Source organism: Lasioglossum baleicum, chromosome 7, assembly GCF_051020765.1.
Source record: "Lasioglossum baleicum chromosome 7, iyLasBale1, whole genome shotgun sequence".
In the NCBI taxonomy this organism is placed as follows: Eukaryota; Metazoa; Arthropoda; class Insecta; order Hymenoptera; family Halictidae; genus Lasioglossum; species Lasioglossum baleicum.
In genome coordinates, this window is record NC_134935.1 from 18,134,548 (window position 1) to 18,346,108 (window position 211,561).

The 211,561-nt window shown below is 39.8% G+C and overlaps 16 protein-coding genes and 2 long non-coding RNA genes across 48 annotated transcripts; 10 read left to right on the top strand and 8 right to left on the bottom strand.

Annotated features, from left to right (window-relative positions):
• Positions 1 to 42,711: 42,711 nt before the first annotated feature.
• On the top strand, positions 42,712 to 51,963 carry LOC143210582 (uncharacterized). Its single transcript, XR_013009292.1, has 2 exons — positions 42,712 to 45,589; positions 45,729 to 51,963. It is a non-coding gene; the product is annotated as an uncharacterized LOC143210582 (long non-coding RNA).
• On the bottom strand, positions 46,965 to 47,788 carry Sf3b6 (splicing factor 3B subunit 6). The gene is made up of 3 exons (XM_076427578.1): positions 47,649 to 47,788; positions 47,439 to 47,557; positions 46,965 to 47,370 (listed from the first exon to the last, which is right to left on the bottom strand). Exons 1-3 carry the CDS (start codon positions 47,679 to 47,681, stop codon positions 47,145 to 47,147), a joined length of 378 nt encoding a protein of 125 aa, XP_076283693.1. The 5' UTR covers positions 47,682 to 47,788; the 3' UTR covers positions 46,965 to 47,144.
• Eef1delta (elongation factor 1-delta) lies at positions 48,367 to 56,057 on the bottom strand. 11 transcript variants are annotated; one of them, XM_076427566.1, is made up of 9 exons: positions 55,942 to 56,057; positions 52,417 to 52,544; positions 51,208 to 51,648; positions 50,368 to 50,475; positions 50,123 to 50,192; positions 49,890 to 50,059; positions 49,483 to 49,552; positions 49,117 to 49,242; positions 48,367 to 49,044 (listed from the first exon to the last, which is right to left on the bottom strand). In XM_076427566.1, the coding sequence occupies exons 2-9, from the start codon at positions 52,507 to 52,509 to the stop codon at positions 48,890 to 48,892; spliced, it is 1,233 nt and encodes a 410-aa protein (XP_076283681.1). In that variant the 5' UTR covers positions 52,510 to 52,544; positions 55,942 to 56,057; the 3' UTR covers positions 48,367 to 48,889. The 11 variants fall into 11 exon arrangements, with proteins under 11 accessions (XP_076283681.1, XP_076283685.1, XP_076283684.1 ...); XM_076427570.1 differs by lacking the exon at positions 55,942 to 56,057 and adding an exon at positions 55,076 to 55,236 and having other exon boundaries at positions 51,208 to 51,540; XM_076427569.1 differs by lacking the exon at positions 55,942 to 56,057 and adding an exon at positions 55,076 to 55,236 and having other exon boundaries at positions 50,368 to 50,466.
• Snm1 (DNA cross-link repair protein snm1) lies at positions 52,479 to 55,069 on the bottom strand. Its single transcript, XM_076427577.1, has 2 exons — positions 54,869 to 55,069; positions 52,479 to 54,507 (listed from the first exon to the last, which is right to left on the bottom strand). The coding sequence occupies exon 2, from the start codon at positions 54,483 to 54,485 to the stop codon at positions 53,304 to 53,306; it is 1,182 nt and encodes a 393-aa protein (XP_076283692.1). The 5' UTR covers positions 54,486 to 54,507; positions 54,869 to 55,069; the 3' UTR covers positions 52,479 to 53,303.
• On the top strand, positions 55,460 to 65,940 carry Psn (presenilin). 4 transcript variants are annotated; one of them, XM_076427563.1, is made up of 7 exons: positions 55,460 to 56,055; positions 56,583 to 56,800; positions 57,279 to 57,488; positions 57,563 to 57,783; positions 57,863 to 58,150; positions 58,204 to 58,463; positions 58,729 to 65,940. In XM_076427563.1, the coding sequence occupies exons 1-7, from the start codon at positions 55,921 to 55,923 to the stop codon at positions 58,882 to 58,884; spliced, it is 1,488 nt and encodes a 495-aa protein (XP_076283678.1). In that variant the 5' UTR covers positions 55,460 to 55,920; the 3' UTR covers positions 58,885 to 65,940. The 4 variants fall into 4 exon arrangements, with proteins under 4 accessions (XP_076283678.1, XP_076283676.1, XP_076283679.1 ...); XM_076427561.1 differs by having other exon boundaries at positions 55,473 to 56,055; positions 56,550 to 56,800; XM_076427564.1 differs by having other exon boundaries at positions 55,476 to 56,055; positions 56,550 to 56,800; positions 57,863 to 58,117; positions 58,216 to 58,463.
• On the bottom strand, positions 58,906 to 79,061 carry Klp98a (kinesin-like protein 98A). Of its 2 annotated transcripts, XM_076427558.1 has the most exons (16): positions 78,769 to 79,061; positions 78,217 to 78,286; positions 73,937 to 74,047; positions 72,418 to 72,534; positions 70,196 to 70,441; positions 69,952 to 70,124; positions 69,233 to 69,638; positions 68,464 to 68,748; positions 67,923 to 68,336; positions 67,337 to 67,534; positions 63,864 to 63,986; positions 63,542 to 63,643; positions 62,866 to 63,003; positions 61,666 to 62,709; positions 61,327 to 61,596; positions 58,906 to 61,242 (listed from the first exon to the last, which is right to left on the bottom strand). In XM_076427558.1, the coding sequence occupies exons 1-16, from the start codon at positions 78,813 to 78,815 to the stop codon at positions 60,997 to 60,999; spliced, it is 3,990 nt and encodes a 1,329-aa protein (XP_076283673.1). In that variant the 5' UTR covers positions 78,816 to 79,061; the 3' UTR covers positions 58,906 to 60,996. The 2 variants fall into 2 exon arrangements, with proteins under 2 accessions (XP_076283673.1, XP_076283674.1); XM_076427559.1 differs by lacking the exon at positions 63,864 to 63,986.
• Positions 79,062 to 83,447: 4,386 nt separating this feature from the next.
• Positions 83,448 to 131,910, top strand: Myo81f (unconventional myosin 81F). 2 transcript variants are annotated; one of them, XM_076426866.1, is made up of 16 exons: positions 83,448 to 83,778; positions 91,457 to 91,563; positions 104,800 to 104,862; positions 118,407 to 118,659; positions 120,114 to 120,448; positions 120,866 to 121,348; positions 122,119 to 123,019; positions 123,109 to 123,361; positions 124,185 to 124,220; positions 124,449 to 125,493; positions 125,871 to 126,460; positions 126,954 to 127,143; positions 127,224 to 128,670; positions 128,750 to 129,027; positions 129,107 to 129,556; positions 129,638 to 131,910. In XM_076426866.1, exons 1-16 carry the CDS (start codon positions 83,754 to 83,756, stop codon positions 129,851 to 129,853), a joined length of 6,672 nt encoding a protein of 2,223 aa, XP_076282981.1. In that variant the 5' UTR covers positions 83,448 to 83,753; the 3' UTR covers positions 129,854 to 131,910. The 2 variants fall into 2 exon arrangements, with proteins under 2 accessions (XP_076282981.1, XP_076282982.1); XM_076426867.1 differs by lacking the exon at positions 124,185 to 124,220.
• A 1,915-nt stretch (positions 131,911 to 133,825) lies between these two features.
• Nkain (sodium/potassium-transporting ATPase subunit beta-1-interacting protein) lies at positions 133,826 to 146,528 on the top strand. Of its 2 annotated transcripts, none has more exons than XM_076427905.1 (6): positions 133,826 to 134,212; positions 135,647 to 135,784; positions 135,868 to 135,948; positions 136,050 to 136,241; positions 136,322 to 136,385; positions 143,043 to 146,528. In XM_076427905.1, exons 1-6 carry the CDS (start codon positions 134,159 to 134,161, stop codon positions 143,813 to 143,815), a joined length of 1,302 nt encoding a protein of 433 aa, XP_076284020.1. In that variant the 5' UTR covers positions 133,826 to 134,158; the 3' UTR covers positions 143,816 to 146,528. The 2 variants fall into 2 exon arrangements, with proteins under 2 accessions (XP_076284020.1, XP_076284021.1); XM_076427906.1 differs by lacking the exon at positions 143,043 to 146,528 and adding an exon at positions 137,282 to 142,176.
• Positions 146,529 to 147,171: 643 nt separating this feature from the next.
• Positions 147,172 to 164,236, top strand: Gls (glutaminase). Of its 7 annotated transcripts, none has more exons than XM_076427893.1 (12): positions 147,172 to 147,522; positions 149,236 to 149,333; positions 154,267 to 154,302; positions 155,131 to 155,230; positions 155,375 to 155,517; positions 155,639 to 156,012; positions 156,163 to 156,443; positions 156,803 to 156,979; positions 157,505 to 157,665; positions 159,213 to 159,356; positions 160,424 to 160,564; positions 160,983 to 164,236. In XM_076427893.1, the coding sequence occupies exons 1-12, from the start codon at positions 147,187 to 147,189 to the stop codon at positions 161,161 to 161,163; spliced, it is 2,172 nt and encodes a 723-aa protein (XP_076284008.1). In that variant the 5' UTR covers positions 147,172 to 147,186; the 3' UTR covers positions 161,164 to 164,236. The 7 variants fall into 7 exon arrangements, with proteins under 7 accessions (XP_076284008.1, XP_076284009.1, XP_076284013.1 ...); XM_076427894.1 differs by having other exon boundaries at positions 159,231 to 159,356; XM_076427898.1 differs by lacking the exons at positions 147,172 to 147,522; positions 149,236 to 149,333 and adding an exon at positions 149,356 to 152,902.
• A 402-nt stretch (positions 164,237 to 164,638) lies between these two features.
• On the bottom strand, positions 164,639 to 166,455 carry LOC143210759 (uncharacterized). 3 transcript variants are annotated; one of them, XR_013009335.1, is made up of 3 exons: positions 166,194 to 166,455; positions 165,843 to 166,098; positions 164,639 to 164,999 (listed from the first exon to the last, which is right to left on the bottom strand). XR_013009335.1 is itself a non-coding variant. In XM_076427912.1 (3 exons), exons 2-3 carry the CDS (start codon positions 165,873 to 165,875, stop codon positions 164,673 to 164,675), a joined length of 360 nt encoding a protein of 119 aa, XP_076284027.1. In that variant the 5' UTR covers positions 165,876 to 165,910; positions 166,194 to 166,447; the 3' UTR covers positions 164,639 to 164,672. The 3 variants fall into 3 exon arrangements, 2 of the variants coding, with proteins under 2 accessions (XP_076284027.1, XP_076284026.1); XM_076427912.1 differs by having other exon boundaries at positions 165,843 to 165,910; positions 166,194 to 166,447; XM_076427911.1 differs by having other exon boundaries at positions 165,843 to 165,921; positions 166,194 to 166,447.
• On the top strand, positions 166,422 to 180,605 carry LOC143210749 (uncharacterized). Of its 4 annotated transcripts, none has more exons than XM_076427891.1 (5): positions 166,422 to 166,532; positions 174,538 to 174,819; positions 175,197 to 176,117; positions 177,432 to 179,069; positions 179,686 to 180,605. In XM_076427891.1, the coding sequence occupies exons 1-5, from the start codon at positions 166,517 to 166,519 to the stop codon at positions 179,913 to 179,915; spliced, it is 3,087 nt and encodes a 1,028-aa protein (XP_076284006.1). In that variant the 5' UTR covers positions 166,422 to 166,516; the 3' UTR covers positions 179,916 to 180,605. The 4 variants fall into 4 exon arrangements, with proteins under 4 accessions (XP_076284006.1, XP_076284007.1, XP_076284005.1 ...); XM_076427892.1 differs by lacking the exon at positions 166,422 to 166,532 and adding an exon at positions 172,294 to 173,205 and having other exon boundaries at positions 179,603 to 179,743; XM_076427890.1 differs by lacking the exon at positions 166,422 to 166,532 and adding an exon at positions 172,771 to 173,205 and having other exon boundaries at positions 177,435 to 179,069.
• A 1,137-nt stretch (positions 180,606 to 181,742) lies between these two features.
• LOC143210751 (TRAF3-interacting protein 1-like) lies at positions 181,743 to 185,315 on the top strand. Its single transcript, XM_076427900.1, has 10 exons — positions 181,743 to 182,541; positions 182,633 to 182,747; positions 182,839 to 182,951; positions 183,025 to 183,300; positions 183,375 to 183,736; positions 184,106 to 184,231; positions 184,310 to 184,556; positions 184,633 to 184,752; positions 184,821 to 184,906; positions 185,029 to 185,315. The coding sequence occupies exons 1-10, from the start codon at positions 182,407 to 182,409 to the stop codon at positions 185,177 to 185,179; spliced, it is 1,731 nt and encodes a 576-aa protein (XP_076284015.1). The 5' UTR covers positions 181,743 to 182,406; the 3' UTR covers positions 185,180 to 185,315.
• LOC143210752 (RNA polymerase II-associated protein 3-like) lies at positions 185,286 to 190,208 on the bottom strand. 4 transcript variants are annotated; one of them, XM_076427902.1, is made up of 9 exons: positions 189,624 to 190,208; positions 188,356 to 188,583; positions 188,091 to 188,222; positions 187,619 to 187,863; positions 187,095 to 187,305; positions 186,629 to 187,003; positions 186,298 to 186,567; positions 185,630 to 185,855; positions 185,286 to 185,543 (listed from the first exon to the last, which is right to left on the bottom strand). In XM_076427902.1, the coding sequence occupies exons 2-9, from the start codon at positions 188,491 to 188,493 to the stop codon at positions 185,458 to 185,460; spliced, it is 1,683 nt and encodes a 560-aa protein (XP_076284017.1). In that variant the 5' UTR covers positions 188,494 to 188,583; positions 189,624 to 190,208; the 3' UTR covers positions 185,286 to 185,457. The 4 variants fall into 4 exon arrangements, with proteins under 4 accessions (XP_076284017.1, XP_076284016.1, XP_076284019.1 ...); XM_076427901.1 differs by lacking the exon at positions 189,624 to 190,208 and adding an exon at positions 188,829 to 189,020; XM_076427904.1 differs by lacking the exon at positions 189,624 to 190,208 and adding an exon at positions 188,880 to 189,018.
• Muted (biogenesis of lysosome-related organelles complex 1 subunit 5) lies at positions 189,515 to 190,670 on the top strand. Its single transcript, XM_076427910.1, has 4 exons — positions 189,515 to 189,757; positions 189,862 to 189,944; positions 190,181 to 190,369; positions 190,484 to 190,670. The coding sequence occupies exons 1-4, from the start codon at positions 189,739 to 189,741 to the stop codon at positions 190,646 to 190,648; spliced, it is 456 nt and encodes a 151-aa protein (XP_076284025.1). The 5' UTR covers positions 189,515 to 189,738; the 3' UTR covers positions 190,649 to 190,670.
• A 106-nt stretch (positions 190,671 to 190,776) lies between these two features.
• LOC143210755 (vacuolar ATPase assembly protein VMA12) lies at positions 190,777 to 191,694 on the top strand. The gene is made up of 2 exons (XM_076427908.1): positions 190,777 to 191,222; positions 191,300 to 191,694. The coding sequence occupies exons 1-2, from the start codon at positions 190,805 to 190,807 to the stop codon at positions 191,542 to 191,544; spliced, it is 663 nt and encodes a 220-aa protein (XP_076284023.1). The 5' UTR covers positions 190,777 to 190,804; the 3' UTR covers positions 191,545 to 191,694.
• Positions 191,695 to 192,029: 335 nt separating this feature from the next.
• On the bottom strand, positions 192,030 to 192,911 carry Chrac-16 (chromatin accessibility complex protein 1). Its single transcript, XM_076427909.1, has 2 exons — positions 192,680 to 192,911; positions 192,030 to 192,580 (listed from the first exon to the last, which is right to left on the bottom strand). The coding sequence occupies exons 1-2, from the start codon at positions 192,812 to 192,814 to the stop codon at positions 192,188 to 192,190; spliced, it is 528 nt and encodes a 175-aa protein (XP_076284024.1). The 5' UTR covers positions 192,815 to 192,911; the 3' UTR covers positions 192,030 to 192,187.
• Positions 192,912 to 193,301: 390 nt separating this feature from the next.
• Positions 193,302 to 197,749, top strand: Prosalpha3 (proteasome alpha3 subunit). The gene is made up of 4 exons (XM_076427907.1): positions 193,302 to 193,337; positions 195,920 to 196,023; positions 196,672 to 197,299; positions 197,380 to 197,749. Exons 2-4 carry the CDS (start codon positions 196,021 to 196,023, stop codon positions 197,520 to 197,522), a joined length of 774 nt encoding a protein of 257 aa, XP_076284022.1. The 5' UTR covers positions 193,302 to 193,337; positions 195,920 to 196,020; the 3' UTR covers positions 197,523 to 197,749.
• On the bottom strand, positions 197,685 to 199,055 carry LOC143210760 (uncharacterized). Its single transcript, XR_013009336.1, has 2 exons — positions 197,951 to 199,055; positions 197,685 to 197,836 (listed from the first exon to the last, which is right to left on the bottom strand). It is a non-coding gene; the product is annotated as an uncharacterized LOC143210760 (long non-coding RNA).
• Between the last annotated feature and the right edge of the window lie 12,506 nt (positions 199,056 to 211,561).

Consider the following 211,561-nt stretch of genomic DNA (forward strand, 5'->3'; position numbering starts at 1 on the left):
CGACGAAACAAACGAAACGCGGGGTAACGCCTCGATGAAAGTTCTCGTAGAAAGTGTAGACAAGCGATCGACTTCCTAGATACGATCAAATTACTTCCGAGAATGAAGGGGGTAAGGGGAGCCGTGGAATTCAATTTCGTTTCGGTTTGTTTCCCGGATTCGACGATCCAACAACGTAATCTCTGATATTGTCTTCTGCGGTATTTTTCGGCGTCGCGACGCTAGCGCTGACCGCCGCCGCCTCCATCCGTCTGAATTCGAGTTCGAACTCCACTCGGAAATTCTTACGCAATTTCTGTCGTAACGACGAAACTGTTTCCCTGTGAACTGGCCGAGCGATTCAAGGTGCTTTGGTAATATATTAGGTACATTCTCCGCGGAAAGTATGTGGACGAATTTCAGAATTTCTTGTTGCAGGCTTCCTGTTGTTTTAACATTAGGTTTACGGACATTTTTCTACACCTATCTTTACGGACATCCGTCAAATTGACGGGTAAACGAAACCACGTGTTTTCTTTAAAAAACGATTAATTTAAGGGATTAGGACACAGTCACAAGTGGGGAAAATATAAGATTTTTAAACAACAGTACAGAAAAAATTGAATGATCGATTAATATAAGATTTTGTGTTTCAGTTTACTATATTATGAACTATAAAGAAATGCTGGTAATATTTAAAAAATAATTTGTTCTTATACCTTTCGTCGTCTTTGCTCGGAATATCTTTTCTTCCCGATGGCCGACTGGTGTACAGGATTCCTGCAAATCGAATTAACTGTATCAGAAATCCCGAAAATGTCATAAACTGTGATATATTCTCTAGCCATTGACGATCCCATATTTCAATTTTTGTGAAAATTAACAAAATGGCAGATATTTTAAATTTAATGACTGAATTTCGGTAGAAAATTTGTCAATTTTTTTTATTTATATTTAACAAGATAATGGGAAAATGAAAAAATCGATCGTCAATGCCTCACAGATATTATAATGAAGATAACTGTAAAATTTTAATGCAATTGCTAAGGTAGAACTCGAGATATCTTGTACAAAAAACGCGTTTAAAGTTTACGAATAGTAATTTTTCTCGCAGGTATACAAACTCACTCTCGAAACGGTACTTCGAGATATAATTTGTATCGAAGCCTGAAATCCTATTACTATTGCATAAAATGCGCGCGTGTTCAGCGCATTACCAAGCGAAAACTAATTATAAAATAAAGAAGTGCACACGGTTGCATGAGTGCGCGCTTAAATCTGTGCTACTACATTGATTATGCATGTACGAAGTCTAATCATATTTAGAGGACTATAAAAATCATTATTAAGGAGTAGGCACTGCATTACAGGTGCTACACACGACATAAGACATCATGCAAGCTTTGCCTAAACGGTACACACTCCGAAAGACACATCGAATTTCTATTTATACGTAGAATGTCTTTAAGAGACTAGAAAAGTAATTATTAGCGAAACGGGGATACCGCGAACTGTAAGGAATGAAACGGCACATGGTTTTATCTAAAGGCCTAGAGAATTTATGCGACGTTTCCTCTGATAGCGAATTATTAAAACGACCCGGTTCAACGATGTCTCGTACGGCGCATTCGACACGTTAAAAGAAAATTATTAAGCCACATTTTGATACGGATCGGTTATCGAGGAGCCCGTTAATAGGATTCCGGTAGATAATGTACTCGGATTAATAAAAATTGTGTAACCCAGGAAAGCGTAGAACCTGTCTCACGATCGAAAGTCGTCGACACTGAAGGATCGAAAGAGCCGATCCTACAACGCGAGATCAAAGACAGAGAGAGCACCGCTTCTCCGAGATTTCCATTCGAATAAACAGCAGAACTCCCGTGAGTCTAATTTTTTTCGTCTCCGATTAACCAACACCGGGTTGCACAATTTTAATCATCGTTCGGTCGATTGCTGACACGTTTCGATTTCTATCCAACGGCCGATGGTATCGCGTCCAACGATCGACGCTAATATTCCGTCGATACTTTGATCGGTTCCAATGAAATTGCAATTTCTACGCACACACCCACTCCTCCTCCACAAATAGACATGTTTCACGCGGTGCGATTTTAATCGAACCAGCGAACGAGATCGTCGATTCCGGCTCATTATCCTTTCGACACTACACGTTCTCCGATCAGGAGTTTCAATCAGCTTTCTTCTTGAACGTGTAAAATACTTTTATTTCCTCTGTACTACATTTAGTAGCGTTTAGAATTATAATAGTACTGTAATTGTGCGGTATTAATAAACGTGCATGGAGTACCTATCGAAGACTTTCACTGCGCGAGGTAAGGGTGGGTTCTGGAGCTCTTGCTTATGAGTAGACTGCAGATCTTTATGCAATTATTAATGCAAGTATTATCAAAAAAATCCTACGTGGCAGGCGTTCTTCATCAAATGAAGAAGTTATAGCAGCCGTAGATGAGTATTTTAGAGGTCTAGAGGAAAATCACTTCGGAGATGGAGTAAATGAATTAGAAAATCGCTGGAAAAATGTATTGGGCTTAAGGGAGAATATGTATTGAAGAATAAATGTATTTTAACTCATTATTTCATGTCATTTCATTGTTAGGCTACGAACTTTCTGAATCTGGAAAGAAAATTCAATGTGAAATCCACAACGGCAGTATAATTGCAGATCCGACTTCGTTTTTTATTTATTGAGCGTTAGTTGGAGCGTTGGTTGCGCGTTTCGCGATACGGAAAACGTTTATAAAGATTCATTTTCTTGCTTGGCACCTGTAGTAGTACAACATGACCGTGGATACAATTTCCTCCGAGCTTATGAATGTAACGTTTCGAATCCAATCCTTTCCAGTAACAGCCGCGCAAGCGTCTCTTCTGTAACGATACACCATGCACTTGCAGTTGCCAAGCCTTAACGCGACCGTATGAATGGATTCATTATAAACCACGCGAAACGCAGTTTTCGGTACGTGGGGTTCTTTCATCCGAGCACGTTACGTTAAAGGCTGCCATTTGAAAACACAGCGTCGGACCAACTACGCCCGGCAATTGATATCAATGCTTCCCACAAATCTAAAGCATTCACATCGATGTAACGTCGCATCAATAACGCACCGTCACGAGCGAGTAGAAAAGCGCTTGCGAAACTCTGGTATTAAAACGATGGCTACACATTTTTACCACTTCATGTATATGTATAATGGTGCATTTACCGCTTAATATAATATAATTTATGGTCCAGCAATAGTGAATTTTTTCAGAATCATGTTGTAGTTACTATTATTATACGTTAGACTGTTTCATACATATAGTTATTCTGGTAAATTTTGTTCCTTAACTTGAATGCCTTACGCAAGCTGCACTTACGAATTTTTATTTTGAAAATTATTTTCATCATTTTCACGTGTCCTAACCGCTTGAGGCGCGGCATTTCAAAGAGTTGCATCGTACCGAGAATGTCTACCGCACGGCCCTGGTCCTATCATTTAGTCGGGCATTGTACGAGACCGTGTCGTCTCAGCTGAAGGGGCCCCATCTCGCCCGGAACCACAATAATAATGTGAAAACGTCGATGTCGGCCTGATGCAGTTTATGTGCCACGCAGTTAAGTGGGCGACGGCCTTAATGCGACCGCATAACGCGCGATAACCGCCGCGGAGAATGGTACTCTACCGTGTAGCCCGTCGGAAACGTCGCGTCGTTGGGCCGACGGATTCCACGGTCACCGAGATAATACAAAAACACGGTCGATTGCGTTCCGAGCGCGGCGCAAACATCTAATCAACCAACGCGCTGCGTGGGCGGTAAGAAACGAAAAAGAACGACGCGCACGAAATGGAGTTCTGGCCCGTGTATCGACGATTCGCGTGCCGATTGGCATTCGACTCGTCCCGCGAGCGCCGCGCGGCGAAATGCGCTCGCACAAGCTTCATACGTGGATTACGGTGCACGTAACGTCGCTGCGACAACGCCTGCAACGCGTGTTCACGCAACACGTCGCTCGTATACCACACTAATACGACCATTCCGACGTACCCGTGCACGAATCGGCGCGATCCATCACGAACAGGTATGCGTCGAAACGCGGCTCGATGCTACGCAACGCAACCAGAGTCGCCAGATCAGGGGAATTGACTCGAATCGAGGGAAGAAGTTACCCTCTTTCTCTCTCTCTCTCTCTCTCTCTCTCTCTCTCTCTCTCTCTCTCTCTCTCTCTCTCTCTCTCTCTCTCTCTCTCTCTCTCTCTCTTTCTCTCTCTGCCCGTACCGTATTAGTCACGTGACATTGTGACACGTGTGCGACCTTACACCATATACATATAGTGAGCGACATTCGTTTAAACGCACATACAAATTATTTAAATAAAAATAAATTTTTAGAAAATACATATCACGTTTTCAAAACGGACTAAAAAGTATAAAATAATTTTTTCCAGCCCCATACAGTTTCCTAACCCCGTACAGATAGTCCTGAAAATTTGTGATTGTGAATTTTGAGTAGCTATGAAAATCACTATTTTGACTATTAGTCATTTTTAAATATTAGTTGATTATTGCCCAACTCTGATTCACAGTAATTACTACGAGGAGTACAGATGAACAGCTCCTCGACGTACAAAACCGTCACAAGTAGACCTCTGACCTGCCTCTACATTATTAATAATTAGGAATTTATTTATCAATAAAATACTTGTCGTTTATTTTTTTTTTTAGTATTCAATCATTGTTAAACATCCTTATGCCTGAAATAAACAGTCTAACAAACAAACCTAACCCAGGCATAACCAAAGTTCGTTTATTAAAAAACTGAAAGATATTTCGATTCCATCAAAATCCGTGAGGAAGTGACGTTTCGACAAATTAACCGTAATCATATGTCATAGTATGTCCTAATAAAATGTAGATTTAACCGTGCACTTTTGTAATTGTTACGAACCGTGCGAAACCGTAGGCGAGACCCTGAGGTTGTCAAATCAGTGACAAGAAGACCGATTTGTCCGGTATAAAGAACACTAAATGCACCCAGCAGCAGCGTGAAAATCGGCGGTATCGCGATCTCGTATCTCTTGCTCGTGCACAGTGGCACGATGGCTGCTGCACTCGAGTCACTCGACGGGACACGTGCAATCGTAGGTCGATTATAATGCGCCGCCGAGAACATTTCAAATATTTAGGTCTTCGAGGAAGGCGGACCGACCGCCGGCGTTTTTACCAGCAGCCTGCACGTGAATCCTATTAACATAAATGAAAGGGCCCCGCGCTGCATTCCACGGCGAATGGAGATTGACCTTCGTCGAGATAACGTGACCTTGATATACCTTCTATACTAATCGATTTACACTCACGTTCATACATCACGGGACACATGGTTGTTCGATAGAAAATATAACAAATTGCGACAGCGCCAGAAATAATCCTCTTCTGCAATAAACTGCACTTGATGCATCCATTTTTATTATTATTACTATATTATTTATTCATTTTGTATTATTATTATTGGTTTTTTAGCCTTACATCTTATTCACACATTCGGTTCATACCTTCTATCTCTCTGTGTGTCACTCATTCTTACCCTCACCTACTCTATTCTTAAGCTAATTATTATTATTAGCCTAATTATTGCACCCTTCCCTATTCCCTAACATTCGTTTTTAGTTCTGTAGAAAATATTAAAAGACTTTAAGAGTATTCATAATGAAGAATATAAATTTATATTCAGCTATAGCGTCTCGCAATTGATGCACAAACTTTTCATTTTGCGCAAACATTCGGAGTCTAGTTATAACCTTTGCTTCGCTTGTATGCGACTATCAAAAGGCTAATCCAATTAAACAGAATAAATTGCATGGTTGCGTGCGAACACATTTATGATCTACTGTAGTCAGTCAATCCGACTATATGCGTCGATATATTAGTAGCACTGTTCTATTTCATCAATGCACAATGAAACATGTGTTTATAACAGGCTGTCATTTTGCGTTGCCACTGCGATTCTGCAACAGTGTGACTGACGATGATTTATAGGCAGACTGGAACTTTGTGTGCTCTTACGGAATGTAAATTTTCTAAGGATTGAATAAAAAACGCGTATAAAATTTTTGCTAACACACGGATCGTTATAATGCAATAAATACTCTATTCGCGAGTGTCTCTATCTTGTTTACCAGTGTCTTTCTTAACTGTTATTTATTCTGACGTTGTCGTTTAATAACATGCATGCGAGTTATGGTATTTCAAATGCACTATTTACCAACTCTAAATGCAATTACACGTGCGACACAGATTTGCAATTATTCAACTTATGGAGACGGCGAACGTAGCTGAGATTAAATTATTATCAGATATTTCACATTCATGGCGACAAATAGTGACAATATAACAAGGTTTCGAGCAGTTCCGCGCGACCTATGTACATATTATAATTACGAGGTGGTCGTAATCATTTCAGCACAGACTATACGAATCTGTGTATTCGTGGTAAGGGTAGCCACACGTTCTCCTACAAGTGAAAGGGCTGCGAGAGTGTCTACGGTAATCGTTGTAGCCATTTCGATCGATTCGACGTCAGAAAAAGTCTGATCAAGCCGTGGCACGGTTTGCCCGGATATTAGAAACACGAAACATCGACAGAATTTCGGCGTGTCTGCATCGAACGGGGAACCGAGGGTCTTCTCCGCGCTAAAGATAGGATGACAACAATGGGAGAATTAATGGCGGCTTCTCTGTATCAATTACACGCAGTATAATATACCAGGAAACGTCGAACAATTATTGCTGTCTGGCCCACATATTGCACCGAGCGGCCTGCAACGTCGTTCCTCGTCTCGTTGTCCACTTGCCTTCATTGCACTCGTCGAAGGTTCACAGTCTTTTTTTTTTCATGCTCCCTCCTCCCTTTCTCTGGCTCGGAGCCACGACAAACAGCTCAGTGCTCAAACTGTGGATGCTGAAAAAATTCAGATGTTCGAACGAACACGAACCCGTTTAGGATGCAAGGGGATCTCCATCTTTTTCACAGTTACGGAAAGAATACTGTAGCATCTCAGATGTTCGAACTGGACAAACTCTTTATTCGGCATTCAAAGGGATCCCCCTAACGGTGGGGATCAAATTTTAACAGTTACAGTAGAGATCTTTTTCACAGTTATGGAAAGAATACTGTTGTATCACAGATGGTCGAACTGGGCGAACACGAACTCGTTATTCGGCATTCAAAGGGATCCCCCTAGCGGCGGGCATCTAATTTTAACAGTTACGGTAGAGATCTTTTTAACAGTTATGGAAAGAATACTGTGTTGATGCGAAATAAGTAACACTCGCCTAACTCAATCCTCATACAGAGCCTCACTCTAAAGATTCCCATGTCCAAACCAATATTATAACTTTCAGAAGCTGATGCAGCACTAGCGCTTGAATTTAAGGATGAAATTAAGTTTCATTTAGGTGTGTATACATATATATCATGTATTAAATATAAGTTTAATAAGTTTAATGTATTATTAAATATAAGTTTAATTTGTGGAAAAATTTCTTTTCACATCGTGTAGTGAACTCATTGCTCTAACTTCTCAAAAAAGTTCAAAGCCTATGGTCCACTATTAAAAAAGTTATCGGTTTTTTTGAGAGCGTCCGAATATTAACCCCTTTCTTTGCAGTTACAGTGATTAGAACACGTCTTTATCCCGAAAAATTTCGTAGCAGAGAAAAGAGAATGTATATTTTTTGTATGGCTACGTTTATTTGAATGCTTAAATATTGATTTCATTTAAAAAGAAACACGTAACATTCATGTTTGTTCTTCGTTTGAAATCTTCACAATGAGTGTGACCCGTTAAAACACGGCAAGGGGTTAATGGGAGTGACTGTACATAGAAGAAAAATATCAGCGAGATTCATCGTCGGTGAAATGGCGATTAGGGTATCGTCAGTGAGGAATACATACAACACATCCCGCATTCGGCGTGCGTACGCGATGGAAAATCATTCGGCCGGCTCAGCAACGCGCGAATTACGCGTCGCGAGCGATAAATGGATTCGTTTGAATTCTTGATAAGATGACGTAAGTGTGTTAAACGGCGCGTTGTTGATGTTGCTGGTTGCCCCGTTGGCTGCTGCTGTGACTATCGCAGATAAGAATCTGAGCTTGTCTATCGATGTTCCCGTTTGCGTTTCGTGCTGCGACACCGCGAGGGAAAAGAGGAAGCTCTTTCTTCCTGTTCGTATCGGCACGCTCCGTTTCCGGTGTTTGACGTTATTCGGACGACAAGAGCGCGAGAGAAAACACGTCGCGCCGCGCCGCGCCGGAAGAAATCGGTGTTCGCGTTCACCAGACAGGATTTTTATCGGGGCAATGTTATTTGCAGCGAAGGTCAGATATAAAGGCGCGCGGCTGGAATTACGAAAACACTCTTTCACCGCGTTATCGTGCGTTCGTTTTTTAAAGCCAGCTTCGATGACCGACTGAATTATCGGCGATCATTTAAATTGGAGTATTGCAGCGGCGGCGCGCGGCGGTAAGATAAGCGAGCGAGTGTTACGTTGTGAAACGTGCGCGAGCGTGAGCTCGCACAACCTATTGCAAAACAACAGAAATCGTCCGTGCGACGGACACACAGGCGAGAACCGATACGTGGAGGAGACATTACGGAGTCCAAAGTATTTTCGCGAGCGTAAAAATAGTGATGTGCACGGATCGACGATGGCCGGTAATGGCGATCGGCCACGACGCACAATGGTCCGAGAACGCGATTTTACTTACGGCCAAAAGTCAAAATGTCATTGAAACTTTCTACAAGTTGGTAATCAGATGTTTCTGAGGTCACTGATAACGAATCTGACATCATAGATTAAGAATTCAACATTATGGATCCAATACAATGCACATATTGTCTGGAAACTCGTTTCTCGTGGTCAAAATTAAAGAGACACACATATTGACATTTTTCAACGTAATAAATTTCTATATAATTATATTCCCGATGTCAATTCTAAATTATCCAAATACTTCAACATCGGTAATTCGAATTCCTCTTCATCTTAACCTTCTTCATCATCAATCGTTTCCGTATCACGCCAAAGTACCGCGAGCTTTCATTTCTTTAAAAAAAAAAAATTAAACCGACATCGAAACGCACTGAAAAAATGCACCAAAAAGTACGAAATAGTTTCCATTTAATTGATGTGAATACACACGAACTTGAATACAAAACAATCTTTTCGAAGATGGCGCAAAATTGAATTTCGGAATTTTGTCTTGAGAACGTTACCCTCGGTTACACAATTATCTGAAATGGATAATATTTTGGATTTTGGAGGTGTGAAGTATTGTTATTTTATAGCAAAAAACGTTTTTCAACATGTTGAACTTCGACAATTAACTTTTGGACCAGTAAAATTGCGTTCTCGGACCACTGTTGCGACGACGCGTTCCTTTGCGTTGCGACGATGACCACGACGACGTTGCGCCGGACATAATTGCCTCCGTCGTATGTGCTTAATAGTTTTCATGTTGCCCCAATGAAGGCTCGTCTAGGTCTACGATATCGTTTCTATTGATAAACAAATTAATTGTTGCCGTCGCGCGTGCGCGTAATCGAAGGCAATCTAAATAGGAGACACACGATGCCCTTTCGACCTTGCCACAGGCTTCTTCGTGATCGTATCGAAGTTACGTACAATAGAGTGCACAAAATTATCCGAAAATTGTCTGTGTAAGTGCTGTATATCGTACAGTAAATAAAGTATTCGAACGCACTTTAAAACTTTTTTATGATCGGACCAGACCTGACTTTTTTTGAGCAATTAGAAGAATTGATTTACCAAATAACATGCAAAACAGACAAATGCTCATCAAACGAAGGCTAACTTTGAACTGGCTACTGAACCGTACCATAAACTTTTTACCTTTTTCCCTGCTGGCGCACACACATTCAGTGGTCACATCGTCACTTTATCCAACCCTACAATTACAAACTCCTAGGAGGAAGTTCATTTTTGAGATTTTACCACTGTGTGCATCGTCTTGTATCGGAATAAAACTGTATTGGTGAAATATCCGTGTGGCATAGGCATAGGCGTAGAATTCGCAGGAGTCCGAGGGTTAAAGAACTATCTACCTCGCCGTACTTTCAAATCTATTCAATTGGCATTTTGGAAAGTAGTAGGTCAGTAGGGTGGCGCGGTATAGTATCGAAATTCTATGCTGCTTTACGGAAATGCTGTGCATAATTAATTCATGGAGCGAGCTCATGTAGCTACAATTTATGCTGATGGTGTAGATTGAATTGAACTGATAATATCATTGACATTAATATATTCCGCCAACCAGTTTCGTCGTTCGTGTTAAAAGTTCATAGAACTGTAACTACCATTATTCCATCTTTCTCAAACGATTTACAGATACCGTCTCTTCTTATAAAACATCTTTGGTCCTGCGTTCCGATCTTTTACCATTTACATCTTTAATACCAAGATAAACAACTCGATAAACAAACGCAAACCTTTACAAAGTTTTACAGCAAATAATGTGCACGAGTTTTGGATAGTATGTAGATGGCTATTAATTATAAGAAGAATTATAAAGAAACACGATATACAATCGATATAAAAATTCTAATAGCAAACACAATGTCCTTACATCTCTGTTGACAAACATAATTTATCGATTTAAAGCGTAAAGCAAAAATTGGTGAAGCACCAGGATGTTCTACGTGATTATTCCCGAAGAGTGCACGAGGGTTAAAAGAATTTAAAAATATCGATGTATTCTTTTCAACTTATTATTATACATAGAATCATTGACACTAGAACTATCGAATGAGTCAAAATGACTTGTTCCTGATCTATTCTTTTAGAACTATTAAAATTATAAATATGTACTGAAGCATATATTTGAGCAAAACTGAAACGAAATCTAAATAAATGCAATTTTGTCGTTATTAGACTGCGAATGTTTATGCAATTTGTAATTGTTGTAGATGAATTTTAAGAAACTCGAATCAAATAACGTACATAGATCCGAAAGTCGAAGAATAACTTGTGGTACAAGCTTCTGTGGCAAAGTGTCCCCCGAAAATCATGACGCTGAAGAATATCGAGACGACGTGCGTCCATCGCGCTTCTTGCATTGTTGCATTGTTCACGCGGTCAGTACATTGAACCAGGGAGCGATGACGATGAATCGTCATCATCGAGCAAATCGGCCGCGGACTTCATTGGGAAACGAGACGTTGTGGCCCAGATATCGATGCGAGAGCGCGTTCGAGGCGTCGAACAAACTGTTACGTTGCTCGAGGGTTCACCGAAAAGTCGACAGTCGATTAACCGTGCATTCGGTGCACCCGTAAAGCCCCCTGCACACGTAGAAACCGGAGTCGCCAGATGAGGGGAATTGACTCGAATTGAGGGGAAAAAGTTGCCCCCACTCTGACAGTATCAGATTAGTCACGTGGCACTGTGACACGTGACCGGACCGTGACGGAAGCGTGGGGGAATAGCGTCGCAGAAGGGGAAGGTAGAGTGGAGACACAACTATTTCAGTTTGCGTTCACACGTTAGCGGTTCTTCTTAGTTTGTCGCGAGACACCCAACAATAGTTCATTATAAAAGATAAAGTATTCACCCTCACTCAGCGGATGCCAGGTCATTTCGATTAGACGACGCTGTTGCCATGATGGGTGTACTCAATTTTTATTGTCTGAACATATGCTACTGTCCATAAGTATCTGACCACCTTCGGTTTATCGAAAATATGCAAAATATGTTTAAAATATGGCATCCCAATGTGTAGCTTTGGCCACAGTACATATTTCTTTTATACACTCATATAAAAGTAATAATTAATAATACAGATAATATTCAACATCAATTACTGTAAATAAAAAGATAATAAGAAAAATTGAACGAAAACTGATCGAGAGAACAAACCTTAAGCATGGTAGTTTCAAGTTTCTCTCCGCTCTATTTGTTTACTATTGGGGCCTTTAGATAATCGAAAGAAACTGAAGTGTCCAAAATCAGAGAAACAATCGTGGACTTATTTAAAGCTTGTTGCTAGATTGTCTCGAATTCGCTGCCGAATAATGCAATATTATGTTTCGTAAACGTAAAAATAGAACTGTTGCAGGCGATTGCGGCCTAGATTGATCTTTTATCTAGCGCTTTTGACTACTGAAAAACCGCATCTTTACATTATCTTGCAATCCTGGAAACAAATGTACCCGTTTAATCCAATATGGGTTTTCGAATAGAAGCTATAACCACCAAATATTGTTAGAAGAAATTGTGTTCTCAAATGCAAGATCATGACAATGGTACCGTCTCAGAGAAATCAGCTAGCTCAGGAAATTAAACAACGATTCGCGATTGCCAATTTCAACAGACGGCTTAAGAGTACATCCGCCGAACAGGTCACCTACTTTTTGGATCCAGTGACACTGACGGCTGGTACTTAGCGAACATGTTAATCGCGGGTTGCAAACTTCGTGTTGGAGCACGTGAATTCTGACGAACGGAGGGCATTAGAAGTCATGAGATATATGTATTAGGAAATAAACGGGTCGTCGAAAAGTTGCACAAAAGGCTGTTCCCGGCATGTGTCACAGCGATTCCCGGCTCAGTTCGTAATATCAACGAACACGACAACGTGGTCTATTGGAAAATTAGATCCAATCTAACGCGCGGCGAGCGCAGTCTCACGCTCGCGCGCAGACAGAATTCATGAAACGTATTTCATCCGTCTAATCTCGTAATGCTACAATAGAACGGCCGGGTTAGACCGCGGCGCGGCGTGGAACGAGGAAGAGTGCTGACCCCTCCACGCGGAAGTGATTAAGCGCGCCTAACGTTTAATCGCGCACACGGATTAACCCGATCAACTTGTTCGTCAAAGCGTATGTGAAACGCGGCGTATACCTTCGCCCATAAGTCAATGCACGTTTGGTCGCTCGAGAGGAAATATTAGGTTGGCAAGAAAGTAATTTCGGTATCATAACAGTAAACCTACAGAGCTATAAAAATGGCTGGCATGTGTTGCTTCATAAAAATGGCATCATCAAATTTATAAAGATTTTCTGTGATTTTTATTATAATATGTGCTTGTGGACACGAAAATGTGTATAATCATTTCCAGAGAAAGCGTTATTATAATTTCAATAATTGTAAAATAGAAAACCAGAAAATGGTCATTTGACCGGCGATGTTTAGTGTTAAAGTGAAATAAAACCGAATTTCTTCATTCAAGCGATGAACCTTAATCAGTAAAATATTTTCTTATTTATTCTGTTTGGCAAAAGATCATCGAACAAAAGGGAAATATCTTATTCGTTAAAGTTCATTGCTTGAATAAAAAAATTAGGCTCCGTTTTACCTTAAAATGTCGAAACTATTCCATTCTTCCATTCTTGTGTCCGCCGTTTCACGTTTAACCCACTCATTTTGAATTAACTATCTTACCAATTGATACTAAACGGTGTAGTATTATTATACTTGTTAAAAAGATATGTCTTTTAGTAGCATAGAGGTTGGAAACCGCTGGTCTAGAAGGGAATGCCTATTCGATGCGTTCTCTGTAGTGTTCGTCTCCGGGGAAAAAACCACGGCGCGTACTTGGAAATCAGAGTGGCGTTCGCTGTTTAAAAAACGTTGGCGAGCATCCTCCCGCGCCGTCCACGCTGCTTAGAATGTAACCTGAATTCGGCATTAAAATGCGCATCCAGTCCGACAGCATTCAAATGTATGAAGATTCGCAGAGTGACCGGGCGGCGACGAGCATCGAGACAGATCGAATAGACAATTTCGAATCGACCTCGTTTCGAAAGTCGCGACGTGGTTTTCGCACAGCAACGTCGCCACATCAAGACTTGTGTCCCCACTCTACCTTCCTCTTCTACGACGCGACGCTTCCGCCGCGGCGCGGTCACGTGACGCATTTTGTCCCTATCTTGCATGTCTTCGGTACTAGCAGAGAGAGAGGGTAACTTTTTCCCCTGAATTATACACTGAACTATGGATTCAAGCAAACTTTTTAGAAATTCATAAAAATAACATGAAGTACCTACTATTACTTTATTTTTACAAATAAAATTCATGTTTCCCCTTCGTATCTGTCAGGTTTTCGGGACCTCGAGACCCCACTGTGCAGCGCACCGATCAACGCGGCTCTTTTCCGGAGATGTTCGTTCGCCGAGTCGATCAATTTCGAAAAATCGCGTGGAGATTCGAGGAGACGAGCGACGCGACGCAACGGTTAGCCATTTTCGCCTTGTTTTCGAATTTCTCGATCGGCCGCGACTCGCTGAATTATTGATGAGCCCGATCGGCTATGCTTCGACGCAAGGAATTCAGATATTATTCGTTTCCAAGCAGCGAGAACCGCGATCTCGACGTCGTCGTCACCGAGCGTCGTCCATCTCTCGACCGAAGTCCGACAACTACTGATTTCCGCGGGAGATAAACTGTCCTTGGCTCGTGACAGAAAACGCGGGAAACGAACGAGCCTTGCCGGGAATTTCGGATGGAATCTTAATCGGACGAGCGTTTGTCTTAAGCAGAACGATGCTGCGGGCGGAAACGACACGCATCGGCCCGGACACGAATCGGACACCGTTTTACCCAACCGTTGTCGCGACGACTGTATGACCGGAAATCGTTGCTTGTTCTGCGACGACAGAACAAGTGGTCCGAGAACGCGATTTTACTGGCCAAAAGTTAAAATGTCGTTGGCACATTCTAAAAGTTGGTAATCAGATGTTTTCCGAGGTCACTGATAACGAATCTGACATGAAGATTTAAAAATTCAAAATGCTGGATTCAATACTACAGTTAGGAGCAAAACTGGTCACACACACTTTAAAACAGAATAACTTTTTTATGAATGGACCAAACGACTTCAATTTCTCTGTAAGGCTACATGAATTAGTTTAGTAAGTGACGTCTAAAAAATATGTTGAAAAAATGCATCTGGTTGGAATTGTGAAAAATAATAGTAAAAATTTATTTTTACGACTTTTTTAACTGGGCCAGCAACGAAAATTTGAAAGATGTGTTTGGTCAACTTGTATAAATTATACACGCTCCGAAAATTTCATTGAAATTGGTTAATTGGTTTACGAGTTATAAACGATCAAAAATGGTAATTTGTAGTGTACCATAAAATGGCAATTTTTTTTCGTAAACTCGAAGTAGATGGTACGCCAAAAGCTAGTAATGTATTTTTACAAGTTTTACCTACAAAACTTAATAAAATACAAAATGTATTACCGTTTAGTCAGACAGTGTGTAACAGAATTTCTTTTTAAAGCAACAAATGCATTTGAAACAAACTACGCATATGGAACTATGGTAATTTCGCGTCCTCTAAATTGTTTCGACTGTACGGAATATGCATTTGGTAACCCGGGACGAAACAGTACCTGTGCACCTCGAGGAGTCTAGAAGCAGACGCGTCGAGCTGGTCGTCGCCGCCACGTCGAGTCCGTCTGATCCGGTCGAGGTGCGTCTAGCCTAAGAAGAACAAGGCGGATAACGATCAGCCGTGGAGTTCGGTCGGCTCGGGAGAGATTCGGCAACGTCTCCAGCGGCGCGGCGGAGAGAATCGATCACCGCGTTTCCCCGTGAACAACAGGATCGAGACCGATTCCTAGTCCAACTGGTCCAGCTAGTCGTCGAGATCCTGTGCAAGGATATAAGCTGGCGCGGCTGTGTGCGTGCGTATACGGATACACGCGTACGCGGCCGCGCCACCCTTCAGACCCTGGAACCCCGACGAAAGAACAAGGGAGCAAACAGGACGAAAAGAAAGAGCCGAATAGAAGCTAGGGGCTACGAGAGACGAGGGATAAATCGAGACGAAGAAACGCTCCGAGAAGGAAAGGCACAGGCACACAGTGTTCCCTCTGTGTGTACGCGCGTCAGCGTGTATGTCTCTCTCTCGCTCTCTCGCTCTCTCGCTCTCTCGCTCTCTCGCTCTCTCGCTCTCTGAAACATGTATATGTACGTGTATGTATATAGAAAAGCGGTGCTGCGCCGTGGATAGAACGACAGTCGACCTTGTCTCGTGACGTCACCGACCGTCTAGACGAGATCCACCGCTTTCAATGTCCCCCATTCTCCCCCATTCTTGGATTAAATTCGAGAACGAAAAAACTCAAAACGAGCCACGACGACGGGCAACCCGATCCACCCGTTCAGTGGATTCCCCGCATTAATTTCGACAAGCTCGTGTTCCTCGTCTCTCTCCGATGATCGGTGCACCGCACCGGTGCGGCGTCCTCTCGTCCTGCTCTATTCCTCGTGAGCACGATGCGTGTACGCCTACTACAGAGGCCTTCTTCCAGCAGTTCCAGCAGCGTGCTGCGTCGCGTCGCCGCGCGCGTTGCTTCCATTGCCACGCTAAACGCTGCTGCCACGTTTTCTCCTTTGCCTTCTCCTCCCTCGCTCTCTTACCTTTTCTTCCTCCTGTTCCTTTTCCTTCAAATCCACCGTCTCCACCCCTCTCCTACTACCAACTATCTCCGCAGCTCCTAATGCGAAGAGCAGGCCAGCGGTGGTCCGCTCGAAGCCTGGATCTGCGATACTACGCCCTCGTCTGCCTCTCGCGACCGCAACCATGCTCCCATAGTCCTCCACGAAGACTCACCCTCCGCAGTCGCGCGCGTCTGGCTTAGGTCCCGAGAAGGGAAATCTGGTTCCAACCGCCTACTCCTCTCTCTCTCTCTCGATCTATCTGTCTCCCTCTTTTTCTATCGGTCGCTTTGTCCCCCTCCCCCTCAACGTAGCTCTCTTTTTGTAGAGAAAATGAGCACGATGACTAAATTCTCTACGCTTCGCCGTCCAATCATTCATCGTCCGATATCGTCCTCGTGGACCCGACGCTGTAGGGTATGCTAGGGTAATTGGCTCTAGAACCTCGTTCTCTGTAGCATCTGTTCGAACTAGCATACGCTCGAGCACGGTACAGCCGGTACAGGATCGCTCGGAAATTACTGTTTTTGTTCGGTCCTCGTGCAAGCGGTAATCGTTTGCGGTATCACCACGTTTGCTATTAGCGTAAACTCACTGTTCAGCTATCGCCCGTACGGGTATTTTACTGCTCCGGGCACAAACAAATCGGCAGCAAACAACACATTTACGATCGACAGCAGATTTTGTCGGGATTCAGCGAAATAGAATGATCGTCGGCCGATCGGCGTGGGACAATCGACAATTTTTTTCTCCACTTCGATTTAATCCAAATTACGTCATTTGCCCCCGCAACTTTGCTCGCGCTTACACTACCGGCCAAAAGTTTGGTATCACGGCGTGAATTCAGAGAAACGGAAGAACTGAATGTGTCTTTGTTGTTGACCGAGCGACGGGTACATGTACAGGGAAAAGTTGTTCGGAATGTTGACCTTGACATGATACGTGAAGATGAAGGTCATCGAAGCTGGTCAATCCCCTTTTATCAATATTTACCACATAATGAAACAAGTACTCACTTTATTCTGTTTCTTTCACGCTTGTAAATAATATTAATCTACAAGACACGAGAAACTTCACACATAATCTTTCGTAGAGTATTCACTTCGATGCGTACAGCGATATCCGAGCAGTACATTTTGATTTCATAGGCACTCGAGCGACATGAAGATGAAACACAGACGACAGAAAAAGGCGAACAGTCTCTTCGCCGCGTTGTCCCGTTTGAGAGAAACCGAGAGCTGCACCCTGGCAGTTTCATAAAATATTTCTACCAGTAATTCGACCAATCCTGTCCAGGATACGGATAGCAGGAGAAAGACAAAATTGGTATAATTCAGGGCGCAAGGGGTTAAAAACGAGAATGCAACGCGTGATTCTGAACTTACCGCAAAGGGTAGTGCTTGTAATAAGAGCAGCTGTGAGACGAAAGGCGAGAAAAGGGTGGTGGTTGTGATTCTGGTGGTAGTGGTGGTGGTGGTGGTGGTGGTGGTGGTGGTGGTGGTAGTAGTCGAAGACCCTCGAGAAAAAGAGAGAAGGAACGTTGGAGATCCTGTTGCGAACGGTTGCAGCAGGACAGCCAAGATCCCTTCTCCTTTGCCGTAGCGTAGAAACGCGTGCTCGCCTCGCGGAGACGGAAGTTAAAGTGCCGATCGATGTACGCACCCCGCGACCACACCCGTCGATGTTCCTCCATCGGCTTGGTTGCCGAACTTCGAGGAATCGATACTTATATCATCGCGTCATTCAATATCGAGTAGATGCACGAACACACGCGTCCACCGTGACGGGATTAACAATCGGCTCATGCCAGTCGGCTCTCGCTTATCCTCGACTAGAGAGCAGAGTCCTGTAGAATTACAATCGAATTATTAGGTTCGCAACTAAGTTCGCGACCTCCACATTTTCTCAAATAAAGTCATTTATATACATTTTTTAAGCACCACGATTTTATTAGGTATGGAAATTCATTCGGTGCCTTGATATTAAGGGGGTAAACTCCTTTTTCCAGGATTGCAAGGGTGCGGTATTCGCGTTCTCATTTCTCGATAATACGAACACGGCTTTTCGGTAGTCCAAAACGCTAGATAAAAGATCGATCTAGGACGCTACCTCCCTCAAAAGTCCTATTTTTTCGTTTACGAGGCGTAATTTTTCGAAATTTTCGTTTGATACAGGTCGAAGGTCGTTTGATACAATTATAAAAAAGTTATTCTGTTTTCAAGGCCGTACGAATACTTTTCACACTCACTGTAAAAAAAACTAGTTGCGTCGAGTATGCGCTACACACAGTGTTAAGGAATTCCGCAAACCACAGTGAATATTCCACGGTAGCATTAGACTTTTCGCGGGAACGGATTCTGAGCAGTATAATCTACTTAGCGGCGGCGCATCTTAGCAGAAATTTCATCCGTTAACGTGGAAAAGCGTGTAAACCGCAAGCTATATTGCTGCTAATCCTTTGCCAGGAAGTATCCACTTTGTAAATATTTGCGACGGTTTATAGAATCTTTTAATTCAACGAAATCCCCGCAAAAACGAGCTTCAAGATAGAACGTTCGAGCGCGTTTCGTTTCGATTGATGCTCGTTTCACTTAATTTAATGAAACGAAAATTCAAAGCATTAATATCAAAGAATTCAAGAATTCATGATTATCCGTCAGTAAATTATAGTGAAGTTAAGAATATGCTCATGTAGAATCAGTAAAAAATAACGATGTTGAAATACTAAGTTCATTAAGTTCACTAAGTTCAAATGCTAAGTGTCATTCGAGTTCAAAATTGGTCATTACTATTGAGTTTACTTATGGAATGGAAAATAAATGTTCTAATAAGTATATTTTTTATAAGTGAAGGATTACATTTAGATAGTATTTAGAAAATATTGTAATATTTAGTTACAGTGCACTTTGTTGTTACCTTCAAAAAATAATAAAATTAGTATACATTCCAAAGGTTTTAGTTATGTTCCCAGTACACTAAAATGGTTCTTCCAACTTCTCGGGCCAAATATCCCACTGCGTCCACAAATATCCGACAAGCAAGGTCGTTTTGACACGGTTTTCATATTGATTAATAAATTCGAACGGGTAATCATTTTCCATCTATTTGCGTGCAAGGATAGGCGTGGTTCTGAATAAATAATACTCGTTCTGAATAAATAACATTTTTTCAATATTAATCTCACTTTCATTCCACCTATCAATTGCTTATGCAATTTGCGATACGATTGCGACGTTGACGATTGACATAAAAGTACATTGACCTGGGAAATACAGCCACTGAAAGACTGAATGATATAAAACAAAACTAACTTTCACAAACACGTGTTTTATGAGTTTTCCATTATTTTATTTGGAAATATAATTCATGGAATCCTAGCGTTAAAGATATAAGAATATCCAGACTATTTCTACGTGATTTTATACACATTTCTTAAAAATCGGGACTTGCAGCCCCGGCCTCCCCTATTCTATTATTAAAACAAAGATTAATCGGGGGGGTGGGGAGGGGGATTCTTCGTGTTGACACGGCGCAGACCCGAAAATGTACGCGACGAACGAACACAATTAAAGCGGGCGACATGCACGCGCAGAATAACAGTGTCTGTATGTGTTCGATGCGCCTCGTCAATTGGTTTTAAATCTCACGACGTGGTTTGCCCTTCAGGCTGGTCCGGCAGGGGTCATGGTTAAGGTCTGGCCGAGCTGCGCGTCAGACCATTTTGGACGTCCGTGTAGGTCACTACATTTTAAATGGGCCAATCACGTGCTCGAGACCGCATTTAATTCTATGCACCGAGGCATCCTTGAAACCCTCTTAATCGTCGCTTTTGCGTTCCAATCGGGCTTTCGGCGCTGTCCCGTCGCGTCGGCACAAGATACTTCAGTGCTCACGCGGCTCCATTCAAAACTCCACCCTCCTGTACTTTTCCAAAAAGAGATCTCGGTCTTCCACTGAAGACCACATAGTTGTTGCTAGGAGAAACGGCCGGATGAACGGCCGGTGCATCGCTACGCGAACGTTGTGCTAGTACTTTGTCCTTGGATGGAAAGAGGTTGACAAATGCACTGCCTTCGTCTAATGAATTCTGGCTGTTAACAACGAAAATTCGTCGATCTTAAAACTAATCGAATTGGCATTACTCCGACTACCGTGGAACACAAAAAATGTACAGTAACTGCCATTGCATTCGGCCACTCTGAAGAAGACGATAACTTTTTTAATGGAGGCGACCTGGACTTTTTGGGGATGTTGGAACAATTGCTGAAGAAATTGCAATTGGTTGGGTGTCGAGATTATTAGTTCCAAAATATGCAAATTATACAAGGCCCTTTTGGGGTGTAAACCGATATTCTTGAAACACAAATGTTTTTTCATTAATTAAATTCTTGTTATTATTTATTGTATAATATACAAGCCTTCGTAACAATTTTGGCGTGTTGGCGTGCAATGTAGCGAGTGTCACCGTGATCGAAACACAGAAAGGGAGTGTGTGTGAATTGAACATCAAAAGTAGGAAAAATTCCAGGGTTTGAAAGAAAAGTTTACTTTTTTGCGGCCGATCAGTTAAATTCATATTGTTCCAAAAAATATTATAAATAAAAAATAAAATATAAATAGGTTTATAAATTATTTTATAAATCTCCCCAAGCAGAACGTTCACAGCAGAGGATAGTAAGAGGTGCCAATTTCTCGCTACTCTCGCGAAAGATTCGTAGCGCGTGCTGTCCGGTATAATCGGCAATGTTCATTCTTCGATCTACTCCAGGAGAGGTCGCGTGGTTAAGGTCTTCTTGTCTGCAGGATCATATTGTTTAGGACAGGGTAGCATAACTGGGGTAGAAAAGCGTAGCGAAGCAGAGGGGATTATAGGGGATGTTGGTTTTCGATCTGGTCCAGCCAGAGACGAGTGATTGAGGTCTTGCGTGCTGTATGGAATTGTTTTGAATGAGGTAGCAGAGTTGGGGTAGCAGAACGTATACACAGCAGAGGACAGCACAAGGGGTGCCAATTCCTCGCGACTTTGGGTCAACTATTCGCAACACGTGCTGGGTCATATTGTTTAGGACGGGGTAGCATAACTAGGGTAGAAAAGCGTAGCGGGGCAGGGGATTATAGAGGATGTTGGTTTTCGATCTGGTGCAGCCAGAAACGAGTGATTGAGGTCTTGCGTGCTGTATGGAATTGTTTTGAATGAGGTAGAAGAGTTGGGGTAGCAGCGCGTGCTGTCCAATATACTCGGGGAGGTTGATTTTTCAATCTGCTCCAGTAGGGGTCGCGCAGTTAAGGTCTTCTTGCCTGTAGGATCAGATTGTTTTTGACAGGGTAGCAAAGCGTAGCAAAGCGTACTGGAGCAGACGATTGCAGAGGATGTTGTTTTTCGATCTGGTCCAGCCGGAGAAGGATGATTGAGGTCTTGCGTGCTGTATGTAATTGTTTTGAATGAGGTAGTGGAGTTGGGGTAGCAGAACGTATACACAGCAGAGGACAGCAAGGGGTGCCAATTTCTCGGTACTCTTGCGGAAGATTCGCAGCGCGTGCTGTCCGGTATACTTGGGACGTTCATTCTTCGATCTGCTCCAGCAGGGGTCGTGCGGTTAAGGTCTTCTTGCCTGCAGTGTCAGAGTATTTTGGACGAGCATGTAGGTCAGCGCGAGCAGTCGAAGCGAGTGCGACACACGCTCGCGAGCACGTCTGGCCTGGCCCTGGTATGCTAGCGGGCCAGATTGAAACACAATCGATTTAATGAAGCGAATCATCCGTCCAGGACGAGGGCCAAGGGCGAATCTCTTATCCAGTCTGATTCACCTGTTTGCTCTGACCTTTCTCTTCTTGGGTTCGTTGTGTCCACAGATCTAACCCACCGACCGCAGCCGAGCAGCACTGACCCGTCAATGGCGAAGAAAGTTCAGAGACGAAAGAAAGCCAATCATCGGTGATTGATATAAACGATTTAATGGTTTGGCCTCGCCACCGGCGTTCACGCTGCAGCTTGCAATCCCAGGGTCGCGCTGGAATCTTTTCTTGAGTAACCAAAACAACAGTCTCGACTTCGATATTGGTTGCTACTAACCAAAATAAAAGTCCCGCCATCGATATTGGTCACCTCGTAACCAAAATAAGCTTCGTGTCATCGATAATGGTTAACGGTGATCGAAAAATAGTTCTCATGGCCGATAATTGGTATTCGTAACCGAAAACAATCCTCGTTGCCAATAATAGTTATGAATTCCGTCAATAATCAGAAACATTTTAGTCATTCATAATGGCTATTTGTATGCACAACAGATAGATCTCGAAATGTTTTAATAACATCGTTCTTCGAAATGATCTTTTTTGAAGGTATTTCTAAAAAAACTGTTATTTTTGCTCGCCTGAAATTATACAAAGAATAAGGAAATCAATTATCAAACAAGAAATGATTAGATTACTTTTAGATTCTACTTTCATCGCATCATATCTAACTGCATACAACAAGACAAGTAAATAAAAGAACTTGATGCACATGAAGGAATTCATACGTCCACGTAGGTATGTATGTCGATATTCGGTCTAGCTGCAGAATTCAGAAAAAGTTGCAGTAAACAGCGATCGAACAAGCACAGCGGACAAAAGACAAAACAATTTTCCAGCTTTTAGTCAAAGACAGATCCCTTTGAAAAACTCGCTAATCGCTTTCGATGGCCGAGGACCGAAACGGGTGACCCGATATCGGGAACGTTGCATGCACTTTGTCGCGGTCATCGTGTCTGTGTCACCGATCGCGATCGAGGCAACGAAAACCGTATGCGATCGTATGAATTACGATTCTCGAAACGCGGCTAGCCGCCGCGCCAATTCCATTTTCAACGTAAATTCAACGTTGCGAAATCGTCTCGGCCGGTAGCAATGGAAACTTGCTAATAATTCAGGAATTCGTAATCGTCTCGAGGAAAGATCGCTGTCGCGATCTCGCAAATAATTCATGAATCGTCGGAACACATATATTATCCTCTTGAATGACAATCGAGTCTGCCGAACACCAGTCGAACAGTCGCTTCAACGCGACAAGTAACGTGTCTTTAAGGGGTTAGGACATACATAGTAATGTTTTAAAAAAATCTAAAATTTCTTTTATAGAAAAATTACATTCGTAAATTTTAAACGGTGTACAAGATATCACGAGTTCTACCTTCTCAATTATATGAAAATTTTACAGTTATCTTCATTCTAATCACATAGTAGCTAACTGACAACCCATCGTCGTTCCTGAAGTCTGAGTCAATTAAAAGAATGTTGACTAATTTAAAAGAGAATCACACAGTTGTATCTTTGATCTATTCACTTCTGCCATAAAAGGCAAAAGGAAAATCAAATTGTAGAAATTCTGAATGGCATATTCAGAGAATAAACACGTATGTGTTAATAGAAAAATAGAAATCGCCACTAATGCAACGAAAACTCACTAGCTCAAAAAATCTACCCTTTTTGCATACATTTCGGTATTACACATGTCCCCTATCGAAGGTTGCAACAATAAGTATGAGAAAGAAATACGTAAAGTTCTGTGTACCCATTTGTAAAAACTACAAAGAAAACACGTGACAACGCATCGGATGCATCGGAAAACACCTAGCAATTTCCACGTACTCGTTCCAGGCTGTTTAAAATGATTTTCCCAAGCGTCTTTCCCGAACCGAGGCAGTGTGCAAGCATTCTGGGCGCTGCTACGTTGTTATGTTAAACGATTTATGCGCAGGTGATTTATCGTCTGCGATATATAACGCACCGATGTGCCATTACTTGCCAGATTAACGGGATACTTCGCACGGGTTTACTCACAACCTGCGAGGTACTTTTTGTCCGAACCACGACGAATAGAAACATACCCAGCAACTATGTATACGCATGCTGTGGACCACCGTACAACACGTCCGACGTTATACGAACTGGTGTTATACGACGTATCAGTCACTGTAATCACTTGATTTATATGGATGTATATACTTACTCCAATTAATTCTCAATAAGTAAGAAACGAAGTCGGAACTGCAATCGTTTACTCTTGATTTTTATCTTATATTGTCGTTGTGGATTTCACCTTGAAATATTCTTTCACCCAGTTCTCTGTACGTTAGGCTGGATCTTATTTTTCGACTATGAAATTTTGAGCACGCCGCACACTGGTCCACACACCCGATCTAGCAGTTCATTTGGTTAAAAAAGCAACTTGCCCAAATCGATGTTTATCGAATGTACAGTTAAGAGCAAAACTGAGCACACACACTTTAAAGAATATAGAGCCTCCGCCATAAATAGGCTGCGGATCTTTATGCAAAATAAAAATTGTTCGCATCGATTGCAAGAAATAGAAACTAATGTGAATGTTATTTCTCCCCTCGTAAAGCTTCTGCACCAATTGGTGCTTGGATCCATGTTTTTAAATACAATTGACAGGCAAAAATGCAAATCTGATGTATTCCCTTCTCTTCATTCTTTGATAATGTAAATTGATCTCAAAATAAAAATATTTTTGAAGGGTATATAGCCTTCGCCATTCATCTGATTTGGAGTGGGCGAATTAGAGTTATTACACCAATTGAAACGCGTCGTTCTCACTGGGATTACGCTTCGCGAAACCTGATTTGTTAGCGGGAAGGTGGCGGACAGAAATTAAATAGGCCAATTAATCTGAAATAATCTTAATTCGTATAAAGTAAGCTTGTGCTTGAATGCACATAGGATTACGATATTTTTGGAGGTATAAAATATTCAACTTGAATTTTCGGTGTACTCTTCACATCTAGCGTGCAGCTATTTCTACTTCATAATTTGGCATTTGATGTGCCACGTCTTTCGAACATCCGATTGATCTGAAATGTTTTCATGAAATGGAACAATTTTAGGAGACGGCGCACATTGGTCCACTCGTCCGATCTAGCTGTTCGTTAATATTTTAGCGATATTTGACAGTTTAAAGGTATAATAGTATAGGTCGTAGGATTCGTTTTGGTATCAGCTACAATATTACGAAGTCTAAAATACATCTTGACTTTTAAAAACGCAAGGTGACTAATTATTATTTATGCATTAAAAAAATTTATTTTTATTTTTTTGATTGTAATTGGTAACTGCTGAATGTTGATTAAGCTTTGTTTAAAATATACACAAATAGATACACTCTAAATATAGACAAGTAATATTCATTTGAAACAAAAATGGACACACAATATTAAATAGATTCTAATTTTTTCGGTGACAAACAGGATTCATAAAATATTGATTTTTCAATGCGTGTTCTAATCACAATTTTTAATTACATTTAAGAAGACATTTAAGAAGCTATATACAGTTAATAACATATACAAATAATAACACTTTAAGAATATTCTTATGTAGAGATCAATTTACATAATCAGATTAGAATGTATTTGTATAAATCAAGGCCACTTCATCACAAAACTTCCACCTGCTTCATTTACTTTTTTCTACTTGAGGATCCCTAGTGGCTCGACACGACCGCTTCCGATCGTACAATGCAAACACGTGAATGTACACCTATCAGAACGTTGCACATGCAGCACATTTCAAACATTGTCGTAATTTTCTCCGTTCTGTTACGCGTGGGTCTAATGAATTGGCTTGGCAGAAAAGTGGTTTTAGTTTCGTAGACGCATAAATCAATTGACTATTATCAGAGACGATAAAACAGAACCAGTTCCCGATAAATGTGGTTCCGATAAATTCGATTAATTATTCGTGGCATTGAAGAGAAAAACAGTAAAGTGCGCGCACCAGGGTAATCGTAAAAAAGGGGAGATTGGAAATCCAAGATACTTGAATGTTCTGTACTAAAACATTAATAAAGTTGTGTGTTCTATAAAATCTTGTACTTTGTCAGATGTCAGACCTTTTGTGTCTGTTGATCGCGATTGGATTACGATTCAGAGGGTGTTTTGTTGGTTCGTAACCAAAATTGTCTTCCCCCCTTCCCCCTAAACACGAATTGTTTCGTGTCAGATCGTTACGTAGTCCTGAAGCCAGATAATCGTGGCAAACGATGAACCACAGCTTCGAAATAGCGACTGGTCGTCAACAGGCTCCGGGCAGGAGAAAAACGAGGGACAACTGGTCCGAAAATCTGCCTCGGCCGAAAAGTCAGTTCCCGATCCAGCTCGAAGAGGAGCGGCCGCGGTCGTTCGTTCCCAGAAACGAATCGCAAATCAACGTGCATGGCAGGACGGAACACAGAGGGAAAGGAGCAAAATAAGACCGGCGACGATCCGTTTTAGCCTGCGCGTAACGCGTGGACAAATGGCGCCGATACAAAGTCACCCGACGCACACGCACATGATCCCTAGAAGCCTCCACCTCGAAGAACCGAGTGCCTATGAGGCTGGAATACGCGAAGTAACCAACTATTAGTAACCCAGACTTTAGTATTCCCGCGGTGTCGTCCCGTACGAGACTTCCTCATTCCAGAGTTGAGCTATTGTGAACCTCTCTCTCTCCCTCTCCCTCTCTCTCTCCTCCACCCCCGTCTCCCTTCGTTTCTCTCTTTATTTTCTTCCCTCTCTTCCATCATCTCCGCTCTATCCTCTCCTTCTTCCGCCTCGTTGCAAATCCAATCGCATTGCTCGTCCCTCGGTTGCGTACCCGCGAAAGAACGCGTTCGCGGTTTTCCATCCTCGACCATTTTCCACTTTCGATTCGCCAACCCAGTTTTCCTCTTCTCGATCGCCGAGATCGGTCGAGTCGCTCGGGCCCTGGCTGATCCAGAGAGTTCAAGGATCATGCCACCGACCCGAGCCTGTTCGAAGATCATCGGGGCTGAGAAGTATGGGGACGTAGTCTCCGAGCTGGCACCGCGCGCGCGGACCGGTACTCGGGACGTCGAACAATTTCTTTTCAGCCCATTCAACGACCGGTGCTCACTCTAACTTCTTGGCTAAGCAAATAGCAATTAACGAGGCTGCCTTTCCGGGGATCGGTCCCGTTAACCTTAAAAACACTGGGAAGAAAACAACGGTGGCTATACTACGAGCGTATTCGCTCCTCGTTCCTCGCGCGCGAGAAGTTCCAGGAAAATGAAGCTAGGATCCGAAACCGAGTCGCCGCGCGACCGGTCTTCTCTTTTCGTCTTTCCTAGACAAACCGATGGGGACACGGTGGTGGGGAAAACCTGCCTACCGTGTCGGCAGCAATGCAAAACGACACGCGCGATCGGAGGACCGAAGCCCGATAATTCTCGAGCCCGATGAGAACCTAGTACTATATCCTGCCGGCCGCGTTTCCTTTTCCTTTTACTCGCGCGAGCGCGTTCTCACAAGGACTACGAGCGTATATTCCCCTGAATACTAATTCCCCGGGCAACCTGTATGCCTTCTGACCCTCTTTTGCCTCGGATTTTAACGAGCTAATCCTTTTAACGCAGCACGAAAAGGGAGAACATGCTCTGTCGCACGGGCACCAGGATGCATCAGCTGTTGCAAGGGGATTAATGTTGCCAGCGACGCCAACGCCACCGCCCATTGTGACGATCGCGTCACTCCTGCTGGACGATAATTGGAAAACTGCGGACTTTTATGCAGGCTGACTCGTCAGCCAAAGAACCTACAAAATCAGGAACCCTATCGAATGTTAAGGTACCTTTTAGCGATTTCAGGTATCAAATGAGAATGTCTACGAACGATAAAATTAAGACCGAAGCCAGGTAATAACAAAGACGTTGCTCATGTCTGCGAACCGTGCAAACAGTTGCATCTCGCGTACGAAGCGACATCGCCAGCTTCGTGTCCAAAACGACTTTGTTCCATTTTCTGGATCAGAACTTTCCATGTATAAATCTTGGTAAAACAATAAAAACACCTTGTCTAATACCACGAATGAGCCTACCATTTCTGTTACTTCTTAAACTATTTATTTTGTAGTTATAATGTTCAGAAATTCTTCATCGTTCAGAATTATTATACATAGAGAAAGAAAGAAAAATTAAAAGGCTATCTATCGGCTACAACAAAAAAATTAATAATGTACATATTTATTAGAGTCTGTTCAGAATTTTCATCACGAGTTTGACTCGACATTGTAGGGCAAGGGGTTAAACGCTATAGCAATTATTTAGTTGCTAAACGCGCGACTCGACTACACGCGAGAAAACCAATTATTCTTTACACCTCATAGTTGAAGACTGTACGTGATCTGCGAGACGTTCCCTTTTTAATTGTCCTACAATTGGTTTAAAGCAGGCGCAGTAATTGGATTAGCATGAGCATTCACTCTTCCTTTGCATGTTTCAGTAAGGCAACGCTATTTCCTCTTGAATCGGGGCTATTTTTAGGCTGCCGAGGACGTCCTCATTCTTAACGTACCAAGAACCATTTACTGCTTGTCCAAGACAAATTGCTCGAACGCGTTCCATTTTTCAAATATTCGACTGTGCACACGCAACCAGGGAAACCAATGGAATTAAAAAAAAAACAAGTTCTCCCGATAAAAAATAACGATAACCTTGAAAAAACTATGAAAAAATAGCCGGACAAAAAAATTGTTATTCTATGATATTCCTCCTTCGATACCATTTAAATTGTGCCATAAATATTTTGTTTGTGCCATTTAAAATAAAGGAGATGTTTCGGTGGCTTCCTCTAGCTGAGACAACCTGTATAGTTGACCTTGGAATGACCTTGAAAACATGATGAAAATTTAAAATGGATATGACAGCTGCATCAGCCCCTCCTCGACTTAAACTTTGTATTTGAAATATTCCTTTCTCTGGAATTTAGTTTTCGAGATATTCCAGGTGGACAGGATAAATGCACCACCCAGTATGATACTTTGTATTTTAATTATCATAATTACCGTTCAGTGACAGCTTGTACGAGAATAAAGTGTACTTGTGACCTGGATTTAACGAAAGTTTTTTGCAATTATCTCGGAAACTAAAGCAGACCGCAACGAACATACACAGGAAAAAGTTGCTGAAAATGTTGATTTCTACGACATGTGCAAAAATCATCAAAATCGGTGAGAGCGTCACACATCGAAAGGTTGACAAAAATTTTAATTTGGAGATGTGTTTTCTATTTTTGTCTCATGTTTTAAAGAATCGACCACGCTGCGCCTCGTCACACGCCAGTGATATCCTTTTTAAGTTCTAATTTCGTGTCTGGACGTCTGGACACACAGGCGGTTGGGATTGTACCATTTTTTTACGGCATTTTTTATCGCGAATGATGAAAGTCGACCCACTTCGCGCTGAAAAACAGACGGTCGATATCCGCGTGATTCAACAGGATACGCACACCCATCGCTGAGGACAAGGGAACCCGGCGAAAGAAAAATGCTCGAGGATGCGAGATTGCTACATTGTAATATTTCTCAACCGCATCGATGCTATCAGCAGCCTAGCGCGCGTTACGATGCAAATTTCATTCGCAGACGATCAAAGTTGCATCGACGCGTTCGCAGTAACTGCCTACCCCATTCCGATCAGCTATGTGATCAGTCAAGATAAAGGCTCTGGCACGGCCAGCCATTATGGTGAACAGTCGGTCTTTTATTTTGGAAAACAGACCAACGCGAAGGTTCCCATCACCTACCAGTTTCTCTTTCCGCGTTGTTAGAAACTATAAATTAGTATTCAATCGATTTTTCGATCACGATCGACCACTAAGTTCAGTAACAAGTTTACTTAATAGAAAAAATTTAGATTATCCTTTTCGATAGAAGATCACGCGGACACTAATAAGGTTAAGATGATAAGTAACACTTTCATTTTATCACAAGAGATTCCGTTATCATACTGTCGCACATCGGTTAACATTAAAGACTAATCAAATCTGTGTGGTGCCTTACAAAAATGAAATGATTGAACTTATTTAGACTTTGTACGGCTAAACTTCACCTCAGATTTTCACGAGAAAATGCCGCAGATTCATGTTTGCACAATAACAATAAAATCAATAAATTGAAAAAGAAATTAATAACATTTATACATAAAAATGATTGATATATGATTAATAGTATATGTAGATTCGCTCCTAATATTTGCCAAAGGAATTCATCGTACACCGTGATATAAACGAGTGATGAGATATGCCAGGTTTGTCCGCACTGTGCAGCGGCGGGGATGGCAGTGCGACAGTTACGGTAGAGATCTTCTCGACAGTTATACGGAGAGAATACTGTATCCTTATTTTTCACGAACGATCGATATCCCATCATCGAGTTCGCTTGGTTACTGTGTGACGCGACAGAGGCGGCGGCGTCGACGATGAGAGAAAGGAAGCGTGATCGGCGTGAAAATGCCTTTAGGTGGAAAGCAGCCGACGAAGAGAGTGCTTCGATCAGTTTTGCGAGGAACACCTTGGCCAGGGAAAGTGGATGAAAGTATTACTAGCTGGAAAAACCCCCATGAGAAACAAGTGACCAATGGTTTACGACGAACGACACTTTGTTGAAACAATTTCAATTCGAAAATGCGAGATGCCTTCTACAGTGTTACCTAATGTCTGATTGTTTATTCATCAACATATGGTAAAAATCTCTTCTGTTTGCAATAGTCGTTCGATAAATAGTCGCACCAAGGGCTTCTCCAGGAAGTGGGTTACTTATCGAGTACCCAATGTAACACGCGCGCTCTCTGCGCAAACCATTTGCATAAATCATCCTTTCTCGCTGGAGTCTATATGTAAGAATTCATATATCTATTTTTAAGAATCGGAGAGAAAGTTCATTCTCAAAAGTTGTACGATACCAGAGAAGTTATAGCGTAGCATTAATAATTTCTTTTTTCCCGAAAAATGAAACTGCATATCTTCTTTCGCATACATTAATTCTTCGAGCTGTTCTGCGCAATAAATTCCTACCAGCGATGGGACACACTAGATTAATCCAGAAATTCTTAATATTCAAAGAAGCCATAAATCTCGTCAAAACGACAGACATATGGGACGAGTTCTATAATCGAGGAGGAACCATCGCTAACGACTATGTTAATTTATTACCAATGCGATGCTAAATAAAAGAAGAAGTTATTTCTTCATTGCAGTTGCATTTTCGCAGAGTTTCTTTTCTTTTTTTTTGACACTCATTTTTATCGCTCGCAAGATCTTTTTATATTCTACACAAATTAACGCTAACCGTATCGCGACCGGTCAAATAACCGCTTTCACATTGTTTATTTTTTGATTATTGACATTATAAGCACGTATTATTATCAAAATTGTTGTGAAATATCTAAATAAACTCAGTCTTTTAACTTGTATAAAACAATGTACAGTGAGTGTAAAAAGTATTCTCGTACACCCTTTAAAACAGAATAACTTTTATAATCTTTACAGTTTTAAATCTTTTATAATCAATTAGAAGCATTGGTTTACGAAATGATATGCAAAAAAGATCTAGTAACAGCTCTAGTTTCGTGTCGCATGGTAACAGCAGTTGACGCTCGACCGTGAATTCGAGAACGAAAGAAACCGGGCCATCGAAAGCAGAATAGTTTTTCCCCTGTTGCGAACAGTGGTGCCAGAAATGCGCAACATTCCTCGCGCATGCGCGGCGATTAGTCTCAGTATAGTAAGATTCTCGATGAAATGGGGTACCTTGAGCACCCCGCGGAATTTCAAAAACTTTATATGCTTTGATTCTGAAAAATGAATGTGTAACAAGTGTATTTGTGTATATTTTGTAACTCGTAGGACAGGTCCTGGAGTCTTTTTATCTGGTGCAGATTTTTTCGGTACATTTCTGCCTCAGAGCTCTGTTACCTCACCATAGATACGTTACTGTTTGTCGCACATGCGCGTGAAATGTTGCACATTTCTGGCATCACTGGACTTGCGAACGAGAACGAAAACGCGACAGAGCCTCGCGATGCCGGCTCTAGTATGCCTCGTGGTTCTCGGGCGGTGCATCGCGTGTGGGAAGACGACAATGCACCGGTGTCCTCGCGCCCGATACGCCTTACGTGGTTGCACTCTCTGTCGCAGCGGCGCTTGTTGTAACTCGCGCGCGTCTCTCTTAACGATTCTATCGGTGCTACCGGTGCGATTGATATTCCAGCGCCGCTCTACAGCGTACGCCCCTGACAGATGCCCAGCACCTTCTCCCCTCTTCTCTATCCCTCCCCCACAACCGATTTTCTTCCCTCTCGATTCCATAGGCTCGCCAATAGCCGATAGAGAAACGATCGAATGCGATCGTTGGCCAATTCTGCGACGAATCGATTTAACGGACTAATTCGAGTTCCTGGTACAGTACTGCACACTTAAGCCCCACTCCTTTGCACACCTAAGGGCTGGGGGTGTCTCATGTATTTACAATAAAGTTTAGTGAACTTTATGATTTTCTTTTGGTTTACCCTTTGTGCACTCGGAGCTATTTTAACTCGAAAATTAAACATTTCTTTCACCCTAGTATAATTCCATTCTAAAGGGTGTCTCAAAGTGACCTGACATTTTAAATTGCGCGCCACATAGAGTACTAATCTTCGACAATTGGCGTCAGGATGTATCGAGGTTTAGTCATGGAGAATTACACGATCTAGCAACGCATGGAAATTGTGTAAATTCACTACAAAAATGGTTAAAATTCGTCTTTTGGTCTGTGGCGCATTTAATCAGAAAAATTCGACAGTTTTGTTTATTTACGTAGCCACTACGTTGAAAATACGTGTCATCGCTGCAGATGATTTTCTCCGAAAAATCACCATCAATTTGTTGATGCTCCAATATCTAATTGGCGAACGTACGGCACTGCGCATGGGCTGCTGGCTGCAGTTCTTGTGTCAATTGGATCTGGTAAGCTTGCAAAAGCAGATCTTCCGTCAAAATTGTTGAATAGTATCTCTATTATTAATTGTTACTTTTATATGAGAGAGAGTGTATAAAAGAAATACTAGGCTTATTCTAAATATATTTTGTATATTTTCGATAAACTGGAGAAGGTCAAATACTTATGGACGGTAGCGTAATTTCTTAACGGACCGAAGATCGAGAACGCGCGCGAAAATTGGATTGTCGATTAAAATGCGAGAAGCGTCGAGGAAAGTAATTCTTGCGCTCCTGGTGTTATATTCCACGACGACCGATTTTACGCTCTCCTGGCAGATACCCAAAGTTTTTCTATTAGAGCCAGGCGTCAAACCTGAGGAATGTGTCTTCTGCTAGGATAGGCCTACCGGCTGAACGATGCCCGCGGCTACATTTCCATTCACACATCCTTCGTAATCTCCCAACGAACCATTGTGCCACTAACGCGCTATCCGGACCACTAAAAATGTGACTTCTTTCAGAGAGAAATCGGTGAATGTGAACATTGACCCATGGTTCCGTTACCAACGATCTCCGAAATACTACCGTGGGCCGTGGGAGAGCACGTTAACGCCTCCATATTTTCGTGAAATACTACACAAACACTTCACGAATCATTCAAATTGCTTTCGGTGAATAGCCGAAGCAGTTTTAACCCCAATAATTTAAGCCCGCCATTTTACTCTTGTATATTTTGTGTGTGTCAGTTTTTCTCTTGTTTTCGTGCTAGTTTTTACACTCTATGCAATATAGGTTTTGCACTCCAAATTCTCCCTTTTCCAAGTCAATTTCAACTTTCTGCAAATCAATTTCCCCCTTCTGCAAATCAATTTCACCCATTAAGGATATTTAAAATTGATTAGCTATTTAGATTAACACTAAACCTACCAAGCCTTAAAAGTAACCGCTACGTGTTAAAGAAAAAATTCCGCGAAATAATTTTCGTCAGGTATAGCTAAGGTCCACCTTAGTCTACACGGATTCTCGCTTCCTCACTCACGGATCCAGCTACACGGATCCGTCTTAACAGATCCGTTTCCTCAGATTCTGAACACGTTTCACGTGCCACGTGTGCCCGTGAAACAGAAATACACGGGTATTAAAAATGATACGGATTGAGATCCGGATTCGTTTACTACACGTGTACCCGTGTATTTGGATCCACGGGAAATAGGGATCTCTGCAAACAATCCTCGAGTAACACAACGTGGACGCTGTCAAGTCTAGGTCTAGATCGCCGTTGTCGATACAACCAAGAAAGCGTAAAGGATATGCTACACGGAAAGGAAATGCCAAGAAACGAGAGTACGAGGTGTGTTTCGATTGATATTTTGCAAGAGCTCGGCTGAAATCGCGGTAGAATCTCGTGCTTCTGTCGATTGGGCGACACAATAGACATTCTCGGGCAAGGTGTGCTTCGTTAATCAAGGTACACAGAGCCGAGTATGCGGGTAGACCGCTCATAGATCTCGCGTGCACAGGTGTAACGACAGGTGAACACACCTATATCTACCTGGATGAATGCGAGCGAATCGTTGCGCCAGTCGTGACGACAATAGAATCATTCCAAAATTCGAATTCTCGAGAAACATGTGGGACAACTGAAATAGCTTCACCATTAATAACCTATTACGAAAGATAAGAATTCCACGTCCATATCGGTAGAGTCCATAGCGATGCTCGTTTTCAATAAGACACGCGTAAAGAATACACGAGCAGAATAATGAATACAATACTGAAGAAACCGTCACGGCTTACGTAATATCGATTAAATACCCTGTGCTATGAACCCAACAGAGATATTTATGGACGGAGGTGTGTGGCGCCGTAACAGCGCCGCAGCAGCGTAAAGGGTTAATTTTTTCCGAAGATCCTGTATCTTCTCAGAGTACGCGTACGAACGAAAGCGAGTTTACCGTTCGCTTCGAAGCGTGTTCGCCGCGGCAGCGCCGAGATATAGAACCGATATCGATAGGCGACATTCGCGCCACGCGATTTGCATATGTGTATATGCAAATTCGTAGTAATACCGTCAATAGCACGCGATGTACGCGTTCGCAACACCACCGGGTAGAAACCCCATGGCCAGTTCTTGCGCCGCTGACTTGCCATACCATGCCGCGCCACGCCACAGCGCTTTTGACTACTGAAAAACACCATTCTTGCGTTATCGAGAAATGAGAAGGCGCATCCCCGCACCCTCGCAATCCTAGAAACGAGTGTGCGTTTCTACATCCTTTATAACCAAACTTTATATAACATTTTTCATGTATGTTCACTTGTAGATCATGCTCCTACAATCTTGCCGGAAAAGTAGGAAACACCCTGTACATTCCAACAAGATAATGCTGCAGTACATACTGCTAAAATTGTTAAGGAATATTTTTTAAATGAAAAGCGTGCTCACCCGACCTTAATATCATTGAAAATTGCTGGCCAATGCTTTCATAAATGCAAACATAAATGAATTAAAAACTTGCATTACAACTGAATGGGAAAATTTAATTTAGACAAAAATTAAACAACTATATAATTCTTTACCTAAAAGGATGGTGGAAATCATAGAAAACAAAGGAGGTTCCACACATTATTAGAAAAATATTGTTTGGTGTATATATTGTTATAAGAAATATGTATACTTTTGTTTCATGACACATATAGTTTTGTGTTGTATAAAATATATATATATATATCTTTATTTTTCAAGTGTGCTATGATTTTGTTTGTGTCGGAATATGCGTTTCCCTTCCAATTAAGAGAACTCATTGAACTAAAGTGAATCAATGTTCTGTTTTACATATTCGCAGAAGGTATGTTTTACACACTACACAGAGTTTCGACGCTAGCATAGTCTTAACACGAGAAATTAAAGATAGCACGCGTGTGCAACCTGTTTCTTTGGGAGTGTACCCCCTTAAGGGTTCGGGCAGGTGCACGAATTCGCGAGTAGTTATCACCGCGAGAGAGAGAGAGAGAGAGAGAGAGAGAGAGAGAGAGAGAGAGAGAGAGCAATCGACACCGTTGCCACAGCGGACGAAGATGGAGTGGCGCCAAATGTCGCGGATGCGATTCCCAGGGAGTCCCGACTGAATGACAAGTAAATCAAGCATATAATTGGAATTCAATTCGCACAGTGGCACAGATACACGGCATTAGAATTCCGCTTGCAGGCCTGGCCGTTGTACGCTAGCTGTTTCGCTGCACACGTGTGCACGCGGCCGCATACAACGCGCGGTTACACGTGCACCTGCAAGCGCGTCAATTACATGGGGGCTGCAGGCGATCCGTCTTCGGACGTTCCACGGTGCCCCGAGGAAAGTGCCGCGATACGAAACGCGAATCGCGTACCGTCGCGTCGAAGCGAAAACAGTAAGAATGCGCTAACGAACGCGCGGAATCGGCACCGCACCGCACCGCACCGCACCGCGTGCGAACGTAAGGACGCGATCGGCGATCGTAAATTATTGCCTACTTGAGCGCTCGAGAGCTGAAATATTGGCTGGTGTCGGGAGCCGAACGGATGGCAGACAGTGTTCGGGTTGGTCGCATGCCTGCCCGAAACTCGCGCAGAAGTGAACACGGTTGAATAGAGACCATTAATTGTCGGAGCAAACTGTAACTGCAACGTGTAACGTACATGTACGTCCGTACGGTAGAACGTCGATAGCGAGAGGTGTGAGGACCTAGGGACTTGCGAGCGAACCGTGTCCATCCGATTCTGTTCACGGATGTTTGGGGATGATCGCTTAGGATAACTGTACCGATTACTCCGGTATCACGCTTCGATCGTACTTTATTTTAATATCGTTCCTAATTTATCGTGAAATAATAACATGTGTAAGCATTTTATGTGTATAAGAATATCAAATAAAATCTGATTTTATAAAAAACGTTGGAATCGAACCAGCGAAAGGCAGAAAAATACGCAACAATAGCTCAAATCGCACGATAGCAAGATGTCATTGGTTGCGAGAACTCTGCTCGAGGAAGAGGCAGAGGCGGCAGTGAGGGCGAGGGGTTGGGAGGGGGTGGGGTGCCACGGGGCTAGAGCCTAGAAGGTTAACAAAATCAATACCCCGGTGGGTGGCAGAGCTGGTGGTGTCGGCTTGCTGGGGGGCTAGGTCGGCCACTGACCTTTATCCAGGCCAACTGCATCATCCCCATTTCTACGCGCGCACGCACGCACACACACGCGCACACACACAGAGCCGGGTCGTCTATTTTCACACGGCGAGCCATTTTTGCCGGATGAAAACAATCCGACCGAACGTTCGCGCAAGCTGCCGTTACCGACGAACGTCTCACCAGAAACGTGGTCTTGGTCATCTACAAATTGCGATCTCTAATTCTCCGAATGAAATATTCAATCGGCCCCCTTCATTTTCCCTGCCATGTTACATCGACTTCGTTATCGAACTCTTGCTTACTCTTTTATTTGTACCCTAACCTTCGGACGATGGGAGCTCGGTCCATTTTAGCAGAGCGTTGTGAACGTTCCATTTCAGTACTCAGTTTTCGGCAGCCATGTTATATTACTATAACAATGCTTTTTTTTACGCAGGATTTGGTGCTTTATGCGTATCCGAGGAAAAATAATAAACGCTCTTACCTGCCAAAAACGCTGAAAATCGCTGAACTTTAAACGCTCATTACTTTTGAACCAGTGGATTCTCACCGAAATCTACAGGATTACATCTTAAAATGTTAAAAATCTTTGGTTTCCGGAGATGAAGTTTCTTATCAATTGCAGTTTCTCCAAATCTATAGTGCACATAATTTAGTAAGTCAATGCTTCTAGTAGTTGAAACAAGGTCAAGTTGTTTGGCCCAATTTCCAAAAAGATATTCTGATTTAATCCTTCGAGGACGACGGCGATCGTCATTTTCTTTCTCTATGATAGATATTGTTATTATGTTAAGGATGTTGCTGCAATCATTTGGTGATTCAGACCAGATATTTTCCGTGATCATGTTGAAATTCTAGAAAATTGTACTGTCGGTATTGTACCACTGTAATTGTAGTGTCGGCGATAGCAATTTATTGAAGGCATACGCAAAGTTTGATAATCATCGGTACTTGAATACTTTGAACACCTCGCGCGCTGCGCATTACCTCTCCGAAATTGTTTCAACTTTGTCCAATACGGAAATTCGACTATGCCTTAGGAAATGCAAAAGAAAGTCGATCTTTTCAAAGGTCTAAAGTAGAATAGCCCGTTAAGACGAATCATTAGGCGCCTCTGTTCCGGGAAAGCAAATTGGCGCGACTCTCGGACAAGTTCTGCAGAACATTACACATTTAACCATTAAGGATCATTTAAACGAAACGAAATGGAACTTCCGTGAGCGAAATTGGAACGTCGCGATGCAGTCGCAAAAATTCTTGACGTCCGCGCATAGCCTTTCCCGTCTCCTGCATCCCGATCAGGAAACTCGATATGTACATATTTGACATTATTTCCAATCTGTGTTATAAACTTATGAATACTAACTTTTTAATATTGACACTTTTATAAAGACCATAAATTTTTAATATTGGACCACACGACCTGGATTTGGAACTGATAGTTAGTAAATATCACCTAAATAAATTTTAATACAATTGCAATACGTTGGATAATTACTTCCATGCCTGTGATCACTTTTGAAATAACATTACTTGAAATATCATTTTAAAATAATTGTTTTAACAGATAAATTGCTCTTCAAAATTATATATTAGCTAACCAGATTATCAGGTTTTGAAGTAACAGTATGTATTTAAAATAAGGGTGCGAAGTAAATGATTTGAAATATTTATTTCTTATCCTGCCCAGATCTTTCACGAAAAAGTTCATATCTCTATTCTATTCGGAATCATCTGTTTCGGTGAAGTGACAAATTTTCCGCAGCACATATTTTGAATAACCTCCGCGTATCTCGAAAATGTATCGCCAGCCTGTCGACCGTAACAAACGAAACGTGTGAACGCGAAGTACAGGCACGGTGGACGAAGTTTGTTGCGAGGGAGGATAAATTGCGATACTCGACGAACCGAACGGTCAAACAGGCACCGTTCGTACGCTGGAATGAAACATTTATGCCAGGATAAATGATTCCGCGCCGAGGACGAATCACCGATGCGAACCGTTTCACGATAGGGAGCATGAAATATGAAAGTTCATTAACATAACGCGATACAATGCGACAGAGAGAAAGAGAACGATCGGTTAAAACGAGAGACGACACATTAACATTTTTTGCCGGCGTGAATTAGCATGCTACACACCGGTGACCAGCGAAGCTGGTGATTTAGGCCAATGATCGACGACGACGACGACGACGATGGCGGTCGTCCTTGTTCTAGCCATGTTGTCCTGTCGACGACTGAACCGTCCACGTGACCCGCTTTTTTCTAGGATGTCAGACGAACTATTCTCTCTCTCTCTCTCCATCTATCTGTATGTATACGTGTGCGTGGCTCTCTGTTTCATTTAGAAATCCACACATGCGAGAGACCCGAATAGAAACCGTTTCATTGACGGATTCCGCTTACGGATAACGCGACGTTGTTAACGTTAACAGGGAAACGCGGGGACAGCCGAGACCAGCGGGGATCATCGAGTTCGCGGAAACTGTTAGCGCAACCTACGAATGCTAATAATGATGTAACCGAGCATGATCCTGCATATCGAATCAACTGGCGATCGGCCGATGCAACAATATCGGCGCCTCGAGAAGTTCAGAGCAGCGTCGCCAGATTAACAATTGACTCCCCACTCTACTTTCCCCTTCTATGACGCTATTCCCCACTCTTCCGCCACGGCCCGGTCACGTGACGCATTTCGTCCCCGTCGTGCATGTCTCGCAATGTCACGTGACTAATCTGCTACCAGCCAGGATGCCACGACCAGCATAAAACTGGAGTGAAATAGAAATGTATTTTAACAGCATTCTTAAATTCTTCTAATGTGTTTACTATTTTGAATTACACTTACTCTCTGCTCTGTCTAGTAATCACTATGTGTGACCCGTGTGTGAACGGCCCAAAGAAAATGATACGGCGAAGGATTAACTGCTTTCACGTACAACGCATGTATTATTGTGTCTCTCTCTCTCTCTCGTCGATCTTTATTTTAAAAAATTATTTCGAGTGGACTGTGGACTGATTTCATGAATTGATAGAGACCTAGTACCTAATCAAGAACTAGATACGAGGTGGCTAGGACAGGTGAGAACCTTAGCTTGTTTCTAATTGTGTTTTATCACGAGCAGCTCGAGCGAAGCAGTACGGTAGATAAAATTGCAAGGAATAAACTAATGTAGGGTATTGTAAATTGCGTTCGTGTTTGATGCACGATTGCCAGCGAGGTTCAGTGAACGGGACATCGCTCTACAATAACGATAAGGGCCCTGCATATGCACCGCGGGATCGCATCTGCTAATAGAGTAGGGTGACGCGGACAGTCTTGTTCCTCGATGATGAAACAAATGAAAAGACACAGCCAAGATGATCAAGATGAAGACAAATGGTTCGCGGTACTAGGCTCTCCGATCTCCTAAAAGTAACGCGAGTCAAATCAGCGGAACGAATCGAACTGTCTCCGAGTGTAATAGTCGATAACATGGTAAATTCATAAGAATCGATGCACGACGAGCAACGAGCGACGACCTCGTTCCGTTTATAATACGACCGCAACTGTACGCTTCGAATCCGCAACACCGAGATCTCGCTCGTTCTTTATCTCCTTCTCGAGACTATACCGATAATTAATATTCATTATTACCACGCTTATACATTAACTTGCCGTGTTGTTGTATGCGTCAGATCTTCAAATCGAATTTTAAACCTCTTCCCACAGTCCAATCTCGCTGAAACCAATGCTTCCAATCGCTTACGAAACATCAGATCGTTTGGTACAATTATAAAAAAGTTATTAAATAAAATCATGACCATTAGTGACTATAAAAATAAAAGCGTAAACTATATTAACGTAATCTTCGTGGGTTTTCTACCGTACTCGGTTGCAAGAAACAGGGGCCACCTATTTAGACATTCTTTTCTTCTTCTAATTATCTCTTATACAGTTGAACTTAACACACTGACGTCCTTAAATCTTTTTCATATGTTCACTGCTTTAAATTGTACTACCTATGTTTCTTATAAATGCATAAAGCCCGCAGTCTAATGATAATAGACGGTCGATTAGTTTGATCGAATGATTTTCGTCACGATAGACTGTGCATCTCGCTGAAAATGGACTGCTTTTGGGTAATCGGACTGGCGTGGTCGGTCTCCTCTTTCGAAAAATAAGTCACAGCTTCGAAACCGTAGATCCAATACGATCTAGATGATTCCCGCGACCAGGATAGGAATGTTCGCACGAAAGATCGACTGGTATTCCGCGCGGTCGTTCGGCTGGTCGCCAGCCTACGCGGAATCGCCGATTAGCCAATTCCAGTCGATGCAAATGACGCACGATCGTACGACCGCCACTTCCGACGTACATATTATGTAGATATTCGGCGAACGGAAATTTCGGCGTAGAAAGCTGGTCGCGTAGCGTCGGCGTCGGCGTCCGCTCGATGGTGTATGCGCCTCGCCCCTAGGCCGTTTTGCGTTTCAAATTCGCGCGCTGTGATTCACTCCGCGCGGCTAGAACGGTTCCAGAAGAAGCGGTGCCAGTGCCAGAACTTCGCGGAATCCTTGAATTTTTAAGGCCGGTGTACGCGGACTTCCGTGAACCGATAGATCGGTCGAAACGTGAACCGCATTTTGCCAAACATTCGAGCCGCTTGAACTTTTCAGGAAAACTCAAAGGGCTATGGTCAGGGGCATTAACCCTTGTGTAGCCAACCCAGTTACTACATTTCTTTCAAGAATGCTTTAATGTACTTCTAATAATGTTAGAAAGTTTCTCTGAATATTCTTTGCTTGCTAATACTACATCTCCCCCGATCAAGAGGTGTAGATTCATCCCTAGAACGACGACCATTACTTTTTATATACCCTGTACATCCGTTTCACAGTGTTTTTGTTTGTTTGAGGTATATTGATGAATGTACATTTTCCAGGCAAACTAATGGGATGAAATGATAGGACGTGTGTGAATATTATTCAAGCAAAGTATTCAGGAATTCAGTTACTCAGGAAACGAAGAAAATGGGAGTAGAACCAATATTCTCACTACACTCACTTTACGACTCCGTTACGTAGAGAGAAAGCTCTTAAATACATCAAACTAAATTGTACCTAAACATGTAAAAATGCATAATTCCATATCTGAAACATGTCAGGTCGTTAAGTATGAAACTTGACAAATGCGTTTTATTTGTCAAGTTTCATACTTAATGACCTAATTTTAATAATTAATGACCTAATAATAATTTTTATCGGCCATTTCGGACGAGTGTACGGATCCCATGAAAACAATGTGCTTACGTTGTTTTTTCGCGTTCGTTAACCGAGAGAAAAAAGATCGTACACGGTCGAAAGGGAAACCCGTTGGCCCGTTTAACGCGCGTTCATCGTTTAATTACGCAAAGAAATAATTAAGTTATTTTCCGCATGCAACCAACTGAACCGCTAATTAGGCATAACAGCACGCAACTCAAACACAAGAACCGCAGCGCGTGTGAGTACATACTACATACTCGTCCCGCGGCCACACTTATTTACCGCACGTAGATCTCTTTCGCTCCGGGATTTCAACGTCGTCTCGTGAAGGATATTCGCACATCCTTACATTTATTAACAGCGTACGGTATTTTCCGCGAATGTGTTCGCGTCGTCGAAAAGATCGTTCAAACGATGTCCATTTCGTCTGTTTCCGAGACGAGAGACGCCTCTCGAGCGAAAGAAAAATTGGAATCGCAATGCTCTGTCCCCTTAGCAGCGAGAACGAGGCTCGCTTACGAAGCGAAGCAACTGAAAAGCCAGTAGCGCTACAACATATTTATCCAGACAGCGGACAAACATACTAGCTCGAGTATACCTGGTACCTTTTCAGTTTCGTACACTTCGAAAGACATACGACACACGCGTAGCTTGCATACGAATGTACCAACACTGATCTGACCGATCTCGATCGAACTTTTTCAACGTTCGCATCTACGCTAAAAATCGACGGACACGCGATCAACTAATGTGCAGTTATTTAGAAGATGTTTCACGTGTCAATGACGAGCTCCCATGGTCCAAAGTGGAAACGTCCGTACCAGGAATCGTATGCGCATGTGACAATATACAGGGTGAGTCACCTAACGTTATCACCTCAAATATCTTTGTTGTTTTCCAAGATACATTAAATGTCTTCTAGTGCAGTCAATAAATGCTCATAAGGGGAGTGTAGAGGGAAATGGAAGGAACACAATTTTTAACTTTGGGACTTTGTTCGGACTAGTCTGGACTAGTCCCTACACCTAGGAGGTGAGCGGGGTGCAGGGGGGGCACGTAGAAGGTCCCCTTTTTCGGTTTTCCGTTTATATCTCGGAAACTATGTGTCCTAGCGATAAGACCATTCTATACAAAATTAAAGCTGACAATACTATGTGCCATAAGATTGATTTCATTCAGTTTTTCGCTATCTCGCATAGTTTCCTAGATATCCGGGCTCGAAATTCACTAATTGTAAAAAAGAAGAGCCTTATTTGACCAGCTAACTCTTCAGCACAATTAGTGAACTTTGACCGCGGATATCTCGGAAACTATGCGTCCTAGAGATAAGATCATTCTATACAAAATTAAAGCTGACAAAATGTGCCACAAAATTGATTGGATTCAGTTTTTCGCTATCTCGGAAACTATGCGAAATAGATATAACGTAATCAAAACCAAAGATATAACTTTTTTCAGGTAGTTACATATAAGAATTAAGGAAGTGTCCACATACTTGTGAGCAGCAGTTGTACACATGCGTATACATATTGTCAAAGGCCTAAGGGAAAAAGCGTAGGGGTGCTCGCCGCCGAGGACTAGGAGAATGGCGTAGTAGAAGGGGTAAGGTAAAGTAGGAGACAAGTCCTGATCTGGAGACTCTGGGCGACACTGGTTGCATACAAAACTTACCTCGTCGCAAATCGGCAAGCAAGCAGCAGACCGTCGCTGGTCGTGACAACACGACGATCGTCGCATTCCCTTGCACCGCGTTGTCCCGGTCTTCCTCGCCCCGTTCATTCATTCCTCCCCCTCGTCCTCCTCTTCTTCCTCGTCGTCTGTCCACGCGACTTCGTTGTTTGTCCCGTGGCTGACGTTCGGTGTCCGCATCATTAACAAACGACACACCATAGTTACCCGCGATAATATTCCGCGCGACGTTCCACTCAGTGTTCAGACCGGAGAAAATGTGATATCATTATCGGACACGACGGCGAAACGGAACGTCTCATCCACGTGACAGAAATCGTCGCCATTCGCGGCTTGTTTACGTCGCGTTGAAGTTCGCGATGCAACGGAAACGGCCACAGTAAAATATCGATCATCGAAACACGAAACGACCTGTTCACCGGAAACGACAACTAGCTACACTTGTATTCATCGCTTGTCAGTTCTGTTATTCGTTTGTTTGAAAATGCTGGTCCGTGCGATATCCATACAACAATCGTAAATGAAATTGTGATTGTACTCATTCTGGAATCGATGCTATTTATAATTGTTTTCTTTATTACAGATGTCAGTATCTATTACGATAACTTTAGATATAATCGATGTTTTATACTATTACGCTTGTCGGAACACACCCACTCCAAATTCAATTACACACGCAGAACCTTTTCTATCGCTACCGAATCTTCATTACCGCAACAACAACCGAGATTTTCATCCGTGAACAGAACTAAATATCGTGCAGTCGATTCTAATTTATACACGATTGTCTTGCCGTCGAACCAGAGTGAACGAGAGTCGACGCGCCGTTTAGCGTGTTATTATCGCGATTGTTTACACCCGCAAAGACACGGCCGAGAGAAAAATAGTCTCGTGGGTATACCGAAAGATCGCGCTACTCTTCGAGTCTGGTGCACCTAGGCGGCGCGACGTGAACGTGGTATACAATGAACAGGCTTTGTAGGTATGTATCAGTATGTATGCTCCTACCAACGGGGACAGACTGGGTAATAAATAATTGTAAATAATGTAAATAAGCAACACACGTGCTGATCAACGTGCTGATGCTAACCTCTAGTTTTATTTGTCGCCTGACTGCTGTCAGTTGGCAGTGGTGCTGACTGCGCCATCTGCGGGAGTGCTAGGGAGTTACACATTGCTCCCTACAGCTTTAATGGCTTTAACAAGCCTTGTTAAAAGGACAATAGCGACGACAAAGAACAGGAGAGGACATTCTTCCATAAGTTGGCCGAAGACGCGGTAAAAACTGGCGTACACCATACGCGATAAGCGCGACACATTCTCAAGGATATCTGTGAACGTCTCACCAGCGGCATCGCCGCTGCCGCAACAGTCGAACGACATCTGATCTGGTTTGTTTTTTGTTTTGTTGTTGAAGATCACAATGACGTTTACGTTTCAGCTGCGCGAAATCGAGCACATCGGAGTCAATGGGTGGACAGGAAACACCAATAAGAACGCGTGCGTTTTATATAAAACGAGTCTTAGCGCGCTGCAACGCAATCAAACGGGCTGGCTAAGCGGGTTTTCGCTTTCGACTGAAATCGAATGTTCCTCCGACTCCGACTAGCCGGCTGGCGACGTGCTCGTGTGGCGTGTACCGCGTGTACGTGTCAGTGTCGAGTGTTCGCGCACGCGTGCATCGTTGTGTGCGAGGACACGGTGCGGTACACCGAACACGCGCATTTCTACCAGCATTCAGTATCGAGTGTCGAGTATCCTGACACGTAAACCGTAGTCTGTAAGCTTCGCGTTACAAAACACCTAGTAACAACAAGAGTCGACCGATTGTATTACCTGAGTGACACGCGCGAATCCTGAATCGTGTCGTTTTATGCTTTTTTCCCCGTTTCCTTTCACGGGAATCGTGTACTCTTGTTTCGCAGGAAATGAACAGTTACTCCCGCGACTAAATCTCAATTTCAAAATAAACGAAAAAATATGAATGTTTGGGAAGATATGAGAATGGGCATACGATAGTTTCATATTATGTGCCGGATTGCTCTTTGGAGCAATACTTTGGCTTCGTGCTGCAGCTAACATGCTAGTTTTTGTACTTTAATGAGATTAAATAAGTTTAGCTGCATTCACTTTTAAAATTGTTTCTTAGTTCACGACATTAATAGAATTTTGGAGCATACGAACTGACTGATAAAATGAAAAATCATTTGAATTCCATTCGAAGTTCAAATAATGAAACAATTAAAAAGAAAATCATTTGACCGAACCAGTGTATGAGAGATCTAGAAAAGACAGTCTTCAATGGTTTAGAGACTTCAACGAATCAGTTTTGTTAACATTAACTGTATATGTATAATTATTATCTATCAGTAATAGAAAATAATCTAAAATGATCACATTCTGTGGTTCACCCTGTATAATAAAATGTACACTGTAAGCAAAGAAAATATACATGTTTTCAGTATTTGAAAATTAGCTGATGTACAGTGTTATTTGTGTATACTACTTCGGTGTAAGGAGACAATTGTTGCTTAGCTTTTTATACATTTTTTAAGCTAGGATTTTACGTGAAAAAGCTCTGTTGCCATACATAAAGTTCCCAGGATTACAAACAGACATGAATTATAAAAAACTGGCATATGAAAAACAAATGTATAATTAAAGAATATAAATTTTACTGTTTCATATGTACATAGACCTTATTGCTTATATTTATACATACACAAGCACAACATAAATTTTAAAGTACGCATAACTTAGAAGTGCTTGTTCGGTTAAAAATTCATTAACATAATAATACTTAAACTTAGCTTACTTCGAAATAATTATGTAACTATTTCTTTTCTTCGTTTAAGTTGTACTTTGTCTTTAGTTTGTCTATTTCTTCCATTTTCTTGTCTACGTCGACTCGTTTAAACGCCTTATTACTTTGATAGTATAAAACTACCAGGTACCGATTACAAACATTAAAACCGCTTAAATGATCGCAGGCATTCTTTGCGTCAAATATATCTTCGTAAACAACAAAAGCAGTTCCCCTTGTTTCAGCAGTGTTACCTCTAAAAATACAGTTTTGTTAATCCAGTTGTATATACTTAACCTATAAGTTACATTCAAAAGTATTTACACTCTGATTTGTCGAATAGCTCCATATTTTCCGAAGATGTCGTACATTTCTTCGGCCGTAATTTTGTATGGCAAATTCCTGATATACAATACTCTATTGACTTCAGGAGGTAATCTTACCTACGAAGAAACATTTTTTAATCATATGAGAACGCACAGGTTAGGATATTATTGATCAATGTAAACATTGAATATTAACTTATTTACTTACGTTAGCTCTCCGTTGCAACATAGCCATAGTCATGTTTGAAGATTAGATTTGTTTACACGCTTAATGAAAAAGTCGGAAGTCTAAAATTAATGTTTTGTTTATATAGGTACGCGATTCTACACCTTCGCTATATATCAAATCAACACAACTTTATGCGATAAATGCGATACGCCGGATACGCGTACATGAAAACGGACCGAGTGTGAACTGTGAAGTTGAGTTGTGTGACATTTCTACGCCAGATGGCAGCACTAGACTATTCGCGTGGCGGTTGATTTGAATCGAACGAATTGAAAGAAAAGAAAGCATTTCGGAAGGACTTTTTCGATTCTTGTATACAGGGTGGTTCCACCTCGATTTTCGTCATTATTATTATTTGCAGCGAAGAACACCAACACCAAAGTATGCATCTCTCGAAACCATTCAATCTTGTATAAACCTTCTTCGCTACGAATAATAATAACGAAAATCGAGGTGGTAGTATCTCATGAACCACCCTGTATAATAATTGTTTGCGCGAATCGTGTACTTACGAGAAACTATTTATTCATTTTCAATTGATTTTAAATTCGTATAAAGCAAATTCCGATAAAATATGAAAGTCAATTGTTAATGATTCTAATTAGAAGTGACTAATAATAATAATGATGTAATTAATTAACAATTTAATTAACAATTAAGAAAATAATTTTTACAGGAATAATATAATTACAGAAAATGATGTTTATAATTTTTATTCGTGGCAACCATAATCCGAAACAAACAATTAAATATGGTACTAGTAATTGGCATTATTTACTTGCAATATCATGAATTTCTTTTTTGAGTATCGTAATTGAGTGAGCAATATCATGAATTTCTTTTTGAGTATCATAATTGAGTGAAGCGTTCAGTTACTTGAATTCTTTACGCTTTCACATCGGTATTACAATTTTTAACATTTACTTTTATATAGAATATATGTTGATTTTTACGATCGCGCAGTTTATAAACTCTATCGATTACAATTCGTAAGAATTATTTAATGATAACTTGACACATCAAACATTTAAATCGGAACACGTCGATCTTAAACGTCTGTTATTTTCTGGACATTCGTATTCAGTATACAAGACGTATGAATAATTCATTCATCAAAATAGATATTGCTAGTGGAATGAAGAGATGGCACAACAGACCAATGCCTGATTGCAATTAAAACCGTCAGATATCTTCTACGAAGAAAAATTTCGTTAATTTCTTTATACTTTGTTGAAAGCTGCAATGTCTACGCTTTGAACATGATCTTCGATTTGTTGAATCTCTTCTGTAAGCCAGTCCACTGAAACTTTTTCATCTTCTACGACACAGGAGATCTGAAGTTTGTGAATACCATAGGCCAAGGGAACAAGTTGTGCTATAAGAAAGTAATTTCTTGAATCTTGACTCTTTCAATTAGTAATTCACTTATTTCAAATTGGCAACCTACCAGCTCCCCATAGAAGACCGTCAGTTTCAATCTTTCTTACTTCAGTTTCCATTTGTTTCATATCAACATCGCTACCCCATGGTTTCACATCTAATATGATGTTTGATTTTGCAATTAAAACTGGTTCTGTAAAATGATTATCTATGTAGACATGAACTAAAATATTTACGATGTACATTTAACCCTTCTGTAGCCAACCGGGTTTTCTGGATTTTTCTGAATGTCCATTCTTTGCTCGCTAATAGATTAATTTATAGTCTTAAAATGAGAATTTGTACAAATACGTTACATGCAAAAGGTTTTACATTATCTATACTATACGTTTTGTTTGGCTACATAAGGGTTAACTTGAACGACGCCACATACTTTTTGATTTCTTTGCAGCATATGCAGCCAATCTCTCTTCTCTAATTCTTGCAGCTTCGGCATCTTCTCCCTAACAAGTCAAGTATATAAACAGTTTACAGTACATACTACAAGTAACAATTTAAACTTCACTAATTATACAATAGTGTATCTGTGTCAAATTAATGCAATGAACACAAAAATATATATATATATATATATATATATATCTGGAGGTACTTATATTCTGGGAATATCTGGTATACTATGTTTGATAGATATCGTATAAAATTGAACATTTACGCATCCTACTTGAAAAATAAACATATGAAGTGTATTAAATATGTGTCGTGCAAAAATGATTTCAAATATTCTGTAGGGGGGAAATTAACTGCTTAGTGTCTTTCGCACTGTCTCTGCCCACTTGCCTCTGAGTCTGAACCAAACAAATCGACATCGTTGTCATCGGCAGGTTTTTCTTCTGTTTGTTTCGGAGGTGGGTTAGACTGTTCTTTTGAAATTTGATTATAGTTGTCTTCGAGGACTTTCACTCGTATCTCCAAATTGTTGATGGCACTCCTTAATCCTTCGATAACTGCTGAAACAATTGTTTGATATAATGAATTCTGTAATTTTAACTTAAACATTATACAATATTCACCTCCGTCTAAATTATCTTTCGTGTTTTCAGGAGGGTTGATAAGTCCTGTGACAACTGCAATATTGTCCACCTGTAAAATAATTGTGACACAATAACTGTAATGTAAAAATACTATGATACATAACTTTTATGTAATTACTATATATGTGTATGTAGTATACCCATAGATTTGTATTAATATCGAATATTATATTAGTAAGCAGAAAATTTGTTATGTAAGGGTGTGCAAAGGGTGCAGTACTCACATACTGTAAAGATTCTTTAATATATTGATGAGCCTTGGCGACTTCAATGGCTAAACTTCCACCAGCAGAGAAGTTTGGACTAGTAGTTTGTTGATTTTCCTGTATCCACTAATATTAATAAAGATCAACTAAGACTAAACTGATGGTTATAAATAATCTAGAATCATACCTCCACGAGGATTTATAAATAATATCAATTAAATTAAAACTGTATGAAATATACTCCAATACATATTACATGTGTCACTTTTGAATGATACATATTTCTTCGATGAAATTCAATTAAAATGTTCACGAATAAAATCAATATTTCTTTATTATGAACAGTTTAATATTCGACCAAGTGGAGATAGATAGTTTATGCTAACATTGAAAACATAATAGGTGCAACACACACTTTTGTAGCATATTAAAAAGTACTTGCACATGTTCGCAACAAACGTTTGTTATTACTAGATGTAAGTCTGTTACAGATAAATGTAAATCACAAATGAAATGTAATTCTTACGGTAAACTAGCATGCACAAATGTAAGGATGCAATTATGAACATAATATTGTTGTTTACCCATACAATATGCGTATAAGCTGAGAATCAAGATAATAGTAAATATGTAGGAGGTAATTAATTGCATGGCGATCACTGTACGTTAACAGCGAATATAATACAGAAAAATAATGTTTAATAAATATTTCAAATACAATGAGCAGATTTCTATGAAGATCTAAGCAAAAGAAAATGCGTACTACAACGAACTTAATAAAAATTTATAACTATGTATTACACGAATACACACCAAAAATTAAATAGCATTTATTGCAACATACACCTCGATACATACTTGCTGTTCCTTCCGCACATGTCCTTTTATTTCCGTAGTATCGCTTCTTTCTTTTCCTCTATTTCTATGTCTTGTTTCTGCTTTATTTTTTTTCTCTTTTACTTCCTCTACGTTATGTTTCGTGGACGTATCACTCGACGAAATACCTTCCTTCTTTTTTATGTTATTTCTTATAGTTTCAGATTTTTGCTTTTCTTGTATATTTTCGTTATTTTGCGTGTTGTATTCATTCTCGTATTTATTCGACTTGGACTTATTTGTTTTATGATTTCTCGGAGTGTCGTTCGGAATGTTTTCGAAAGTTACTAATTTATTGTGTTTAGTTTTCTCATGCTTCGTTTTCGATTGGGGAAAGTTGTAATTCAAAATAGATTCACAGTCATTAGTTACAGAATTTTCAGATTTCAAGGGGCACCTTTCCAATATTTTATGAGGCACGACCTTGAAACATGTTTCAAGCTATGCAAATGAGAACTGTTTTCCTTGCAATTAGTACAAAAAATACAAACTAAATAAGACACGTTTCCATTACATACTAACGCATTTTTTATAATGATTGCTACAAAATCAAATAGAAACCAAATAGTTTTAGTATAAATTGCATGCAATTCCCCGAGTTTATCGATATGTTATCTATCATGTGAAACTATATGCTTTGTACCGCTATAAATATAAATATCTGAACAAAAAGTTTCATTGTGAATTATATGTATGTTTCTATTGTATTAATATGATATTATATCTCATAAAATGATATACGAAAAAAGAAAAATGCAAGGGTATGTGAGAATTACATGAGGTATGTAATAACTCTAAAGGGGATTAAGTTTTTATGAGAAAAAAATAAAATTCCCAACACCTTGTGATGTAAGAAGCAAGTAAGAAACAGTGTTCCCTATCACCAGATATTCCCTGAAGTATATGTTAGAAATGTTAGTTCTCAGTTAATAGAAAAAAAAACAACAAAAACATAAGGCAAAATGAAAAGATATAAATTAGCTGTAGATGTTGGGGCACAAGTTTGAATGTTTCTCTGTTTATAAACATACTTGTAAATATATCAAAGAGTTCTTGTACAACTCTATTCTCGTAAAAATCGTATATTACTTTGCGACTAATATATTGTATGTTTAAAAACATCTCCCTTATCCCTGTTAGCAATTGCCCCTTCAAATAAAGTAAATCAGTAAGTCGAGCGACAACACTTACCTTAGCCATTGATTCAAAATATAGCCGTTCCGCTTTGTCATACGACGGCTTGTCGAACCATATTTTCTCTTGTGCTAATGCCGATTTTTCCATTTTTAATTTGTTTTATTTAACAAGAGTACAAGTTTCTGCAACATGAAAAATTAACTCTGTAAGTATGGATAAATAAAATTATTGAAAACATTCGAATCACTTGTATTTATTATAAATACAATTATTTCAGTAAAAAAAATACAATTACTGTATAACAATGAATATAATAACAATACAATTTATACAATTCATATACAATATACATATGTATACTGTTACATAGGTGCCCTTGTACTTTAGGCATGGCTATAATAAAAAAGCTTTATTATAGACAACATATTCGCTTTATTAACAGACGAGCAGCTCTTATCTATTGTACCCATTCTCCACAACATATTGATTCTATCAATATTTATACATACAGCTTGTCAAATCTAGCTGTGCGGCTGAATGTCTCCCGCAAGAGGAAATCTCCCCGCTGCACAATGGTAGGTAGGCGGAATCTTGGAACTGATAGTCACCTGTTAAACGATGCACAGTGGCGACAGTTCAGTTAAAAAATAAAGTGACACAAGTGTATGTATTCACACAAACACATAAACAGTTGTTTTGTATGTTTACTGCTGCAAGAAATAATGAACAGTACGCACGTTTGACGAGGTGTGTACCTTACCGTTCATACATTGCATCCTTCTCTTGTCAAGTGCGGTCTTTATTTTTGTCTGCGCATCCCTAAGTTTTGGTCAACCACACAGCTAGATTTGACAAGCTGTACATGTATTACATACACGTATATAAATATAGATGTATGAATGCATACGATCAACAACTTTTAGAATAAATACTAAATGCTATCACGAACTATCCTCGTCGCTGCTAAAATATTTAGACTTGAATGAAGGTTTACTTAATAGTTTATAATCAGGTAATTCTAATGTATATGTTTCTTTCACCGGCATATCTCTATCTGATTTGTTTGTTATTTCATTTAATAAACGATAAGTATCTTCTTTGCTTTCGGTCTTAACTACGCACGGATATATTTCCAATGCTTTAAAATATTGAAGGAAGGCTGTGAGTTCACTGTGAGAAGAATGGGTGGAATAACATATGTTAAAAGTTCTTTCTTGAACGTCATCCCATGTTCCTACTATGCTTGTATCTTTTTTCCTCCACTTAAGTGCAGATGGAATGATAATTAAGATATTTTCGCTGCTTACGTCGGGTCTACAATATAAACCTGGTGAAGAAAATTTATTGGTACATGCATGAATTACGGTACTATACGCATCGTTTGAAATATAATTAGATAATTCTCCGATTCGACGGTAACTATTATATATGGAATCTTTCACGTGAATTTTCATATTTAAAAGTTTAGAAAGTTCTACAAAGAGAAACTCGGAACCATAGTTGGCGGAACACTTCAGAATAACAACATTCCTTGGGTCTTTGTTTAACCATTTTGTAATGATAGATCTCATTTTAATCATACATTCGATTCTAGTGGGAAAAGAAGGAAAGTCATTACTCAAAAAAGTTGTGTCAAGATAGACTTTAGTAAAAGTTCTAGGTACTGATTTTGAATCTTTATGATAATGTAGACCCTTCAACTTTGGAAAATCAATAGGATTAATACGAAAATCACCGGTATATAACACTGATATATCGTTCCTTTCGAAAAGAAACATTACAGATCCAAGACAATGTCCTGCCGAGACACATGTTACGGTAATAAGGATTTTATTTTCATCGCGTAGCTTATACTCGATAACAACAGGTTTATCGATGTCTATTGTCCTTACACAAGAAGTTTTAAAATTAAATTTATTTTCTAACAATGCCTTTGTGATGGGACTGCAATAAAGATATTTACTATGCACTTTCAAATGTTCAAAAAAAGTATCTGATAAACCCTGCATATGATCGCAATGACAATGACTGAGAAAGAACACAGAAGATGCTAAGTTTTCTTCGTCAAAACGATCCACTGAGATTCCAGGTATCTCCTTAACAAGCCCAAGAAAAGTTGACATTCTGGTATGATGTGATGTGTCCCTGTAATTTATAAATTCTATTTCAACTACACCAATATTCTTCTCGAAAAAAGTCATTGCACTTGATTTTAATAGATAAATTCGAAATTATTCTTTCCATTATTTATCCTCGTATTATTGCCAAACTATTAAAATTTCCATTCTTATTTTAATTTTACGAAACCTATAAATATCTTTTAATATAAAATCATTTAAATCGTTATTTAAACAAAACAAAATTGTTATCAAAAGTGACAAACAGATGTTTGAAACTGTGAAGAACAAAAGTTCATTCTTGAAGGTTATAATCGTAAATTAGACATGTATACATATTTTAGTACATCAATGAAACAAAGATTTTAAATAGATCGCTGTCTACAAACCAATGATCCAACGAATTTTACAGCTGTATATGAACAATCAGTAAATTTTGTAGTGAGACTTTATTCGCACGATTCCGCCATGTGCCGTATTGATCGATTAGTTCAGTAGTTATATACTAAAGTACAATTAATTCAATATCCGTAACTCTTGCATGTCAATTAGTTGTACAAGACAATTATAAACCACATGAATAATATTAAATATACCTTGACTCGTCACAGATTGTCAGATTGATGCAACAATTGTCTTCTAGCCAAACTTTCAGTAAACCGGATATAACGTGCCAATTAAAAAGAAATAGTGGACACAATGCAGAACGCAGAACAAACACTGCTGCAAGATGTCACTAGGGTTTGATCGTGTCCAGTTACTGTTTTGGCCACGCATGCGCGAGAAAAATTGCACCCGCTGACATCACAAGGATCTCTGTGGCTGTGGAAATCACCCGTTGTTTTCCTACTTATTCTAATCCTAAGCTATCGTGCCCGAATAAATATGAAATACACGGCTTTGATCTAAATGTTACGTTTTATATTCAAATTTCCCTCTCAGCGCCATTAATCGAATATGTATACGTATACATAGTGCGGTAGCGCTATCGTAACGTTGTGATGCACTGATATCAGTGTGTGATGTGATTGATGGCCTGATGGTCAGTGATCGGGTGAGTGATCGTGATCGTGAATCGTGATCGCCACTGATCGCGTTCTTTTTAGTTTCTGTGACGCAGCTGTAGAGGACAGTGCGGTGAGTCATCTTTAAAATGGCCACCACTGGTTGTTGAGGGTTTTTGACAATTGTAAAGGAAGCGTTATTTCACGTGATCAAGAGTTTTCCGTGGTACCTTTTTTCCAAAAGTATAGACCTTTTAACACGCGAAAACCGATCAAATGGTTTTGTATCGTTTTGCTGGATGTGATCGTGACTGATCGCGTCTCTCACGAGTCGAAGCGCGGAAGTACAAAACAACCATACAAGTATTTAACTGTCAAAAGGTTTTTATGTGGAGACTCGTTGAATTAATATAATTCGTTAGTATAAGCGTTGATGAATGTCTGAGACCGATACTTACGATTCGGCCGACGAATACACGAGTCTCATGGACGGTCACGTAGCAGAATCACGTTCAGATGACCTGGGGTTGGTCGCAGCTCGGAAAAGGCGTTCGCAACTTAGCAATGACGAGGTAAACCAACACCAATCTGATAGTCTTTCATTTTTCCAAAACTCTGTAAATAATTTCATTGTAATCCCTTGACGAGAGAGAGTTGAATCTCGACAACTCTTGCGTCCGTTATCTTGCGACTGATGTATAAACCTATAAAAATCAAAACAAACTCATTTCAACTTGAATAGTTTGTCCTATGTTTAGCGTTAGTTTATCTCTGCAAGTTCACTTTTGTACGTTTTTTATTAATGTTGTCTTGAAAAATAAAAAGAACAATTATATTACACGGTTCCTGACAACAATATCTATTCTCCATAGATATTTCTAAACATGAAAACTATCGGGAGAGTTAAAATAATTAATTTTGAATGTTTTCCAATTATTATTGGAAACGTAAGACACTTTTCTATGAAATTACTAAAGCTGTCATTTTAACACTTTGGTATTTCTAGTGTTCGAAAAGCAAGAAAATGTTATAAGTTTCATTTATTTGAAATGTAAATTATTTATAGGTTGAAAATGGTGTTCCTGATGTGCATATTCAGTCACCAGGTACATCGAATAACGCAGCTTTAGGCAGGAGAGGTCAAACGGGTAGCGGTGGTCAAGATAGATCAAGGAGTTACACAGACGAAGAGGAGGAGGAATTAAAATATGGCGCAGCACATGTCATTAAATTGTTTGTGCCTGTATCACTTTGTATGTTGGTCGTAGTTGCCACCATTAGTTCTATACATTTCTACACTACCAAAGGAATGTATTTGTAAGTTCTTTTTACATATAGCAGACCTGGGCGACGCTAGCTTTGAAAACACATGTTGCTGCTTTTCTCTTTCGCCTGATCGACAAGGCAGTCGCCACTGCATCCACTCCGTCTCTTCCTTCAGCACGAGCTCCACGATGCTGCACCGGCAGGTTACTCACCGCTACTGCGTAAACATGTACACGCGCATAAGACCCTGTTAGCGCAGCATCGTAGGGCTCGTGCTGAAGGGAGAGTCGGAGTGGAGGTGGTGGGGACTGCGTTAGTGAGCAGGCAAAGGAGAAAAGCAGCAACACGTGTTTTCCGAGCCAGCATCGCCCAGGTCTGACGTATATCATTTCTGTATTCTACACAGTGTCTGAGGATTTTTCAGACAAATGTTGTCAGCGTATGTCGGCTGCGATAGCTCTGGAAAAATCTCAGACTCCCTGTATATAAACTCGTATGGATAAAGATAACGATGTTCTTTTTCTTTCAGATTATATACTCCATTTCATGAAGATACCGCAGATGCAAGTACCAAAGCTTGGCAAGCAGTTGCCAATGCCTTAATATTGATAAGCGTCATTGCTTTCATGACTATGACACTTATAGTCTTATACAAATACAAATTTTATACAGTAATCCGTACATGGTTGATTATAAGTTCCTTATTATTGTTATTCATGTTTTCCATACTATATTGCGAGTAAGTGTGCACATATATACGTTCACGTCAGCATTTACTTTTTATATTATCTAAAAAGAACATTTTTATTTCAGGCAAATATTAAAAGCTTACAACATTCCCATAGATTTGTTCACGTTAGGTTTAATCTCGTGGAATTTTGGAATTGTTGGAATGATATGTATACATTGGCAGGGTCCTTTGCAGTTGCAGCAAGCATACCTTATTTTTATCTCTGCCCTTATGGCTCTTATCTTCATTAAGTATATGCCAGAGTGGACAGCATGGGTGGTTTTAGGTGCTATTAGTATTTGGGGTAAGACAATGTTGATATGCGAGAGATATGATCAGCCTCGTAAGCGAACTACAATTATATTCGTCATCGATGTCTATAGATTTGATAGCCGTATTGCCAACGAAAGGTCCATTGAGGATACTGGTAGAAACTGCTCAAGAACGCAACGAATCCATATTCGCTGCCCTGCTTTATTCGTCAACCGTGATGTATACAACGTCAACGACTTATACGGGTTTTGTACAAACGGCAACAATAAATAGCAATGATCCTGTTGCTGGTGATGGTACAACAAATCCCATGCATGGTCAAGTGGAAAATCAAAATAATCCTGCGTCAAGAGATGCAGAAGAAGGCGGGTTTACTCCTGAATGGATAGAAACTCACGGTATTAAACAAGTGAGTCCACTTCGCAAGTGATTAAAAATCACTAACATACAGTTTCACTTTTAGGTGACAGAGGTGCAAGGAGAGCGCAAGAGGTACTTGAAAATTCCACATCACAGCCAGAACCGGCAAGGCAACAAGATAATCGCGTGGTACGAGAGACAGTACAAGGATACATAGTTCCGCCTGCGGAAGAAGAGCGGGGATTCAAGTTGGGTCTTGGAGATTTTATATTCTACAGTGTTTTGGTTGGAAAGGCTTCTAGTTATGGCGACTGGAATACCACCTTGGCTTGTTTCATTGCCATTCTAATTGTACGTATTCCTTTATTGCATCTTTATAAAGAGACTGCGGATCTTTATGCATTTATGGCGTTAGTTCTGTTCCCATTAAAAATAGGATTTTATTTCATGCCACTTTCTTCAAATTTTCAAATTAAACATCCGCAGTCTATTTATAAACTTTGTAGACGTAATAATAGCTATACACCGCTTTAGTTATTCGGGAAATATTACGTTTAGATTGATTCGTGTTACTAATAGAAATAATATATATATTTTAATATTTTCCATTTTATAGGGATTGGGCTTGACAACTCTCTTGTTGGCTATATTCAGGAAAGCGTTGCCAGCTCTGCCGATCTCCATCACTTTCGGTTTAACGTTTTACTTCGCTACCAGGGTAATCGTTGCGCCATTTGCGGATAGCTTAGCAAGTGAGCAAGTGTTCATTTAAATGATAGGTATGATGATCATATAACATCTTATTTAGTATTATTTATTGCAAAGCGTAATGGCTATTTACATTTGATCGTGTCCAGAGGTCTCGTATTTCGTATAAATTTTTCGTTCGGGTTTCACGCTCTTCAAACTTGCATCTCGAACAATGCTCAAAACAAAAGACGGTTTACATTTGTAAGACAAACAAGAATAAATAATAAACAACAATTGTATTTGTCTGGTATGTAGAGAATTTTTGATATCCTGGATAATATTTAGTTTTTAACTAAATGTATAACTTTTTATTTGCTCTTTCAAATTTATTTCGTCTCCGATTGCTTAATTTACGAACGAGAATGTGAAAAAAAGAAATACCTACTGAAAATAATTAAGTTAATCTGGCTACGACAATTTATTGTATTTCGACGTTACATATTTATAGAACATAGATCGTTATAGATAGAGTATAAAAAAAAAGAAGAATTGTGATGACCGTCTTTTCGGAAACCGTATGAAACATGAGGTACAATGTTTGTCTAAACAATTCATTAAAATATACAGGCGTCGCAGTTGCGAGCTACTAGAAACGCTAGCCATCCGTCAGGATAATTCCTTGGGGTTTCAAGTCCGTTTATACACAGCCATGGAATAAGCAATCGTTCCCATAATCACAAGTTGGAAATTCCATTTGAATGACACACGATACGTATTGCTATGAATTTCATTCGCCTTTTAATAATAATTTATATAACAAGCGATAGTAATCGAATATATACACTGGTTCCGCGCGTTAATGGGTTCGATTAATTTGAATTCGAGGCAAAATGACCGTTGGCCGTGTATTGCAAAACAATCATTCTTCAAATTTGTATATTTCGATAAGCGCATATATAGTTTTTTAGTTTTATAAAGTTTTCTTTTAGGATGCCTTAATTCGTTTGTTGTGAAGCGATCTTTACAATATGATGGTTAAACATTTTGCCAAGAATGACCGATTAATATGAAAGTTTTATAGCGCGTCGATTAACAAGAATCCGGTTTCATTGCCAAGCTTGTTGCATAATACTTTAACACCGCTATTCAATTATCTTTTTTCTCTTATCGTTTACAAACTTTGCAGCGATGTACGCAGTGTATACGTATACAATATATATACATATATATGTTATATATATATATATATATATATATATATATATATATAAATCTCCGGAACCGGAAGAACTTCAACAGCGATATGATATCGTTTGCACTTCGTAAAATTATGATAATTCAATAAGTTTACTATATCGACTACGCACTAGAAGGAAGTTCCATTTTTTCTCTCATTTTTTTTTAATAATAATATATATCCAGTCGATTCTCTCAGTCACGACGACGGTGTGTAAAAGACGCGGTCCGACGGAAAAATAAACGCGATCATTTCTGGAAATCTAATTATTATCACGAGCACTGATCACGCCCGATTATAGAATATATTATGGTCACCGTGGTTGTGCGCGCAACGAATTATGCGTTGCTCCGTGCATACTCTGTATAACAATACTGGTCTAAGTGTTCACTAACGATAGAGGCGCGCGCGAATTTCAAATCGAACGAAATCAACAATTCGGTGAAAATCGAAGCATGAATCGTACAATTTTAAAATGAATTTTCCTTTTTCGTAACAAGATAGGGAAACATTAGGAAAATATCCACAACCCGCCCACAATTAGTCGTACATTCGTAAAATTCTGCCGACGTTACGTTAGGAATGTTGGGATACGCTCACCCAGGATCTACATATCGAAAATATTCCTCGAGACTAGCCAGATCTTGCATTTCCCTTAAATATCAATTCTTCTCGTTCTCGCTAACGCTAAGTACAAACAGATATTTAAGTAAGTACACGATGTACAATCAGTCTTATAAATAATAAACTTTTGGAAACGTATTTTGGTAAATATAAAATGATAATCATCGCACAAGGTGGTAACTGTTCGCTAATATCTTTCCCGCTTTCATTATTTTACCTTCGCTTCATCATTATAAAAAATACCAACGGATTCTAAATATCTTCTATACATATATATATATGCACTGTTCTGGTTCGTTCATTTATCGTATTTCAGGGAGAATTCAATCCTTTTTAGCTGGTACCGTACTTACTGCTTTCGAATGTTCCCCGTCTGAAGAATGAACTAAATTCTAACAATGATTGCTTATCTATGTTGCTCAAGTTGCCGTTATACTTATAGAGAGGTTCGCAATGTGGCAATTCTGAGCAGACCTGTATCAACCGTCGCAAATATTCTTCTAGTCGTTTCCTACGTTGTCGCGCCACTACCTCGGATCTTGGGAAAACTTGTCGAGGCGGAAAGCGTATTGCTGCTACCTGCATGGACAATTCAAGAGAAAGCGTCGTTACTAGACGTTTATTCTTCGATTTTTAGACGAAGAACAGAAAAGGCCGATTTACCTTGCTACCGTACTTCTGTCTCATCGAAATGTACAATTCCCGGAATCTTCGATAACGTCTCAGAAGAGTCCAGCTGTCGTCCTGAGCCACAACACGTACCTCGTACTCGTAGTGACTGGACGTGCCAGCTCCTCGTACTACATAGGAAGGAATGCTAACGATCATGTTGATTACATTGTCGCAGTCGGTATCATTGGCTATCAAAGACGGCAAAGACCTCGTGATTGTCAGGGAGTACGGACTACTCAATCGATCACCCCGGTTCTGACTCTAAACAAGCACAAGATTAATCAAAATATGAATGGAAATATTGTTCTTGATACACGCTGTGAAAATTACCGTTAAATAAACTGTTGAGTATCCTCTTCCAGAAGATATCCTAGGTGCGACCGATTCTGATAGAACGTGCTCCTCGTTTGTGTTAGGCCTGTTATACCTGAAGACCGGAGATCGTGTTGTAGACATTGTCAGCAAGGTAGCCGAGTTGTTTGTAGACTCTAAATCACCGCACATTTTCGATTCGACAGTTTCCATATGATCGTTTGTGTCGTCGGCTGCTAGTCCATCCTCGTCACACTGTAACTTGGTTTGCGAGTGGCATTTCTTTTCATCCTCCATAAGCGACACTTCGAGCTCGATCTGTTGTTTCTGAAGATCCTGCAGGATCGCTATCTGTCGGTTCAAATCTTCCTTGGAGGGAGTATTAGCTTCGAGACATCTCATTACCATCATTCTTTGACGAGCAATTCTTTGGTTCAGTCGTTTCATTGCTGGATTCTGATGCACCGGCGACTCCAGCGAATCTTCGAGGACATCCTCCTCCATCGTAGAGTTCGTTAAAGACTTCGACTCCGGTTTCTCGCCGTTGGTACTGCCGTTACATTTCTCTGGTTCCGTGATACTTTCACCGGAAGACTTCCTGCTTGCATTCGAACTTTTACTATCTAACTCGAGCAATTTGGCTCGATCGTTTTCTAAATAAATTTCTTGAGGAGTACTCTGTTTTTCGTCTGGCTCTTTCTCCTCGTTATCCAGTAAGATCTGAGACTCCTTAGTTTCTGCATCTTCGAAGGGAATCCGAGGTTCTGGAGAATCAGCCGCAGCTGTGTGGAAGGTATCTGCAGTCTCGACGGAACTAGGAATATTTTGTGGCAGTAGACTCAATGCGGACGCTATTTGAAGTTTCCTATTGTACGCATCCTGAAACGGGTCCCCATTCGAAATCACCTCGTCACCGCACAAGGAATGATTGCCGGGGGACGCGGGTAATGCACGTTTCAAGTTCAACGAAAGACTCTGTTTACGTCGCAGGATTTCCTGAAGCTGTTCCTGAGATCGTTTCGCGAGAAGTAACTTCTTCTCTGTGATTCCATCTCCTTCCAACTGGCAAAAGCAGGTTTATAATAAGTAACGGTACGATACACAGAAAATAGTCGACGGTACGTGAGAATGGAAATCAAATTTCAGCTCCTTAACCCCCTAATTGAAATGTTGTTGAACCGTCGACTGTATATTAATAAACAATTGTAATGTATTTACTTCCAAATTGAACAGGTGCTTTTGCTTCTTGGCGATCTCCATTAATTCCTCCTCCATTTTATCTACTTTGCTTTGGTGTTCGTTCAGTGACTTCACTTTGTTTTGTAGCTCGGTTTCCAAGGCTGCGAGTTCTTTTTTCTGAAATGTAAATGTTGCTAGTCCTTCCTCTAAACAAGCTAATACAATTGGGGCAACTTCAACTTATAATTTATTCTCTTGAATCTGGAAATTCTGTAAGCTCTAAAGCTTCTCAAATAATGCACGAAGTGTTATGAAAATTCGTTCAATGACTATGAATAATAAATCATAATCTAGACTATGAATAATAAATTGTATTTCTAAATAACAATTAATTTGATTGTTCTAAACAATTCATTTAGACTTGCTCAAATAATAAATAATTATTTTTGCTTTTTACTTGAATATCCAAATAACTTGTTATTTAAATATTGCCCAACACCGCGTATAATACATGCAACGCAGACCCTTATTTGTGGTTCTCATTGATTTGTATCTGAACAATAGTCTTTTTGAGACTGTTAAGTTTTGTTAAAACACCAGGGCATTGTGTTAAAAGAGAATGTATCCAGAATTAAATATTGAAATGAACAGCAGACTTTTTTTTAAAAAAAATGTCAATCAGAAGAACAATTTGCATGCTCTTAGGCTTACTTACATGATGATTAACAAGATCTCGCACCGCGTCGACACATTTATCGTCGTTCAGACTTGACCAGGATTCTGGCAAGCTGCCGTCACTGCCAGCACCGTCATCCGTCTGAAACGGTACATTTTGTTCTCTGAACTAGGAAACCGTACGATGCGTTTCACACAGTAATCCCACCGAGTTCAATTGAAAAGGAGAAGAAAAAAAAAAGACTAAACAAACAAAACGATCACAATGCAGATTCGTGTTGCGCGCGATTAACATGATTCGTGCTTCCTTAAAGATTACACGTGCTGCAAAAAATATTGAATCTCCTCTCGCTAAATCTTACCTTCTCCCACCAATGATGAAATCTTTGAGCGCGTTCGTGATTGCTTATGAACTCTTGGAACTGATGATGCTTGGACTGCAATGTCGTGCGCAGAGAGGCAACTTCCCTACATAAACTTCCTACCTGGTACCACACATATACATATCGATGCATTAACAAAAAATTAAAACGAAACAAAACATAATTAAGATGCAGTCTCATACTGTCGAGCAACCAACTAAACATATTAAGACGGACAAACTATACGAATCGTTAACCAAAGATTCAACTTGGATGAATTAATTAAATATCGTATTTAAAATGATGCATTACTTGTGAAATACTTTTCGACATGTTGTACAGGGTCTGTCCGGAAAGTAATGCAACCACATTTAAAACAAAAAAATCTATTAAACATACGGGTACAAAACTTTAAATTTCTTCAAAGTAGGATTCTTGGGCATCGACACATTTTTGCCAGCGCGATTTCCATGCTCCGTATGCTCCCTGGAAGGCGTTATTATCCGGAGCCTCTCGTAGTACCCTCGTCGAGCACTTCCAACCGAAACTTTTCCTTAGATTACGGGGAAAACAGTAAACGGTACTTCTTAGTTGGATCACAACACTTCCTCAACCCCCGTACAGTCCTGACTTATCTCCGGCCGACTTCTTCTTGTTTCCAAAAATTAAAAATGTGCTAAAAGGATGCCATTTTGAAAGCGTGGAACGCGTCAAAGAGGCTGTGACGAGGGTACTACGAGAGGTTCCAAAAAACGCCTTCCAGGGAGTATACGAAGCATGGAAATCGCGCTGGAAAAAATGTATCGATGCCCAAGGATCCTACTTTGAAGAAATTTAAACGTTTGTACTCATATGTTTAATAGATTTTTTTTTAAATGTGGTTGCATTACTTTCCGGACAGACCCTGTATTTACAAACGTAAAACAGAATATTGTACTTATGCAACAGTTATTAAAAGATGAACAAGAGGACCAGTTTGGAAAAATCTCAGGTCTCGGCATTCGGAAATCAAATTCAAGGGGTCTAAATAAAAATAAGAAACATGCTATTTTCGTACTGTATCGATGACGCGAAGGTCTACGTGACGTGACTTAAGATTTATTGGATCGTTCAACAATTCAATCTACCAGCATGATCTGTCAATATTGAATAATAATGAAAAAAAAGAGAAAAAATAGAAATGACGCGATACGTTACCTTGAGAAATCAGTTTGCTAGTTTCTCTAGTCCCCATGTTAGCACTCGAGACACAGTGCACGCGCGGACACGTGCCCCAACGTATTTATCAACAAAGATACAATTGGGTTTGTTAATCGGGAGTCGTTAATTCGACAGTTTCGACATGTTACTTAACGAGTACGTGAGAAACAGAAAGTGTGCGTGCAAAACGTATCGTGGAAGATCGTAGGCCAATTTTCGTAAGAAAATTTTATTAATCAACAAGTATCAGTATAACAATAGTTTCGTTTTTGTTTTGTCCTTTCTCGCATAACAAACCCATATAGACAATTTCTACAAAATGAACAAGCCCAGATATGTACATAACTTTTATCTCTCTCGCTCTCTCTCCTTACGTATTCACCTTAAAAACTACTTAAGGTACTTAATAGGTAGTAAACATTCCACGGAATGCCATTTGTCCGGCAATATCTCGTCAACACTGGCACAGTTTATATCCGGGCGGTGCGTATATACACGGATTCAATTCTTTCTATCTAGAATCGCTAGATAAAATAGACGTATTAGATTCTAAGCGACTATATTGTCTCTGTAAAATTAGGCGCATCGGTGTTGAGAAAAAATCACGGACGTATCTACATGAATTCGGTTGATGCACATGAAATTACGGATCACGGATGACACAATAGTGCCTTCACAATTGAGCGAGCATGTGATAAGTATTTCTAACGTCCGATTCGTAAAAATTACTGCCATAGTGGTGCACGAAAATGAAAACGAAAAAAAATGCGATCAGTTTTAAGTACAATATTATCATGTATATGAGTTCATTTTACGCGAAGGACAGTATCAACACTGTCAGAATTAACATATAAAATTATATTCAATGAAATTATCTTCCACAAATTCTGTGATTTAGTCAAAAATTTCGACAGTTTTCGAACGACTAAAAGTTTGAAAATAAAGTTGAGTAACAAGTCTTTGAAAAGCGAAGTAAGTCGGGCGAGTGGAAAGTATGTTGAATAAATGAAACAGCTGGGAAAATGAAACAAGTCTTCATTGAAACTACGGGCACGCGAAACGGTAATTCCATATGCACGAGCCTTATAGAAACGAAGATTATAAATTACAGTCAGCGGCAATATTAAGTGGACACCCTTAAAAATCGCATAATGTTTTAGAAATTGGTCGAAAGAATTTGAATTTTCTTAAGATGTTAGACCGGCTAATTCGCTAGAGAATAAGTAAACAAAAATTTATTACGATTGCAATTGGTAGGAATTATACAAAATTTTAAAAAATGATGTTCTGTCAACTTTTTTATCTGGGCCTGCAACGATAATTTAAACAATGCGTTTTATAGATTTCGGTAACTTGTATGCATACTGAAAATTTCATCGAAATCGGTCAACATTGCAATCAGCTACAAACGTTTAAAGATGATCACGTAGCTCATTGCATGTTGACCGATTTCGATGAAATTTTCGGTATGCATATAAGTTACCGAAATCTATAAAACGCATTGTTTAAATTATCGTTACAGGCCCAGATAAAAAAGTTGATAGAACATCATTTTTTTAAATTTTCTATAATTCCCACCAATTGCAATCGTAATAAATTTATGTTTACTTATTCTCCAGCGAACTAGCCGGTCTAACATCTTAAAAAAATGCAAGTCCTTTGGACCAATTTTTAAAAAGTTACGCGATTTATAAGAGTGTCCACTTAATATTACCGCTGACTGTATATATACATATATGTTACGGTAAATGTAATAAATTGATGATTATGTATAATAACCGGATTAATCACATTTACCGTAACATATACACATATATATATATATATATCATAATATACATATACACAGTACCGGACAAATATTGTCTCATTAACGATTATGCACGATACATATGATACGGTTCATATGTAGATCTAATAGACGCCATATCGAAAGCACCCTTATAGTCTTTTAGTGAAATCTCTATAATCTAAGCCAGAAAGAGATTCATCGTTATTATCATTGTCAATGAAGATGAAACCGCCCGAGCGTTACCGTTCGAAGGCAGATGACTTATCGAACAAGACACGATGTAGTTCGAGTTCGAATAGCACGAGGAACCAATCGGTTCCTGACACGACATAGGTCACATGTTCAACGGGCAAACGTGCGAGTAGATGATGATGTTGCCAGACAAGCAAATAAGGACACCGAGAGCAATAAGTACGAGGTAACATTGATACTTGATCGAGATTACGTTCAAGTCCGGGGACGGCGCGTCCGTGTCACTTACTTGCGTCATTTCGTCACGTCTCTCTTGTTCCAGGATGTGACGTCGGGTGCGTAACTCGCGTTGACGTGACTCAAGTGCCGAAATGGCGTCTGCCCATTCTTTCCATTGAGCTCCCCATTCCCGTTCCAATTCCCGCTGCGCTCCTTCCAGGGCTTCTCTTCTCGCTGCCCATCGTTCTTCCCGTTCCTCCTGTTCCCTCTGCATGCGTGAAACGAACAATCCCCGTTACACATCAAATTTTTTGATATCCTGAATCGTGACTTGCCTATTTGCAACGCCTTTTCTCGGCATTGGCCGACACGCTGCTTGGGTAAATAGGGGTGTGCGAGAATCCGAAATATCGGGTCGGAAAAATTAGGGATTCTCGAAATAATTTATAAACATATTATATATATCTCTCTCATCTTATAGAGAGAGCCGATTCCTTCAGGGTCTTGAAATTTTCGGTAACCCGACCCGATCCCGGCAAAATTTCGTGTTTCCGACTCGACCCGATATTTCGGGTCTTCGCACGTCCCTGGTAAGTACCCTTTACCGTGAAACGCACGGAACAAGTGTAAGAATGCTGGCTCATCTGTTCACCAACCTTGAAATCCTCCTTTTCCTTGATAAGTGCAGCTTTCTGCTGTTCCAACTCCTCGAGCGCTCGAAGATCCTCGCTCGAGTTTAACAGGTTATCGCTAGAGGAGGAGGCATGCAAATCCGAGACACTCCAGCTCAAGAGCGACAATCTGGAGAGATTTACGACCGTGGACTGCAAGTTACCGTTACCCGTTCCACCTTCCTTTCTCAGCTTGGCCGCCTCCACCGGATCGTTGTACCGAAACATATTGTTCCTGCCCAGAAGAATGATACAACCCTGCGACAACCGCGTTGGTTTATCCACTTGGGCGGTGTTGATCCAGCAGTGGGGAGAAAGGGGATGAAGGGTCGCCACGCCACTATCTAATTCCACTACACAGTGTTCTGGCTCGACGTCCGCACCGGTCAACACAATGTCCTGTACACATCGAGTCGTGTGTTAAGTTTCTCAAAGTTTCCCGGCGATTGAAAAGCTTTGGAACATCTTTTATGTATAAGGAATTTCGTTAAATCTTTAAAAAAAAAAGGGAAAGAAAAGATGTTACCTGTGCATTTGGCGCTTCCTCGGTACCGACTAACGTTCTACCCTCTTTCAAGTGATAAAGCGTGACACCGGTACTAAGGAGATCATCGTCGATTCCAACTAGATGCGGCATTTCAGAATCTAGAACCACTCCTACGCCACTCTTGCGAAGACCCAACGCTTTCTGCTCCTGAAGAATTTGTTGCGTCTCTCGCCACTTTTCCGTCCATTCTTCCGTCAATACCTTCTCTTGCTCTTGCTTCTCGTGAATTTGTGCTAGCAACACTTGCGGCGGCCTTTCGATACTCTGCAAGATTACAGATGGTATAACGAACTTCTTATGTATTGTCGTATGATTATAGTTTTGTAAACAGTGAAAACACAAACACGTTCGTCAAGTGTTTACAATTTAACCCCTTGCCCTACAATATCGTGTCAGACTCGCGATGAAGATTCCGAACAGAGTCTAATAAATATGTACGTTATTAATTTCCTTTAAATCGAAATAAACTTCCTTTTGGGTTTGTTAATCTACAGCTATTGGAGAACATATAAGTATACAATATATACATATAAATTTTCTCCTTTTCTAGGAAATTACGATCTACAAAAAAGTTTTAATCACTGAAACCGTAAGAGAAATCGTGGGGTAAGGGATTAATGTATATAATCCATAATAATAGGGCTACTATACGAATCAAATGATCGGCGTATAATGAAAATACTGTTAACGAAACTTGGTGTCGCTGTTGTAACCCATTCAAAACAATGTGTTCTATTATTATACTTGCCATGTCTTTCCCAATAAGCGACTTCAGCTTTTGAATTTCTTCCCTGAGTTCCCTGATCAGTTTAACGTTCGGATCCTCGTTGATCGTCGGTTTGTTGATGATATTTTTCGCTCGGTTCGCATACCTGAGCGTACTGAGTGTCTCACCATAGTTACAATCAGCCGGACTAATAGCTGCGATCATGATAGTCTTAGAGTTACCTCCAAGCGAGTCTTTTAGCAACCACGTAAGCACACTATCTCGATAAGGTATAAAGACGTTTCGCTTCGAGGACGAAGACACATCGTTCGTAGAACTGACCTCAGCGAGCGCCGATATCACAGAACCTAAAGTCACCAGCGACTTATTGATATGGGCACCTTCTTTTAGCCGTTGACCAGTCGCTCCTGTTGCGTTTGCACGTTCGCTAAAAAAAAAAGGTATAGCAAAATATATTTTAAAGCTTAATTGATTAATCTTAGCTTAAGGCAATGTTCATCAAAATATTAACCCGCAGATGGCTAACGATTATAATAACTGATCACGTTTTGGACCTTCCACAGACTTATTTATCAATACTTTCAAAGATATTTTTGAAGGTAGTCTTGTAGACACGTTGAAATATCTAGAGATTGGAACCAGTGAGGAATATGGCCCATTCTGGGAAATTATGATCTAGTAAGCTTGCTTGTAGGAGAAAATGGTCTTGAACCATGTTTGCGCGCGTGTGTGTCAACTACCTTCCGGCCAAGTCGACAAGATGCACCTTGGAAACGGTCTCTGACGGCATGTTGCCTTCAGAGAGTCCGGCTTGCACGAACGTTATTGTAAAAATTGCATGACTCCTGCTGCTCACGTCGTTCATGTTTGTGCTGGCCGTGGTTCTGTGCGTGTTACCTCTCACCATACATTCCTGCGAAACCAAGAGAGGACTGTTAGAAATGTCTGGCTGGAAGCGGAAGGAGGGAACACACGTCCGTTTACCTGAATGTCTGAATAATCGTACACGAGGTGGCTGGACAGGTCTTGGACATAAGGCCCCCTTTTAGGATGCTCCCGCACCCTGAGAGAATGAGACTGTGACTGGTCCAGTCGGAGCAAGTCTTTCACTCTCTCATTGTGTATTTCCAAGAAAGATACCTCGGTTCTGTACGACGCTCCGCTCTCTTTCCCCGCGGCCATTCTGGCGAACAGTGTCTTGCAGATCCGCGGTATCAATCCCTGAGCCTCCTGCAGATACATCAAACAAAACAGGATAAAATAAATAAAAATGCAACGACTGAAAACGAACAATGCCGTTTCGTACGTGGAAAACTCATAGAAATCGCTGGTCGAGTGAAAGTCGCGATCTAGTGTGTTTCACAATTGTACGATAATTCGCCGTGGCTTGCTGTAAAGGCAGACGCGATCAATCATAAGCTGCGCGTCCAACCATGATAATATGAAATCAGGTGTCAACAGACCTTGAATACTATCTTCAGCAAATAAGAAAGTCGCGGACAATTATAAAGATGGCAAGAATTTTGTTCGCATGGTCTTGCATGGTAGACACACTAAACATACGGCAGTCTAAATAATTTGTGACTTTATTTATAGAGAATTTGGCAAGATGAACCGTGAATTAAGTTGTACTATCGTGTGTTTATACTGTTGAGAATAATCAGACCGAGTTTCTACGCAATCGTGGAAGCACACACTGAACATTCAAACTTGAAAACTGTATCAATTAACGCTATAACTACCACACCAGTTAAAATGACTGGTTTTATAATTTTTACTTCTCATGTGTTAGATTTTTTCCCGCAATGACGGGGTGACTTTTACAGCAATAGCTAAAAGTCTAACATAATGAATTTTATTTTTGTTTAATTTATTCAGGATCAAAATAATCTTGTATCATCTCTACTTCCTTGGTTCTTTCCCTGTTGTAAATCACGGGAAAATCCTGTTTACCATTACGCGCGTTCGATGAAGTTCCCCGGCAATTATGAGGGTCAGTGTCATAAAAGCGTGCCTTCAAGTTTTGAAGAAAAAATAAAAGAAGGGTCCATGCTAGAAGATTACAACTACATAATTGTAAGGAAAATCGAAATAATGCGGCTCGACAACGCGACGCGTACCCTCAGGAAAAAAACCCAGCTCATTTGGAGGTGCAGGTAGCGAATTAGCGAATACGCTGGCAACAAGGTGTCCTTAGGACTAGAGTTTACCTGAGCGATCACTCTTCCAGGGACGCTTCAGAGATCTTTCAATAAATCGCACTCTTGGCGAACGGGTTCACCGTCAATAGTGGTTCTTATTTATCGCCCACACCGGTCATCCCTTCATTTAACGATACGTTTAGTGAATAGCTTATTTTCTTAGTAGTATTTTCAAAGAAATATTCTATATATACAATAAACGTAAAAATATTCTATTATCATGTATTTTTAAAGACCAGTCATTTTGACTAGTTTTGGTAGAAACAGCTTCGTCTTAACTGTTGGTAGTTCTAGTGTTAATTGTCCGCGAGCATCGCTCCCTGGAACCGCTACTACTGCCGCTACATCGAATCACTGTCGCCCGGAATTATGGTACAAGCGGCCGGATACAATAGTAATCCTACATGCAGAGACAAGTCGAAAAGAAGGAACATCTTCTTCTTTATTTGACGCATTGTTTTCGGAAAAATCGAGTTTGAAAATTCAGCGAATAGGCATCGACTGATGCGTCTGTTCGTGACCCACCGGTTCTACTTCCTGTCGATACTAGGACGCGCGATTCCGACAGATCTTCAACCTCATTTTTCTCGAAAAAGAAGCGTCGAACAAGAAACTGTTATTCCTTTTCCCCGGCTTGTTTCTGCACGTGAATTCGCCACCCGAACGCTTGTCCTGTGATTTCGGAGCCACGCTGTATAATTGGAATTAGAAGCAGTGAACTGCTGAAAACTAATTTCAGCAGATGACCTTCTAATTATTTCGAGCGCGACAATGATGAACGTTTCGGAAATGATAACCGATGGACCCAGTAATAAATTTTTTAATGTTTTCGGCGCAACGGTTCGATCGTTTATTACGAATTATAAAGTAACTTTGCTAATTGTCAAACAAAATCAACGTTTCGATCCCAGTTTGGATCTTTTTCAAGATTTATTTGAATCGCGTCTGTAAATTAAATGGACCCGGTCTTCGGTAAAGCGAGAAACTACTTGTCTAGAATCTTACCGGTGTGCCCATCATGGTAAAGGTCTTCCCAGACCCTGTCTGGCCGTAGGCAAAGACGCAGGCATTGTAGCCCTCGAAGGCACTTTCTATTACGTCCGTACCGAGATCATAGAAGACCTAAAACAGAAAACAAACACTGTAGCAACGTTTCCTTAGTTAGCTTAGTTCATTGACATAACACAGTCCATACGCGCGATTCAAGATGAAAAGGTATGTTTTATCGTTTCTATCTTCACGGATGAAACCGGACACGCCTTGCGCATACACATGTACGAAGTGCGTTCATTGGCGGAGTAATTTTAATAGCGGTACACCGCGTTCAAATGATTGTTGCCGCTTCTAACCGGTCAGCTTACCGCCAGACCGGCACGAATTATTTCACGTGCACATTCGCCAGAGTTTCAACGAGTCGTTAAATGCTTCGGAACGATTACAATATGATAGCATGCACGAGCGACTAAAAGTGAACCGCACGGTTGATCAAAATACGGTTATCTTTAACATTATACTGGACCCCGGCTTTTAAGTTACACGCGAACAAGTGACGAAGCTGAGACACTTTATTGCTACATTTTTCCGGCATATAGAACGTGCTAAGACGTTGTTTAGATTAATGAAGAATTGATTAAAACACTGGAAAATTCATCGAATTAAAATTTGTTCTTACGACAATGGCTGCTGTACTCGGTACAAACGTGCCGGTCTTCTATTTTAATTCTGATTGTGGCTCATCGTCAAAGCGTTGCCGAATACGATTTTAGAAGTCGATCGATTTATCTATCGCCATAATTGAGATTAATTTTTAAGAGGTCAACGTTTTTACTACTTGTATACAATAAAATATACATATACAGAGATATATATAGCGGTATATTCCATCACACACTTGTTTATTCCTAGAAATAGGTGTGGTTCAAGAATTCTAACAAAATTTATCAGAGAAATGTTCCAAATAAAAGTATATTAGTATTAAATGAAAAATTTATATAAAATTAAGATAGAGGAATTATTTTAACTCTTAATGTATTATGATTAAATTATTGAATTCCTCCATGGGCACACTTATTTTAAAAAGTCTGACAAAATTCTGGGAAACTAATTCAAGTCTCTACTTTAACCCTTTGCACGCGAACACTATACTAGAATATGTCCATATTGAATACTGGACTAGAATATTTCCATTCCCTATGTTTTTTTTTAAATTTTATGAATACGAAATTGGTATAATACTTCATACTGTTCATACAATACCTAAAGGTGTAAGTAATCGATTAGATACCGATATATTTGACAATGTAAACAATATTTTGAGTAATGGTACTGCAATTTTTAGCGGCGTCTCAGAGTCACCATTCGAGTGCAAAGGGTTAATACTGTTATCAATAAAAAATACAAATTTTACGAATTAAATTCGAACAAATCATAGTGCCCCTCCTTTTCTTTTGAAAGCCATAAACCTCCCAGTGCGCTTACGGAGGGAGGGTTGACAATTTGTTTGAGAAAACGAAGCATATCGTACCTCTTCCTGTGACGCATAGTTGTCGTCGTTTGTGTCGTAGGACCAATAGGAATGATCGAATGTGAAGTCTTTGTACTTCTCCCTGTCAATTTCTCTGCAACTACCCGGTGTCTGGAAAACAATAGTGTCAACTTTTATTCCAATATCTCAACAGATTAATGAACAATATTTTCTACAATTCAATTAATATCGGACGATAAGGGGATAAAGTATTAATACATTTGCTAAGGGGACAAAACATTGCAGCATCGTCAGACAGCGGATTTTATGTGTTTATGGCACAAATGAGTAGGTGAAATTTAAAACAGTAAAAGCATTGGAAGAATTTAGAAATCCTGTTATATTATTTTCAACCAATTAGATATATTAACACTAACCCTACCGATCATCAAAAGTCACTGATTTGTATAGTATTATAAAAATAACAAGATTTTTTTATTTGTTTTGTGCGATTTTTATTATAATATATACTGGAGTAAAAAAATATCTATATAAATGAAAATCAAATACTGTTCGTTGGTAAGCGCATCACTTGAGAACGGCTGGACCGATTTGGCTAAATCTTTTTCTAAAATGTTCGTATTAGTCGGAACTAGTATTCAATAAATTCCCATGAAAGCAACTTTACAATTTCAATAATTGTCAAATAAAAAATGTAGAATGGGTTTTTGACCCCTCTTGGTAGGTTTAGTGTTAAGGAAGAAAACAAATTTCTATTCCACTCCAGATTGTTGCAATTCACGTGGAAAATGTTTATTTTGCATAAAGGTCCGCTGTCGAAGCATCGTAATTGGCAGTGCCGGATTAAGCCAGCACAGGGCCCGTAGCAAATGTTATCACGAGGCCCTAGGGTTTGTATTAGGGCCGCTTGCGTGCGTTTTTTTATTTAGCAAAAAAATCGTTCATGTTTCGGCGCCTCTTCGATGAAGCGCCCGTGTGCGGGGCCCCTTAGCATTTGCTTCTTCTGCTACGGGGCTTAATCCGGCCCTGGCAATTGGCGATTAGCAGATTTCAACATTTTCAACCGAGGATCGAGGTCTGATCATTCGCTCACAACGCAGTCATGCTACCGCGCCATCGACCGACAGAGATTTTGATCTCGTGTTGGACGTACCCGTCACAGCGTTATTCTTGAAACGGATCGTCCGATTCGACGAAAGAAATCTTATTGTTAATATTAGCGAACGATGGTCTGCACGATGACAGAAGGAAGCTCGCACCGCTTGCAAGTGACCGGCGAATCACACAGCCGTTATGTCACGTGCATTCGTTAGGCTGCATCCCGCATAACTAATCGCGGACTATCGAGAGCCAGACAGCGATATTACGCAACAAAGCGAACGGCCAATTAAAAAGTAAAACTCCTTATGTTTGCCCATCATGCAACCCGCAATAAGCGCGAGAGCTAAGGTGAGGATCATTATCGTTCGAGAGCTGCGCTCAGTGTGCTCAATGCAGCAAGAAATTCGAGGTTCTCAATGGAACGTTGCTACGTGCTCGAGTCGTCGCGGCACTTAATTCCACGAAACTGTCGGTTCTGCCTTCGCTCTGCCTTCGTTTTCGCTCGCTTTCCTTGCACGTCGAATCGAACAACGCCAATACCCATCATTCGAAAAAAGAAAATTGATTTCCACAAGCTGGCATAAACTTGGAAAGTTAACAACCACGTAAATCGATCAATACGCGAACAAAGCAACTTTTTTTCACTACCCTTCTAGGAGAACGAAAATTTACTCTTCAAGGACGATGTCTGTGCATCGTACCGATTCATTATTGTGTGCTTTCTACACTTTCAGGATTGCTGTGAGCACGGTGCGAATTTTATGCATTTGTAACAACAATGAATAGATGAAATACGAAACAGTAAGACATTTAAAGAAGTTAAACGTCCTGTGTATTGTTTCCAACTCTGCGAAATGATCGAAAAAAGGAATAAATGTCTATGCAGACAATTTTTATACAAAATACAAATTTTCTGTATTTGTTGCGAGGCACAAGAACCAGTTAGGAATTTCATTCTTTGTGAAAACATTTGAGTAGATTGAAAATGATGTGTTGACGTCCTTCGACCTTTCTACCGTTTCAAAACACATCTATTTACGTGTATTTAGATTATGGTATCGTCTGTAAAATTGGTCAGCGTCGGTCATATACATAGGTAGAAAGAGTTGACAGTCAATCGTCTTTCCTGTTGACGAATTTAAACGAAAATACTAAATGTTTGATTTAAAACTGTAAACCAAATTCGAAAGTTCGGAGTATGGAAGCACACCCATTAATCTGATAAGTAGACTGCGGAACTTTATGCAAAATAAAAAATGTTTTCATTGATTGTAAGACACAGGAGACAAATAAAAATTTCATTCTTCTTTTAATTATCTTATTAAGGTGAAACTAATACACTGGTAGCCTTAAATCATTTACTATCTTCACTGTTTTAAATTGTACGTAACCATTTTTGACATAAATGCATAAAATCCGCAGTCTACTGATAAGTTTATAAATAGTACAATCAAATTAATTCACAATACATCAATGCCGTAATTACATAAACGGTTTACAACGGTTAAGGTAATTACCGAGCGGCTACTTTTTATGTACCGACGGTATTGCTACAGAAAATAACATTTTATTTAGCTCCTTTATCCCGAAGCACGTTTATGGAGATGGGAATTTGCATAAATACACGCATTCCAGAAATCACCGCGGTAAAGGTTGTTCCACGAACGACGCAACATCTTTCAATTGTATATTTCAAAGTATTTTAACCGACCGATTTCAAAGCGAATAATGAGGAATTACGTAGAACAGTGATTTCTTATTATATCGTTGAGTCATTCGGGGAGGGAAGGGAAAAGGTGACTCAGTTGGTTGTAAACCAAATAGAATAGGATTTCTGTCAGGGTTATGTGGCAAATAGATTGAACGGTGTTGAACAGTTTTTTCATATATCTGCTCCAGTGGACCATGCTTGGATTCGTTGTTGTGCCCTCTGTGTTTCTATCCGGACGAAACGTGCGTCAGCGACGATAGGATTGGTCCAGACAGACAGTCCAGGATTGGTCCAGAAACGATTTTCGCACTTTCTCCGATCAGATGACGTGCCGTTCGCTATCTCGGTCAGAGATTTCTCGCTTGACAAGCGTGGATATCAATGACGTAACGGGAAACAACAAATAAACTCAGCTGGATGAAGATACTACAGTTCACGGGCAACAAAGTTGTAGTCCGGATACCGTTTAATCGGTCAATAGCCGACATCGTACCGTCAGAATTTATGACACAGTTTCGAGCGCCAAAGCGGTTCAGCCAGTTGGGGCTTGGCGAAACATTGTTTCGCACAGTAAATACTGCATCCTTTAGAAAGAAAATATCGAAATTGGCCGCAATAAATATTCTATCAGAGAATTTGGAAGCAGTAATATACTTCAAGGCTCCGGAACGTAACAATAAATACTTTTATTGTCAAGCTATTTAGCTTAGCTGGCAGAGACTGTGATCGTTTTGAGTTGCATACACACGCAATTGCACTTAAATGGAAAATAAACATAATTCTTGCATTTAAAATATTCAAACGTCTAAAAGATTAAAACGTACATGCATGTATATTACTAGCCGAAGTTTGGCTCTCGAATATTTGAAAATATTACTTTATTCGGCAACAGTATAGCTTCTAGCATTTTCGATGTAATTTTGCGTTGAAATTTTGCTCCGCGCGGAAGGTAGATTGGCGGTCAACGGTAATTCGGTACAAATGAAACGGCGATGGAAAAAAAAGACGGGGGAGAAAATGGCAAAAAAGGATAGTGCTACGGTAGAAATCTTTTTAGAAAGTCTGTTCGTTCGTGATCGTTAAGGACGAAGCTCGAGATTGGCAGGAGTCGCTTCGTCGTGGACAGTGCGCCAAGTAAGTATGTATGCATACATATGTGGCGGCTACCTCCTACGCTCGCCAGCAGATGGACAAATAGTCAAGACCTTTCCCGCTACTACCTGATCCGTCACCGATCCCCATATATACCGTCCTGAACCGCATCCGACACTCCAGCTTCTAAGGCAGGGCCCACTATCAAGCCTTACCAACGAATAAGGCCCTCTAGCGAGCCTAGGGCGAAAATATATGCTCCCTTTCCTTTTCCTTCCTTCTCTCTCTCTCTCACAGACACACACACACACGTCAGTCGCCGCTAAACATACTACATTACAAAGGCAGCATTTAACCTTAATAAGCAGCGGTTTTGTGTAACGTTTGAAACGATTGCTTTTGAACGGTACGGTACCTTGGTGTTGAAAATTCGTGTTTTCTTGCCGTCCATTTGCACAATCATCTTCGCGTTCATCGCCAGTTCCCTGCAATACAAATCGGAGCAGGTTCACGCACATAGCTCGAGCACACTTGGACATTTTTGGTAATGATTCGTCCGATCACGATCCGTTACGGGAATATGAGCGTAGGTTCGATAGAGCAAAGGGCGGAGAACAAGGAGAAACACGAGAAATGCGGGGTCGAATGACAGCAGGTGGCAGAATCTTGTCGCACGGTCGTGTCACGTCGCACCAGGGTCGATTGATAGCATACGATTGATCGTACGACCAAGTTCTCGAGTTTACCTCGACGATCCCGAATTCGCGAACCCGTTCATTACCGAACAAAATCATTTCCCAAACACTATCATAGGGATTTGGTGTCGGGCCTTGACAAACCGCTCAATCGACCAAGGGTCGAGCAAGTTGTTGACACGACCGGAAGATGTATACTGAATGAAACCGTCCGATTCGCGATACGTTGGTGTGGAACGTTCGAAATAATCACTGGTTGTATTGACACGCACCTTTTGTTAAAGGGACGAACCCTCACGGCTACCTTCACCGAAGCCATGGCTATGCGGAGCGCATGGACTGCTCAGGGGTACGGTACACCGTATATCTTTCTCACAAAACTTCTCGGTTTTCGGCTCGCGTTACGCGAATACCAAGCTCGTTGCGACGCTACGCAGACAAGGCATCGTCGACAGGCCCCGCCGTGCTCCGAAACGTCGTCGTCGTCGTCGCGGTTCACACACGCCGACCAACATCGTCCTTAACACGCTCTCGACAGACGGACGACTGCTGGCGAGCCGAGCCGCCGCCGTCCGAGACACAAAAATTGCGTGTCCGCGCATGCGCGTACCCGCGCGGATCCCCAATTTCAAGTGATCAGCACATTTACTCCATTTACTCGTTGCTCGTGACGGCGCGCGGCGCGGCGAGCAGAAAACGCGCGGACGCTGAACAGAAAAAAAAACGCTGATGCCGAGAGCGCGGAAAGAAGCTAGAGAAAGGGAGACTAAACCAAACTTGGCTAACATTTCCGCGAAATATAGTCCGAATCTTATGGAAAATGTTAGACGCTATCCCTGTGGTAAACGTTCTGTAAGACGTTGCCGTTTTCACCCTTCTATGGTGATTGCGGGACTATGTGACTAACGTAACTTCTGTAATTACTAGACTACGGATTTTTATGCATTTATGAAGAAATTAACTGCATGAAAATATAAAAAATCTAAGAATATTGTTATGTTGTTTTCAACGTAGAAAAACTATTAACACTTTGTTGCCAACAACTGCCTATTATTATTTGAAATTTACTTCATAGTTTCTTGACTTCTACTTACTTTAAACAATTTTGTTTACTAATTATAGTAAATGTAGCTCTCAAACTTTGTTGTAATTTATATTTGTGGAAGTTATATTTGCTTTCAGCAAGAAAATAAGACTTCACTAAATAAAGCAAGAACCAAATCCATATAAAAACACGTTTTAGGAGTGCAAAGGGTTAAGGGATGAAATGAACTTTTATTTGACTACTGCTTTCTCCACAATCGATGCAGAATATATTTGTTTTGCACGAAGATCCGTAGTCTAGTAATTATCATTTTATTGGAATCAAATATATATATTGGCATTGCTTATTTTCACGCCTATTTTAAAATATTGAGCGAGTTTCTTGCAAAATTGATTGCATAAGTGTAAAATAAAAATTGTTACGTCTGTGATGTTCGGGTCATTGTAACCTGTAACGCAACAACGTCAGCAAAATTTGTCAAAATGAATAAGTAAATAAATAAATAAACGAAAATCAATACACTGAGACTGCGTGGAGCTTCTGCGATTTACAGCTTGTTTAGCGATTGAATTTCGTGTTTTGTTTTGTCTGCGACCTCGCACTTTTTCGCCAATACCGCGTGTATTCCAAGCAAACATGCAAAATATACAACACAATCACCGAGAAAACGACCTGAACAAAATCAAGAATCGCGTGCTAACCTTATCTAAATCTACGTAATTTTTCGAATTGTTTTGGTTGACGCATACGATGAATAAGAATGTTAATCCTCGCTGAAAGACTGCCGGGTCTGGTTGACCCGACTTTTGTTGTGGTCGCTCGACCGCGACAGATACTCCAATCTATTTCTAATTCTATTTTTAATTCTTATGTCAAAATACTAATACGAATAAATAATTTTCTATAGAAAAATGTTATCGCATTGTTGCTATGGAGCAGTGACAAACACAAATTTTGTATTTATAACTTTCGAAATGTGTGCGAATAAGAGACTTGCATGTCCAAGGGTTAAACAAAGTAGTGAAAAGACAGCAATGATCTGTTATCATATGATCTGACGTATCTGATTTAATTTTATGATTTATATTGTTTTATCTTATTTGATACGATGTAAGGATTCTGATAAAAGCAAATACACTGACAAATTGCGCGATAAGTAAGATATGGTATAGGCGAGATAGGATAGAAGGAATCGGACACGGAAACTGCGAAAAAAAGAAAAGGACGGTGGAACAGGTTTTGTATTCCCCTTCTACGGAATGTGACGTCACTACAGGATCGGTTGGTGGTAAAGCAGTTGCGGAGAGTGAACGGAGAGATGGCGAGCCGCCCACGCAGCAAACCGACGGAGCTAAATCAAATGCTTTGCGGTTTCTCTAGCGCGTAACGGCGGTTGTACGGGGAATTCGTGTCGTTTTGTTATCCAGCTGGAGATTACGCATCATCGGTGGGCACGGATCCAGGACAAGAGTGTAGAATCGTGGCTACCTGCCTACCGTGTCGTTTCGTAAATAGAAAACAAATGTCATAGACGGCGCTAAACTCTTGATCGGCGCTGACACCGTGCAGGTCGATGGACCGTTTCAAAATTTTGGCATAACCTCGTAAATGAGCAGATCTTATTGCATCTTGCGTATTCATTCTTGCCCGGCAGACCTCCTACGATTTAACTATCTGCCAGGAACGGGTTCAGCAACTCTCCCGTGAGCCTGCGCGTAATTTGTCGCGAGCTGAACTGGCAAGGTCCGTGGCCAACGGCATAAACACCGTCTGGCTCCCCTTCTTCACGCAACTCTCTCGCCGCCTGTGCTAAATTCAGTGCCTGTTGCACTTCTACATGCGAATTTACGTGGGTGACCATTGATACTTTTCGCTAGCTGCGCGTAAACAAACGTGCCCCAATTAACATTAATGAAAAACCTTTGATCACATAGTTTACAACTGGAACGTAATAAGTTATTAATTTCAGAAAAGAGAGAGAGAGCATAACATGCACGCGTTCAGAAAGGCAGAATGATATTCGATGAATATTTGATTCAGGATTTCAGTTTTAAAAATCATGTTCATTAACATCATTCATTGCTGCGTCAGCCACCTTAATTTTTCGTTCATATGGTGCTGGTCACAGGTCACCGACATGTTCATATATGCAATTACTTATGTATGTCTTTTTTAATAGCAACAAAAACATTTATATATAAGTCACACTGCAAGTTGCTAGAACGTACAATAAGCGGACACGTATAGGAGAGAATGTATTAAAGGAAGATTTTCATTCGCGTCATAGAATATACAGTTAACTTCGTCAGGATCAACAGCTGTTAATTGAATTCTGTTGCGATAATTAGAAAACTGGCACTTGATATCGAGGAGGGCGGGCGGTCATAGAACGAGAGCCTTGAAAAGCCGAGTTATACGATATGCTTGGTGCATAATGATTCATAGTCGATTGGACTATGACGTAACGCGGCAGCTACAGCACAAGACTAAGAAAAACGTGTCAAACTTTGATTCTGTTTAGGTAGGGACTTCCTGCGGGCCCAAATACGGTCGTGCAATCGTCACCTACCATACTTGTGTTCCTTTGTTAATTTTATTCAACAGCACGATTTACAATGCGATTTGCGATCACGTTTACAAGAGATGGAAAACAGATGAATCGAGGATGATACGGAAATTTACGTATTTCATAATATCGGTGTAAAAACGATTATCATTGTCGGAGGGTAGAGGTCATTCTAGAAATTAAGTAATTCATTGTATACTTCATATAATTGACGTTTCATTTCTAACCTAAATGCACATCGCGTTATTTTATTCCTTCATCAATTCTAATTACCACAAAACTCGAAAGAGAAAGTTGCTGTTTACATCTCTTCAAGTTATAATTAAAATACTATGGCTGACAGGAATGCTCGTAATTATAAAGATTACGAACAAAAATAATTGAACGTAATAATCGAGTTGTTCATACTCTCACAATTCATCTATCTTCAATATTCGTTGAAAGTGTTACGGTCATTACCAATCTGAAGATGGTTGCAATTACAACTTCACAGTATTTCCTTAATCCACGTTCCCTACTTTATCGACCATGAAGACTTTATTTTGTAAATAGAATAAAATTGCAGTTCACTTTCTCTTACCGAGAAAGTCCTTTTTATAAATAGTTAACGAATGTCAAGGTGGTGAGTGAGACAGCCAGCGAAAGTTTCATAATTCTACTAAAAATTTCATGTGTTTTTGATTGATATCGATTAAATTTTTAGTTCAACTCCATAGGAAAACCTTTGGGAAATACTAGCCCGCGCGAGGTGTATGAAAATGAAAAACAATTTGCAACAATGGCAATATACTTAAAGTATGAACGACAATTAAAATTTTTGTTTCGATTACATTTTTTAATCGACCTTATGTTTATTGAATCCGCGCAATAATACAGACCAGACGAGGTATACGTATAAAAGAAAGAGTGAAGGTATTAAAGCAATATTTAATTTATTAATCATTACACTGCGGATTTTATGCATTTATAAGAAAAATGGGTACGTACAATTTAAAACAGTGGAGGTATTAAAAAGATTTAAGGCCACCAGTGTATTAGTTTCACCTTAACAAGATAATCAAAAGAAGAATGATATTTTTATTTGGCTCCTGTGTATTGCAATCGATGCAAACATTTTTTATTTCGCATAAAGATCCGCAGCACCGCACCGTCTATCTGACTATCTGAGTGAGTCTATTAAATTTCCGAAAGATTTAGTTGGTGCTGCCGCATCGCGTCGGTACGATAGACTATCGCGACAGATCGGTCGCTAAGGTAGTTCCGGTCTGGTCGATCGTTAAAACAGAACGTGGAGAGGGGAAGTAGCAACATGGTGGCGCAGGTAGTCAGGGTTAGTTCATTTGAAAAGCCAAGCTGTAGTAGAGCATCAGTCGGGTGGCAACTGTCGAGCATGTGCGTCCTCCCTCGTGTTCCTTAGTCGCGTCTCGAATCGCACATTAGTACATAAATTGCATGTACACCCCGGTACGCGAACAAACGGTAGACAGTTCGCGAACATGTGATTTTAACAACGAGTACAGTTCGTTAACGCCGAGAATCGCGTGCGTGAAAAGTGAAGGTTTCCTTGGCCGGATATATCGTTACCTTGCAGCAGCCTCGTTCGAGGGGGTGGAGAATAATGTTCTGAACCGTGAGCCACGCACATCATGGTTGCTAAGCACTTCACGCAGGGTAAGTTTCCTAACCGTTCTCGAGGCTGGTGTTTCGCCGTTTCTTCTTACCTTATCTGATGAACGACAATAACGCTTGCTGAGTTATTGTCGCTTATATGGGGAAAAAATGAAAAGGGGTACTACGTGCACGTAATGACCACGGTGCACCTATGGTGTACAATGGGTGGTGCGACTGGACATGGAATAGTGAGAATAACACGACTACCGGATAGAGGCGAGTCGCCTTCTGATTATTGTTATTGTACCCTTGGTTTAGGACACGTTCTGTCCGTTTTCGTGCGAAACAACAATAACAGTGGCATTTCTTTTTGACCACTTGTTTCGATCACTTCAAATGAAAAACCTATTAATACAACATTTGCAGGTTTCAGTCACGGAAGATAAAAGAACGGTGGTATATCCCCGAAAAAAGATTGTTCGTATTTTAGTCATGTTCGAAGAGAAAGCTTGTCAGTCTGGGCGGAGTAGCATTGACCGATTGTCCCGGGATAAGAGAGCTTGCGTGAGGCCGATGTCAAGTTCGTGGTAGCTTTTAAAACGTTCGATGTTGCCGATCGATCGATTCTCCGTGTAATCTTGCTCTCGCGTGCAATATCGAACGTAAACGCTTCCCCGTACGAAGTCAACGTAACAACAAGAATTTGCTCAAGTTTTATGCGCGTACCCGATTGCCTTGGTCATACTTCTTTTTTCGTCCATTTTATAAATATTTGATCATTCTTTAAGAACCATTTCTATTATATAGTAAGTCCGTTTTATCTGGAAATTAAGGGCGAACTGTAAAATATTTTTCTTACACAAAAGCGTTCGTTTTTTTTTATGACAGTGTGTGTCTACGTGAAAATTTTTTGGAAGCGTGATAAACAACTTGTGCGCATTTCTCGACCCCCTCCAATTTGCATTGCGACATCTGGTGGCACTCGAGCACGCGTAAACTTCGATGTGATTAGGGGTACGTTTAATACCAGGCCAACACACGCGTTAACGATGTAAATATCATTAATAATTTGTCAAAGAAGCTCGATTAACACAGCAGGCGTCCGATGGTATGCGAGGATTCTTCCGCTCTGAATCCATCAACCCTTCCTTCTTCTATATATACCCGCAGTGCAGTGATACGTCCAGGGATTTCCATCTTCCACATCGTTTCTTTTGAATTCTTTTATCACGCCGGTCGATAGCGTGCGAATGCTAGTGCGCCCACGCTTTTCAACGAAGCTTCTTATCTATTTAATTCAGACTAACACTTCGACCCCTACACCAGCCGCACTGTTTCCATTTAAAAGTTCCTCGAGAAGATTTTCTGCGGTTTCGAACAGAAACAAAATAATCTCCAACAAATAAAGGTTTATAATTAATCCTTATGTAGCCAACCGAAATGTGTAGATTATTTTAAACCTTTTGTGCTCAACATATTTGCACAAATTCTCATTTTAAGATCATAAATAATTATATCTATTACATATAGCGAGCGAAGGATGGACATTCGGAGAAATTTTGTATTTTTAGAGACTGGACTCGGATTTTATGCATTCATAACAAAAATTAGCAAGTGCAATTTAAAATGGCGAAAATATTAAATTAAACGGCACCACATTAAAATTATTAATGAAGAACATAAATTTATCTTTAGCTCCAGTGTCTTGCAATTGATGCACGAACATTTCATTTTGCATAAACATCTGGACAAGATGTATCTTTTCAAGTAAAATTTTGGGACAACGCGGTGGAGCATAGTACAGTTGTCGTGGAGGTTTTACAGTGCTGTATGATTATTAATACAACGAGCGATTGCCATGATAATACTACGGCACAAAGAACTCGTAAAACGGTCCCCAGAAAACACCCCTTTTTCATAACACGCGATCTAGTTCTGCACCGAGTAAACAACACACTCACTATAACATAGCTGACGATGTGTATATGCTGACGTGCTGTATAGCAAATGCATATGTACGTTAACGCAGAGAAGTTATCACATCACGTATGGTAAAACATAAACACTATACGAGCACATGAACGGCATGCACACATATTTCAAATGGAGAAAAAGGAGAGGATCTTTAGAATTATAAATACATAACTAGCATAATTCCCAATGAATACCCAACGGCTGGCTTATTTCTGGAGGAATGTTACTAATTTATTTTTAGCACTTCATCCTGTAGGATTGATTAAAAACGAGGCTATTTATGAAATTCATTTGTCGGGGTCTGAGAGACCCCACCTTACTGTATTTATGTGTTATTCGACTTTACCTTGCGAGGGTTAATTTTAGCAATTAATCCTGATAGACTTCCGAGATATAAACATATTAGTGCACCCTTTTGGGCTAACGGCTACCTTTTTTTTCTTGTTTAAAGACGTGCGGAAAAAAATACCTTTAGTCGACAGATGGTCGGTGTCCCCAATATGTATCCACTAAAAAGAACCGCACGTCTATGACCTTTGGCCTGTTCTTGGCCTTTGGGCTAACGGCTACCTGTGTACTAAACAGCTTTCTATGTCTTCTGTGTTTAGAGATTTGAAGGATGTCTCGGTACTTTTTTCACAGAATGTATTTCCAACGATTTTCTTAAGCGGTTTTCATGTTGTCCAGTAATGAGTTGCTGACAAAGTTCCCCGAAATTCGATTTACGTTGACCTAGTTCCAGGTCCCTTGAGAAACTTCTTCTCAGCATCACACGTATGCGTACCGGTGGACATCTCAAGCGAGTGAGTCACAACAGCATTCTAGCTGGCAGGTTTCCCCGGAATTTTGAACCCGAACGATGATTCACCGGATATAGACGTTAAAAACCGTATTTCTCCATGGATCCGGAATCTCTCCTGACGGACGCTAGATTCCGACTTTATGAATGAGTACTCCACAGTGGATTTTTATGCATACATAATACAAATTGTCTGTGTCGGTTGTAAGAAACGGGAGCCAGATAAAAACCGTCATTGGTTTTTTGTTAGTTTCAATAAGATGAAAATAGAGCAGTAAATGCATAGGAAGGTTTATTTATTACAGATGTTACAAACAACGTTGTAACAATTATGTTTTTTATGTTATTACAAACAACGGAGATACTCCAGGAGATTAAAATGATTGATTGACCCTTTTCGATAGCAGCACAAAATGAAATGAAGTATGTATTACACGCGTAACGTCTAACCAAACAAAGATATCGTCGTCTTTCTACTTTGTTTTGATTCGAGCATATTATGTTTGATAATTGAAGCGAGGGCGTCGAATTGCAAGCCAGTTTGCGCATGCCTCAAGAAGATAAGTTGTGTATCTACTGGCCATGCCATAGATGTCTTTCGGTCAGGATAATGCCGGCGGTGTTCTATCTATGATAATGCACCGAGTTAATTATTTCCTCCCGTTGTTACGTGTCGTCGACCTGCCTGAGAACTCTTCGGGGCTGCACTGTCGTTGGTTACTGGGTCGTTGCACGAAACCTACGGCCTCGATCGCGACGACATGAATTCTCTCAGGAAAGTGGAGTACTGTCAAAGATAGCAGAGAAAGGAAAATAAAGGGGGAGAGACAATTAACCCCTTGCCGTATTTTAACGAGTCAGACTCGTCACGAAGATTTTTGAACCAAGTTTAACAAATGTGAATGTTACGCATTTCTTGAACGGGCGGAGTGGTTTACAGAAATCTGTAGATGTCGCGCAATCGTGAATTCTGCATTCTTGCTAAATGCTGTCGGATCTTCGCCAGCTCGGGAAACGGATGGAGATCCGAGGCTAGCGATAAGGGGACGCGGTTTCCAAAGAACGACAGAGAAAATAGGAAGCTCGAGGAGGATGCCCGGTCCGTTTCATGGAACCAAGCGGCTAGCCATGCCGCGCCGCGCCGGCAAGAGACAAACGTCGCGCGTTCGTTGGAACTCTGTTCATGGAAATTTAATACAAGTCGCCCGTAATGATCTCCGAGTTCGCGCGAAGCTTTCGTGCCGCTGCGCGACGTTTCTTGTAATCGCGGCTTAATCTTGGAAACCGATTGCACCGGTGTTTCCGAGACCGCGTTGGAAATAAAGAAAGAAGAGTTGGAAAGAAATTTTATCAGAGTCATTTATAATCTTCGTGACTTATAATTTCTCGATAATAATGATTTCTTTTTTTTTTCGCAACTAGAAAATCTCTGTCCCCTATTTTTCTTTTGATGTTATCAACTCGACATCGTTTAGTGTCGGAATAAGAAGGTATTTGTGATAATATTTTATCATTTTCCAACGAAAGATATCGCTGCTCGGCCGCGCGAACACTTTATGAGACTCGTAAACTCACTGCCCATTTAAGACCAGAATCGGCAGATGAGGGGAGGGAGCACGAATCGAGGGGCACAAAAGTTACCCTCTCTCTGCCAGTATCGGACACATGCACGACAGAGACGAAACGCGTCACGTGACCGGGCATCATAGAAGGAGAAAGTAGAGTGGGGACACAAGTTTAATCTGGCGACTCTGCTCAAGATCAATGCCACGCCGAATATGTATGTATTATAGATACCCATATTCAGAATACGTCGAAAGAACTGAAATAAATGAAATTCGATGTGACCAAGGCTACACTGTTTGTTATTGAACTTATCATCTCTGTAAACTTGGCAATAAATTTCCGTACAGATTCGAAGCAAATATGTATGTTCATGTTCATATGATGACGATAGACATGTTGCTGTAAATCAAAGAATTTTACCTCGAGAAGGGGTTATCGAAATAACTAAATGAATGATTAAATTCAGGTATGCTTATTTTAGCTTGTTTAGCTGCATTTGCTTTTAAAATTGTTCTCTGGTACACGGAATAAATGGAATTTTGGAGGGTACGAATTATTTGATTAAATGAAAGATGAATTGAAACATTATTTGAATTTCATTTGGAGCTCAAACAGTGAAATAATTTTGAATAAAATTATTTGGCTGTTGCAATTAACTAACATACGATTATTTCGAATGTAGTAAAATAAGATACTATATTAATTGGACGATTATTTTTCAAATAATTGATTTCGATAGTGCCGAAGGAAAAATGAAATGATACACGTACAAAGTGCGAAATAAACTAGACCTCGAGAATTCAATTGGAAACAGTGTCGCGCAGGGTTCGAAGGAAATCCCGCAGCATGCAGATCGCAACAGTTTCATCGTAATCTGAACTTAATTAGCGGCTATAGGACCCTCGCAAACGATCTAGTGACGCGTAACCCGGGATTGTACGCACACCGTTCACACCCACCCCAAACGTGCACGAGGTAGACTAATTTAACACTTGCGCCACGGTTCGCCTTTTTCTACCGGTTCATTAAGCTCTCGCCTTTGTATTATGTACCTGGCGCTCGCTGGTTTTTCATTGGCTTCTCCTGCGCATCGAAGGGAACGTGGAACAAACGACGAATTTAAAGTCAACCACCATCCACTCTCGACGAATGCATGCCGTTGAAATTGCATTCGTCGCGTCGACGGTATTCCTATTTATTACGTCTCGTTCGAGGAAATTACTGGAAGAGAGAGCCCGTGTTCCTTAAATTATTCGCATTCCATTCCAGAAATATCTGTAACTAGTCTACAATAATAGTTGAGACGTTCCGTGAATTTTCACTCCAAGCGAATTGTTGTTTGCACTTTGTTGGATTGATTTCGTAGATCCTCGAAATATTGAATTCATTTGAAATTCATTTGAAATTCCGATCAAACTCAGTTTCAGGGATTTTGCGAAGGAATATACAGTGGGTGTAAAAAGTATTCGTACGCCCTTTAAACCAGAATAACTTTTTTATAGTTGTACCAAACGCGCGACCTGATTTTTCATAATCAATTAGAAGCATTGGTTTACGAAATGATATGCAAAAAGGATTTTCCAAAAATTATAATTTACAAGAATATGTACATGCAAAAATATAAGAAAGGCATTTCTTAAATCGTTTTTTATTTGGGTTCTTAATGAAAATGTAAAATACATATATGTTTTGTATTCTAGGTCGGAAGAAATGTTTAATTGTCGACTTAAAGTTAAAATAGCTCCGAGTGCAAAGGGTTAATATCTGTGAGATCGAAGACTTTTAAATTTCAGAGTTGGGTATCTACATTCCTGGTGAATATTTGGATAGAAATCTTTGAAAATTTATAGAACACGGAGATTGATTGATGCGCACTTCGAAAGTGACTTCGATCGTGACATCGCGAGACACTTATTGGTTTTTTGAGAGAGGTTTCCGCGGAAGTAGTATGATAGTGTCCTTTGCTCGGCAGGCAGTAAGATCGCCAGGAATTATGCATCGAGCCGTCTCAAAATACGAGACCGAGGTATCAAATTTCGCGATATGCAACGCGGACCGTAGGGCGTGTCACGTGACACACGACCTTGGGGAAATAGGACCACGGCAGCTGACATGCAGGTGCAACGTGTGCTCTCGCAGGTGCTTGCGCAGCGCTGCACCTGCGTGTTTCGTGAGCACGTGGATCCCGGCGATGATTTGGGGGAGATGCGGTCAAAACCGGATCAAATCAAAATTGTCATTAATCAAAATCGTTTTTAACAGAGTGCAGTTCACTTTGAAAGTTCATCGTAATTCGAAAGAAATGTTTCGAAATAGGATTCATCAACATTACGAACTCGTTTTTGTAATCATTATGCAGTCGGCGAATGAAGAATCATAATTAGAGTGCGGGTTCGTATACATTTTTAGAAACTCGATCGAATTGCACGTGTTTGTAAAGATTTATTGATTAAGACTTTTATTATTTGTTCAAAACATTTACTATTTGTTACCCAACTTTGAACAAATCTGTATATTACTCATTTATGTTTTATATTATAAATGATGTATGTAGGTTCGATCAGTTCCATCCAATTTTTAAAAAGTTCGATCGAATTGCACGTGTTTGTAAGGTTTATTAATTGAGACTTTTATTATTTGATGTTTGTATGGCAGACTGTCATTGAGCTACGAATCCTCGTGTTTAATCCATGATTTTGCGTCGCGTCCTCGATTTCCTATTAAAGGTTCGATTGCATTGGAAATTGACCAGTCGAGGTGACAAGGAATCGCCACGTACGGCATTGTCTGCGCGAACAACAGGTGGTCAAAGAATTTACCAGGTTTCCATATCGCGTTGCTCCCAACCAAACGTCGATCAATGCCGAATGAACATTTCAGCTCAGATGACCAATAGCTGAAGCAATTATTAGATTGGTGGAAAAACAATTGTTGCTTTTATAAGAGCATAACAATCAAGATTCATTATATAACAATTGTTTTTGTAACCCTCTTGTTTCTTCCACATCCAAACATACTTCGATTTACTACAAAGATTGTACCAAAAATTGATTTTCAATTTTCATTGGGCAATTTATTTCACAATATAAGAATAGAAAAATCAAAATTTATTATAGCAATTGTTCTTGTAACCCTATTGCCCCTTCCAGATCTTAAAGTTTCATTTACTTCATAGAGGTTGTAACAAAAATTGATTTTCATGTTTGACAAAAAAATGATCGCCCACAGTGTCAGCTATATATGTAAATGATCTGCTTGAAAGTATCTGTAAAAAGAGATTTCACACTTATTCGTAAGATCAGTCGCGACCTTAGCAAAGTTCTGCGACGTAGGTGTGCGAGTTCCGATAAAATTTCTTGCAAGCGTCTCATTAACCATCTGTACCGTTCTTTGTTCCAGGCTCGAGCCCTGAGTTCGGTGTCCCGGACATGACGATCATCAGCGACATCGATGAGACGGGAATCAATCGAAATCTCCAAGTTCGATATGGGAGGGACCAGATATACGTATCCTTTTTAATTAAATTCGTGCAGACACAATTAAAGCCCGTGTTTCCGTCAGCTAAAATCTACAAAGTCAATTGCCAGTCAATTACCCTGTCGCAGTCACTCTATCCTCACTCTGACAAATTCATGAGTTTTATTTTTATCGAATCAAGTTTTCATTTCGGTACGTTAGAATATTTTAGACATTTTGAAATTTCAACGTATGAACTGTTTAATGCAAAAAATGGTGTAAGTCCAAACAGTTGATCAATGAATAATGAGTATATGCATGGTAATAAATATCGACACTTCAATTTTTTAATATCATGGTCTCTCTCTCTCTCTCTCTCTCATTGTTAAACAGCGGATATTTATGCAAAACTTATTAAACATATTACGAATAAATTTCTATTTCGCTCGAGTTTGTTGCAATTCAGGTAGAAAATGTTTAATAAGTTGAAAAGAATATAACGGAATATTGAAATCCTTCTAATGTTTTTACTGTTTTAAATTACACCTATTCATTTTTGTCATACTTATTGTTATTTTATAAATGAGGGATTGTAATGCTTTTATTCTGTAATGTCTGATAGTTTAGTATTTTAGGAGTAATATCCGAGTAACTGATGAAACAATGCAGACACTGGTTTCAATCAGAATATATCAAAGATTCCATACGCGTAGCGTGTCGACCAACAAGCACGCTCGATCACATGTGAACCGCGTTGAGTTCCACGCGAGGAAGAGTTTCGCAAAAAGTGGGGAACGGATGTCCGTCCATTTCGTCATTCTTCGCCATTACGTCCTAGAGTTAGAATTCCTCCCGTACTCTAACGAATAACTCGCTCGAGTTTAGTCTTCGCCGCGTGATGATGTAATCAAGACTAGGATTTATGCTCGCTTTTTCCGTGCGACTCTGCAACTACAAATTATGCGGTGTACACGCGTTATAATAGCACTGATAACATTTCTGTTTCTTAATGTCTCGATTAGTCTGGAATGATGTATTTACAATGTAAAATGCAAAAAATGGTCTGCATCGATTGCAAGAAATAGAAACTACTCGACAAAAAATAGCTCGGGAGCAGTGCAACATTGGGTGCGTTCCGTTTCACGCTTCAAGCGCATACACTGTATAGTGTATGCATAGAGACTCTTATACTACACTATACAGTGTATGCGCTTGAAGCGTGAAACGGAACGCACCCATTATCGACCACAATTGCAATTAATAAATTCACAAAATCCACAATTTCTCTGTTCGCCGCCCTCAGCCGTTACATTTCTGGTTAAAGCAAAACTGAAGTGAAAGAAATTATGCTACAGCTGAGGATGGGGGTATCTATCTGGGATTTTAACCCTTTCGTGGAAAAACTCGACGACGTTCGACGTTACCAGAATGGAGGGCGGAAAGAGAATTAAAAAAATAGGGAATCCAAGAGTTGGAATAGAAAGCGAGAGGATGAGGAAGATGAGGCTGAATAGGCTGCGAAAGAGAGAGAGAAAGAAAAGGAGGACAGGGGCTCGGGGTGGTGGGTGGAAAAGAACTATACGTATGAATTTTGTAGGGGTGGGGCGTTGCACCCGGGTTGGTCCGTTGCCATGACGACAACCCCAGTCAGCTGGTGAACTACCCCAGGGCCAGACCATTCATCCGACCGGGTTTGCCGACCCAACGACCGACACCAACGACCCACTGTCGTTTCTTTATACCGACGACGTAGCGTACGGTAGCTGGGTCATTCTGACCCGACACAAATGTTTCTTGTTTTCACATATTTTCCAAGTTTTAACCCTCTTGCTCATAACCGACAAATTTCGCAAACGATCAAGGGGACATTACACTTTCTCGGTTGAAAATTTGAAGAATTTTTATGGAGCTTATACAGCGCAATGAAAAATCGTTTTTTGAGTCCGTAATTTTTTCGACACACATTTTGATATTGACGTTATCGGATGACCACGTTTGCATTATTATTAGACAATCTTTGTAGGCAAATTTTGAGAAAGTGGAACCATGCAAAATCTTATATTCAGTGGCAGTAGTCTGTGTAGTCCTGAAATTTTATATTCCAGCATTTTTTCAAAATGTTCAAAAGCTTTAAATGCATAAAGATCCGCAGTTTAATTATTATAGTAATTGCGTCTTACTATGGTTATTGATGTGTAGTGTCTCGAATTAGATAAACACCGTTGCAAAAGTTAAAAAGTGCTGCAAGACGACCAAATGATCATCCGGGAAGACTCTATTGTCATTTACTTAGCAGCGAAACTGGGAATATCGGATAGCCTGCGGCTGGAATTGTCGAGGGCCATCGGGCCAGAGCGGCGGCTCCTTTATTTAAAAATTCAAGTAAATCCGATCGATTCTGTAATTGGGTTTTCACTGAGAGAATAGAGCCTAATGATTCATGGGTCATCCGCCGGCGTCGAGTAACTGGAGGCTATACATAGTGATCGATGCCGAGTTAACAATTTCTTGTGAATGGACGGCGAATCTTTATGTACTCATTGTTAGATGGAAGGCAACGGACAATACTTGATGCTAGACGCTAGCTTCTTATTCATTAATTCAAACGTAACGAATAGATTTAGTTATGTGAAAAGCATCAGACATGAGAGGCGGCTGCCTCTCCCCCAATGCAATAGACAAGATTCTACTTAAGATTATTTAAAGTGGTTGCATCTTAAACTATGTCTTCTGTGTTCACTGTACGTGCAAAAGACTTTATGGTCTTTGGTGAAAGGTTTAGTGGCTTGTGCTTCTCAGTCATTTGCAGTCGGAGCTACTTTAACTCGAAAATTAAACATTTCTTCCGACGTAGAATAATTCCACTCTACATACAGGGTGAGCAGTGTTGGGCAAATTTCATTTTGAATAATAAATAAACGTGTGAGTTTAATTGGAAATAACAACTAAACTTTTTATTCAAATAAAAGTAATTTAAATAATTCCAACACAGTATTATGTATTTATTATTTCTTGTTTGCAAATAAAAGATTATTCATTATTTGGATTGAGGTGGAAATCAAATAAATAGTTTTTGGTCTTCTCTTATTTCTTGTATTTTGTACACATATACAATGAACACGTGCGCGTTTTTTGTCTGCTAGAGCAACCTTTTTAGGTAAACCGTCCGGAGTGCGCCTAGCTGCCTATAAAAAATACAATTTACTTTATTATTTGCCAATACACATAATAATTGAAATTTCATTTTTACTTTATTATTTTAAATAATTCATTTAGACTTCCTTAAATAATAAATTTTTGATTTTTATTTGAATGTATCCAAATAACAAATAACTTGTTATTTAAATATTTTTATTGAAATAATTACTTATTTAACACGTTCCGTGCCAAGCCCTTTTTTGTGGCCTGAAGATCAAGTTTAACGTGTACCACCGGTGGTACACGTGGCGCGGAACGTGTTAAATAAATTTATTTATTGTCCAAAACACTGCCCACAGTATTTGTTTGTATTCGTGGTAAGTAGAATGAACGACGAACGGTACAGTGGAATTGGATCTAGCGGGCCTGTTATACATATTAGAGGATGTCGTCCTCGTGCGAGGATGACGCCCACTAATGAGTTAAGCGTGTCTCGGCGTATAATTGCGGGCTGGGTTTTTGCCGCGGTCGGTTCGCCCGCGATCAAACACCGGAATTCAAACGCGTGATGCGTTCGCCTCGGCGATTTAGGTCGTCGTCGCCGGTGCACTCGTTAGTGCGCACTTCCTCGTGCGCCACGACCTCCGTCGTCGCGTGTAGGATGACACATAATATCGCCCACAAGAAACTTCGTATATCATACGGGACTTTTCACTGGCCCACCGTTCTTTTATCTGCGGTCGAGTTTGGTATTTACTACACCGTGTGATTCTGTTTCACAGTAGTCTCTCTCTCCGTAACTGTCGTATCGTCGGATCTTCCGCGCGACGGTTATCGTTAGACAACGGATTTGATGCGTCTATGACAAAAATGAGTAGGTGTAATTTAAAACAGTGGTGCAAACGTCACAAGAATTTAAAAGCAGAGTCGCGTGTTAACAATCCGACCGATAAAATTGCACAGTCCTGGCGGAGGGTATCGGGTCGATAGATCGTCGTTCGATTAAATAGCTGGCCAGTGAGTCGTCCGCCTTTGCGGCTGCTTCCGATCGAAGATAGCTACTTCTTCGGAGCAGAAGGTACGCGAGCAAAGTGTCCGTCCTCTGGATTAACATTCCCCGGTAGTCTCCGGTTGGCAAACATTTATTTCCATCAACGGGCCGAGATTGCAGGTTATTACGCGAAATAATGTGACCTCTCGCGTCGCGTCGCGGCATGCAACAGCGGATCGTCAATCGCTGGTTGCGTTCAGCTAGCTAACGTTTGGTTATGCGTTCCAACTAGATTCGCATTAATACTGAACTCTGAATACTGAAAGTTTGTGAATATTTTCTTTTGTGCGGTTTTTTTTCTGCGATCCTTATCTACCGCACAAAAACAGGCCATACTGTAGTCAATTTTGAGAAGAAGGGAATGTTCAGCCAGCTACTTCGTTAGGTTAGTTTCAAGTTTCAACACTAAGGATTTACCATGAGAAATCAGATCCGTGCGGAAGCGAACCATAAGAAGTACGTGTACGGACATTTACAGGGAAAGAATGAATAAAATCGATCTTTAATGTTACCCAATTTGTATGCTGTCGGCGCAGTAGCGTCGATAGGCTGTGGATGCCGAACCACCACCACCACCACCACCGCAACGGAACCCGTCGTCCATTCGGCTCGCCTCGTAACTTTCAATTTTCGTAACGAAGTTAGCCACGATAGAAAACCGTGGGCCCATCGACGAAGCTGCATTGGTTTCCAGTAATTAGTCTCGTTCGTCGCTTCTTAACGAGATTCGATCGACCGATACAAACGTTCTCATAATGTAGACGGGCAGGCTCGCTTAAATCGAATTTATTATATTTAACCGTCGGGATAATTGATGCGAATTACCGTTCAAACGGAAAAGAATCAAACTTTGTTATCTTTTCTTTTTAATTCCCCTTCGAAAATCTTTATAGACGCAGTGTAGGTATTTATTGGATTGTGTAACAAATTGCCACGAACTTTCTTCCCAACCCAATATTATCGATCTAATTTTTCCATACGTACATTCCCGTCCATCAATCACCGGACACTTATTTATTCTCAGCAAAATGTGGTAATTAAAACAAGAATAGAAGTTTCCAGCTTGATTTTATTGTTCTATGTTGCAAAATTAAGAAAATATATATACAATTTGAATAAACGTTGGATCTTATTCGCTCCTGCAAGAGTAAGCATCTCTGGTCTCTCTGCTGTATACAGTATACGTTTCGTCGACCACCCATTATCCTCTGGTACTCGAGCTACTCGACGCTCTTTTTGCAAAAGACTTTGTTCTCTTTCGGAATATCGGATTAACCCTGGCCTCGACGAGAGGGCCGAAACCGGAAGCTAAAGATTCGTCCCCACCTTCCTTCTATGTACTACCCTGGTTACCCAATCAAGCATCCATCTTCCTTCTTCCTTCGTACGTCGTACAATCTCACGCAATATGTATTATGTCGTTTATCAGTGCGTTTTTGCAAACTTGCAGATGAAACGTTATCACTAGACTGCGGATGTTTATGCATTTTCCAATTTTTGTAGACGAATTTTAAGAAAATGCAATGAAATAAAATCATATTTTTAATGAGAACAGCCTTTGTAGATATAAAAAAATAAAAATCGTACAAAATTCTATCGAATTTCGAACGAATCGACAACGACTTTGATCGTCGACGAATTTAATCGACAAGGATTTTAGTCGACGACAATATCGTCCAATAGTAACATCGTTTCTAAAGATGGTGTTGACATTTTTTTCTTCAACTATTCTGCACTCAGAGAGACAGTCTTACTTTTGCATAAAAATATAATTATTACACGTCGACTAAAGTCGTTGTCGGTCAAAATCGTTGTCGGCTAAAGTTTTTGTCGGTCAAAGTCGGTGAAAACTGTGTCGGCGATTTCCATGGGACCCCCAATTATTATCGACGTAAAATTTCGAATAGACGCGTCTCGTCTTTTTGGTTCGCGTGGCCTAATTCGCCAGCGCGTCGAGCGGATTCTGCAAACAGTGGATAGGGTTCTCGAGAGCGACCGCATATCCGGCCCTCTGGCCCTGTGTCCCTGGTCTGCTCTCAGCTCTCTCGCATCAGCCTCTCACTCCCGTGTGATCCCTCGACCCCGCGACACGCCGCTAAAAGGTGGCTCGTCCTCGACGAAAGCAATTGAAACCGGCTAAGAGCGCTTCGCCAGCGAGAGGTTAACGAGAGCCACCCTCGCGCCGCGAAAGTATCCGTTGTATACGCGCACCGAATACCGGAAAAGAGGAGGAGAGGGTAAACGGATGGCGGAACAGACCGGAGACGTCAACACACTCGCAGTTTCGCGTAGGTACGTGTCGGCTGGCTTTGGTCTCGCGTGGGTCTCGGCGTGTAAGATTAGGGGATGCGGAATACTGCTTCAGGAAAAAGGCCTGCGGGTTTCGTGACTACGAGCGGCTAGAAAAACGAAGATCGAAGAAGATGATAGAAATAGTTCATACGAGGCTTAATCAAAGTATGAACCGGACTTTTTCTTTAATTGTGCATTCGATAGGGGTGCGCGGGTACCCGTAATTTCGGTTTCGGGTCTGGTTAGGTCTGCCAATTCGAAGCAGCAGTCGAGTAGAATCAAATATGAGGATCCGAAAGATTTGTAATCGCATGAGTATGACGCTTTTTCGCGACTTTACAATCTAATTTTGCATTTTAACTTCCCGTGTATCCGAACGTTGCAAACTTTCGGGACACTGACTTAATTTATAACTTTCTAAATGCAACAACAACAAATGCACCACATCCGATATCTGCACAACTTCGTGCTACCAGCCGTCATCTGAGGTTTGCAAGGGTTCCTCGTCTCCAGGATTGCAACGGTTCTACAGTAGTCAAAATCGCTAGATAAAAGATGAATCTAGGCCGCGATCGCCATATAAAAACCCTTTTTTTACGTTTACGAGGTGTAGTTTGCATTATTCGGAAGCATGTAGCTATCGCAGCTTTCTGAAAATAGCTACATGCGCGGCTGTATGCTTCCGAATAATGCAAATTACGCTTTGTAAACGTAAAAATAGTACTTCCGAGGGCGATTTCGGCCTAGATTGATCTTGTATCCAGCGCTTTTGACTACTGAAACACCCCACCTTTGTATTATCGAGAAATGAGAAGCAATCCTAGAAACGAGTCTGCCCTCTCAGTTGGCAAAATAGTCGGACTATCTGCCTTCAATGTCCCTTAAAAAGAATATCTAAGATGTCCTCATCGAAGCGAGCCCGACGCATCATTCGCTCGTGGCCATCAGCGATTAAACGCGAGTTGTTGCGCACTTTGCGATATTCTTTTTCTATCCGCTCCTGTTTTGAGGTCAATCGCCTTTTAGGTCAACCGGTTGTCGGGTTGAATTTTATTGAAAATTTCATGCTCTGTTTGCGATCCGTCGTCGACGTCGTTTGCCGTCGCACGACTACCGCCACGAGAGCACCCTTTTTGGGTCAACTCTACCCTGATCGCTAGCTCTGCTGATCCGTGCGGACCCGTTCGCTGACCGTCATTAGACGCTAGACCAAGTTTACAGACAGAGCACCGCGGAAGCGATAGAGCATGATTGATGATCGAGGAAACGGCTGGCTCGGGCATTAGAGAATGCGTGATTAGAATTCATTTTCGAAACAACTGTTTACCGACGGCGGAGCTTCTGTTAGATCGCTCTGTAGCCAACGTTACTTGGTTCGATTGGCGAGTTTCAAATCTGAAATAATGATCGAGTATTGTGCGCATGAATCTGCTAGGCTCGAGCTATTAACCCTTTACACTCGAAGCTATTTTATCTCGAAAATTAACCACTTGGTTCTCAGTGACGAGTTATATCGCGACGTCGATACCGTATTCTATTTCACTCCAGATTGTTGCAATTTACGTAGAAAATTTTAATTTTGCATGAAGATGCGCTGTTGTCTATTGATTACAAACGAATCAAATTTCATTTCATTTAAAAAGAAAGGAGTGACATATATATTTGTTAGACTTCGTTTCAAATCTTCATGACGAGCGTGACTCGTTAAAATACGACAAGGGGTTAATTTACTAAATAATTCAATTTTCTATATTGGGAGATGGTGGCAATCGAAATTATCCTTCGCCATGACGGGATCAAATGCGGTATTTCAGAAAACGGTGAAAGACTGAAAGCGAATTAGCTCTTCTTCGGAAGCAAGGGTCCCTGTCAAAAGATCGAAGGGGAACAGTTTCTTTCATCTGTTCTACCGTGTCGGAGTTTGTGACACTCTCAAAGTTCAAATTTAAGGAAAATTCTTTCTCATCGCGGTAATCACTACCGAGTGCTTGGAGAAAAAGTTCTCTTTCACCGGGAACTTCGCTCGCGGCGACAGGAAACAGATCCGAGGTTCTTTCACTGTGACCCTCAAAATTGTAAAAATTATAGGTATGCACCCATTAGTGCACGTCGGGGACCGACAGGCTCTTTGAACGGAATTTCTTGGATTCCTGCTTTATCCCGGAACATTTTCCGCGGACGGAAAAGATTAATATCGCGGGCGACAATGGAAGGAAATGCGGTTGCCCATAAGGAGTTTCCTCCGCGCTGCAAGCAGACGTCTATTTCCTGTTGGGAAAATGGGAAGTTGATGGGAATATGTACACTATGATCAGGGATCATTTGCTTTTTTTTCATAATTTCAACGGAGTTCGACCCCATCAATCTCTTATATAACTTCTCCATTTTCTATTTTATTCCACTAAACCACCATTGCTATTTTGCATTGGTATTGTGCACTTAATTTCTGAAGTTACAACATTTAAACATGTACATACAGTGGGTGTACAAAGTATTCGTACACCTTTTTTAAAAACTAATAACTTCTTTATAATTGTACCAAACGACCTGATTCTTTATAATCAATTAGAAGCATTATTTACAACGTAATTTACAACGTTACATGCACTCAGTGGAGTGAGTATGAGTCGGAGTGGGAACGCGTAGTGGAGTAGAGAGCGCTGGCGCGCGGAGTGGGGATCGCTGAACGCGATCAAGTACTACCGAGCGTTGCGTGACGAGGTGTAACGGTTAATATAAAAACTCTTTTTCTCCTAGACGCACAGTTTTTTTTTAATTTGTTTTTTAATATTGCATTGTCATCCAGTTTTGAACTATGTTTAAAGATTCAAGTCTTTAGCTTATCGGGAAGTGGTTTAAGATTCGATTACAACGACAACATCGACAATTCGGCAAGCTAATATAAGCGTGATAAAAATAAAGTTTGTGTCGGATGGCTTTGCAACCCATGAGTGTATTTTACAAGGGAAATAGAAAGTGTCGAGCATGCAGACAGTGCTATCAGAGTTCAAATTTCCGATCGTGTTATAATGTTCGACGTGTGTAAGTTATTTGGGTTAGGCATTGTCGATAGTGGCCTCGTTGTCATCGATAGAAGAACAACTTGCGAGGGAGATCGTGTTCGCGAAATATCTTTGTCCTGTCGTACGTTGTCTGACTGGTTCAATCAATGATGTTGTTTGCCGGGGTAACTCGAGCTCTGATAATGAAAGGTAGAAGGCTACCTTTACGTCACGACAAAGGAGGAAAATTTGTTGGTGTGTGGAAAGGTCGCGGTCTGAAATATAGACGTAATACGAAGGAGACCGCGAAAGGTTAGCTGAAAAGGTTCCCGCGATCCATGAATGTGTTCAGGCACAGGAAGAAGTAATACAGACCTTCTGTCAAGGTTTCTGTAGTGCTCATAAACAGGACGTTTCTTTCCTATTTCACTTCCCATTATTACTAGACTGCACGGGCTCTATGCGTTTATGAGAGAAATAAGTGCATGAAATGCGAAACAGTGAAAACATCAGAGTTTAGGGAGAGAGATGCGGTTATGTTATATTTAAATAATCAAAGTTGCAGTAAAGCCTTGATTTAAGGGGGTAGACTCGTTTCTAAGATTATATGATTGCATTTCTCGATAATGCAAAGATGGGGTTTTTCAGTATACATATAGTCAAAATTGTGTGTGTGTGCTAGATAAAAAATCAATCATTTTCTACGTTCAGCGCGGTCGGCGAGGTCACAAAGAAATACAGGGTGGAGCAACCGTCGCGAAACGATTTGAAAAAAGGATAATTTAAAAAATATTAGACAAAATTTATTTCTTTTCAAAATAATAAAATATAATTCATGGAGTTTCTTTAAGCTAAGTATGAAAAATTGCGTCACATAGGTGCTCGCCATTTTTGGCTTCACAAAGTTGGGCTCTTTTAAGAACATTTTATCTTTTGAGAGCATTATGTTCCGTATTTCGATTCGAATGTTCTCCTTCAGCTGTTCAAGGGTTCTTGGCTTACGCTCATAATTTAACTCGAAAGCAAAACATTTTTTCTGGCCCAGAATATCTACACTCCTTATGATTTTTTAAAATTTATGGATATGAAATTTATATAATACCTCGTACAATACCTAAACTTTTAGTAATCGATTAGATACCGATATATTTCGAGTGCTAAGGGTTAACTTCTTTGTTTCTGACTTTCTGCGTTTCACTTTTTCGCGTCGCGGCGCGGCGTCATGGCGGCGATACACAAAACTACGAAAAGACCCGCGCGTGCAGAATTGTCGTGAAAGGAACGCAACCCTCGATTCCACCAGAGGGTGCACGCACCCTCCCCTTTGAAATGTTACACAAGGTTATTGTTGCGAGCGCATTCAGAACAATTCGGTGTGCAAAAAGAAGCCGTTAAAGCGTGGCCAAAATGAAGATTGTGCTCACGAGGGGGATGAAGTTCTCTCTCGCTATTCTTTTAATCTTTAAACTCCCGCAGTATATCTTCCGTTCGGGCTCATAGAACGGTACTTTCGGAAGAATTCAGACATTTAGAGTAATTCTTCGTGCCATGGAAGCGCGTGCTATTTTCTTGGCAAGGGTAGTTTCCACGCAACCCCATTCTGTCTTTTCTTCATCCCTCTTCTGTACTCTTTCGCCTATTCGTTACTCTTATACCAGCGCTACCGTGTCGAAACACGAAAAGACTAGTGAGGGGGTTGTTCTCTCGTTACGTGCATCTTCTGTTCTTTCAGCCCTTTGGTTCTTGTGTACCTTTCGTAGTTCTACTTCGTCTTGACGATATCACGATAATTAACCGCGTGGCTGTGAAAAGGGTATATGTATACACTACTGGCCGAAAGTTTGAAATCCGTATCATTTTCTTTACAGTTACAGTGGTTAAAGCGTCTTTATCCCGAGAAATGTCGTAGAAGAGACAAGAAATTTATATTTTTTGTTCGGCTACTTTTATTTTAATGCTTAAATAATTGGAACTATCATCGAGGAGGCGGGGGGAGGGAGGGGGGATTGAAAAAATTCAAAAGTCGAAAATAGGAGCTACCCTGGCAGATTGTTGCAAAACGAAACGCGACCCCCAATGCGGCGTCGTGGGGTTCCTTCTCCCTCCTGATCGAAATATAGCCGAAGGAAGGGTACTACGGATATAATAGGTGTATTATCCCCTTTCTCGCTGCCCCGGCATTCAGTTCGTGAGTCATCCCCTCGGGCTCACCCCCGAGTCTGACGTCAGTTGGCCAGTCCCCACCCGTGGCCACCGTCGAAACCATGTCATCGTTCGGTTATTATGCAAGGAGTGTGTGGAGGGGTTGGTTCGGTGTTCCGCGACATTCTCCCGTGGTTTCTTCGTCGTCGTCGTCGTCGTTGTTGTGGACGAAACCGGGCTGGTCGATAATCTTCGACGAATTCAGCAGCCGTTATCTCCCAATAACGAGGGATTCCGCCGCGTCGCGTCGCGGAAAAGGAAAATAGAGTCTGGAGAATACTCGGCGGTGGTTCCGTGGTCAATCGCCCGTCGGATCGTTAAAAAACCGTCTCGACTTCCGTTTCCCGTGCCGGTGTCTCTCCCGATTGAATCGTTGAATGCACCGCGCGCGCACCGGTTAGTTACCGAGCTCTCTCCCTCCCTCCCTGTCTCTCCCTCTCTGTAGACTGTCTCCTTGCGTTCCATCGACAATCGACGATGGAATAGGGGATGAAGTCGAGGGAATTATGAGTGAACAGCCGTCTGAAATCGCGACCGGATAGACTCTAGTTTTTCTGGGGATTCGGCCGGCATCGAACGTTCAATTAAATGAGAGATCTTGCTCGTGGATGGCTATATTTATGGCAATTTTATCTTATACTCCCCGGTTGATATATTCTCGGTTGCAGACAGCTCAACCGAGGGTTCGCAGTCTTTTTTCCTCTCGATGCGTCATTCTATCTCGACAAACTACGGCTCATCCTCCGAGAGCATTGGACGTGATGGATAAATGGCGAATTGTACTTTACTATATTTGTGTATACTTGTAAAACAAACAGCAAGATTCGACTATGGGAAGAGGTTTGAAATTCGATTACAAGATTTGACGCATACTATATACAACAACACGGAAAGTTAATATAAGCGTGGTAAAAATATTTACTTACCTCGCCAATTTTTCGAGAAACTCTTATAAGGGGAGGGTTCACGAAAATCGAGAGGAAAAGGTCACCCTCTGCCAGTGCCGGATTAGTCACGTGCGATCACGATGTCGGAAACAAATGAATAGCATTGTAAATGTAATTTGTTACTGCAATCGATCGTTCTCCGGTAGAGCACGCGTCGATGCAAAGTTATTAACAATTAGTCAACCTACCCCTATAGGCAACCAGACCCCCGGAGTCCCCTATTGATAGGTGTAGTTTATCAATAATGTAGAATTCCGAGACTCCATGCAAGGTAGAACACGTTAACAGGTGTGCCTCGGCACAGAGAGCGGTTTTAAAAGTGCCGTGATGTGTTCGCGTGCGAGCTTTCGCATAATACACGCTCGTTGACGTCACACGTACAGAAACGAGTCCCCATTGGGAATGCATGTGGTATTATCATTCAAGGCGGTTCACATGATACCGGGGAATGAGAAATAATACCGTCGACACGGTTCCTTTCAGTCGTGATAAACACTTCTTCCTCTTTCTTCGTTTTTCTCCTACCCTCCCACCCCACCTCCACCCCTATTGTTTATAATTTTCTTCTGTTCCGATTAATAGACGAACAACAACGTTCGAGACGAGTCTGCGTACTTAGTATTTCCTTAACACAGAATTATACTCGATCCGCAGACGTACACGGGATCCATATTGGTGGCTGTGAACCCTTACAAAGAGGTGGACTTCTACACGAACGTGAGTATATTCAGATTCTATTTACTGCTAAATTTAGCGCTTAAGGTAAACGTGATCGTTATTGTACCCGCGGTGCAAGATATCGATCGAGATATATTTTTATGGTTTTGTATAGTCAATCCAATGAAAATTCCGCTCATCCGTCGATTCAGGAAGTACGATGTCGAAAGTACGTTCGACTTACGAGAATCGAATCTTCTTTGGGTTAAATGAGTCTTGCATTTTCTAAGTAATTGCGAAAAGTACAGCCGGATAACGAGGCAAATATGCAAGTTTCAAGTTTGTATTCCCATCACAAGGGTATCCGTAAGCAGATTCGCTAGACGAGGGGAGGGACCAGTAATTGAGGAGAAAAAGTTTCCCTCTCTCTGCCAGTACCGGATTAGTCACGTGATGCTCGACAGTGGCCGAATAGCGTCGTAGAAAGGGAAAATACAGTGGGGACACAAATCTCTTAATCTGGCGACCCTGGTTGTAAGACGAGCAATGGCGAATAATTATGCTCTATTTCTTCCGTTCTGCTTATCGGAAAATTTCATAAAAATGCAAGAACATTCTATCTGATAGGACAGACGGCTGTGAATTTTTTCAGATTTTTCTGCTGCAAAATTGATTATTAAAAATTTCTTAAAAAATTTTAGAATCGTGTTTATAGAATTTATCGGAATTCCACGTCCATAGTTTTGGGGTAGTAGCGTCTTCTTATGGTCATCAATAGGCTGTGGATTTTATGCTTCTATGAAAAAATTAGATAGGTGTGATAAAATTTAAGATAGTACATAACAAGATTATGTGTCGAGCCATAATGCATAGCCGATTCGGGACACGTCAGAAACGTGTTCGATAGGGAGAAAAGTCATTTCACGGATCAGAAAAAACGAAATCGTGCATAGATGGATTCGCGACGTAGCACCGTGACCCAGAAAACCTTTCGAGAGTCGATCGTCATTTCGCGATATCTCCGCGAAAGCGCGTCGCGGTTTCCGTTTCCTGTTTTTAGCCGGAGGCCTAACAACTCTAATACGATAAAGGCGTCCTATCGCTGCACGATTTGCAACTCCGCAAAATCAGCCATATTAAAAACTTGTTTTAACAGCGACAATATACATATATGTATACATATATAGGGTGTTCCGTATTGTGTCCCGGTTCAAATTCGTTTTGCAATCGTTCAAACATGCAGAATTCCTGCGGTGTTCATTTTAATAACGGAACCTCGCTTGGGGCAAAGTGTTTTAATTGTATACGGAAGGAGAGGCCAATTATTATTTATCTCGAGGAGGGGATCGGCACGTGCGGCCTTTTCTTTTCTCCAAGCGAACGACACGACGTCGCTTAATATTTACTATTCTTCGACGGTACTTCCAGCTTATGTTCGTCGCAGGAAGTGCGTAAGTGTTGCGCGCCATAGCGCCTGTGGCGGGAGTCATTATTTTCATTTCGTTATGAATTACGGGCTCTCTGGCATACATACCAAACCCTAATCCGCCGAGGTGAATTCCAAAGGTACTCCAACCCTTCTTTTCTCTCGGCAAACTATTGTTACATCATTCAAGGCCTTACCAACAAGTCAAATCATCGAACCAGTGAAATTCAAAAAATTATGAAACTTTTCACACAAGTAGAACAAGTTATAGGCATAATATAACCCTATTTTTCCGTGCTACTTCTCGCATTAAATGGGTGAAATTAGCCCTCGAAAAATTTCAACACTTTCTTTTCCGTGGAATATCTGGAGAACAAGAAATGATATTTAACACTAAACATTTCAGATCAACAAAGCCTACTATGTACCACTGAAAATAAGATTTTATTGTATTCCACTGTCTCTTAAAATTCGTCTAAAAAATTGCTAACTGCATAAACATCCGCAGTCCAATAATAATGTTTCGACTTCAATTTACAACTTTTGATACTTGTGTAATTGAATATTGTTCTTCCTTTAACTTCAATGTCGCAGGTATTTCACGCTCACTTAGTCGCTTTCCGCGACTCATTCTTAATAATTTAATTTAATTATGCTTTCGGCGCTACCGTTTCGATCAATTAGTAAATCTAGCAATTTGACAAAAACTTTTCTTCTTTCCTAACGTTTCGGTTCTGTTTTGAACCTTTTTCAAAGGAAGAATTTGCGTATAAAAGACAATATTCTTAACACTTTACAATGTTTTTTTATTAAATAAGCATGAAGGAAGGTAGTACACGCTTTGTCAATTACGTTCTACAATGAATAGTTCGCCCCTCAGTAATTTCTAGGAGTTAAAACAGCGAGGGTCTTGATTCCGGAGCTGGTAATCGCCGGAGACACTATCCTAGGTGCCGTTAATCGGCCGATGCACATTTTTCTTTTTTGTTCTTCCCGGTGGCTTTAATCTCTATTTTCGGGCGCGTGCTGCGGCCATTGGCCACTTAAATCCGAGCGGCGATGGTTCAACGCTTGTGGATCTCGGGGTGCCTGGATCAGAGGAAGGGTGCAGCAGCGACGACTTATTTCGGGATCGAGTGGCAGCCACTTCGAACGTAAATATACGGGTCGTCGACAATCTCGTCGTAAAACGGTCCTCGAAGGCTGCGTTGGACCCTTCGGCCACTCCGAGAAGTGCCTATCGGCGAAACAAAAAGGGGCGGACGCCATGCGTCGCCACGATCAAATCGAATTAAAACGGGAGTCACAATAGAATCCGCGCGGGTTTTCAGTTTCAACCCTTTCCCGTCGGATCCAGTCATGTGGTCTTCTTTTTTTCGGTACAGCGCCCGCCGATTGCTTTTATCGTTATTGTTACTTATTTTAGCGAATGTATCGTGTCATTGTATGCAGGGTGAGTCACTTAAATATCTTTGTTGTTTCCAAAGATACATTAAATGTCTTCAGGACAAAGTTGAATGGTAAAATGGGGCTCGTACGACACCAAAACAATTTTTGTTTTTATGCAATTTTTTTAGATTATATCAAGGTCAAATTTCAAAAAGTTTCGGGCAGATTTGCCTACAAATAACAGAACAGTATAATTTATTTCGGGAGAACTGTGTCAGATTGACACAAGGGACGGAACGCGCCACTGTCGATACCATTCAACCCTACGTGAACCATTTTCCGCTACGAATAATAATAGTCATGTAAATCGAAGTGGTAATACAGTGGTGACCCACCCTGCTCCATGTAGAACAGTGAAAAGTGACGCGGAATGGCTAAACATAGTTCGAGGTCCTTCCTGGAGTTGCGGTGATGTAATTTCGTTCCGGGTTCCACAACTTTCTTTCCGTTATTCAGATTCAATAATCCTGTTGATATCATTATTAGCGAGCAGTTCCGTTCGTACTTCTTCTCTCGAATTCTGTTTTCCGGTACCCGCTCCGACGATTTTCAAGCTTGTTGTTTAGATTTTCCAAGCGCTTTATGAATATTCAACTAATAGTTTGGAACAAAGTTTCCTTTGATGCTGCCTCGTGTCTTTCCTTGCACACGTGTTCCCTTTGACTCGACAATTTCATGCTTTTGCGCGCAGGATGTTCGGTTAAACAACTGCAACGAGATATAATCAAAATTACATACTGGGTGTTTTTAAAATGAGAGGTTCCTGAGATCAGTTGAAGCAATATAAAATTCTAAAATATTCTCTAACACTCCTTCAGGCCAGTCTTCAATTCTTTCAACAAGAATGCATATGTATATGTAGTGGATCATGAAAATTCTTACCACTCTCCAACCCCGGCCATATCTTCTGTTTCGTCAGTCTTTTGCTTGGGCCCTTGGCTCCATGCCTGAAGCGCCTAATGGATAAGATGGGCCAGTTGCGATTTCTTCGGACGAAGTAATGAAATGGTACTTCTGGAACCTCCAATGGGTCCCATGAAAATCACCGACAATATTTCACTGACTCTAGATTGGACCGACAAATAACTTTGGCCGACAACGTCTAATTCTTCTTATAGTGTAATAATTAGACTGCGGATCTTTATACATTTATGGCTTCTGGAAATGTTCAAAAAGAGTGGAATATTAAATTCGACAGAATTCTACCACTGGAAATACGATTGAAAATTACGTCAACATCCGCAGTCTACTAATAATTATATTTTCATACAAAAGTAAAAGTGTCAGAGTGCAGAGTACTAAAGAAAGAAATGTCGTCAACTAAAATCGTTCTCGGCTAATTTCGTCGACAGCTAAAATGGTTATCGGTTAAAGACGTTGTCGGTGAAGTCTGGTGTCGGTGAAAACTGTGTTGTGATTTTCATGGGACCTACCTGCAATAGGGGCGTTGGCACGACCCGTCAAGAAAAATCGTGGTTGATCGCGCGATAGGCAAGATGGGCAAAGAAGTGGTTTGCCGGAACGGGGAAAAATGGAAATTCGGGGGGAACACGATGAATAGAAAGATCGTGAATTTCGGGAAGGTCAGCCGGGGTACCAGACCCGAGGAGGACCCCTGGCTGGCAAGAAGGAAAAGGGTGGCTCTCGGTGTGGTGCACGCCCCGTGTTATTGATCGGGCTGGAGCGCACATCGGATTCGGAGACTCGTCGTGGTTGCCCTGGAGCCTTCGGGAGCCTCGTCCTTTTCCTCCTCGGCAGCAACGGTGCCCGGATCTCCCCGTCTGTTTCTATGCCCGTTCAAGTACCTGGAAAAGTCAGAAATTGGCACTCGAGCTGCGACTCGAAAGATGAGGGCCAGCTTCGATGCGACCCATCGACCTTTCCCAGTTTGAATTTTGAACGCCCCGGACCCGGACGCGTTCCTCGTCGAACCCTCGCTGACTCCACGCTGACCCCTTGCTGATACCTTCCAATTCCATTTGCATTGTGCGATGAACAGCGAAATTGAACCGATCGAACCATTTTTTCAAACAAGATTGTCATAACTAAACTGTGGATTTTTATACAAAATAAAAATTGTCTGCATCGATTGCAAGAAATGGAAACTGAATTGAATGTTATTTCTTCGATCAATGATTTTAATAGAGGAGACGTCGTATATTGACATCTTCGTTTTCTTTTTCTAATTTTTCAACAATTTTGAAGTTCATCTACTCAAGTTTGCTGTAAATGCATGAAGATCCGCAGTCTAGTCATAGCAATTTTCGCTGTCAATTATATAGTTATAACTAGACTGCGAATCTTTATGCATTTATGCCATCCGAAAATGTTCGAATATAAAATTCGACAGAATTTGTTCGATAGTATTCTTTAAAATTGAACCATTGAATTTTATTTTCAAATCCGGCACGAATTTATGCAATTATATGGTACCTTTCCTGTTTTGTTCATTTTGAACGGTCTGCTTTTTAAAAGAAATTTGAACCACGAGTGATGTGTGATTTTGTGAAGCCTCTGTGATTCTGTCACGTGACCTTTTTCATTTTCTTTTTCTTCTGACCGTATACGTATACTTAGCCTTGACCAAATTTTTGTATCTTGAAAAATTCCAGACACACTTAGAGACTAGCCGCCCTTTGGTATGCTTCGCCGCGTATCATGGTTTCACTTTGATCTCCACCAGCTTAGAAGTATTATAAACCTATCTGTCGGCCGTGACACGGAAAAAAAGTAAACGACTGCCATCCACTCCCGCATATTCAAAAACTCCATTCAACGCGAAACGGTGGCGTAAACAGTGCCGTGTAATATTCCTCCAGTTGAACACACACTTCAATTAACTCGATCAGAACTTTCTCTGTCCCGTCTGGGGCACCACTAAAAATTGCTGTACCATTATTCAAAATATTGTTTACATTATTATGTTATTATAATTTATGAGTTAAAATAGCTCAGGGTGCAAAGGGTTAAGGGAATTAGACTCGGTTCTAGGATTCCAAGGGTGAAAAACTAAAATATTCTTACGTTCCTTTATCTAGTATTTGTTGATTTATTTGAGAATATATATGTATTTTTGATAAAAATATTACGGACGGTGTGGTTAAGCGATAATTAGGCTCATTTCTCATCGCCTTCCGAAGAACGGGAACTATGTCTATTGGTTGAAACATAATCTATCCTTTGATCGGTTACCCAACTTCGGAAATAGAGTCTGTCTCAGTAGCATGTTAGGATGATTCCGTGGTAATCTAATATCGGTTCTCCTTCGCCTTTCAAGGTGTCGTGCCCTGATTAACCATCTATCGTCGCCAATAAATCTATTCTCGAATATTTGTAACTAGACTGCGAATTTATATGTAAAATACAAATTGTCTGTATTAATTACAACAAGACACAGGATCTACGTGGACATCTGTTACGGTCTTCAATCATTTTATTTAATAAAATACTGAACGCGTATTTAATCGTATTTTAATAACATATTTTAACACGTATTTTAATAAACTACTGAAAGAGTATTGTACGAGGTATTGCATCAGTTTGATATCGACAAAATGAAGAAAATCATAAATATTTCAGGCCGGAAGAAGCATTTGGTTTTCGAGTTAGAATAGCTCCGTGTGCAAAGGGTCAGTTTACACCAACTCATTTTTGTCATAAATGCATAAAATCCGCTGTCTAACAGTAACATAAGAAGTAAAAAAAACGTGATAAAGAAGAAGAAAATTCTTACTAGAATACACGTTTTATTCATTTTCTTATGCATGTGTCCGATGCATAGTTTTGTCGCGAGGTGTGCGTGTGATTCGAAATAAATATCAGCTCGATTCAGCTCTGCCATTCGAGCGTGACTATCTCGATGGCAAACGAGCGAAGAGCGCAGCGTCGCGTCGCCCCGCGGCGCGGTTTAAAAAAAGGGAGGCTCTCCTGTCTGTCATCGACGCTTCTCCTCGCCGCGCCGGGAGAAACTTGTCCGATGACTCGGAGCATTTTTATTACGGCGTTGTTCGTTTCCTGCATTCTCGATCGATCCCGAGAGTGTGTTTCGAAGTAATGAACCGCGCGAAGTCGTCCTCGCCGAGGATCGTTCAAGTAACTGGACCAGCAGCCACCGGCTAACCGCCCCTCGCCGCGCCGTGTGCCGTCATCGACGGGATCGGTTGTTCGGTGGACCCGATCGTTCCATTTTTGCCCGTAGCTCCACTTTTACGTTCGTTTTGTTCTCGCTGGGGAACGCCTATACCTTTTTGTCCGGAGTCTTGTGTTGTTCGTTACAAAGCCACCGGTAGTCGTTCTAATTCGGATCGACAAAGATCGAACGCCAAAATATTTTCTCTCTGGAACGCTGCCGATATTTAACACATTCACACTGTCTTGCAAATTCTTGTTTTTATTATTACCACGCTTATATTAGCTTGCCGAGTTGTCGTTGTTGTTGTTGTATGCGTCAAATCTTGTAACCGAATTTTAAACCACTTACCGATGAACTAGAGACTTGAAACTTTAAACATAGCTCAGAACTGGATGACAATGCAATATTAAAAAACAAATTAAATTCGTTGCTTTATTGTTCGTATAGGTTTAGTTGTTAATTCTACAGAATTGGTGTCGCGCGAGAAAAACTTCATAAATCTCGGTCTATCTGAAAACGTTTATTTCGCTCTAACAAATGGTAACTGTGGCCAATTTAAATGTCTAGTATTGGTTCTGTGTGTTTGTTCGAACAGTGTCCTAGTGACTGTAAATAAGACAGTGGGTTCTCCCTTGCCACAAACGCTCTTCCACTAGGGAATTATTTGGAACGGCGTGCACGGTATACTTTCAGAGACGTCGCTATTTGTAGACTAGAAAACGCCCTTTCTTAATTTATGTTGCCCTTCCGAAGACACTCTTTACTTCTATCGCCGAAATAGAAGTCTCTTAAGAGAAGAAGATAAAGAACTCACTGCACAAACGTGCGTCTTCGAATGGCGTTCGCTTGTCTTTGTTGATTCAAGATTCAAGATTAATCCTTCGACGACGGTGTCCGAGTCTATTCTGACTCAGAGTATTAACGTCGTAATTTAATTAGTCAATTTCTGATGATTCACTTGAATGAATAGCTGGCACATTAACCCCTGGCCTTACAATATCGTAAGTTTATTGGAAAAAAAGATGCGGTTCATTAACGCTGCTGTTAAAAATCGAACATTTCATCTGCAACGATCTAGCAGAATCCCATCGCTGAAGTTAAACTGAGCAAATGTCATCCGTAATTAAACTTATATGTATACAAGCGACTGTATATCATCCCTGCAGATATGTAGACTGTAACAGACATGCGAGAAGAAATCTTAATTACATTAGACAGGAAATGTCGCTGTCCTTCTCCACGTTTCCACTACTAAATGCTTTCACGCCTTGCGGTAACTACCAATTAACTCCTTGTAAACCCTACATACCGCAATTACACCCACGAAGACAGGATACTCGCCTGTTTACTCTATCGGTAACTTGTTTTCCACAATTAAATCTTCCAACCACAATGTTCTTGTAATCCTGTAAGTTTAACACAGATTTACAAGGTTAAAAAACGTTCGTATCATAATCTCTCTACTTTTCCCGTATCCTGAAATATCTTTCAGCTTTAATTACAAAGAAATCATCGCTCTATCTCATATCTCTATCGAAAGTGTTGCGGGGCAAAGGGAGTCCTCGATCGCAGCCAATGGTTAAGCATTGACGTCACACACTTAACCCAATAATTCGGCTGGAATCGAAAGTGCGAGTGGAATTCTGTCAGGAGACATCTCGCGCGACACGGAGAGTACGTGTAGTTCCTAATTTCAAGTCTTTATTTATGAAACAATTAAAGATGTTCAAGTCTCGGGACTCCTTACCTGCCGCACTTTTAGCCTCGTTCCATCTCACATAATGTTTGTGGGTTTTCCTGAAAAATATTCCGCACTTATCTCGACGGCCCGGCACACTTGCGCGCGAGCGACCATAATCGTTCGCTGGCTTTCAAGATGAAAAATATCGCTGGGTGGTGAAACATGCAGCCCCGTAACTCTGAAAGAATTCATTTTCCAAGTTCCCTTGGAAGTGTTTCACGAGGACATTCCCTTTACGAGGAAGAAATCGCTCCGCGGTAATCCGACCCCCTTAAACCGCCGAGGTAAAGGGTTGAAACTGGCGGAACAGCAGGAATGTTTTGCATCCAGAGGGTCGGGGGACTCGTGTCCCCGTTTATTCCCGCAGCTGTGACTGCGTCTGCGAAATCAGCGCACGGCTCGGCGACTAGAGGCCACGGCTCGTATCAGGATACTTTTACGACCCCTCTACCCCGGTGTCGTTGGCCGTCGACAACGTGCAAAAGATGAACGGAAAAAGCTGCGAAACGAGGCTGCGCGTCGCGAAGGGTGGCAACGCGATCATTTCGCTACGGACCGTTCCTTTAGTGGGTCGTTCGTCGTTGATTAAGGTCGCCGGTGAAGGTTCGATCGGATCAATGGAACCCGTGTCGATCATCCCGACGGAGAACTCGTTCTTTCGCACCCCTGGATTAAACTTGCGCAAATAGACTCTTCGTGTTTGTACAAAGATTCGTCTCTATGTATTATATATGTATATAGAAATACATAGAAATTAACGCGTCAGCTGTTTGACCCATTGCTGTACAGTGCGTATCAGAAGTTTAGACGCACCCTATTATATTTTAAGTTGGAAACTAACCCTTTGCACTCGAACGGCGACTGTAAGGCGCCAGTAAAGTGGCCACAGCAATATTCAAAACAGTTTTAATATTATTATTAAATTCGTCTGTTATCTATAAATCGTGAGAAGCTCAACTGTTACATAAGAAAACTGGTTAAATTTCATGTGCACAATGTAAAAAGGATTACATAGAATAAAAATGATCTGGGTCGAAAGAAATTGCTTCGAGTGCAAAGAGCTAACAAGGAAAGGACCCCAAGTGTCCGACTTCGATTTTGATAATTTTTTGTGAGACGATGGTACATGGTTCCCTAATGATGTCTGCAAAATATTCGGTGTAGTCACTGAATAGTTTTAAAGATATATTTATTTGTTCAATTTCCCCAGAATAAATTACAATAATATTTTCAAGTGTGTGAAGGAAATGAAAGAAAATTAAACTTTCCTTAGCCCTGCTTTCCGAGAGGAAGAAGAGGGGAAGAGCCGCTTTTAACACACGCTCCGCAAATATGGCCGCCGCATAAACACGGCAGGAAGCGACCTTATCGGCTATTTTCGAAGGGAATTATCTCGAGGCCTGTTTACGCTGCCGATAAACTTCACCGGCCCGTTGGATGCGTTGAGAAAATAAAGACCCGGTTAAGAATAGCAGAGTGCAACGTATTCCAGGTGCCCGCCACAGGGAAATCCCTCCGATGTACATACATATCTTATCTACCCCGAGAGGGCTACATCCGGTCCGCGGAGGAACCGATTTCTTCCTGACCCTCTCCTCTCCTCTCCTCTCCTCTCCACGCTGATTGTTTTGCTTTTTGGGCGTTTTTAACGCCATACGTTACCGCGTGCCGTTGTTTGAAATGCTCTTACCACGCTATCTAACTTTTATTGCGAAACCCGGCGGCCATTTTGGAAGCGCACAGCTGCCGCTGAAAATGGATTCTTTGACATACGAGCGTTATCCGTCAGTCAACGCTTTCGAGAGTTATTGGAGGATTCGCGCATACTATGAGAAATGAAATGTATCAGGAAACGATGACGAATGACGTTTTTGTTGATGGTTCCGATTTCCCCGAATAGTGTCATTCCAAATTTCCCGCCTTTATTCTCAGTCCTCTGTAGAATTATACATATGCAATGTCGTTCAAAAATTTGACGCATAAACTGAAACGATACTTCACGTATAACTACTAGACTATGAATCGTTAGTATAAAATGAGCATTTTCTGCATTTGTTACAAGTAGAGAGCGGATCGATTCCACGGATCCAGGGGTGTAGATTCACCCCTACGACGGATAACCATTACTTGTTAGACACCCTGTACGTGGTCCTAATTCGATGACCAGGGACAGTAGTTTGGTCGGACGAGTTCAAAAATGTTGCAAGATAGAGAAGCTTGGATATTTCGATTCACATATTTGTCTTTGCGAGATAACGCCTCGCAGTTCTCAACGGAAACCGTCGCGTCGTGGGGTTAAAGCGATTTGGACGAAAGGTCCCACTGTGCGCCTCGCCGGGTTAAAGCGAATCGGCCCGGTGATATCCAAAGGAACCGTAGAAAACATAAACGCCTTGTTTTCGTTACGATTTGTGCTTGGTAATGGGTTCATGGAAATGGATCGAGTGTGTCGATGAATTTTCACGAGCCGACGCGATGGGAGGTTCGCCGGGATTAACGCTCCCTGCGCTCCCGGTTGCGCGCAGAGAGCTGGTCCGACGCGAAACTGGGTTGCACTACTTCTACTCGGCTCCGGCCGCAGAGACCGAGCTCCGGGTGCAACCTGCATAATGTACGAGTGCACCGGGCCGGGCCGGGCCGGGTCGGGCCGCACGGCACAATGCTCGATTTTTCGAAAACGTGGGACTAAAATCGGTACGACTGATAATGATCCTTTTACCAATGAAAATCTATCCATCAGGTCTGTTATGTCGGGATCTGAAGTACATGCAAAGTTTGGGAAACGCGTCTTCCATGTGTACACACTCCTCGAAAATTGAATTTTACTGTCTCTCGAAAGTGTATTTTTCGAATTCTTTTACATCCGTTGAGTATGTATCAGGCACTTGAACCTTTTTATTTGACATCAGACAATTGGTTGGAAAAGATCGATGATTTCCCTTTTAACATAAATGAAGCAAGATAGTTTAGAATGCAATAGAAATGTCCTGATTATTTTTAAAAATCTTTATTCTACACCGTATGATATAATAAATAATTTGATTTAAAACACAGAGATGATGGTGATACAGTTTTTTTATAACCAAGGTAAAACCTCAACTTCTGCCGTCTGAAAATATGCGTTAATTGCTTTTGCACGATGAATTGGTGCATTATCGTGTTGGAAAATAAAATTTGGACCACCATATCGCCTAACGCATATTGCAACAGTTCTTGGTACTTTTCCGCATTGGCCTTTGGCGGAAACCACATGATCGGAGTTTTACCGATGTACATATTTTCCAAGAGGATAGTGAACCAATTCATCAAATTTGATTGATGAATTATTGAACATCGTTTATATGTGTGTGAATAAATAAGTTCGGTTTTGTTTCACCTTAAAATACCGAAATTACTTTCTTGCCAACCCAATACATATATGTTTAATCGAGACATTGGTTAAAAACTAAATAACTGACACACCTGTTTATCGATCAGAACAGGGTCATTAAGCGATTTCAAGAGATTCCCTTCGCTACATAATCCAATGAATATGAAAGCCGACCAGCACTGTATCTCTTTTTTTCTACGGCATTCTTTATTTTCATGCCGACACAGGGCGTACAATAAAAAGGTCGTCCCGCCTTTCCGTTGGGAGAATATTCGCTCTGTAGCTCCCATTAGCTTTAATTACTGTTTCAAACGCGCAGGCCGCGACAAACAGATTCCAATGATCCAATAGAAGGTTTGAATTAAGGGCGGGGGTGGGCACATCGATCCTGCTAACCCAATTAATTGCGAGCGTCACTCGATAGGACGTTCGTGTTTCATCGTCCCCTTTCATTTACCGATTCCCTTGGGAGATCATATCGCAGCTCGAAAAGGCGTGTGTCTCGATATACGTACATTGATTTCGAACGAGAACCAGCGTTTATAGCGGGCGAATCAATCTTATCAGCCCCTTCATGTTCGTCATCTAGAATCCAGCAAATCGTTCCAGAGGAAATAGAAATTTTCTTTCGCATCTCCAAAACTCTAAAAATTGCAAAACAATAACTTGTACATTATTATTTCACGAATTCTACTGTAATATTTGTCGTACACTCTGCGACAATAATATGAGACACACTATACAAAACCATGCAAATGTCATGAAAAAGAATGTATTCCTGTGGAATGGCGAAACGAGAGGAAATTTATTTTTGGAAACTATAAAACTTTAAACATTGCAATGCGCAATAACTTGTACATTTTATTCATTTTGTATTTGTATTAGATTTTTTAAAAGCATGTTTACCTAAAGTGCGGCCCGCTGTAACGTTACGCGGCATCAAAGTGGCCCGTGGAACCATTTGGGTTGGCCGGGCCTGGTATAGCTCTATACTTGCTCACCGAAGGAACAATTGAACGTGTCCATTTGCGAGTTTCAACTTACACTGTTCGCTCTCCGAAAGTCTTTCAAGCTCTCAAGTCTCAATATGTACCGTGAACACTATCGAATTTGACTCGCGAGAGTAACTTTAGTTTTACTCCCAGATGAACACGTACCTTAATGTCCATTATTCTGATATTGCGTAAAGATTTCGAATTATTGAATAGTTGAAATTGTATTAGGTTGGAAAGAAAGTTCTTGCGCGCGGTTTTTACTATAAAATCAATATAACAAAAACCGTAAGAACTTTCTTTCAGACCTAATACATTTTGATTTCGCTGCTTATGTCGCCCGATGCGGCCGCCTCTCTGTATCACAGCACAGCACTGCCCTGCGCTAGAGTTTCGGGCAGTTCGTCTGTACATATTGTCGCGGTCTGTGCGAGAGATTTCGAAGTTCCGCTAGACAGAAATCAACTGTTCTTTTTTGCCCGTTTGTTTACCAGGAGTACGTGAATAGATACCATGGACAAAAGATGGGATCCCTGGAGCCGCACGTGTTCGCTCTGGCCGAGGCAGCGTACAGGTCGCTTCAGGACACCGAGAGCAATCAATCCTGCGTGATATCGGGCGAGAGCGGAGCTGGGAAGACCGAGACCACAAAATTTATCCTGCAGTACCTGTGCTCGGTGACCAGCAACGTGGACACGTGGGTCGAGCAGCAGATTCTCGAGGCGAACACCATCCTCGAGGCATTCGGTAATTAGCCCCGCTAATTACCAATTACCACTTAATTGTATTTTCGCCGCAGTTTGCTATCGATTCGTGCCCGATATTTTGGCTTGTTGTTGCACGGCCGCCGATGCAGCAGCCCGTTGCACGCAAACTTTCGCGGTCCCTCTCGAGTCTCGACGGTGTTCCCGTAAATTCGTTCAGAAAACAAGCTGCCCGTTTTCGCGTATAACGCGGTCGACGAAACGAATGGGGGTTGCGGCGGGTTAATAGTTTTTCTCCGAGTACTTTCTCTTTTCTTTTCGCCCGGTGCTGATCGTAATCGGGATTTCATTTGTACGGAATTTTACGTCGGCGAGTGGAACACTTGCTCGTTCGGTTGAACAGGGCGGGATATCGGGGAACTGGAAGGGCGGAACGAGAGGAAATTTATTTTTGGTACCGAGATTTTTATCTCTAGAAAACTTGAATTCCGTACGAGTTTCACTGCGCACAATAGATGTTTAGGTTAATATTGTTGATTTTTTTCGGAGATTTTCGCTGGCTCGGAAATACTTTTTGAGGGTATCCGGCATGCTCGTTTTAAAGCACAACCCTCGAAATAGGCGGACGTAAACGGGTGACTTTCACGAAACGGGTCGATGAACGCTATTCTTAATGGCATTTAAAAATAAAGGGGATTCATTACTCGGAGTCAAGAGGCCGAGAACGAGTCAGGTGTTAAACGCAGAAACGAGGGGTGAAAACTGGGTCGCAGGCGGCAGAAGAAAGATTCGAGGGGTTATCATAAAAATTGTACCGTTTGCATTTCCCTTGCGACATGACGACGACGACGACGACGACGACGTGACGTGACGTGACGCGAAACGGAACACGAGAAACGTCGTCTCTATTCTAGAAAAATAGTTCCCGTTAATAGAATCTTTGTACAGGGGCTGCGCGCGAGAGCGATAGCGATGTTCAGGGGTTAGGACACTAACAAGTGTGGGAAAAGATTTTTAAACAACAGTACAGAAAAAAATGATTGATAGATTAATATTAGATTTTGTATTTCAGTTTACTACATATTATGAACTATAAAAAAATGCTTGTAATGTTGAAAAAATAATTTGTTCTTATGCGTTTCGTCGTCTTTGCTCGGAATATCTTTTCTTTGGAATGGCCAACTGGTGTACAGGATTCCTACAAATCGAATTAACTATATTCAAAGTTCCATGAAAAAATAATGAAAAATAAAGAAGTTTTGTAATTGGAGTAGAGTAGTGATTCACGCCGCGCGCCGGTATACCCAGTCGAGGGGGTAGGCGAATTGACTAAGATCGTACAGCTCCGTCGGCTTAGATCAAAACTTTACTGCAGGCACTACAAATGAGATGGAAATGTTCAAGGTGGTTAGTGACCCACCCTGTATAAATATATTATGATATAAAATAAAATGAATAAAAGAAGATGAGACTAAAGTAACATGTTTTCGGAACCAGGTAACGCGAAGACGGTGAGAAACGACAACAGCTCCCGGTTCGGCAAGTTCATGCAAGTCTGCTTCGACAGCAAGTGGATGATCAAAGGGTGCATCATCCAGGATTACCTGCTCGAACAGAGTCGTATAACTTTCCAAAGCGCGGGAGAGAGGAATTACCACGTGTTCTATCAGCTGGTCGAGGCAGGCACGAGGGACAAGGAATTCGCGGAACAGTACAAATTGATGCCAGCTACCCACTACAAGTATCTCAATCAGTCCGGTTGCGTGAAGATCGATGGGATCTCCGACTCGAAGAAACTGGACGCACTTAGGCTCGCGTTCAATGTGCTCCAGGTAATTAAGCTCGCCGGACTGGTACGCTCGTAAAAGTCTGTTCCTGTTAATTACTGGCTCTCTGAACGAAATATTCAGTTCATTTGTCAATTTCCTTCATTTAATATCGCTAAATTAGCTCTTCATTTAATAATTAAACATTCTTTTCAATTATTGAATCTTTAAATTATAAACGGGTTCGTAAATCAGTAAATTTTATATATAAGGCGGGGCAATAATTATTAGCACCTCAGATATCTTCGAAACTATAAGTATCGCATAAATATTTGCTGAAATAAAACAGCATCGGGTGGCGATAATAGCTTTTTTGCAGGTGGAAGATCACCTTCAAATGACCAAAAATACTATTATAAGAAAGGAATAGATCGCAAGTCACACGATTGTCTTTGTCCGAACAAATGCATTTGGTATTTCCAGGTTGCGCCAGAAATGTGCGAAGGAATCTTCCGAGTTCTGTCTGCCATTCTCTGGCTGGGGAATTTGAGCTTCGAGGATGTCGATGGCGAGCGGTGCGAGCTGACTAAAGAGGACGTTGAAATCGTCGGGACGGTAGCTCCGTTGCTTGGCCTCCAGGTCGAGGATCTGACGAAGGTGGTGCTGATAAGACAGATAAACGTGCGCGGGAACATCACGGAGATACCTTTGAAAGTGCAGGAAGCCCGTGAAAATAGGCACGCGATGGCGAAAGCATTGTACTCGCGAACGTTCGCCTGGCTGATCAACCACATCAACAACTGTACGAATCCTGGCCAGGACAGTTCCAGGTTTCTCGGTGTTCTCGATATATTTGGCTTCGAGAACTTCGCCGTGAACAGCTTCGAGCAGCTGTGTATCAATTACACCAACGAGAAACTCCACAAGTTTTTCAATCACTATGTATTCGCGTTGGAGCAAGAACTCGTAAGTGGTCAAACGGGTGTCTCCGCGACCCCCTTCCTATTCGATTAGTTAATTTGCTTAGGGCGCAACTAGTAATGCGAGGCGGTCGTGTTGCGTAAGTTGGAGAAAACAAATCGACCAGTCGGGAAATTATCACGCTACTTAATCACTTCACCAGCTGCCACCCCATATAAGCCCTTCTGATCCGACAACCTCGGCTGTCCTAAGAACCGTTCTTTTTTAAGACAAGCCTGTTGACACCATTAAATCGTACTCAAAACTCTAGTGTGTACTTCACTCTTTTCTTCGCGTGTACAATCTCTTAAAACCATTTTTTTCCGCGCACCACACTAACTACTGAGGACCTAAACGCGTGACGGGTGAACATTTTTAGCTAATTTTGGTAGCTACACGAGTCCGCATAGATCCTATATATGAGCCGATAAATTTACTTTTGATGATATATCGTGTGGACACATTAGTCTTTCCGATATCCTCAATAAAACAGCTATTCAGTTAGTTTAATTGCCACAAATTAAGTACTTAAATGATAATTTGGATGATCCCCGTCAAAATAGACTCGGGCACAGCCGTCGCGTCGGAGGCTTAAAGAAAATTATAGACATGTTTGGGCCCATTCTATCACCCTAAGTTTTCCGTTCGATAACGATTCTCATAAAAAATTTTGATACGAAGACCTAATTATATAAACGCCTCGATTACTATAAAAAGAACGTTTGCCCTCCGATGTCCGCACCAATTACCCTAACTCCTGCCGTTTCAAATTTCAGTACCGGCAGGAAGAGATCCAATACTCCCATATCACTTTCACGGACAACACCATGTGCCTGGAATTAATCGAGAAACCTCCGCGATGTGTTCTTAAGTTACTGACCGAGCAGTGCCATATGCCGAAAGGTTCGGACCTAGCTTACCTAACGAATTTGCACGCCGAATTCGAGAACCATCCGTGCTACGTGAAGGGCGACGATCGCCGTAAATGGGAGAAGGAGTTCGGCGTGAAGCATTACGCCGGTTGCGTGACCTACACGGTGGAGGGTTTTGTCGACAAGAACCGGGACGTACAGCAGGACGTCTTCTTTGACTTGATGACGCGAAGCACCAACGAATTCGTACAAGAGATCACGGTCTATCAAGATTTGTTAGGGTGTACCGTAGCCAGGGCAAGCGGAAGCTCGACGACGATGTCCCGGGGGACGTCGAAAGGCAAGCCAACCCTTTGCGACTCGTTCAGACATCAGTTGCAAGCATTGGTCGACGTTCTCCAAGCCACCACCCCTTGGTACGCGAGATGTATCAAGCCCAACATGCAGAAGATAGCGAATAATTATGACGAGAAGCTGGTTCTTGATCAGCTGAAATATCTGGGCATGTTGGACATCATTAGGATTAGGAAAGAAGGTTTTCCGATACACATGGCCTTCCACGACTTTGTTGCTAGATACAGATGCCTCGACAAGGGGCGCGTGTCACGGTCTGACAACGAGACAGAGACTGTCAGATGTTTGATCAGTAGTCAAGGTATCCCGGAGACCGAGTGGCAGATCGGAAAGACTAAAGTGTTCCTGAGGAGCTACGTGCACGAGCCTTTGGAGGACTCTAGAAACCAAATGGTTACCAGCAACGCGATAATGATACAGAAGATTTGGAGGGGCTATGTTGTACGGAAAGGTGCTTGTCTTTTTTCTCGCATAAATTATTTCATTCTCTTTTCTGTACACCGAGATTAACAAATTCGTACCTTTTCTTATTGTTTGTAGAGTATAAGCGTATTAAAGACGCTGCGCTCAAAGTACAGCATGCGTATCGGGGTTGGAAGCTGAGAATAATGTTCATCAGGAAGCGGAGAGCAGCGATTGTCATTCAGAGTCACTTGCGTGGTGTATTCGCTAGAGAAGTGGCAGCGGCGCTGAGGGAAATGAGGCGAGTGGATGAAGAAATGAGGAAGAGGGAAAGATTGGAAGAGGAGAGAAGACTCATGGAGGACAAGAAAGCGTTGGAAGAAAGCCAGAGGTATAAAAGTTGTCTACATCTCATGGTCCATGGAATACCGGGAAAGTTTTCTCGTATACTAATATCGGAGGACAGTCTACTAGCATTGTACACGGTTTAAAAAGGGATAAGGTTATATTATAGGTTGTGTCACCTAACTCTATTAGCATAAATACTTGCAAAATACTCGTTATATAACGAAATATTCGAAATAAATATTGCTTGGTATCGAAGGGTGTGCGCAATATAATAATTGATTTATTACTTTCTAAATGTAAATGCAACCAATAATTACTGGGATATTCTTTAACTATTATGTTGAAAGCCGCCCTTAGCATCATAGAGTTTGATTAACCCTTAGCATTTGATTTACATTATTAAATATGTCGGTATCTAATCAAATATCCATGCAATTTGAAAGACCATAGGGAATGGAAATATTATTATACAATATTATACAATGGGTTGAAACTTCTTTTTAATATAACAGCTTATAATTCATTGAAGTTAGTAAAGTTAGTTGATTTAACTTTTACAATGAGTAGACTGCGGATCTTTATGCAGAATAAAAATTTTCTACATCGATTGCAAGAAATGGAAACTAAATTGAATGTTATCTATTCCCTTAATGATTTTAATAAAGGAGAAATAATCTATCGACATCTTCAATTTGTCAAATTCAAATGCACAAAGATCCGCAGTCCAATAACGAGTATTATAATGACAAAACTTTCCCAGCATCCGATGTCTCGTCCAGAAATTTTAGTATGCTAAAGTATACAGTGACGTTTATGTGGGATAATGGTTCTTTAGTGGGTTAATTTTCAATTTGTGTCCCTTGTAGCGCACAGTACAATGGTATTGTCGGAATGGAGCCCGGGTAAGTTCGTCAGTAGTTCGCAAAGACGAATTCGAAAGCCCTTGCTGCATGATAAGCTCTGCAATAAGTAATCGCTCTTAACATAAATACGGAGCTTTATAATCACCATACGCACACAAGCACGCGTCTCTCGTTTTTCCTACCTAATCTGTGCGCTTGAACACTAAAAACACACTCGCAGCGACGCCTTAAATTCAATATGATTTGGGGAATTGTTTAATTTTGCAGGAAAGCGCAGGAAGAGATCGCCGCGTTATCGCAGATGGCGGAACAAATGAACTCGAAAATGGCTGCGTCGGATTTGCAGTCGGTGGACTTGGATAATCTGTTCTCCTTCCTCTCTGACGTACAATCGACGAAAGGCAATCAGATTATCGCGGAAATCGGGGAACAAATGGACGAACTGATGGAAGATCTCGACGTGGAGCTGGAAACCGTGATACAACAAGAGATGGAGATGAACTCGAAGACGGAGTCGAAAGCGAACACCCCGAACGGCCAAGAAGCTTCTTCGCCTCTTCAGTCGCAGCCTCAGCAACAGAGGATAACCAGTGGGACCACTAGCAAACTTGGTCAACCAAGTCTTCCAGAACCTACTGAACCACCTCCGCCTCCACCGCCTCCTGCCCCACCTTTAGTTCTAAACGGAGACTCCTCCACTGATAACGGGGAACCAATTTACGAGTCCGTTTTGCCACGCGAGGACAATAGTCCCGATAGTCCTATCGTAGTGAATGGAAACTCCGGTCCATTGGTAAACGGCGACACTTGTGGATCCCCTCCTCCTCTACCAAATAATAAGACTATGAAGGAACAAATTGCCGGTAGTCCTCCTTCTCGACCGGAATCTAGAAACTCGAATAGTCACCACTTGCATCACAATCACCATCAGTCAGTGCCCCAGCAACAACAAAATGGTCACGATCAACAGCAGCCGCAGACGCAACAGTCCCAACAGCCGCCTGTCGAGCGAGAACAGAGACGCAAATGTCGAGTAGAGCGCAAGCTTCAAGAACTCGAAGACAAGAAAGAGCCGGACAATGAAGTCACTTACCATGATATCGTAGAGTTTGCACAGAATTACTTCAACAGCCACGAAAGATCTCCCGAAGGGACGATCATTGCTACTCTTACCAGGAAATCACGTGGTAAAAGCGTCGAGTACATTCCGAAATATGAAATGGTCACATACTATAAAGGGTCTACAATACCGAATTCCCACATTCATATGTACGATCCGGATAACGTCAACGTAGCCTGTTCGGTGTTTAGGGTAAGCGATTGAAACTCTTAACCCCCTTAGCACTCGATTTGTGACTCTGAGGCGCCACTAAAAATTGCTGTACCATTATTCTAAATATTGTTTACATTATTAGTATTCGGATACTCTTAAAAAGACGATACCTTTTTTAATATTGGACCATACGATTTGAACTGTTTCGAGAAATAAGAACAATTGGCTTACTACACAACGTGAAAAGTTTTTTTTTAAAGCAATTGCAAGTTGTCGGAATTGCAGGAAAAAATGTTCAATTTTCCAGTTAAAAATAACTCCGAGTGCAAAGGGTTGCAAAGGGTTAATCATTGAACCATTGAATTGAATTTTGTGTATTTCTAAACAACTGTTACATATGCTTCCTTAATCTTCAGGATCTTTGCAAGTACATTCGGGGAGAAATGAAATTGGATCAAGAAATCGCAACCATTCAAAGCATAATTGGTTACGGCATAGAACGCGAAGAACTGCGGGATGAGATATTCGTTCAGTGTATGCGTCAGGCAACGAACAATCCTAATCCAGAATGGGCAGAACGAGTCTGGTTGCTGTTGTGTCTAGCAATCGTTGCTTTCCAACCCAGCAAACTGCTGTACAAGTATTTTGTGTCCTTCTTGAAAAAGAATTTGGCTCTCGAAGGAAAATTAAGGCAGTACGTTCAATGGTGCGTCGATAATTGCAAAAACATGAAGGTTTCGTGTAGACAACACCCACCGTCAACTGTGGAGATTGCTGCCATGAGACGATTAGGTACCATAGTGTGCCGGTTCTTCTTCTTGGATGGGAGAACTAAAGCGATCGACGTTCACCCAACCGATACTGCTGCAGATGCGGTGGCAAAATTAGGTGAAAAGTTAGGTCTGCGGTCCCTGGAGGGTTGGGCAATTTATCAGAGTAGACCCGACGGAGAGGAACACGTGCGTGCTCACGACTATTTGTACGATGTCATTGCCGCTTGGGAAATGTACGTATAATTGTTATGCGATTATTATATTGATTACTAGACTGCGGATGTTTATGCAATTTTCAATTTTTGTAGACAAATTTTATGTACGTAGTACCAAATAAGGTCCTATTTTCATTGGTGATAATTAGACAGCGGATTTTATGCATTTATGACAAAAATGAGTAGCTGTAGTTGCAATTCAGGTAGAAAATTTTTATTTCGCATAAAGATCCGCTGTCTGGTAATAACATTTGTAGGTCCAAAGGGATTAAAAATCGTACTAAGTTCTGTTGAATTTGATACTCCAGGATTTATTGAAAATTTGTATAAACCATAAATGCATAAGGATCTGCAGTTTATTGATTACGTTTGTCACTTTGTTAATATCTTTTACAGTATAGTTAGCTCTATCATATTTGTTTCGTGTATTTTTCTACGTTCTGAAAGTATTCGAATAAATTTTCTCAACCACGTTTCCGGGTTACTAACAGTCTTCGTTTGGTGCTTTCAGGAAGCAATGTAAATTAAACACAGCGCAATCGACATTCTCGACTCTACGGCGTGGCAATAACGCTACATTGGGCAGCGGTGATAATCGATTCGTTTTCAAACGTAGGCTCTTCCGAAACACTCGAGAAATTTCTCAAGATCCCGTCGAGGTGAACATGTTGTATGCTCAGGCGGTTTACAATGTCGTCAAGGTACGTTTTACAACAGCATTACACGAAAAGCAAACACCTAACCGTCTCGAATCTATTTCTAACCGATTCTGAATTTTCAGTGCGACGACTTTCCCGTGTCGGAGAAAGTCGCGCTCCAGTTGGCAGGTCTGCAGGCGCAGGTTTCTCTGGGCGATCCGAAAGATAACGATCGGTTGGACTACTACAGCGAAGTCGACAGTTTTTTGCCTTATCGAATAAGTCGCGCCCGCGGCGACGACGTTTGGGTGCCAATAATAGCTCAAGCTCACAGACAGTATGGTGCTGGCCGGAAGGAACTCGCAGCCAAAGTGTTGTATCTGTCCTGCGTGATGCAGTATCCTTTGTACGGCACAACGATGTTCAACGTCACCTATCGGGGATACTGGTCCTACGGTAATCAATTGATCCTAGGCATTAATTGCGATGGTTTGATGCTGATCAAACCGGACGACAAGTTCGTCTTATCAGAATATCGCTACCAGGACGTGGAGAGTATCATGCTGGACCCTAGCGATTCTTTCATCACTCTGTCTCTTCTTCGACACAACCCGGACAGCTCGCACAAATGTTTTGTGTTCGAGACAACGCAGAAGAACGAGATAGGTAGCCTGATTGTTAGTTATTGCCCATCACTGGCGGGTTGGATCACAGAAAACGAGGTTCCTACTAAGAAACTCAAGTGTATCACTAACGAGGATCGTATTAGGCTCTATCATAATTTAGTGAATTGTCGGAGGACATTGGTCGACGCGGAAATACTGAGGAAACCACAGGATTCCGGTGGTGGCTTCTTGAGGAATACTCTTAGGAGGCTGTCCAAGCACAGAATAGAGAAGCTGCGACAGGAACATGGTAGCGCCACTGACCATGGCGAGACTTACAAAGGTTTCCCGTATGCCTACTGGGCATTCAGCAGACAAGCGATACCGCAGAGTCTCTCGAAACTGCCCGACCCTGACGAGCAGATCTCTTTGAGCGTGTTCCAGTTGATATTGACGTACGCGGGTCTAGGGCAGAATGGCGACACCGTTCGAAGAGTGGAAGACGAGCACGTAAATCTGATACAGACCGTGATGGAACGTTGCATAAGGAAAGAGAATCTGTTAGGCGAACTGTATTTACAATTAATTAAGCAGACCACCGATCATCCCGACCCCAATAGCCGGGTAAACCTGAGGCATTGGGCATTGCTATCCTTGGCCTGTTCGGTCATTCTACCGCCTCAGAAAGTTATTCGAAAGTATCTAATCGCGCACCTGAAACGATGTGCCAGCGATTACGTCACCGAAGAGGGCAAGTACGCTCGATTTGCTGAAAAGTGCCTTTACAAAACACAGGGCACCAGGAGGAGACAGTGGCCGCCAAGCAGGGAAGAAATCATGTGCACCATTAATCGCAGGCCTATTTATGCGAGATTCCATTTCATGGATGGACAGTATCACGCCGTTGAATTCCATCCATCGGCGACAGCCAGGGACGTGATGGAGATCATTAAAATCAAGATTGGTCTTGAAGAAACAGCGATGGGTAATTGTCAAAGGACATTGTAACATTTTCTTTCCATTGGACCACTTTATCGTAATTATGTTTTAACCGTAATTTATAGGTTACGCCATATACGAGGTCCTGGGAGTTACAGAAAGGGCGCTGATACCGGAAGAAAAGATCGCCGACGTAATGTCGAAATGGGAACGTTACAGAACTGCGAATGCACAGCAGAGCCAGTCGCAAAGAAAACACGCACACCACTTCTTCCTATTTAAGAAACATTTGTTCCTCGATCAGTATATGAATCTAGATGATCCAGTAGAGAAAGAGTTGCTGTATCATCAAGTGTTGCACGACTTGCGGGCCGATCGGTTCCCCATCACCGAGAAAGAAGCCGTAAGGAAATAATTACGTTCATCGTCCGTATACATATGTATGCGAACGTAACTTTATTAAACCTCTGATATTGTTTCAGATGATGTTGACAGCTTTGCAAGCTCAGCTGGAACTCGGCGATTGCCAAGATGCTGTCTTCGATCATGATTACCGCAATATATCGAGTCACTGCCTACCCGCGAGACTAGTACCAAATTTATGCGTGGAAGGTGTTCTTCAACACCATCAATCTTTAAGGGGGATGACGCCCCCGGAAGCGAAGAAAGCATTCTTAAATTTAATTCAGTCGTGGCCGCTGCATAGGGCCACAATATTCGACGTGATGCAATCCTTTACTTCGAACTGGCCACGCGTCCTATGGCTAGCCGTCGATCAGCAAGGTCTTCATCTTCTTGAACACCGTTCCAGAAATGCTCTTTGTACCTACGAGTATAGCAGTATTCTCAGCTATAGTCCAGCTGTTAGTTGTTTGATGATCATCACTGGTACCGATAAGAAACAAAGCAAGGTCATTCTTACTACATCCCAGGTAAATTCTCAATACGATATTTTCTTATCAGCTTATCGTTGCGTACAGCAGATTTTCATTCACTGTGTCACGTCATTTCAGGCTCATCAGATAGCGAATTTGATTCGCGAATACATGGACGTGCTCCAATCGCCACCGGAAGTACCTAAGAGAGAGTCCGCAATTGTTCAGCAGATAGCTCAGCAACAGTTACAACCACCACCAGCGAATCTGCAAACTGCTACCGGTGGCCGAAAATCTCGACCTGCTTCGGTATTACACAGAGGTGCTCCAGTGATACAATCGCAAGCTAGTTAAAGAGTTAGGCGAGATCCGTTAGGTTTAACACTTCTGCCTGGCCTGATACGCGAATCATTACCTCATATGGAATATATTTCTACCGTCGACTCGTATTCATTTTATTCTATGTACATGTATAGGTTTCATATTACTCGTTCGTCACTAGTCCTCTGTATTACTTCAACGTAATATTTTCTCTATGATCTGCGTTTTCTAGTTATGTTTTGTAGTTATACGTTTTCCGAATTAACTTCAGCATCAGGCTGCGGCGTGTAGGTGTCTAGTGATTAATGCTTTACTGGCAAGGCCTATCAAGCGTGGCGAGAGGCAGTCATCGTCGCAACGAGACGGCGTTAGCCTAGGAATACTTCTTTCTTCCAGTATTTATTCGATTAGCTCGGACTCGAGGAAACGTGTCGGAATGGAAAAAATAAATAGCTGCTGCGCCGTGGAATAGTAGATTAGCGAATGGACCGACCGTTAAATAAATAACTGCCATTTTACAATTTTAAAACCGTTGATATACCGTTGAAGACTTCTAATTCGATTTTTCTCCGTCAACGTACCGTTGTCATTTTTACGAGCGATTCGTCTCGATGTTTTTTATACGATTTTTGCAGCGTATACGACCACCGTGAAATGCAATAACTATTGAATTATAATCAATGAATATTATTAACACACCCCGACGTAATATGATGTTACAACACTTCGGCATATCATTTCGTATCATTCGATGAAAGGAAGGTGATTTATCCAAATTTTCTTTGAACGATATATGCAGGATTGTGCTGAAATCCATTTTGTATACCAAGAACGACCAATTTATTCATTCTATTCGTTATTCGATTCCGCTTCTCTCTTTCCCTATGATTACTCTGTTCGGCGATACTGCTATAATATAACAATATAAAACGGAAAATTCGGTGTACTTCTCGAAGTCGCCATTTTGAGATCGACGTAAACGTTTTACATATTAAACTCGTGGAAAATTCGCATGCGTATGATCATTGTACACGCTATCGTTATATTTAGACACAGTTATTCCAGCGTATAGCAAGAGATAATGTAACCATACTAATTAGTATATCGGGAAGAAAATTCTTCGAATCACATTTCAAATGAAAGTCGAATGTAATCCGGTCTTCGTTTATCCAGACAATCCTTGACGTCGTTTTTTCTCGTAAGACTTGTCACCGTAGAATGATGATCGGTCAAGACAACAAAAGTAAATGTGTCCGTGATTCAGACGCGATCGAATCGATCGAAAATGCCACGAAATTGCGTCCAAAGAAATTCCTTCTACTTCTCTTCGTTTTTCTTCTGTAATTCGAGAGCCCGAAAAATCGCTCGATGTCTTGGTGTGTACATATTTAAACGAATGTTTAAACCGATAGCGAATAGGTTTCCAGGAGCCAGAACCCTCCAGTGTTCAATTCGATTCTATTTCCGCAGAAATTAGATTTGAACTTCACACAACTACAGGAGCAAATAATATACACATATTTTAACCCTTTCAATGCAATCTTTCATATTTGTAGAGTGAGACTAGTATAATGGAAGCAAGCTCTCTCCGAACCTATTTACAGTTCACCAGTTAGAAATACCGTTAGTTTTTACTAATATATATTAATATCACCGTTTTGACGACGAGCAATATGGCGACTGCTCAGAAATATATTAAGACATTCGATAGTTGAAACGCTCAGCAAATGAGAACTGTACGATACGAATTTTTGGAGGGATAACGTCTGGTGCATCTAATTTTCATGACTTTTCACGGGACACAGTCGAGAGAAAGGGTTAACGCGTGAAGTTGAATAAGCAAGTCCCTCTAAGAATCTTTTGTCGAACACTGGAGCTCTCATCGAATTCTAAGTTCATTAGAATTAGAACCATAATTTCGTCTCGGTAATTCTCGAACCGTTGTTGAATTTTTGGAGAAGATCGAAACGAACCCATAATAGTGTCACCATTGCAACATCATTGCCATCTACGCGCGTAACGAATAATGTACTGCGATTTCCACTTTTTGATAATGTTGTGGCTCGCGTGAACGACACTTTACGAGCTTATTTTTTATTTGCCTACAGGATAAACAAACCGAAAAAAACATTTTTTAACGAGAATTTTTATTAATATAAATGTTTTCGAACTGACACGCCAATATGATAATAGACGTAAATATTATTATTAATGTACACCTAGTTGACTTTAACATATTGCAACGCGTCAGAAGCGGTTGATGATCGGTTAAATTGGTTTATAGCTGACCGAGCAGGGATCGGGGATTCATCGTGACGAAGTGGAGATGTTTGTGTGTATCCTCTGTAATTCTTATTTTAATTTCGATTGCCTTACCGGGAGTTTGGCTAAGATTCGACGAGTGCAGAGACAGACTGTGATCCGCTTTGGGTGTTCTTAGTCTTCAAGAGCTGTTTAACGAGTGAGACTTCGTGTTAACTAATTAAAGAAAAGAAAGAAGAACGTGTGTGAGAGTGGTCTAGAGTCTAGAGAGAAAGAGTGAGAGAGAGAGAGAGAGAGAGAGAGAGAGAGAGAGAGAATGTGTAATAGTATGAGAAAATTAACTACGAATCGAGAATGCAATTTGCGATGCGTGCATAATACAGAAAATGTGGGAGGTAGGGGCACAGCGAACCCCGTATGTGTAGCTTAAGCGAAATAAATTATTGGTTGATGATGTTATATTGAAATATTTAAAAGCGATGAATTCTGTATATACGTATATATATAAATAGATATGCATAGACAAATACGCACACACTGTGAGTCAACATATATTACATTTCCCACTAAACAAATACATATACATACAACAGCTGTTGTAAACTCGTTATAAAAGTCAACACGAGAAACACGCCTACATGCGACGGAGATATACATACTATTATATAAATATGGATATAAATATATGAATATACTCGGGCTATATGTATAAGGATACAATAAAACAAAGCGAAGCTTTAATATTGCAATTAATGAAAAGTTGATTTTTGAAAATAAAACGTTCATTTCCCCGATGCAATTAATAATTATCAATATACATTTTTACTTTTATCAATCTGCTTTATTAGTTCTCTCTGGGATTTGATTAAACTAGCAGTTTACTATGGCATCGTACGCTTGCAGGCTGTGCTCGATATCCTCGATATCTACTCGAGGCCGGCCTGGCTGACTGGGCATTTAAATTTAGACAAAATCCGAAAATCTACTAGAAAAAGTGTCCGTTTTCGCGTGGAATGACCTTGTTATGCAGGGTTGTACGGCTTGATATCAACCACTTTTTGTTTATTTAAAAAATTAGAATTTAAAGATATGTAGCAGCTTGAGAGCAGCACTGATTCATGGTGTTATATTTATAATTGTGCTGTAACCTTTGGATGGTATTGTATCTGTTTCAATGAACTCTGATTGTAAGGGGATTAACCGTGGATGGTTAAATATTCAATGAAATTGTTATTCAAGGGCTAAAAAAATTGGTGGGTGTATACTGGAGAATCCTCTGTGTCTATATTGTACAATAAAGATAATTTATTCATGCAAAATGAAAAATATTGGATATTCATTACAGCAGCAAATGATTCGTGCCGCTTTTCCCATAAGACGCAATGTTAATTCCGGCACTAATTATTTGCGCTTCGTATACGTACTTACAGCGCCATCTAGCGGCAAAACGCTCAAACTGTTAGCCAAATGTTACCGACAGAGCACGTCAGGCCGGTAACTAGATAACTAGATGGCGCTGTGAGTACGTGTAGGAAGCGCAAATAATTCGTGCCGGAATTTGCATTATGTCTTATGGGGAAAGCAGCACGAATCATTTGCTGCTATAATGAATATCCAATACTCTTGATTTTTCATCAATAAATGTAAATATAATGTGTCGGAGAATAAATAATAACCAATTAATTTCTGGCAGAATTTACCGAAAATTGTTATGGTTAGAAATTATTTACAGATATTTATGCAAGTTCCAGCGACAATCAGAATTGATTGTGCCACCTACTATCTGGGCTCATTTCATACGGCTCCTGATCAGTGTTACCAGACAGGGGTAATCGAAAAGGAATCGGGAGTCTCGGCATCACCACGGCCGAAGCGTGTGCAATAGTGGCAATAGTGTACATGTCAGTTGCACCTTGCACCAGTCACCCACAAGAAAGGTACGGGGAACAAGTGTTGAAGGAACATGGCGGCGCATTGGAACGTGCCAGTGTGATGCAGCGTACGCGCACCGAAACGCTCGAGAGTCCGATTGACCAAAGAGGCCTCGCTCGCTAAATATCAACCTGGCCAAATGACATGGGAATTTGTAATCGAAGGCACTTCCTGCTGACAATATGTGTCTTACAACTTGTGAGTTTCCCGAACCAGCACAAACGATACTTCTTTTCAACCTCTTTGTGTATATCTCTCTATTTATTTATCATCGTTACGATTCGTGATCGCGATGCATTCCGCGAGCGTGCACTTTCGTTTACGGATCGAATCGAATTGCGGCTCGTTCGATGAAATCGATTTCCACGATCCGATTCGCACGTTCATTTTTTCGGGATCGTATACATGACATGTATATGTTGCGGAAACTATATGCTTACCCATCGTTACGTGGAAACGATGAATCAGTTTCGAACAGTTTTATGTTTTATCGACAATGTATTACGGCTCGTTGACACGCAACACAGTTACTCGATTATCGTATCGTTTTATCGATTCGTGAGTCGTTGGTTTATCTCTATTTACTCCAGCGAGATCTCCATAGAAACTATGTAGACGAACCATTTATAAACGCCGCTTTTCCTACTTTCTATTACTTTCGTCGGCTCAATCGGAAAGTTGACCATTTTACGCCGACTAGTCCGCTCTATTTTAACAGATGATAAAATCTGACTATTTTCTAGTAACGAAAATCTCTCTTATGTAACGGTTGCGTAAAATGCTCTTTTTGTCAAAAGTAATGAATAAATAGACGACTGCGGATCTTCACGCATTTGTAGCGAAATTGAGTAAATAGATGAAATTCGGAATTGTTGAACAATTTCAAAAATTCAAGATGTCGATACGATTTCTCCTCTATTATAATCACATTCGATTCAGTTTTTATTTCTTGCAATTGATGCAGACAATTTTTATTATGCATAATGCTCCGCAGTCTATTTAGTAATAAATTCCAGTTTGCCGAATTGATCCATGAACTCACCATGACTTCGAGTAATTAATTCAGTATTTAGTATTTAGAGCATAGGACAACTGGTACAGATTATGAAAGCATTTAACAAAGAGTTTGCAGAAATTGAAGAAATTGCTTCTAGCGATGTTGACCTGTTTAAATTGACTTCATTTCTCTTATTACTAAACTGTGGATGTTTATGCAATTTTCAATTTCTATAGACAAATTTGAAATAAGCGAAATAGTGGAAAGTTTGTAGGTCCAATACAAATATAAATAGACTACGGATTTTATGCATTTATGACAAAAATGATATGTACAATTTAAAGCAGTGGACATGTTAAAAATATTTAAGGCTATCAATGTATAAGTTTCAGCTTGATAGGATAATTAAAAGAAGAATACAATTTTTATTTGGCTCCTCTGACATGTAATTAATGTAAATATTTTTTATTTTGCATAAAGATCTGCAGTCTACAAATGAAAATCACACTACATTCTATCAAACTCGCTATTCCAGTATTTTTTGATAATTTTCATAAGTCAAATGCATAAAGATCAGCGCAGTCTACTTATTACACATCGCTAAAATTATATCCCCTTTCGCTTTCCTTTTACAGATTACTACTGTGGAGCGCCAGGTTTTCGACTTTCTAGGCTTTATGTGGGCCCCGATACTGGTTAATTTCTTCAATATTATATTTGTGATCTTAGGATTTTTTGGCACCTTCCAAGAGAGACCTAAATATGTCATATCGGTAAATAAACAGCCTTATCTCTATGCGACAATACCAATTCAGTGCATGCACGTTATTATTAAAAAAATCCTTGACTTTTTTAGTATTGCATATGGAATACAGTATGGCTGGGATGGAATATATTTATAATATGCTTTTATCTTGATGTGGGCGTACTGGACAAAGTGAGTTATAGTATTCTGTACTTTTAAGACAAGTTATAGTTAGTACTATTAGAACTATAAAGGAAATATAGCTCCTATAATAATTCTACAATACTTTTCAGAATAGCGATATTTTAAACCTTGGAACAGGAAGTTTTTCATGGTGGCATGTAAATGGACCAGGCTGCAAGGCAGTTTACGATGTTACGGAACCTGAACTATTTAGACCTGCGAGGCCTTCCAACGTAACAGACTGTGTACTAGATTATGAAGTAGTTGAAATTTTACATGCATCGACACAATGTATCTTAGGAGTACGTATCATTATTGCACACACAACCTCCTATGTAATTCTCTGACATTTTCACTTACCCGAATGTTTTACATCTTTCAGTTTATTGCAATCGTAGGCGGTATTTGCCTAAGTAAAGTTTTCCTCCTGGATGAAGATGACAGCTGTAAGTATCAAATTTAAAAAGGTTCATTTTGATCAATCCTACCATCAGATCACTATGAAATGTAGTTTGTTGCGTAAGATCATTCAAAGTTTTCTTTCTGGGTATTGTCTGGTGGTAAGTTCAGGTACAATTAGCAATGGTAACGGTAAACAAGAGCTGCATAGAAAAATAAATGATAGGCCTTTTCGAAATATAGTGAAACACTTCACGACGAATATTTTTATCTCTAAATAACATGTTGGGATTTATTATTGCTTGAAAAGAGGGTTGTCGGTTACAGTTGATTTCATTGGTGGATTTGATCCCCCATTTTGGTAAGTGCTTTGCCTGATTCATTGTTTGCACGCATATATACATATATATATAAATATATTTTTTTGTATTTGCCCCTCTCAGCACGAGTATAATAATTAGACTGTGGATTTTATGCACTTATGGTAAAAATGAATAGATGCACTTTAAAGCCGGAGATATATTAATTAATTCAAGAGCTACAATTTATTAGTCACAGTTTATCAAAATTAGTATAAATGAAGAAAAAAATTTCTGTTCGACTTCTGTTCATTATAATCGATGCAAACAATTTCTATTCTGCATAAAAATCCGCAGTTTAACAATGATTATTTCTCGCATTGCGAGAGGTAACGTTCTGCACCTTCGCAACAGCGTAAACATTTGTGTCTGTTCACTTAGTTTGATAAAATTACTCTACTAGCATGGATCGTTTAACGAATATTGTCTCATTTTTTTTTCGTTTTTTGCAACATTCGAACGGTCCGAGAGAGATCATTAGATGTCTTGGTAAATTACGAATCTCATGAGAAGTATCGTCCGACCGAAAGAACGATAAACGACAAATTTGATCTAATGCAATGGATTCTGCGTCATATTTTCAGTTGACTTTGAGGGAGGTGATGACTTCGGGTTGGCAGGCCACACACCGTTACATCCTATGTACGTTAGCTACTCGGCTCTTCCATCACCTGCCCACCCTCACAAAAATTCCACTCAAAATTACCCGGAAGGCACAGTTAGCTCTCATCAATCGGTTGGTCACGATACCAGCTTCCCAAAGCAAAACGAGAAATTCTTGAACAACATCTCGGTGCGAAGTAAAAGTAGCTTCCGTAACGACACGATTCGAACCACCAGGAGCAACGTGTCTAATCGCGAGCTCAAGTACGTCGACTATCCGAACGATTATTCGAATCCGCTAGATCATTTGCACAGACCGGTGTCGCCGTACGACGAGTACGACTCCCTGGACAGCGCGGCTAGATCGAGATATCAAAAGAACAATATGTATTATCCGCATTCGACGAGGTATAGTCCGGTCGGGTCCCCACGAGCAAAGACTCGTCCTGTCTCGGCAAAGCAGCCCAAAGGCTCCGGTAAGCCTAGAGTCTTTACCGATCATATTCGCGAGCAACCCCTAAGATCGTACTACTCGGATCCTAGATTAGCGATCGAGAACCAATCGAACGCAAACGAACAGGAAATCTCGAGTAGGCAACACAACAGAGACAGCAGACCGTTGTCCTTGCACGCCAGCAATTTTTGAAACGGTCGCGCAGCCCTCGGTTCTTTTGATTTTTCCTAAGGAACCCGCGCGGGTTATTTCGCGGTTTTTCAATTGCGTACGACTGATGTTCTGCGAAGCACTTCCGACGCTGTTTAAATTGTCAGAGCGCGACACGCAATTCCTATACTTGCCAAATAGATAGAACAATTAGAGTAGCTAATTTAGGGTGCCTTCCCTATCTACGATTCGCCTTTCAGCGTAAATGTGATTCTCCATAATTCTCCGTAACATCACGCTAACACGTGTTCGCCACGTTTGTTTTCTCTCTCTCTCTCTCTGTCTCTCTCTCTCTCTCTCTCTTTTTGTGTTTTAAGTATTTGACTGATTGTCTAATCGGATCCTGTGTTCACTATTTAGCTTCATTTTCGTGCTCATGTTGAGAGGTTACATGCACTTAGAAACGGTACGAGTAAGGTTATGTTCATGAATTGTTCCCCCTGTTTATGCAAAATTATATTTTATTAGGTGATCGTTAACATTGCTTGAAAGCTTTATCGAAGTAGTTTTAGAGATGTGTTAGTAGTCTGCGCGAGACAGATTTTTCAAAATGGCATTTGTGATACCAAAAATACACGACAAATATGAAATTGGACTGATAAACTAGAAATGTGATGCGGACAATTATTAAAAAATTGTAGTACTTTATAGGATAGCAGATACGATTTTGGGCCAAAAAATGAGTCATTTTCTTATAGATTTATAACAGATTTTGGAATCATTGGTTTATACGCTAAAATACGATAAAATCGCCGCTTTTATGAATTTTTCGGAAGAACACTTTGAGGGTTGTATACGCACAACTATACTTTAGTCGATAGTTCTGTGCCCTACCTAAATGCATCTAACTCCTCGATAGGTTTTCTCTCAGAGATTTATACATATACAATTAGAATTTCGTGGGTGGCTTTTAATCGCGAAGCAAACGTATAATCATGTTCTGTGAAGCACAACATGAACTTATACGGACACACGCACTGTGATACGTATAGAAATATGAATCATGATAATATTCGAGACTTCCTTATCAATTGTAAGTTTTAAACTTGTACTTAGTGACGAACTTCGTTCTTTTTTTTCTTTTTTTTTTAATAAATTAGACGACGATGCGTTGCATCGTAGAGGTAACAGCCTGAAATAAAATTTTCGTTACAAATGATCACGACTGCCGTAGGGTTCGTTCGAAGCTTCGTTTGAAGATATTGTTTTGTGACTGGCTTGAGAAAGTGACACTTGATCAGATCGTAGGCTGCATTTAACGAGCTTGTTGTATTCTTGACGATGAACTAAGTTTTCGTTCTGTTCAATGCTACGGAGATTTTGATTTGACGAATGTGTCTGACAATGAGTAGTGCATGCTAGTTTTTGTCATTGTACGATTCTTTAACGTTCAGTACATAGAATGTTTATTTTAGGTTCTTTATCAAGCAACGATTAAGGTATATCAGCTAGATATAAATATAGACCTAATATAATACACAGGGTGAAACGGAAATCGTAGTACATATAGCGGGCAGGGGGTGATTCTCCACATAAAAAAATAAGAAAAATGATTTGGTATAACGTTTGTCGAAAACAATGTTATTCCTTTTTCTCGATATATTTTTACATTTAGAATCAAATTCTGCCCGATTTTGCGGCCCACCCTGTAGTATAAAGTAAAGTACGCGTGCAATTAAATATTATAAGATACAAAGATGACTTTCTTAGTTTTATGTTCACCGTCATTATACGTATAAATATATATATATACTTTCTCAAAAAGGTAATTCACGACATTCCATATAGATTATCAAGTACGTGAAGGTGAATCAGAGGTGACTAAAAATTGTACATTAATACACTCCTCCGTTTTTCTTTTTAAACGAGGTGTTCGTTCTCTTTCTCTCTAAATAGACTGCACAAACTAGTGTCTCGCGCGCGGGATGTTCCACGAAAGTTCAAGAGCCGATGATTATCGGTCGAGTGTGGCGAACAATGGAAGCGCAGGACGCGGTTTACAGAAAATGTAAACATTTCACTTGCCGAATGCTTCTCGAGCCGTCGCACAAGTGAACGTCCACGCGCGTGCCTCCGTTCCGAGTGATCTGCTAGTGCGGCAATTAACCCTTAGCACTCGAATTGTGACTCTGAGGAGCCACTAAAAGTTGCTGCAGCATTATTCAAAATATTGTTTACATTATCAAACATGTCGTTATCTAATTAATTACTGAACATTCAGATATTATACGAGAGGTATTACACCGATTGCATATCCATCAGATTTAAAAAATCATAGCGAATGGAAAAAATATTCTAGCTAGGAAGAAATGTTTAATTTTCCAGTCAAAATAGCTGCGAGCGCAAAGGGTTAAGTTGCAAATGCCATTAGATCGCGCGCAACTAAACTAACTAACTCATGTGAATGAACATTTCACGCGATCCAATAATAGATCGAAGACGACCAAGCCGATTCATCCAGAGGAAGTTGTAACATCGGCGAAATCAAGAACATTGATTTCTTCGTTCGTCTTCGTCACACTCGACTGATACCATTGTCGGCCTCTCGTTCGGTGTTCATAATACAACCCGCTAATCGATCGGGTTTGTTTCTGTATGTTATGTAGACTCTGTTGAAGCATCGTTACTTATGGATCACGTACTTCGTACACGTTGCAAGTACTTTAACGTAGGATACACGAGCACAAATTGTTGACTTTCTTGCAGTGTTCCCCGTGGGGCATAAAGGGATGATTGCTATATTTTCTTTTTTGCCAGCGTGCTGGCTAGACTGCGGATCTTAATGCAAAATTACAAATATTTTTCGTCAATTGGAGGAAGCAGTACCATACTAATTTGTCGAATAAATCTCCGTCCCTTATCCTTTCCTCCACATGTACCTTTTATCCACAGTCCCTCGTTATCGTGTACCTCAGATACTTGTATTCCCCGATCTCCTCAGTCACCTTACCCTACCATCTCCCCCACCCCTTCTGCACCTCATCACCTTTGACTTCTCTACATTAAGCTGCAGCTTTTTCCCCTCTAACAATAAGTACCGTTCCAACATCTCTATCATCACCCTCACCTCGTCCTCCTCTTTCGCTAACATAGCTACGTCATCTGCGTAGAGGCTAATGTGTATACTTTTCTTTCTCCTAACTTTACCCCTTCCCATCCTCCCTTCTCCAGAGATCTTCGTCTATAAATATAGATATATTAGGTTGGCAAGAAAGTAATTTCGGTATTTTAAGGTGAAATAGAACCCAATTTTTCTATTCAAGCAATCAACTTTGATCTTTCTGGTAGCTTCATAATTCCGCGCTCATAGAACTTCAAAATGTCCCCAAAATTGCGTTTTATTTCACCTTAAAATACCGAAATTACTTTCTTGCCAACCCAATAGATGATGGCAGATGCCAGCAACAGCGTAAATAATAGCGCGGCACCCCTGTCTGAACCCCTTGCCGTCCAAAAGCTTTCCCCTTCCTTCTCCTCCACTCTCACCTTACTTTTCGTTTCCCTTAATATCTCCTCGCACCTCCCCATCAGCACTTCCCTCTGGAGAAAGCAGTAATTAAATAATTTTTACGTTGAAAACAACACGACAATGTTCTTAGATTTCTTATATTTTTCACTGCTTTGTATTTCAACGAGTTAACTTCTTTACAAGAGCATAAAGATCCGCAGTCTAGCGATAACACGCTGGTATTGTATATACGTGTACGTGTTTTTAGTCGATATGTACGCATTTTTAACTTATTTATGAAAGCAGCATAGTTGAAATTGCGGTAGAACCTCGACGGTTGCACGAAATCGGTGATGGAAATCTTGCGAGTAGATCATGTAACGAACTTGGTGACCAATCGGACCTTCCACTTCTTATCGCGGTACCAAACTCCTTCCGTTAACGATTCGTTATTTCGCTGATTCGCAACTAAGCGCGACCATTACCGATACGCGTTGCAACGATCGAGGTTCTATCGTTATCGTAGCGGATCTAGCCGAACGAAACACACCTGGCCGTTCCTTTATTTTTTTCTCTCGGAACCGCGTAATTTCCGGTACAGGTGGTCGAACGTAGTGCAATTCTCTTCTCCGTTTGAAGCTTGTACACAGTAGTCCGTGTGTATCTCGTTTAAAGGCGTAGCTCTTAGTTTTATATTTATTTACTGTATCATTTGATTTATCTTGGTGCGGTTCATTGGCGACAATAAACGTGCAATGCTACTACTCGCTTGCTTTTTTTATTTATTAACCCCCACTCTCTGTCTCTCTTTCTTTCCCACTCTAACAATCTCCTCTTTGCGGTACTCGGGGAACTGTTTTTTGTATTTATTCATTTTTTTCGGTTATTTTTCGTTTATAATCGTGTCACTACTTTTTTTCTGGTTTTCGTTCACTTCTCATCTCTGTACGGCTAAACCACGGCCGAAATCGCTGAAATGTCTTTACTTTTAAACAAACTATTAATTCGATTTTCTTCTAGAACTTGGTAATATTCAAATTCATGGTAATTCGGTTCGCGAGAAAAAGCAATTTCAGAAAGTGAAAGCAGAGTCATTATCCGGTTAAATGAGCCCAGGATGACTGTTGTCCGATTTTCTTTCACTAAGTTACAAACGGCGAAACTACCTAAGTTTTTTACCTAAGAATTAACGATTCCTCACCTCGTTGACTATAATATGTCGGCCATATTGTCTAGGTGTCAGAATTAATGGTCTGCCTTCAAAAATTAATCTTTGTCGCAATAATACAGTGCGTATCAGAAGTGTAAACGCACTCTATTGTTAGATTGATTAGATGATTGCATAAGTTCGTGCCCGATCTTCTAATTGTAGAAAATAATGGCGACTATATGTATAATTGATTAACAAAGCTGTATTCTTTAAAATTTAACCATTGAATTTGATTTTCAAATCGGCCACGAACTTACGCAATCATCTGATAATAGGGTGCGTCTAAACTACCGACAACGCATTGTACAAGAAACGAATATCTCCGGGAACGGAAAGGGTTGCTTTGCAAACCAAATCGATCCATGACCGAGTCGTTCATTTCCCCGTGTGACCAGACTGTTCGCTTGTTTCCATGTACAGTACAAACTAAACGGAAGAAAAAGCAGCCGAGGCCGTTGTACAGCATCGAGTACTCGCAGCCGGAGCCGCCGGTGCACGACGACAGCGTCTCACCGAAGCCGATGACACCCCGAAGAGTGAAGCGAAGATCGGTGATCTCACGGGACGGGACACGACGATCTAGCCGCAGAAGTTCGGTGAGACAATCGCGCAGGAAGAATCCTGTGAACCGGATCATGGACCACCAGGAGAGCTTGTACGCGAACACGGCGCCCAGCAACCTGACCAACCAGAACGTGAACTCGCTGTCCCAGGGCACGCTCAACTACGACCGAATCTCGATGACCTGGGACAGGGATCGGAACTCGAACTGGCAGCCGGAAGCCGTGAACATGGCCGTGAACATGGCCGTGTCCTCGCCCGTCATCTGGAATCAGGACTCGTCCAACAACTACTCGAACACGAGCAACTACGCGAACCAAACCTACCCGAATTGGGATGCGAGCGGCTCCACCAGGAATCTCACCGACAACTGGCAGCCGAACGAGGTAAACCCCATGCAGTGGCAGGGCCAGAGCAATCCAACATTCCAGCAGACCAGCACGCAAAGTCTGAACGGCGAGGACCTGGACGATCTGTATAATAATCGGCCGGCCAGCGCCAGATCCAGCTACAGCAACTACCACGGGGTCAGAGCGACGCCCCAGGTGCCCAACAGGAACGACATCGTCAGACAGAGCCAGAGACAGTTCGTTCTTAGCGGTCCGCCCGCTTATCAGGACACGGTAATTTAGGGTAACGTTCGGCGGTCTCCGTTGCCGAGCGGGTTGTTACGACGACGGGGGATGATAACTGTTCAGAAATTCGAGAATCGGTCCAGGCGAACTGTCAGATGTCGCCGTTGGTTTAACCTTTGCGCTGTAACGCTCTTTAAAAAATATGGGCGACTTAGAAAGCTCTTCTTAAGGGTTGTTTGATCTGATCGAATGGCACGATATGTACTCCACGTCTGAAGAACAAACGGAAAAAGTAACTGCATAAAGGCAAACCATGACGTAAAAGGTTGAACCAGCGAATAAGATTTGCAGAATGATCTCATTGGTATGCCCCCCGAATCTCAAGGTTTCGATGTATGCTCGAACGTTGGCCATTGTTAGTAAATCATATAATATACGCACACGCTACGGCGATCTTACGTTAGGATTGTTACTGTTAGGGTACAGTGAGCGAGGGAAGGCTCGTCCTTCTCGTCGCTTCACTGATTTTCAAGCTTTACTTCATAGCAGCGGATGCAATTCACACGGTTCGAGCTGTGTCTTGTTGTCCTCTATAGAAATTAGATCCGTTTGGACAAGAGGAATCTCTATGAAATTTTGGTAACATTTACAGGATGTATATCCAGACCAGCGATGAGATATTATCCAGGGTCTCTCGCGCATGCGATTCCGAGAGAACAGCTTGGAACACTTTATCTGGTGCACCCTGTATGTATATTCTACATTACGAGGAAAAGGTGTTGGGGCACTGATACTGGCGGGAAGTAACGTAACCACCAATCTGTTCCGGACAAAAAGACCCTCCGGAGTGAGAGTGTCTTACGAGTTACAGAATGTACACAAACACACATACGTAACAAGTTTTAAACATTTCGCACGGTGTTCAATGTGCCCTATTTTATCTAGAATTTTACTTTGCTGTTACTAATCGTCGCGCCTGCGCGGAAACTCCCGGCCAATATCTCATCGCTGATCGAGTCTCGCAATATTTTATAGATCTCGTAGGTTTTACCTTCTTGTAATCTCTCTGCCTTTTATCTCAGGATCAAACGTGTTGGCGGTTTTCTCAGCGACACATACAAGCGCTCGGCCTTACGGTTGTTGACGGATTTTTACAATTTTCGGTCGAGCTGACCGAGCACTTAACAATTTCTCACGATCACAGATTCCTATCCGCCGTTCAAACTGTGTTCATTCGAAGAATCATCTGTAAATAATCGAATTACTGTCATGACAATCATCTTAATTTATACAGTTCGAGCCTTGCACACGATGCACCTTTTTACGAAATACGTAAAAGAACGTTTCGAGAGAACACTACTTTTTTAACATACTATTTTCTAAAGGAGTATTTAAGATTCGCACCAATCTCGCCATTGTATCGTTACGATAGTATCATAGTCTTCCAGATCGCGGAAGGGACAAGTTTAGATGTGAAATTGCACAGAGGCGCGAAATATGTAGATGTAGATTGTACGGGGATGGAATGGTAGCGTTTTGAAATGTTTACAGATGAATTGGGATAGCCTCGTGCAGTTTCTATACGGTTTTGTATGCACTGCGCGCGAAAAGTGCAATAAAGGTTTTCATCGGAACTGCAAACTATTTTTTCATACGAAAATCAAAATAGATTACACGTCGATGATGTTGTCGAGCTCTATGTACTTAAGTACATTCGTAGATTTACCTGGTAGAATGTGAAATGGAAACCAAAGTATTAAGCATCGATGTATATTAATCGATAAGTTATATTAATGATACCTACTCGTAACTATTCTTTGTAATTGTTGAAACTGCCTCGGATCTTTCGCCGACTGTCGTACAACGTTAGGATTTAATTCGCGTAGCGCGCACAATCGATTTTAAGGTACACAACACTTTGCCCATCGGAAGTCTGTTACAGCAATGCCACCATAAACGCGTAAGCCTCGGGGGATTTGTATGCGTTTATGTGAGACGGGTAGCTATTTTTTTGAGCTTCAGAGGCCGAGCCGAACGTAGAGAAGGACAGCGCGTGTAGAGAGAGACCGCGCGCCGGCGACTGCGACTCTCCGCGTCTCTTTCTTTCCAATACGCCATCCTTCCTTGCGTCCGAAACTTTCATCGTCAATTAAACCACTAAATACAGTTGAAATTATATCGTGTTTGGTCTTATTTTGATCGGAAACATGCCACGAATATATCGATGAAAGTTTCATGAAAAAATAAGTAATAATAAAAAAGATTAAATATTGGGGTGTTACATATTTTGTATTACGCGTTTATAGAGGATTTGCTGTAACAGACTTCTCTGCGACTGTACTCTACGAAAGAGTAGCATGATAATTATATGATGTCTAGTAAAACCCCCAAAAGATATTATTGCGATCGTAGGTGCGATTGTTATTGAACAGTTTATCGAGAAATCTTTAGCTGTCGATCATTGAATTTTAAAAGACTATCAACGCGTCCGGCGCCAGTTGACTTTTTAGCGATTCGCATAGTACCGTTTATCCCATTCATAACAGAGATAAGTGTTATTAACAACAATTATCGATTATTCTATAGAGCCGTTTTCACTTCGCACTGTTTAATCACAACGTTACAAAACATTCTGCTAACTTATCCTTGGCGGAAAATATTCGATTGGCATCACGAATGCGATTGTTGATGGAATTATTTGCGCATATGTTAGAAACATAAAATAGTACTGTACATATCTTGAACAAGAAAATACTAATAAAACGATGAACGATATCCTCTTTTCATTAAATGTGCGATAATACACTGCCCACCGCTACGCGAGAATGGCAAAAGTAAGTAAAATATTTAGTTGGAAAAAGTTACAATAGTTCTCTAGTACACGAAGTGAATAGAATTTTATAGAGTACGAATTATTTTAACCTCTTGCCGTACGTTTGACGAGCAATCAATTAAATGGAAATTATTTCATACTTTCTAGTGCATTTTTTCGAAGTCGGTTTAATCTTTTTTTATTTCGTTTACGAGGCGTAATTTGCATTTTCATCGCTACATGCTGCCGAATAATGCAAATTACGCGAGGTAGAAGCGCTGGCATAATTGTGTAATATCTAATGGAGACTATTTTGTAACATTTTTTCCGTCAGATGAAAATTCCCGTTATTTTCTCTGAACACACCTTGTATCTCGCAAAAAGGAATGTTAGCACGTTTTCGAAGCACTGTGCGCTGTGCACAAGACGATTTGGACCGCGCGTCAACGCTCTCCCTCGTTCTCCGGCTGCGCGAAGGGCGAAGGATCCTGGCCCAAAATCCCCAACGCTCATTGTGAGAACCAGTTCCGTATCCTATTGATTTCCTACGGCAAAAAATCCGATTCGGCCCGTAGCGTATTTCTCGATGGCGCGGAGCGCCGCGTCTAAATCGCGCATGTGCCCTATATGCCGGCGGTCCTCCCCGTTGGCGGACGTCCCCGCGACCCTTAATACCGCAGTACCTCCTAGTTATCGGGACGTCGAGGGTCGGCGGTCTCGCGTCACCGTTTCCGAGCGTGTACGTGCGTACGCGTGCGTGTTCGCAGCCGTGTCCAACCCCTTGAATCGCGTGGCCGAGTCTCGAAGCTCCACCACCGTCGAAATCCGTCGAGACAGCTCCCCTTTACTCCGCGAGAGCTACCAAGAAACCGTCAACGGCGAAACCACGAGGATGCTGAAGATCGTGAAAGTTGGCGCGAACGGGCTCAGGAAGCTGCACATCAGCAACAAGGTGCGAAATCCTCTCTTCTCTCGCAGCCCCGTTATTGATCCGAGGGATTCCCGTGGAAAATCCGACGTCCCACGTCTATTCATTCAGCAGCTGGGCCTGCTTTCGCGATTTCAGTGATCGGTTATCTCGTGGCGATTCAATAAACGTTCCAGGTCCTCTTCGTTTAGCTTCCTGCCGAAGTGTGCGTGGTCCTGACGTGTCGAGTACTCCGTTACTTCCGGGAAGGGCTGAACCAGATAGCTGGGATATTTGTGCTCGTTGGGAGCTTCATTCTCCTCTATTCAGGCCAGAAACAGTCGCAGTATGCCAACGTCGTAGTAGCCCACCCGGGTCTACAACCCCGTCTTGAGATTCGATTCTTCTTGATCATATTTTTGAAGTTACGTGTTCTTGCTTCACCAAGGCAGGCATCGATCACACACAGTGACGTGGGCTCGCGTCATTCTATTCATGTTTGTCGTCCACGTGGGCGGTGGCAGTGGCCCATGGCCCATTTCAGCGACAGAAATACTTGACCGCTCTAGAGGCGACTCGCGGCAAACCAGCGATCGACCAAATCACTACAATTAGATGATCGTTAACATCTTTCTCCGCGAATAAATTACTGTCGATGATCGGCAGCTATTGTGCATCGTTCATTCACGTTCGGTGCGCGCGAACTTGCTACCCTTGTTTGTCACGAATATGGGTGGGAACCATTTTTGTGTTTGTCGAAACCGGGTCCCCGAAAGTGGGTCAAGGATGGAGCGCGGTACTGGTTGAGAAACTGTTTTCGTGTGTGTTCGTTCCGCTGATCCGAATTACACGTGGCAGGTTTCGGCTTAGGGCAGTTGGGGTTGATTCATCGAAGGATCAATACAGAACTGCCCTGGCAACTCCCTTCGTACGCTTCGACGGCGACCCGAAATCCTTCGCTCGCGAGACACGAGGATTGGGTCTGAGGAACGGCTGCAATCCTTTCTCTCGATGCCCATTGTCTCCGCGACCTGGTTCGGGCTCCTTTGATCCTCCGGGGACGTGTCTATTTTAAGCGTTTTTCGCGGTCGTCTATCACCCATTCGAACGCAGTTGTTTATTTATTGTTAGACTGCGCGGAGCTTTGCGCGGAATAACAGGTTTCGAGATGAAGAATTGGGATAACAATGAGGAAATTTGCTCCAGATTAGAAAATCAGGATCATAGCATGAATGAAGTTAAAATCACGACCGTGATCGTGATTCTGCGATCACTAAATAGACAATAGATTTTATGCATTGATGACAAAAACGAGTCGGTGTAATTTAGAAAAGTATATAAGACCACTAGGAAAATTCAAAAATACTGTTACATCATTTTCAATCTATTAAACATATTGAGAAAAAAATAAACTTCGACTTCACTGAAGTTCGTTGCGATTCAGGTACACCATTTTTATTTTGCATAAACATATCCGCTGTCTAGTGGTAAATAGACAGCGAATTTTTATGCAGAACAGAAAATGTTCGCATTGATTGCAAGACACAGGAGCCAAAGAAAAGTTGTATTCTTCTTTTAATTTTCCTATTAAGCTGAAACTAATACCTTGATGTCCTTAAATATTTTTAACATGTCCACTCTTTTAAAATGTACGTGTCCAATTTTGCCATAAATGCATAAAATCCGCATAGCGATAAATCATGGTAAGTGATTTCGTACGCCATCGCTAATTACGATAGTAAAATTGATTGATTGCAGAGACGGGCTGCGGTACCGGCGTCGAAGAAGCTCGGAACTATGAAATACTTGGACGCCGCTTTCGGAAGTGCCTTAGAATTAGAACGCGCACAGACACGGTAACGAACACACTCTTTCCACCTCTCTTGTGATTATTTATCAATTACTTCGTCGGACTGCCAGCATCTCCGACCACTAGATACGTAGCTTTCGTCTCGATGGAGCCGCGATCACGTTCAGGGGAGTAGGGTAAAAAAGGTAGGGTTTACTAGGGTAAAAGAAATTCAATTTTTTGAGAAATATACATTGAGGAACCTGCCATTAAGTATTCCATTAATTCAATTGGATGTGATCAGCACTTTTTACAGCAGATCAAAAGTAAAGCGTTACTGTTGCTTCATACTGATGCAAACGATACAAAAAGTATGATATTTCATAATGGGTGTTACACGATACGCAACTATGCATACGTACTCGAATCACACGCGTGCCATTGACCGCGAGAACAATGGTACATATCTGAATATGCTCGTTGTCATCGTTTTTACATAGTAAATCTTTGCATCCGTATCTTATCAAATGCAAAGTATCTCTTTCGTGATTTGAAAATTGGAGCAGTCGAGCTAATGAACCGATTCTCGCAGGGAAATACAAGGCACAGCGATGCATTGAAAATTGAAACGCTCGAGCGAGGAACGAGAAAGTTTTACAATACGCTTGATACTTGTTGACACCCGAATGGTGAAGCTCGCGTCTGTTTTAACACTAAACCTACCATCGGATAAAGTGGACAGTGCCATTTGCGCGAATACGACTTATTAGCGACGAAGCACAAAACACCACATTTCTACACAATCACTGGACACTACACAACACACTTTCCGAAATCGTGACCGCGAACGGGAAGAAGTTACTCCGACCACGGTCAAAATAATACTACGGTTGTCACCTCGGTTTTTCATGAACGGTTAAGGGTGGATTTAGGTGGGGAAATGTTGCGTTTCTTAATTGCACGGGGGTGTGTCGGTAGGACTTTAGGTTAAGAAGTGGGGAAACTGTCAAAGAAATTCCTTTTGGTATTGCTTACGGTCGTCAATGACGTGATTTATAAGGGTAGTCCGTAAACTACACGCTACAAATATTACAATAGAATACAGTGGAGGGGATTTTCTTTTTGCATTCATCGTGTACGACCTTTTTGCGACTATCGAGGATTTACTGTATAAGTAATGCAGTAATGCTTATATACAGTGAATTACCTAGTCGCCAATTGCTTTGTGTTTATATTTGCCGTTATCTATATCTTATTTGTGAGATTGCCCGAAAGCAATTCCGGATTTATCTCGACGGCCCTGCGGCGTAGGATGAACGCACGCATACCCTTCAACTTCGGTTACGTAATTCGGAGATTAAATGGAAACGTTTAGACCAAGCTAGTCCAGTTAAACTTCAACGATGCGTACAATAGTCCAATTGCTTATGTCGCAGACCGTTGTTGCGTATTCGAAATAAGGCTAATCGTTTATCACGTTCTCCTTACTCGAGGAACATCGTAACAATGGAGAAATAGATCCACGCACTCGGTAAAACACAATGGACAACCAATAAATCCGATGCAATCGATGTCGATGGTTCTCAACCGTTCGCGGTATAGTGGAATTCTAAATCATCGCGCCACGGCTGATGTGTCGAACGCTCGCGTTCGATCCTTCTATCAGGTGCAATTGCATTACGCTCGAAACCATTCAACGTTCAACATATAAACATTTTTCGCTTCGAATGATAATAATGACGAAAATAGAACCACCCTTTACACATAGAAACAGGCATCGGCTAAGCTGTCTCAGTGAGACAGTACGTTTATGGTCTTTTTTTTAATCACTCATTTAATCATTTTCTACATTTTCTTTAACCCCTTGTATCATTCTCTTTACAGTTACAGTCATTAAAACGTCTATATTTTTTATATGGTTACATTTATTTTATTTTAGTTAAAATAAAAGGCGTAACATTCATATTTGTTAGTCTTCGTTCATAATCTTCATGACGAGCGTGGCTCGTTAAAATACGGCAAAGGGTTAAACAATTTTCGTGATCGCACTATGCGAGAATCTACTGTACTATACCACAGGGTTACAATTTTTGAATAAAAATAGAACAACATCAAAAACATAGATCTACAAAACATATATTTCAAATTTTTATTAAGGGCCCAAATAAAAATGTTTTAAGAAGTGCCTTTTTTATTTTTGCATGTAACCTTGTAAATTACAATTTTTGGAAAATCTTCTTTGCATATCATTTCGTTAATCAATGCTTAGGGCGTTTGAATACTCTCGTGGCTCACTGTATTTCATTCGTGCTTTCCAAACTACAGAAGACTATGTATACTTCATAATTAATATTATAATTATATTATTTTTAGTCATCGATCCGATAGTCGATTTCTTCGCGAGAGCCGCTGTTTCGAAGTTGCTGTGTTCCAAGAAAATTATAACTAGACTGCGGATCTTTATGCAAAATAAACATTTTCTCCACCGATTGCAAGAAATCGAAACTAAATTGAATGTTACTTCTTCTAGAGGAGAAATTATATATCGACATCTTCAATTTTTACAATTTTTCAACAACTTCATTTCAATCACTTTTCAACAACTGACCAATTGCAATTCTTACAAAATTTTTTACACGTTGCATAGTAAACTAATTATTCTAACTTCTCGAAAAAAAAAATCCAACTCGAATGGTCCAATATTAAAAAAGTTATCGTCCTTTTTATAGTATATGAATATTACTATGATCCCCACTTTATGTGGCTCACATCGTCTCCAAAAAATACAACCAGAGCTACAACAAGTTGTTATATGTCGAATATACAATTTAAAATCCGTAAATTTTGTCTCTAAAATATATTCTAAGTAAAGCCGATTCCATAAGAATGGAATATTTAAACCTACACATATTTAACCCTTTGCACTCCTTTGTCGAGTGTGACTCGACATCAGAGATACAGTAATGTAAATGAAACGGGTTTTTATATGTATGTAAGTACTTGGTTCTTCCTTTATTTCTTTAACTGTTTTATTTTTTAGTTGCAAACAAATATAAGCTACATTTAATATAATTAGTAAACAAAATTGATTAAAATAAGTAGCAGTCTAGGAACACACACACACACTGTCCTTTGAAGTACTAATAATATTGAAAAATAATTCTGAGTGTAGTTGGTTCCCAGAAAATAAGGGATATATATACATATATATATTTTTGAAATATTAAAATGGAAAAATTCGATTTTCCCTGGGGAAAGCAGATTTCCAGACTACCGTGCACCGTAATGGATTGCATGGCCGATTAATTGAGAACCATTGATCTTCATAGATCCGACCCCAAGTATCGCAATTTATTGTCTTAACGACGCTGCTCCGCATTTAAATACGTTCCACAGAGAGAAGGCATGATTTTGTTCTCCATAACTTTGCTGGATCGATCGACCGATCTCGCGCGCTTAGGGAACCGGAGTTTCAGTACCGCGATAAAGGTAGCAATCGAGGATAACGTCTTCGCAAGTGATGAACAACTGGTGTTCGTTCGAATACGTCCTCGAGACTGGACGGAAAAGAATGGACAACTGCAACGTCAGTGGTCATCACGCTGAGGATATCGCCGATTTTTATAATTCCTTCCGGTAATACTCGACACTCTTTCGTCGAAATCTATTTAATACTAGAATTAAGAGATCTGTTTCATTTAAGCATTAAAATAAATCTAGCCATACGAAAAATAGAAATTTTCTTTTTTCTTCTACGAAATTTTTCGGGATAAAGACGTTTTAATCTCTGTACCAGAAAGAAAATGATACGGCAAGGGGTTAAAATGGACAAGAGTTCGCTTTAGTGGGCGGTCGTATTTTTTTGTAAATATCTCGAGAACGGAGGCCGGGGTACACGAAAAAATTGTTCGGAACGATGGGAGCTCGACAGCATACATATTGTGAAACAGTCACCTATAGTGTTCTGCAGATCTACGTATTGAATACGTGTTCGACGCACGTGCTCGGTTTCGGTGACGAAATTGCGAAGTTTGACGCACGCTGACCAGATGACTATCATTCGTGGTACTCGACCATCCTTCTAATTGAATCTAATCGACTGTTTGTCCATAGGTGTGATTCGCCATTTATGGCATGCGAGATATTCGCTGCGCAAATCCGATCAGGCTCCAATGTGATCTTCACACTAACCGTACCGAGCACTAAATATGACTGGTATACGCATTCTTTTATGACAATAAGACACATCGGTATCTAATCAATTACTCAACATTCCGGTATTGTACGAGGTATATACCAATTTGATATCCGTAAAATTTAAAAAATCATAGGGAATGGGAATATTCTAGCTAGGAAGAAATGTTTAATTTTCGAGTTAAAATAGAGCTCCGAGTGCAAAAGGTTACATATTTGTGTTTGAAATGATACAGGCTAGTATTTGCGACCACCAGTGACGATCGCAGAGATTTATTATTTACGAATGTTTGCTTGTTTGAAGATGTCCGTAGGCGGAAAAAGCACGCCTCGCACCTGTCGTTGTTACCTGTTGGCGCCTCCGTTATTTTTGGATCGCGGTTCCCTGTTCGAGTGGGGTCGTAGCTCGTTTTCTCTCGTCGATATAAGATCGCGTTCCTTTTTGATCTCCGCGGACATCGACAAAGCTCTGGAGAGGTTCTTGCGCGGAATCAATTCTCTCGCGACAGTTGTGACTACATTATAGTTCGGTGACTGTAACAAAGACTACATAGTTTGGGAAAATGAAGGAAAATAGTTTAAGCATCGTTGTGCCTTGCGTCACGGTGGATGAGAAAGATTCGGCGGATAGCAAAGCGTTAGTGCCGATCAACATCCCCGATGATTACTCGATCCGATCGAAGGTCGCGTGCTCCATCTGGCTCGAGAAGAAAGGTTACAAGTCTAAGAGGATGCTGGCGCGATTCCTTAGGTAATCATTTCGATCACAGTGTCCACTGATACCACTTTTCGTTGTGTTTTTACAGCGAGTACAGCTTCATTCATGACAGCCATTACATGTAGTGAGTACCGTATGAAACGTGTTGTTGTTGCTGTTGTTAGTGTATCGTTGTTGTAGTTCAGGCATGTCAAACACGCGGCCCGTCGACAAGTATAGTTTGCGGCCCCACCACATTTCCTTTTTATTTTCAGTTATCTTTCTATTGCGGCCCACGAATTAATTTATAATACTTAACGGGGCCCTTTCTGGTAAAAAAGTTTGACGTGCCTGTTGTAAAGCTAATGCATGGCACGAATGTCAATGACCCGTCTCAAAATGAAAGTACTTTCTACTACCCTTGGCAGAAAATATTCGATCGTGAATATTGTGAAATATTTCGTATTCATAGTAAACATTATTTGATAGCGAAGAGGTTACTAAAGCAAAACATTTCACATTTCCACTACTGCAAATCGAGTAATATGTTAGTAAAAATATCATGTAATATGTGTTTTTTGAATTCGTCTCGATGTCCTCTAGATATTGTCAAAAAAATATACGTGTTCCCATTTGTAAAACCCAAGGTGACCTCGATTTCGCTATGAAAACAAACTGTTTCCGATATTTCTTTTTACTGGTATCTATTGCGCACTCTGTACCCTGCAACTCTTGTCGAAAACTTTTTTTGTCAGATGACCGCAAGTGGGTGAAAAATCGTGCGTCGCGTTAGAGGAAACACCCTGTATACAGCTATTCTATAGAATTATTCGATCGAGTTATATGAGAGTCTACTGTATAATATTTTGATCATTCCGCACCGGATAGTAAATAAAATTGCATGCTCGATTGCTCAGAGAAGAGTACGCTATAGTCTAAGAAGATAGTCAGCGAAACCCTCGGTTTGTTTTAGTACGAGAGACCAGGATCAAGCGACAAACGCCGAGGATGTATTGTTCGACATGTTTAAAAACGAAGAAACCGACCTGCTACCGGTTGGCAAGTTCTTGGCCGTGAGTACAGCTTGATATTGTTCTTATAACACGATTTCGCACGCGAGACTAGTACATAGGCGAGGCGAGGCGAGGCAAGGCAAGAGAAGAGAAGAGAAGCGTTGCCCTCGACGCTCTACATTATCTTGTTTCGCGTGTTTCAAGGCCTTGAGGACGACCGGTTTGCGAAACGACGACCCCAGGCTTCAAGAATTCTCAGACAATTTGCGAAAAGAACACTTGAAGACGGGAGGTCACGAGGGCGTTTCTCACGAGACGCAGAAATTGAATAGAGAACAATTCCGCAGGTGAGGCCACCCCGGTGAAATTACACCGTTTTCCCCGTACTGTATACAAGGGTATAGCCGGTAGAAAATCGTTCAGACAGGTATGCTTATTCGATTTGTGCTGGTTGCGTTCGTGTTCCAGGGTCATCAACCCGAATATAGTGTTGATCTCGAGAGCGTTCAGGCATCAGTTCATCATACCGGACTGGTCGGGTTTCACGAAACACATCGAGGACTTCTATTGGAAGTGCAAATCGAACTCGGAGGGCAAGGTCGCCTCCTATATACCTCAACTGGCTAGAATGAATCCGGATTACTGGGGTGTCTCAGTCTGCACGATCGATGGACAGAGGTTCAGTATCGGCGACACGTCGATTCCGTTCACCCTGCAGAGCTGCAGCAAACCGTTGACTTACGCGATAGCCTTGGACAGGTTAAGCCAGGAAGTTGTCCATCAGTATGTCGGCCAGGAACCGTCCGGCAGGAATTTCAACGAGCTCGTGCTAGATTATAACAGTGAGTTTCGGTCGCTGCTTGTTTTCTTCTTAAGGGGGTAGACGGGTAGACTCGTTTCCAGGATTGCAAGAGCTACTCCCTTAATCCACGCGAGTAGACACTTTCAAGGATTTCAAAAGAACTCGGATACATTTGTATACACTTCCCCAGAGAAGCCTCATAATCCTATGATCAACGCCGGCGCGATATTGGTCTGCTCCCTGCTGAAGTCGTTGATCAAGCCTGAGATGACGCTCGCGGAGAAGTTCGACTTCACGATGAACTATTTCAAGAGGCTGGCAGGAGGCGAGAATTTGGGCTTCAACAATGCTGTCTTTTTATCAGAGAGGGAGGCCGCCGACAGAAACTATGCGCTTGGCTTTTACATGAGGGAGCACAATTGCTACCCGGACAAGACGAACTTGCGAGAAATAATGGACTTCTATTTTCAAGTAAATTTTCCTCTCTTGCATTTTTTTTTCGTTTAAAATTAAATTCTAAAATTATATTACCACCTCGATTCTTGTTATTATTATTATTATTCGTAGCGAAAGATGTTTACATCAGGTTGAATGGTTTCGAAGAGATATGAAGGTCATTAGTATTTTTTTAAATGGTTTTTTAAATCGATGAAGCTTCATATTCTCTACGTGCGTCCACCTACAGAAAAACTCGCAACACTGACGTATGCATCTCTCGAAACCATACAACTTTATACAATAAACATTCTTCGCTACGAATAATAATAATGACGAAAATCGAGGTGGTAATATCTGGTGAACCAGCCTGTATAACGATACTCTGATATTAGTGTTGCGCCATGGAAGCGAATTGTGACACGATGGCGGTTATGGGAGCCACCCTCGCCAATGGTGGTATATGTCCCATCACCGAGGAGAAAGTCTTGAAGCCTGACAGCGTTCGAGATGTCCTCAGTCTGATGCACAGCTGCGGCATGTACGATTACAGTGGACAGTTTGCGTTCAAGGTAACTACTACAAGTAAAAACTGAACAAATCGCGTTTCGGGTGTTCAACACTAAACCTACCGAGCCTTGAAAGTGACCGGTACATATTTTCCCTTATGAAAATGACAAGATTGATTTTATTTAGACTTTTTACAGCTTCTATTGTAATATGTGCTCCACTAAAGATATCTGTACAACCATTCCTTATGAAACCATTTTTATTCTGTCAATAATCGTAAAATGAAAAGTCTGGAACTGGTCATTTTGACCGGTGATGGTAGGTTTAGTGTTAAAGGGGCATTCTTGTGTGAACGTTGCAGAATTGAACAATTTTCATGAATTATTTTGGACAGTGAACATTTTCTTGTAATTGTTGTAGCCACTTTTGCGTAATACTCTTTCGTAAAAGTCATATAAATTTGTTCAGCAATTCCTATTGGGTGATTCTTATACATAGAGTTTGTGTCAACATTTTGGTTGACTGCACAAGGGTTAAATGGTGCACTTCGTACAAAATCGCGATGGAAGACATTGATATAATTGCAGGTCGGGATACCAGCGAAATCCGGAGTGTCGGGAAGTCTTCTGGTGGTCATCCCGAACGTGATGGGAATCTGCACGTGGTCTCCACCTCTGGATCCTCTTGGCAATTCGTGCAGAGGCGTGCAATTTTGCGAGGAACTCGTCACCGAGTTCAATTTCCACAGGTACGGGGGTCGGTGTTGCTCGAAAAGACCGGATTGCTTAAAGCTTCTAGTCTCAACCGAGTTAAACGTACACGATTACACACTCTCGCCGCAATGCGAAAACACTTCTACACTAATTGTACAGGGTGTACCGGATAAAGTGTTACAAGCTGTTCTCTCGAACGCTGAGTTCGAGGACCTCCTTTCTCTCCCAAAAAATTGCCCCAAAAAATATCAGCCCTCCTTAACATTAATCATACCGGATACAAAATGTATCGGATATACATATCTTGTTTTATAAAAATTACAACAGTGAATTCATTTAGATTTTTCACAATTTTTATAATAATACGGGCTCGAATAATGACATTTATTGAATAATTTCTAACGGAAGCATCTTTATAATATCAATAATTAAAAGATAAACAATGTGAAAGCGGTCATTTAATTTAAATTACTAACCATTTAATTTAAAAAAAATTAAGTCGATATCTTCATTAGATTCCGAGAAAACAGCTTGTAATACTTTATTTGGTACACCCTGTATATATGTATAATACATATTGTGAACGCTGCGAGTTGATGAATCGCGGTTCAATTGTTCGCGCGAACAAGTTTCTGATTCCACTGGCATATGTATTAACGCTTGTGTGAATCTACTACAGTAAAGCCTTGATGTAAGAGAAACCCTCGGGTCCGCGCTGTCTCTTATATCGTGTGGTTCTACTATTCTTCTTTTTTGTGACCTCGCCGACCGCACCGAACGTAGAAAAGGACAGCGCATGTAAACACGGACCGCGCGTGGTCGAAGGCGCCAGATTTCCACCATGCCTCAAACCCTCACGTTCAATTTTTTGTTTACATTTCTTAGATCGTACGCTAGACACGATTTTAGAGGCCCTTTGCACTCGGAATTATTTTAACTCGGAAATTAAACATTTCAACTGCACTTGGTACACGGCAACGGGTTAAACGATACAACAAGTTTTTAATTTTTACCGACCATCGCGACCGCTGATTCTCGCTATTCTCTTCTACGTCCTAAACTTACTCCATGGCGCCAATTAAACCACTAAATGCAGTTCGAATTATATCGTGTTCAGTGTAATTTGAATAAGAAAAATGCCATAAAGAAGTTGGTGAAAGTCCCATAAAGAAATAATGAGAAATCAAGAAATTTAGTAATTGGATTAGAGTAGTGGTTCACACCGATATACTCGACCCCGTGTCGGATTACGCGGCATGTTTACACTGTTCGGCAGCTCGGGCTTCTTGCGGAGGGAATATTCGTTTCTCGTAGATCCTGCAGTTCCCGTTCTCTTAGATCAAGGCTTTACATTAATCGAACCACGACCGAGTGACAACACATTAATCAATTGTTTATTTCCCTTCCTTTGCTTTTCTCTCACGACCCGCTCTCTACACGTTAACCCGCACAAACAAACCTGCCCGCAAAACTCTCTGTCTGCGCCTTCAAAATCGGAACACGGACCATCCACCGGCCGACCGTAACTTGGGCTATTTTCATTGTCTCCCGTCGTTTCTCCATCCCGTCCCGATTAGTGTAGCACCTACTATGATCACAGGTATGACAACCTAAAACACGCGACAAACAAAAAGGATCCCAGGAGGCACAAGTACGAGACCAAAGGACTCTCCATTGTGAATCTGCTGTTCAGCGCGGCTAGCGGCGATGTCACCGCGTTGAGAAGGTTCGTTGAAATTGATCAGATGGTACAATTAGGTTGTTGCACATGAAATGTCCGATTTTAGAATGCATCTCTTCGAAAACGTTTCGATCAAGAAATACTATTACAGTTTATAGGTTGATTATATGTATAAAGAACTTTAAGGTACAAAGCTAATCCTTAATCCCTTGCCCTACGATTGATTTTACGGTTTCAATCATTAGAACTTTCTTCGTAGTTCGTGATTTCCTACAAAAGGAGAAAATTGATATTTATCGTATACCTACATGTTCTTCAATATCTACTCATTAACAAAACCAAAATAGAATTTAATTCGGTTCAAAGAAGATCAATAACATACATATTTATTAGACTGTGTTCAAAATCTTCAACACGAGTCTGACACGATGTTTTTCCAGGATTGCAAGGGTGCGGGATGCGCGTTCTCATTTCGCGATAATACAACAATTGGGTTTCTCAGTAGCCAAAAACGCTAGATAAAAGATTGATCTAGTACTCATCGCAACGAACAAAAGTCTCAGAGGAACCTTGTGTCTCGTATCATCCGTTCTCTTACGATCTTGAAGTTTCGTAAACTATTTTATTTCATATATCTACAGGGTGTTCCAAGATGGTATAAACGTAGAGGGGATGATTCTACACGGGAAAATGAGTCGAAAATATAGAATGAATCTTTTCATATGACGCGTCGTTCTCAAGAAAATTGAGTTTGAAAGTTCGACGAACACGCGTGCTATTGAATAGGAATCGTCTGATAGTCCGATGCGTCTGTTCATGATCGACTCATTCTACTTCTTAAGAACGCTAGGCACGCGAATTTGACGGATTGTTAGTCTTTCTCGAAAACGACGCGTCATATGAAAGAATTTATTCTATCCAAAACCCGTTTGATTTACATTTTTCTATCGCTAATGTCGAGTCACACTGGACAGAGGAGTGCAAAGGGTTAAGGTCAATTTCGCGGTACATTTTCGTAACAGATCTCCACCGATCCAGAGGCACAGAATCACGCTATAGTGGTCGCGACATAATTTTGAAATACCCTGTACAATATCACACTTTGGTTATAGGCATCGATTAAGCGGCATGGACATGACACTATCGGATTACGACGGTAGGACAGCCCTGCATTTAGCAGCTAGCGAAGGCCATATCGACTGCGTTGAATTTCTGATCGAACAGTGTGCAGTACCCGACAGTCCTAAGGACAGGTGAGCATGATTATACGCAATTCCAAAAAGTTATCAAACAATACAATCGATGCTGGTTCTAGCTGGGACCCTTTCTCCCTCTCCCTCCCTCTCTACACCATGCAATAATCTATACAGAAGGATATATCTGAAAAATACTTTTACAAAATACATATTTTAACGTAAGGCATTCTGTTTTCATTTAATAACTCTCTTTAGATTTCGAACCGCTCTAAAAAAAGATTATAATTGGTAATACGACCATAATAATATATTTTTTACCGAGATAAGCAATATACATACATGGCATTTCATCACGGACTTGTCTTTTGAGATCCATTTGAAATAAAACAATTTTGATTAGACTAGACACTTCTCAAGTGAAGTTTGAGGGTTCACATTGTTAATTGATCCGAGCTAATCGCGAGTTGCATTTCAGATGGGGAAAGCGGCCGATAGACGAGGCAGAAACGTTCGGCCATATGCAAGTGGTGGAATACCTGAATAATTACGCGGTGATGCGCAAATCGGATTTGGAAAACGCGGAAGAGCAGACGACTAACGAGAACCCTGACCCGAGGAAAACCGTGGAAACCACGGCTCGAACTCCGCTACCTTAAACGAAGCTTTATAGATAGGATATTTTTCATGGGAAACATGAATGGCGCGTGTATGCGTGTGAGCGTGCGTGTATGCGTGTGAACCTCGTGACGTAGAATAGGAAAAGGAATACATGGCCCTAGGATCAATGGACGCGATGACGGGTAATCAAGGTCGCCGTGAATCTATCGTTTTCGTGAAACACGGCCAATATTTCGTTCGTTTCTACGCTTAAGGGGGTAGACTCGTTTTTCCAGGATATTTCCAAGGGTGCGGGATGCGCTTTCTCATTTCTCGATAATGCAAACATGGGCTTTTTCAGTAGTCAAAAGCGCTCTGGATCAGTGTTTCCCAAACTTTTTTGTGTGATGCCCCACCTTTCTAAAATTCTTATGGCCCCTATGTAACATATACATAATTTTTAATAATCAAACATTGAATTGTTCACTGGACGCGTAATTTACATTATGCATATGTAGCTACTTTCATAAAGCTGCGACAGCTACATGCTGCCGAATAATGCAAATTACGCCTCGTGAACCTAAAAATAGGACTTTTGAGGGCGATCGCGACCTTGATTGATTTTTTATCTAGTGCTTTTCACTACTGAAAAACCTCATCTTTGCATTATCGAGAAATGAGAAGACGCATCCCGCACCCTTGCGATCTTGGAAACGTGTCAACCCGCTTAACTTAAGTTAACTTAAGTACTGGCTTGCCACGGGATGGCTACCACCCTTTCTTTGAAACCTACTGCAACGTGCTCTCCTCCCATTGATATTTATATTTTTGTATACATTATTCGTACGTTTCTTGCGCCGTCTCTTTTATGTAGTTACCATTCTGTTACCGAAGGACAGTGTTACGTGGCATTTTCTAGCGTTAGAACCGAGATATATCTGGTTTGCAGAGATTTGGCGAGTGAAACGGTCGTTGCTTACTTAGATAGACAACGACCACAAGTTACAGTATTATTTGCTTCGAAGAGGACGTAAGGATGTACCCTCGAATTTTTATGGTAGCAATTTCTGACTAGACTGAGGATCTTTATGCGAACCCTTATTTTATAGATTACCATTGATCAACCCTCTCTAAGGCTGCTCAGAGATGTCTTTGTTTTTTGTTGATATTTTCGTGTGCTTCACAGATTTACAAGCGTCACAAACGCATAAAGATCCGCATTCTATTTGCGACAGCTAATATTTGTGTAACCAACTCATGGGTTAGATGTCTCCAATGATAACATTTGTTTACAAAATAGCCGGAGCGTTAATCAACAAATCTGAGTTAGTTAAAGAAACGTTAGACGTCTCCGAAACGGAGCTATCGAAGCGTTAAGGGTTAGACCACCGGACGATCGTGCGAGGAAAGAGATGTGCGAACATTTTATTACGCGGATTGCTTTTCATTCGTTTATGTGATACTCATTCCTATCTGTCTAACGTTTAAGAATTCGCTCTCGACTGTTTCTTGTTTTCGAACAAAGCCTGCTAAAGAAACATATATTTTCGTACCGTTACCTCTGGATCAGAAAAGTCAATAAAGCTTCTCGATTGGTACCACTGTGAGAAATTTTTCTTCTGAATCGATAAATATATCTACTAAATTCGAATCAGACATACCACGATGAATGTTCTGACCAGTAATGGACAACGTTGAATGCTTTCGTAATTGAAATACCTGTCAAATACTGAATAGACTTTACTGCAGTGATTCGTTTAGCAGTCGACGCGTGTTAATGTCAATTTTTTGCAATCATTACCTGCAAACTGTTTTAATATCCAGTTATTAAGACGGTTATGCAAAAGCTTTTTTCCGTTTAACTGTTAAGAAGAACCGGAATTTCCAACTATTATTATCTTTTACAGCTTCTATTTCGTTTCCTGTACCGATTGTTTGAACCATTATTATCTCGATTTTGTATCGCTTTGAACATGGTTCCGGTAATTTGGTATTCTAATTGGTATCATTAAATATATACAACACCAATTTTACGTTTCAATAACCAATCGGTGGTTTTTATGCAACATCCTCAGTTTTTCAGAAGTTTAATTTTGAAGAAGCAGTGAAATTTTTTTTCAAAACTCTCTTCTACAAACTTTTCCAAATACAACGATATATTTTTTTACGACGTTATAAATATTTCAACGATATTGGAATATTGTTGACGCAGCAATTTTCTCGGACACTTTCCATTTTATTTTGAAATCGTAGGGCCCGGGGTGAATTCTAACTTCCGCAGTCTATCGATAACGAGAAAGAGAATTATCAAGTAAAGTCGATGTCAGCGTCAATTACTTGAAAGTCTGCCTTAATGTAGTCGAGAACGGGGTAGCAACGTGAATATATATAACGAGCGAAGAATCTTTAGGCGCATACGTGTCCGAACGCTGTGCGTCGATGGAGAATGCCTAATGGATGCGAATATATAATAAGTTTATTGGAAAATACAGATTGTTATCACGCTGGACGGTGGATCTTGTTTCCAAACGCGGCGTTCTCGTGTTAGAAGGGAATTCACGAAGCCCGGAGGCGAACATATCGAAGCGCGTTCCCCGATCTTGTTGCGCAATCTTTGCCAAATATGTATTTTCAAAGTGAAGGACAATAATAATGAATATATATATATATATATTTCGATCGTCGGCAAACACGGTTGTAAATTGCCTTCGAGCATCCACAATTACTATCCGCCTGATCTTCAAACGTTTACATTTAAACGCGAACGGGACAATAATCATTTTTATCGATAGCTTCCGAATCTCGAATAGTAGAACTGTTTCCGATGGTCGCGAGACCAACCCGCAACGTTCCGAATCGACAGCGTGGAAACGAACGGTTGCCGCCTGTTCCTCCTGTATTATTATGTTTCCGCAAGGATTCATTGCAGAATTAAATTGCGAGGACAGTGTGAACATATGTTACGTTCGAGGACCCGTCGAGAACCAAAGCTTGGCGTTTCAACGAACGGATTTCGGAGACGTTCGTTTTGGGCCACCGTTGGCGTTCGTGGGAAAACAGTTTCGAGACAACTTGTACCTGCATCCTTGTACTGAAGTTGCTTGACAAATAAATGTTCAACGTAAACTCTTATTTATTTTATTGCTTGTTAATTTATAGTTTATTAAATAATTTATTAAATATTAAATATAAATATTAAATTCCACTAAAAAGGAGAAAATAACTTTTTTAGGCATCAGTGACTATAAATAAAAGCGTGGAGCGTTAAACTATATTGATGTAATCTTCGTGGGCGCTCCACGCTTTTATTTATAGTCACAATTGCCTAAAAAAAGTTATTTTCTCCTTTTTAGTGCAATTTAATATAAGCGTGGTTTTTAAAAAGTTTTTTTTATATATTTTTTTATTTTATACTTTTTAGTCTTTTTCAAATGGCGACTATTATAATATGTATATATATATATCAATACGGCGACTACGCACTGTTGTGTTGAAAAACGGTTGTGTGTACTTACTCTACTTTGTGACGAGGTGGCGTTTTTCACGTGTTTATTTTGAAATTAGGTGTTTATTTTTGACAGCAATGGTTTCCAATACAAGTAGAAGATAGGAAATGCACTCCGTGTCTTGTTAAATTTCCCAGTTCTGCTTCAAACAAGGTGTCGTTTATTATTTTCTCTGCAAATCGTCTTTGGTCTTGAGGCAATCTGTTCAACTTTAAAGCCCATCCTTTTGCTACTATGTCTGATTCAGTTTCAGGCTTTTCGAAGTATGCTGCAGCTAAACCGCCAAGTTGTTCTGTTGAGTCCTCGTGAGTAGATGTTTCTGTCTTGATTTGGGGGGGACAGTCTCGCTGGTCTGTAGACGGTGCCTGCGATGCTTGACTTGAATGACTCTGAAACAATAATTGAAAGAGATTATAAAAACAATACATTATTCGAAACAAGATCATTTAAAAAAATACAAAAATTATAAAAACTACTCGGTGGAAAATTTTGATGTTTTAAGGCATAAGCTAGCAGAATAATTGCAGTTCTCTTATTTCAACGTATTGTGTATAATTGTTTGAATAACGAAGGAATTAGTTTGAATGTTCCGTTCATTCTCCGACACTTTATACTGGCTAAAATCTCTATACATATTATCCTCCGTCATAAATAGCAGGATGCTATCTGATTCCGTTCTTACGATTCTGACAAAAGGTTTACATTCAAATGTTCCGACAAAATGATTTCGTCAATACTCTTCGGTTCTATAGGCTTATTTTTCTTTCTGGCATGTAATACCTGTTTCTTTAACACTCCATCCATAGGAAGGTATGGTTGAATGGATTTTTCAGTCTTTGGAATTACATTTCTGGCAACAGTACTAGGTTTTTCGTTACTAATTAATGCCAATTCTTTGATTCTATTCCAACTTTTACTAGTTCCTACGCGTGATGGTTCTGGAGCATGATTATGCTTTGACGAATCGTGGTAACGAATTACATGTTGATCATGTATATATATTGTATTTGCAGCACCACGACATTGGCAACTGTTTCCTCTAACACCACTTCTCTCACAAACCCAATAATATAAGTTACCTCTACTTTTATTTTTTTTAAATACAAAACCATCAATCACAATCTTTTGTTTTCCACGAATAGACGAAATAACTTCTGCCCGTCTGTCAAAATTACTCTGATTTGTCGAACTCATTGCATTTGTTTTACAAACAATTTAATACAATCACGTACCAAAGCAGGAACCGTACTGTGACTGTGACACATAGCAGCATCATGAAGTCATGACCCCAAACCTGTCGCTAAACACGGACTGTCGATGAAAACATAATGTCGACGAAAGTTTCTGTCGGTCAAATCGTCGATGAAAACAGTGTCGGTCAAATGGGTTGTCGACGAACCGAGGGTAACCCGAAAATATGTACATACTATTGCATACTAAATTGTACTGGCACTATCGAAGAAGGTTCATAGAGATAGGGAACACAACCTAAATATGTAAATCGTAAATAAATAGTTTGCAACTTCAAAGGGGCAGAGGCAACTCAAGTATGTGGAAGCAAAGAAAACAAGGGATGATCTCACCGAGTATTTCAACTCCTCTGCTGGGTTAGTTTCGTGGCAAAATAAATGGTTACAGTAATAACAACACTAATAAAAAAAGCTTGTCAAATCTAGCTGTGCGGTTGACCAAAACTAAGGGAACAAGGAACGCAAGGAACGCGCACAGTGGACCCGTTTTCGTCCGATTTGGCCGATGTTCGACTGTTCGACGCATCTGTCTCTTTTTTCAAGCGTGCGAGAAAGAGACACAACGTCGGACGTCGCGGCGTCGGCAGAAACGGGTCCACTGTGCGCGTTCCCTAAATGCGCAGACAAAAACAAAGACCGCGCTCGAAGAGAGAAGGATGCAACATATGAACGGTAAGTCAAAAGTGCGTACTGTCCATTATTTCTTACAGCAGTAAACATACAAAACAACTGTTTATATGTTTGTATGAATACACTCGTGTCACTTTACTTTTTAACTGAACTGTCGCCACGTGCATCGTTTGACAGGTGACGATCAGTTCTTTATCGTTGCGAAGTTCCGCCTATTTACCATTGCGCAGCGGGGTCATTTCCCCTTGCGGGGGACATTCAGCCGCACAGCTAGATTTGACAAGCTGTAGGTACATACACACATAAATAGGAACCGATCGTCTAGGGTTGCCAGTGGGTTTTCCTCATTGCCATCTGTCGAAGAATTTCGTCCCGCGACGAACCGAACAGAGGTACGTATTGACAATGAGTCATCAAGGTTATGTCTGAAGGTGCGAGTCACGTCGTCGTTGTTTCGTAATAGCTTTAGTTCCGTGTATCAAAGGCGACAAGCTATTTAGTTCCGACTCGGGGCGGTTGACCTAACGATCTTGATTAGAACTCGAAAAAATACTCGGACATTCTGTTCGAAAATTCTATGGTTACCTAACTTCTGAAGATTCCATGAGAATATTCGTTGCATTTATGTATACTAATTGTTTATGCCCATAATATTCGCCCGCCAGCCAAACACCGTTAACTGCGTTCACCAAGAGGATTGAACTGGATTTTTCTGTGTTTGTAACTCACAGAAGTAGACTGATGATTAGACCAAATAGAATATATATATATACATATAGAACAAGTATGCGTTTAAATATGATTACATTATGAAGGGAAATAAATTTTCAAAAATAAAACATTTATTTTGGAATATGATGTACATTTGAATTATTTCTTTCGGGTCTCGATTAGCCATCGGGCCTTAATTTATCCGGGCTGTTTGTCTCCCGATCAAGCCAGTTCATCGAGGTCCTAATGTACCGATATTTTACACAGGTGGAACGAATGAATTTTCTTTGGAACATTCGCTATTTTATTATCGCAATTATATGGCATACGAGCACGCACCTTTTTGGTGTGCACATCTTTGCACTCGTCGCGTATGAAGGTCACTTCTTCCCCGCTTCTATCGGAGACTCTGAGAACCTGTCTCCTCAAGGTCAGGTTCAACGACTGCCAACTCTAATCAGATATGTAAAATAATGTGCCCGTAGGAAAGATGTAAAACGATCGTGTAAGCAACCGTTGATCAAGCTCGTAATTGTTGCGAGGCGTTTCCTCGGTTTACGCATCGGCTACACTTGACTCCAAATAAGAAGGTACTTGGTCTGCGCTTGTAGTTGCGCGTCAGCTTTGTTGTAAAGTCTCTAGATCACCCACTACGTCATGAATATTCATATACCAGGCGCCGAAAAAAAGTAATGACACAATTTCAGGGGGCAAAAAATTTCAGTCAGTATAGCTAATAAGGTCCACCCTATTGTCCAGCTACGTCTCTGGAATTAACGACGATAATGAACACGAAAGAAGAAAAAATATACAGCGAAAAACCGGCATGCGCGTGAATCCTCTTTTTTCGTATGAGAAATGCCAATCTGTGATTATGCAAATTAAGGCTAAGAACCGGTTAGTGTATTTTAACGCGCGGTCTGAAAATAAATCTTGTGGACAACCGATCCGCGTCGCAGAACTCTTAAACGTAATATAACATAACAAAACAAAGCCTTCCTCGTATGATTTTAGCCCTTTTAACAGGATCGACGGTCGACGGAGCCGGTCAATTAAACTCACGAACATACACGAGAGAGAGAGAGAGACATCCCGCGATAAATAAATCAATTTTAATAATAACGGTGCTCGGTTATTATATAATCATCTGCAATTAATCCCATTAACGTTCCGGTGCAGCTCGTTCGATGATTTATTGCGGCGATGCGGGATAATTGGCGTCTACCAGTGTGCGTTGCTTTGAAATTCGTCGATCTTTGATAACCTTGTAGTTCTCGTTTGTTTACACGGGTGAGAAACTCGCTATCCCAATGCAATAATACACTCGGGGACAAAACGATAGTACGTGTTATGTTTTCTAATGTTTAATTATAATATAATTTAATTATATATGTATATGTAACGTGTAATTTAATGTAATGTTTTTTAATGAAAATTATCCCTTAGCAATCTAGTGGTGACTGAGAGGCACATTTTGAGATCTAATCAATCACTAAACATTTAAGTATTGTATGATAAAATGTACTTTTACTTTCTCACATATAATTCTTAGCAATTACAATTTTTTCAAAATCTTTTTTGCATGTCATTCGGTAAATCAATTCTTCTAATTGCTTAAAAAAAAGTCGGGTCGTTTGGTCCGATCATAAAAAAGTTATGGTTCACTGTATATAAATGTTGTTGTGAATGTATCCAGAAGAAATTTATAGAAAAACACATTGCAATCTGAACATAAATTAAAAACATGTAAATGTTAATGTGGTTTTGCCCCGGAGTGTACAAATCGAGTCAACCGATAAGTCGACTAACCTCGCGAATAAATCGCGTGCGTACTCACACAAAGCCGTCCAACGACGGACGGTAAATAATTTTTCTTTTGCTCAGATGAGTGATCAGGAAATGTAACTATTATTTTTTTGTTCCTTTTTGAGGAAAACCTCCAACGATATCGCTATGATTCTCCTGCGGCGCTTCCGCCCACGCCAGGTTAATGTTATCTCATACAGGATACGCATATTGTATGTATACATATAGTTCAGAATTCATCAACTGCCGCTAATAGACAGTCGGACTTTATAATCGCGCGGCGCAAAGTACTAGGTGGAATTTCAGAGTCACAACTTAGAAACTCCGGAACGGTTTCGAACCGGGAATCCCGCGCGATGACTCATCCGGTGTTTATGTATCTCGATTTCATTGATATTCACGTAATCTCGTCATTCAGCCATTGTCGATAGATCATCGGCGCATTTGGATTACGGTTGCAATTGGGGTTGAAGCCTAATGTTTAATATTGGCTTGGCAAGAAAGCAATTTCGGTATTTATATGCATTTAACTATGGGAAGAGGACTATGAGAATACGATTACGAGATTTGACGCATACAACAACACGACAAGTTAACATAAGCGTGGTAAATATATTTCGTGAATAACAATCGTAAGACAAATAGTACAGTCATTTGGCACATTTGCTAAAACAGTCATATGTGGAAATCTGTTATGAAAACTTACAACGTCGCTTTGAATTATAAATAAAAAGCAGCAAAAAATGATTTTCTATACCAGGAATTCTCAATATTTGCCGTTTAAATAAAAAATTCCAATAACTACTGCAGTGCCAGCAATAGTACCGTTCAATTCGTCGTACACTTCGGAGATTTCCATGACATTATCATGTTCTCCTACGCACCGATTGCTCATCGATATTAAGAGACGCATCACGCTCGATCGCTTCAACGTTTCAATATTTGTACGTTAACTTTCAGCTGAAGTCTGTCTTTCTTTTTCTGGACGATCATTTTTTTGGCAAATTGATCGGGAGTTACGTAAGCAGCAGGAACTGGCCACTTAAGCGTTGCTGTGATTGACGTTCAAATTAAGCGTGCATTATTAAACATATACATTTCCATATGATCGTATATTTTTATTTATGTTATTAGTAGACTGCGGATCTTCATGTGCAAAATAAAAATTGTCTGCATCGATTGCAAGGAATAGAAACTAAATTGAATGTTGCTTCTTCCCTTAATGATTTTTGTAGAGAAGCAATTGTGTATTGATATCTTCAATTTAAAAAATTATTCAACAATTTTGGATTTTATTTACTAAAGTTTGGTATGAATGCATGGGTCCCATGGAAATCATCGACACAGATTTCTCCGACACGGTTTTCACCGACAACATTTCATTAATTTTTTATTAATTAATAAATAATATTAATCGGTGATTTCCATGGGACCCACGGGAAACAGTAGGAGTCAATAAAATGTTACGATAACTTCGAAAAGATGCACTGCCGTCATTGGTATTAGATAATTAGATTTTTATGACAGGCACATGTTTATAGCGAAGTGCTGACGTAACTGCATGGACGGTTGCGGGGGAACATTAGTACACTGTTGGTCAAAATTATAAGTCCACCTCTTTTTTGGCTCGTTTATCGTTGTTATTAGAATTACTGTTCTTTGCTTTTCGCACAATCACGTAAAAACGCATGAAAAATGAATTGGTGGAAAATATGTACAATGAATTATTAATCTAATTAAGAAAGTTGTCGATTGTATGATGGACAAAACTATAAGTTCAGTTATAAAAAAACCATTTGTTTATAAACTAAGTTTAATGCAAATTATGAAAAAATTCATATGTTTCATTCGCGAAAATACATGTTCCTACGAAATTTTTACGGAAAGGAAAGTTTCGCATTGAACCTTTTTGAACATCGATGAATGAAACGTCTGTTCTCGTTGCAGAAAAATGGTTATTTTTATATTTTACAAGATCTATTGAAAGGAAAACAGTTTCACGAATTTATTTTATTGGTTTCCGTCGATATCTACGATGTGAATTTCCCTTCTTTTTAAAAACGTCTCCTGGCCCATGTTTTGAATAAAATTAAAGAGTTTTATAACCATTTCGAACCTTGGTTCTCAAGGTGTACTAAGAAGGAATGATTAAGATTGTAGTTTATAGAGGTTTTCGAAATCTCGATATTCTTGATGCTGAGATAAGCCAAGAAAGAAGACAAATCACGTAACTGTCGCGCGCGAGAGAAACTGGTATATACAGTTATTAATAACAAAGCGGAATGAAAAGAAGTGGAATTGCTGATTCTCATATGTGTTTCCCGTTAATTAGACGGGGAACACGCGCGCTGGCGATCGAGTGATCCGGGGACGCCATACAAAGTCGGGGGAAAACCAATGAACTCGTCGTCTATTGAACATTCCGTCGCGTTCTCGCCGGAATACACGAGATTACGATCCCGCGTTGTTCCCCACTACCGAACGATCTTGGCCGATTCCAGCGAATCTATATAGTGGGTCAAGGAACTATTCTCGAGAAGGAAAAGGAGGAATAATGTATGTAAAATATATCGTACTCCGGCAAGAACGGTAACACAACTCAAAAAATTTTCATGTTGGAACTGGAACAGTGATCGATGCGTTTAGTTGGCCTTTACGTGATAGAAAAGTGCAATCCTACGATTGCGAACGATTTATGTAAGGGTGAACATTATAAAGCGTTACAGACGAATATCTCCAAAAATATTGATCATACGCAAAAATTTTACAGATGAAAGTTGTTCAGTACCGAGAGGGACATCATATGGTGGGATTTTTATTTTTCCCGATGGACACTCCAAGGTGAAGAGAAGGTCAACTTTCTTTTTTTAAATGGAATGTCCTATTTTTTATACCATAGATCGATAGGGTGGCAAATTCCGAGTATAAAAGTGTTGACCTTCATATGTCCTAAATCTAATAGTTAACGAGATATGATCGAAACAATTTTCTTTCTTCTTTGGATAATATCTCGTTAACTATTAGGTTTAAGACATATGAAGGTCAACACTTTTATACTCAGAATTTGACACCCTATCGATCTACGGTATAAAAAATAGGACATTCCATTTAAAATAAGAAAGTTGACCTTCACCTCACCTTGCAGTGTCCACCGGTAAAAATAAAAGCCCCATCGCATGATGTTCCCCTCGGTACTGAATAACTTCCATCTGAAACATTTTTGCGTATGATCAATATTTTTAGAGATACTCGTCTGTAACGCTTTATATTGCTCACCCTGTATAACTAATATAACACTCAAAAATCGGCAAAGCCACCAGTTTTACTGTATTCCACCAACAGTTTAAAAATACAGTAGGGCCCTGATTAACCGGATCCCGATTATAAACAAATATGCGTTTGAATATGATTATATTACGAAGGGAAATAAATATTCAAAAATAAAACATTTATTTTCGAATATAATCTACATTTTAATGATCTCCCTCAGGTCTCGATTATCCATCGGGCCTTTATTTATCAGGGCTGTTTGTCTCCCGATCAAGCCGGCAAATAAGACACATGTCAGAGTACAGTGAAGCATTTTTGGTGTTTCCCGAAAATGTAACGAACTTCCCCGCGAGTTCCGATTGTTTGGGCGAAAACGAGATAGAGGAACGTACGATAATCTTCAGGAATATACCAGGATGAAAAAAAAGCACAAGTCGATTCGCCGAAGCGATCAGACCTTGATAGCGCCGGTTTGATCGCTGTCCAGGAAAAGTTTTGTCTTTTCACGGTGTAACGCTCTCCCGTGTCTCCGTGTCGGACGCCTGACACGATTTTCAGGTAATTAGGGGATCGGTTAGTTTCGATTGACGTACTTTCCTGGGAACTGTTGCGTTGGTCCGTTTTCTACCTACGAAAACGGAGACCATAGATTGGAGGAGGGCCCAGGCGCCTTCATCAGCGCGGCCAATTATTGACCGACGTAAAATCCACCGGTGTCTCGTATATAAGTTGTTGTCTCGTTCAAGAGCTTCAGTCGTTCTTGACTCTTCGACCACGGAGATTACCGACTTGTAAACAGTTCTCGACGAAATTAACGAACACGCCGTGCGTGCTTGTCGACTGTGCCCGAAGAGCAACATGAAGTTCTTGAAGTGTTTTGTGCCGGTGGTATTACTCCTGTCTGCCGGAAACTGTCACCCTAGACCCGGTGAGTTTTTTTTTTAAGACCAACGAATCTTTCTCCGCATCGATCGCAAGGAACAGGAGCTACGTAGAAATGTCTTTTATTCTTCAATCATTTTTATCAGTTGAATAGAAATAATATTCTTGAATTTTTCAAATCCGTTTACTGTTTTCCATTTGACCTGATCAATGCATTTTTGAATTGAAGGAAGCCATGTATCAATGTATGCAAATGGCTCGCCTTGTTTTATACTTGTTGTTCAAATCAGTCTATTGGAATCTACTGGAATCAGTCAAAAACAGAGAACAACGTTTTCTCGTTTAAATCTTTGTTTTCGAGGAAACCGCGTTTCAGAATCCATAACGTTCGCGTGCTCTAGTATTTATATTTACAAGTAGTAGAACCGGTAGGTCATGATCAGACGCATCATCTGAGAGAGAGAGAGAGAGAGAAACTCCATGTTCTCGTAAACGAGGTGACAAACACAAAAGAATGTTCTTTCTTTCGACTTATTTTTACATTTACAATTGCCACCTGGTGGCATACACCGTGATTCAGAATTTAATTATCCTGTTAACCGGGAATAAAGACCAACGAGTTTTTCCTAATTCAAATGATAATTGTCTCGCTTTATTGTGTCATGGTTTTTCACCTATATCAATTTGAACTACTATTAGGTTGTCCCAAAAGTTTCTTCCGGAATGTGTTCCTTTAATGTCGCTAAATAAATACAAACAATACGATCATGTTTATGTTAATATTTTAGTACTTCTTAATATGAATTTGCATTATGTGCATGCATCGAAATCGAAAACCAACTTTTGGGACAACCTAATATTTATTTAGCAATATTAAAGGATCACATTCCGGAAGAAACTTTTGGGACAACCTAATATATTTGATGTACTTTCATTATGACGAAAGTTTGGATGTATCAATTTGATTTGTTCTTATTTATTTACGTTTTTATGTAAGTGTTTAGAAATGAAAGTATTGTTGACATTATTAAATATATTGATATCAATCACTAAACATTTAAGTATTGTACGAGGTATTACATCAATTTTATATTCATACAAAGAAAAAAGTTAATATAGAATGGAATTATTCTAGGCCGGAAGAAATGTTTAATTTTCGAGTTAAAATAGCTCCGAGTGCAAAGGGTTAAAATATTTGAAAGCTAATATGGAACCGTAGGTAGTCGTTTCATTTCTAAAACGTAAATCGGTTTTATTATGAGTATTAATGGAAGTCACTGTGTAAGCGTTAGGTTGTATTTAACCGGTACAGACAGGAAAGGATGTAACGATGGTCGACGTTGAAACAGAGGAAAAATGTTGTAAAATTTGTCCGTAGGTCTACTCGGGCAAATAGCAGCCAACCATGGAATCGACTTGCTGGATCCTTTAGGACTGTTCCATAAGAACAAAGAAAACCGAGCGACGAGCAACGCTCAATCGTACGGCACCAACTTTAATCTGGGACCACTTTCCATTTCGTCATCGTCGTCATTGGCATCGGCCTCCGCTATCGGCGACGGGACAGGTTCGGCCAATGCCAAAGCGAATTCCGAAGCCTTCGCCAACGGAGGGTCTAGCGGAGCGAATGCTGGAGCATCGGCAACCGCTAATGCTCAAGGTATTTGTCACAAAACTTCGTACCGAGCATAACATTACTATAGCATTTGCAGCAGAGATCGCGGTATTGAACGTGTACTAAAATACCCGTGTACAGTAAAGTCGCGATTTCTATCCCTGAGAGTCTCCACGATTACAGGGGCCAGAGCTGATTGCAGGGGCCAAGCAGCTCTAGCTTCTACCGAAATGTCCCATAAGTTCCTAGTTTATTTTTATTTTATTTTCACTCTCCACATGCTATAAAAACACACGCGGTAACCAAGGAACAGTATTGCACGCGTCCCCGAACCTCGAGAGCACTTTCAAATAATCGAAACACAAGAATAATATCGAGTCTCGCGGGGCCATAACAAGCGTTGCATTTTCTTTTGGGCGTAGGTGTAGGTGGTTCTCCGGGACCATACTATAATTCGAATACCGGTGGCGGCTACAATGGTGGTTATAACTACAGTCCACATGGTTCTCGGCATTACAATGCTAACGCCGGTTCTCACTCGAGTGGGAACGCGGATTACGGTGCACAGGCTGGCGCCGGTGCAGGAGCGAACGCAGGTTCGGGTGGTGCGTACGCCGGTGCAGAAGCCGGCGCGCATGGTGCTGCACAGGGCGGTGCATACGCAGGTGCATCTGCCGGGGCGGGCTATGGCGCCGTCTCGAACGCGAACACCAACGTCAATGTAAACACGAACACGAACGTCAACACTTTGGCGAACACGAACGCCAACACATTGGCGAACACGAACGTCAACACTTTGGCGAACACGAACGTAAACACTTTGGCGAACACGAACGCGAACACTTTGGCGAACACCAACGTGAACACGAACGTGAACACCGTCGTGAACACGAACACCGGCGCGAGAGCACCAATCAACTACTACCCCTCTGGGAACGTCCAAGCTAACGCTGGTGCTAACGCGATCGCTAACAGTGGAGCAAGCGTAATTCCCGAGAGGCAGTACTCTTCTCTGAATCCTGTCCAAAGACCTCCGAGCTATCCCGTGTACCACAGAGAACCGGAAGTGATCTCCGTTCCCTACCCCAATCCTAGACCCATGGTGATGATGCCTTATCCGCGACCGGATGTGATCGCCCAACCCTATCCGCAGCCTAGACCGATCCCAAATCTGCCACAGGGTCCTCCACACAACAACGGAGACACGGTGATACCAGTTGTCGTTGTGGATGGTCCGCCATTCGGTAGACCCATGCAAAGACCGAGACCGATGCACCGTCCGAAACCGAAGTACGAGCCGTTGCAGATCATCGTGATCGATAGCACGCAGCCGCAGGCCCAAGGTGAGCCGCGGATCTCGATCGCGCAACCTTGATCAATGCACGACCGCGGGCTTTCCTCGGATGCACGTGGGGTTTTTCTAGAGTCCGCGAACAGGGACGAACACCGAAGAACGAGAAATCGAAAGCATGAGAATGTTTGTATTCTTCTTCGTCGGCACTCACGGATTGTGTTGCACCGCCAGACTCTTCTCTGTCAGTCATCTTTCTTGTCGGTCAGGACTCGCATCGACGCATCGTCCCTAAAAACACACACACACGCACACACATATCGAGAATTTCTTCCTTTTCTTTTTTTCCAGACACTAATAATATTAAAACATATGTATGTAAACCGTGTGACGTAGTTCTTGCTGGCCAAGTAATTGTAGGTAGAGGACAACGAGGCGATTTATCGCGTTTCCCTATTGCTGCGCTGTGTCTCTCCTCCATTAACATTTAACACGGCACTTCCTGAATCTGAATTGGCTGCTCCTATCGAGCCTCGCGTAGATGTGGCTGCGGTAGAAAGATCTCTTAGTCCTGACTAGCGAACTATCGCGTACTGCACATTCACGGGAACCCACTTTTCGTGGCCGAAATGATTTTAGCGTTGTTTCAAGACTCACGGCCGTAGTCTAGTAGGTCGTTGAATTCGTCTTGATATTAGGCATGACGTTTCAAAGTCAAAAATATATAATTAAATGTAAGAATGGAGGTGACTTTTAATTTTTTTTATATTGAAACTTTTAGAAATTTGAATACTGATAAAGTTTTATCTGAAATTTTGTTTGTCAAGTCATCAGAAATGCTTCAGTTACTATAATTTCACCAGTGAACAACAAACAAAGTTATACCTATTAAACACATCTCTTCGCTTGTTTCTTAAAATTCGTAATAACTTGAAACGTTGCACGAGGTTGCAGCTGAAACTTGCCTAATTCTTTCAACAAATGTTTAAGCTTTTAAAAGTTTACACTATTTGCGTATGGATTAAAAATTAAAGTGCACCTCCCGACACATATAAAGCCACCATTAAAATCCGTTTTCTGATAATCTAAATTGACCTGGAACGTTCGATTTTACTTTGAATTGTCTGATTTTATCTTTAGACTGCTGTATCTCGTCGCAGAATCATCTGAAATGAATAATATCTTGGATTCGGGCGCTTCGAAGAGTTGTTAGTTAATAGCAAAAAGAATTTTTTCAATACACTCAAGTCGAAAAATTGAATTTTGCCCACGAAAAGTGTGTTCCTGGACCATTGTGGCGCCGATAGCGCCACAATTTAGAGGAATCGAAGGTATCATCGTTGCAACTCACTGAAATCTTATTCAGCAGGTGCATACGGGAAAGCAGGATACTATGGGCCAACCGGACAGCAACCGAGCGGTGCTGGGAACGTTTACCCGACAGGCCTCTCCGGAGGCAACGCCAACGCCAATGCCAATGCCAACGCAATTGCCAGCGCCAACGCAAACGCCGCCGCCAATGGTGCGAATGGAGTCCGTTATACGCCGGGTTACGCTCAGCCAGGACAGTATCCTTCCGGTGGTGGGGCGTACCCTATCGGATCCAACAATCCTTTCCTCGGTGGATCGGCTCAAGCTAACGCCGCTGCCATCAGCAACGCGAACGGAAATCCTGCGCAAGGCCCAGGATATTATCAAACCAGTGGACCTGCTCCTGGTCCTGTTACCGGTCCAAGTGCTCCCATCGGTGGAAATAATCCTTTCCTTTCTGGAGGTGGTGCAAACGCCAACGCAAACGCAAACGCAGCTGCGAACGCCAATGCCAACGCTGGTGGTTCGATCACTGGCTCGCCGGTTTTGACGGTCCAACCGCAAAATCCTTTCTTAAACGGCGGTAACGTTCCGTCCACATCATCAGGACTCGGACACGTAGTGATCAATGAAGGAAGCTTGGCTAACGCGAACGCAGGAGCAACGGCAGGCAGCCAGGGCAAAGTGCATGGGATACCCACCACGTATCCGGGTCAAATAACAAATCCAGGAAAGTACGTCGTGCCAGGTAACTACGGTCCGACTCCCGGTTCAACCGGAAGTTCCGCGAACGCGAACGCAGCAGCGAACGCCGTGGGTTCAAACGGGTATTATCAGCCGATCAAGTCAGTCCCAGTGGCGAACCAGGCGCGGCCTTCAATCACTGTAGGTATACCGACTTCGGGACAGATACCCACCAAAGGTGGTCCAATTTACGGACCGTCAGCGCCGATCTATGGGACCGGAACATCTGGTGCCAACGGCATAAGCAATGCCAACGCTGGAAGCATTGGATCGAATAATTACGGAGGTGGCAATGGAAACCCCACTGAAGTGATCATCCCCAACCTTCCCTCTGGACCGGGTTACGGACAAAACACAGGTTCAGCCGGAGCTAACGCTAAAGCCAACGCGGCAGCCAATAGCGGGAGCAGTATCTTTGGCAATTACGGTGGCTACACCGGAGCTCCTTCTGGATCTGACTCCACAGGCCTCGGCGGCAACTATGGAGGACTAAACGGAGGATCCGGCAATGCTAACGCAAAAGCTAACGCTGCAGCTAATGCTGGAAGCAGCGGATTCGGCGGTTCCGGCCTCGGCTACTCAGGATCGAACCTTGGAGGATCCAGCGGTGCCAACACCGGAAGTACCGGGTTCGGTGGCTCCGGCCTCGGCTACTCAGGATCGAACCTTGGAGGATCCGGCGGTGCTAATACCGGAAGTACCGGATTCGGTGGCTCCGGCGCCGGTTACCTCGGATCGAATCTTGGAGGATCTGGAAGTTCTAATGCCGACGCGACAGCCAATGCCGGGAGCAGCGGATTAGGCAATTTGGGTGGATACAACGGTGGTTTTTCAGGAGGACCGAGTGGAGGATCGGCTGGTGCTAACGCGAAAGCTGATGCTAGCGCTGTGGCTGGAAGCTCGGGTAGCAACGTCAAAGGATCCGGCGGACCAGGAAATTACGGGCAAGGTAGGTCACGCTGACTTTGCAACCTTCAATGCGACCAGTCGACTTTCGATTAGGGCTGTTACTTTCCTTTGGCGGTCGAAGATTTCGATGCTTCGAAGGTGATGAGTAGACGACAGCGGATTCTATGCATTTATCACGAAAAATGAGTAGGTGTAATTGAAAACATTAAAAACATTAGACGAATTTCAAAATACTTTTATATCATGTAGGTGGAAAATAAATTTCTATATCATTCCGGTTCGTTCCAATGCAGGTGGTAAATTTTTATTTTGCATATTGGAAACTTCGGACACTTCGAAGACTTCGAGACTCCGGGTTTTTCGAAGCTTCGGAAAAGTAACAGCCCTACTGTGCGCGGAGCACGAAAGGATTGTAGCGGGAAGGGAACGGGGCAAGAAGTCTGACCATTCAGATGCGTCCTTTCCATTCCCTTCCCGCTACAATTGTTCCGTACTCCGCACAGTACTGTCGATTCACCCGGGAAGTTCGATACACGATGAAACTTAACGAATCTCGTTGTGTTCCTTCCGCAGACCTAACCGCATCGACTTCGGCTATTATCCAGGCCATCGAGTCAGGCTTGATCACGATTAAATAATTGCTCTCCCTTCTTCAGGATCGTACGGCGGTTTATCGAATGCCGTTTCCAACGCCAACTCTAACAGCTACGCGAGCGGCGGCGGTTCTGCTACCAGCTCCAGCAAGTCTTCGGCTTTCACTTCCGGAAGCGGATCGGCGAACGCGCAAGCATCGAGCAGCGCTGTTTCAACGGGCAGCAAGAGTTCGGCATCCAGCAACGCGTCTGCTGGCGTAAACACCCGAGACATGCTGATTTTCAACAAATGATCCCGTAAAGGTTCATCCGAGAGGCAGCCCGACGCCATATACGTGCCATCGCTCCGGAAGGTCTTAGATACATAGTTCGTTCGACTTACGGGAATGTGATTTTTACGATATTTTTGTAACTTGTGTCTCAGACTTTGTACGTATCTGCCGACGCGTCGCAACGAGTGTCGTAGGAATCGACAAGGAAACGCCGAGTTGCTAGTTTACTATTAACGGCCAGATAATAGTTTACCCGTCAACACGTAATCAATATTTCGCCGCTTCGTATGTCTTGCGTAACGTGTTACTGCGCTTCATCTTTCGGATGAACATTCTATTCGAACGAAGCCGGGTTCCGTCGACACTCGATTTGTAAATATAGATACCTCGAACGTTCCGACCGATATGGTTCTACGATGATCATTGCCAGACGAAAATGTTACGCTTCTAGAATCCCGACGAATCGATTCCGTAAGATCGATCAAATCATGTAGGATTCCATCAAATCGGGAGCTGTTTCAAATCCCCTTTCGTAAAATACCTTAGCCTCCAGCACTTTTGACATGATCTACCAAGGAGATCGAACACATGGCTAATACTCTGACTCCAATGTATAGGTACGCAGCTATTGCGAATAGCATACGATTAGATTGTAAAGTTAGGCAAATCTTTTTCGACGAGCATTGCTCGGAATAAAATGAATCGCATTGATTCCCGCGTGATTTTATTCATCAGTGAACCAAGACTTATCGCGGAGCTTGTTTCTTGCGAGGAATACGCAGTATCCGATGACGCGCGATACGTTGTTATTGCAGCTGGATGAAAAGCTATCATTAGACAACGGATCTTTATGCAAAATAAAAATGTTCAACCTGAATTGCGACAAACTGGAGTGAAATAGAAATTGAACTTCTTTCGTAACACATTATCTACCGGCAATTATTCCATAATTTTTTAAAGTTCTTGGTCCATCGTTAAGGATCTTCGCGAACCAACAAAACTCACCCTTAATACCGTGATCTAATCATTTTGTTTGGGATTATTGCGCAGAAGAAGATTTTTAAGCTTCCTTTTGGTACAGCCGAATTTTTGAAAAAGATAAAGTAGGTAGATAAAGTGTTGATAGGCTGAAAATATAATATAACAGTATCTTCAAAATCTTCTACTGTTTTTACTCTTTCAAATTACGCCTACTCATTTTTGTAATAAATAAAATCCGCTGTCTAACTGTCATAGTGTGCACCGTAATCAACAAAATCACGAGAAATTTCTCTTTCCCGGAGATTCATGGATCCGTAAACGTGCTTGAAATTCATACAGAATACGCGAACGCGCAGAACTCGAAAGAGAATCTCCGGTTCAGTCCGTAGAACGATAAACAACGCTCGAATAAAATTAAAAGAGACATCGGAATTCGATGAAATCCTTGATGAAGACACTCGTTTCGTTCCGTCAATTTCCATTCGAGCGACACTAGGTAATTTTCACGCAATTACCAACAATCAGCTTTGCATCGATGAACATTTATTTCGCATCTTCGCGGAATTTCAGTCTATTATCATGTCTTATCACACCGTTGAGGACATCGGTTCCCCACTTCTGCCTTTGACTCTCTCGCTCTCTTACGCAATAAACATATTGCTGCGTTCTCTGTAAAACGCAAGCACTTAATAATTAATAAACTATGATTTTTCTATCAAATTGCTCGAATCTTTCGTTAATACCAGCGAATTTTCTGTACCCGTACAACCAAATCACAGCAAAAGGAGAACATTGAAACGTGAATATATATGAATACACGTGAAACAATTCTGAGGATAAATCTAAGGATAAATTATATCTTTTACATAGACTTAAAAGGGTGATATTTCAAAAACTACGCAAAATTACGTGTATATTTTTATATCGTTTGATTTTAATTTAACCCATTGCATTTTAACTTGAAAATGAAACATTCCTTCCAACCGAGGATATTAATTATTCATTCTATATTATATGCCTTTTTTAATTTTATGGGTATGAAATTGATATAATACCTCATACAATAATTTAAATATTTAATATTTATAATAACATATTTAATGATATGTTATGTTTGGAATAAATGGTACAGCAACTTTTAGTGGTGCCTCTCAGAGTTATCACTCGAGAGTGCTAAAGGGTTAATCTGTAACCACCGAATGATTTAACAAAGAAATATATAGTTTATTTTGAAAAATTTAACTTGTTAATCGTATTTCTTAAATTAATAAAATAAAAAAGAATTCACCTCCGCCGAAACATGCATTATTTTGTCCAGTATATGTTTTATATAAACATTTTCGACATATTGTATACCTATATATAAATACATGACTCATTTACACTTGCGATCAGACACATTATGTATATGTTGTGTATCATAATATGCACGTATAGCCGTTGCTATGCAACTCGTTGGAACAACACTAAATTCGTTACGTTGCGGAAAACGTACATTAGAATTGAGAAGACGTTTTAACTGTAATTGACAATGGCAGACGACGTGAAGCCGGAAGTAATTAAGAAAACGCAAGATCTTCTTGGAAAATATTTTAAAAAGCCACCACTTACTGAAAAACTTCTGCGAAAACCACCATTCAGGTTTCTCCATGACATTGTGTCAGCGGTAACGTAATACTAACTTTTGTTTTACAACTAACATTGAAACAGTACATTAATACTTAACGCTTTATTGCTGGTTTCAAATGATATCTTAGGTGATCAGAGAAACCGGTTTCTTAGACGGTTTATTCACTGAAGAACTGAACTCTGAAAATATAAACAACAAGGAAGCGAAACTAGCTTATTTAACAAAATTAATCGATGTTGTCAGTAAGTGCGAACATGATCTCTGATATAAAGGTGGGACATATGCGATATATCCGTTTACTAATTACTAAAACAAACTTCAAAATCATTCTAGAATTAGCTACTGGTGCTAACTTAACTGTAAGAGCAAGTAAAATCATTTCTGGCCAGGAACCAACTAAGACAAATGAATTGCTGCAAGCAATTGGGATAGCTTTAGACAACAAGGTAATACAAACACTATATAGTATTAAATTGAATATTTTCGAATTGCTGTAAATTCAAACATTTTGTGAATCAGATAAGCAGCGTTGAAGCTGTAGAACATTATAAAAAAAACTTAGAAAAAGGTAAATCAAGTTCGAAAAGTAAATCATCCGCGAGAAAAGAAGAAAAAGTAACATCATCGAAAGATGTCCAACAAAAACGGGTTGCAACAGGCAGAGACAAGTCTTCTAGTCAAAGAAAAAGAATGCCCAATGAAACTAAATCAACGCCAAATAATATGGAAACGCATAAAGATGAAAATCGAGAATTTAAAAAAAACGCTGATGTTATACACAATTCAGGAGCTGAGGTAAGTTACTGTTATAATATATCGTTTAAAAGCAACCAAAAAATGAGAAGGTTCTCGACATTGACATTTTTTAGTTGACAAAGGACAAGATTCCTTCATCTGCGAATAGAAAAAGATCTTCATCGGCTAAACCTAAACCCAGTACATCCTCTGTAATTTCATCCGAAGCAACTTCGATGCAGGAAAATGTGAATACAGACAAAAAAGTTGATGAGAACAAGAAACAGAAGGAAGTTGAAAACAAATCAAAGCAAACAACGTATAGCGAAAATAATGAATTTGTAAATAACAAAATTAATGAAAATATAGAGAATGTAAAGGTAGAACACAAAGAAATTGAAGAAACAACTAATGAAATTCCCAATGAAAATGAGGAGAAAACTGATAATTTGATGTCAGAAAATCAAAAGTCTCAATTGGAAAATATTAGCACAAGGTAATAAAATTCTCACTCGTATAATTTTCCAGTTAAAATTGCTCTGAGTTATGATTTTAAAAAATCACAGGCAATAGAAATATTCTAGCTAGAAAGAACTGTATAATTTTCGAGTTAAAATTGCTCCGTTTCTTGCGACCTAAAATATTTCTATTCCCTGTGATTTTTTAAATTTTATGGATATGAAATTGGTATAATACCTCATACAATACCTAAATGTTTAGTAATTGATTAGGTACCGACATATTTAATAATGTCAACGATATCTTGAATAATGGTACAGCTATTTTTAGTTGCGCCTCGGAGTCACCATTCGAGTGCTAAAGGTTAATAGTGTTGCAATTATTTGGTAAAACTTGATACTTTCAGTATTCCACAATCAAGCGCAAGACCGAAAACATCATTACGTCCACCTTCTGCAAGACCAATCAGTGCTAGACCCGCAGCACCTAGATTACGGGCAAAGCCAGAATTATCTGTTAACGAAGAAATATTGTAAGCATCGTTTCAAGTGCATTCTGTCATCGAAAGGATTACGAAATATATTCATACGAACACAGCCTATTTTTCCAGGACACCAATGGGAACTATAAGTGTTATTGTTGAAAATGCTGAAACTAAAGAAGACGACGATGCTGAAGATATGGTAGTTATGGAAACCAGAGGAGGTGGTGGTGATTCTCTAGAGAATACCAGCACATTCAAAGTCGATGATCAATTAACCCAGGAACATGGACATCTTGTTGCTCAAATATTAGAAACGCAAAAAGAACTAGTTAACAATGAAAACGTGGATGTAATACCGAAAAAAACAAATATTGTAAGAACATATAGATGTTCTTCTTTTTGTTGCTTTTTATACAATGACCGCCTTAATAAAATGATCTTGTTATTAGTCCTGGGATACGAGTTCGAAGCGCGACATAATTTTTAAAGAAGTCGATAAACTTCGTAACACAATTCAAACGTTAACTCGTGCGACGAATCCACTTGGAAAATTATTAGATTACTTTCAGGTATAAACTCACTGATACTACTCCTATCAAATGCTCCGAACGTATTACGTATTTCATAATCTTTGCAGGAGGACGTAGAAATAATGCAGAAAGAATTATTCGAATGGAGGAGTCAGTATCAACAAGTAAACGAACAGCTAAAAACAGAAAAGATGTAAGCAATGTAAAACCATGTATAATTCCGTATATCATGGTCGTTTGATAAATATCCGAGTTTTAAAGCGACCCTGACGTATTTCGAAATGTTTGCATACAACGAAAGATTATTATTTTCAGAAAAACGCAAGAGTTAATAGAACCCATGAAAGAAACATTGAAAGAAATCGATCAAAATATGAAAGTACAGTTAGATAAAATATGCCAAACAAAATCACAAATAATGAAGAACGATCAAAGGATACAAACATTATTAAACGGTCGTGTTTGAAATTCGTTGTGTTGTGCCTTCGATGAAAATATTACTACTTTGTCTTTTATTTGTATAGATACTGTACGTATACTATTATATATATGTATATTAAAAACGGACCATGTATATTTACAATGTTATATAATTTTCTAATATTAGAAATAAAGGTAATGACTTCGTTTATTTGTCCCTACATGAAATAGGAACGTTTGTACAAAATAAGGCAACTTAAAATATTTTATTATACAACTTAAAGATATTTCTTATGAACTGAACCGAAGTACGTTAATTTATTTTTAGATTTCATACTTGCTTTGTAGAGTTGAGACTTCGTTTAACAGTACATTGTCCATTGTACAATGGTCGAAAAGTATTTTTAAATCTGTTAACGTAAATAACGAACGATAAGATAATAACGTCAAAACAAATTCGAACTATTTGATGTTCTACATAATATGTAATACATACTGGTCTTGTCTTTGTTACTCATGAACATGATAAGAGTCCTAAATCGCTTGACTTCGCTGAGATCTTCCAAATATGAAAATATAAACTCTTTTCTTGTTTTATTTTCCAACTGGCATGTATCAATTCTTTCTATACATTCTATTCGTAATACCTCTAATATATCACTAAAAATGTCGGATTCCATAGAATCTTGAAAGATTTTAGACAAACTATTCTTAGGTATTTGCTGAAATTTAAATATTTATATAACAAAATTCTACACTTGTAATACTGTAACATTGTAATTAGCAGACTGCGGATCTTTATGCAAAATAAAAATTGTCTGCGTCGATTGCAAGAAAAAGAAACCAAATACAGTAAAGTCCCATTCTAATTGTAAGTTCGACAGAGGAGACCGTTCTAAGTCAGTCCGCCTACCCCTTCCACTGCGATGTGAACCACTACTAATTCAATTACAAAACTTCTTTATTTTTCATAATTTTTTTATGGGACTTTCACCAACATATTCGTGGCATTTTTCTAATAAAAATCAACACAGAACCAAGAACTGATTTAAATTGGGACTTTACTGTAGAAAATGTTCCTACAATTTTGAATTTCATCTGCTCAATTTTGCTATAAATGCATAAAGATCCACAGGCTAGTAATTAGTATTGTATTATTGTTACCTTTAGATACTGATATCTGAATGTAGACGATTTATTCGTTTTCCAATTCATTATAAACTGTACAGCTGTTTTAGGAACTGGAGGTATTTCATCATTAGATGCCGAAGATTCAACAACCTCAACCAAATTATCTGTCTTTAGATTATCATTTGTACTATGTGACTCTAATTGTACAAATGTACTTGTGCTACCTGTTATTTCATCATTTTTATCATTCTGTCGAATACTATCAAATTCCACTTCAACAACTGGTATCTTTTTTAATGATTTCTAGAGATAATGATCATGTTAGTTATTCGTGTTAATTTTAGTAATACTTGTATAATCTTACCTTTGAACGTAGGTGTGGTGGCCTTGTAATAGCTTCAATTATTACAACATCGTTCTTTTCTGGTAACCAATCAGGAATTCGCGAACCTGTTTCTTTTTGTTTCGATGTAATAGATCCTGCATCAGCAGATTTACTATCTTCAACAGAGTTAAGAGTTTCCTTGGGTTTGTTACCTTTTTCATTGTGAATAGTTTCCCTAAGATTTTTGTTATTTTCAATATCTTTTTTATCTTTAGTATGCTTGATGTGTGTAGTATCTTTAGTAAGTGCTGAGTTGGTGCTTGATACAGTATTAGAACAAAGTTCCTCTCCAATTTTCTTATCAATTGAGTTTTTAGATGATTTGTTGGTGTTTTCCGTTAATGTTGCAGATGACTGTACAAAGTGATATTATTAAATTACATTTCGTTGACTTAAGCAAATATTTGATGGAAATTTCATCTGTTTAATCAATTAATTTACTTACATCTGAAACCTTAATCTTTCTCTCAATTTGCGCTAATAACGATTTTGCTTCTTTGTTAGAAGGTTCCAGCTTTAAGATTTTTTCTAAATCTTGCTTCGCCTCTACGTATTGTTTGACGTTCATTCTAGCTGTAGCTCTTCTATGGTAAGCTTTCACATAAGTTTCGTCTAATTGTATTGCTGCACTGCAATCAGATTCTGCAGCATGAAAACTACAAAATACAATATTTGCCATTAAAAATATAAGGGTTAAATGTGTTTCATCGTTTTTCGAATATTCATTTCCATACATACAATATAATTACTAGATAACAGACCTTTTCATGCAAAATAAAAATTTTCCATCTGAATCACAACAAACCGGAGCGACATAAATTTCTTAATATGTTCAATGGGTCGAAAATAATATAACAGTATTTTTAAATTCGTCTAATGTTTCTAATGTTTTAAATTAAACCTACTCATTTTCGTCATAAATGAATAAAATCCGCTGTCTAATAATTACGAATAATAAGTAATAATTACTTATTTAATTTCAATTGGCATAGTCCACGATTTGCAAAGAAAACAGCATCGTATGGAAAAATTGTTATTGCTTGATTGTAACATTGAATCGCATTAACCCATTTCTGCTGTTGTACTAAACGATTGCCCTCATTTTTGTGCTTTGTAGCTTCTTCGTGCGCTTTCTCTAATTCTTTCGTAGACATAGCTTCATCTCCGGATGAGTCTGATTGTTCCGCTTTGTCTACATCTTTGCATGCTTCGTCCTTAGATACAAAATATTGAAGTAATAATTATATATGAGATATTTTATACTATTTTTTCACTTTTTAAAGGTAATTTAAGAAAATTTTTTAAAAATGCTAAGATATAACATACGATTTTAATTTATTTCAGATCTAAAAAGGCCACTACCATGGAAAATAAGATTCTATTTGATTCGAGTTCATATTAAAATTCGTCTCTCTCTACAAATTGTCTATTAATAACTTACTACATCAAATTTATCCCAGGCCGAATAATCATACGATTTAATTCTTTTTGATTTATTATTATTGCCATTTTCTTTAGTTGGAGCAGATTTTATTTTGTTCTTGCTTTTGCTTCTGACCGGTGGTAACATCATCTATAACCAAAAGATCGTACGAATTGAAAATATTGTACAATACAGGATGGTTCAATTCTATAAACATTCTTCGCTACAAATTATAATAATGACTAAAATCAAGGTGGTAATATCTGGTGAAAATAAGATATACCTGATCGCTTGCTTCTCTTCGTAACTCCTCATCTTTGCGTTTCATCTGTTCCTCCCAATTTTTCATGTCGAGAAATTCTTTTTGCATATCTTCTGCATTATCTTTTACTTGTTTTTGCATCAATAGAGATTTATCCATTATTTTAGCTTTATTTATGTCAATCAAGGATGCGAAATGTCACTCTTGGCAAGGTCAGCTAAATAAGTTGTCTCGCACGTTTCTTGGAAACTGTAAATAACAAAGGATCTTATCATTTATATATGTTATTTTAATATAATAATTAGATAATTAAACGACTACAGTTTTTATTGTGGTTGTATATACTAAATATCATTTCATTCTAATAAAATTACAAATATTTCTGAAAACTACAATAGCCATACGAAGATTCGATAGACATACAGGTTATTTTTTGTCTCTTATGTGTCTTATGCCATAACAGAGGTCAAAATTTCGTTATGTAGGTACATTACCATCGGTATACAGTTGTCACAGCAACTTGGTACGCATTCAAATACTTTTACCTTTTAATTAATACTGATTCAAATATACTTTAATTATTATTTTTAATTTCAAGAGAGAAATCTCAACAATTTTAAAAGTATGTATTGTTTATGACAGAGTGCACTACGTAACGCGGGATGCGCCGGAGTGAAAAACAGCGCCAATTGGAGAACAGATGAACTGCGAAAAAAGACGGAGAAGCAAATATGTTTCTCGCAGGAGAGACAAAGACAGAGAATACGAAACCGTTTATTTTGTCGATCACCCCCGGTTGAGCTGCATTTAGCGAAGAAGCAATATTTTTTTATGCTCTTTGTGTTGAAATATTCTCTGCATTATTGCGGGGTCCCGTACAGAGCCCTTTTTTCCAATTTGGCTCTTGGAATTTTATAAACAACAAAAGTGTACGTTTTTATAGAAGAAATTTTTTTCTGTACACTTTTTCCAAAAAAGGGCTTTGTACGTTAACTCCAAACTCGCAATAATACAAAGAGTATTTGAACACAAAGAGCAACTTAAAAAAAACTGCGCGGGCGCATTTAAAAAAAGCTGCGCTGGCGCATCTAAAATATAAACTGCGTAGGCGCATCTAAAAAACAAACTGCGCGGGCGCATTTAAAAAAAACTGTGCGGGCGCATTTAAAAAAAACTGTGCGGGCGCATCTAAAAAAAACTGCGTAGGCGCATCTAAAAATTAAATTATATTATTGTTAATTATACCTTATATTATATATATAAGGCTATATATACGAGTACTTACTTACCTCTCATATTGCACAATCTGCAACCTGCAATCTGCGTGCAGTGCAAGGGGCAACACTGTACACCCTTTTCCATCTCCATCCCTAGCCAACAAGTGTACGTATTTTATGAAGAATCATGGCGTCCATTATTAAAGGTGCGGCATGTGTAGATTGATTATAAATACGTAATTTTTCAGACATACATTTTAATGTTAGAAATAATTATCATGATGTTATTCGCGATGTCACATTTTCGTAGACACTGGTGAAATTTGGAGTCGACTTTTTGATCATCGACCATTCATTCAAGGTGAAATCACGTTCTTTCTACGAGAGTTTCAGGTAAAAAATTATTAAATTGATGAAAAGTATTTTTCATGAACAAAACACGCTGAGTAGATGGAAATCCTTCATATACCATTGTATCAATTGGTTATTACGTACGTGTGTTTTAATGAAATGAACATATAACCTACAAATTAATACTGTCAAAAGAAGCAAGTGATTATCAATGAGAAAATATTCGATTCTATTGTTGCATTTTGAAATGAAAAATCATAGTAATTACACATTTATAGGAAAAAAGAGGAGATAGAGAAGTGGAACGTCTTTTCAAAATACTCGAATATTCAACTGAACTGAAGGAAAATCAATTGGATCGTACAGAACAACTAGGGGATTGTCACTTGCCAAGTTTAAAAGCAAACGTTGATGTAGCACTGAGCATGTGTGAAAGAGTCCTCCAAAGAGAACAAAGTTTTGATATTGTACTGTTTTTTACTTAATAAATTTTCATATAAATTCAATATTTTATATTCTAATTAAAGTATTCGAACAAGTTTATATTTGTAATTAATACGTATGTTTAATAATTGATTTAGGACAAAGCATTAGAAGAAAACAGAAAAGTCAGAAAATTAGAATGGGAGAAGTTTGTCAATGATATGAGCGAGAAGTGCGAGAAAGTAAATCAAACATTTGAAGAAAAGGAAGATGAAGTAAAAGAATATTACATTGATCTGGAAAGAAAGCTGCACATTGCATAATCATTACTCTATTATATTAGAAATAATATTTTTTACTTTAATATAATAGACACGTAATATAAAATAATATTGATTCTTTATGTAATGCATAAAACTGTGCTGATAATACTATTTTGCTTATAATAGAAAGTTTGTATTTAAACAAATAATATAAGAATGCCAGTTGAATCAATCGAAGACCCGTGTATTAGGATAATACCAAGTAAATCATTAACAGAATTTGTTACACAAAATGTTAAGAAAACAAGCGATGCTCCATTGGGTATTATCGCTTTAAAAAAGTCAAGTAGAGACAAAGAGAAGCAGGTTTCTTTGAAACTGGATGATATAAGGTGGCTAAATAAGTATCTAGAAAATTATAGAAAGACGAGAAAAGACAAAGTTTATTTGCATGAACTCTTAGAAGGAACAGATATAAGATTACCCACGCCAAAGGTTATACCAAGAAACCCAGAATTGGAAGCTAGAATAAAGAAATTAAAAGCACAACAAGATGCTAAAGAATATCAAGCTATGACTAAAAACGTTGACTCCACTAGAAAACATTTGCCAGAAGATACTATTTCTTACCAAAGTAAGATTTTTAAATTATAATATACATTTTGTGTAATCAATTTCATATATATGTACATATACTTTCTTTATTTTCAGTGAAGCAAATAAATAAACAACTTATAGCTGTTGCACAATTTATATTTTCTGTATTAGCAGGCTTTGCTTTTGGATTTATAGGTGTAGAATTAATAGTTGGGAGTTTAGACTTTGGATTTAGATTACTATTGGGCATAATTTGTGCGTTAATTATAGCTCTGGCTGAAATTTACTTTTTAGCCATTAAACTGAACGAGGATGGATACGAGTCGGTATCGACGTATAAGAAATTACATCAAGAATAAACTTTTAAAAATGGTTACTGTAGGAAGTGTGCTCTTTTAAAACTCTTTTGCAGTTTCTATAAACGCTATGAAAACGCAGCAAACTAATTTGTAACATGCCGATATGTGCATCGGCGTAAATAAATAACAATATAGTTAAAAAGAAAACAAGTATTACAAAAGTTAAGGCATTTATTTTGTTCTAATACTAAACTATAAAGTAGCAAACAGCTTTTTAGATTGCTACAATGTGAAAAATAAATACATCATGTCTATGTATAAAATCTTAAAATCTACTTGTAATATATCTGTCGGATCAGGACCTCCCAGACCAAATGCGTATGGAGACTAGGAAAAGTTGGAGTGTTTCATGGGTGTGCTTAGGAGGTGATAGCTACGAATTCCAAGGTTCGGGCTCGAGTCCCACTGTAACCAGTTCCCTCTTTCCTAAAATCTTACATATCTATAAAATATGTAGTTTTACGAACAAGAGGTTCTAGCACGAATGAAGATTATTCTGTTTAATATACAATCCATACAAAAATAGCAAATTTCTAAAACTTTAAAGTATCAAATATTTGTAGATTTACATTGTTTATTTGGTAATAAGTAGGTAAGTCTATTTTAAAGAAAGGTTCATACAGAATAAATGTCTATGGCTCTATCACTTTGTTTCGTCTTCACTGTCACTTTTACCACTGGCTTCGCTTTTGTCACTGATCGAATCACATTTACCATTTTCCTTTGAATCACTTCCATGTTCACTATTTGATAAGTTGTCGTCTTCTACTTTTCTATCATCACTGTCGGTACAGGAATCTGTGTCCGATTCACTGTCACTATCCGAGTCCGAGCTACTTTCTGAACTACTATTAGAGTTCTTGGCAGCCACCATTTCTTTGAATTGTTTAACCGTTATTTTTCTAGGCATTATTTCTCTTAAAAATTCCAATGTATCATTTGTTTGTACCACTTCTGCCAAATGTTTATAATCTAAGAAATTTCCTTTATTGCATTGTGAATGTGCTTCTTCTGTCAGATAATGTATAAATAGTTCCTAGAAAAATAGATTCACAAATTGCTTCGGAATATTTATTATACTAAAAGATATTGTAAAAATTTAACAGATGTTATGTGTCACATAACCTCAACTTACCGTCGCTTTCGTGACTAAATACAAACCATCTTGCCCAATTGTGTCAACATACGGAGAACTTTTCATAATTGTTTTCACTCTTGACATAGGCAGACGTAATTCTTTGATTTTAACTGGTGATCCTTGTGCAGACATTTTGCTTAAAAATGTATTTCTTTAGAGTAAGAAGAATAGGTAGTTCATGTCACAGCCCAGTGCAGCCCAGTGCAGCCCAGTCACAGCCTGAGACCACCTGACCTAAGACGCAGGTGATATATATCCTGTTCCCGGCCTGACTTGCTCTGCCGGTAACATTTGGCTAAGAGTTTGAGCGTTTTGCCGCTAGATGGCGCTGTAAGTATGTATGCGAAGCGCAAATAATTCGTGCCGAATTAACATTGCGTCTTATGGGAAAAGCGGCACGAATCATTTGCTGCTGTAATGAATATCCAATATTTTTCATTTTGCATGAATAAATTATCTTTATTGTACAATACAGACACAGAGTATTCTCCAGTATACACCCACCAATTTTTTTTAGCCCTTGAATAACAATTTCATTGAATAATTTTAATCCTACGCATGCGCATTAGAAATTGATTCTTAAGAAATGTCGGAGTTTCACCTCTATAAGGATATTCTGCGTCTGTGACACGGCAAATTGGTTCTCGAAAAACAGTGGTTTCATCCAGTGCTGCCAGATGAGGGGAATCACGCCGATTTTAGGTACCCCCTCTCCGACGACCACCAGAGTAAGTGACACGTTGCGCGTGCGCGACGGGGATTGAGTAGGGGCAAATGGGGGACACGTTGCGCGTGCGCGATGGGGACGGGGACGCACACACACGCAACGATGACAGATGAGATGATATGACATTTCGCAGGTTTTAGGTTATTGCCGCGTATCGTATCGAACTCATGTACATATACGTACTTAATGAAATTAATAATATGAATCGATCTAAATAGACATTGTAAACATTCTTTATTATAAATAAAATGAATTGTGGGAGTTTCAGTCGTGAAGCGAAGTATGAAGTATGAATTTTCACACTGTGGATTTTGAAACTACCTTTTTCAATGCATATATTCGAAAGTTTGGTATTGGGATTATTGGGAAGGCGAAACGAATTGTAGAATTGAATACTGAATATAATAAATATATTATACATAATAATATACACCAGCTCGGTTGGTTGAGCGCGTTAGGTATTCAAGTGTAGACGTACTTGTACATAATAGTATACAATAAAATACAATATGATATAAATATACACATACACACACACACACACGTAATAATCAAACTAATATTCAACATGTATCACTCTCACTGCTGCTATTTTCGGTTTCGTCAGGGAGCAAGATCCCATCTAATTCGGAAGGTACTTCTTTGCTGTGGTACATGTCAAAATTAAAATATTCCAACACATTGTCCGGTACATTGTAGCTGCATGCATCAACGTTCTTTGACTTTAAATATAATTTAATTCTAGTTATAGCGGAAAGCATCTGCGTACCTAAGCAATTTCTTTTTAAATTTTTCATGTCCGTGATTATTGAAAAATACCTTTCCACATCTGCATTGGAATGCGGTAGTGATAGGCATATAAATGCTAGTTTTGCAAGTTCGCCATACATTAATTCACCTGAACAATCTTTTAAATTTCTTACGGTGCTCCAAAATGCTATAACATCTAATTTTTTAAACTGTTCTTTTTGTTCATATGTTGAACCCGCAGACAATGTGAACCATTGGTCAATTGCTATTTCAGCTGTCACTTTGGATGGAAAATGTTCTGCAATGATATCGATTTGACCTACGTGTTTACTGTGATCTAATGCTACGTTTGGATCTAAAAAATTCAATGCATTTACAAACTTGTCGTTAACCGGAAGTCTTTTGATGGACTCTTTGTACGCAGTTTTATAAAATTGTTGAATATTTGTATAGAATTGTGTGACTTCCTCGGGCTGACTTTCTCTTAAATCATCTATCAAATTGGTTGCTGCTGCCCCAATATAAATTTCATTTAACGGCAATAATATCGTTGTATCTTCTACATTTAATTTGTCCAGATTATTATCCACCGAAAACTCCGGTTTAACGATATCATTGCAGAACATTTTCCATCCAAAGTGACAGCTGAAATAGCAATTGACCAATGGTTCACATTGTCTGCGGGTTCAACATATGAACAAAAAGAACAGTTTAAAAAATTAGATGTTATAGCATTTTGGAGCACCGTAAGAAATTTAAAAGATTGTTCAGGTGAATTAATGTATGGCGAACTTGCAAAACTAGCATTTATATGCCTATCACTGCCGCATTCCAATGCAGATGTGGAAAGGTATTTTTCAATAATCACGGACATGAAAAATTTAAAAAGAAATTGCTTAGGTACGCAGATGCTTTCCGCTATAACTAGAATTAAATTATATTTAAAGTCAAAGAACGTTGATGCATGCAGCTACAATGTACCGGACAATGTGTTGGAATATTTTAATTTTGACATGTACCACAGCAAAGAAGTACCTTCCGAATTAGATGGGATCTTGCTCCCTGACGAAACCGAAAATAGCAGCAGTGAGAGTGATACATGTTGAATATTAGTTTGATTATTACGTGTGTGTGTGTGTGTATGTGTATATTTATATCATATTGTATTTTATTGTATACTATTATGTACAAGTACGTCTACACTTGAATACCTAACGCGCTCAACCAACCGAGCTGGTGTATATTATTATGTATAATATATTTATTATATTCAGTATTCAATTCTACAATTCGTTTCGCCTTCCCAATAATCCCAATACCAAACTTTCGAATATATGCATTGAAAAAGGTAGTTTCAAAATCCACAGTGTGAAAATTCATACTTCATACTTCGCTTCACGACTGAAACTCCCACAATTCATTTTATTTATAATAAAGAATGTTTACAATGTCTATTTAGATCGATTCATATTATTAATTTCATTAAGTACGTATATGTACATGAGTTCGATACGATACGCGGCAATAACCTAAAACCTGCGAAATGTCATATCATCTCATCTGTCATCGTTGCGTGTGTGCGTCCCCGTCCCCATCGCGCACGCGCAACGTGTCCCCCATTTGCCCCTACTCAATCCCCGTCGCGCACGCGCAACGTGTCTCCCATTTGCCCCACTCAATCCTAAAGCGATGGAATAGGATAGTGGAAGGGGAAAAGTAGGAGAGTACCTGGTTGCGATCTCACAACCATCTGGCAGCACTGGTTTCATCTTTGTAAGAGAGCTCTATTCATGCCTATAGTGTCAACTTTTCAAGTTTACATTTTCAAGTGTAGTAATTGTAATAGTAAAAGTTCCGCATAATGGTAAATATCAGATAAATTTATTTAGTATTTATACGTTTTAATTATTATTCTTATTATTGTTTTATTTTTATGAACTTCTTAGTGAAACTATGCCGACTAGGTTATATAAATTGCACTGTCATCGGACAATAATAATGTTTTCTCTATAACAATGACAGAATAATTCATTTTCTTAATATTAAATTACATTGCGATCATATGGAATTAGTCTTGTCCTAAGTAAAAGCTTTCACTAAAATATATTTCAATGATTTTGCATCACTTTCATTAACAGTGCATCTAGGTTAAATCTATTTACATGGTATATTATATATAGATCTAAATAATGCTGTAATTTTATCTATCCGTTGTTATTAATATATTTAATGTTTACGAATGAGAAACTAATACAGAATGTTAAAATCAGCTTTTAGAGGTTCCTTTTCGGAAGTTTATACAATTTGCAATTTTTCGGGACGAATTTTAAGAAGGGGGAACAAAATAAAATATTATTTTCGGTGGTAGTATCCTTTATAGATCAAAATTTCACTAAATTCTGTCAAAGGATATGTTCTGGCATTTTTGAAAATTTGCAGAAGCGATATATGCATAAAGATCCACAGTCTACTTATGATTATATATATTTAACTGGTAGTATTCTGTTTGTAGGCACGGCGGTATGATACACGTACAACGATCTTCTCACCAGAAGGTCGCTTATACCAGGTAGAATATGCAATGGAAGCTATCAGCCATGCGGGTACTTGCCTTGGTATCTTAGCGAACGATGGAATTCTACTAGCAGCAGAAAGGCGTAACACGAACAAACTTTTAGACGAAGTTTTTTTCTCCGAAAAGATTTATAAGCTGAACGACGATGTTGTTTGCTCCGTTGCTGGTATTACCTCGGATGCAAATGTACTAACAAATGAATTGCGCCTTATCGCGCAACGTTATCTTCTGCAGTATGGAGAACCGATTCCATGTGAACAACTTGTGTCTTGGCTTTGCGATGTAAAACAAGCGTATACACAGTATGGTGGAAAAAGACCATTTGGAGTTTCAATTCTGTATATGGGATGGGATAAGCATTATGGATACCAATTATACCAGTCAGATCCGAGTGGAAATTATGGAGGATGGAAGGCCACTTGTATCGGAAACAATGCAGCTGCAGCAGTGTCATCGTTAAAGCAAGAGTATAAAGATGGAGAAAAAACATTAAAGGATGCTATGTCATTAGCTATAAAAGTACTTTCAAAAACCTTAGATATGAATAAATTGTCTTCAGACAAAGGTGAATCTAATTTTTGCATGTGATTTTTGTAATCGGAGTAGCCTACAAGGTTTTTAACTCTTTACTGCTTTTAATTACAGTTGAAATGGCCACATTAACCAGAGAAGATGGTAAAACCAAGACAAGAATTCTATCTGCGAGTGAAATTGATGCTTTAATCGCAGAGTATGATCGTTTAGAAGCACTCGCTGAACAAGCCAAGAAAGAAAAACAAAAATTATAAAAAGGAAATATACACCTTGTATTCTTTTCGTATGCGTTTTTGTTTAAAAATATTATCCTGAGATATCGTGTACTTTATCGTTTAGCAATCGATCTTATACACATTACCAATTTGGTGCTTTTTGTGTGTCACATTCAGTATCGAAAGAAAAACACAATAAGGAACAAATGAAAGGATATATTTAATTAGTAATAATAAAAAAATAAACATTTTTTATGTCCCACTGATTACGTCTTTTTCATTTCGGGTACCCGTCGAGATACCGAAAAAGTTTTGTGTTCCCGGCCCAACTCGATATATCGGGTTCTCGTACACTGCGCAAAACATAGACCAATCAGAGCGTAGCTATAGCGACTCGCGCTGAGCCTGGCGTTGGCATTGGCCGAGTCGGAATCCGCGGAAAATATTTTCGTAATGGAAAAACTTACTTCAAATGACCTTTGGAATCACCCGTTTCAAGGAAGTACATTTTTGGGACATCCTGTATATTTACAAAATAATACATTTGATTCTAAGTGTTGCTTGAATCGTATACGATATACATAATTTCTGTCGTAATAATGTTTGTCTTCTTCTATGTCAACAAGAGTTGTTTCATTTTCTCCCTTTTGTACCTGAACATATTCTTTATCTATACATATATTATATACGCACAAATAGGTTCCTTATTTAACAGAGGGCAACGAAAATTCTTTATAAATGTATATAGACTGAAAAAGATAACAATTCCATCATATAAAATCGTGTAAATATGTGTCGAGGCATATATTGACCACGCTGTCGATGCGATCTCTGCGCACAAAATTTAAAATTCTTTATAAATGTATATACACTGGAAAAGATAACACAATTCCACCACACAAAATCGTGTAAAATGTTATTTTATCCAGAAGATAAGCTATTATCCAGAAAACTTGTACTATATTAAAGACAGTAATGACTGAGAGAAGTGTAAGAGATTTTAAATAATTTAAACTTAAAAATAAAATACAAAAGTAATAGCGCAATATTGTATGTACAAGGACAATGTTAAAATTTTGAGAAAAAAAAAGCAAAAAGTTATGTGTCGAGTCATATTGACCAAGCTGTCGATGCGGTCCCACTCCGGGGCGCGATCCCACTACTGCCCGCCACGGAGACTTTTGGCTGCTGGGTTCCCCCTCTGGCCCGGTTCGCCTCTCCTTAGCCAACCTGGCCACCCTCGATTCCTCAAGGGTGCCCATATTGATGGCGAGCTTAGTGCGGACGCCCTGTCAACGTGAATCCCGTACCAACAGGGACCCCCGACCTCAGACCCTCCAACATAACCAGCCTCCGAGTAGCCGGATTACAGGAGCCGCCACACTCCCAGCTGACAGTCATTGCTACTATTCGTCTATTTAACTCGCAACTAACGACATTCTTCACTCCGCTAATAACGCAGAAAACGCACGGTTTCAAGCCCCAACAACGTTACAAGCTCTGATTACGAATTATAATCCTTCCTAAGGCAGATTATTACTATCCGAATGTAGAAATGGAGAACGGTACAAATATGGCGGATGCTCCCCAATGCGTATATATTGAATATTGCTACGTCGATAGTGTAGGACCTTTGTCGGTAAGTAGGTCGATAATTTCGACTGTATCTACTGTCGATAAAGTAGTTATCTAAACGGTGTTATCGAACGAGCTGAAGTTATCTGTTTCATTGATATTTTTTTTTTATTTTGGTTCATAGGTATTTTTTTATTGGAAAATTATTTTTCATAATCTTATCTCGATGGCCGGGACGGTCGGGATAACATCCAGGGATGTGTGAGAAACCCAAAATATCGAGTCGGGTCGGGAACACGAATTTTTTCGGGACGGTATTCTTTCGGAGGGAAATTTCGAGATTCTTGAATTTATCGTATATATATATATATATATATATATAACTCCCGAAAATATAATTCCCCGAAATAATTTATTCTTTATGTACATATATATATTATATATTTAATATTATATAAAGGAGGGAATCACATGTTGTTCATTACGAATTCTTTTCAAGAGTGTCATTATGTCATATTCTCGAAATTTCCAGGAAACGCAATTCCTTCGAGAATCTCGAACATTTTCGGGAATTCTATAATTTCGACTCGACATTTTCGGGTTCTCGCACGCTTCTAATGATTTATCCTAAAACGGAATAAAATGTTGTCCGTTTGCTTCAAATTTAACCAATTTGTGGATATTTTTAGATTCGAGTTACCAAAAAGGGAATATGAAAAATTATTTTGTTTTTTTTTGTGATAAGTTAATAACTGCTAAAAATGTCTTTCGAGGTAAAACACCCGAACAAGAAGATCGAGTATTCGCGCTCGAGGATACAAACACGGCATCCTCACAAAGTTTTATTCAAATTAATCGATATCACAATAACAACATACTTTGTAGGAATATTACGGTCGAGAAACAGGTTAAGGTAAGAAGAAGAAAAGATCAACGGTTGCGAGTTAAACTGGATCTTCTCTCCGAAGAACCGCTTTCAACGACTCGAATAATAGACGAAGGAGACAGAAAAACGAGATGACGGGTTTGAGTATTCGTAGCGTGAACCAGTTGAAACGCAGAAGGTCGATGATTATGTATTCCTGTTGCGTAAGACGTTGAAATTTATATTTTTACGTTTAAGAAATATTAAATTTACGAATTAGGTTACAAAACTTGTACATTTATCACTTATATTTAAGTGTACAGAATGTAAACAAAGCAAGTCTGCTAATAACGATTCTATTGACACCCGATTCTACTTCTAAATTCCAAAGGTATTCAGACACACGGGGTACACGTGTCTCAAAATACACGGACCGCAACTTACGTGTAAAACACCTATCGAAAATCACGGGTACACGTGTAACGAAACATACGCTTCATATTTTTATAGAGGGTGTACCAGCTAAAGTGTTACAAGCTGTTCCTCGGGATCTAATGAAGATATCGACTTCATTCTTTTTTTAGAGCTAATATTTTAGTATGTACTAAATATTTTTGAGGTGACTTTTTTGGGGGAGAAAATAACTAAAATATTAGTCCTCCTCAACCATGTAATTTAAAAGAAAAAATTAATTCGATATCTAACAGCAATAAATATGGAAAGAATGTTTGTAACATATTGCATTCGAATTGTAATATGTATATCACAATAACTGCAAAATATATTTTTAATACCTAACATCCCAAGTATATTGTATATGTATACATGTACATGCATATTTTTCATACATGTTTGCGTATTTTTTCGTGCACAAATGTCGATGTTTCTTACATATTGATTGTGCATAAACCTCCGGGGTCTACACGTTGTAGTGGTCCATTTTCATGTGGTTTCTATAATTTAGACAAAATATGGCAGCGCATAAACAATTAAGTATAAGCAATGATTCAATAGATACTTACAATTTTAAGTACAGTTGTGTAATTCTTTCGAGCTTTTCCATAATAAGAAGCAGCTGTAATTTTGCTGTAATAGTAGCGTGATATTTATTACCAGCGCTGCGGATCTTTATGCATTTATAGCTTTAGAAAATTTTCAAAGAATGCTGTAATATAAAATGCGACATGCGCCTTATTTATTTCAGATCTACAAGGGCTAACTACCACTGTAAATCAGATTTTATTTTATTAACGCTTAGCACTCGAATGGTGATTCTGAGGCGCCACTAAAAATTGCTGTACCATTATTCAAAATATTGTTTACGTTATTAAATATGTCGGTATCTAATCAATTACTAAATATTTTGATATTGAACGAGGAATTATGCCAATTTCGTATCCATAAAATTTAAGAAATCATTGAGAATGAAAATATTTTATGTCGGAAGTAATGTTTAATTTTCCAGTTAAACAATAGGATGTTTTAAAAAGATACCTGGTGTTAATATGTGCCAGTTGAGATTTTTCATTTTCTGACATCAGTTTTACTACCCTTCGACCTCTCATGCAGTGATAAAAAAGAATCCTGGTTTATGCGAAATATCTAAACTCGCGAGGATGTTAAACGATGAAAACGTGTCAACTAACGTACCACAAAGCTATTGGAGCAATTATAAATATGTGCCCATTAGCTTCTGTTATGTAGAACGTACTTTTTCAGCATATAAGTCAATATTAACTGACAAACGGCAACAACTAAGTGTTACAAACATGGAAAAATGAGTAGTAACTTATTGTAACACAAATTATGGTGTTTCCGTATAAATAAATTGTTAATTAAAACATAACTGATAAATATTTCTTTGTATTATAATAGTTCTCATCATATTTTTCGTGCACATTTGCATATTTCTTGTGCATAAAGATCCGCAGTCTAGATATAACAATATATTATCAATTCTACGCTAGATGCAAAGCGATTCGAACGTCAGGTAAGCATAAGCTGCGAAATGGGACCTCTGGAAAATCGACGGGGTATTATGCGAATCATTTCACATTTTCCCAGTCGCCGGCAAGGTGTTTCAAATTTCAAAGATACCCCGAACTTTCTCCCCACACGCGGTCCAATTTCTCACGAATCCGAACCTGCACCTTTCCCCTAAGGGCCAGCAAAAAGAAACGACCGTTACCACCTTTCTCCCCTCTTAATCATCCCTCCGGCCGTGTTCGGCGTGCCCGAATAAACGTACATCCCCTTCGTTGGCTCCGGAAACAGGTAAAGATCTCCGTTCGCGCGACCTTCGACCCCTCGACCCTACGGGATCAAAGAAAAGAGGGTGCATTGTGCTCAGAAATGTTCTCACGAGCCATCGTAACGTCTGCACCCGTCAAAACGACTATTTAAGGGCCCGTACGGCCATCAGAACAGTCAGAAGTGTTTTGCAACTCGTGGTGGATAGCAACGCGGACGATCCTCATCTGGATCATCTCGTCGAGAACCTCTTCGTGGAGGGTGAGTCCCGTTTCTGGCAACTTAGGTCTTGGTGCTTCGATAGACTACGCAAAAATATTACAATCTCGGCCGTTTTTTATTTTATTTTATTTTATTTCACTCTACTCTCGTCCTTTTTTCTTTTATTTCTCTTTTGGTTTTTTTTTCGTTCGAGCTGTGATCGTTTTTCTCGCGCATCGCAAATTGAATAGGACCATTCCGACTAAAATTTGTGCTACTGATTATAAAAGTGAGCTAAATCACGCATAGACTATGGATTTTTATGCAACTTTCGAATGTTTATATCGATTCGGTTAAAACAGAATTTCCTCTTACATTGAGATCTTTCAGTGATACAATATAGAAATATTTCTTGCACCTTGTGCACCCGAATTCTCGCCGAGCATATAAAATTCATAGTTCTTGTTGCACATATTGATAATATGTATAATGCATAAATATCTCGTAATCTTGACAATTTAAGTAACCATAAAATATTATTTCGGTTCGCGTAACGTTTTATCGAGCAATACAAAATAAGCGGCATAGATTAGTTTTCACATACGATTGTTTCAATTAGTTTTATGATTAGTAGCACGTCTACTGAAATTTTTCTGACGAACAAAGAAACCTTTTACAATTTCAAAATTCTGGGAATTTTTAGTTTTATGTCTTAAAATATTCATTCGCGTTATCTTCAGTGTCGGGATAGTGATTGGGTTAGTGTGCGCACATAAAGTTACTATTTCTGATGAGAACGTCGAGTAAGAAAATTGTCTCCATTAATTGTATCAATTTTATCAGTTGCAGATTTGAATATCTACATAATTTTGGGATTTTAAACATCCTACGAATCCAGTTCACAATATTACAAAGCAAATCTTTTTCACAAGTAAAACATAATAAAGAAATTGTAACAGAGAGATACGCTATTGCTCTATGGAGTTTTATAGTTGAATTCGTTGCGAAATGATACAAATCTTGTGTCTATGTATAATTCCATAATCTCACAATAGTTCTCCAATACTTTCTTTATCTTATCTCTCTTATCGACATCAATTGCATTTTTTTTTATCAAGAGTTAGAAATGATTCCATTACTCACGAATACGTACACAGCGGATTTGATGGATTTATGACAAAAAGGGGAAGATTTAATCTTTACGAAGATTTAAAACAGCAACACCATCAGTAGAATTCAAAAAAGTACTGCTATATTATTTTCAACTTGCCGAACATATTCAGGAAGAAAATAAATTTGTCTGTCACTCCAGTTTGTTGCAATTCCGGTGGAAAATTTTTATTTTGCATAAAGATCCGCTGTCTACTCGTGAGCACTTTTCTGAACGAACCTTAAAAGCTGCAGAGAAGAGATGCAAATTTTCTTTGAATGTTTAAAATCCTTGGGCTGACACGTGGAAAAGTGTGAAAAATTTGTTACAAAAGTTACATTCTATTACTGACATTAGTCACATAATAAATTTCACATTTTACTGTCATTTGGAAATACTATAAACAAATGTGTCGGCTACTGTTACTCGTTGTTATTATCAATACATTTCTGTTGGAACTAGAGACTGCGGATTTTATGCGTTTATCACAAAAGTGAGTACACGTGTCATTCAAAACAGGAAAAAGATTAAAAGAGTTTAACAATGCCCAATCATTAATGAGGAAAACAAATTTTTACTTAGCTCCTACAGCTTGCAATTGATATATAAAAATTTTATTTTGCATAAACATCCGCAGTCTAGTTATGACCGAGTTGTACACACATCAGTCCAGTGGATTAGGATTACACAACAATTAACAAACGGTGCAATTAATTAAATTCTAGCACACAAAATTGCCGCAACAAAATATTACACGACACCTAATCAGAAATCTCACTCCTACTTTTGTTTCGAAAACATGTCCACAGTTGAACAAATATTTAACCACTAAAATATTGTAACTATTTACATTTGTTATCTTGAAAAATACTCTACTCCGAATGATGGAGAAATGTTGCAGCGTTTTAGTGTTGCTCCGTACAAAATTGAATCAATCTCATAGCCCTTCAGAACTGTTGTACGTGAAAACCTTCTTATATTCGAATAGAGAGCAAAAGAAAATTTGTTTTTCGAAACGAAACTAACGTGTCGGTTGCGGATCTTTCGACAGACAGTTATTATTTACTCGGTTTTCGTTCGCTATACAAAATGCAACGTCAAATATTAATGGCTCTTTAAAAGTTTCTATTATACATTCACAAAGTTTCCGATTCACAAATCCATTTCTACAGAAATTCAATTTCGCCTTCACTTAAAATACTTGTATTGTATCGAGTACGTCAGGAGTTGCAAAATTTTTTATTTTTGGTGATTGCCAAGATACAAAACTGGATTAGAAACTTATTTGGAATGCAACGATCGTATTGCCACTAGATTTCATTCGATTCTAATGAAGAGCGTGACCTGAAATATTCAATATCGGTAAAATTCTCTGCACTACGAATTTTATTCGCTTATAGACTACACAAACGTGCGAAACATAACGAAACAAAAATATTTTACAGTATTCAAAACGGTTTTATTTTATCCTGAACTTACTCAAAGCCATAGCTCGGTGCAAAAAACAGCTGGGGCCCCTCAAACGCTCGCTTCCCCCACCAATCTCTGTTTTGGAGAGGGGAGAACCTCCTTACTGAAGGGGGACAGTGGGGATGGTTTTGCTTCAATAACGACACGTTTCATTTATATTTGTTTTTACAAAATGATTCACTGAAATAAACATTCGAACACTGTTTAAGAATGCACACCTTTCGTGGCTTAAAATTTTTAATGAATTGCAGTTTATTGTTGGTCAGCTCGGAAAGTTTTCGGTTTCATCTGACACATTCGACCATCGCAAGCTCTTCTAATATGTAAGACTGCGCACGATTCCTGTTTAATTAATAACACAGATCCCGAAAAGTTTTCCAAATATGCACCGACATGCAAAACAAGATCTTCAAACAACAAATTAGCTCAGCATACGTGTTCTATAACTGTGAAAAAGTGTGCAGTACCATTCCGAATTCAACAGTTCCAGAAAATCGAATTCTGTACAAATTGACAACACAATCGTTTCTCGGGTAATCTCATAGAAAAACACAATTACTGTTCTCGATCACAAAAATTTCGAGATACTTCGACGACATTCCGGAAGAATCGAAGATTTAAATTTTATCTGTCAATAAGTTTAAACTTCGATAAGTGTTTTACGGATTAAGAAAAGTATGTGACGAAATTGACGTATTTTGTCCACTACCTTTCCTGTTGCCATAAAGCTGCTCGGAATGCCTCGAAGTATACTTCGTTTCTTTATAAAACAACGAAGACAAATGTTTCGAGCATGAAGAAACAGGATGTAATTGTTCTTGTTTACTTTTATCTGATTAATCACATTTCACTATACATAATGCTATTGCTATTATACACAGTAAAAAGTTACACTCTTTGATATCGATTAAACTTCAACGTATCTCTTAAATCTTGCTTGTGGTTAGAGTCTGTAGACTGTGTTCACATAGTAAATAAATATTTTCGAGAATCACAAAAAGAAGGATGTATTGGGAAAGAAAGTTTATGTATTATAATTAGACAGCGGACATTCGTGCAAAATAAAAATTTTGTACATAAATTGCAACAAACTAGAGTGAAATAATAATTGATTTCCATTCTTAATATGTTTAATAGGTTGGAGAATAATATAATAGTATTTCTAAATTCGTCTAATATCTTCTAATATTTTCACTGTTCTAAATTGATCCTGTTCATTTTTGTCGTGAATGAATAAAATCCGTTGTCTAATTATTATCAGCAAAAACAGATAATTATCAATCATACACGATAACAACCGCTGTTCAAATTAACACTGTCGAATAGCCCTGACATCGTTACAATAAAATTGTTATTTGATCATTTTTCAATGTCCGTGACGAAGTTGTTTTTAAAAAGATTCATTTTGACATTGTACATTGATAAATACAGCAGTGAGTGCAAAATTGATAAGGCATTGATAAATATAACATTAAATACGAAATTGATAAGACATCGATAAACACAACAGAAAGTTTGAAACAATTCACAGAAATGAAGTTTATGTATTCTATATTAATCAATAACCAAAATAGTAAATATTACGTTTGTGCCCAGCTTCTAGAAAAGGTATGAGCGATAATTAGACTGCGGATCTTTGTTTTATGGTTTACGAAAATCTACAAAAAATGCTAGAATATACAATTCGATAGAATTTTAGTGAGATCTTTATTTGTTTTGGATCTACAAAGGCTGTTCCCGTTAGAAATAGAATTTTATTTCATGCCGCTTTCTTCAAATTTGTCTACAAAAATTGAAAATTCCATAGACATCCGCAGTCCATTGATAATACAGAGATTACCGAAATTTTACTTTCTGAACAATATACTACAATAAAGAAGAAGAATCTTAAAATTCTACTTTCAATTTAAGTGTGTATAATAGCATTTTTTCAAATCTGTCGCACACATCATGATTATCATAATGCATGAATTCACTACAGAAATAGATTATTTTGTTGCACAATTAAGTACCTCTGTATTGAAACATTTTTATTGGGGCTTTCTTTCTAAATACAGTATTGGTAGATTTCTGTCATTAATTATACATGTAACGTATTGCAAATAGATACAATACCAATCAAATGTAATATTTATCTCTTATAACTCATTGATTTCTGTCGCTTTCATAATTGAAAACACGGCAACACAGAAATAGATAAACAACCGCTTGCGAGCCAAATTTTATTATTTCATACAAATATATTTCTTATTACAATAATAGTTAGACAGCGGATCTTTAAGCAAAATAAAAATTTTCTAGCTGAACTGCAACAATCTGGAGTGAAATGGAAATTTATCTTCTTTGTTAATACGTATGATAGGTTGAATATAATATAACAGTGTTATTAAATTCTTCTAATATTTTTACTATTTCAAATTGTAATAAATGCATCAAATCCGCTGTCTAATAATAGCTTTCCCGAAATCAGCCATTTTATAATGATACACAAATGATCTGTAATATACATACGTTATAGTAACATTAATCGAATTCGATAGGATAATAAAATGAAGGGAAAAAACTTGATACTTCGTGGACACCGGTTATATTTTGTGAAGAAACTGTTTATTGAATTATTAGCCATTTTGAAATCTATTTTTTTTTTTGGAAATTTGTGCAGAAATTACAATATATCTCAAAATTAATAATGAAAGTACTGAAATATACTGGAAATCTTGCTTGCAACAGTTGATGCGACATAAAACTATAAATGAAAAAAGAAAAAATAAATTCTGAGTACATTTCATTTAAAGGATCTACAGAACCATTTCAGAAATCGAAATAAATAGTGGTCTTACGCAACTTTTAAGGAATAAATTATGTTCAAATTTTCCAGAATATTGCGACTGGTTATTTAAATTGTTATAGTCGACAACACTGAGTACAACATTACTGCGGAAAAATCTCTCGCGCAACTTTTAAGGAATGAATTATGTTCACCTTCTAAATTGTTATAGTCGACAAAACTGGGTACATTGAAAGTGGAGAACGATTGTTGTTAAAAACTGCTTTTTTCTAAACCCTTTTTACAATATTGCAACTGATAATATAAATTGTTATAGTCGATAACGCTGAAGACATGAAAAATGGAGAACCATTATTGCGGAAGAATCTCTTACGCAACTTTTAAGGAATAAATTATAATCAACTTTTAGATTGTTATAGTCGACAACACTGAGTACATTGAAAGTAGAGAACGATTGTTCGAAAACTTTTTAAAAATATTGCAACTGATAATGTAAATTGTTATAGTCGATAACACTGGAAACATGAAAAATGGAGAACCATTAGTGCAGACCAGTTTCTATCGTATATATTTCGAAATGAATGAATATACAGAAGGTTACTTGTTACGAATAAACCATAAGACAGGGAATTTATCGAAACTATTACAATGAATAAAATAATTGTTTTAAGGTAGCAAGTGATCATGTTGATACAAAAATGGAGAAAATTGTTCATTAACCGATACATTGGTCTCTAACTTTGTTTTTGTTCATTCACCATGAATATGATCATATTTCCGTTACATATGTTTCGTGTATTACGGAAAATTTTTCGTATGTTTCTTGAACATCCATCATTTGTTTCATCGTCGCGAGAGATGTCGATCGATGCCGATATCCTTTTATTTTTTAGTTTTAATTGAAAAAAAAGTAATCTCGCTCTCGGCCCTACTCTATCCAGGCACTAAGATCCAATACGAAAATTTGTATTCAAAATTTTCTATGCTCCACTTGTCGTTCACCGTTTTCGGAATCTCAAAATTTTTAACGAAATAGAATGCAAAATTCTCCGGTGCCTTTAATGACAAACTTTGTTTTATTTTATTGTCTATCACAAATAAATCCACATTGATACGCGAAAAAATTGACAAATTTTTATCTCGTTTCAGTTTCTAGAGTCATTATAATAAAATCTCGTGATACAAATTAACAAATGTTTGCTTTCTCGTTTTTCATAATGTTGTATGTTAATTTTATATTTGATTTCATTATACAAGAAATTCACGCAGAAACAATAGAAAATTTAATGGTCAATTGTGCTCCCAGAAAATTCCTTGGAATATTTCTTTTTCTTTTTTGCAAGGTTCAATAACTTCATAGGATCGAAATTACATTTCTGAAAAATAAAACGTGAAATTTCATTGAACTGGGTCTAAAGTAATTTTAAGTAATGGCAGATACACAATAAATGCTCATATATAGGTACATGTAATAAATGAAAATGGTCGATTTAAAAATCATTGTGCGAAATTTCTGTTTTATGCGAAAAATAAATCTAAATTGAAATGTTGGATGCAAAATTTCTTTATTGACGACACATCAAACTTTACAATTTTTACATTGGATAATGTTTACTTGGATTAATGTTTCATTGGATAATGTTATCAGTCTAAAATGGACAGTAAACAGTGAACGCATATTCAACCAATTTTCTACATTTTCGGTAAAAATGTGCAGCAAAAAATTTAGATATTGAACTATTTCTGATTTCTAAAGAGGGCATCAACTTGGAGAGTAACTATATAGAAACTTTTGAATAAACTATATGGCAATATAGTTTAAATTCAAAACACTCATCCACTATGTTTTTACCAGTCTACTAGTATATTCTGATATATTCTTGTATATTCTGATATATTCTGGTATACTCTGGTATATTTCGGTATATTCTAGTATAATCTGGTATGTTCTGGATTATTTCGGTATATTTTGGTATATCTTTGCCATTCTCCACTATTTTAGAAGAGTAATAGATATTCATTCAGTGGTACATACGACATACGAAAGAAATGCAATCTAATCTTCTCGTTGAATTGTTTGTTTAGCTAATTTAATAAATTCAGTGCATTATCCGAATTTACGATGTAGCTGGTCACAATAGCATACGAAATCATGTCATATGTACTTAATACTTATATTGTATACAACGTAATATTTTATTTATTGCCTGCAGTATGCCACTATGCGCATAAAATAATTTACTACATACTCAATTAATCTCAAGTTATATATGTAATTGTAAATAATTATAAATTGCTTCGTTTTTAAAATATTTTTAACTGAACGATAATTCATTGTACGTTTGCCATCATTATTGGATATAATCATTATTATTCGGAGGATTTTTCATAATCAAAATTATTCATTGGCATTTGACAAATACCAACACGTTCATCTGAACCTACTATGCACTTTACCCTTCTAAAATCTTTGGTTATTCGAAGAAATGCAATATTCTAATTAATAAGTTGGCAATAGACACATGTTTTAGTAAAAAAACCTGCATAAATCGATCTAAATCGATACATGCTACAAATCGAAAGTCTATCTATTCCAAATATATCAAGGCCGTATTCTGATGCTAATAAAACTTCTATTTCAATTTCAAATCTTTTCTAATCGACCGCAATCTGGTCTAGATCCACCGAGGCCACATTTTAAATTTACCAAATGCTTGCTTGGACCGGTCAAGGCCTTGTTTTCGATTTTACCAACGTTTTTTGGGCATTTATCTACGTTATTCAAATTCATACAAATTGTTAAATTATACACATTTTGCTGAAAACTGTTTTCAAATATGAGGAAATATAATTTGGATATATTATTGTTACGCATGCCGATTGCCAAAATTAATTTCTAGAAATACAAAATAAACAAACATAAAAAACCACTAAATATTGTGTTCAATATCTTTGGCCGTTTTTACTGAATTCTTAAGTGGGAAAATATTTTGCTTAAATCATTTTCTGAAACATTTATATTGCGAAAACAGATTCATGGCATACAATATGAAATACCAGACGATAAAAAATAGAAGCAATTAAAGAGAGCATAAATCACTCAGCATAAACAAATGTACTATGATTTCGTATAAAGTATGATATTTTACAGAAGAAGAGATGTTTAAGTTAGACTACAGTTATGCAAAATGGTTTTGGTTATGAGAAAAATTTCAACGACTCTTTCTACGACAAGATGTATTTCCATAGTTGCATAAACATAACCAGCACATTAAATGAAAATTTTAGAGAACAGTTCGAAATCCACATAGACCGGGATGAGTTCGTACCGAAAATTTTCATATTATATTCGGTACAATATTGTTAGACTGCAGTTGGAATCATGAAATGATACCTATGTTTTTTTGATGCAGTCATAATTAGACTGTTTATTTTGTACATTTATGATCAAGATGAGTAAGCGATGCTTAAACCAATAAACAAATTCAAACAATTCAAAAATGTCAATATATATTATTTTCATATTATTATTTCATTTTCATTTTTTTAAAGAAACAAATTTCTATCCGGCTTCTATTGTTACACACAATTGCAAAAGAAAATTTTTATTTCGCATCAAGATCCACATTCTAGCCGTAATTTACACTTCCGAAGTAATATTCCAAAATAGGAATACTCATGATCCAATACAATAAAATTTACTGAATAGAAATAGATTATTGTGAAACCAGCTTTAATTTTTGAAATATTAATACCATCTAAAATGGATACGCAGATTT

Excerpts from the sequence above, each read along its gene's own strand:
- Sf3b6 (XM_076427578.1), bottom strand. The coding sequence starts at position 47,681 with ATGACTATGGCTATGTTGCAACGGAGAGCTAAC. Across the intron at positions 47,558-47,648 it reads TGTTGCAACGGAGAGCTAAC|GTAAGATTACCTCCTGAAGT; the intron begins GTAAGTAAATAA and ends GTTTCTTCGTAG. Across the intron at positions 47,371-47,438 it reads GCTATTCGACAAATCAGAGT|AGGTAACACTGCTGAAACAA; the intron begins GTAAATACTTTT and ends CTGTATTTTTAG.
- Eef1delta (XM_076427566.1), bottom strand. The coding sequence starts at position 52,509 with ATGGAAAAATCGGCATTAGCACAAGAGAAAATATGGTTCGACAAGCCG. Across the intron at positions 51,649-52,416 it reads ATTTTGAATCAATGGCTAAG|GTCGTGCCTCATAAAATATT; the intron begins GTAAGTGTTGTC and ends ACATGTTTCAAG. Across the intron at positions 49,553-49,889 it reads TGTTTGGTTCAGACTCAGAG|GGAGAAGATGCCGAAGCTGC; the intron begins GCAAGTGGGCAG and ends TTGACTTGTTAG.
- Snm1 (XM_076427577.1), bottom strand. The coding sequence starts at position 54,485 with ATGTCAACTTTTCTTGGGCTTGTTAAGGAGATACCTGGAATCTCAGTG.
- Psn (XM_076427561.1), top strand. The coding sequence starts at position 55,921 with ATGTCTGAGACCGATACTTACGATTCGGCCGACGAATACACGAGTCTC. Across the intron at positions 57,784-57,862 it reads AGGTGCTATTAGTATTTGGG|ATTTGATAGCCGTATTGCCA; the intron begins GTAAGACAATGT and ends CGATGTCTATAG. Across the intron at positions 58,151-58,203 it reads TGAATGGATAGAAACTCACG|TTTCACTTTTAGGTGACAGA; the intron begins GTATTAAACAAG and ends ACTAACATACAG.
- Klp98a (XM_076427558.1), bottom strand. The coding sequence starts at position 78,815 with ATGGCTTCGGTGAAGGTAGCCGTGAGGGTTCGTCCCTTTAACAAAAG. Across the intron at positions 78,287-78,768 it reads GTTCGTCCCTTTAACAAAAG|GGAACTGGCGATGAACGCGA; the intron begins GTGCGTGTCAAT and ends TTTGTATTGCAG. Across the intron at positions 70,442-72,417 it reads TTACCATGATGGGCACACCG|GAGGCTCAGGGATTGATACC; the intron begins GTAAGATTCTAG and ends ATGTATCTGCAG.
- Myo81f (XM_076426866.1), top strand. The coding sequence starts at position 83,754 with ATGGTTGCTAAGCACTTCACGCAGG. Across the intron at positions 124,221-124,448 it reads ATTGTCGGAATGGAGCCCGG|GAAAGCGCAGGAAGAGATCG; the intron begins GTAAGTTCGTCA and ends TTAATTTTGCAG. Across the intron at positions 126,461-126,953 it reads GTCATTGCCGCTTGGGAAAT|GAAGCAATGTAAATTAAACA; the intron begins GTACGTATAATT and ends TGGTGCTTTCAG.
- Nkain (XM_076427905.1), top strand. The coding sequence starts at position 134,159 with ATGGGAATTTGTAATCGAAGGCACTTCCTGCTGACAATATGTGTCTTA. Across the intron at positions 134,213-135,646 it reads CAATATGTGTCTTACAACTT|ATTACTACTGTGGAGCGCCA; the intron begins GTGAGTTTCCCG and ends TTCCTTTTACAG. Across the intron at positions 135,785-135,867 it reads GACCTAAATATGTCATATCG|TATTGCATATGGAATACAGT; the intron begins GTAAATAAACAG and ends TGACTTTTTTAG.
- Gls (XM_076427893.1), top strand. The coding sequence starts at position 147,187 with ATGTGCCCTATATGCCGGCGGTCCTCCCCGTTGGCGGACGTCCCCGCG. Across the intron at positions 155,518-155,638 it reads AATAGAGAACAATTCCGCAG|GGTCATCAACCCGAATATAG; the intron begins GTGAGGCCACCC and ends TTCGTGTTCCAG. Across the intron at positions 156,444-156,802 it reads TAATGGACTTCTATTTTCAA|TGTTGCGCCATGGAAGCGAA; the intron begins GTAAATTTTCCT and ends CTCTGATATTAG.
- LOC143210759 (XM_076427912.1), bottom strand. The coding sequence starts at position 165,875 with ATGTGTCACAGTCACAGTACGGTTCCTGCTTTG. Across the intron at positions 165,000-165,842 it reads ACAGTACGGTTCCTGCTTTG|AGTCATTCAAGTCAAGCATC; the intron begins GTACGTGATTGT and ends TTATTGTTTCAG.
- LOC143210749 (XM_076427889.1), top strand. The coding sequence starts at position 173,136 with ATGAAGTTCTTGAAGTGTTTTGTGCCGGTGGTATTACTCCTGTCTGCC. Across the intron at positions 173,206-174,537 it reads AAACTGTCACCCTAGACCCG|GTCTACTCGGGCAAATAGCA; the intron begins GTGAGTTTTTTT and ends ATTTGTCCGTAG. Across the intron at positions 174,820-175,196 it reads GGCAACCGCTAATGCTCAAG|GTGTAGGTGGTTCTCCGGGA; the intron begins GTATTTGTCACA and ends TTTTGGGCGTAG.
- LOC143210751 (XM_076427900.1), top strand. The coding sequence starts at position 182,407 with ATGGCAGACGACGTGAAGCCGGAAGTAATTAAGAAAACGCAAGATCTT. Across the intron at positions 184,557-184,632 it reads TACCGAAAAAAACAAATATT|TCCTGGGATACGAGTTCGAA; the intron begins GTAAGAACATAT and ends TCTTGTTATTAG. Across the intron at positions 184,907-185,028 it reads CAGCTAAAAACAGAAAAGAT|AAAAACGCAAGAGTTAATAG; the intron begins GTAAGCAATGTA and ends TATTATTTTCAG.
- LOC143210752 (XM_076427902.1), bottom strand. The coding sequence starts at position 188,493 with ATGGATAAATCTCTATTGATGCAAAAACAAGTAAAAGATAATGCAGAA. Across the intron at positions 188,223-188,355 it reads GAAGAGAAGCAAGCGATCAG|ATGATGTTACCACCGGTCAG; the intron begins GTATATCTTATT and ends TTTTGGTTATAG. Across the intron at positions 186,568-186,628 it reads CACCACACCTACGTTCAAAG|AAATCATTAAAAAAGATACC; the intron begins GTAAGATTATAC and ends CATTATCTCTAG.
- Muted (XM_076427910.1), top strand. Across the intron at positions 189,945-190,180 it reads TCTTTCTACGAGAGTTTCAG|GAAAAAAGAGGAGATAGAGA; the intron begins GTAAAAAATTAT and ends ACACATTTATAG. Across the intron at positions 190,370-190,483 it reads GAGAACAAAGTTTTGATATT|GACAAAGCATTAGAAGAAAA; the intron begins GTACTGTTTTTT and ends TAATTGATTTAG.
- LOC143210755 (XM_076427908.1), top strand. The coding sequence starts at position 190,805 with ATGCCAGTTGAATCAATCGAAGACCCGTGTATTAGGATAATACCAAGT. Across the intron at positions 191,223-191,299 it reads AGATACTATTTCTTACCAAA|TGAAGCAAATAAATAAACAA; the intron begins GTAAGATTTTTA and ends CTTTATTTTCAG.
- Chrac-16 (XM_076427909.1), bottom strand. The coding sequence starts at position 192,814 with ATGTCTGCACAAGGATCACCAGTTAAAATCAAAGAATTACGTCTGCCT. Across the intron at positions 192,581-192,679 it reads ATTTAGTCACGAAAGCGACG|GAACTATTTATACATTATCT; the intron begins GTAAGTTGAGGT and ends CTATTTTTCTAG.
- Prosalpha3 (XM_076427907.1), top strand. Across the intron at positions 197,300-197,379 it reads TAAATTGTCTTCAGACAAAG|TTGAAATGGCCACATTAACC; the intron begins GTGAATCTAATT and ends TTTTAATTACAG.